At 39.2% G+C, this 288,358-nt stretch overlaps 12 protein-coding genes and 4 long non-coding RNA genes across 26 annotated transcripts in view; 7 read left to right on the forward strand and 9 right to left on the reverse strand.

Annotated features, from left to right (window-relative positions):
• Window positions 1-9,508: 9,508 nt before the first annotated feature.
• Window positions 9,509-14,598, reverse strand: LOC146471280 (small cysteine-rich protein 1-like). Its single transcript, XM_085121063.1, has 4 exons — window positions 14,515-14,598; window positions 12,791-12,908; window positions 11,190-11,316; window positions 9,509-9,870 (listed from the first exon to the last, which is right to left on the reverse strand). The coding sequence occupies exons 2-4, from the start codon at window positions 12,897-12,899 to the stop codon at window positions 9,864-9,866; spliced, it is 243 nt and encodes an 80-aa protein (XP_084977189.1). The 5' UTR covers window positions 12,900-12,908; window positions 14,515-14,598; the 3' UTR covers window positions 9,509-9,863.
• A 7,359-nt stretch (window positions 14,599-21,957) lies between these two features.
• On the forward strand, window positions 21,958-64,659 carry LOC146471281 (uncharacterized). Of its 4 annotated transcripts, none has more exons than XR_014866824.1 (5): window positions 22,014-22,102; window positions 55,061-55,133; window positions 60,959-61,070; window positions 63,254-63,376; window positions 64,454-64,659. It is a non-coding gene; the product is annotated as an uncharacterized LOC146471281 (long non-coding RNA). The 4 variants fall into 4 exon arrangements; XR_014866825.1 differs by having other exon boundaries at window positions 22,022-22,102; window positions 55,067-55,133; XR_014866823.1 differs by lacking the exons at window positions 55,061-55,133; window positions 60,959-61,070; window positions 63,254-63,376 and adding exons at window positions 29,256-29,367; window positions 33,040-33,161 and having other exon boundaries at window positions 21,958-22,102.
• LOC146471282 (uncharacterized) lies at window positions 38,285-40,840 on the reverse strand. Its single transcript, XM_085121025.1, has 2 exons — window positions 40,801-40,840; window positions 38,285-40,537 (listed from the first exon to the last, which is right to left on the reverse strand). The coding sequence occupies exon 2, from the start codon at window positions 40,391-40,393 to the stop codon at window positions 38,285-38,287; it is 2,109 nt and encodes a 702-aa protein (XP_084977151.1). The 5' UTR covers window positions 40,394-40,537; window positions 40,801-40,840.
• LOC146471283 (uncharacterized) lies at window positions 40,707-42,556 on the reverse strand. The gene is made up of 2 exons (XM_085121026.1): window positions 42,236-42,556; window positions 40,707-41,340 (listed from the first exon to the last, which is right to left on the reverse strand). The coding sequence occupies exons 1-2, from the start codon at window positions 42,554-42,556 to the stop codon at window positions 40,804-40,806; spliced, it is 858 nt and encodes a 285-aa protein (XP_084977152.1). The 3' UTR covers window positions 40,707-40,803.
• A 3,041-nt stretch (window positions 64,660-67,700) lies between the features above and the next one.
• On the forward strand, window positions 67,701-81,329 carry LOC146471284 (uncharacterized). 2 transcript variants are annotated; one of them, XR_014866827.1, is made up of 4 exons: window positions 67,701-68,114; window positions 71,250-71,355; window positions 77,422-77,532; window positions 81,124-81,329. It is a non-coding gene; the product is annotated as an uncharacterized LOC146471284 (long non-coding RNA). The 2 variants fall into 2 exon arrangements; XR_014866826.1 differs by having other exon boundaries at window positions 67,797-68,114; window positions 71,244-71,355.
• A 2,637-nt stretch (window positions 81,330-83,966) lies between these two features.
• LOC146471285 (gamma-aminobutyric acid type B receptor subunit 2-like) lies at window positions 83,967-110,255 on the forward strand. 3 transcript variants are annotated; one of them, XM_085120967.1, is made up of 16 exons: window positions 83,967-84,169; window positions 92,392-92,711; window positions 96,693-96,830; window positions 97,394-97,564; window positions 97,653-97,766; window positions 98,390-98,455; window positions 99,233-99,433; window positions 99,705-99,920; window positions 101,165-101,228; window positions 102,495-102,578; window positions 103,571-103,721; window positions 104,388-104,523; window positions 105,012-105,116; window positions 107,109-107,231; window positions 108,039-108,374; window positions 108,793-110,255. In XM_085120967.1, the coding sequence occupies exons 2-16, from the start codon at window positions 92,433-92,435 to the stop codon at window positions 108,976-108,978; spliced, it is 2,370 nt and encodes a 789-aa protein (XP_084977093.1). In that variant the 5' UTR covers window positions 83,967-84,169; window positions 92,392-92,432; the 3' UTR covers window positions 108,979-110,255. The 3 variants fall into 3 exon arrangements, with proteins under 3 accessions (XP_084977093.1, XP_084977092.1, XP_084977094.1); XM_085120966.1 differs by lacking the exon at window positions 83,967-84,169 and adding an exon at window positions 86,462-86,549; XM_085120968.1 differs by lacking the exon at window positions 83,967-84,169 and adding an exon at window positions 87,970-88,055.
• A 9,331-nt stretch (window positions 110,256-119,586) lies between these two features.
• LOC146471286 (methionine--tRNA ligase, cytoplasmic-like) lies at window positions 119,587-150,587 on the reverse strand. Its single transcript, XM_085120965.1, has 29 exons — window positions 150,338-150,587; window positions 148,886-148,920; window positions 148,654-148,712; window positions 147,813-147,912; window positions 146,931-147,059; window positions 144,135-144,210; window positions 143,404-143,513; window positions 142,361-142,445; window positions 142,213-142,262; window positions 140,971-141,077; window positions 140,008-140,124; window positions 139,157-139,232; window positions 138,700-138,827; window positions 137,812-137,901; window positions 136,803-136,854; window positions 135,685-135,744; window positions 134,895-134,969; window positions 134,214-134,259; window positions 132,685-132,841; window positions 132,409-132,472; window positions 130,839-130,956; window positions 129,358-129,491; window positions 128,612-128,691; window positions 127,567-127,698; window positions 124,926-125,030; window positions 124,339-124,450; window positions 123,405-123,476; window positions 122,254-122,430; window positions 119,587-121,193 (listed from the first exon to the last, which is right to left on the reverse strand). The coding sequence occupies exons 1-29, from the start codon at window positions 150,546-150,548 to the stop codon at window positions 121,032-121,034; spliced, it is 2,919 nt and encodes a 972-aa protein (XP_084977091.1). The 5' UTR covers window positions 150,549-150,587; the 3' UTR covers window positions 119,587-121,031.
• An 8,669-nt stretch (window positions 150,588-159,256) lies between these two features.
• LOC146471287 (small glutamine-rich tetratricopeptide repeat-containing protein alpha-like) lies at window positions 159,257-175,432 on the forward strand. The gene is made up of 12 exons (XM_085120969.1): window positions 159,257-159,503; window positions 162,049-162,161; window positions 163,777-163,849; window positions 164,376-164,475; window positions 165,581-165,685; window positions 166,205-166,259; window positions 167,448-167,565; window positions 169,612-169,676; window positions 170,730-170,767; window positions 171,457-171,546; window positions 173,202-173,332; window positions 174,635-175,432. Exons 1-12 carry the CDS (start codon window positions 159,404-159,406, stop codon window positions 174,658-174,660), a joined length of 1,014 nt encoding a protein of 337 aa, XP_084977095.1. The 5' UTR covers window positions 159,257-159,403; the 3' UTR covers window positions 174,661-175,432.
• Window positions 175,433-176,722: 1,290 nt separating this feature from the next.
• Window positions 176,723-198,948, reverse strand: LOC146471288 (uncharacterized). The gene is made up of 4 exons (XR_014866829.1): window positions 198,774-198,948; window positions 195,068-195,158; window positions 177,411-177,531; window positions 176,723-176,949 (listed from the first exon to the last, which is right to left on the reverse strand). It is a non-coding gene; the product is annotated as an uncharacterized LOC146471288 (long non-coding RNA).
• Window positions 182,797-194,642, reverse strand: LOC146471289 (uncharacterized). The gene is made up of 2 exons (XM_085121027.1): window positions 193,025-194,642; window positions 182,797-184,458 (listed from the first exon to the last, which is right to left on the reverse strand). Exons 1-2 carry the CDS (start codon window positions 194,237-194,239, stop codon window positions 182,797-182,799), a joined length of 2,877 nt encoding a protein of 958 aa, XP_084977153.1. The 5' UTR covers window positions 194,240-194,642.
• On the forward strand, window positions 184,472-185,794 carry LOC146471290 (uncharacterized). Its single transcript, XR_014866828.1, has 2 exons — window positions 184,472-184,888; window positions 185,489-185,794. It is a non-coding gene; the product is annotated as an uncharacterized LOC146471290 (long non-coding RNA).
• Window positions 198,949-209,402: 10,454 nt separating the features above from the next.
• LOC146471291 (uncharacterized) lies at window positions 209,403-210,851 on the reverse strand. The gene is made up of 2 exons (XM_085121029.1): window positions 210,352-210,851; window positions 209,403-210,269 (listed from the first exon to the last, which is right to left on the reverse strand). Exons 1-2 carry the CDS (start codon window positions 210,849-210,851, stop codon window positions 209,597-209,599), a joined length of 1,173 nt encoding a protein of 390 aa, XP_084977155.1. The 3' UTR covers window positions 209,403-209,596.
• A 1,961-nt stretch (window positions 210,852-212,812) lies between these two features.
• On the reverse strand, window positions 212,813-218,251 carry LOC146471292 (synaptosomal-associated protein 47-like). Its single transcript, XM_085120971.1, has 3 exons — window positions 217,894-218,251; window positions 215,279-215,901; window positions 212,813-213,202 (listed from the first exon to the last, which is right to left on the reverse strand). The coding sequence occupies exons 1-3, from the start codon at window positions 218,196-218,198 to the stop codon at window positions 212,952-212,954; spliced, it is 1,179 nt and encodes a 392-aa protein (XP_084977097.1). The 5' UTR covers window positions 218,199-218,251; the 3' UTR covers window positions 212,813-212,951.
• Window positions 218,252-218,314: 63 nt separating this feature from the next.
• LOC146471293 (uncharacterized) lies at window positions 218,315-228,667 on the forward strand. 2 transcript variants are annotated; one of them, XR_014866830.1, is made up of 9 exons: window positions 218,315-218,499; window positions 218,632-218,694; window positions 220,889-221,020; window positions 221,649-221,816; window positions 222,481-222,611; window positions 223,686-223,728; window positions 225,708-226,050; window positions 226,809-228,056; window positions 228,112-228,667. XR_014866830.1 is itself a non-coding variant. In XM_085120970.1 (8 exons), exons 1-8 carry the CDS (start codon window positions 218,419-218,421, stop codon window positions 227,438-227,440), a joined length of 1,593 nt encoding a protein of 530 aa, XP_084977096.1. In that variant the 5' UTR covers window positions 218,315-218,418; the 3' UTR covers window positions 227,441-228,667. The 2 variants fall into 2 exon arrangements, 1 of the variants encoding a protein (XP_084977096.1); XM_085120970.1 differs by having other exon boundaries at window positions 226,809-228,667.
• Window positions 228,668-230,298: 1,631 nt separating this feature from the next.
• LOC146471294 (uncharacterized) overlaps window positions 230,299-288,358 on the reverse strand; it is a 130,782-nt gene continuing 72,722 nt past the window's right edge. Inside the window, exons 69-143 of one of the 4 annotated variants that reach the window (XM_085120977.1) lie at window positions 288,339-288,358; window positions 287,963-288,088; window positions 287,345-287,470; window positions 286,182-286,307; window positions 285,979-286,095; window positions 285,340-285,465; window positions 284,654-284,779; window positions 284,182-284,307; window positions 283,763-283,888; window positions 283,222-283,347; window positions 282,995-283,120; window positions 282,540-282,665; window positions 281,597-281,713; window positions 280,708-280,833; window positions 280,507-280,623; window positions 279,755-279,880; window positions 278,839-278,964; window positions 278,269-278,394; window positions 277,532-277,654; window positions 276,443-276,562; window positions 275,580-275,702; window positions 274,175-274,300; window positions 273,345-273,467; window positions 272,143-272,265; window positions 271,843-271,965; window positions 271,061-271,183; window positions 270,461-270,574; window positions 269,965-270,087; window positions 268,503-268,625; window positions 263,027-263,146; window positions 261,942-262,064; window positions 261,572-261,688; window positions 261,383-261,502; window positions 261,008-261,130; window positions 260,579-260,701; window positions 260,321-260,443; window positions 259,817-259,939; window positions 259,387-259,503; window positions 259,156-259,275; window positions 258,435-258,557; window positions 258,126-258,245; window positions 257,755-257,874; window positions 257,449-257,571; window positions 257,113-257,232; window positions 256,928-257,002; window positions 255,726-255,770; window positions 250,865-250,987; window positions 250,622-250,744; window positions 250,407-250,529; window positions 249,716-249,838; window positions 249,491-249,613; window positions 248,448-248,570; window positions 247,991-248,113; window positions 247,741-247,863; window positions 247,283-247,405; window positions 247,047-247,169; window positions 246,130-246,252; window positions 245,538-245,660; window positions 245,162-245,284; window positions 244,926-245,048; window positions 244,179-244,301; window positions 243,952-244,074; window positions 242,408-242,530; window positions 241,524-241,646; window positions 241,253-241,375; window positions 240,461-240,583; window positions 239,618-240,160; window positions 238,849-238,959; window positions 237,047-237,169; window positions 236,432-236,470; window positions 235,787-236,069; window positions 234,290-234,595; window positions 233,079-233,199; window positions 232,372-232,537; window positions 230,299-231,075 (exon numbers count right to left, since the gene is read on the reverse strand). The exon at window positions 288,339-288,358 is cut by the window's right edge and continues 106 nt beyond it. In XM_085120977.1, coding sequence (XP_084977103.1) covers window positions 230,939-231,075; window positions 232,372-232,537; window positions 233,079-233,199; window positions 234,290-234,595; window positions 235,787-236,069; window positions 236,432-236,470; window positions 237,047-237,169; window positions 238,849-238,959; window positions 239,618-240,160; window positions 240,461-240,583; window positions 241,253-241,375; window positions 241,524-241,646; window positions 242,408-242,530; window positions 243,952-244,074; window positions 244,179-244,301; window positions 244,926-245,048; window positions 245,162-245,284; window positions 245,538-245,660; window positions 246,130-246,252; window positions 247,047-247,169; window positions 247,283-247,405; window positions 247,741-247,863; window positions 247,991-248,113; window positions 248,448-248,570; window positions 249,491-249,613; window positions 249,716-249,838; window positions 250,407-250,529; window positions 250,622-250,744; window positions 250,865-250,987; window positions 255,726-255,770; window positions 256,928-257,002; window positions 257,113-257,232; window positions 257,449-257,571; window positions 257,755-257,874; window positions 258,126-258,245; window positions 258,435-258,557; window positions 259,156-259,275; window positions 259,387-259,503; window positions 259,817-259,939; window positions 260,321-260,443; window positions 260,579-260,701; window positions 261,008-261,130; window positions 261,383-261,502; window positions 261,572-261,688; window positions 261,942-262,064; window positions 263,027-263,146; window positions 268,503-268,625; window positions 269,965-270,087; window positions 270,461-270,574; window positions 271,061-271,183; window positions 271,843-271,965; window positions 272,143-272,265; window positions 273,345-273,467; window positions 274,175-274,300; window positions 275,580-275,702; window positions 276,443-276,562; window positions 277,532-277,654; window positions 278,269-278,394; window positions 278,839-278,964; window positions 279,755-279,880; window positions 280,507-280,623; window positions 280,708-280,833; window positions 281,597-281,713; window positions 282,540-282,665; window positions 282,995-283,120; window positions 283,222-283,347; window positions 283,763-283,888; window positions 284,182-284,307; window positions 284,654-284,779; window positions 285,340-285,465; window positions 285,979-286,095; window positions 286,182-286,307; window positions 287,345-287,470; window positions 287,963-288,088; window positions 288,339-288,358 — 9,703 coding nt within the window. In that variant the 3' untranslated portion in view covers window positions 230,299-230,938. The remainder of the gene's footprint in view (window positions 231,076-232,371; window positions 232,538-233,078; window positions 233,200-234,289; window positions 234,596-235,786; window positions 236,070-236,431; window positions 236,471-237,046; window positions 237,170-238,848; window positions 238,960-239,617; window positions 240,161-240,460; window positions 240,584-241,252; window positions 241,376-241,523; window positions 241,647-242,407; window positions 242,531-243,951; window positions 244,075-244,178; window positions 244,302-244,925; window positions 245,049-245,161; window positions 245,285-245,537; window positions 245,661-246,129; window positions 246,253-247,046; window positions 247,170-247,282; window positions 247,406-247,740; window positions 247,864-247,990; window positions 248,114-248,447; window positions 248,571-249,490; window positions 249,614-249,715; window positions 249,839-250,406; window positions 250,530-250,621; window positions 250,745-250,864; window positions 250,988-255,725; window positions 255,771-256,927; window positions 257,003-257,112; window positions 257,233-257,448; window positions 257,572-257,754; window positions 257,875-258,125; window positions 258,246-258,434; window positions 258,558-259,155; window positions 259,276-259,386; window positions 259,504-259,816; window positions 259,940-260,320; window positions 260,444-260,578; window positions 260,702-261,007; window positions 261,131-261,382; window positions 261,503-261,571; window positions 261,689-261,941; window positions 262,065-263,026; window positions 263,147-268,502; window positions 268,626-269,964; window positions 270,088-270,460; window positions 270,575-271,060; window positions 271,184-271,842; window positions 271,966-272,142; window positions 272,266-273,344; window positions 273,468-274,174; window positions 274,301-275,579; window positions 275,703-276,442; window positions 276,563-277,531; window positions 277,655-278,268; window positions 278,395-278,838; window positions 278,965-279,754; window positions 279,881-280,506; window positions 280,624-280,707; window positions 280,834-281,596; window positions 281,714-282,539; window positions 282,666-282,994; window positions 283,121-283,221; window positions 283,348-283,762; window positions 283,889-284,181; window positions 284,308-284,653; window positions 284,780-285,339; window positions 285,466-285,978; window positions 286,096-286,181; window positions 286,308-287,344; window positions 287,471-287,962; window positions 288,089-288,338) is intronic. The other 3 variants (XM_085120978.1, XM_085120979.1, XM_085120980.1) reach the window with 3 other exon arrangements.
• On the forward strand, window positions 255,792-256,904 carry LOC146471295 (uncharacterized). Its single transcript, XM_085120998.1, has one exon. The coding sequence runs from the start codon at window positions 255,951-255,953 to the stop codon at window positions 256,707-256,709; it is 759 nt and encodes a 252-aa protein (XP_084977124.1). The 5' UTR covers window positions 255,792-255,950; the 3' UTR covers window positions 256,710-256,904.

The following is a 288,358-nucleotide window of genomic DNA, read 5'->3' on the forward strand; positions in this document are numbered from 1 at the left end:
CTCAACTACCATCTGAAGTCACTGCCGGCTCTCAACAAAAGAATACATCTGGGACAACTGTGTACTTGTTCAGTGAAGCTAATAAAGCACTTAATTCCGACCTGAAGCAGCCTATCACCGAGGAAAAATTATCAAAGTCCGTTAACCGGTGAAAGCCAAAACTGCAGTGATATCCGGATGAAGTGGACCTGAGCCGCTTTTCTTTATCATCAAAAAGCGGCTGAACTGAATAGACTATTTCGGAGTTCCTTTGAACCTCATTACGAAAGCGAGGCTAAGTGCAAAGTTAGTGAAAATTAGTTCTCATTTATATGCAAACAAAACTAGTTTTCATGTGAGAGTACTTTGCTAGCCTCGCTTTTATAGTGAGGTTCACAGCAACCCGGAATTGGCATATTTAGACGCGCTTCCAGATCACTGTTACCTTCGGTCTTAAGGACTACTTTCTCGTCAATGCCAAAAACAGCAGCGAGAAGGAGCTTTTGCTGCCCCTTTTACCGGATTCCTAATGTGTTCAGTTTTTCTTTACAACTGCGTCGGAAGTGGTTGAAATAGCGTAAGCCTTTGGTTTTTCTCATTTACTCCGACAGCGCATCATGGTGTGCTCTCTCCTCATCAGTTATCAACCTAATTTTCCTTTTGCACCTAGAAAATTGATGACCTGATTTGATTTGTGACCTGTTTGTTAGCCCCAAGCGGTTACATATAAGTTTCTTTACTATACTCTGGAGCGGTGCGAGCGATTGGTTTTTCGACAGTTGCATACATAATGACCTACCTCCCCAAGGAGCATTGCGTGACGACCCTACTAAACGACTGCGAAGGAGACTATGAACTCTCTTGACGCACGCTATTCCAGGAATGTTTTTGAAGCCGTTCAAAAAACTCACAGCACGTGTTTTATCGGGTCTAAAACCACTCGGCTGCGCCTCGTGGTTTTAAATCCCGATAAAAGACTGCAACTCGTGTTTTAAACATTACATAAACCGTATCCGAAGTCCATATTTGTACTGGATGCCTTATTACTCGACACTCCACCTTGGTTTGTTGCTTATTTCTGTTTGCCCAACATTACATTTTCTCGTTATGTTTTTCCCGTTACTGGGGAGCCGGTTTTAAACTTCGCGCTTGGAGCACATGGTCGGCGCGTATTCTTCTGGGTTCGCCACGATACAGTTCTTTTAAATGTCTGGGCGATAGTCTGTTGTTTTATATTATGATTTTGCTGTTGCACTCAGTTGTTTTCTTCTTTTTGTTTTTTCTTATGAATTAGGGTTGCGATATATTTGGGAGCTGTTTGTGTTGGAGGACCGTAGAAATTATTTATGCGGTTTGCACCTTTCCTTAATTGTCCCTTGAGGGGCGTGGAATGTGCGGCCTCGGCCAAGGTCCGCGTTAGTCTCACAGTGGTGTTCCGTTTTGCTTGTCTGGCCACATGGTGGCGTGGACTGTTTGAGCAGTGCGTCGTGGACTTCTGCTCCGTGCCTCGAGGTGGCGTGAAAAAAAAAAAATCGGTCGAGGCCACTCTGGATGAGGTGGTCAATGTTACGAAGGAAAAGAAGGATGAACCCGTGCCTTCAGCAGGTGTTAATAAAGCTGGTGGCGTCGAAAGAGGAGGCCGAGGTGGCCAAGGTTATAGCTAAGGCAACCAAGCGACCCGTTTCGGTGAGTGAAGCTTCGTTCACTGGACGGACGCGCAAGGCTCTATACCAGAGGCACGGCTCCAATCTCGGTTTAGATCACTTTCGGAGAGGAAGTGCTGGGTGTGTGGAAAGGCGGGACACAGCCCGGACAAGCGTTAAAGATTGTGAAATCTGTTAAAGTGATGAGTGTTACAATGGAATTCGGGATTGTCCTTGTATTTTCAATTGAAAATAATAAAATGTAAAGGCACTGAGTAATATAAGTCGTTTTTAGTCTGTGGTCTCGAGGTTGGGAAAATGACCCCACAAGCGTTTTGCCCATAGGCATGCCCTTGAGCCCGATTACTCGGGCTGCGGTGGTCATTTTCTCCGAACTCGGGTTTGTAGTCTCTGTTTGAGTACATCATTCTGATCCTTTTTCCTTTTTGGTGCTTTTGTTCTAGCCCAAACCAAAACGTCTTAAGGGAGATACGGTGACCTTTATGCCTTTGGAAGCGGAGGGAAAAAGCAGGCATAAGGAAATACGATGGGTATCCATGGAGGGTAAACCGAGTTCGGAGAAAATTACATCAGAAGACGCTTGTTTAACCCATGTTCAAGGCATTGTGGCGGGGGAAACTCCTAACCTGCGGGATCTGTTGTTTCGCGATCCGGACTCCTTTCAATCTGGTCAACCTCGCACCCGAATTGGACTCTGGAAAAACATTTTGGACGGGTACGAACCTGCAAAGGACGTTCTAGAATGGTTGGAGCATGGGGTGGATATCAAAAAATTCATGAAGCCCTTTAAGGGGTCATTTATGGGTGTTAAGTATGAGAGCGCGGAACCCCCGACTAGGGTTTTTAAGAACCACTACTCTTGCAAACAGTTTTCGTAATTTGTTAAGGAAACAATTTTGAAACGTATCGAGACGGCAGCGATCCGTGTTTGGGGTAAAGTGGGTGTAGGGGCGCCGCCCCACCTCGTCCTTCCCATGACGATCGAACCACAAAAGCCGAGGTTATGCATTGATGCAAGGTTGTTAAGCTTGTGGATGCATATATGGTTGACACCCCCTTTTCGTTGGACACGCTTGTTGGCGTCCCTCGTTTCGTATATCCTAACTCCTACATGAGCAAAATTGATGACAAGTCCGGCTATGACCATATTTTGCTTTCCCTTGATTCTCAGCAGTATTTTTGTATTGGGTGGCAGGGGTGGTGGTTGGTTGGAGTTACGCTTCCCTTCGGGTGGAAGAATTCTCCATTTGTATACCAAACTGTTGGACTGGGCCCCACAAATTTTTTCAGGAGTTTAGGGGTCGCGTGTTCCCTGTACATTGACGATCGTTTGAATGGGGAGCTGTTTGCTTTGAAGGAATTTTGGTCACGCCCACTGTTGCAGAGGACGCCGGAATACAGTTATCAATCTGCGGAGGCGGCTTTGTACATAGTCTGTTTAGTGCTGGTAAACCTGGGTTATTTTTTGGGCCTCCCCAAATGCGTTCTGGTCCCTGTAACCAGCATCCGTTACTTGGGCATGATAGTGGATTCGATAGCGCAGGCTTTTCGCATTCCTGAAGATAAGAAGATAAAGTTCTCTCAGCTACGCGAGCAAATACTTTCGCGTGAATCTACTATCTCCTTGAAGTCTTTACAGAGGTTGATGGGGAAATGTAATTCCTTCTCCCTGGCTTTTCCAGCGTCTAAATTCTACATTAGGGAAATGGTGGCGTCAATCGCAAAGGCTTCCATAGGTGGTGAGGTGAATTTATCTCCGAATCTGAGAGAGGAAATAGTGTTTTGGAGGTTCCTTGATAGTTGGGACAAGGCGATTCGGTGGAGAAGTGAACGTCATGTTGCCATTTCTTTTACCTCAGACGCTTCGTCTTTCCGTTGGGAAGCGGTAACTTACCTGCTTACCGGGACCATTTCTGTCGGCGACTACTAGGAAGAAACCGTTCGAAGCGAGGATATTAATGTGAAGGAGATGTGGGCCGTCCTCAGGGGACTGCAGTCACTCCCGGAAAGCGTCTCTGATTGCAGGATTGATGCACAGGTGGACAGCATGGTTGTTTTCCACGCTTGGTCGGGCCGTGGGCCACGCTCTAGAAAGTTAGTTCAGATTTCGCGATTGATTCTCCAGTTCTTGGTGGATATAAACCTTTCCCTGGAAATGTCTTTTGTTCCTTCTCACCTGAACCAGGCAGATTGGTTTTCCAGGAGACTGTCTCGTTCGGATGCTATGCTTTCTCCGAAGTCTTGGGAAATCGTCCAGCGTCGGTTTGGCGGAATTAATGGCCATGATCTTGATTTGATGTCATTAGATTCCAATGTTCAACGGAACTGGCAAGGGAACTCGTTAAAGGACTTTACGCCCTTACCCTACTCCAGAGTCATCGGGTGTCAATGTTTTTAGCCAAGACCTCTCTGTTTGCGATGTGAACCGCGTTAACGCCTACGTTTTCCCACCATTTTCACTTATTGGGCCTCATGTGCGTTTCTTCGCATCAGTGAATGCAGTTGTTACGATAGTAGTACCATTGATGTCCCCCTTACCCGAATGGTGGCCGTTATTAAATGCATTGTCCAGCCACAATGTTTTGGTGGCCGAGAAGGGATGGTTTTATTCCTGGCTCCTCTCCGTATAGCCTCTGGGCATTTAGGATTGGGAAAGACATGTCGTAAACTGCCTAAAGGGAGAAACCTTTTTTCTCTTTTCAGTCTTTGCCGTTGGTACCCAGACTTTTCCAGCCATCTGTGTCGTGCCCGGCTTGTTCCAAACCCAATGATTTTGATTTTCGCTATATTCAGAGATGTGGCTATCAGCGTCAGACAAAGTCACATACAACTTTGAAGAGTCTCAAGGCCCCTATTGACCTCTGTTTTATAAGGGGGAGAAAGAAAATTTTGGTTACAAGGCAACAGGCTACCCCTTATCAAAAACAAAGAAGTGCTTTAGAGATGGAGTTTTCACAGTTCTTAGAATCCACCTCGAAGAGGGACATTTGCTCGGCAATACCTGACGACGTGATTGACTTCTTGATCTGGAAGGATAATTTTGGCAAGACGGTGGTACGTATTGATTCCTGCCCTTTGTTGGGTGAGAAGAATGCTTCTTCTTGTGTTTGCCCTAAGCGTTTAGCATACGGCTCCATTGATTCGATAATTGGAAAATTAAGAGCTATATTCAACAAGTATGGGAGATCGGCAATTGATAGCCTTTTCCCTGGGATCGCCAACCCCGCAGCCTCACCGCTGGTTAAGTCATATTTTTCAGCTGTCAGAGAGGAACAGCTCGCCGCAAGGGTCATGCAGAGACAGGCTGAATCTTTCTTTCTTCAGGATTTGGTGTTTTTATCTTCAGAAATAACTAAGCGCATGAACATACATGTTCGTTCTTCGACACAGCTATTTGTTCTCGCAAGAGATCAAGCCTTTTTTAAGGTGCAATTCTTTGGTGGCGACAGGGCCAGAGACCTCGGTCGAATGAAAACAAAAGAGATTCTCTATTTTCCGGAAAAAAAAGGCTCTACTCTTTAACCATGCACTAACTAAGTCGCTGCGCGACGGCACTTCGAACGTTTTTGCTCTCAAGCGTCATGCGGACCCTTCCGTCTGCCCGGTGACTGCAGTTGAGGTTTACGTTAGCTTATGCGACCTTTTGAAGATCTCTATCCGACAAGGATTTTTGTTTCGGCCCCTCAACCCTTCTGGAGAAATTTTGCCAGCACCTTTTGAGTCGGCCGCGGCTCAGGCGCGGCTCTCGACGTATGTTCGCCAAATTCCAGCTTTTGCTAATCGGAATGTTACTTTACATGGTCTAAGGAGTGGCTGTGCAATTTCGCTCGCCATTGCCGGAGCGAAGCTTGATGCGATCATGGATCACGTGGGCTGGAAGTCCTCATCGACTGCACGTCATTATATTAAGTTGAATCAGGTGCTTGGCCTTGGTGGAGCGGGGGACACCTTGTCTTCGTTGGAAGTAGATTTAGCGAAAGCTTACAAGCAGTACAATAACCTACATGGTTTTACTTTAGCATTCTAAGCATTACGTTTGTTTCAGGATATAAAAGCTTGTTTATCCTTTTATCCCAAAGCATTCTAAGGCTTGGTTTTGTTGTTTCGATAGAGGTAGATACTAGCGAATGTTTACAAGGAGTGTCATAAGTTTGCATAGTTTATCATAGTTTTCGTAGGTTCCTTTGATCTTGCCTTGTTCATTTTGTTTTTGTGGCAATAAATTTTGGAAATGCGTTAAAGGCCTGAAGTAGTTTGGCATGGTTTTCTCTATAGCATCTATGACGGTCGTGTTAAAATATAAGTGAGGGTTGGGAATTAGTTGGGTTGAGGATGGGTAAGGTCTGGGACTTGGGGGACTTATTTTGGTATGATTGTTTGGATTAGCCAGCGAATTCCGCGGCGATTGCGGGGCGCAGTCTGGGGTGACTTTCCCATAACTAAATGCTAATGAGTATGCAGGAGGGATAAAAATATTCGCACATTCTAAGTTGGTTTGGTTGAGTGCCAAACGAACAATCTTCTATTTCTGGGCGAAGCATTGCTTTATTAAGTGAAAACAAATGTAACATCAAGCGCTAAGCGAATCAGAACGTGTCTGATCCTACGCTTAAAAAAAGTTGCTTTGCATATTTGCATGCTCCCATAAAGCGTCTTCACAGTTAAAAGGTGGATGAATACATAAATACCACTACATGAAAATAATTAACATGTCATGGCGGGAACCTTACAATGAAGCTGTCGGTGACTCTTGAGGATAAAACTCTGAATGAAAACACTGATCGACACAATGTGAAATACACAGATCAGCAAAGTAAGGAAGTTATCAACAATGACATTATAGTTTTAGCAATTCGAGATTACAGCACTTCAAGTTATAGGTTGCATGTATGCCTGTACCGTTTTGACCACCCAGTCTACGTTGAAAAGGATTGTTTATGGTAGAAGACTAATGACTCAACTATTATGTAGCCTGACAATTGCTTAAAAAACATAACTTGTCCTAATTTTGGTTACGATACCGACTCGTAAAAGTTAGTTGTTCCCTTTATTATCGGCACACGAAGTTTTGATTTTGGAGATGTCGCTTTCTCTCGAGAAAATATTATTTTTGTTATTATTATTTCCCTTTTAATATAAATGAAAACCCTGAGATACACTGGCTAAAAAACAGGTTATTAAAATCCGAATACAATACTTTTTTTTAACGTTTTGATTTAACTTATGCAGGGGAGACAGACATGCTAGATAAACAAAAAAATCTATGTACAACAAAGACATGAAGTACAGCGAGTAACTTGACCCTGAAGGTTTGTACGTGTATTCCACAAAGAAATGCACCCTTCATACACAAATCATTTGTGATCTAAGGCATTCTAAGACGTGTTTTGTAATGAAAGAATACTTACCAATACAAACACATTACCATGTCAAAGCTTTTTCCTTTTTTTTTTTTCCTTTGACCATATGAATAGTACTAACAATTAAGTTTCTTCAAGAACTGATTAGAATCCGTGTGACAATTACCAACGAGGAGGACAAAATTACAACATAGATGTTAAAGAAAGGTCGATAAAAATGTATAAACAGCTCAGCGCTTTTAACCAGATAGATAGGAGTCGACGAATAATGCGCTGGAATTGCGCAAAAGGAGTTCGTTTTTCTCGTTCCAATGTTAAAGGAATGGGCGACTCGTCAAGAACAGTTCACTGTCGCTGTCCAATTATTATGAAAAATATAAGGACAATTGTGAACATGCTCTTGTATTTCTTAGAAGAAAAAGAAAATTTATATTTTGTTCTGTCACAGATTTTACACACAGTGATGCATATCTAAAGTACGTTATGACGGGGAACCCTGATTAAGCCGCTGTAGAAGCCCTTGACTTATGAGGTGAAGACTTATCTTTTAGGCTAAATACGACGAAATACTTTGAATATATTATAATAAGTATATTAGTTACAAATGCTTGCTATATAGAAAAAGGTAAAAATCGCGTAACTCACTACGAGCTTAAGTTGCCCACATGACCGGAGCTTTTAAAAACCCGGTTTCTGTAGCGTGAAGCAACTGTGAGTATTTGCACACCCCCCCCCCCCCCCACCCTCCCCTCGATGGCATGATAGTCTACCGCAGGGTTACTCCCAGCAGTATATCGCTGATACCCATTTATAGAGTGTTTTCACATGACGTCACGGCGGCCATGTTGGTGTCCCAAAACAAAGAAATGGCGGCCATGTTGGTGTCCCAAACTAAACCTCTGGGAATTGAACTCTATTTTTATGTAAATACTTTCTTTTGTTTCAGTAAACCAATATGGCCGGTAGTCACGTGAATGAAAACACTCTGTACATCTGGGCTGGGTTGTTCAAAAGGTCATTAACGCTAATCCACGATTAGAAGTTAATCGAGGCTTTCAGCTCGCTCGTTCTAATTTCGAGCTAAAGAAAAAAGAAACGTCTAAGTAAAAACTGAGGGCAAAAAATCTTTTGGAAGAACCTTTATCGATTAGCAATTAAACTCGAAAGTTCACGTTAATCCAAGATTAGCTTAATCGGGCTTTGAACAACTGGGCCCTGGATCACAGTGAAGAGAGACAATGTAGAGCTACGTTTGTTGCCTAAGGAAACAACGTGGCAATGGTTAAAGACCAAGCAAGCCTCGAAACATCGAGCCTAAACTTAAGTCAGTGATGAATGAGCTTAGACTTTCTTTGATCCTCCTGTAAATCATCACTGCAGTTATGCACACATCTTATGCAATGGCAAAAAGAAAGCCTGCTAAGAATGATCAGGCTCGAATGGAATTGAGGTGCGTAAATAACTGCGCTCTGGTTTGTCATTTATTAATTCTTTTCCCTGCAGTTCATAATATAATCAAGCATTTCATATATTTTCACTTATATCTCTTCATTTCTACCGGTATATTATGAATTCACAAAAATGACTCTGATTGGTCAGTAGTACTTCAAATCCCGTTCAAGCGTAACAGTTTTGAGGCTTCCTTTTCGCAACTGCTAAAGTTGCACTCACAATCTGTCATGGTCGCTCATTTAGTTATTCTTTCATTCACAGTTAAAATTTATGTACTGCATACATTTCACTCCCATGAGTAAAACTGACTCCTCTTTTATTGAGTAATAGCATTTTGTTCATTGACCCAAACACCTTTTACTTTTCGTTTATGAGCCGCTATCAGCAAATGCGTTCTTTCCCTCGTCACCTAGACCGTACAAAAATCCTTTAAAATTTCCCGCTTTTCTTAGGTAGAATTTGGCTAAGAAACTTGTCGGCAAAGGCACAATTTCTTCCTTCAAAAGTCAAGCAGCACTGCCCGGTCAATGTACGTGGCTTTTTGAAGTTAGACAAAGTGTTTTCTTGTTTTGTTTTGTTTTGTTTTTTTTTTTTTTTAGTTCCTCTATCTTAACTACAACAATGATCTATTAGGACAGGCATAATGAACTTTCTTCTTACAATCTACTTATATCCTATGCAGCAAAGAATGTATGTTAAGCCCGAAGAATATTTGTATATGAAGGCCGCCACACTGACATGGCTATCTTTGTATTAGGGAACTTTCGAAAACACACGGCGACGAAAATGTTACAGAAAAAATAATTTGCTCAGCCGTTTTGAGTTTAATTTGGAACTAAGTTAAAAATAGTTCCAAAGTCATGTATGATCCCCAAAGCAATCATTCAAAAGATTTCGGGTTAAAAGTTTCTGATGGATCATGTCAGTTCTATTGACAATTTTACCAAGGCCTGCAGTTTTTTAACGGAATTTATTTCATTTATAAGCGAGAAAAATGCACTATATATTTATCTGCTTAAAATAGGAATTAATTAAAGTGAAAATGCGGAGTCACTACTTGTAAAATCTGGCGAATTATTAAAGAAACTCTCCATGCTATGGTAATTTATTTTTCGTATGTTCTTCACTCTCCCTTTTCTTGTTATTATGGCTTTCATTTAATGTGCATGCGCAGTGGTAAGGAAGCACAACACCAAATACCAATACGAATTTTACGATAACCCTTTATTTCGTTTCGTTGACATTACAATAAGTCTCCCGTTTTAATGGAATACTTTTACAGCCACATAAACTTCTCCCCGAAATCTTTGTTTTGGCAAGCGCAAAAGCCATAAACAACCCCTTCTTTTCACCAGGACTTCTTTGTCACTGCATTCTGTGACTGTCAATGCGAGGAGTTGAAAAACCGTCAATGTCTAAGAAAAAAAAAATAACAAAAAGAAAAAGAAACGACAATTACGTCACATGGATACGTATTAGCATTAGTGTTTATACTAGAAAATCGATTGTGTTTAATGAGGGTAGCATAGCATTCCAGAAGAGTGGCTTAATCATTGTTTGTCTTTGACTAAGAATCGGCCTGATATTTTACGGCTTAGAGTGTTTTAGGGTGCGTTCGATTGACCGTATTTCGGAATGGGAATGCATACAACGATGACAAGAAATCTCTCATAAGAGGTTTTAGGAGTTACTGGAGTACGAAGTGGCTCTTAAATTATCCGGCGTGAGTGAATGTTTGCAGAAATGGCTTTCCAAATTACTAAAAGAGATAAATTTAAGGACGATGCCAACTATTGTTACTGCGCATACGTTCTGCGCATCTCGAGATACTCGGGTTTCCTATGGGTGGTGCCTGCTAATACAGGAATATTTTTGCGCGGTTTAAAACTATACGGAGAAAACGGAACTTAGCAAGTGCTCTTGGTATCCAAAAAGAAAATTTGGGGTAACCATGCATTTTTCAGAGATAATCAAGTTTCTATTTAGGAAAAACTGCCATACATCGCTTTATATTTTGGCGCTTTTTGGAAATATTGTTGCTTAATTATCTCTGAAAAATGCGTGGTTACCTCCAATTTTCCTTTTGAATTTCAATAGCCCTTGCTAAGATCTGCTTTTCCTGCATAGTCATAAACCGCACAAAAATACTTCTGTATTAGTAGGCACCGTCCTTAACACTGAACTATTCCGCATATTCCTAATCCGGAATACGGTCAATCGAACGCAACCTTAGGTTTCATGAACGTTAAGTTGACGCCTTTTTTCGACAAATTTCTGATGGTCGCCCTATGAACTGTCCAATTTAACTAAAGGGCTGAAAAGAGGCTTGGAGCAATGAGGCAATTACAACTCCACATGGCAACTGCTCCTTTTATTGATCGTTCTTTAGCCTGGACTAAGCTTCGTAACCATTCAGCTTCAAAGTCACGGTTTCTTCCCAGGCACGCCATGGATCCACTATTGTGGATCTCTAGACGTGTCTAAAACCTCGGAAAACCGTTGAAATTTACACGAAGAATATCAGAAACAAATCATATCAAAATTTTTCTAAGATCTCTTAACTTCTACCTTTGCAAATAGACCAAAGTCTAAAGTGCAATTCTTGCGTATTCATAAACTTTTGCCTATTCCTGTTACCTGGGAACTTTCCACTTTCAAATGAAACATATACTGTGGGGAAATATACTACTATACTCCATACAAATGAATAGTATGTACAGTGGAGAATTCTTACTTGCAGCAGCATTGATCTGTTGGCATCTGGCAGTAGTACAAATGTGCACAAGGATACGTTCCTACTGGACAAGGATGGTGAACATAAGAACAGGTACCAATCGGCCAGTCGCAGATCATAGGACCACCTATTGAATACAATTGAAGAACAATCTTCATGCATAAATGGGTAGAGAGAAGACAACAAATTTGACGTGAAAAGATTAATGTCAAAGAGAAGAGGAACAAAGCAGGTGAAACGGCAATGCTTTCGCAAACTAATAAGCAAAGCGCGTAACTAAAGGTGTTGTCTGCGTATGATCAACAAGCTGAACGGTTCTGGTCAGGGACCAAAGGCTATGTGAGTTGCACACTACTTGAGGCGGACGTAAGACACACGGGTTGACGGCGCAACTAAGAAGCCGCTCGAGTAATTTTTTCAATTTGTAAAAATAAAGTTAATGTTGTTGTTGTTGTTGTTGTTGGCTCCTTAAAAGACCCCCAACAAAGATGTTTAAGGAACCTTTATTCTCTGTTGATAAAAGAACTTACACGACCAAATGACATTCATGCAAAAAACTGGCTGACTTTGTTGATTAAACGGAAGGCTTCCATAAGTGTCACGTTACATTCCTCTGTTGAAAATGGGTAACAATTATACTACAAAAATTTTGAAAACGTTTGGCATTAAATATTTAGTGCAACTGTGCCTACCTAACAGTACCCCTTTCAATGTCGTACTCCATATTTACCTTTAATATATTTGGACATTTATCGTGTAACGTGACCTAAATTCCTTAATTGACCGTTACTGTTAACATGTGGACATTATTAAAAGGCGGAATGATAAAGCTCCTGGAGGGGTTCATCCACTAAGCAACGAACAAGATTGATATAAAGTAGCTTTCTGTTCCCCATTTTGAGTACAGTATTGAGTATTTTTTTTGAAAATTGATAAGAATACCGATAACAAACTATTTGACAAGTTTCATGGAGATTGGGCAAATGCTTCCCCTTTAAATAAACATATGCACAGTTATTAGGCTGGATAAGCCTGAAACGACTGGAGCGTCCACCACAGCACGCTGATGTTGAGGTTTATGATTCAAGAAGAAAAGATTGGGGCTGGCGCTGCATTTAAGAGGAGAGTTGTGCGGACGATAGGATGGCGGAAGATGTGTATGATGGCAGATACGGCTCTCTCAGGTGAGGTGGTGTTCTCCAAGCTAAAACCAGGTGTGGCGATGAGTCCTGAGTGCTACTAAATTTTACTGATGAAACGCAGTTTCTATTATTGATCGTAACAGTTCGCTTCCAGCGATAAACTAGCATAGTATCTAATTTTTTTTATGATGAAGAGCCTCTTTTAAACGTCATTTACACGAGCAAAAAGATCGGCACGGCACCCCAAAATTACGGTACGGTGTCGCCAAATTTTTTGGCACGGCACTCCTGATTTTAAACGTGTGACCATAGCGTGCCCCAAAATAATACGGCACCGTGCCCGAAATTTTAGAGGTGCCGAGACCACCTCGCGGGCGACACCGTACCGTAATTTTGGGGTGCCGTGCCGATCTTTTTGCTCGTGTAAATGGGGCTTTAATAACTATGTTCGCCTCTCACGTTTTTCCTCCACTTGCTTTCTCTTAGCATTTCCACCATCCACAGCATTGGCAGTGATCAGCAAAAAAACGGTCGCCAACAACATAAAAACGTGAAACTTCATATTCATAATGTAAAACTAAAAAAAAAAAGAAAGTAAAAACGTGTCAAAACGTAAAGACAAAGGATAGTTTTTTTCACATACTGTAGTTAATAAAATGAGGCTAATTCGTGTTCACCTGAGGCGTGTGGGGTTATTCGAAGTCACTTCACATTAAGTTGAAATCCGCGAAGAAAATTCCAATAAGTAATATGTAAGTGATTGCCACGTTCTTTCCGAAAAGAGTTACTCATACATGCATCCCAGAAGAAACGCACATCGTTTTTTTTTCCATCCAGACATTGCTAAGACACAACGTATATTATGACAATAAAGTTGAAGTTCACGGGCGTTAATATAAGGAAAATAATATAATTTTGTAAACAGCGAAGAAATATAGCCACTAGATCCTAAAGATTTAAAAGGTACACCTAAAAATCAATGACTGAACTGTCTTTTGTCAAAGTATCAAAGGATTTGAGTCACTACCGGTCAGCTTATTTTCTCGCTGAATTTGGATTATTTTAGACCTTTGCGTGATAGAGAAAAGTGTGTCTACTTCATCCTTGCTTAGTTCGCTAACAAACGAGCAGAGATGAAAACAATTGCTATATTTTGACTGAGGAAGAATCATTGTGTTAAATTATAGTAAAGAAAGTTTTGCAGCTATGTAAATTTCTGTTAAGGGAGAAGCTGAAAAGTGTAAAATTTCGAGTTCTCGCGTGGTGAAATCCGAGCTTCGGGTAAGTTGATCGTTTTTCATGGTGTTCTGCCGATATATGGAATATTTCAAAAAACTAACCTTATATCCTCTACTTATTTACCTAGGCCTTCAAACTGGCAAAGTATGAGCGAAATTGATTTTTTTGACCGTGGCCAATTTTTTTTATTTTTATTTTTATTTTACTGACATTCACTCTTAAGTACCTCTCGCTTCTCTACTGGACGCCGGTCTTAAACTTCTGAACATCTGAGATGACTTAATATATTATTTTCACTGTCGGGAATTTTGCGTGCACACAGATGTACACCTACCAAAATAGAAAGGGATGTATGAACGTCTTGTGCAAACGCAAAAAGTTGAATTGAGTGTTGTTCTATACTTTACGTTTAGGTGAGCCGGTCCACACATCCGTTACTTTTTTATTTTTTTACTTTTTTTTTTACGTACGTTAAACCGTGAGTCTAAATTACGTCCGTAAATTCGTGCGCTTGATAGCTCTATCTTATTTCCCGTAGCCAAATTACGCTTCTGAGATGTCTCTACGCCATGTAGCACGGGATAAATACAGCCAAGATTACGTATTCAGGATTTCTACAAGGAAAATCTTTCTATAATGTACTTAGTTCAACTTAGTTCAATTTCGACCTTTTAACTTTGTTGTTTATACAATGCTTCATTTTCACGGTTTTGCAAAAGAATGTAAGCTATTATGAACCGAATTACTTGCTTTTCAAAACCGATACTTTCTTATTGAAAACTCAAAATAAAGAAGTCTCAGACAAGCCATAGCATTTCTACCTAGAAAACAGTTCTAAGTTTGCAGGAACATTGACAATTTTTTTTTTGTTGTTCAAAAAAAAAAAAAGTTTGACGAAACGAAGTCAATGATTCTCGCTTTTTATGAGGCAAAGACATTCTTACCTGTGATAAGGTCGAATACTTGGTTTTCCAAGAGAGCACAACAAATGGACGATCGTTTAGCGCAGCTTCGACTGTAATATGTTTCCGCAGCAGACTCTGGCGAAGATAGCACAAAGCTAATAACCTCTCCTCTTTTTCATCCTTTGGTTTCCATAGCGTCCTCTTCTTCTATAGTAGAAATTTCCACTAAAGTAAAAGAGGGGTGGATCTGTTGAAAGCATAAATGTATAGCAATAAAAATAAATTTTGCATTGAAGTAAAAGAAAGGTGACTGACTACATAAATGTATGGCCGTTGCAAAATAGTTTTTACTAAAGTAAAAAGAGGGTGGATCGATCTATTGAAAGCATAAATGTATAACAATAAAAAGACATTTTCCACTAAAGTAAAAGAAGGGAAGATCTATTGGCGACATAAATAAAAGCCGTTACCAGACTTTTTCCATTAAAATAAAAATAGGGTGGATCTATTGAAAGCATAAATGTATAACAATAAAAAGACATTTTCCACTAAAGTAAAAGAAGGGTAGATCTATTGGCGACATAAATAAAAGCCGTTACCAGACTTTTTCCATTAAAGTAAAAATAGGGTGGATCTATTGAAAGCATAAATGTATAGCAATTAAAAGGCATTTTCCACTAAAGTAAAAGAAGGGTAGATCTATTGGCGACATACAATAAAAGCCGTTACCAGACTTTTTCCACTAAAGTAAAAATAGGGTGGATCTATTGAAAGCATAAATGTATAGCTATTACAAGATATCTTTTTCTAAAATAAAAAGAGGGTGGATCTAATGAAAGCATAAATGTATAGCAATTAAAAGGCATTTTCCACTAAAGTAAAAAAAGGTTAATCTATTGAAAGCATAAATGTATAGCAATTACAAGACTTTTTCCATTAAAGTAAAGGCTGGCTTCCATATGATCGCGGATCGCAGATCGCAATAAGGTCTGCGATTGTCTGCGATCATATGGAAACTACATCTGCGATCGTCTGCGATCCTGCGATCGTGATCGCAGACGATCGCAGAAGATAGAACCATGTTCTATCTAAAGGCTGGTTTCCATATGATCGCAGACGATCATAGATCGCAGATCGCAGATCGCAGATCGCAATTGATCGCTGGAGATAGAACATGCTTCTATCTCCTGCGATCGTCTGCGATCACGATCGCAGGATCACAGACGATCGCAGATCTCATTGCGATCTGCGATCTGCGATCCGCGATCCGCGATCATATGGAAACCAGCCTTAAAAGAAGGGTGGATCTATTCACCGCATAAATTCATAGCCATTACAAGATATCTTTTACTAAAATAAAAGGAGGGAGGATCTATTGAAAGCATACATGTATAACAATCACAACTTATTTTCTACTAAAGTAAAAAAAGAGTGGATTTATTGAAAGCACATTTGTATAGCTTTTACAATGGTGAAACTCTCTTTCGATTTTTGTTGTTCGTTAAGCTTTGACTACCAATAAATCCTTCCAAAATGGTTTAGTTGAGTGCCAAACGGACAATCCTCTATTTCTGGGCGAAGCATTGCTGTATTCAGTAAAACAAAAGTGACATCAAGTGCTAAGTGAACCAGAACGTTTCTGATCCTACGCTTAAAGTCGCTTCACGTATTAACAGGCCCCCATAAAGCGTCTTTGGAGTCAAAAGGAGGATGAATACATAAATATAACTGCATGAAAAGAATTAATATGTCATCGCGGGATTCTCACAATGAAGCAATCGATGAGTTTTAGGATCAAGCTCTGAACAAAAACACTGATCGACACACTGTGAAATACACAGGTCAGAAAATTAAGGAACTTATCAACAATAAAATTATAGTTTAATTTAAAACTTAGCAATCTGAGATTACAGCACTCCAAATTATAAGTTGCATTTATGCCTGTACTGTTTTGACCACCCAGTCTAAGTTGAAAAGGATCGTTTATGTTAGAAGACTAATGACTCAACTATTAGGAAGCCTCACAATCGCTTAAAAAAAATAACTTGCCCTAATTTGTTTACCAAACTAACTGGTAAAAGTTATTTATTCCTTTTTTTTTTTTATCAGCAAACGTAGTTTGCATTTTGGAGATATGTCGCTTTCTCTCGAGAAAATATTATTCTTGTTATTATTATTTTCTTATTAATATCAATTAAAACCCTGAGATACACTGGCTGAAAAACAGTTTATTAAAATCCGAATACAATATTCTTTAACGTTTTGATTTAACTTATGCAGGGGAGGCAAACATGGTAGATCTAAACAAAACAATTTATATCCAACGAAGACATCAAGTACAGCGAGTAACTTGGTCCTCAGTGAAGTTTTCTGCGTGCATTCCACGAAGTAAAAAAAACACCCTTCATACACAAATGATTTGTGGTCTACGCCGTGCTTTGTAATGAAAGCAAACTTTCCAATATAAACACATTACCATGTCAAAGCTTTTTCCTTCTTTTTTTTTTTTTTTTTTACCTTTGACCGTATTAAAAATTAAATTTCTTCAAGCCTTGGTTGGAATCCGTGTGACAATTGCCAGCAAAGACGACAAAATTACAATATGGATATTAAAGAAAGGTCGATAAAAATGAAAAAACTGCTCAGCGCTTTCAACCAGATAGATAAGAATCGCCAAATAAAAAAGGTGAAAAAAGGAGGTTTCGACTTAACGTTTCATTCCAGGGTACATATAACCAGCACAGCTGAGCTCGTTATTCACTTTCCACGCAACGCTTTATTTATCAATATCCTATATTAAAGGAATGATCGATTCGTTTAGAACAGTTCGTTGTAGCTGTCTAATTCTTATGAAAAATACAAGGGCAATTTGTGAACGTGCTCTTGTATTTCTTAGAAGAAGAAGAAGAAGAAGAAGAAGAAGAAGAAGAAGAAGAAGAAGAAGAAGAAGAAGAAGAAGAAGAAGAAGAAGAAGAAGAAGAACAAGAACAAGATAATTTATAGTTTTGTTTTGTCACAGATTTTACACACAGTGATGCATGTCTAAAGTACGTTATGACGGGGAACCCTAAATAAGCCACTATAAAAGCCCTTGACTTATAAGGTGAAGACTTCTCTTTTAGGCTAAATACGACGAAATACTTTGAATATATACGGAATTACATTAGTCATAAATGTTTTCTATACAAAAAGGTGAGAATTGCATAACGCACTACGATCTTAAGCTGCCCACATGACCGGGGCTTTTTAAAAACCCGGTTTCTGTAGCGTGAAGCAACTGCTAGTATTAGGACCCTCCCCCCCCCCTCCCCCGCCGACTCTCCTCGATGGCATGCTAGCCTACTGCAGGGTTACTCCCAGCAGTATATCGCCAATACCCTTTCATACACCTAGACCTGGCTGTTCAAAAGGCGATTAACGGTAATCCATGATTAGAAGTTAATCGAGCCTTTCAGCTCGCTCGTGAAAAATGGCTTTAAAGTCTAATTTCGAGCTAAAGGTACAGAAAAGTCTAAGTAAAACTGAGGGCCAAAAATCTTTTGAAAGAACCTTTATCGATTAGTAATTAAACTCGAATCAAAGCTCAAGTTAATCCAGGATTAGCTTAATCGGGCTTCGAAAGAGAAAATGTGGAGCTACGTTTGTTGCCTAAAGAAACAACGTAGCAATGAAAAATGGTTTTAAAGGCCTTTACCTTTAGCTCGAAATTTGCCGACAAAGGCACAATTTCTTCCTGCAAACGTCAAGCAGCACTGCCCGGCCATTGTACGTGGCTTTTGAAGCTAGACAAAGTGGTTCATTTTTTGTTTTGTTTTGTTTGTTTGTCTTTTTAGTTTCCTCTATCCTATCTACAGCAATGATCGATCTGTTAGGACAGGCAAAATGAACATTCTGCTCACAATCTACTTATATCCTATGCAGCAAAGAATGTATGTTAACCCCGAAGAATATTTTTATAGGAGGGCCGCCACACTGACATGGCTACCTTTGTACAAAGAAGCTTAGGAAAACACGACGGCGACAGCAACGACAATGTAAAAAAATAAATGAATAAAGTTAAATTTAAAAATATGAGCAAGACAATAATTCTGCAAAAGGGTTAAAAGGTACAATATAGGACATTTCTTTGGCCTCCTCTGCAAACCATTAAGACGTGAAATTACCGTAATGAAATAAAGTTTTCAGTAGAGCGTCGAAACAAGACAGTGAATTTTCCTTTCTCTTTCTGGACTAGCACTCCAGCGGTGCTGTTAATTATATTCCAGGATAATAGGCCTTATCACGGTTTTCGACGCCATTTTGACGGGTAGGCAAACGGGCTTGAAATAACAGTGTTTGTATGGAAATCCGATGTCAAATAATTTTCCTAAAACATCGCTTGTGAAAAATTCATGAATTGGAAACTTTTGGCACTAGGAAAAGGATTTTAAGAACAAAATTGGTGGGATGTAGCTGTGACAGAAAACGTCCAGTCGTGTTTTGAACTTTTCATACATTTGTCTGTATAGCGAACCAGCCGTGAACTGGTACTAAAAATAGTTCGCTGGAAAAAATACAGGGAAATGTATGGAAACTTCAAAACACGACTGGACGCTGTCTGGTACAGCTACATCCCTCATTAACAATTATTCCATGAGCGCGCGTTGGATATGAGATGGTAAATAGCCAACGAGGCGCGAAGCGCCGTGTTGGCTATAACCAATTTCATATTCAACAAGCGCGATTGGAATAATTGTTTTATTCAATTCTCCCTGTTTGGATATTGTTGTTGAATTATTTTAAGTAAAAATTTCTTTCAAATTAAAACGACCGGATGTTGAGGCAACTTCCGACCAAAGCGACAACGTAATGATCACAAAAAAGAAATGGGTATTACTTTTGCTAATTTTTTAATTTCTATGCAATTTTTGTAAGTTTTGTTATTAAAAATTTAGAAAAGGTCACAACGATTTTACCTTAAACGACAAATAAGTAGGAAATAAATATTGTCAACAAAAATTGCCAATATAGCACATTTTACCAGCAGTTTAAAATCCTGGCCTCAGTTGTTCAAAGGGTGGATAAACTCTATCCAGTTGAAAAATCGCTATCCAGCGGATAAAATGTACTCCAACCAATACATTGATACTCGCTGGATAGTGACTTATCTGCTGGATAAAATTATCCGCTCTTTGAACAGCTGGAGCCTAGACATAAGTCTTAATAAGGTAATTTGACCACCATAAAGGGATTCGAGAACTCATGTTACGAGCGTTAGCCCTTCATCTGAGCAAATCAAGGAATTGTGGGTTTTGTATGTGGTTTATTCAGTGAGCAGCGGAACTGCGCTATTAGTGGAAGCATGGTAAGGGAGAAACAAGAATAAATAAGTAAAATTAAAAGCGTTCCTTGATTTCGTGAGGAAAAATAATAGTGCCGATTTGTAAGATAAATTTTCGTTTTAAATGTTTGCGTCTTTCTATACCACAACATGATCCAGAAAAATGCCACAGACTGCCATGTGTTTGTAAGGACGGTGAGAGTAAAAGGAGGAATGAGTTTATGGAATGTCGCGCAGAATGGCATAATTATGCAAAATACGATTTATGCGGAATGACTTAAACGAATGGAATTAACTGAAGCGCGTGTCCTGTTTTCGCGCCAATTTTATAAGAGCAGCAGCCTTTTTGATGTTGCGGACTGTAGCAGAAGATTTAAAACAACTAGACAACAGATATATTAGTAGAACAGAACAGAGCACAGTTGAGGCCTCTCTGATTGTTAATTCATGTTTGTATGCTGTACACATTAACCCTAGAAGAAAAATTACTTTACTTTATTTAACGTTAATGTTTTTAGCCCATAATAATGTTCCTTCATTGGTTCAAATTAGGTTTCGTTCAATTTCGGCGCTTTCCTGAACAAAGGAAACATGTTTGGACGTACTATCTCCCCTCTGTCTCATTGTCATAGCCTTTATATTTGAGAGAAAAAAAAAAAAAACAGAAGAAGAAACAACCCCCTCTCCCCCCCTCTCCACTCCTCAGCCCAGTGGTGGGTGTCTGGCATATATTTATCAATAACTAAACTTTGGGATAAACGTTTGGATGCAGGGGACCACATAAAATAAACTGTTCTGAATAAGTTCCGTTGCCAGGTCTCTTGTAGTAGAAATACACGTGCCAGACGTCACTTTAAGTGTAAATAGACCAAACTGATTGCAGGACTGACACTACTGCAAAGGGCTTTTTTATTTGGGCCAATATCTAAACTAGTACAGCTACTCTCCTTCAGCGCCAGAGTTACAATGAGCAAAACTAACGGCCCTTAAAAGTTTAAATTTGAACGAAAACATAAAAGGTTAACTGGGGTACATGACGTAGCGCATATAACAGTACATAATATGCATATAGTTTCAAAAATAACAGATACAAAAAGTTTAAATTTGAACGTAAACAAAAATGTGAACGGTAGACTAGAGTACATATAACTATAGATATGGCCTATATAACGCTCCATATGACACATGTAAGCAAGCTGAAAAATACAAAAATAATTAACGCTCATTTCCTCGTTAATGTCATCTGGTGACAAAGTTTTACAACAACCCAGCAACAACGGATCCCGACGAAAAAGCGAGAGAGGCTTACCAATAACACACGACCTACGGCATTCAAAAGAGTTGGATAAAGTTGCGTTTTGGTGGACGTCAATTAAAGAAAAGCCGTTGAAATTATTTTGAATTCTGACAAGATTCCAAGGTAACCTGGCAAGAAAATAAGAATTTTACCTCGCTAAGAGAAGGTAAACTTTATTTAAATTGATTCTCCAGCCAGCCGGATCAAGCGCAAATAAAAGGTATTTTTGAATTAAAAATTTCAATTTTCACTGCACGTGATAATTACTCACTAAATGCACGCATTGTTGAATTAGTATCAGGTGTAGCGATTTCAAATGTTTCATAAAAAAATACGGCTTCGTCTAAACAATTCCCAATTTTTTAGATGATCTGGCTTGGAATTCAACTTTCATAAAGTTTACCATCTGTAAGCGGTTAAAGCTGCCAATTTCTTGGTTCTGTTGCCTTGGAATGGTCTCAGAATTCTAAATAATTTCAACGGCTTTTCCATGATTGACGTCCACTAAAACGCATCTTTGATTTATCGGAGTCTTTTGAAGGCGAAAGGTCGCGTGTTATTGGTAACCGCTGTAATTATTTGTGTATTTTTCAACTTGTTTACATGTATCCTTTGGACCGTTATATAGGCAATATTCTACCGTTCACCAGTTTTGTTTACATTCAAATTTAATCTTTTTGCAGCCGTTATTTTTGAACCTATATGTATCTTATATATTGTTATATACGCTTCGTCATGTACGGCTAGTTAAACGTTAACCGTTTATGTTTACGTTCAAATTTAAACTTTTGTAATATTTCATAAATGCGTGACCATGATATCAAAAGGCTATTGTTATTGGCAACTACACTGAAACGAATGATATGCAACTATTACCATAACTTGATTGATTTAAACTTCCTCTAGTATTAAAGCTAAATACTATTGCATTCATCAGCAACAGCGTAGTGACTTCGCTCGCATCAGTGGAATAACAGTTTGTGTTTAAGAGTTGGCTGTGTTGACTGGAGGTGAGTGCTTCAACTTAAAGGGTTCTTAACTTTATACACAGTAGTAATAAATTACTGGAATAAACTTAAGGACTTGCTCTAACGAATGCACGCTCTGTTAAGAAAAGATTTCGAATAATTTTACTATAACGTACTTCTACGGTTATCACGCGTTTGCTTTTTTAAGCGACTGTTGTCGTCTAAGCTTCTTTTCTGTTTTGCGAAGTCGACTTGAGGTGTGGATCAAAAATTCTTGAAGTCCTGAAACTTTGATCTAAAGAATCGAACGTTTTGACGCCTCGTACACTAATTATATCGCAACATGTCGAACTTACCAAGTAGTCGACACAGTTTGTTCTCACCTTCGACAAACGATTGGGAAACAAAGATGTTTTTATAATTCATGCACGCGAGTTTGACGAAGTAAACAAATCTTACACAATTGGAAGGAACCATTTTAGTCATTAAACTAAACACGTAACGCATTACTGAGGACTTGTAAATAATGTTAATAAGGCAGAATTTTAACGGCAGATTTATCTTGGACAGCTCAAGTGAACCACACTCATCAGGTGAACATGTTTGCATATTAGCTTCTTTCTTTTTCTTACGTGGCCTGATATAACCAATCCTATCGACTAAAAATGTTGCGCGAACGAGGCTCTCGCTTCGACTCTTGATTTATACATCAAACAAGGGACAGAACTCGTTATACATTTTCTATATGGTGTTGGAATACTTGGCCATGGACGAAATTTGTAGACGCAGAATACTTAATGTTTGAAAATCGTATCTCCTTCAAACTAATTCCAACAGTTTTACAACGAGCCAGTAACAACGGATTCCGACGGAAAGCGAGAGAAGCCTACCTCATAGAAGGAAAAACTTTGTCACCAGATGACATTAACCGACGAAATGAACGTTAATTATTTTTGTTTTTTTCAACTTCTCTACATGCATCCTATGGACCGTCATATAGGCCGTATTTATAGTTATATGTACTCTATGCTACCGTTCACCATTTTTTGTTTACGTTCAAATTTAATCTTTTTGTAACCGTTATTTTTCAACCTATACGCATCTTTTGTTCTGTTATATACGCTTCGTCATAACCATTAACCTTTTATGTTTATGTTCAAATTTAAACTTTACAGTGCAACGAACTCAAACGGGGCAACCCAAAATTGATCAGCCAATCACAGGTCACCTTTACAACAAAGGAGTCTGGCTTTGGTAGTTTATAAACCAATTGAAAACGAGAACATTTCTTTAAATCAAAAGTGTCGTTTTTTTTCGGTGGCTCCGATTGAGTCCGTTGAGCTTTAAGAGCCGTTTGTTTTTCTTATTGGAACTCTGGCCCTGAAGAAGACGAGTTGTGCTAGTTGAAATATTGGCCTAAATAAATCAGCCCTTTGCCGTTGAGGCAGCCCTACAATCAGTTTGGTTTATCAATAACTCTTTTTCAAAAGAAGGTAGCAATGATTAGCATTGAATAAAAATGTAAACTGAATTCAACGAAACCGTAATTAATTATTCAAGAACGCAGGAAAAAGTAAGAGAACTTCACGGGCCTTGCGTACAGGAAGCAGGAAACAGGGTCGTGACTTCTGCAGACATTTTATTGAAATGTTACTCTGAAATTTCTTAAATTATTTTGAAGACTTTTAATTCAGCACGGTGAAACTAATCTGAGAGCCCGTTTCGCATTTTTTTTTGATATTTGGATCTTTCATAAAGGCCGGTGATCGTGATGAATATGTGGCTATTGTTAATAGCAACTACACTGAGACGAATGATATGCAACTATTATCATAACTTGATTGATTGAGAATTGGCTGTGTTGACTTCAGATGAGTGCTTCGCCTGAGATGGTTGGCTAACTTTATCCTCAGTAGTAATAAAATACAGGAATAAACCAAAGGACTTGATGTAACGAATGCACGCTCTGTGAAAAACAAAGATCTTGAATAATTTTAGAAGAACTTTTACGGTTATCACGCGTTTGCTTTTTCAGCGACTGTTGTCGTCTTAGCTTTTGGCTTTTCTTTTTTGCGAAATTCTCCAAGTCCTGAAACTAGAATCTAAAGAGTCGAACGTTTTGACGCCTCGTACCTACACTAATTATGTCGCAAAATGTCGAACTTACCAACAAGTAGTCGACATAGTTTGTTCTCAGTTTCAACATACGACTGCGAAACAAGGATGTTTTTATAATTCGTACGCGCGAGTTTTACGAAGTAGACAAATGTTACGCAATTGAAAGGAGTCATATTGGTCATAAGTGCATATTAAGCTGGACACGTAAGCATAACTGAGGACTTGTTAATAACGTTAATAAGGCAGAATTTTTACGGTGAAACTATCCTGAACAGCTCGAGAAGGGTTTTGTGACAAACTGCAGGTTTCTCAGTGTACTGAGGAAATTGCTAATTTATTGCGCGTCTTATATTTGTGTTTCAACCGAATAAACACGTGGCACTATACGAAACAAATAACCACATTTCTTTCTGTGCTCGAAGAAAAAAACTTTTGTTTGTAATAGGCTAGGAATTTTCCATTACCAGAGAAAGAAAAGTGAACAAAATGCTGCACTATGAACTGTTTGGGTTTTAACCAGAGTCTTATGGAAATCGTGGATTTCTGAGTTGAAAGCGTTTTCCATCATTGAGTAGATGGTTACCTTACGCCTTATCTCAGTTTAAAATTTCTGGCTACTGAGCACCTACAGAGATTCCTCTAACTGCAAGACGAAGATAACTTTGGTAATTGTCGAATTGTTCCCACACTCGCTAGGTGAATACGCAATAGGCAGCTTTAAGTGAAGGCGTTCGAAAGTCACTGACGGCAACCGGAAGTCTAATGTTTCTTTCTTTCTTTTTTCGGTGTGGTTTTGCTCCTAACCACAGACAGGAAAAGTTCTTGTTGATGACTGTAGTTAGACATTACAAACGTGATGGCGTTACATCACTCCAAAAAGAGAAAAAATTAATTTCCGGTTGCCTTCCGTGGCTCAGAAACGTCTGTGCTTAAGTTCCCTATTAGCTTCCTTCTGTTACTTACCGCGTCAGTTAACTATCTCAAAATGCGACACAAAGGAGGCTTATGGTTCGACAAAATTAAACAAAATTAAATTCGTAGTAAATAGTGATATCCAGGAGACAAAGTTCAACGTTATTATGAAGGATTTTCCTTGGTTTCAATTTTGTGGAGATTTCATGATCATTTTCTTGGGGCGCTACCATCAACGTGAATCTTGGCTTTACTAGTAACGTGTTGTGACAATTCATTGTGCTCAATTGAACTGATTTTACAATGAAGGCAATTTTAGATGGAGGAAAAGTTAAAAAGAAGTTAAAAAATGAAATTCGGCATTTTAAAACCAGTTCCACTTGATAAAAAGAAAAGAAAAAAAAATAAAACAAAATACGCATCTCTCAAATGGCCCCTTCTGCAGTTTCAATGTCAATGTCTGCGTTCTTGATGTCATGTTGAATTCTTTGTAATGTCCTAGAACCTCTAAGACAGGCGAGTGCAGATCTAAACAGTGCGAATGAAATTCGGCTTCTGATCCATAACATGGTTTCGGCATATTGCTCCCCTTTCTTGATAGCAATCAGCTCCGCTAATCGACTATGGTATCTCAAGCATTCATTGCCCATTCCGCTGGTTGTAGTGATGACCAAAGGTGTAAATGTTCCATGCTCAATGTCAAGAACTCTCCTTGAGTACAGGCGCTTTTTCTCATTCTCGTGCGTACGATCTGTTGCGGCTCCAGGTCCTTATACGATTCAGCATTTAGGTGGCAAACCCTTACATCAAAGAATGCCGATCGTCGTCGCTCCCAGATCCCACGTGCATGAATATCCAATCTCGCATCTTGTGCTTTGTTGGATCCTCTACTTAACTGTTCTCTAGAGATGTCTAGGAGAACTGGCTCAGTCTCAACGTCACTGCAAACTGTACTCAGGAGTTCAGCCTCCAGATCTCTGAGTTCATTGTGACGCTGAATGACGAAACCTCCTAGTTTACAGATCATGGAGTGGTCAACTGTAAAAACTTCCCCACAGGCACATGTGGAAGGTATGTCATCTATTGGCCAGTCATAGCGTAGTTTAACAGCGTCTCGGAACTGCCTTTTATTGAGGTTAAAACCCAGATCTTTAAGAGGGAGGACTGTACGCCATGCCAATGATCCTTTTTCCGCCGCCAGATTCAGTGCTCGCTTAGTCTTACATGGTGCCATCTCCTTAATACGCTCTGTTCTGTCTACGAGTTCCTTTGATCTTTCCCTTGTTACTGCCTGTTGTGCTGATTTTACGAGGGAATCTTCTGTTAGCTCATGTGACTGACATACGATTTGTTCAACGAGGGGTGTTGTTACTTTGACTGAGGAAGCGTACTCGCGGCTTGCTTCAATGCATGGTTTTCCAAATCAAGACCACCTAGGCGGACTGGCAGCGCTAGAATGGTCCTATCTAGCTGATTACACTTGCGCTCAGTAATCGCAGGAATGAGCACCTGAGATATTGCAATCTCTAGTGGCTCTAATAATAATAATAGTAATAATAATAATAATAATAATAATAATAATAATAATAATAATAATAATAATAATAATAATAATAATAATAATAATAATTTCGATGTTCGGGTGTGCCATCCAAACGCAGATTCGTATCGAGAACTTTCTCCGAAACAGATATTCCAACTACACGAAAATGAGAAGAAGAGGCAATACAGTAGGCGGGTTTTGGAAGTGGAGCAAGGGTCATTCACACCACTAGTTTTTACAAGCACAGGTGGAATGGCCGATGAATGCAAGAGATTCCATAGCCGCCTTGCAGAGCTACTTGCGTTAAAAAAAGGAGATGACTACGCTACAACCATTTCTTGGATAAGGGCGAAGGTATCATTTGCCATTCTACGATCAGCCTTGTCTCAGAGGAACCAGGAAAAAGAGAAGTGTAGCCAATATGTCTGACATTGACATTACATCGGAAAGTGCGCAAGCCAGAATTTAAGAAGTGACTTTTTTTTGTCAGTCTGAATTATGTTTTAGAGTATGATTGGAAACACTGTGACTGGGCATTTATTTAGAATATTTTTATTATGAGGGTATATATATTTTTATTACATCAGTGGAAATTGTTCTTTTATCTTCTGAACCAAACCCATATGAATTAGCTTTTATATATGAAAGTTATTTCATTAATAAAATAATAATAATAATAATAATAATAATAATAATAATAATAATAATAATAATAATAATAGAGGTACATGGTTTCACTATACGGGAAGAAGGCGTAAGGTCGTGATTTCTATTGACTTTTGATTGAAATGATTATATACAATTTCTTATTTACTTTATTTTGTCGACAACAAAGAAAGATGCCACGAAAGTGGTCAACTCTATTTCAAAAAGACATTAATAATTCATAAGCACATTGACCTATCGAATGGTCGATAATACATCACGTGCAGCGACAAACCTCCTCTTTATTAGTATGAGGTGTTTTATCAGCTGAAACACTCCTTATTAGTATGCAATGTTTTTCTCCTATGCTAATTTCCAACGTTCACAAAAGCTTAATCGTTGTGAACTCTATTGACACACGCTTTTCCAGGAATTTTTTTAAAGCCGTTCAAAAAACTCGCAGCTCATGTTTTATCGGGTCTTAAACAACTCGGCTGCGCCTCAACCCGATAAAACAATCCCGCTGGTTTTTTAAACATTACTTAATTGAGCATGGTCAATCTATCCTTAGAGCCTGTATTGTATTTTCTTTAACACTGGGATATTTCATCAAAAAGTGATGGTTATATATTCAATAATCATTGCATGTTGTGATACTGTTCAGATAAAGCGTTATTGAAAAATCAAAGCTTTCGCCGATCAACGACATCATCAGGGTTAACAGAACATATTCGGCTACTATTAGCAATTAGTGGCAACTACACTGAAAAGGCTGATATGCAATAAGCAAAACTTAAATGATTGAAAACTTTGTCTAGTGCTACAGACAAAACGTATTAGATTGATCATTAACAGTGCAGCCACTTTGGACTAGCGGAATATCAGTTTGTGTTTAAGAGTTGGCTGTATTGACTGAAGGCGAGTGCTACAACCGATAGGGTTTCCTAAATTTATCCTCAGTGGGAATAACAGGTTTAAACTTAATCTGGATTTGCCCTAAAGAGTGCACGCTCTTTCAAACAAAGTTCTGGCATAATGTTAGTCGAATTTCTACGGGTTTTAGGGGCTTGCTTTCAGACAGGAACTGTCATCGTCTAAATTTCTTGCTGTTTTGAGATCATAAGGAAATCTCGCGATCATGATACTATTTTAAAGAACGTTTTGTTCTCTCGTACACCAATTGTTTCCCAAAATTTCCAACTTACCAACAAGCCGTCGACTTAGTTTGTTCTCACCCCCAACATACCACTGGAAAACAGGTCTATTTTTATTTTCCCCATGTGAACTTGGTGAAGTAAAGAAATGCCCGAAAATCCAATGCCACTATTTTGGTCATGGCACACTAAAACTGGACACTATAATCTTTTGTTCGGGTGAATATGTTCTAGCGGCATTACTACGTTGCCCAACTTAAGTTACAATTCTCTGATGACCTGCAGTTAAATCAAACGTTATAGAACACTGCAAAAGGTTTCTCAGTATACCGATCGAGGAAATTGCTAATTTATTGCGCGTCTTATTTTCCCCGCCCTAACAAGATTCACAAAGTTTGTGTTGCAGAATAAGTGCGAGGAACACGTGGCACTTTACGGAACAAACAACCAGAGTTCTTTGAGTCTTCAAAAAAGGACCTTTTTTGTAACTAAGCTAGGGTTATTTCATTGCCAGGGAAAGAAATGAACAAAATGCTTCACGATGAATTATTTGGGTTCTACCTAGAGACTTATGGAAATCAGTCGTGGATTTCTGAGACTTACCCATCATCAGGTAGATCGTTAATCTATTCTCTGTGTCAGTCTAAATATTGTGGATTCTGAGTATCTATAAAGCTTCCCGGCCTTTAACTGCAAGACCTTTGATAGTCCCCCAACTGTCCCCACACTCATCAGGTGAACAACTGGCATGTGCATTAGCTTCAGTCTATTTAACGTTTTAACGTTTTCGTTATATATCAGCTCGTTTTCCATTGTATTGCAGTTTCAGATCATGAACATGAAGATTCAAGTATTTATTTTGCTGATCATTCCTGTGATTAGTGCGGATGCTGTGGATGATGGAAAGGCCCTGGAGGACCTGGCGAAGAAAATACGTAAGAGGCAAACATAGTTAAAGGTTATTAGACGGGACTTATTATTATTAAAAATTTTATAGATTTTACAAGTTACTGTTTGAGGCAAACTATCAAAATAAAGGCATACTAATATAAAATACCCCGAGTAGTCAGTAAAATTTAGTAGGAGTCAAATCAAATCAAAATCAAATACAGCATACATTTAAATTTAATCTCAAAGATGATAGCATTCAATTAAATCATTCATTTCAGACATTTTCTTTCGAGAACATAGTAAAGAAACACAAAATAGCGAACCATTTAGAAAAAAGGCTTGTTATGGCTATGCATATAGTAATAATGAAGGACTTAATAGTTCTGTTTCCGTAATCATCAGTTGAACTCCTCGCTTCGTCAGTGTCTCGATCCAATATGCTCAAGACTCTCCCACGGGGTGTACCTGCAACAACTTGAACAAATGTTGCGCTATGGCCGTTTGAAGTGTTTCGCAACCCAATCACTCTCCTTCACAGGAGCGCCTTCCATTTCCTGAGATATATTTATAACTTCTTCTCTCGGCAACTGCCTTACCAATCCTGCAAAGAAACCCTTAGAAAGGAAACCCAAACGGTAGCACTTTATCCTTCTCCTCCACTTTTACAATCCCGTTAACCTTTCTTATTCTAGCTAGTGGGAATCCTCAATCCTCTCTTCTCAAGGTAGTGCAAGTTTCCTATGAAATATCACAACATCTGGCGTTAAGTTCTGGTGTAAACTTCTGGTGGTCTGAGAGGGCCTTATCAACCTTAATACGCCTATTGTGCTGTACCGACACCTACACAACCATTCTTTTATGTCTCTTGATTGTTTTAGTGAACTAGATCACACCTCTTTAATTGCTTGTAAACCTCCTCTCCTTAAGAGCTTTCTTAATCATTTCCGGTCTCCTTGTTATTCCGATAGGAATGCCGCCCGACTGCAGGCAAAAAAGCAATTGGAAGACATGTGACGGAGCTCGTATGTCGCTTGAATCGTGAACTTCGAAATCCGTTTATTCTATTTGACAGCTTCTTATTTTAGCCACCATTTCTGAAGGATCTGCTGTGGAGATTCGGCTGCGTTCCCTTTTGCTTCCGCCACAAGCGGTTTTCAACTCACATAGCGTACCGTCTATGACCAAAACCATTTTCAATTGACATAGATCACACTGGCCGTCACACTCTGCAGAATATTTACTGAAGTTCATCCTGTCGAACCGTTACGAATTTCTGGATCATTTCACTCATTCACTTTACATTAATGTACCCGGAACTGGGCACCGCAGTACTCCTCCAATAAGGAAAGAGTAGGAATAAGTGTATAATGCCATGTTCAAAAGCCAGCCTGAATTGAAGATTTCCTTGTGTGTTTAACAATTTTGCAACATAACAAAACAATCGGCCTGATCGTTAAGTGCAATCAGGAGCCAAAGAAAATGTCTGCAGTTAAAGACAAAGAAAAAGGAGGGGTACCATAATGAACACCAAGCAAATATAGGGGAATATACGAGCATTCCCTCTCCACTCCTTCCCACAAACAAAGCAATCAATCAGTCAGAATTTCTTAAACAACTGGGTTGAGTACAACCCGGAGCCAATCGACAAATCTCAAAAGTCCACAGCTGAGATACCATAAAAGAGGAGGTCCTGGGAGGGCACCAAACAAGTGCAAGAAAATATTTAACGAACAGATTTCATTTTACCGTGAGTCTGTACTCTGATAGGGCACAGAAGACGTCAAAAGGTGGTGAGAACAATGTTCTGACGTCCTCTGTGCGTTATCAGAGTTCAGACCCACGGGAAAATGGAATCTATTTGTTTTATACAATAATCAAGACATTTGAACACATTCCGAAATCGAGCTTCACGTTGACTGAGCTGAATCAATAGCCTTCGAGCAACCTTTTAGACTACTATACACGCAACTTTGATCCTCGAAATTAGCCTTTATCGCGATCCTGGGGGATCCTCCCATTGCACTGAGACGACGTTATTTTGCGATAATGTCGTCTCAAAATGACGGTTTTTGATTGGCTCAAAAACTACCATGTAAGCATAACAGTACGGCACTTAAATGGGTTCGACGCGCACAGATCAAAATTTTACTTCTGTGAATGAACATGCGACGTTGGATGGTGTTGTTTATTTCTTTTTATTTGAGTTTACAAAGCTTCTGGCACTGTTCAAAGACCACTTATAACTTTTTTTTTTGTGGTGAACATGTACCATGATACAGCGGATACAACTTTTTTCTTGAAGGAAAGCGAAAAAGAGTGATTATAAATTCGATGAAGAGAAATTTACTTAACCTTCTTGAGTGTGAAAGCGGCCACGGTAAATAACAATGAGTTTAAATTCCAATGAATTATGGCATTTTCAAAGCAAAAGGATTTGTTTCTTTTCTGTTGTCTCTTATCTCTAGAAAAAATTGCTCTAAGAGCTCTGCTGCGTTCTCTTTCATGGCTCAGGTCTGTCAATTTGATCTTCTTGTCGTAGCGCCGAACAGCAGACTCGGTAATTTTTACAGTATTCTTCTTTCAAATTTCTAAATCTCCACGGCATCTAAGCTAGGATAACAATGCTCTCTTTTCGAATTTGGATACTAGTATGGTTGCTTTTTTATTCTTGCTTCTGGTTGTGAGGTTTATTCATCACTGTTTTCATATTGTTGTTTATATTTCGGCGGTATCAAATTTTCAAAATGTTCAAACGTACTAGCTCGTCTATTTCATCAATGGTAGGTGCTTTATGGACTGTAAAGTTTTGCATTTTCTTTGCATTGACGTAAAAATTAAAGCCAAAATTTCAAATAACCCGCTCGAGAAAAAATTTCGCGCACGGATATTACCATGGCTACAGTTTAACTGAAGTAAGAATTTCTCTTTCAATCAGCGCACGATTTGTACTCTATCCGTTTACTCTCTCCAACAAAATGCCAGTATCGCCATAAAAAAAAACTAAATTCGATTTTGAGACGGCATTACGACTTTTTATTGACGGTGTAAGGAGAAAATATATTCCTTATTGGGCTCGGTCGCCTCGCCACTCCGCCCAATACCGAATATATTTTCTCCCAAATAGCCGTCAATATAAAGTCGTAACGCCGTCTGAAAATCGAATTGAGTTTATAATAATCCAAAAACAATCTCTCAAACAATACTTTCAAAACTACTCTTTATTCCAGAAGGAATTTCTGACCCCAAAATATTAGGGCATGTGGGTCGCTTCACTGGGATTAGTGATCGATAATAGCCGTTACCGGATAACTATCGGCGACAAATTTGGAGAAATATTTCCGTCCTTTTCACATCACAACAACGCTCTACCTTTTTTAACCTTGTTGAGGTCACTTGCAACGGTGTTTGTCATGCAATTTTTCATCGGACAGTTCCTGCAAAAAATTTCTTATGGTTATCCGCTACTAGCCAAAACAGTTTGCAAAAGTTTTTGACCAGTCACCCCTGGTGGGTCTGTAGACTCTTATCACGTGCGCGAGTCACACCACTCGGTGACGTAATCCGTGCGTCTATACTTTAATCAAAAACTCCGCTACACTAAGCAAAACTCTAGTTTTAAACTGTTCGTTGTATAAAGGGGCCTAACACCCTCTCCCAACTTTCCCGCGTAAAAGGTCAATAAATCAGCTGAGATCACTATAAAATTATATCAACAGATGGATTCGGGTTCTGCATGCATCCTGATATATGTGTCAATAAAACACAAAGTTGTCCAGGAAACTTCAATGAATGTCACTGGGTTTGCAACGAGAGCTACCAGAAATGTTGTTGCGCTGAGGTAAGAATTATGAACTTTCGTAATACCTATTCCGGAATAGAGTATGACTTGTTTTCAAAGGAAAAGCTCGCAATGAGCAGGTTACCTGGAATAACCGATGTGCCTATGAGCGGACAAATTTCTATTAGGCACAGCAAGATTTGTGTTCATTTCCCAACGGAATTTGAACGCTATGGATCATTTTCAAATACCCAATAATATCCGAGAAATAACCAAATATCTCACGGAAACGTCTGACTAGAAGTGCTCCTACCCATGAAAAGCCCCTATGCTATCAAATGGTCCTATCTCGCTAAGATAGAACTCCTAAACGGGATGCCGCTCTAACTTCCTCGGAAAGGGTAAAGCGTCCTTTAATGTACAGTCAAACCCAGTTAATACGGACACCAAAGGGACACGCTAAAGTGTCCGTATTATCCGGGTGTCCGAGTAAAACGGGCTCTTAGTAAAAACAGAACTTCTCGAACACGGTTTTTCGGTACAAAAACTAAAGCAGACATTTTTACGACAACAAAATGTTGTTTAATTTCTTAAAGAGAGGGATTCACGGTTCTGCGCATGTCCATGAATCAAAATACTTTTTCGCCTTTGCTCGTTATGACCCAAGTCTGTTTAATTTAATGCGTTGTTTATGAACTATTCGGAAGGGAATAGTTTACTCGGGTGGTAATTTGTTCATATGATTGCGTTGTTTCGCATGCAAATAACGTTAACTGTAAACACATCAACTGTGGAATAAATCCTACGGGTCAATGTTAAATTCAATATCGACAACATGAGTACAATCCACCAACATTTTCTGTGGATCTTGGTCATCAGTCATTTTGCTGGTGATTACTGAAGTACATGTGAGTCGGATTTTTAAGGCCGCAAAATTGATAAGAAAGAGAAAAAAGCATTTAGATTCATGCACATGCGCTGAAATGTGAACCCCTGCCTTTAACTGTACGTTCACTGAAACTATAACTAACAAGTTCAAATTAACGAAACCTTACGCTCATTTTCTGTGGAACACGACAACCCAATCAAAGTCTATCCGCATTAACCACTGAGCGGCTATATTGTGCATTAATACTTTCACAACCTTGTCTAACATCGAGGAAAAAGAAAAGACCATGATGTATTGAAACAGACTAGGCACCAGCGTCCGATCTCAACACTTCAACAACATCGCGGCTGCGCAAACAAGATATGATGGTTGGTGAGACGATAAGCAATTGTGGAAGGATTTGGTGGAATATGTCAAAACTAAAGAGGGAATAAATGTTGCATTTTGTTTGGGAAAATATTCCAATGAATGGGTGGACTCTTCATACTCTTTGTCCTTTTCCCAGATGCTTCCAAATTTCCAGTCCTATTTCACAGTCGATGTACTTTATATCGAAATAATGCAAACAAGGACAAAGAGTCAGAGTATTTTTTCCAAACAAAAAGTAATATTTCGGGTTCTGTTTCAAGCATTCCACCAAATCTTTCTTCAGTTATTCGTCATCTCACCAGCCACTCTTTCTTATTCGCGCCACCGCCATATTTTTTTTTTTGGGGGGGGGGGGGGGGAGGGGGGTGTTACTCAGTATCAGTAGACACAACATTTCTTTAAGTATAACCACAAATTTTACACACATCCATGAAAAGTAATTCTCTTCTTTTTTTTATCAGACTGATTGATGTGGACGGTTGTGCAGCGTTTTCCTACTCTGTAATTAAACGCAAAAACCACAAAGTAGTGCTGGTGTAATTGATAGGTTAGAACTTGCCGAGTGAAAGATTCTGTGGAGAAGCCTCGCGTTAGTCTACAAGTATTCCTTGAAAATTGTGGGTTATGCAACGTTAACAAAGCCAAATAAAGGGTTATCGTAACACTGTCTCATTGGTGACTGATGTTGTTCTTCCTTACAAATGTGCATGCACATACATAAAATTTGAATTAAAGATTAACTAACTTTCTATTTCAGTTTGCATAGAGGTATTCACGATTTTTCAGAAAATTTGGGATGTTTTCAGAATACGGCCGAGTTTCCGAAATATTTAAGAAAATTTATTAATAGATTTTGGAAACAACCTACAAATACCTATTATGGAATCAGGACTGAAGTAAACAGCAGTATGCAAGCTTTAGTAAAAGATCAATTGGATTATAAACAAACGGTAGCAGTGTTTTTTGTTTGTTTGTTTGTTTGTTTGTTTCATTTATTGAAATATATATTCATTTATTTATTAATTTATTGACGAGGAGGGTTTTCTAGAGTGTACCATCGTGTAATTCCCCCGAAGGTATTACTGTAAACAATTTTTCCTAGAGCGTCATATGAGAAGCACTAACTTTCAGCAAGAATCTTAGCTCTCATAATACAGTGAGCTTTTTAAAACCATCATCCGCTGTCTTTGTAACATCCGGAATTGGAATTTTTGGAACATTTTTAAAGTGCACATAACCGAAATTTTTTTTATTTTCTTATCTGAATGTAAACATCACCCGGAGAACTTCTGCGAAAAATTTTTTTCGATTTGCATGAAACGCGAATTTTTTATGAATTTTTGCAAATCTTTGAAATGTTTTTTTATTGCGGTCAATCCGCCCCGCTGATAAGAATGCCGACGGGCTCACAATAGGGCCACGTGACATAGTCTGTGACGTAGACTCAGGAATTCTCGTGTCTATGCACGCACTTGACCTTCAGTAAAGTCCGTTCGCGGCAGAAAGAAAATCGTCAGATTCACCGGTAGGAAGGAAAAAATTAGCTCCAAATAAGTATATTCCATGGCAGAAAACTTATCTGACACCGAAAGTGAGCAAACCGCTGAAGAAATCAGCTACGACGAATTTGAAAGCTTCGAAGATGATGGCGTCCACGAAACAAGTAATACGTCTGAAGATGATGATACACTCGAACCGTACGCGGACGAGCCGATAGCAGACGAAGAATGGCTAAAAAGATATCGCAAGGAATTAGAGGAGAAGCGACGACTCGAGGAAGATTTAACGAAACGCTTGGAGAATAGAGTGCGTATGTGTGAATAGTAAACTATCCGACACTGCATCCATTGTCGTACCGCAATAAGATTGGGGATAAATTTGGCGACGCGACAACGGTCACAGTGTGGGAAAAAGAAAAGTAAGGGTGGGAGGGAGGGAAAGATAACTAGTCTAGCATTAGTTCCCAGGGCTTGCCCGTAAGCACCTCGTCGCCCCGTACCCGCACGATCCCTCCCCGTGCTGCAGTTGAGCCAAAGGGATAATTTATTCACACGTGTTGATCTTATATGCGTCACTTTAATGTATGCAGTGTGAATAGTAAACTATCCAACACTGCATCCATTGTCGTACCGCAATAAGATTGGGGATAAATTTGGCTACTGTTACTTAATGTCACTAAGGCTGTTTCTATCTACCCGGTCAACGATGGGCTCCTCCCCAATACTAAACAGCCACCTAAGAAGACCAACGTTGGACCGTCAAAGAGAGGCATCCCTCTTCCTGAACCAAATCATAACTCCCCAAAACTAAACCCCGATCCAATTCCCTAACTCTGGGAGGTAGATTTTCATCGTACCTCACCGGCACTCTTCTGCGTAGGTTCTTTTCCCCTGATTGGTTGCGGGGAAGGCACACACAAAACGTTTTAGCTCATTAATGTCTTGCCAGGAGGCAGATGGCCCGGAGCCAACACTCGAGGCGAGCCTTGCCGAGGCCCCTGCTGGATTTGAAACTTTCGCTAGTTGCATGTAGTACAACACCGTGTGGCGCCTTGACCATCCCACGTGATCCATGATTTCAGCCAGGTCCGCACCGGTAAGGGCCAGGGTAATTGCACAGCCTGACCGGAAACCGTGGAGCGTCTCACCGTTATCCGCACTCATTTCTTTAAGATAGCTCTTTAACCGTGATTCGGCTGCGGAGGAGGAAAAGGGGGCGTCTTCTATACCCAAATCTGGTGTAACTGGGCGGAAAAGGTAGCCACACGTTAAATCTACCCTCATATCACGAGTCATGTAGCACTCAATGCCTCGAATAGGGCAGATTTCCGCTTGCGCATTTCTCTTAACCCCAAACACATTTTCATCCCCATCCCTCAACGTCTTCCCCCAAATGTGGTTAAAGAGGAGCCCGTCATCATTGGGGAAACGAAGGATTTCAGGAACCTTAATCTGTCCCAAATCCCCTGGCCGATCTCCACTAAAGAAGGCCAGCTTAAAATATGCTTGGTCGCGGGCTATGATGAACCTGTCAATCGCCTTGTCAGACCCTTGCAGTTTTCTTTCTAAGTGCAAACATAATTGTGTTAATTTGTCAACAAAGAACGGCGCAGCCTGTTTCGGTGTTATACGGGCCTGCAGTCGTTCCGCGGTTACCAGCCTCAGGAAATCTTTCACGGATTTGTCAGACGCCGGGTTACCAAGGCCTAAGCGCTTGTCCCACTCGCCATCTCGTCCAATAGAGTGAAGAATGGCCCGTAACTTACCGATATAAGAGTCAATCGTTTTGTAAGATAAACGTATTACGCATCTACACGAAAATCGTCCCTTTTTGCCGATATGGTCGCAACCATTGCGGTGAATCTGCGTTTTCCCATCCTTATCCTTAAAAATAAGGAAACGACAAACATCACGCGGGGTCACAGTGGCCAAAGTGACATGTCCCGAAAGTGAGGCCAGAAAGCTTTCAAACTCTTTTTGTAACGAGTCTTTCTGTTTAGCATAGCTAGTAGCACGGTCAAAGTCCATTAGCTGCCGTAAACGTTGATCAATGCACGCCAAATCGACTGTAACTTTTTTGACATTTGCTTTTGTCAAGACTTTCCGATTATAGCCACACCTTTGACAGAATCTAAAATCCTGGTCATTTGCATGGGAACAAGTCGGGCATCTGACGGATAGCGTAAACAACTTAGCAACAACAGGAAGTTCCTAAGGGGAAAGAAAGGCGAGACGTTTGTAGTCTATGAAAGGAACGTTTTATTTCCTACATGTTATAGTTATTACATTGGATTTATCCAAGACAAAGAAGAAAAAGAAAAAAAACAGCTTATGACTCTAACGAGGGATCCCCCCACATGTCGGGGCTTCCCCAGTCCAGTTAAAAATTTACAAGCAATTCTAAAGCAATGTCACTGCTATGAGTTCTACTCAAAAGCTATGTGAAAAGCCCACAGTTCCCCTGGGATCTTGACTTCATTGTTCCAACCTTCCTTCGTAGGGATTAACAAAGCATGCGAATCACCTAGAACTGCCATCTTTTGCGTTTTTCTGGAGTTACGTTGTAAAAACGGCCACCAATACTTCCTTGGGTATGTATCCAAAACCACAAGCGTGCATGGCTGTCGGTAAGACTGGAGAAAACGCAAGACTGGGCCGACTAAGACATTTGGCGGGAAAACATATGGACGCTGCATAACAGAAGAGAACTTTGTCAAATCTTGTGCAAACAGATTCACCCCAATCGAGCCTGGCGAGGGCCACGGCGTAAAATGGGGAAGATGATTCCCTTGTTTGTCAGTCATAGCATTTGAATCTAGGGCCATCAATTCACAGGAGTGGCCATTCAGACCGCCAAAGACCCGTTGTACCTCACTCCAGGTCTCCGGTGTTAGTGTGTAGTCCAAAGAAGATAGCCTGCGAGAAGGGGGATCCGCCGGGTTTTCCCGTGACGGGACGTACAACATGCGTAATAATAGATTCAGGTCCACAGTGGTAAAAAATAATGCCTTGATAGCCTTGTTCAAATCATGACTTTTGCCTCCTTGATTAGTCCACGCATGCATGACTGCCTGGTTGTCAATCATGACATCGACGCGACAATCTTTGACAAGATGTTTAAAGGCTTGTAAGACCTTATCCACTGCCATGGCTTCCCTTGTCGCGATATCCAGCATCATCTCATCCTTTGACCAATAATCAGATTCCTCCTTCTTCACAGGCGTAGAGATGACCCCACCCCATCCGGTTTGGGAGGCATCCGTTGCTATGTAAATCTGAAGGTGTCTCTCTTCGCGCCAAGGTAGAGGGTCATCCCACCCTTCTAGAAATAACCAATGGGCGATCTCATCGCGCAGTGCACCCCGGATCGCAATTGGTTTCATTGTGCGCATACCCCTTGAGATTGCTGCCGACATCTCTCTAGTAAACAGACGCGCTGCTGGAACAGCCAGGGAAAAGGAGATGCACTTGCCGACCAAACGTTGAAGTGTCTTGACCGAAACATAACTCAAGCCTAATGTCTCTCGGATCAGCTCTAGGAACTTGCGCTTTTTGTCCGGGATCAGGTGGAAAACTTCCCTACTGGAGTCCGCGAGAAAGCCAGGATAAGGGACCATCTTTTGGGGGGTTAAGATTGACTTCGTTAGGCCCAGAAAATATCCCAAACGTACCAAATAAAACGCCACTAGAAAAACTGCTGATTTGGCCGCCGCCAAATTACGCTCATCTGCAGAGTGTAGGGTACCATATTCCCCTTTGTTAAGTGGCACCTGGAGTTGACCATTATGCCTATCATCAATATATAGGAGACATGGGATCCCCAACGAGCGCAGAAAATTAGACGCCATAAGGCCCGTCGAATGATACACATAAGGGGAGATCTTCCAGCCAAACGGCAGGGAGTTATATGTAAAGTACCAACCACCCCACTCGATTCCGAAATATGTACGACTTTCTTCCGACAGCAAAAGGTGGTCGTATCCAGATTTGTCGTCAAGGACGGTCTGATAAGAGTCCTTGAAAACATACCGAGGCAAATCTGTCACCCTATCTAGGGTGAAAGGCTTCTCTAGCATCCACAGGTTTAGGTACCGCGCAGCATGACACAGTCTCGGCTTTGATGGCTCAACCGTCAACGGTAGTACAATTTGAGGCGGGGTTACTTGGCCAACCTTACCCACCAAAGAGATCGCACCAGTTTTTAGACGACTTAAAAGTGTCGTCCTGACAAACTCCCCAAACTGTTTACAGGATACATTATTTTTAAACAATCTGTGGGGTGGCCGGTCGGAATCGTAATGTTCCCCCTTGAACGTTCCCTTAAAGTGTTTGAAATATGGGAATATTGACACCTTATTCCCAATCCAAGACAATAACTCCTCCTGGTGTGATGAAGGAGCAAGTTTCGCGATTTCTGCCCACTGGGTTATGCGTTTGTGAAGTTCCCCCGCCACAAAAGTATCAGGATCCCGAAATAGCAACTCTTCGACATGGCCGATAATTTCTCCATTCTCAACTAGTCGAGTTTTCTGCATTAACTGGTCATTTTGTGTCCCCTCACCGCTGACCGATACGGGGTTCCCCCTTACGTCTATCCACTGTATCGCACCTGCGCGATCACCAACGTTGTTGATAAAGTTATCAAAGTTGTCATCTTTTTCCCATGACCAGAATGTTGCCTAAGGGGAAAAAAGGATTTTTAAAGAACCCCGTACAAGCCAGCAGAGAGAGGACAGTCTTGACCCAGTATGACCGGGAGGGTTTTGAGATACCCTGTTTTCAAAACTCTCAACTCTCTGTTACTACAGTACAGAATCGCATCAAATCGAAAAAACCGGGAGAGTTTCAAATGTTTATTGCACTCATTGAACTTGTTATTAACATGATTATCACTGTTATTACAACTTGTTTCCCTTTCATGCGCTTCAGTGGTTTAGTACACCTATTAGAACTTGTTATCTTTAGCACGACCTCGGGTTGCTGAGGGCCTCTGCTGTGCACCCCTCCTTGCATACCACCTTGCCATAATGTGGCCATACTTTCCACAAAAATAACATTGGACGGGAGCGCCACTTCTCCAGCCACGACCTCTATATGGGGCATCACCGCGTTCACGGTAAGAAGATTCAGACGACGGGCTTCTCCCAGTCATCGCTTTCTCCACCTTCGCAACCGCCTCGTACACTTTCGTATGGTCTTTGTCCCCGAGGAGGCGCAGAACCAAAGCGCGAAAATGTTCCTTTGGGAGGTCTACCTTTGCCCTGGTTGTCTGGTACACAAGGCGGTAGAAATCGCGTTTGTCATCCTGATTATCCCTGGAGGTATTCTGAAGGGTCTCCAGAATATCAATCGCCTCGTACTTGTTAAACTCTGAAAGCGGCCGTGCCGCATAATCGAGCATCTTCCTTATCACAGAGGCCACAGAGAGTTTCGTCAACTCCTCAAGGGACTTTTGTAAATCACCAAACTTTTTCTTTAGAGTCTAGGAGAGCAGATAAAGGGAAGAGTCAGATTATACGAACATCAACTCACGAAGTTTCTTTTGTTTTAGCAAACTCTCGCCCCATTGCATTACAGAAAAAACACAGATTTTCATTGCATTATCGAAAACTTCCACTGCATTGCCGAAAGACTCGAATTTCCCTTTTCCATTTTCCATTTTTATTTATTTCTTTTTTTTTTTATTTATTTTCCGATTTCATTTTTATTTATTTATTGTATGGGGAACACCCCCATCTGTCCTAAGGCGAGCTCTCGCCCATTTCTTTCCCTGTTTATTTTCATGGAGAATTCTCATACATTTCTTTCTCCTTTTTTTCAATTTTCAAAGTGAATTCTCACCTCATCACTTTCCTTTTCTTTTCTCATGGCGAACTCTCGCCCCATCACTTCTCTTTTCTATTTTCATGGCGAACTCACGCCCCATCACTTTCTATTTCTCAAGGCGAACTCTCGCCCCATTGCTCTTTCTTTTTTTTTTTTTTTTTGGTGAACTCTCACCCCATAGCTCATTCGCGTTATCCTGAGTTACAACATTTCACCTCTATACAGTAAAGACACGCACATAAGTGAACGGTAAGTTCCCGCCCCATCTGAGTGTTGCATATAAATTCTCGACAACAATTGAGAGAAAAACACAATCCGCGAAAGCCGCTAATGAAGCATTCACTCCATTACAAATAACTCCAATATCCCGGTGTGTTGAATACAATACTAAGAGAAGAAACCCGCCAAGGTCCAAATTTAATACACTAGAGCTGTTAATAACCAACTAACCGGCAAACGCGGACAAACTGAGCGGGGAAAAAACCCCGAAAAAATAATGAAAAAACCCCATACAACACGAAACTAAATACATGTAAACGAAACGCATTTACCTCAAGCTCTCCTTGAGTTGGTTCCACGTGTATAGCTTCTTGTGGAGCCACTGGAACTTGCGCCGGCGGAATTTGTTGGGCTGGAACTTGCGCCGGTGGAAACTGTTGGGCTTGAGCAGGTAAGATAGCCTGGCCCACAACAAGTTGAACGCCCTGGTTTTCAGCCGGTTGAGGTGGTTGAACTGGCGCCGGCAAAACTTCTACGTCTCCACGAGGCACTTGACCATCTTGGGCCGCTTGTTCCGCGCCCGCTTGCAATTCATCCACTTGTATAGGTCTCAGACGACCACGAACCGGGCCGGGGTATTGTACATTCGCCATCCAAGTAAAGCAATAACACGAGGCAAGGAGATTCCAACTATTCGAGCGACACGAACTGGAGCACAACCGAACCGCGCTGCAGTTGAGCCAAAGTGATAATTTATTCACACGCGTTGATCTTATATGCGTCACTTTAATGTATGCAGTGTGAATAGTGTAATATTCTGCTCTGGGTATTGTTATTTATTACATGTAAATGAGGTATGCGGAATCGCTCTGGCCTGGGCAAGCCCAAACCAAGGCGAAAAGAATTAGCATGGGTCTCAAACCCGCCTTCTTCTCGCGAAGGGTGGGCGGGGTGCCAAACAATCACTGACCGTGACTAGAGCAAAGTGCATTGAATAGAGCACATGTTTGTCTTTTATACATACATTAGTATTCATCCCCAGGGCATTAATTAACAATGCAAATTGAGTTTGCATAGTGTAATATTCTGCCCTGGGTATTGTTATTTATTACATGTAAATGAGGTATGCGGAATCGCTCTGGCCTTCCCCAAGCCCAGCGCCACCGCCCATCATAAAACAATACAGAGTATCCAGCTCAGCATAACCTTTATTTAACACTCTCTTCCCAATCCTTATATCCTATATAACAAAAGAAAAAAACGCTTTGGCTTGACGTTTACAAAGTAAAAGAAATATCAAGCGACTATCCTAGACTCTCTGATAGAAACAGGAGTTCTATAACCGATACTATATCAAACTTTAGAATCAGAGTCCAAAAAACCATTATCCTCATACTTAATCTTAAATAGCTTGCGAAAAATAAGGCCTTAAACATGGCCTGGTCCCGTGCCAGGATAAAAATCTGAGAGGGAGTTAAACTCGCCGAATGCATAAGCTGGAAATGGATGTGGTGAGAGATCTTCATCAAATCTTCAAGAAGGAAAGGTTCAAAGGAAAGGTTCAGCCTGGCGCGGAACAACTCTTGCCTTTAACTGCTCCTCACGAACATCCGCTAAATACCGTTTCACCGACCAGTCAGAAGCAGGATTACCAATATTCAACACTGACTGCCATTCGGAACCCCTTCCATGTTCCACAAAAATTGCCCGCAACTTCCCTATGAGGGAGTCCACAGTCCCAAAGGCCAGTCTCTTAGGGCAGTGACAAACACCCTAGCCAACTCTCTGATGTGAGAAGTTTGGGCATTCTGAAAGGTGAACCTGTGTCCCCCCCCCCCCCCCCCCCACGACCTTTTCAAACTAGAAAAGCTATCACATCTGCTGGGAGAGCTGAAGCCAGGGATTTTGGAGTTGCAAGATTATGCAAGAATATAGAAAATTCCCGTTCTAGAGCACTCTTTTGTTTGACATAACGCGAGGATCCCCGCTGTTGTGATAACTGATCCAAACGCTGAGCAATGTTTTCCTCATCATTCCTGACTTTCTTGGCTTGCGGTACGATCTCGGAAACATAAGCACCACCCCTGGTATAGCCACATTGTTGACAAAACCGAAACTTCTTATCATTGGCATGAGAGCATCTAGGACAAGCCACCGGCGGAGTAAAGAACTTCGGAACTCTAGGAAGCGGCTGTAGAAAACATAAAAAAGAGAAAATCACTCAAAGAATCAAAACGATACTCTGCAAGCCCAAAGGTTAAACGGACAAGGCGCTGGTTTATAGCCAGACTTGGACGGTGCCAGAAGGACTCCGAAGCTACCCTTCGTACCAAGGCAAACTTTAGAGGAAGAACGAGCCATCAGCACAGGCCACCAAAAAAAGGAGTGGACAGATCTCTGGGACGATTACAGTGAATGGGATCTGGAAGCCATACAAAAACCTCAAAACTGGACCAACTAATCCAAAGGGAGGGAAAGCATATGGATTAGACATATTGGACATTGCACGCAAATCGTGAGAAAATAAATTGACGCCTCGCGAACGTGGACTTGAAAAAGGTGTAAAGTGTGGCAAAGGGCTTCCATCCAATCTAATTGCCGCATTGGAATCCAAGGCCATAAGGTCAAATGAGTGCCCACATGTGCCCCCAAGTGATTGTTCCACCAAGGCCCATGCCCTAGCCGACAATTTTGAATCTGACTTTGACAAGCGACGTGAAGGACCATCTGCCTGGTTGTCACTAGACTTGACATGGAACAGGCTAAGCTGAAAATTGCGATCAGATAGCGCGTAGAACAGGTCCTTAGAAGCCTTTGTCAATTGAGGGGACTTCTTACTCCCTTGGCCCTCCCAAACGCCAATACGAACAGTACTGTCAACATAAACATCAACTCGACAATCCCTCAAACTAGCGGGAAGAGCTTTTATGGCGTTTACCAAAGCGAGCATTTCTTTGGTAGAGATGTTGAGATCGCTGTGTTGCTCATCCCAGTAGTCACTTATAGTTTGGCAACCGGAGGGCAGATGAACGACACAACCCCAGCCATATCCCGAAGCGTCCGCAGACAAAGTCAGTCCTAAGTGCTTCTCTTCTCGCCATGGAAGGAACTTCTGCCAAGAGTCTAAAAAACGCCAATGCGTCAATTCTTCTCGCAAGGCCGATAAGATCGAAACAAGACCATTCGCTGACGCAGATGCAATTGCTGAACTCATATCTCTTATAAAAAACTTGGTCGCAGTGACCGCCAATGAGAATGACACACATTTTCCTTGAAAACGCTGCAGCGTGATGACATCCACATATTTCTTACACGCCAAAATGTGCTCTCTCAAGGATGTCCAGGAAACAATCTTCCGTTCCGGCACTAGGAAAGATTGTTTTGCAGAGTCCACTACAAGACCCAAGTACTCCAGTGAGGTAGTCGGGATGAAAACCGATTTACTAATACCAATTGTGTAGCCTAAATAAACGAGGACTGATAAGACACAAAATATTGCGGCAGTCGCTGCGTCCCCTCCTAAATTGCTCCTGTCGACATGCCAGGAGGACTGACCATGGCCCTGATGAGGTGAGAAGTTGACCATTAAGACGATCATCTATATACAGTGAACAGGGAACACCTTGAGCTCTTAAGAAACCGGACGCCGCCAAACCTATGGTATGGTAGATGTAGGTGGAGATTTTTCATCCAAATGGAAGAGTAACACAAACAAACCAATAACCCTTCCATTCAAAACCAACATATGTCTGAGAGCATGCGGAGAGTATCACATGATCATAACCTGACTTGTCGTCGCATTTCGTCAGGTAGACATACCTTGGAACATCGACTAATTTATTCAGGGAAAAAGGCATATCCCTCATCCACAAGTTCAAAAACCCAGCATCTAGGAAGAGTCTTAGTTTCGTAGGTTCTACTGTTAATGGTAAAACCAAATGAGGTGGACTATCAACCCCGAGTTTCCCCCATACCCTAACTGCTCCGGTAATAGTGCGCTTCACAATTTCCTGCGACACAAATTCTGTAAATCTTTGACATGACCCATGATTTGGAAATCGCTTTTGCGGCGGAAAATCTGAGCAATAATTAAACCCCTTATAAGCACCCTTAAAAGGTTGACTAAAATGCCTAATGTTCACTTTATTCCGGATGCAATCACTGATTGAGGCAGCAAGCGGATGATCTTCAAGAATCGACCCCCAAGCTTCAGGATGCCTGTGGATACCTCCAGCAACGAACTTGTCTGGATCTCTTAGTCTAATTCTTCCCAGATCTGGAACAGTTTCAGAGACTAAAATATCTTTCCAATTGAAGACGCAAGATGCCTCTCCCCGATCGGGAACCCCATTTACATTAACCCAAGATTCAAACGTTCTTGGTTGCGAAGCCAGAAAAATCCTGAGAAAATTCATTTTCACCAACAGGCTCTTGTAATCTTAGCTTCTTGAAAGGAAGACTCTACAGGAAGAGACAAAAGAGGACAACCCCAAATCAACGAATGGAAAATGACATGCAAAGAGGGGGTTCCCGATCAGGAAGGAGTGACTTCACACGCCTGAAAACAGTACGTCAACTGGCCACCGAGATATTGCGGTAAGCCAACAGGAGTCACTCGCCCCAATCTAGGAAAGTCGAAAAAGAAAAACAGAAAACTAGAGGGGAAACCCTGACGGACACAAATGAAAACACTGATATAGATGCTACAAAAAGCATACTTTAATAAATGGAAAAGAAAATATGCACCGAGTCAGACAATAGCCACGACGTCATGCATTTATTTTAAACTGTCCCGAACGAATCTCCCTCTCTTAGCGAGAGGTCCTGCAGCTTCCCCAAAGGCCTGTCGGCGATCCGGGCAGTAAATCTGATAGTGGCCAAAACGACGGCAATGGTAACACTGCACAGAACGGAAGGAATGGCCACGCCCTCTCCCAGGAACACGATTGAAACCAGGTGTAGACAACCTCATGGACTTATTCACTTTGGACATCATGTCCAACACCTTTTCTTGATCCTTGTCACCCAGAATGGCTTCCAGGTATTTCCTAAACTGGACGTCTGGGGTCGCCGATTTCTCCCTCAGGGAACGGAACGCCGCATCAAAAAACCCTGTCCTAGGGTGATTCGTTTCCTTAGCAACCATCTTTAGATTAAGTAGAAGATCTAACGCCTGATCCTTGCTGAAAGACGGAGCCTTAAGAAGTAGCCTGATGTCTGCTAATGTGGAATCCACAGAAGCCTTTTGGGACTCCCCCAACCTTTTTAACCTCTGCAAAACTTCATCGAAGTTATGCCCCTCCTAGAAAAAGGAAATAAAATCACAAACCTTTAAGGCTAACTCTTTCTCTCTTTACTCTTAAGCCTCATAGTCTTTATTAGCCACACAGGCAAATAAATCCCTATATCCACACAGGCACACCAGTCTTCGGCCGCACAGGAAAACCAACTTTAGCCACACAGGCAATTAAATCTCTTTGGCCACACAGGTAAACCAGTATCTAGCCACATAGGCAATTAAATCTCTTAAGCCTCACAGGCAAAACAGTCGTTTGCCACACAAGCGAATAAATCTCTTTGGCCACACAGGCAAACCAGTATCTAGCCACACAGGCAATTAAATCTCTTAAGCCTCACAGGCAAAACAGTCTTTAACCACACAGGCAAATAAATCTCTTTAACCATACAGGCAATTAAATCTCTTTAGCCACAGAGACAGTTAAATCCCTTAAGCCTCACAGGCAAAACAGTCTTTAGGTTCACAAGCAATACAAAGTCTAATATGCACAAAATCATGCAGAAAATATATGTAACGGAATGCAAGAAACCGCACCTTCCTAAAGGCTGGTTTCCATATGATCGCGGATCGCAGATCGCAATAAGGTCTGCGATCGTCTGCGATTCTGCGATCGTGATCGCAGACGATCGCAGAAGATAGAACCATGTTCTATCTAAAGGCTGGTTTCCATATCATCGCGGATCGCAGATCGAAAAGTAAAACAGATCGCAATAAGGTCTGCGATCATATGGAAACTACTTCTGCGATCGTCTGCGATCCTGCGATCGTGATCGCAGACGATCGCAGAAGATAGAACCATGTTCTATCTCCTGCGATCGTCTGCGATCATATGGAAACCAGCCTTTAGATAGAACATGGTTCTATCTTCCGCGATCGTCTGCGATCACGATCGCAGGATCGCAGACGATCGCAGAAGTAGTTTCCATATGATCGCAGACGATCGCAGACCTTATTGCGATCTATGATCTGCGATCCGCGATCATATGGAAACCAGCCTTAAAAGCCGAGTTTCACGGTCAAGCGCATGCGCGAGCAGACTGGCTCAAAAATAAATTGTACGGGTCGACACTAAATTCGATGCGAGCTTGTGGTGGAACAATCTGTTGAAATCGCGCCCGAATTTGGATCATCCGCTCTTCGTTCTTCACTTTTTTATAATCTTTGTTTCCTGTTGTAAATATAAGTCCGATTTTTGTAAGGTTAAAAGTGTTTTAGCATCCGAAAACGACACATAGGTCTGAAGATAATTGTTTCCAACAAATTGGAATGAATGTTCCTGAAGGATTAAGTATTTCTTTGAGGTAGTGTGACGGTATAGGAGGTTTATTGCTGTGGAATGCCTCGTATGCTTTGCATGCTGTTGTAATTCCCTCATCCTGTGGTATATTTGTATATAATCTTGTTACATCCGTTGATACTAAGATAGTATCTTCTGTATCTTGAGAGACCTTGGTCTCTCCTATGAAATTTACGAAATCTATTGTATATTATAGGCGCATACGCCTTGCAAAATGTTCGAAGTCTAACAAGAGTTGGCGTCTAATGTAATTCTCGTCTGTCACCGGTGTCGGGACAAATTTGAGCCCTTTAGAAATAACGCTAACTTGGCTGTCGCTAAGTTGTTGGTTCGAAAAATTCTTTATGAATTTCTCGCTGTTTTCTCTTCGTGTCTCAATCCGTTTTTTAGCCATTTTTTTTCTGCGCTCTTTGCGCTTGCTATTTGTCTTGGTTTTTTTTATTTTGAACCCCCGTTGTGGTGGTTAGGTTTTCAGTGATAACACTGTTATACTTTTCAACATTTTTATTGTTTGCAGAATTCTGCAACACATGTGTATACAATATTTATTTGAGCTCGTTGAATTCTTGCTGCAGTTTATCTACCTTATCTACATCGTGGTTTACAATTTTTTCTGTGTTCGCCGAGTGCGACTGTTCTCGCATCGATCTATTTACATCAGTGCTAGCATTTGTGCTAGTATTTTTTGAGAGCTTAGCCTCAAAGAGACTTCGCGGATCTCACGATCTATGAGAATATAAACCAAAACAATTACGCCATATTTTATAAAACTTGCGACTGAGTTAACAGTGAGGTCAAACTATAAACTGCCTCAGAAGGTTACAACGCTTAGAATGTCACAAGCGGGTGTGAATATTTATGAAAAGCTTACCATTCGCTTTTCCCTGCTCCTCTTCGAAGGTGGCTCCGGGTCTTCGTCTTCCTTTCGCCTAGCATGTTTTGAAGGATAAACACAAACGCCGATGTCATCCTGCTTCAGTTCACGTTTTAAGTTTAAACCTAAATTCATCAGCCTTGTGAAATCCTCGTCATTGAAGTGCATCGAGCACAAGGGCGAGGTCTTTCCAGGTGTCCACATCTTCCTCCGCTCCAGCACAAAATCGATCCATTTCTTTCGCCTCCTCAGTCTTTGCGGGCATGTGGTGCCAAAGAAAGGAATCCTGTGCATGCTTATTCCATTCGCTTCGTCTTTGATGTTTCCACATCTCGCTCCAACACATCTTTCCGGCATTTTCGAGAAACGTGCAGAAATACCGCGACTTGTTTTCAGTGAGATTCAAAGAAAGGCTGAAGTCACGTGTTCCTGAACCTACGTCACAGCTCTTGCTAGACCGACAGGAGACTAATGCGAATGGTGGGCCAAAATGGCGGCAAATTTGAACGTCTCATAAAATTCATTAAAAATTCGTGTTGAATGCAAATCGAAAAATGTTTTCACTGAAAATCTTAGGGTGATGTTTAAATTCAGATGAGAAAATAAAAAAAATTTCATTATGGGCACTTTAATAGCCAAACCAAAGTATTTACTCTGGCCAGTGTCAATGATCAGAACTTAAAGCTAATGTATACGATGTTGTTTATATCACTTGTTTCATTTGGCCCAAAGTGATTGATCACATTAGGAAGGTCTGCCCCATGGCTAAGACACCAGCAAAAAGAAAACGGCGTTATGAAAGAGAAAGTGAAATTACTTTCAATGCTTTCCATAACACAAAGAAAAGAACAATTTCAGAGGGAAATCTGATGGGACTCTTATCTCATATTTTCCAAAGAAAACGCATCATTTAAATCGTGAGTTTTTCTTCGACTTGGAAAAATTACATCATTAGTATTTTGAATTAAAGGCGGCCATGAACGAAAACCTATGTTTTAAACCGAGATGGCCTAAATTAGCCTACGAACACAGACATATTTCCGGCTGTCGCCTCTCTCCGCCGACAAATGGCTGCGAACCCGAGTCGCAAAGCCATTTCGGTGTGGTGCCAGCCATTTTTTCTCGTTGGCCAATCAGATTACACGATAGAATAAAACTCGAGCGGTCCACGCGACATACTCGCATCTTACTGCAGATAAAAGGCACGAGTAACGAAATGCATAGATCCTATGTCTTGACAGATAACATTTATTTAGCGCTGCACCAGGCTTAAAATATTACATCACATTACTTTTCATTGCGCATATGCCACTCATTGACATTCCAATCCTAGCAGTATGCAGGATGTTTCTCCCATGAACCTAGCTTAATGGCGTTAGCTCCCACGAGTCTCTTGTAGCTCAGTGGTAGAGCATCCGAACTAGTAATCGGAAGGTCTTAGGTTCGACTCCTGATAGGAGCACTCGGAATTCTTTCTCAGAGTTTTCCTATGTCATTACTGAATAATACATCATTAAAGATTTTCCTTTTGTTGGTATAGTAGATTCAAAATACTTGGGAAACAATTGCCGTTTCTGAAATACGTAATGTGCAGAAAAATTCACAGCTTTGTACGGTCAATAAACTGGGGAAATTATTACGGGAACTCTGAAATCTCGTTGGCGATGTTCAAAAAGGATTGTAAATTTCAAAAATCGCTTTAAATTTCAAAAATACCTGTCACGCGTGACGTGGATTGACTGTAAATACAGCACTCTCGTGTAGGAATGGACACAAGTGACAAGAGCCGAGGGTTTTATCAAGGTCCCACCCCACCCATCCCAGGTAAACAATTGTGAGTGATACGTAAACTTAGGGTGAGTAACGAGTTCATTTGAATCAATGTTTTGACTTTGACTCAATTTTTTCCGTTTAATAAATTTGTGGTTTTAGCAGACAAATATGTTGTACGAATGTTTGAAAACGTTTGCAATTATCTCTGCGATTTTTTTTAACATTTATTTTCTATTTATTTGCCGTTGAGGGAAAAATCCTTGTTACCGCTTTAGCTAAATTTTCATTTCACTGCTATTTTTGGCGGTTTTGTTATTAAAAATTTGGCCATGGTAACAATGATTTTACTTTTAACGGTAAACAAATTGCAAATAAATATTCTTAACCAAAAAAACACATTTCCCCAGCAGTTTCCAATCCTGGCCAGGTTGTTCATGGGTGAATAACCCTATCCAGTTGATAAATCGCTATCCAGCGGAAAAAATGTACTCCAATCAATACATCGATACTCGTTGGATAGCGACGTATCCGCTGAATAAAGTTATCAGCTCTTTGAACAACTGGGGCCTAGACATAAGTCTTAATAAGGTAATTTGACAACCATAAAGGGATTCGAGAACTCATGTTACGAGCGTTAGCGCTTCGTCTGAGCAAATCAAGAAATTGAGGGTTGTATGTGGTTTATACAGTGAGCAGTGGAACTGCGCTATCAGTGGAAACATGGTAAGGGAGAAACAAGAATAAATAAGTAAAATTAAAAGCGTTCCTTGATTTCGTGAGGAAAAATAAGAGTGCCGATTTGTAAGATAAATTTTCGTTTTAAATGTTTGCGTCTTTCTGTACCACAACATGATCCAGAAAAATGCCACAGACTGCCATGTGTTTGTAAGGACAGTGAGAGTAAAAGGAGGAATGAGTTTATGGAATAACATGTGGCATGTCGCGCGGAATGGCATAATTATGCAAAATACGATTAATGCGGAATGACTTGAACGAATCGAATTAACTGAAGCGCGTGTCTTGTTTTCGCGCCAATTTTATAAGAGCAGTAGCTTTTTTGATGTTGCGGACTGTAGCAGAAGATTTAAAAACAACTAGACAACAGATATATTATTAGAACAGAACAGAGCACAGTTGAGGCCTCTCTGATTGTTAAATCATGTTTGTATGCTGTACACATTAACCCTAGAAGAAAAATTACTTTACTTTATGTAACGTTAATGTTTTTAGCCCATAACAATGTTCCTTCATTGGCTCAAATTAGGTTTCGTTCAATTTCGGCGCTTTCCTGAACAAAGGAAACATGTTTGGACGTACTATCTCCCCTCTGTCTCATTGTCATAGCCTTTATATTTGAGAGAAAAGAAAAACAGAAGAAAAAACGACCCCCCCCCCCCCCCCCTCTCCACTCCCCAGCCCAGTGGTGGGTGTTTGGGATATATTTATCAATAACTAAACTTTGGGATAAACGTTTGGATGCAGGGGTCCACATAAAATAAACTGTTCCTAATAAGTTCCGTTGCCAGGTCTCTTGTAGTAGAAATACACGTGCCAGACGTCACTTTAAGTGTAAATAGACCAAACTGATTGCAGGACGGACACTACTGCAAAGGGCTTATCTAAATGGGCCAATATTTGAACTAGTGCAACTAGTCTCCTTCAGCGCCAGAGTTACAATGAGAAAAACTAACGGGCCTTAAAAGTTTAAATTTGAACGTAAACATAAAAGGTTAACTGGGGTACATGACGTAGCGCATATAACAGTACATGAGATTCAAATATAACAGATGCAAAAAGTTTAAATTTGAACGTAAACAAAAATGGTGAACGGTAGACTAGAGTACATATAACTATAAATATGGCCTATATAACGCTCCATATGATACATGTAAGCAAGCTGAAAAATAAAAAAAATAATTAACGTTCATTTCAAGTTTTACAACAACCCAGCAACAACGGATTCCCGACGAAAAGAGAGAGAGAGGCTTACCTCATAGAAAGAGATAAAACTTTGTCACCAGATGGCATTTACCGACGAAATGAACGTTACAGCGGTTACCAATAACACGCGACCTACGGCATTCAGCAGGCCCGTAACGGGGAGAGGGGCAGGGGGGCTTGAGCCCCCCAGAATTTTTGGAAGTTAAAAAGCAATGTGTATAATTAAAACAAATTAATGTTGAATATATTCTGACGCTGCAAGTGCCTTTTTACAACCTTTAATAGTCTGTTTACTACCTGTCAGTTTCCTTCGCTAACAGGCACTCTTATTTTGTGAATTGGAAATAAGAATCAAAATGGATTGAAAACAACCAATCTGAAGCCGTGAAAGCTGTCGAAATAAACTACTTGTTTGCTAAGACATCCGCTCATTTTAAGCAATACAAATGTCCTTAGGTTATAACAATTTAGTGTTCCCGCGTTGTCACACAAAAAAACCACACAAATATGTCCTCAAGACCAGAGAAAAAAAATTCTCCTGCAGTCGGATTCTTACCGCCCGATTCCAAATTTAAAAGAAAATTTTGTCATCGTTTGTCTACGTCCTCCTTCAAAAGTGAAATTTGGAAACTTCACGTAGTAGTCCACGTTAAAGAAAAGACAAAAACATGTACCTAAGAGTGTGGTCCGGGTGCAAAGTTATTGTTTTACTTACTAAATCTACCGGGTTTTTTTTTATGTTCTCGTTGCATCTTAAACTCCCAAATCAGTCTGCTTTTGAGTGGCGTGGAGGGGGGGGGGGGGGGGGGTGGGGGGTAGTTTTTTTTCGCCATTTTGCTAAGCCCCCTCAGTTGTTTTAGCTTTGCTATGGGCCTGAATTCAAAAGAGTCGGCTAAAGTTGCGTTTTCGTGGACGTCAATTAAAGAAAAGCCGTTGAAATTATTTTGAATTCTGACAAGATCCCAAGGTAACCCGGCAAGAAACTAAGAATTTTACCTCGCTAAGAGAAGGTAAACTTTATTTAAATTGATTCTTGAGCCAGCCGGATCAAGCGCAAAAAAAAAGGTACTTTCGAATTAAAAACTTCAATTTTCACTGCACGTGATAATTACTCACTAAATGTACGCATTGTTGATTTAGTATCAGGTGTAGCGATTTCAAATGTTTCATAAAAAAAATACGGCTTCGTCTAAAGAATGCCCATTTTTTTAGATGATCTGGCTTGGAATTCAACTTTCATAAAGTTTACCATCCGTCAGCGGTTAAAACTGCCAATTTCTTGGTTCTGTTGCCTTGAAATGGTCTCAGAATTCAAAATAATTTCAACGGCTTTTCTTTAGACCGTTATATAGGCAATATTCTACCATTCACCAGTTTTTGTTTACATTCAAATTTAATCTTTTTGCAGCCGTTATTTTTGAACCTATATGTATCTTATATATTGTTTTAGCATACCTCAGTGACCGACTATCGCGTATCGCGCAATCTGATTGGCTACACAGGTGCCGTCTATCGATCGATAGACGGCAGTTTGTCAGAGCGCGCGCGGTTTAGCATGCATCATTGCACAAATATATTAAAACTTATGAAATAAAAAGATTTTTTTGCTTGATAGATCGATCACTGAGGTATGCTAAAACAATTAGACGGCTCGCTCTCGGTTTCTATCGCCTATGATAGTTGGCTCGGGGCTTCGCCCCTCGCCAACTATCAGCCGATAGAAACCTCGAGCTCGCCGTCTAATTGTTAAACAATACGCTTCGTCATGTACACTAGTTAACCGTTAACCGTTAACCGTTTATGTTTACGTTCAAATTTAAACTTTTGTAATATTTCATAAATGCGTGATCATGATATCAAAAGGCTATTGTTATTGGCAACTACACTGGAACGAATGATATGCAACTATTATCATAACTTGATTGATTTAAACTTCCTCTAGTATTAAAGCTAAATATTATTGAATTCATCAGCAACAGTGTAGTGACTTCGCTCGCATCAGTGGAATGTCAGTTTGTGTTTAAGAGTTGGCTGTGTTGACAGAAGGTGAGTGCTTCAACTGAAAAGGTTCGCTAACTTTATCCTCAGTAGTAATAAATTACAGGAATAAACTTAAGGACTTGCTCTAACGAATGCACGCTCTGTTAAAAAAAAATTTGAAACATTTTACTATAACGTACTTCTACGGTTATCATGCGTTTGCTTTTTTAAGTGACTGTTGTCGTCTTAGCTTCTTTTCTGTTTTGCGAAGTCGACTTGAGGTGCGGATCAAAAATTCTCGAAGTCTTGAAACTATGATCTAAAGAGTCAAATGTTTTGACGCCTCGTACACTAATTATGTCGCAACATGTCAAACTTACCAAGTAGTCGACATAGTTTGTTCTCACCTTCAACAAACGATTTGGAAACAAGGATGTTTTTATAATTCATGCACGCGAGTTTGACGACGTAAACAAATCTTACACGATTGGAAGGAACCATTTTAGTCATTATAGCATATTATGCTAGACACATAACGCATAACTGAAGACTTGTTAATAATGTTAATAAGCCAGAATTTTAACGGCAGAACTATCTTGGACAGCTCAAGTGTACCCACACTCATCAAGTGAACACGCCTGCACATTAGCTTCATTCTATTTCTTACGTGGCCTGAGATAACTAATCCTATCGATTAAAAATGTGGCGCGAACGAGGCTATCGCTTCGACTCTTGATTTATACATCAAACAAGGGACAGAACTCTTTATACATTTGCCAGATGGTGTTGAAATGGCCATGGACGATATTTGTAGACGCAGAATAGTTAATGTTTGAAAAGCGTATCTCCTTCAAACTAATTCCCACAGTTTTGCAAGGAGCCAGTAACAACGGATTCCGACGGAAGGGAGAGAGGCGTACCGCATAGAACGAAAAACTTTGCTACCAGATGACATTAACCGACGAAATGAACGTTGATTATTTTTGTATTTTTCAACTTCTCTACATGTATCCTATGGACCGTTATAAAGGCCATATTTATTGTTATATGTACTCTAGTCTACCGTTCACCATTTTTTGTTTACGTTCAAATTTAATCTTTTTGTAGCCGTTATTTTTGAACCTATATGTATCTTATGTACTGTTATATACCCTCCGTCATAATTATTAACCGTGTATGTTTACGTTTAAATTTAAACTTTACAGTGCAACGAACTCAAACGGGGCAACCCAACATTGATCAGCCAATCACAGGTCACGTTTACAACAAAGGAGTCTGACTTTGGTAGTTTATAAACCAATTGAAAACGAGAACATTTCTTTAAATTCAAAGTGTCGGTTTTTCTGTGGCTCCGATTGAGTCCGTTGAGCTTTGAGAGCCGTTAGTTTTTCTTATTGGAACTCAGGCCCTGAAGAAAACGAGTTGTGCTCGTTGAAATATTTGGCCCACGTAAATCAGCCCTTTGCCGTTGTGCCAGCCTTACAATCAGTTCAGTAGCTCTTTTTCAAAAGTAGGCAGCAATGATTAGCATTGAATAAAAATGTAAACTGAATTCAATGAAACAGTCATTAAGTATTCAAGGACGCAGGAAAAAGTAAGAGAACTTCACGGGCCTTGCGTACAGGAAGCAGGCAACAGGATCGTGACCTCTGTAGACATTTTATTGAAATGTTACTCTGAAATTTCTTAAATTATTTTGAAGACTTTTAATTCAGCACGGTGAAACTAATCTGAGAGCCCGTTTCGCATTTTGTTTGATCTGATTTGGATCTTTCATAAAGGCCGGTGATCGTGATGAATATGTGGCTATTGTTAATAGCAACTACACTGAGACGAATGATATGCAACTATTATCATAACTTGATTGATTGAGAATTGGCTGTGTTGACTCTAGATGAGTGCTTCGCCTGAGATGGTTGGCTAACTTTATCCTCAGTAGTAATAAAATACAGGAATAAACCAAAGGACTTGCTGTAACGAATGCACGCTCTGTGAAAAACAAAGATCTTGAATAATTTTAGAAGGACTTTTACGGTTATCACGCATTTGCTTTTTCAGCGACTGTTGTCGTCTTAGCTTTTGGCTTTTCTTTTTTGCGAAGTCGACTTGAGATGTAGATAAAAAATTCTCCAAGTCCTGAAACTAGGATCTAAAGAGTCGAACGTTTTGACGCCTCCTACGTACACTAATTAAGTCGCAAAATGTCGAACTTACCAACAAGTAGTCGACATAGTTTGTTCTCAGTTTCAACATACGACTGCGAAACAAGGATGTTTTTATAATTCGTACACGCGAGTTTTACGAAGTAGACAAATGTTACGCAATTGAAAGGAGTCATATTGGTTATAAGTGCAAATTAAGCTGGACACGTAAGCATAACTGAGGACTTGTTAATAACGTTAATAAGGCAGAATTTTAGCGGTGGGACTATCCCGAACAGCTCGAGAAGGGTTTTGTGACAAACTGCAGGTTTCTCAGTATACTGAGGAAATTGCTAATTTATTGCGCGTCTTATATTTGTGTTTCAACCGAATAAACACGTGGCACTATACGAAACAAATAACCACATTTCTTTCTGTGCTCGAAGAAAAAAACTTTTTTTGTAATAGGCTAGGAATTTCCATTACCAGAGGAAGAAATGTGAAAAAAATGCTGCACGATGAACTGTTTGGGTTTTAACCAGAGTCTTATGGAAATCGTGGATTTCTGAGTTGAAAGCGTTTTCCATCATTGAGTAGATGGTTACCTTACGCCTTATCTCAGTTTAAAATTTCTGGCTACTGAGCACCTACAGAGATTCCTCTAACTGCAAGACGAAGATAACTTTGGTAATTGTCGAATTGTTCCCACACTCACTAGGTAAATACGCAATAGGGAGCTTTAAGTGAAGGCGTTCGAAAGTCACTGACGGCAACCGGAAGTCTAATGTTTCTTTCTTTCTTTTTTCGGTGTGGTTTTGCTCCTAACCACAGACAGGAAAAGTTCTTGTTGATGACTGTAGTTAGACATTACAAACGTGATGGCGTTACAACACTCCAAAAAGGGAAAATATTAATTTCCGGTTGCCTTCCGTGGCTCAGAAACGTCTGTACTTAAGTTCCCTATTAGCTTCGTTCTACTTACCGCGTCAGTTAACTATCTCTGCCTTCAAAATGCGACACAAAGGAGGCTTATGGTTCGACAAAATTAAACAAAATTAAATTCGTAGTAAATAGTGATGTCCAGGAGACAAAGTTCAACGTTATTATGAAGGATTTTCCTTGGCTTCAATTTTGTGGAGATTTCATGATCATTTTCTTGGGGCGCTACCATCAACGTGAGTCTTGGCTTTATTAGTAACGTGTTGTGACAATTCATTGTGCTCAATTGAACTGATTTTACAATGAAAGCAATTTTAGACGGAGGAGAAGTTAAAAAGAAGTTAAAAATGAAATTCGGCATTTTAAAACCAGTTCCACTTGATAAAAAGAAAAGAAAAAAAAAATAAACAAAATACGCATCTCTCAAATGGCCCCTTCTGCAGTTTCAATGTCAATGTCCGCGTTCTTGATGCCATGTTGAATTCTTTGTAATGTCCTAGAACCTCTAAGACAGACGAGTGCAGATCTAAACAGTGCGAATGAAATTCGGCTTCTGATCCATGACATGGTTTTGGCATATTGCTCCCCTTTCTTGATAGCAATCAGCTCCGCTAATCGACTATGGTATCTCAAGCATTCATTGCCCATTCCGCCGGTTGTAGTGAAGACCAAAGGTGTAAATGTTCCATGCTCAATGTCAAGAACTCTCCTTGAGTACAGGCGCTTTTTTTTCATTCTGGTGCGTACGATCTGTTGCGGCTCCAGGTCCTTATACGATTCAGCACTGGGGTGGCAAACCCTTACATCAAAGAATGCCGATCGTCGTTGCTCCCAGATCCCACGTGCATGGATATCCAATTTCTCATCTTGTGCTTTGTTGGATCCTCTACTTAACTGTTCTCCAGAGATGTCTAGGAGAACTGGCTCAGTCTCAACGTCACTGCAAACTGTACTCAGGAGTTCAGCCTCCAGATCTCTGAGCTCATTGTGACGCTAAATGACGAAACCTCCTAGTTTACAGATCATGGAGTGGTCAACTGTAAAAACTGCCCCACAGGCACATGTGGAAGGGATGTCATCTATTGGCCAGTCATAGCGTAGTTTAACAGCGTCTCGGAACTGCCTTTTATTGAAGTTAAAACCCAGATCTTAAAGAGGGAGGACTGTAAGCCACGCCGATGATCCTTTTTCCGCCGCCAGATTCAGTGCTCGCCTAATCTTACATGGTGCCATCTCCTTAATACGCTCTGTTATGTCTACGAGTTCCTTTGATCTTTCCCATGTTACTACCTGTTGTGCTGATTTTACGAGGGAATCTTCTGGTAGCTCATGTGACTGACATACGATTTGTTCAACGAGGGGTGTTGTTACTTTGACTGAGGAAGCGTACTCGCGGCTTGCTTCAATGCATGGGTTTCCAAATCAAGACCACCTAGGCTGACTGGCAGCGCTAGAATGGTCCTATCTAGCTGATTACACTTGCGCTCAGTAATCGCAGGAATGAGCACCTGAGATATTGCAATCTCTAGTGGCTCTAATAATAATAATAATAATAATAATAATAATAATAATAATAATAATAATAATATTCCACACAAATTGTAATAATAATAATAATAATAATAATAATAATAATAATAATAATGTCTCCGAAACAGATATTCCAACTACACGAAAATGAGAAGAAGAGGCAATACAGTAGGCGGGTTTTGGAAGTGGAGCAAGGGTCATTAACACCACCAGTTTTTACAAGCACAGGTGGAATGGCCGATGAATGCAAGAGATTCCATAGCCGCCTTGCGGAGCTACTTGCGTTAAAGAAAGGAAATGACTACGCTACAACCATTTCTTGGATAAGGGCGAAGGTATCCTTTGCCATTCTACGATCAGCCTTGTCTCAGAGGAACCAGGAGAAAGAGAAGAGTAGCCAATATGTCTGACATTAATATTACATCGGAAAGTGCGCAAGCCAGAATTTAAGTAGTGACTTTTTTTGTCAGTCTGAACTATGTTTTAGTGTATGATTGGAAAGACTGTGACTGGGCATTTATTTACAATATTTCTATTATGAGGGTATATATATTTTTATTACATCAGTGGAAATTGTTCTTTTATCTTCTGAACCAAACCCTTATGAATTATTTTTTATATATGAAATGTTGATATTTTACAATTTTATGACAGCAAACTGTAAAATCACTCAGGTTTTAATAGAATTAAAATTGTATCCATTAGATTATTTCATAAGTTATTTCATTAATTAATTAATAATAATAATAATAATAATAATAATAATAATAATAATAATAATAGATATTATATATATATATAGGTGTTTGTCATCGTGGTTTAAAATGATAGATGAGTTAATCGTTTGTCTCACGATTGAGTCACAAAGATGTGGATCGCGACGTTTCGACCGCTATACTGCTGGTGTTCATCAGGCGATGGTGTCGACTGATTGTGTGACAGTATAAGTAGCACCTTGGTTTGTGTTTATTGGTGCGTTTCGATCCTCTCTTAAGCTGTTGTTGATTGGAGGATTTCGATCCACGTCGTTCAGACTAGAAATTGTTCCCTCGGCCGTCCGCCTTGGTACCGATCGGCTGCTGTGTTGTTTGATCGTTTGAAAAGCATATCTCATTCAAACTAATTCCCAAGAAATAGCTGGATTTTTCAAACAAACTTTAATTCGTAGTAAACACGTACAGTACTATGAAGTATTTCCTTTCGGCAGTCAATTTTGTGGAGGCTTAACGTTTTCGTTATATATCAGTTATATATAACAGCGTGTTTTCCATTGTATTGCAGTTTCAGATCATGGATATGAAGATTCAAGTGTTTATCTTGGTAATCATTCTTGTGATTAATGCTGATGCTCTGGATGATGGAAAGGCCCTGGAGGACCTGGCGTCGAAATTACGTAAGAGGCGAACATAGTTAGAGGTTATTAGAAGGGACTTATTATAATTAAAAATTTTGTAGATTCTACAAGTTACTGTTTGAAGCGAACTATCAAAATAAAGGTATACTAATATAAAATACTTTGGGTAGTCAGTAAAATTTAGTAGCAGTCAAATCAAACTCAGATACAGCATACATTTAAATTTAATTTCAAAGATGATTGCATTCAATTAAATCATTCATTTCAGACATGATCCTTTTCTCTCAGGCCCATAGTAATGAAACACAAAATAGCGAACATTTTAGAAAAAAAAATTGTTCTGGCTATGCATAGAGTAATAACGGAGGACTTAATAGTTCTGTCTCCATAGTCATCAACTGAACGCCTCGCTTCGTCAGTGTCTTGATCCATTATGCTCAGAACTCCTCCACAGGGTGGACCTGCAACAACTGGAACAGATGCTGCACTTTGGCCGTTTAAACTGTTTCGCAACACAATCGCTCTCCTTTACAGGAGCGTTTTCCATTTCCTCCGATTTTCCTGCAGGACAACCGAACAGTTAGAAGGCATGTGACGGAGCTCGTATACTGCTTGAATCGAGAACTTCGAAATCAGCATCTTCTATTTGACAGCTTTTTATTTTGACCACCATTTCTGCAGGTATACTGTTGCGTTCGCTTTTACTTCCGCCACAAGCAGTTTCCAACTCACATAGCGTACCTTATATGAACAAAACCATTCTCACTTGATCATAGATTACACTGGTCGTCACACTTTGCATTGACGTTCATTCTGTTGAACCGTTACGCATTTCTGGATCATTTCACTCATTCAGTTTTCATTAATGTACCCGGAATTGGTCACCACAATGCCCCTCCAAAAAAGAGTGGCGGCAATTGGTGTGTAATGTCATATTTAAAAGCCAGCCTGAATTGAATGATAGTTGAGTGCAATCAGCAGCCAAAGTAAATATCCAAAGTTTAGAGACAAAGAAAGGGAAATAGGGTACCATGATGGACACCAAGCAAATATGGGTGAATATAGGAGCATCCCCTTTCCTCTCCTTCCCACAGACAAAGCGATAAATCAGTCAAGATTTCTCTCAAACAACTGAGTTGAGTACAAACCGGAGCCAAAAGACAAATATCAAGAGTCTACAGCTGAAATACCATGAAAGTGGAGGAGGTCCAGGATGGCTACCAAACAAATTCAAGGGAAAATTTAACAAATAGATTCATTTTACCGTGCGTCTGTACTCTGATAACGCACAGATGACGTCAAACGTGGTGGGAACAAAGAAGTACGCTACGAGCCGCAGGCGAGTAGCCTGACTTATGTTCTTACTATATTTTAACCTCCTCTGTGCGCTATTAGAGTACAGACCCACGGAAACAATGGAATCTAATTGTTTTCTACAATAACCATGACATTTGAACACATTCCAAGAGGGAGCGTCACGTTGACTGAGCTGGGTCAAAGACTTTCCTGTAAACTTTTAGACTACTATACACGCGCAACTGTGATCCTCGAAATTAGAATATAATCCCAAAGAATTTCACTGACCATACTTTCAGAACTAACCTTTATTCCAGAAAGAATTTCTGGCCCCAAAATATTACAGCATGTAGGTCACTCACTCGCCGTTACTGGATTTCTAGCGGCGAGAAATTTGGCGAAATGTCTCCTTCCTTTTCAAAATATAAAAAAGTTCTACCTTTTTTAACCTTGTTGAGGTCGTTTGCCATGGTCTTTCTCCAATTTTTCGTCGGACAGTTTTGCTCTCCTGTAGAATGTTGCCTATGTTTGTCCCCTACTCGCCAAAACAGTTTTGCAAAACTTCATTGGCCAGTCACTCTGACTGGACTGTAGACTCTGACCACGTGCGCTGGTCACATCACTCGATGACGTCATTCGTGCGTCATTCCTGCTGCTTCCATTCGGGTAAATTTATGTACTTTTGTAATACCTATTCCGGAATAAACTACGCCTTACTTTAAAATAGAAAGCTTGCAAGCATGTTACCTGGAGTAACCGATGTACCATGAACGGACAAATTTCTAATCACAAACTCCGCTACACCAATCCGTCAAAACGGTAGTTTTGCACTGTTCGTTGTATAAAGGGCCCTAGCACCCTTCCCCAACTTTCCCCCGTAAAAGGTCAATCAATCAGCTAAGATCACTCTAAAATTATATCAACAGGTGGGTTCTGCGAGGACGAGCCGCCTTGTAAATGTATAGATCATGATGCAAAAACATGTCCACCAAACTCAACAAGATATGAGATGCCTTGCAACGAGAGCTACCAAATATGTTGCTGCTGAGGTAAAAATTATGAGCAATCGTAATATCTATTCCGGAATAAAGTGTGTCATCTTTTCAAATGGAAAGCTCGCAAGCATGTTACCTGGAATAACCGATGTACTATATGAATGGACAATTTTCTATTAAGCACAACAAAATTTGTGATAATTTCCCGAGGGAATTTGAATGCCGTCGATCGTTTTCGGTACAACTGCGAGGATTCTAGAAGATGTCCAAGAATATCCAGGAAATAACCAAATATCTGACGGGAACGTCTGACTAGAAGTGCTCCTATCCATGAATAGCCCATATGCTATCAAACAGTCCTTTTTCGCTAAGATTGAAATCCTAAACGGGATACCTCTCTGACTTCTTGAGGGAAAAGCGTCCTTTAATATGGTACCGCCATGCTAACCAATGGTCCTAATGACCCAAGGAAGATCTTCTAAATTGGGTTTTTTGATCTGTGTGTTAATACTTTCTCAACCTTGTTAAATATCCAGGAAAAAAGAAACGACCATTATGTATTGAGACAGACTAGGCACCAGGCTCCGATCTCAACCGTTCAACAACATCGCGGAGGCACGAATAAGAATGATGGCTGGTGAGACGATGAACAACTGAGGCGGGATTTGGTGGAATACATCAGGCCTGAAGAGGGAAGAAATATTGCATTTTGTTTGGACAAAATATCCAATGAATCCTTGGACTCTTTATACTCTTTACCCTTGTCCCAGACGCTTCCAAATTTCCAGTTCTATTTGACAGTCGATGTACTTTATATCGAAATAATGCAAACAAGGACAAAGAATACGGAGACTCTACTCCAAGGAAACATTGGATATTTTGTCCAAACAAAAAATAATATTTCGGGTTCTGTTTCAAGTAATCCACCAAATCTTGCATCAGTTGCTCATCGTCTCGCCAGCCATCCTTTCTTATTCGCCACCATATTGTTGAAGTGTTGAGATTGCAACCTGGTGTCTATCCTGGGTCGACAATTTTTTTTGTGCTACTATCAGTAAACACAATCTATTTTCTAGTATAAACACAAATTTTACACATGTCCATGAAAAGTAATTCTCTTCTTCTTTTCAGACTGATTAAAGTGGACGGTTGTGCAGCGTTTTGCTACTCTGCCATATAAAGCAAAAACCACAAAGTAGTGCTGGTGTAATTGATAGGTTAGAACTTGCCGAGCGAAAGATTCTGTGAAGAAGCCTCACGCTGGTCAACAAGTATTCCTTGAAAATTGTGGGTTGTGCAACCTAAACAAAGCCAAATAAAGGGTTATCGTAAAACTGCTCATTGGTGGTTGATGTTGTTATTCTTTGCAAATGTGCATGTTCTTAAAATTTGAATCAAATTGAGAAAAATAAAAAAATCGTGGCCACTTTCTAAAGTTGAATCTACCTTCTATTTCAGTTTGCAATGAGGTATTGACGCGTTTCAGGAATTTGGGATATATTTTCGGAATACGGCCGAGTTTCAGAAATATTTAAGAAAACTGATTTAGAGATTTTGGAAACAACTTACAAATACTTATTACGAAATCAGGGCTAAAATAGGTAAGCTTTGGTAAAGGTACTTTCAATGCTTTCCATAACACAAAGGAAAAAACAATTTGCGAGGGAAATCTAATGGAAATCTTATCTGATATTTTCCAAAAAACCAATAATATAAATCGTGAGTATTTCCTTTAATTTGGAAAAATTACATCGTTAGTGTTTTGAATTAAGAGTGGCCATGAACAAAGACCAATGCTTCTCTCCGCCAAAAAACGACTGCGAACCCGAGCCGCAGAGCCATTTCCGTTACGCAGCGGCTTTTTTTCTGGTTGGCCAATCAGATTGCATGATATGTAGAATGAAACTCGAGTGGTCCACGTGACGGACAAACGCCACACAGCTAGCATACAAAATGGCATATCGAAAACTAAACCTAACGGCTCAGAATGATCAGTACATTCGGTATGTTGAGTATTTCCCTTCATGATCAAGATAAACATCATAAAGCAGAGCTAAGCTATGAATGCTTTATTACCAATTTTTTTTCAAGAGTCGTGGAGCCGGCCCGTCAACATTTTTTATCGTCGGATGCACACTAAGCCACAAAATAATGGAGATACATGTCTGCTCTAAGAACACTAAACCTGTTTTTCAGCTACGAAGCAAGAGAGCTGAAAACTGAGCTGCAAGAAGCCATAGCCCTCGAAAGCGAGAGGCAACAATGATCAGCTTTGTGGATCTATTTGACTCTCGTATCCTTGATAAGCAAACATCCTACAATCTCACTGCAGATAAATAGGACGAGTAACGAAATGCATGGATGTCTTTAGCGCTGGACCAGGCTTAGAATATTACATCACATTTCCTTTCGTTGCGTATATGCCACTCATTGACATTCCAATCCTTGTCGTATGCAGGATGTTTGTCCCGTGAACCTAGTTTACTAGTTTAATGGCCTTAGCTCTCACGAGTCTCCCGTAGCTCAGTGGTAGAGCATCCTAACTAGTAAACGGAAGGTCTTAGGTTCGACTCCTGATAGGAGCACTCGTAATTTCTTTCTCTCAAAATACTTGGGAAACAATTGCCGTTCCTGAAATACTAAATGCTGTAATGTAAAGAAACATTCATAGCTTTATGCGGTCAATAAACTAAGCAAATTTCTACGGGAACTCCGAAATCTCGTTGGCGATGTTCAGAACGGACTGGTAAATTTCAAAACTCCCTTCAAATTTCAAAAATAGCGGTCACGCGTGACGTGGTTTGACAGTACCCTCGTGTAGGAACGGACACAAGTGACAAGAGCCGTAGGGTTCTATCAAGACCCCACCCCACCCATCCCAGGTAAACAATTTTGAGCGATATGTGAACTTAGGGAGTAACGTGTTCATTTGATGCAATGTTTTGAGAAGGACTTCATGTATTAAAACTTTATGACTCAATTTTTTCCGTTTAATTACTTTGTGGTTTTAGCAGACAGATATATTGTACGAATGTTTGCAAAAATTTGCAATCTGCGATTTTTTTTAACAACATTTATTTTCTATTTATTTACCGTTGAAGGAAAAATCCTTGTTACCGTTTTTGCTAACTTTTTTATTTCACTGCTATTTTTGGCAGTTTTGTTATTAAAAATTTGGCCATGGTAACAACGATTTTACCTTTAACGGCAAATAAATTGCAACTAAATATTGCTAACAAATATTAAAAATATAGCATATTTTCTCGGCAGTTTAGAATCCTGGCCCCGGTTGTTCAAAGGGTGGATAACCCCATCCAGTTGACAAATTGCTACCCAACGGATAAAATGTACTCCAACCAATACATAGATACTCGCTGGGTAGCGACTTATCTGCTGGATAAAGTTGCCGCTCTCTGAACGACTGAGACCTGGACATAATACTGTCTCGATAAGGTAACTTGTCCACCGTAAAGGGATTCGAGAACTCACAATACGAGGATTAGCCCTTTGTCTGAGCAAATCAAGGAATTGATAGTTATATTTGGGTTATATATGCAGTGGAGATGCGCTAATTTAGTGGGAGCATGGTAAGGCGGGAAACAGAAATAAATTAGTAAAATGAAAAGTGTTCCGTGATTCCGTGAGGACTAGGAGTGCCGATTTGGAAAATAAATTTTCGTTTTAAATGTTTGTGGATTCCTGTACCGCAACATGATACAAGAGAAATGCCACAGACTGCCATGTGTTTGTAAGGACGGTGAGAGTAAAAGGACGAATGAGTTTGTGGAATGACATGTGGCATGACGAGCGGAATGGCATAATTATGCAAAGTACAATTTATGCGAAATGACTTAAACGAATAGAATTAACTGAAGCGCGTGTCATGTCTTCGTGCCAATTTTATAAGAGCAGCGGCTTTTTTGATGTTGCGGACTGTAGCCGAATATTTAAAAACAACTAGACAACAGACCGATGATTAGAACAGAACAGAAGAATAGAATAGAACAGAGTACATTCGAGGCTTCTTTGATTTGTTAAATCATGTCTGTATGCTGTACACATTAACCTAGAAGGAAATTTACTTTACTTTATGTAACGTTAATGTTTTTAGCCCATAATAATGCTCCTTCATTGGTTCGAATTAGGTTTCGTCCAATTTCGGCGCTATCCTGAACAAAGGAAACATGTTTGGACGTACTATCGCCCCTCTATGTTTCGTTGTCATAGCCTTTATACTTGAGAAAACCGAAGAGGAAAGCAAGCCCTCCCCACCCCAGTGGTGGGTGTCTAGAATATATTTATGAATAACTCTTTTTTTCAAAGCACATAGCAATGATTCGCATTGAATGAAATAGTAAACTGAATTCAAAGAAACAGTTATTATTCAAACAACGCAACAAAGCGTGATAAAAGTTCAAGGGCCTTGCATTCAGGAAGCTGGCAACAGGATCGTGACTTCTATAGTCATTTTATTAAAATGTTACTTTGAAATTTCTTAAATTATTTTGAAGACTTTTAATTCAGCATGGTGAATCTATTCTTAAAGCCTGTTTCGTATTTCATTTGATATTTGGATATTTCATAAACGCGTGATTATGATAATAAATGGCTATTGTTAGTGGCAACTACACTCAAAGGAATGATATGCAACTATTAATCATAACTTGAGTGACTGAAACTGTGTCTTGTACTGAAGCCAAATATTATTGCATTCATCAGCAACAGTGTAGTGACTTCGCGCGCATCAGTGGAATATCACTTTGTGTTTAAGAGTTGGCTGTGTTGACTGAAGGTGAGTGCTTCAACTGTAAGGATTCGCTAACTTTTTCCTCAGTAGTAATAAATTACAGGAAAAAAACTTAAGGACTTTCTCTAACGAATGCACGCTCTGTTAAAAGCAAAGATGTCGAATAATTTTAGCAGAACGTACTTCTACGGTTATCACGCGTTTGCTTTATCAGCGACTGTTGTCGTCTAAGCTTCTTTCCTTTTTTTGCGAAGTCGACTTGAGGTGTGGATCAAAAATTCTCGAAGTCCAGAAACTATGATCTAAAGAATCGATTATTTTGACGCCTCGTACGTACACTGATTATATCGCAAAATGTCGAACTAACCAACAAGTAGTCAAGATAGTTTGTTCTCACCTTCAACATACGATTGGGAAACAAGGATGATTTTATAATTCGTGCACACGAGTTTGACGAAGTATACAAATGTTACACAATTGAAAGGAACCAATTTGGTCATAAGCGCATACTAAGCTTGACACGTAACGCATAGCCGAGGACTTGGTAATAATGCTAATAAGGCAGAATTTTAACGGCAGAACTACCTTGGACAGTTCAAGGAGGATTTTCTGATAAACTGTAGTTGAGCCAAACGTCATCGAACACTGCAGGTTTCTCAGTATACTGAGGTGATTGCTAATTTATTGCTCGTCTTATATTCCCCGCCCTACCAGATACTTAAATTCACAAAGTTTGTGTTTCAGCCTAATAAATACGTGCAACACGTGGCACTATACGAAAAAAATAACCACATTTCTTTCAGTCCTCAAAGAAAAAACTTTGTTTTAATAGCCTAGGGTTTTTTCATTGCCAGACAAAGAAATGTGAACAAAATGCTGCACGATGAATTGTTTGGGTTCTAGCCAGAGTCTTATGGAAATCGTGGATTTCTGAGTTGAAAGCGTTTGCCATCATTGGGTAGATGGTTAACCTACGCCTTTAATATCTCAGTTTAAAATATCTGGCTACTGAGTACCTTCAGACATTCCTCTAACTGCAAGACGAAGATAACCTTGATAATTGTCGAACTGTTCCCACAATCACCAGGTGAATACGCAATAGAGAGCTTAAGCGCACGGACGTTCGAGAGCCACGGACGGCAACCGGAATCCAATGTTTCTTTTTTTGGTGTGGTTTTGCTCCTAACCACATACGGGAAAAAGCTCTTGTTGATAACTGTGGTTAGATCTTACAAACGTGATGGCGTCAAAACGCTCTCAAAGGGGAAAAATTTAATTTCCGGTTGCCGTTCGTCGCTCAGACCGGAAACATCTGTGCTTAAGTTCCCTATTAGCTTCCTTCTGTTACTTACCGCGTCAGTTAACATATCTCTTCGTTCAAAATGCGATACAAAAGAGGCTCTTGGTTGGTCAAAATTTAACAAAATTAAATTCGTAGTAAATAGTGATATCCGGGAGGCAAAGTCCAACATTATTATGAACGATTTCCTTTGGTTTCAATTCTGTGGAGATTTCATTCTCATTTTGTTGGGCTACTACCGTTAATGTAAGTCTCGGCTTTACTAGTAACATGTTGTGACAACTCATTGTGCTCAATTGAACTGGTTTTACAATGAAGGCAATTGTAGATGGAGAAGTTAAAAAGAAAAATAATTTGCCGTTTAGTGTTCCGAAGATCTCAACCAATCAGTTTGAAATTCTGAACAATGATCAGCTACTTTCAGTGGCTAGAGTCACAAGATAGAAGTAATATATACAGACGCTATGCAAACATGGCGGTCTTGAAATTATTCTTTTGTCCGTATTCAAAATAGCCTCACTAACCTCGTTTCTGAGATCAAAACTCTAAAGAATTTATTATCCCAATCGACGGAGGTTAGCGAGGCTATTTTGAATATGTACAAAAGAATATTTTAAAGGCAGCCATCTCTGCATATGGTCTACGGATAAACATTTCTTAAAACATCACTCGTGTCTTAGAAATACAGCCAAGCTTAAACCTTGTGTCTAAGCAATGTCTGGTCGAAACCAACGATGTGTTCGTTGTCGTCTGGGATATGTTTATGACTAAGTCTTTTACCAAAGAGCGTAACAATTGCTAACATTGAATAAAAATATAAAGCATACGACACTGATGGATTTCCTTTACAGAATTCAACCAAACGGTAAACATTCAAAGAAAGCAAAAAAATAATAATAATACTAAAATAATATTTTTTTATAATTATAAAAAAGAAAAAAAGAAAATATATTCAATCTGCGTTGATAAACAAAGGAAATATTTGAGTCTTATACATATCATACATTAAAATGTGAAAATTCCAAACCATCTTTTAATCCTAAATGTGAAAAATGTTAAACGTTCTAATTCTAAAATCTCGCCAGTTGCTTAACGATGTCAAAGTCGGTATCTTTGATGTTCAGCGGTACTCTTGGTGTACAACGTGAGACTCTCAAGCATAGCAGCGCAGACCTCAGGGGTGCGAACGAGACCTTGACGCGAATCCATGACATTGTGGCACTGTAATCCTCTCCCTTCTTGGTTGGTAAAAGTTCAGCCACTCTACCGTGATACCTTGTAATAATAATAATAATAATAATAATAATAATAATAATAATAATAATAATAATAATAATAATAATAATAATAATAATAATAATAATAATTACCCCATTGACCTATCAAATGGTCGACAATACATCACGTGCAGTGACTTTATATCCATTCGATAAACCTCCTCTTCATTAGCATGAGGTGTTTTATCAGCTGATAAAACACTCCTCATCAGTATGCGGTGTTTTTCTCGTATGCTAATTTTCAACGTTCACCAAAGCATAATTGATATCAACTCTATTGACACACGCTTTTCCAGGAATGTTTTTGAAGCCGTTCAAAAATCTTGCAGCCCGTAAATCAAGCAAGGGACAGAACTCCTTATACATTTGCTATATGGTGCTGGAATACTTGGCCATGGACGAAATTTGTGGACACAGAACAGTTAATGTTTGAAAAGCGTATCTCCTTCAAATTAATTCCCAAGAAATAGCTGAATTTTTCGAACAAACTTTAATTTGTAGTAATCACGCACAGCACAATGAGGCATTTCCTTTGCAGTCAGTTTGGTGGAGATTTAACGTTTTCGTTATATGTCAGCGGTTCCCATTGTATTGCAGTTTCAGATCATGGATATGAAGATTCACGTTTTTATTTTGCTGATCATTCTTGTGATTAATGCGGATGCTGTGGATGATGGAAAGGTCCTGAAGAACCAGGCGAAGAAAAAACGTAAGAGGCTAACATATTTAGAGGTTATTAGAAGGGAATTATTATTATTAAAAATTTTATAGATATTACAAGTTACTGTTTGAAGCGAACTATCAAAATAAAGGTATACTAATATATAATACTTTGAGTAGTCAGTAAAATTTAGTAGTAGTCAAATCAAAATCAAATACAGCATAAATTGAAATTTAATTTCAAAGATGATTGCATTCAATTAAATCATTCATTTCAGACATGATCCTTTTCTCTCAGGCCCATAGTAATGAAACACAAACTTGTTCTGGCTATGCATATAGCAATAACGGAGGACTTAAGAGCGCTCCCCAGGAACTTTCACCTACGACCATGCAAGATAGAAAAATTGAAAATCGCCAAACTTTGTCATAATAAAGGACTACTAAAACCATTTGTAGAAAGACATGTTTCAGTTTGTTTCGATAATTGTTTTACCTTCAAAGTGACTTTTTCATTTTGGTGGCCTGTGAGCGGGTAAAACCGACTTAACAGTGTCACTTGTATGGGCCGCTCGTCTTGAAATTTCGAAGGACTAACATAAAAATCGAAGCAATTGAACATAAGTAAACTAAATCCCTCACACTTTCACGCTGTCAAATGTACATTCAATGTGATCCAGAATTTTTGGCCAAATTTTAAAAATTAACCGTTTCTAGAGGAATTACAGCATGCCAAAATAATGCAAACTTCAACCGCAAAAAAAGCATCCTGGTACATGGCTTTGTCAACCAAGACTATATTCATCGGAATAAGCAATGTTTCGTGTACGATTTGATGAAATAAAATTTTTGGGTAAATGAAACGATAAATTTTTGGAGCGCTATTTGAACATGCTATTTATCATCAAAAGTTGACCTTTTGACCTTCAAAGGAGGCAAGCAATTTTCACATCACACTCGCTAATTTTGATTTTTCCAACAAACAATTCAAAACTCTGGGTATTCTTTCATAGCACAATGTTCAATAAGTCAATCGCTAGAATTAGGACAGGTTTAACGTTAGTAAATATGATTTTAGTTACGAACACGTAATTTGGTTTAGGGCTACAACATCGACAAATATGCATATAAATTAGTTCGTTTTGATTTCGACATAGAATATTTTTATTTACGTTAACTTTACTAAACAAATTAAATCACAAACAAGGTTAGTCGTTACTTTAACTGATTATATGGCTTATTGTACCTTAAAAATCCTTTTCACAAGAAGAAAAGACGAGTTTGCTTCTAGCCGCCAAACGACCATTGAACCTTTTGACGTATCTCTTAACTGTCACGCAATATACGCTTTCAGTCAAAACGTGCGTGACCGCGGGGCAAATGACAAGTCAGATAAAGCAAACGTCTTGTTGAATGTTGTATCTTCACTGACAATAATTGAAATTGAATTTAAACGTGTCCGAGTTTCCGAATGTAAAAGTTTCTGACGTTGGCGCAACGATCCGCAACTCGTTACATTTGGTATCATTCGTGCATTGGTCCCGTCCATCCTCCATGACGTTTCGAGCCACCGGCCTAACGTGTATGCAGCTCCGACAGCTCAGCCAAACTCCAGTTCCTTCAATGAGTCCAAAAAATACAGGAACTTTTGAAAAGCCTTACATTATTAAAAAAAAATAGCCGGTACAAACTCTTAGCATGAGGTAAATGGGTACCAAACACTTTTCTTTTCCGTGTGCGCGCGCGTGGCCGCTTGTGAAGAGTCAAACTATGAAAGAGGGCGGGAAAATCCTGTGTTAAAAAGGGCAAAAAGGTAAGGGAACAAAAAGGAAATTACAGGTTATATGTAAAAAATGAACCACTTCTATCAGTTCATCAGCTTCGTAAAAACTGAAAGCTGTCCAAATACAACACATTTCCCAATTTATTCTGTTTGATTCCAGGATAACTTCAAGAAATGAAATATTTAAAAAAAATGGTTCTACACAAATCATGTGCTTTAATTAATCTATTACACAACGAAGTCTTCCTATTTTAAATGAATAATGGAGACGAAATTTTCAATTTTTCATTTTCCATCCCACAAGCCAATCAAGGATACGAGAGCGAAAGAAAACGCAAGTGCGCGCGAATGTCTGCATTGTTGAAATCGCTCCCTTTCATGCTCTAAACATGGAGGGAGGGAGATCCTAGCACTAGGAAGATCCTAGAGGGCGGATCATCCTAGCGCCACATGTTTTCTCTATTCAGTTTACATGCAAAAAGTTGCACTTGGCCCTACCGCTAGGTTCTTCCTAGAGATAGGAGCTTCCTGGCTGAGAGATAGGAAGATCCTAGAACTAGGAAGATCCTAGCACCATATAAACAACTTTCGCTCGGAAGATCTTAGTACTAGAGACAAAAAGAACAAACATGGCGGCAGCCGGGCGTTCAGCTGCTCAAGGCCGACAGTTATTCTTTTTTCCTTCTCCACTTGGTAACAACTTCGGCCGAAATTTCTGCATGCAAAGCAAACAGAAAGGTTTTTCGCCTTCTCGGATCTTCTTAGTGCTTGGATCTTCCTTCCACCATGTAAACGGCCCCTTAATCAGCGAAACGAGCGACTTGTGTAATTTAAAGTGCGCGAAATTCTGAATTTTGATGTCAGTTAGTGTATCCAAAATGTCTGTTCTCGCCATGTCCTGTCTTACACAACTGGTTGAATACTTTTTTTTACCTATGAAGGAAAGTTTTGTTTTTCTCATTTAACTTATTGCGACGGCCACATGATATTTCAGTTCTTTTGTTCATTATTCGTAGTCACGCGCTATGACGTGTACCGATTTCTGAATTTGGTCCCATCCGAAATCACTACCATGTGCATTTGGTAGAACACTTATTCCTGTGCTACACCGTGCTGACGAGAGCCAACCAGCTCGAAACAGCTGTCCACGGTTGCCGCATTCTGTTGATTCTTGGTTTGGTCTCTATCATGTTTCTGTCGTATTAAGTTTTCTACGCAGTCCGATCAGCTGTGCAGAAATTCGACTCATGAATATTTTTTCACTGATTGTATTTGTCGTTAAAGCATTAAAGAGTGACGTTTTGCGTTAATCCAATGAGTGGCATGGCTCAGGCTTGTGTGTATACTAAGAAATATCAAGTCACTCGTGGAATATTTCAAGAAGTACCACTCGAAAGCATTGCATAACAAGTATGTATCTGACTGCAAGGTTCGCCCCCTGCATAAGCTATATACGATAACGTAGGTATGTGCAGCACCAATAGGTATGGTTTTTGAACCGGTTTGGTGGTACATGTTGTAACCAATTTGGTCTGACAGCGTGAGCCTGAAAACGGGAATGGATCCAAGAAACCAAGTCTTAAAATGGATATGAGTTTTAGACGACAGTTTTGAAAAAGGGTACCCAATCATTTGATATTTTGGTCTGAAATAGGGACAAGGTTTAGAGAACTGAGCCGCACACCCGAACCCCCATGGAGGGCTCGTCGGGGATACGCGATGCACAGTTAGGAAATAAATTCAAGTTGGGACACTATTTTAGAAACTGGCTACTTGGTAGGACGGGGTCATCTCAGAGTCGAGGTCATTTCGGGGTCAACTTGTGGATCGATTCGGGGTTGAGGATCACTTCGGCTACCCAACTGAGGTCACGCGCAAAGCAGGTGGCATACACAAAAGCGCTACATGTTGGCCTGCAGAACAAGCGTTATTATTATTATTATTATTATTATTATTATTATCATCATCATCATCATCATCATCATCATCATCATCATCATCATCATCATCATCATCATCATCATCATCATCATCATCATCATCATCATCATCACCATCATCATCATCATCATCATCATCATCATCATTATTATTATTATTATTATTCATTTATTTTTGTGTGCTTTTTTAGGTGAGCGGAAGTAAGCACGAGGCTATTGCGGAACTCGAGTGACGCACAAAGGAAGGGGGACAAAAAAATTTTTGCGCCTTTCTCGTCGCGCCTCGTTCGCACTCCACGCTCGCTTCGCGCTTGCCTCCACACACACATACACACACACACACCCAAAATAACGCCTGTTCTGCAACCTATAGTGGAAGTCAGGCTAAAACGTTAAATTAATTTCCGCGTGGTATCTCTGCAACGTAATTTATAAAGTGCCGTTCAGTTACCTACACGTGCCAGCAAAAACCTTGTTTCTGTGTCCAGAAAAGAATCCCACACTTTATAACTTTTGAGGTGTGCCTTTCTATCGTGACGCAATGAACATTTGCCGGATTGTCTGAGCTTGCCCAGCTTGGACCACAAATTCCGCCAACAACACAATGGATGGCCCATGTGGTTTGTGAATCTAAGGTCCGCGTATATTGCGTGACAGTTGTGTCATGCGAGGTATTTCGGCGACGTCAAAAGGTTCAATGGTCGTTTGGCGGCTAGAGGTAAACTCGTCTTTTCTTCTTGTGAAAAGGGTTTTTAAGGTACAATAAGCCATATAATCAGTTAAAGTAACGACTAACCTTGTTTGTGATTTAATTTGTTTAGTAAAGTTAACGTAAAAAAAATATTTTATGTGGAAATCAAAACGAACTAATTTATATGCAAATTTGTCGATGTTGTAGCCCTAAACCAAATTACGTGTTCGTAACTAAAATCATATTTACTAACGTTAAACCTGTCCTAATTCTAGCGAATGACTTTATTGAACATTGTGCTATGAAAGAATACCCAGAGTTTTGAATTGTTTGTTGGAAAAATCAAAATTAGCGAGTGTGATGTGAAAATTGCTTGCCCTCCTTTAAAGGTCAAAAGGTCAACTTTTGATGATAAATAGCATGTTCAAATAGCGCTCCAAAAATTTATCGTTTCATTTACCCAAAAATTTTATTTCATCAAATCGTACACGAAACATTGCTTATTCCGATGAATATAGTCTTGGTTGACAAAGCCATGTACCAGGATGCTTTTTTTGCGGTTGAAGTTTGCATTATTTTGGCATGCTGTAATTCCGCTAGAAACGGTTAATTTTTAAAATTTGGCCAAAAATTCTGGATCACATTGAATGTACATTTGACAGCGTGAAAGTGTGAGGGATTTAGTTTACTTATGTTCAATTGCTTCGATTTTTATGTTAGTCCTTCGTAATTTCAAGACGAGCGGCCCATACAAGTGACACTTTTAAGTCGGTTTTACCCGCTCACAGGCCACCAAAATGAAAAAGTCACTTTGAAGGTAAAACAATTATCGAAACAAACTGAAACATGATTTTCTACAAATGGTTTTAGTAGTCCTTTATTATGACAAAGGTTGGCGATTTTCGATTTTTCTATCTTGCATGGTCGTAGGTGAAAGTTCCTGGGGAGCGCTCTTAATAGTTCGGCTGCGCCTCGTGTGCCACTTTTTTGTTCTTACCACATTTTGACGTCATCTGTGGTCTATTACTGAACAGACGCACTGCAACATGGAATCTATTTGTTAAACAGAACCACAGAAAAAATGGAAGACATTTGAACACATTCTGAAAGCTAGTATCACGTTGACTGTGCCTAATAAAAACACTAACTTTTAGACTACTATACACACGCAACTTTGATCCTCGAAATTAGAATATTATCCCAAAGAAATTCACTAACAATACTTTTAAAACTAACCTTTATTCCAGAAAGAATTTCTGAGCCCAAAATATTAGAGCATATATGTCCCTTCAATGCGATTTGTGATTGATTACTCGCCATTACCGGAAATCTATCGGCGAGTTCTACCATTTTTAATCTTGTTGAGGTCATGCAGCTGCAACGGTCTTTGATCAATTTTTCATCGGACAGTTTTGCGTTCCTGCAAAAATTTGCCCATTTTTGTCCGCTATTAGCCAAAACAGTTTGCAAAACTTTGTTGACCAATCACTATGGCTGGACTCTACACTCTGATCACGTGCGCCAGTCACACCACTCGATGACGTCATTCGTGCGTCTATACTCTAATCACAAACTCCGCCACACCAATCAAAAATTTAGTTTTACACTGTTCGTTGTATAAAGGGCCTTACACCATCCCCCAGCTTTCCCCCGTAAAAGGTCAATCAATCAGCTAAGATCACTCTAAAATTATATCAACAGGTGGGTACTGCACCCAAGGTGAATGTATAGATAGAGGACAAAATTGTCCACCAAACTCAACTCAATGTGACTTGGTTTGCAACACGAGTAAGCAAAAATGTTGCTGCTGGAGTAAGTATTATGAACATTCGTAATACCTAAGGAATAAGGAATAAAGTACGCCTTGTTTTCAAATGGAAAGCTCCCAAACATGTTACCTGGAATATCCGATGTACCTATGAACGGACAAATTTTTATTAAGCACAAAAAGATTTGTGATCATTTCCGGAGGGAGTTTGAACGCCATCAATCATTTTCGGTATAGCAAATAATCTAAAAACAGAGCAAGGCTGATTTCACGGTCAGGGAAGTATATTTTACTTCCCTGACCGTGAAGTCAGCCTTACTCTTTTTTTTAGATTATTTGCTTTACAATTTTTTTGCTGATTAGATCCTTCACTACAGGATCCGGTACTTTTATTTTGTCACGGTGGTCCTTGCAAACACAGTTTATCACTGGTTTTTACTGAATTTTCGGTATAGCTTCGAGGATTTTTAGAAAATACCCAAGAATATCAAAGAATTAACCAAATATCCCACGTAAATTAAACGTCTGACTAGAAAGTGCCCCTACCCATGGAAAACCCTTATGCTATCAAATTGTCCTAACTGGCTAAGATAGAACTCCTAAACGGGATGCCGCTCTAATTACTAAAGGGGAACACTTCCTTTTATGTAGTACCACCATGCTATCAAATGGTCCTGCTGAACCAAGCAAGAACTTCTAAATGTGGTTTTCATTTGTGTATTAAGAGCCGATTTCTGTAATTATCAAAAATCGGGCGTCAGTCGTGAAATTTCGAATTCCGTCATATTTTGCCCATATAATCTCTATAGTGGAGTATTTTCAAAAATAACGTTAAAAGTTTCATCAACGTGTTATTTTTTTCGAAATCAGGCAAAGTTTGAAATACGGCAAATTAGCGTCCTTTCGGTCACGAAACTCACTGAAAACTACCCATTTTCATCTCGCTCGTAGAAAGAAACGCGATGTCCTCCATTAATGAAATGTTTACAAAATATAAACACATTCCCCTTCTTCATAATGCACTAGTTAAATTTAGATAAGCTTGAAAATTGGAAATGCTTCGGCCGTTAGAAGAAACCCCATTTCGGCAGTTTAAAAATTTAGCAAATTTCATCCAATTTCAAAACAAAAGAAACCCAATTGGTACGTCAAGTTTGAATTTTTCAAGCAGAGGGGGTGTATATCTGGCTAGACAGCTGGTTTGGGAATTTGAAGAACTACATATTTACAGAGGTAAAATACGGATATTGTTTGCCGTTTGTTACTTGTTCGCCTTCGTAGCGCGTGGGAAGATAGTTCGATTACCAGGTCCCACGCGGTTTTGATCACGCCTTAGTTTGTCAGAGTCACGCAGTTACAAGGATTTCAACTTTCTTCGTTTAAAAAGAGTTACTGGCGCTGCAGATCAGATCACTGTGGTAAGTCCTCCTTAGGGAGTTTTTTCGAATTCAGGGCTAGAATAAACTGCTAGTTTATAGCAATTCCATCACTATTTATACTGCGATGCGACAATCACAAAGCTGATCTCTGTTGTTAACTTTGACCTCTTCGAAGTGAATTTATACCATCTTTGCTTGATAATTCTAAAGTAATTGCCTTTCCTGTCTTAAAAACTCAATCAATACATGAAGTAAAGCTTAAAAATACTCTGACTTATGGTATTTCCTGACTGTTGTGTTTTTGAAAGTAGCCGAAGCAGAATAATGTAAACAGTTTCCAATTACACAATTAATACCAAAATGTGCCTAATCCTGACTTCTACATGTGGAAAAATACATAAGTGGACAAAATCATACAAAATGTTATCCTACTAAGTTCAACAGGGAATAAGCTACTATTTCTATAGAAAACATATTCTTTGTCGCAAGTGATAATTTAACAAAGGACTTGATTTGTAGCGTGACGGCCGTTGTTCGTTTCACAGGCTCTCCTCGTGTCAAAGTACCCTTCACATTTTGGTCTCTCGACAGGGTACTTTTGCAGTGCCATCAGAAATATTTTAACACAGTAAACTTCAAAGGTTGTGCTTCAACAATGTCTTCATTTTAAATTCAAACTTGACGTACGAATTGGGTTTCTTTTGTGTTGAAATTGGATGAAATTTGCTAAATTTTTAAACTGCCGAAATGGGGTTTCTTCTAACGGCCGAAGCATTTCTAATTTTCAAGCTTATCTAAATTTAACTAGTGCATTATGAAGAAGGGGAATGTGTTTATATTTTGTAAACATTTCATTAATGGAGGACATCGCGTTCCTTTCTACGAGCGAGATGAAAATGGGTAATTTTCAGTGAGTTTCGTGACGATCACCGAAAGGACGCTAATTTGCCGTATTTCAAACTTTGCCTGATTTGGAAAAAAATGACACGCTGATGAAACTTTTAACGTTATTTTTGAAAATACTCCACTATAGAGATTATATGGGCAAAATATGACGGAATTCGAAATTTCACGACTGACGCCCGATTTTTGATAATTTCAGAAATCGGCTCTTAATGCTTCCACAACCTTGTCAAATACCCAGGAAGAACAAAACAATCAATTTTTCCTCAGGTCCAATTGTAGGATTTATTTATTCATTTATTTATTTATTTTTTAATTTTCGCTAATTTAAGGTGGCATAGTTTGAACCCCTCTAATAGATTTTGTTAAAACTTTGAAAAAGAAAATAAGCATGTTGATTACAGATCTATGGTGATGACCTATCAGTGCCGTAGCATTTATTCGTTTATTGCAGTATTTTCGGCCTGTTCTTTAGGCAAGATTTTGTGGAATACTTCTCAAACTCATTAATTATTCATCAAGAGAAAACAAAGGAAATCACTACCGTGAAGGAGGTTTGGAAATGTGATCTTAATTATCATAAAATTTTGCGAACTTTAGCCTTGAATTTCTCCAAGGATTATTGATCATTTGAGAAGCCATATCAAACACTCGAAAGTGTGTTTTATCAGACATCCAAACACCTCGAAGTCGTTTAAAAAAACTCGGCTGCGCCTCGTTTTTTCAACCTACTTCTCAGTGTTTGGATATCTGATGACAAACGCTTTCTCGTGTTTGATATATTACGTCAAACAGAACGTGAAAGAGGGAATAAATATTACCTTTTGTTTGGACAAAATATCCAATGTTTCCTTGGAGTCCCCGTACTCTTTGTCCTTGTTTGCATTTTTTCGATATAAAGTACATCGACTGTGAAATAGAACTGGGAAATTTGGAAGGTTAGCATCTGTTCAAAAGAAAATCAAAGATCCGAAAAAATGTCGTTGCATAAAATATCCCGACTTGTGACCCGTGATAGTGCCACGGGCGTTTGATAAGAAACCACAATATTGCTAGATGTCATGTGACCATGAACTAGCCAATAAATGCATGCACTGTTAAGTGGGAGAAACTTTTGTAACAAAAAGTAATATTTCTTCCCTCTTCGGGTTCTGTTTGACGTAATCCACCAAATCCTGCCTCAGCTTCTCACCGTCTCGGCAGCCATCATTTCTTATTCGTGGCCGCCGCCATACTGTTGAAATGATGAGTGCTTATTCTGGCTCGACAGACTATTTTTTTGCTACTAACAGTAAACACAATCTATTTTCCAGTATAACCACAAATTTTACAATTCTCTTTTTTTTTTCTCAGACTGATTAAGGTGGACGGTCGTGCAGCTTTTCGCTACTCTACCAAAGCAAAAACCACAAAGTAGTGCTGGTGTAATTGATGGGTTAGAATTTGCCGAGTGAAAGATTCTGTGGAGAAGCCTCGCGCTGGTCAACAAGTATTCCTTGAAAATTGTGGGTTGTGCAATGTTAACAAAGCCAAATAAAGGGTTATCGTAACACTGCCTCTTTTGGTGATTGATGTTGTCCTTGATTACAAATGTGTATGCACATAAAATTTGAATCAATTTGAGACAAATGAAACATCGTGGCCACTTTCTAAAGTTTAACCTGCCTTCTATTTCAGTTTGCATAGAGGTATTGACGATTTTTCAGGAAATTTGGGATATATTCAGAATACGGCCGAGTTTTCAAAATAGTTAATAAAATCGATTTGGAGATTATGGAAACAACCCACAAATACTTATTACGGAATCAGGACTGAAGTAAACAGCACTATGCAAGCTTTGGCAAAAGATCAATTGGATTAGAAACAAAAGGTAGCAGTGTTGTTGTTTTTTGTTTCATTTATTTACATATTTATTTATTTATTTATTTATTTATTTATTTATTTATTTATTTATTTACAGAGGAGGGTTTCTAGAGTGTACCATTGTGTAATTCCCCCGAAGATATTACTGCGAACAATTTTTCCTGGAACATCATATGGGAAGCACTAACTTCACCAAGAATCTTAGCCCTCGTAATATAGTGAGCTTCTTAAAACCATCATCCGACGTCTTTGTAACATCCGGAATTGGATTTTTTGGAACATTTTTAATAGCCAAACCAAAGTAATTACTCTGACCAGTGTGAATGATCAGAACTTAAAACATATAAGCAGCCCCCACCCCCAACCCCCTCCAAAGTGCAAAATGTGCGGGATTAATTAGTGTTGGTTTTACTTCTATCTAGTTGAGATCACAGAGCGGAACTCTGCAAACCAAAGTAGACGCACAATACTCTCGGCGATCTTATGGAAACTGCTCTAATACGCCAATTTCATGATGGCATCTTCTGAATACAACTACCAGAATTCATTTCTCTGTCCTTTTCAAATTTAAATTTTGTTATCCCAGTAGAAAGCAAAGAACAATGGCTATAATTAGCATACGAAAACAAAAAACCGAAGGATTCTGCTAGTTGTGGTTAAATGACGCCATGGTGAAATGTCCTTTTAAGGCAATAACGGGGCATTGTCACGAAGAGGTTGCTGTGTGTTAGACAAAGACGCTCAAATATTTGACAAAGAACCTCTTCTTGAGCATGAAATTGCTATTAGAGCACCGGGAGGAAAATATGAAATGATTTGTCCGAGCAAGAATAAACTACAATTAGATTTTAGCCATTTTTCCAATACACAAAGCAGGATCTTGAAAAAAAGTGGCCAATTTTTCAATTCATTTCCACACAAGCCATCCTCAGCCAAAGATGAATGAAACCAGTTTAGAGTAGAATAATTGTTAACAAAACTGAACCATTCAGTTTTGATGTTTATATCCATACAAATATGTCTTTTTTTTCTCTATTGAAAGTGACAGTGCCTCTCTGAGTGCAGGCCGTCTCAGTCAATACTCCATTAATGGTTACGGGTTAGGGTTAGGTTAGGGTGCATTCACTTTTGTTCGGTTGAAGGAAACTGAAACTTTGAACTTCAAGTGAAAGGTGTTCTGTACAATAATCATGTGCAATGAAAGTAGGATCGTGGTCAAAACATGGAATAACTTGAACAAACGAGAGCATGCATAGCCGTGATTAAACAAATCGGGCGTACTCCTGCACGATGTTTCGTTTGGCCTAAGCTAATTGATCACACTAAGAAGGTCTGCCCCATGGCTACGACGCCAGGGAAAAGAAAATTGATTAAGAGACCTTGGAAACAACTTACAAATACTTATTACGAAGTAAATAGCAGTATGCAAGCTTTGGTAAAAGATCAATTGGATTGTAAACAAACGGTAGCTGTACCATTGCCCCCGAAAATATTACTACAAACAATTTTTCCTGGAGCGTCATATGGAAAGCACTAAATTTCCCCAAGAATCTTAGCTCTCGTAATATAGTGAGCTTTTTGAAACCATCATCCGCTGTCTTTGTAACATCCAGAATTAGATTTCTTGGAACATTTCTAATAGCCAAACCAAAGTAATTAATCTGACCAGTGTCCATGATCAGAATTGAAAGGAAAAATGTAGCAAATATTAAGCAAATATACAAGTGAATGGTGTTCTGTACAATAATCATGTGTAATGAAGTAAGATCGTGTTAACACAAAGGAAAGAACAATTTGCGAGAGAAATCTAATGGGACTCTTATTTTCCAACAAAACGCATGATTTAAATCGTGAGTTTTTCCTCTTCTTTAAACTTTATCGCAAACTTTGAGTGTAAAGGAAAACAAGCCTCCGATCATCAAAACGCAATGTGTTGTATATTCATTCCAATGTGATTTGTGCGATGCAAATTATGTCGGCTTTACTGCCCGACACTTACACCAACGCATTAGTGAACACCGCTATTCTGCTATCTTTAAACTTTAATTTGGAAAATTGCATCGTTAGTATTTTGAATTAAGAGCGGCCATGAACAAATACCTATGTTTTAAACCTAGATGGCCCAAAATGGTGATTTCCGAGTTGTTTTGAACCTCATTATGAAAGCGAGGCCAAGGGCAAAGTTTCTAATATAAAAACTTGTTTTCATTCGTATGCAAACAAAACTAACTTTCTATGAAAACCTTTGCACTTCGCCTCGCTTTCATAATGAGGCTCAAAACAACTCGGAAATCACCTGCTATGCCGGTTCATACAACGTTTACTTTTTTAAGAAATGGCCGCTTTTCGGTGTTTGCCCAAGCAAAAGGTAACTCTGCAAAATGTGACACCTTGCTCGGAAGCGCCTTTGACAACTTCTAGCGCTACGTGACCACGAACATTTACTTACGGCAGGATTCAGGTTCTGTTAAATGAGATCTTATCAAGACAAAGATGGAAGACAATCGATGTGGATGCAATGGGTAGAAATCGCGAGGTGAGGTCTTAATTCATATTTTAAAATAAAAACTCTTTTAGCGCTTCAGATATTCATCAAGAAAACGTGATTTCAAATGAATATTACAAAATGAAGGGAATGGAATAATTGTATTCCGTCAGTTGCACCGAACGGATCGTTTAGGTAAATTATCTGTTCTGAAGGTCCTTAATCTCCTACAATTTTCTAAAGGGAATTTTCACCTCGAACTTTCGTGATATGGGAAATTTAAGGCCTAGTGTTTTCGGGTTGATAAAAATGTCGTTTCGGGTGCCGAAAAAAGGTCAGCTAAAATTTTCGGAAGGGAAATAAGACCTAAGGTTTTCGGGAAATGGACAAAGATGCCCTAGTAATTTCGAAAAGAATCAAGCTCCCCTAGAACTACCGAACAGTTAAAAATATTATAGCGCGGCCTGAAATGAACCTACAGAGCTTTAAAGGCACTCCAGATAGACTAAAATTTGAGAGAAAACTTTCGTTGGGTGCCCCTGTTCTGTGCCAAGATCAGTTTCGCTAATTCTTTATTTTGATGTAATTTTTGACGCTGCGATAGAAATTAAAATTAAGAGAATAATTTGATTCTAAATTTCTGCGTCTGTTATCTACTAGGTAAGCTGACCTCCAAGCGCTTTTAAAATAACGTCGCAATAGTCACAATAATTTAAGAAACTCAGCCTGGCCACGGAAGCCGCGGATGGCGAAACACCTAGCCTGAAATTAAAGTCATTGAACAGAGATTATGAATTCACGATATTCAATGATTTTAAAAACGTCGTGTTTGTTCTGTCATGAAAGTTTACTAAAAATGTCAAGGAAATCAAAACACTGTTCACTTAATAGCTTAAAACGTTCTTTGCATAGCACTCAGTAATAAGTTATTTTGCAGCGGCTCTTTGTAAGAACAATGTAGCTTGATACATCACAGGCTTGCTATCCTCTATTTGAGTGATAATATCATAAATTACAAAAATAGAGCGGTTTTAAATTAAGCATCAAAAGTAATTCGTTTTTTCCTTGGTTTTGCTTTCCTACGCACCGTGGCTGGTTAGAAAAACTTGCGCCAGTTTCTCAACCGATGAGAGGCTAAACCAAAACAATTGTCTCTTGTTGGCAGGCGTTTTCCCGCGCTTGGACAGCCGCTCGGTTATGTGAATTTTCTTCGAGTTCTAATTGGTTCATGCGCTGTTTAGCTCTGTCGTGATTGGCCACAGTAATTACTTTGGTCTAGGTCAGTTGATAATGAAATTTACGCTACAACAAAAGTTGTAAAGAATGTCACAAAGGATGCTAAAATTGCCGATTTGAACGTTTGAACGTGTAAACCTTTTAACGTTTATGTCGCGTCTGTTATATTATGGTGCTGCACGTATATAGAGCGAAAGACAATAAGATTATGAGTGTTATGCTTTCTGTCATTTCACACATGATATATCCGTCAAGCAATTGCCACCAAACTTTCTCAAAATTTGTCCAAAGCATTGGCAAAAAAATCCACTGAACATGGTGGGTGAAAAAAAAATCTCCCAGGAGGAACGTGGCATTGATTCCCTTGTGTGAAACTTTTCGGTTATATACAGCTCTAACCTTAAAAACGCTTTCTTGTTCAATTTATTTTTATGTAATAACACGAATTTAAATTATAGCTTGATGCAAAGTTCATACTCAGCATTTTAATGGATGCTATATCCAAACTATAAACCATTTAGGCAAAAGATGGCATGATGACAAGCAGAAATTGATAAACCATGATAATCTGGATCACCTGATTAAATAGGCAACGAGTTCATGGTGTTTAAAGTCCAATCATTAATGTGTTTATCGCAGGCCACTTCAAATGTCGGAGCTGAGAATTTACTCAAACTCAAATTAATCGACCATATTGGAAACTATTTATAACTGAAGCCGTTTTGTCTACCGTTGTTAATTACTTTCACATCACAATTAAAAAAGGTGAAAGATTGCTAATAAGATTCGGTTTTGCTTCAATGATATTTTACTTTCTTTGAAAAGATCATTTCAAGAGGAACTGCAAAGGTATATCGAAGAAGTGACGGTAATTATTTTCAGTAATATTATCTACGTCACACGACAAGTGTTCCTTAAGATTAATGAATTTTTTGACATATAAAAGGCAAAACCCGACGACAAACACAAAAATGACATTCAGATGCTTTTTGTTTTCTTTTTGGCAACGAGGAACAAATACACGTTTGAATAATTTATCACTGTAAACCACATACAGTTCAATATAGACGTAAAAATAAATAAATGCAAAATGAAAAACAACTTACATCGATGCCAAAGGCAGATAAAATTGAGACCGTTTTAAAACCGCAGTTGACAGAAGGTTGCCAAGAGTTCAACGAACTGTGTAAAAAAGGTAAAATTTTCTTTAATGAAAATATATTGTTTATATACGGATTATAAATGCTCCATCTGAATTGCCTGTCTTTTTATGCAGTGTGAAAGCATAGCGAGATTTGCTCGATGATCTAAAGTAGGTAAATTACGGCAAATTTTGTATTTTTTAATCTTAATTTCTTTGGCGGAAAATAATCACTATACTTCGAAAAAATATTTCATCGTTCCAGATTTTAATCTATATCCTGAACGTTCCCATGATATTTATTTGCTTAAGCGTACAGAAAGCAGGCGGCAGTTGGGCCTTCCAAGATGGAGATATCAATTCTCCTTCCCGGTTGGAATAAATGCTTATATCATATTGGTTTAGAGAATACGGTGATTTGTGTAGCAAATGGATCCGTAATTATTATAACCAGTCTTCGAAGTGAGAGTTTATCACGGGAAAAAAAAACAGGAGAATTTTCTTTTCATTTTTATTACGTCGTTTGGTCTCAAGCTTATTTTTAAATCTACGTACACCGATTTGAAATGCAATAATTAGAACGTTGTGGATAAGATAAATTTGTTTAGCTTTCAAGAAATTTTCAGCAATTCATTTTACAGAGACTTGCAAGATTTTAACAGAAAACGTACTTCTTCTTAAATTATCAAGACCAACAACCGCAGATTCCGATTCTAAAAACTTAATATTAAACGCCGGCGGATTCCAATATCAAGCAGGCCATTGTGGCATGTGATAATAACAGAAACTCAGAACAATCAGCTACCCGTAAACACTCTAATTTGACTTGTAAAAAAGATCTTTAGGACCAATTACCTGTGTCACTGATGCTATAAAATTATTTAAAAACTGAAATACTGTTGAATGCAGAGCAGAATGCGTCTTCCAACGGAGATAAAAATAAAGCGAGCCTGCGTTTAAAAGCTTTCGATAATAAGGTACGCAACGTAGTCAAACTAGTGCCACGCTAGAAAATTGAACTGAAATTCTGCCACAAATTTCTACACTATTAGAGAAAAATAGGTGTACAGGCGTAGAGTGCTTGTGCGATGTGTAGTTGTAGAAAGAAAGCCAAAATTAAAATAATTAGGAATAGGAAAAATTCTCGAGAGAACATACAAATTCTTTATGACTGACAAGGCTGCTTAATCAAAAAAGCATTGACAATTAGCATAGTAACTTTGGAGTATAATCTTTCTATTAGATAGTTTATCGCTGACAAGTCTAGATATTATTTAATTTAACCTACTTTTGCACACTCTTAGCAGCAGTCAACAATTTAGAACAATATGGGGAAAGTAACAATAGAAAAGTGGTTTCCATTGATTTTCGACCTAGCTTATTTATAAGCTGTTAAAAGTATCAATATTGCAGGATTTTATGGCATTCTGCCCTCCAACAAACCACTCACTGGGGCTATGAATTGGGCACCATTTTTCGCACTTAACAAAACCATTCTGCGAAGTTAAAACTATGTTAAAATATAACTTGGACGACAGGAGTTCTTTGTCAGTTGAAAAGGTAAATTTTGTGCAATTTGTTTGTTATTCTCTAAGGAAACGAAAGTTCTTCTAGCTTACACACATCTTAGAAATATTTTTCTTGTTTTACGCTTTAAAGATAATTTTCACAAAGCAAGTTCGTATAGTTGCATTTTTTTCGACGGGATAAACTGCAGTATACTACAAAATGGAAAAAAAAAAGACATTTCCAACTTAATTTACAAATACAGGTTCGCAGCTTTTCTAATGCAAATGTGCTTAATTAAAGGTACTTATCTCGTATTTTACGAATATCTCTCACCGTCGTGATATAGAATCCCAAATTACTAAAATCAAGGAACAGCACATTTTTGAACTCTGGACAGATGATTTTAATCAGGGGCCTCAGTTTTTGTCCAAACATCACATACATATACGGTTCAAAACTGATTCCTTCCAGTAATATATAATATATTTTAAACAATTATTCCATCAGCTCACGTTAAATATGAGATGAGGTGCGTAGCGTCGAGTTGGCTATAATCATCGCGTATCCAACAAGCACGAGTAGAATAATTGCTTTATTAAAAACATACAAGAAATATTGCTACCACCAGAAGACAATTTAATGTTCGCTATTTCTCGGGCATGGTAATGGCTCATATACCATGGCCGCTAAGCCATTCAAATCCCTGGAATTGCATTATACAATGATCCAGTTTTAATAAAATATAATATATTAGTAGGAGTTTAGATAAAATTTAGAAAATACGCCGCATTGTGTACTGCCATGCTAACAAAGTGCCTAAGATTGCAAATGCAATAGCATTTCAAATCATTTAACTCGAAATATAAATTGAAGGAATCAGTTGCATAAGAAAATTATACGCAAATTAAAAAAAGTGACTCGGACAACAAAAGCATGGGCTTTTACACCTGTCCGTGTTTGCTTCTCGTTCAGTATATAAAATTGCATAATCCACTCTTTATTCTAAAAGATAACAAACCGCAATGCGTGGTTACATCTCTGAAAAAGATTTTATACGTTCACTTTATGCGAAAATTTTGGGCTACACAAGAAATGTAAAAAAACAATCTGGCATTTGGAAGGATGAAATTGTTTCAGTTTTCAAGATCACTTATTCACCGGGCTAAAACCCTTAACATCTCATTTCTTTCACATATGCCACTAATCGACATTCAAATATCCCAGCAGTATGAAAGATTTTTGCCACATGAACCTAGTTTAGTAGCCTAGCTCCGACGAGTCTCCTGTAAGCTCAATGGTAGAGGAACATCCGTACTAGTAATCGAAAAGTCATAGGTTCAACTCCTGTTGGGAAAGCTCGAGTTTTCTTTATCCGTTACGTACTGAAAAATTAACCTAATCATTTATTCACCAGGTTAAAGACATAAATTCTCATTGCTTTCACCATGTTTAAAAAAGGCAATGGTTATGAAATCTGACAGACGTCTTTGTTATATGTTTTTGTTAGCATTTTTGGCCTTGACCGTACGCAAACCACATAAATTTTAAAACTGTTGGAGCAACTGACCAATAGAAACGTCCCTGTTAAGATATCCAACCGTAGGCGTGAACATTAAAACAAAGGATTGCGCACTGTCGTGGTCCTTCCAACATAAATTGCAGCACCATTGTTTTCATGGCAAGGTTTCATAACCGGTCTCCCACTGAATTAACTATGACAAAAAGAACGAACAACCCACAGAGATGTCCTGCCACCATGCAGAACCGGCTATAGCACTTATTTATTGCTTTATTATTATACACTCACATGAACAAATATTACAGAGGCTCTTCTACACAAAACAGAAGGCCAAACAACCGATCGCTAGCTATTATCAAGCAAAAACCACCTGCAAAAAGAAGCAAGAGCTCAAAATGCCCAAACCTGGCTATAACGCAACATGCAACGACTTATGGCAGGTGTGCGTAAAAATGTACAAATATAATGAAAATACAAAAGCCCTTTAACACAAACACAATTCCCGGAGTACCCCTGGCTTCGACAGCAATTCCATTTTCGAGAAGAACTTCCTGGCTGCTAACTTGCTATAGTACCTTAACCAGCTCATATTGGCCCCTAAACAAACGCTTCACAATCGATAACAATACGTGACGGAGTTTGAAGCAAATGAAATAGGCGGGAGCTTTGCCGGACTCAGTTTTCCGCGTTCTACAAAACAGAAATGTCTAGTCAGGAACACAACTCTATCAACTTGTCCTCCTACACAGAGGTTCTAAGGCTCGTCACGCAATCCTCCCCGCGAAAGAGGATTGCGTGGCGTAACGAGCCATAGAACGTTTGCGTAGGAGGCTACAATCAACATTAACATTGCTGAAAATAATTGACTCCTTCTTGCTTTCAGACGACCGCGAGTGATAAACTATTCTTGCCAGAGTCCGCTGCGGCTTGTCGTGGTTCACTTCCCATTGAGGCCAGCGAAGACTGCGACTGATTCCCGGCTTCCAACTCACTCAAGCGAAATTTGTTCGGACGTCGCTATTAACAGATGTGCATGGCAGATAATCTTCTTATACGGTGAATGAACACAGTTCAGGCCTCGTTCAATCTGATTACCGATCGCAATTTAGGTTAGGGGCTATAGGTATTGCCATGTTATTTTATCGCGGTAATTCAGTTAAAAATTTTCGATGTAAGCTACATGAAAATCCATTGATACATCTAGAAAAAGCATCTTAAAATTAGCAGAATTGCTAAGCCTTTTTTTAGAGTCTTCTCATTTACAGCGGTTACCAATAACACGCGACCTACCGTCTTCAAAAGAGTCGGATAAAGTTGCGTTTTGGTGGACGTCAATCAAAGGAAAGCCGTTGAAATTATTTTGAATTCTGACAAGATTCCAGGGTAACCCGCCAAGAAATTAAGAATTTTTCCTTGCTAAGAGAAGGCAAACTTTATTTACACTGTTTTCCGAGCCAGATCAAGGTAAAATAAAAGGTATTTTTGAATTAAAAATTTTAATTTTCACTGCACGTGATAATTTGCTCAATTGCACGCGTCGCTGATTCTGCAAAATTATTACGGTAGCGATTTAAAATGTTACAAAAAATGCTTCATCTAAACAATGCCCATTCTTTAAGATAACCTGGATTGGAAATAAACTTAAAACGTTTACCATCTTTCAGCGGGTAAAACAGCCAATTTCTTGGTTCTTTTTCCTTAAAATGTTGTCAGAATTCAAATTAATTTCAACGGCTTTTCTATGATTGACGTCCACCAAAATGCAACGTTATCGGGAGTCTTTTGAAGGCGATAGGTCGCGTGTTATTGGTAACCGCTGTAAAATATCGAAGATGCACTTTAGTGAATTCAGGAAATTTTTTTGCCAAGTCTGAAATTTGACATTTGGCTTTGTGTGTTTTGTTTCCACAAACATTTTAACTGAGAAAAAAATTCAAAGCTATTTTTCTTAGATATGGGCTACAGTGAATATTTGCCAATATTTTATTCTTGGATAGAATTCAATGTTACGAATAAATTGTCTCTCACCAGCTTCATTATTGCCGATTGCCAACAGCTAAGTAAACTTCAAATACTAACAAATTAGTTGTATACATTGTGCCTTTTAGTTTATTCGGACTGATAACATTCGTGTGCGCATTTCAACGTGAAATACACTTCAATATTTAGCTTTCGAGTCTAAATAAAGGGCTCAAGTGAGGCCACGTACTATATATAATTATAATAAAGAAGGGCTTCTCTTTGGTGTTGTTAAAGTGGTTTTACCTTTTTAGTCTTTGGATGACAATCGATTTTTTTGTATACAAGAGGTAGAAGATAGCCGCCAACAACATACCATTTTCATGAAAGCAGCTACTCTTTATTAGCCCGTGCGTTTTTTTTTTTTTTTTTTTTTTGTAATTTTCTTTTGTAACTGAAGTAGACTGGTAGACGCGGACAGCCGAACAAGTGTTAAACAAACGTATTATACGTTTAATACTTTTATGTGGTACTGTTTATCATCCAGAACAAGGTAAATGTAACTTTTGAGTCTATGTGGGATGTTCTTACTTTCAATAGTACTTTTATATGTGCGGCCATTTCGCTAAAATTGAAAACGGAAATTAATTTTCTTTTTTATACGTTGAAATAAAGCGCGTGCTCTCTGAAGTGAATTGATAAAGTTAAGGACAATAAAATGTCTCATTAGTATTTCAGTTTCAAGGGATTCTTAATTACTGCAATTAAGCTGATCAAAACGCACCTGCTTCTGTTGATATTGACTTGTTAAATTACGTGTAATTAATCTTGTTCGTTTTGATATTCAAATCTTAGAGACTTTTAAAGAGCTCTGCGACGTTTCGTCGCCGCTTTCTTCTATTCTTGCAGATCAGTTAATAACAAGTCAAACACCAGATCAACCACAAGAAATGGGGCGCCGCAACCAAAGCCTCGCAGAATTTGGGACTCCCAGATGGATTTTGGTTCCGTTTTTCTTGTATCTCTGCGCGGTTGACTCCATTCAAGGGCTTAAAAACAAGAACAGGACGATTCTAACAATAGGAGGGCTCTATGCTTCTGGCTCAATAACTACGTTTCAGAACGCTTCGGGGATTATCAAGACAGTTAACCAGGCACTAGAATATATCAATGGCCGATCGCAAATCCTACCTGGTTATAAACTGGAAGTAAACTGGAAGGATACAAAGGTATGTTGGGTTTAGGTATTCAGTATTCGGCGTCAGAAAATGAAACGAGTTCAACCGACAGATCTTCTTAGTAAGATATCTTTTCGGAAGGTCTACGTTACCTAGGATATTTGATGCTATTTTTCAACACATTGTAGCACTGACAAAATATGGGCATGGTGCAATCAATGTTCGTGGTCCGTACATAAAAGATATCCTGCGATGTACGTAATTTCGTGTGTCGGGGAAAATGGCAGAACGCTTTAAACTAGCAACGACCTCGGGTGATCGTCTCCAGCTTTTTCTGCAATAAAGCTGATGAAGCTGTGCTTTGTTATCAATGTGTTGAATAATGAAAGAATTATATCCAGCTCAATCAAACGGAAAATCCCCTGATTTTATCCAACTCGGCTTACGGCCTAGTCGGCCGAAGTATATCGGGCGATATTCCACGCGAATTCGCAGGATAAATATTTTTTTTACTTGTAATTAAACGAAAGGAAAACAAAAATCGCCTGGAAATTTCTAAACACGGAAAAGTAAGGGTTTTTTTTTTTGCGAGGGATGAAGTTATCGTTTTGGGAATGAACTAATACCAACAAGGATTTTCGAAAGAGTAACAACAGCTGAAATCACTATTACATTCTAAAATTGTCTGACATATTCAAATTTGACTGAAGCATCTAAACGGACCGAATTCAATTGTGTCTCTAATGTCCCTTAAAGAAAACCCTAAGATTAAATTGGAGGAAAAGAGAAAGCGACATTTTCTACTTCTTTTGTTTCAAGCCACTGTCCAACTCTGCGGGGTAAGAGAGAAGCCAGGAGTGACAGGAGGATCGTTGCTTTCAGTATGCAAAAATCGACTGGGCCCATTCAATACTGTTCTATTCAGTTAAAATCATTAGATATGTTAATGATTTATAGTTAAACAGAAATAAAAGAAAAAGCGCATTGAGTTTGTTCCTACAATTTAACGCAATTAAGTATATTCCCTGGCCTCAAAAAGAGTTATGCCGCTTAAGTGGTGCCGGGGAAAAGAGGAACAGAAAGATTCCAAAATTCAATCCACTCCATAACAAATTTTATCAACACCTCTAGATTAAAGTAAGTGAGAAACTAATCCAAAATTTAAACAAATGACTTCCTTCAACAATACCTAGCGGAAGCGCACCATCTCTCTGTTTTCTCAGTGCATGATTACCTCCTCATTCCTAAATTTTAAAACTAAGTTCATATGCAACACTAAAACAAAACAGTTCATTGATTTCTTCGGGCCATTCCTTGAAGATCCCCCTTATTAAAGGAAAGGTACCGTGAAAAAATTAGTCAACCATAAAAAAAAATATATATATATATAGAAAAAAGATGAAATGTTTATCTTGTCACGAGCATAGAATAAAGGAAAAACTTAAGTCTCCGACGGAAATCAAAAGCGTGACTTCCACCAACTGGTCAGACGGCACTAATACGAAGGTTCTTGTTATCTTCAGTTTACCGAAGCGGTGACCAGCAGTCTCAAGGTTAATGGGTTCTCCATTTTATCAGGAAATGAAAGCGCCTTAGGGATATGTAATGTGGAGAAGAAAATAAACCTATATATAGATAAGCTTAATTAAGACCTTGTTAGTAAAAGAGATCAGCGTCTAATGTTTCACTGACGCCACATCTCAGCACCCATTCGGTTTCTGTTTTGCAAGTCCAATCTCAGACAAATTCGACACAGAAGCGAGCATTATTTTCATTTATTTTTTTAAGGTTGCTGTGACTTTTTCCTTTAGGTGGAGGAGGAGGAGGAGAGGGGTGGGGCAACACCGCCACTTAAGAGCTTTTCTGTCCCTTACACAAAGTCGTAAATTTATCATTATTCATTCATTCATTCATTCATTCATTCATTCATTCATTCATTCATTCATTCATTCATTCATTCATTCATTCATTCATTCGTTCATTCGTTCATTCGTTCATTCGTTCATTCGTTCATTCGTTCATTCGTTCATTCATTCATTCATTCATTCATTCGTTCGTTCATTCATTCATTCATTCATTCATTCATTCATCCATCCATCCATCCATCCATCCGTCCGTCCGTCCGTCCATCCATCCATTCGTCCGTCCGTCCGTCCGTCCGTCCATCCGTCTATCCATTAATTCATTTCAATTTACAAGAGGTTTCGATGTCATCTTTCTTGATGTTCGTGTCTTTTCAATTTCTGGCCGAAATCTAACTTCTGCCGTTGTTACGCTAAGCCCGACAAATTTACAAAAGGTTTCGATGTCATCTTTCTTGATGTTCGTGTCTTTTCAATTTCTGGCCGAAATCTAACTTCTGCCGTTGTTACGCTAAGCCCGAAAAATTTAAATTTCTTTTGTGAACTTCAAGCTCACTCCTCTCGAGATTAAGCAACTGTTTTTTCGAGACTACGTTTTCTTTCCAAAATCGTAACTTAGGCCTTACTTGCAGCGATCCCCCCAATTTTGAGATTTATAGGATATAAAACAAAATGATTTAATCTTCTGTTTTCCTCATGAAACATAGTTCTGGCTCATTTTATTATTTTTTTTTTTTTACCGTAAGAACTGAAGAAGAAAATGTTTTCTTCGTTTTATTTGGTAGAAATGTTTAAGAAATTGTGGTGGAACTGCGAGCTGCAGATCTGTACGCTGCTCATTTCATTTCCCTCAAACTTAAAGGGGCATTGTCAAGGACATTTCCTTGTTTTTTCGTCAAAACTATGCAAATATCTAAAAAAAGAATCTTTTCTCTCACGGTATGAAATTGCTCTTAGAGCACCGGGAGAAAACCATAAAAGAAGAACCATAAAAGCTTTTTTAGTGATTTCTCCAAACAAATAGGAAGAACTTGAAACAAATTGGCCAAATTTTTCATGTTGCAATCCATTTCCATCCTAAGCATCCGCAGTCAAAGATAATTAGTATTAGTTTCTGTGCACTAGTATGGTTATTGTTAACAAAACTGAACTATTATTTTAACATATTCATCAATACAAATGCATTGTATAGCTTTTAAAGTGACACTAAAATAGGTGACATGATTGCCCCTTTAACTACTTTAAGCCCTTTAACTACTTTAAGCCCTAGAAATAAGGACAAACTGCATGTACCTCTCTACAGAACAACTACAGCACAGCGATCATTTCAATACAGGGGTACTTCTCTGTGGAATAGTCTACCTAAGGAGATTCGGGATATTAGCTCTTTAGACTCTTTTAAAAAACAAATCATGAATCGCGCTTTTTATAAATTCTTAGGAAATAATTAATGATTGCAATGCAAATCTTATGATGTTGTATTTTAATTCGTTGGTAGTTCTGAGGATGTGTAACATACGCATTATCCTTTATTTAAATATCTTCTTATAGTATTTATATTGTATTTTGTTTCTTTTATTTATCTCATTGTAATTGGTTTCTGAAAAACCATTAGTGGATGGAATCAGTAAAGTTGTATTGTAGTGTTTTAGGCCCCATTTTTAATTATGCCTATTCTCCTTGCTATTTCCTGATATGTCATAAGATTACAAGGTGGAGAATTTGTTGAAAAATAAAACCATTTCATATTTGGTGATCCTTTCCTTTATTCCTATTACAATATGCTTGGTAATATGGCAATATTTTAAGGAGAAATCTTATGTTAGTCACAACTGTGCTTTATCCTGTCAACAAAAGCCTGGTAAAACCAGGGTTATACCATGGCGCAAGTCTGGTTCAAAAAACCGGGGTATCCTGGTTCTTGAACCAGACTTACCAGGCATGAACCCTATGTGCGAATATTCTGGCTAACCCTGTTATTCCAGGGTTACCCGGGTTTAACCAGGCTCTAAGAATTCTACATAGAAAATTGACAAAAATTTGTTCTACTTCTCAAGGAATATAAACCAAGAAAAATTTACCATGCTTAGATGTAGTTTTAAAACACGACTTTCAACCAATCAGACTGAGCGTTGTTTTCTAAAGCAGTTTATTTCCATGTTTATTTCAGTGTCAGCTGGGTGCTGGTGTCCAAGCTTTGTTTCAACACGTGAATGAACCGCCAATGAAGATTATGCTACTTGGAGGAATCTGCAGTGCAGCTACCACACCCATTGCCGAATGCTCACGCTTTATGAACCTTATACAGGTATAGATATAATATATCCACAATGAATTCAGCAATCTTGAGCATTGTGTCTGAACAGCTGGAAATGTCCAGGGTAGCCAGTTTCGTCCCGAAATGGAGTTTAGAAAAAACGTTGAAAAACAAACATACCTAACGCAGATTATGCTCTGTTCTGTTTCGGTCGGAAGCCACTTTATTAGAAGTGACTGAACTTTCAGATACCAAATGCATTTCACTTTGTGTTTTTTTTTTCTGATTGTACTTTGAATTGGTCCGCGCAATATTGCAAAAGTTCAGATTGCTCATGATGTCGGTTTCAGAATTTTTATCGGACGTTCCCAGCGGTAAATACCGACAGATTATGTTTCTAATGTATCCTCCACCCGTGCTTTCAGCATGGATATGCCAGTTCGACGGAGTCGTGACAGTAAACCAATCTCAAACTGGAGGCAGGTTTCTCCGACTACTAGCGGTTCAAGCGTTTTTATATAACAAATCAAAATAACTTCTTATTAAACACAATTTTCTAAAATGATCTACTCCATCTTTACTGGCTCACGGTTGTTTTTCCTTTCCGTACAAAGGTCAGCTACGGCGCGACATCATTTTATTTGTCGAACAAGAAAAAATACCCGCTATTCTTCCGTACTGTTCCACCAGAGAAGGGACAAAACCGAGGTCGTTTAGCTGTGCTGCAGCATTTCAAATGGGACAGAATTGCCATACTAACAGAGAGGGAACCTTACTACGAAGCTGTGAGTCTAAACTATGAATCTGATGATAGATCCAGGTAGAAATGGTGTTCTGCAAATTTGTTGTAACTTAGTGTGACACTTTTCCTAGGCTTTTACTAGTCTAACAAAGTTACTGGAAGAAAACAGCATCTCCATCGTCGCTAAAGAATTCCTCGGTCACAACGAGGAGGAAGACCACCAATCTCCCATCAAGATATTAAAGGTAACTAAATAAAGTTTCAAGTGATCAAACAAATAACCAATCAGCCCAGAAAAGCAAATTCTAGGGTTAATGTTCTTACGTTTGCAGTATTTTAAGCCAATTCGAGAAGGATTACAGCATTAGTTGCACATCTGTTCCTTAGGTCGCTTGGTTCTTCTTACTGAACTATTCAATCATAATTTTTCGTTGCTAAGGCTTGGCACAGCGAACTAAATGCAAAGTCTGATTAACTGAATTCATTATAATTTAACATGTTGCTCCGACATGTTTAAATACCCTTGGTCGCTTCTTTACCTGCTCCGGAAGGCATGAAAGGGGAAAGACAACGACGTGGAATGATTAGATTCAAAGTTTTAAGGAGAACGTAGGCAAAGGACGATGAATTCAGTTTTCTCTCTACTTAATTTATGGACTTGACGGCCGTTGCTACACTTGTACAATGTGAACGATCAATTATCGGATAATTGATCGTTCACATTATACAAGTTAAACGGGGTTGGAATAATCACAAAGTAGATCAGATGACGTGAATATTTATTTCCAACTGACCTTAGGTCCCTAATAAATCTCTCCGTACGCGTGGTGTATATGGACTCTTGTATTGGTATTTTTTTATTTCTTAGGATAGAGATGCCCGAATAATAGTTGGATTATTCTCTGAGGAAAAGGCTGTGGAAGTCTTCTGTCAGGTGCATTCACGATCAGTCAGTGTTTAAAAAACGGTTTTCGCAAAAAAAAATTAAGGAGTTTATGAGGCAAATGCTGTCCGGATTACATCAGAGGAAAGAAATTGCCGTAAGAAATTGCTTGAAGACTTAAACAAGGAACTCAAAGGTTATAGGATTGTTGACATGGATAAAGATGAGAGAAAGACTAAGAATTTGGTTTGAAATTCTGTTGAGTGTCTCCATGCCTGAGAATTAATCATGCAAGAGAAATAGAGTCAGCAAAGATTGCTGTGCATGCCAGGTGACATCGACAATGTAATCAACGCTCGCATTTTATTGTCTTCAAACCGTTTTTTTTTTCTTTTGTTAGTACACCTATTTTGGGAGATAACGCATTGTGCAAAGCCGTGAAACCAGGCCTTAAAAGCTTAAAAGCGATAATGACTCCGAGAACTGTCTATCTAGTATTGGAATGCAATGGCATTCTCCATTTCTTGATTGAAATTTCGAAATTTTGCTGTTAATGTAACCTGTACTGACGAATGTGATGAGGCAATAGAGTGTGTGCACGACGGCCATGTTAGAGGACCGAAACAATACAATGATTTTCCTTTGGGAAATATATTCTATTTTTATGCAAATATCTTCTAATATTTTAGTCCTCCAACATGGCCGCCGTGCACACACTCTATACCCAGAGTAGAGGATATACTCATCCGGGGTCATGATCCACTTTCTGGTCCCGATAAAGCACCTGCCATATGTTTCTAATTCCTTTCTCTTTTACACCATATGCAGGCGTACAAACAAGGTTATTATGGCTCCAAGTATGTCTGGCTTTTGATTGGCTGGTACCAATCCCGTTGGTGGGAAGCTCACTCTGCGCATGCGTTAAAGTTTCAGTGCAAAACCAAACATGTGACCGAGGCGTTCGGTAATTATATCATCACAGCTTTCCGAAAAATCGGGCCAATTTCTCCTGATATAATAGGAGGCGAGGTAACGGATTACAAGTAATTTGTGTTTAATTGTGCTCGTAAAGATTTCATAATATTAAGATTAGTCAATATTCAAGTGGAATTTTATGGTTTCCTGTCCAAGGAAACAACCAGACAAGATGCAAACAACAGCACCGGATCACCTACAATGTGGCTTCCCGAAGTAATGATTCAACCAGTCCGATATAATAAACAACTACACCACCACTGCCACACAACCTAATCACTTGGTGTTTATTGAATAAAATTATGTCTTTGGTTTCGCTTTTCAGAGGGCGTACCGTTTGTGGAAAAGCAAAGTAGACGAGCTCGGATTCTACTCTGGGTTTGCGTACGATGCTATTGTGGCCATTGCTCTCGCTCTCAACAAGTCAGCTGAAATCCTCGCCACGAGAAACCAAACCCTCGATGAATTCACGTACAAAGACGCGGAAATGGCTCAGATATTCAATAGGTCTCTGTTGAGCGTCAAATTTCAGGGATTTTCGGTAAAAGCATTGGTTTAGTGCACGTAATATGAGTTAAACGAGCTGTTTCCTAAAGCATTTATAGAAAATTGTTTGTGGAATATTCCAGATTGATATCGATCGCGAACTACCGCGTGCTAGTGTTAATCATTTAATTGTTTATTGGCTGCCGTCTAATTTGCTATCGAATCAGTTGCTTTTATTTTTCAATTCATCTGTATTGTGTGAAATAGTGTAACCTATTTTTTTTTCTATCCACCTCGATGGTAATGGTTATGGTAATAATGGTAATACATTTATATACCGTATTTTCTATTTATATATATTCAAATGCGGTTTACATCAGCATATGTCCATTAGCGACCTCATCCTACCCACCCAACTAATGAAATCATGAAACAGAACAAAGACCAGACCAGCACACTGGGAACTCCATGCCCTACTCTTTGCGATTAGTGTCTGGGTTCTTTAACGTCCCACAGGGTTATGAACATTGAAGTGTTATGAGACGGGGCTTACGGTTTATCGTCCTTATCCAAGAAGACTAGAAAGTCTAACCATTTGCAGATGTCATTACAAAGGCAGCACTTTCTCCTCAGTTATTTAAAGACACTGAGCGTTGGTCCGGCCGGGGTTTGAACCCACGACCTAACGCACGGTAGTCCGATGCTCAATCAACTGAGCTAACCGGTCGGCGTAATATGCGGATAGTCTTCGCCTGTACTTTTTTAATGAAATAATGATGATGAAAGTTTCCTAATCCTTAACGCGCAAATAGTGATCACAATCTAATTTCTCCTTATGATACCACTACTTGATCAAACATTACAGGTCAAGATATCGATAAAATGAAGTGATGCTTAAAGAAAATCTCTCAACTATGATAACCGCAGGGAGAATAGTGAAGAGATTATACATGCCGATATTGGGGCTTAAGTGGTTAAATACGTTGTTTCGGAAACGTCCATTCATAGCTGTAAGTAACTCAGAAGGCCAGTTTACCCCCCTCAACAAGGCCCTTTAGATCTGACTACGAGAACAAGAGCGAGTGCGGGTACGGTACGAGTACGACTTTTTTAATCTAGTCTAGTTCACGAACTTTATATACTGAACTTATCACTATTACTTTTCTGCTGGTAAGTTACAAGAAAGAGTGAGAGTTCTGTAAACCTCACTGGTCTGAAATTTGAAAGTCGCGCTCGTACTCAATTTCGCAATGGTACTCAACCTACTCAACATTTGAGATCTTTTTGTTGTTTCTACAGGGTGATGTGTATTTTAATGATGAAGGTGAAAGAAAAGGAATCATCACAGTCAGCCAAATGCAGGGTGAGATAGTCTTGGAACATTTTGAATCTTTTTGTTCAAAAGCATTATTTTTGCTTAGGTGAAACTTAGGAATTACGTACTACCCTCTTTAATAAAGACTAGTATTACATTTATTTATTATTATATTAATATTTTAAGTAATATATCAAATAAGAGGAAGAGTGCAAAAATGCGAACGAAACAGGTCAGCTAGCATTTTCGTAAAGACAACTACAGCTCGTAATTTGGGAAATACGATTCCGTTTCCTGAAACTGGAGTTAAAATTTTAGCTGAAGCATCTGAATAGATCATACTGTATTAAGGACGGTGCCTACTAATAGCGAAGTATTTTTGCGCAGTTTTTCACTATGCGGGAAAAGCAGATCTTAGTAGCGGCTATTGAAATCCAAAAAGAAAATTGGGGGTAACCACGAGATAATTAAGTAACAATTATTCCAATAAGTAGCAAAATATAAAGCAATGTATGGCGCTTTTTTTCAAATTGAAGCTTTACCATCTCTGAAAAATGCATGGTTACCCCCAATTTTCTTTTTGGATACCAAAATCACTTGCTTAGTTCTGCTTTCTCCTCATAGTTTTAAAGCGCGCAAAAATATCCCTGTGTTAGTAGGCGCCACTCAAAGGAAACCCAAGTATCTCGAGATGCGCATAACGTATGCGCAGTAACAATAATAGGCACCGTCCTTAACTGACGCAAAGACGCCTTTAACACAGGCGACAACATGTTAATCCTATCTACACGGAGGTTGGGGAGGGGGGGGGATTATTCTGCCCACGGTAACTCTGAACCTGAATAACCTTTTTAATATTAACTTTACTATGGCAACCAATTTTTGACAGGCAGTTTTCGGAGAAAACAGAAGAATCCCATTTGAAATGAAGGAAAAAAATCACTTTTCTTACAGTAACTCAGTGTTCCATTTTTGGCTTTGATAACTTTTCGTGCAATTTCGCTGCTATTACTGAAGTTTTTGGAGAATCCAGAAATCCAAGGTGGCGGATCCAAAATGGCCGCCATTTGGCAATCATGACGTAATTACCACGTCAAATGACGTCATCACTCCTAGTTGCGGACCTTAAAGGAAACTTCTTTGGGCGTACTATCTACCCTCTAATTAACATATATTATACAAGACAAACTCAAAAGTTTCTGAGATCCTTTTTACCTAAAGTGCGCGTTCGACATCGATTCGACACCTGAAAAATAAGCCATTCTACGTTGCCATTTGAGAATGCTGATGATATTAAATTTTTATATTTCCTAGATAACGAAAAAATAAAAGTAGTTGGAAATTACACAGTGCTGGACCAAACAATTGTCCTGGAATCGTCAAAATTTGTTTGGAAAGGTGAGTTCGCAACTCCTTTAGCGTAGTTGGCCCCGGAGAAATCAAAATGGACTCTTTGCAGCAGGGATTCACGCGACATTACTTTTAACAACTACAAAATATGCTCGTTATGTCAGACAACTTCAAAGTTTGCTAATTTTTGGATGATGCTCTCCATTATTGGTTTTTCTTGGATCGTATCTCTGAAGCTTATACGTTGGCCAGTGCCTTATAGTTTTAAGGGAAGAGCTTGAAGTTTATAAGCCAGCGGTAACGAAACGTTTACTTACAAATTCTGGTTCGATAACTTCCCAGGGTCGTTTCTGTTGGACTTTCTATCTTGTCTCTTCTATGATGTGAGCGTATAAGCGATAGGCCGATTTGGAAAGCAATTCCAGGCAAGATTTGTATCAATTTCGTTGCCTATGAATAGAATAGATAGAATACACTTAATTAAAGCAAAGTAGTTGTCATTTTCAATTACAACAAAACGAAACGAAACTAAAAGCAACAGAAAGTAAACAGCCAAACCAGAGTAACAAAGACGAATAGATAAGGGGGGTTATTTTCTGAAGGTATAGTGGTGCTGGGTCGTTGGGGGAGTGGAAAAGAATATTTAAGTAATTTGGACACCGTAGAGAGATTCTAGTGGTGACGTTTCGAGCGTTAGCCCTTCGCCTGAGCCCTGGTCAGAGCGAATCCTAAGGGTTAAAAGTGAGCTCTCGAATCTTTTTGCGGTTGCCAAATTACATTATCAACTTAGCTGATGAAACAAAATATTCGTTAAGGAACAGAATGCTAACGTCTTCAAAATTTTGAGACAGGAATACATGCGAGTCTCTGTGCAAAGGTTCTTGGTCTTTATGGGGCAGAAAAATGCATATGGCGAGACCAATATTTGCAGCATTTCGCTGAAGATATAATGGACCATGTCCCAACAAAAATTGGCCGACATGTCGCAACATTTTTCATAAGACAACTAAAAGTTTTAAACAGCGTCTTTTCTTTACAAGATGGCAAGATTCCAGCGGACCAGATGACAACTGTCAACAAATTGCAGACGATATCCTTTGGGGTTTTTGGCTTCTTTTTCGCTGCAGAAGTTCTAGGAATTATTATGGCGGTTGCCTTTCTGACATTCAACATCAGCCACAGTACACATAGGTAATGCTTCGTTAATTGCCAGTAAAATGCATTTTTAGCCGACGTTCTCAAGTGTTTTGAACAGCTATTTCTATGAGAAATTCCATTATCGCATTCAACACTAGTTAATATTATACATTGGCCTGTTTCAAAGATATCTCACCTTTCACGTTAGTAAAATAGACGAGAAAGTAAGTACTAAATTTAGCCAATGGGAAAACCTCTAACGAAAATATTTACAATTCAGGGCTCACAAATGCCCCTGCTATTTTCATTCTTCGGAAAATAAAACCCTGACCCCAGTTGTTCAAAGGCCGGATAACTTTATCCGGTGGATAACGCGCTTTTCAGGGTCTAAAAAATACTTCACGTTAAATGTTGTCCAAGGTTTTCGTACACTCCCAAACTAAGCTGTGGTTAGAGTGTTCATATTCGCTTGTACAAGAGGAAATACTGAAATCTTTGCACAGATTGAAACTGTCGGATAGTGACTTATCCACTGTATAAAGTTATCCGGCCTTTGAACAACTGGGACCAGAACTTTTTGAGTGCTTTCAGCGACAAAATTAGCATAAATTTGTGCCGTTTTTTCTCCCAACTTGAAAATAATCCATTTTTGATACAAAATTTAAAATATCCGACTATCTTCACATAAAAATTTACATTGGATTATATACGGAATTTCAGGTTCATCAAAATGTCAAGTCCCCGTATGAATAACATCATTGTGGTTGGTGCAATTCTTATTTACATCGCTGGGATTCTACTCGGCATCGACGGTAACTTTGTGAGTCCCAATGTGGAGGCGATTATACGCTGCAGGGTGAGTATTACTGGATATTATTACTGTGCCCTCTTAAATACTCCTTTTCCTCTTTTGTTTTTCACCCGCGGAAGATCATGCAGAGGAGGTTAAAGGCTACAGGTTTAGGGGCAGTCGGGGCGGGCCGAAGATTTCACGAGTGAAATCGGGAATATACTTCGGTAGTCCCGATTTTGCCCCTGAAATCTTTCCGTCCCGAATATCTACCCCTGGGTCTCTCCTTGTGAAACACCATGAGGGATAAATGAATAAAGTAAGGTTGCACTTCGGGTCTAAGAGACCCATGACATCCACTAACGATAACGCTTTTGAAGGCTATCAGGTATATTGTTGTTAACGTTGTTGTTGTTGTTGTTTTCAAGTACTGGAAGACAGGAAACCTGACCATGAAATGAAACTTTTTAAATCTGGTATTTAAAGTGATAAAAGATCGACGAGACAAAACACTGCTGCTAATGAACGATCTCCTTGTTTTTCTTGGCACACAGTTTTCCACCTGGGTGGCCTGTTTGGGATTCACTCTGGGTTTTGGCGGAATGTTCCTGAAGACGTGGAGAGTGCACAAAATTTTTCTCAATCGAACAAAGAGAATGGTAAGTGAACGGGAATCACTCTTTCCATGCGAGGAGTTCTGAGGGACTGATTTTGTTTAGGGAAACGTTCGATACTGATAGAAAATTTCGAGAATAATTTCAAAATGGATTATACTGTTACTGTAGTTAATGTTTACATTAATAATAATAATAATAATAATAATAAGAAGAAGAAGAAGAAGAAGAAGAAGAAGAAGAAGAAGAAGAAGAAGAAGAAGAATATGTCTGCTGAATGTACTTATTCCGGGAAATGATTTGGGTCACACTTTTTCCTCAGTTAAGGTTGTTTAAGGAAGCAGAACAGAAAAAGCAAACTACAGGCCAGTCACCATTTTAACTTTGCCGAAAGTATTTTAAACGTTGTTCATGACCAGATATTCATTGCAATGTCACCCCTACTGTCTCAGAATCTATTTGGATATTTGAAGAGTTATAGCACAGGGTCCAGAAGAATCTCACCTTGTTAATTCCTAAACATCTTTACACAATAAAGATTACCAAAATGAAATCCTTCTTAATTGTAAGAGGTCTCTGCTTCCATATCATATATCCCTCGATCTTGTCTCGTTGGTTGGTTAGTACGGTTTCCCCAATGTTTACTTGGGTATTGTGGACACGCAAGATTGCGAAAGGTTGGCTTGTAGTGAAGGCCTCGGCCGGAAAGCTTTGCGAAGAAAATGCGTTTCCGGGAGAGCTACGATTATTAAGCCTGCGGTCAGCGTTTGTTTGTTGAAAGAAATATGGAAGCAGAAGATAGTTACAATTTTGAAAGATTTCATTTTGGCAACCTTTACCTTTACGATACAAAGTAAAGATTTGGTTGGAACTAACAAGGTGTCTTGTATGATGGAAAAGAATTCCTCTGGACCTCGCGGTCATAGCTGTTCTACAACAATTCTAAAAATGACCGAATATCGGCGTGCTAGTGTGGACGAAAAAAAAAAAGACTGTTGCAGCTGCATGTTGCAGTAGATCTCAGCAAATCGGCCGTTCGACAGTGTAAATCACAATCTCCTGTTGGTTAAATCTAAATTGGTCTGCATAGTTTAAGCATACGGATTGTCAACCACGCTAAAAAATTATACTTTGTGAATATCCGACAGATTGTCGTCAGAGGGTAATAATAGATGGTGTATGTTCTGATTGGGGCATAGACAGAATGGGTGTGCCACAGGAATCCTGACTCGGCCATTATTTTTTAACATTTTAAATGAGGTTAATTAGGGTATCTCGTCACTTCAAAAGGTTTCTTTAACAGCATTACCGTTTACGGTGAACCAAGATTTGTTCAGTTTGTCTGCATAGTTTAAGCAAACTCATCTTTCCAGTAACAACACGAAGACGTAAGCGACGATCCTCGGTCCATCTACAAGTATGATTTTCAAGTCAGCGGTATTGACGTGAAAGTTAAACCTACTTTTACATTCTGAGTGCCACTTTGTACAAAAGGCTTTTTTATATGGAGCACATCGTAAAGCAGCTCGTGACTTTAACATCTTTACTAAAATTTTAGCATTTCTTTATCACTTTTGATCATTGTTGAGTCATTTCAACGGTTATGTAAGGTATTTGTTTAGCCGGGAAATCCAAGATGGCGGATGTTCAGAAATAATGACGTAATTACAAGGCGTGTGACGTCTTCACCAATATCTCGTAGCTCGAAGGAAACAGTTGCAGACGTACTGTATACTCTCAGAGTTCCATACTCTCGCCCATCCCTGCCAGGCACAAACACAGAGGCTCCAGATACTTAGCCTGATCGCTCACCAAAAAAGGTGGGGGGGGGGGGGGGGGGACAAATTTTGTAGTTGTTTTAGTAGACAAAGCTATCAGTACCAGAAAAACATGACATTCAGGTCATATATTCAAGAACAAACAAAAAGGACGTTTGTTTCCCGAAGACAGCAAATGTATATAGCAAAATACTTCACAACCGTTTAGCCAATTAGACCTGTTTGAATGTCTTCTAATAACAGTGTTTATGCCCGACAGGTAATCACCGACTATCAGCTCTTCGCAATACTGGCAGTTTTTATTTCTATTGACCTTCTTATCATCATCATCTCGGAGATTATCGATCCACTGCACGCCGAGCAACACTTTACGGGGCGCGAGGTACGTAAACGCTCGGCTACAAAAGCAATTAATTTTCTTCCGTTTGCTGCATAAATTAAAACGTGCGAGGGAGTTTTAATCACGGCCGTCACATTAGCAGTCAACGGTAAAAGTTGCAGATGCAGTCACTCTTGTATAGGCGATGCGAGTCGCCAGAGATTCAACGACTGCGAAATCCCCGCAGAACGAGCACTCCTTTCATCCAAAATTTGCCCAACATAAGTTCAACTTTTGTTGAACGAACGTTGAGCGAATGCTGAAACCTCTTCAACGGGCCTTAACATGCGATCAGGCGTCTTTTGTTTTGTTTTTTTGTTGTTGTTGTTGTTGTTTTTTAGGTTTTTTCTGTGCCCTGACGGGACATCCCTCAAATTAAGATTTCCTATACACGCAATTGCAAACGAAGACTACGACCCAAGTAATGATTATGAGAGGCTCCCTTACTGGAGGTTTCAAGTGTGGTGTTGAATACGGTTGGTCAGTCGCCTTGTCCGATTCTTCAATATACGTAATTTAGTGTGCCTGGGAGAAGAATGTAACAAATAATGAACATCTCTAACGGCTTTTCTGCAATACAACTTATCTTTCTATCAATATGTCCAATAATAAAACCATTATCCCGCTCCATCTTGTAGAATATTGATTTTGGCCAACTCGGCCAACGACCTCGTCTGCTAAGCATCAGGCGATTTTGCGGGCTAGTTCGTATTTTAGAAGTTTACGATTTGAAAATGGCGCGAGTATTTTTTTTACAGAGGAAGCAGACACAGCTTCCTTCAATATTCAATATGATTCCTTTTTTTGCAGGAATACAGCCCCCACGCGGACACAAAGTATGTCCCATATTACATCGACTGCAGTTCTTCATACCCGAACGTGTGGCTCGGTCTTATTTACGCTTACAAAGGCCTTATGCTGGCATTTGGCGCCTTCATGGCCTGGGAAACAAGAAACGTAACTGTTCCTGCTTTGAACGACTCTCGCCATATTGGAATCTCTGTCTACAATGTGGTGTTTCCGTGCGCGCTTGGCATGACGGTAGTTAACGTTGTGGATAATGACCCGGATGTGTTCTATGTGGTGTTGTCCGTTTTGGCTGTGTTTTGTACCACCATTACGCTGTGCCTTGTTTTTATTCCAAAGGTAAGTGGATTGATAGTTTCGGTATAAATAAATGAAAGACCATTGCAGCATCACACACAACTTAACGAAAAGCAAACCTGGAAAAATTCAGGAATGAACTCTGCGATACCAGATATTTTTCGAATTCACTAAAGGCCCAGCTCCCAGTTGGCTTGATAGGATATATAGAGCAGTTTTCTATGGTCTATACCGTTATAAACCATAAATGACGTCATAAAATGTTAAAACCTGAAGACAAGTGGAACCACGAGCTGCAGGCGAGTGGTTTCACTGAATCTCGCTTTACAAAGTTTCATACAGGTGGGAACTGAACTGTTCCAGGGTTGTCCATAAAATGCAGCCCATCACTCAATAAAAAGGCCTGGCAACGAGGTTATCAAGAGCCACAATCCTAACTACTCACTTCTTTCTCGGATAGATCTCTACAGTCAGGGCAGATCCGCTAGGAACCAAGAGACCCCATTTTGCATCTGCTTTCAACAAGGCTCCACCAGCACAGGTGCCTTTAGAGGAAAGACAACAGCTACAACCACAGCCCAAACCAGGACCCAAGCCAAACTCAGCGCAGGAAGAAAGACATCGCACAAACTCCAGTCCCTTATGAGAATTGACATGTTACACCAGAGAAGCCATAATTTTGAGCAGATAGTTCCACAAACCGGGTTGTTTGTACTTTGGCAGGAAGACCTTGTAAAATAAAGGAAAGGAATTAAAGCGGTGAGACAAAAGGTGTCAGAAATTAATGACATTCGATAGAGTTGGAAATGCATGATGGCGCCATAGACTACCGTGCTTACTTAACCAGAAGTGACACCACGAGAAATAACCGCTGGCAAGCAACACAACTTATTCTTTTGTTATTTTCATGTACAGTCCCATCTTTTCCAAGCAAATACAATATACAGTCGGAAAATGTACAGAACGGGCTTCAGCTCTTTATTTCTTTCATTGGAAGTCATTTCAGTCCTAATAGTCGGCGTTTTGAAACTACACGTTATGGCAAGCACTCTGTTAGATATCTCGGGCCATTCTTATGGTCAAAACTTACCGACAATCAAGGAGATACGCCCAGTTTACCTGTTTTTAGCGGAGCTCTCGCGCGCGCCGCAGGCGCGCGCAGCGGAGCCCCATAGCTAAGAGAATTTGGTAACCCGTGAACGCGAGAAATTTTGGTTTGGTTATGACGTCACTGTCCGTCCGGCGTACGTCCGTCCGTACGTCCTTCCGCCCCTCTATGTAAGCCATTGTGAAATGCCACAGTCAACCTGTGTGGTAACCCGCGTTTTTCTTGTTTTTCGGCGGGAAGCTGCATCGCCAACTGCGTTTTAGAAAAAAGAAAAGCAAAACATAATTTTAAAGACGACAAAATACAAAGTCAATTTATGTGTCCGACAGCGGGAGAAACAGCAAGACGTATAGCGGTGGAGGAAACAAATTGACTGGCACGTCATCAGAATCTTGAAGTGAAACCATTTTACTCCGATCCGGCGCTACGAAACGTTGGACTTTTCCTCTAGAAGTGAAACGTTTCATCCACTTGACGTTGTAAAACAAACGACAAAAATCAACAATGGAATAAAAAGACTGATTATTCTCAGAAGAGGCGAGTATATTCATGTGATCTTGTTGACAAAACTTTGCTGGATTGCTATCCGTATCGTGCAAGATCTTGTTTTCTTGCAGTGTTGACACGCCGTGTAATTTAAACTTGAGCTTAATATTGCTAACTTAAGAGCAGTCTTTTGAGCTCATTTTTTTTTCGGTCCATGTTTAAAATTTCCCTTGGAGTTTTATTTTTTAATCTCATCCGATCTCCTCCAAATTTTACCTTTCAACAGCGGGAGAAAGAGTAAGACTACGCGCGGCGGGAATTTACATGAAGGGGGGGTATTGATCATAAACAGCAGGCGCCGTGAGTCTTGAAGGGGCAACCCTAAAAACCGGAACGGTGGAAAGGCAGAAAATCACCCCAAATCCAAGAACACGGAACGGGTAAGGGTTAGGGTCAAGGTTACAGTTTATTTGGGGTGATTTCCGCCGTTCTATGCTTTAGGATTTGTAGTGATTTTCCACCATTCCGCCGTTCCTGCTTTTAGCGTCGCCGATCGTGAAGTGAATCATTTTACTCCGATCCGGCGCGACCAGAAGTTGGATTTTTCCTCCTCATTCTTGAAGTGAAACGTTTCGCTCACTTAACGCTGTAAAACGAAAGAAAAAATCAGCAATGGAATAAAAGGACTGGCTATTCTCAGAAGAGGCAAGTACATGTATATTCATGTGATTTTGTAGACAAAACTTTGCTCATTTGCGGCTGTTTTGCAATAAATTGATTTCTTGCTGCGCTGACACGCAGTTAATACTGCTAACTTCAGAGTTTTCCTTTTAGCTCATTTTTTTTTCGGTTCATGTTCATTATTTCGATCCCTTGGCGTTTTATTTGCTAATCTGGTCCAATTTTGCTTTCCAACAGCGGGAAAAAGAGCAAGGCGAATAGCGGCGAAAAAGGACTGTTCTAGAGGCGGCACATTATAAACAGCGGATCTGATCCTCGAAGAAACGTTGGATTTTTCCTCTTGAAGTGAAACTTTTTGCTCAGTTAACGTTGTAAAACGAACGAAAAAAACAGCAATGGAATAAAAGGACTGGTTATTTCCAAAGAGGCGAGTATATTTAAGCTTAAGTGTTATATGTGATTTTGTTGACAAAACTTTGCTGTCGACTTTTGCAAGTTATTTTTTGGCAGTGTTCACACTGCAACATGTTTAACTTAAGCTACTGCTAACTTCAGAAAAGTCTCTTGAGCTCATTTTTCGGTCCATGTTCGTTATTTCCCCTGGAGTTTTATTTTCTAATCTCATTCCATTTTGCTTCATGTAAGAAAATTTGATTCTCACTGGTAAAATAGTCAGTGAAACAAACGTCTCGTTAAACACTTTGTTGTCGTTATATAGCTAGCATAAACTACTGACAGGTTTTTCTCGCATATATTTCTAATTTTTGCATTTATTTCTGACAATCTTCACAGAGAACAAACACAAATACTTTAAAGGATAGGATATGTCTTTTCAAAGAACGTCAAAAGCGAATGTAAAATTAGTCATTATAGTGTGACCTCATTTTCATCATAACATCAAGCGTACGCAAAATTTGTTCGCTTGTTTGTGCAAATTTTTGAAGATCGTCATTTAGTTTATCTCTGTTCTGATTGTTGTGAATTATCCCAGTTTTTTTTTATATATTACTCCAGGTTACATGTATATTTTAAGTCTGTTTCATGGTTAGTGTAGCCTTTTTCTCTGAGGTTTATGGTTGATCAACAAAATTTGCCTAAGACAGTGACAGTTCGCCTCAATCATCTTTAAAACTTAAAAGAATGATAACAACAAAATAATACTTTGAGCGTGAAGAAAACTATCAAAACTCGATAAATAGCCAATCCCGTCCTGAATATTTTCCTGTACAGTGTACATAATATTTTGATATTTTTTTGTACCCCCCACTCACATCTATGTAGCTTTAAGAATGTCAGTTCTGCTGAAATGGGTTCTCAGGTTTCAAGAGGACACCTTACTTACTACATGTACACCTTAATGTACCTTATTGTATAGCCGATAGTATTTTTATTTGCATGAGGCCGAGTAGAATTAAGGTTTAATTTTCAAGCGGCAGGGGTATTTTGCAGAACACCAAATGTTGAATCTATAGAAGTCCTTTAATGCAATGGCTGTCATAACAACAAATTAAAGCTAACTGTCTGTATAATCAGTGTTAGCCCTAAACAGAAAAGAAATGTGCTTGACCTTCATAACTTTGTTTGTTGCTTAATAGGTGTCTTGCGTCCAAGCGATGTAGAGCATCCGGTTTAAACTGTGGATACCTAACCCCCACATCAAATTAGCTTATATAGAGCCGGCTTATTAAACTATACCAAGAATTTTGAAATAAAATGAATTGTCGAATTTTTAGCGCTGTTTTCTTGAATCAATTTTTTCACTTGAAGGGGGCACTTGCTAAAACTCAAATGGAATTTGTTTGTTTACCTTCAATTTTGGACAGTAGCTAGTTTAACATATAAGGAACAAAGACGTGTCGCCAATTTTTTCTTTTGAAATATTTTTTCTCCAAGTGATTTTTATACAAACATTTCACATTTCTTTTATGGTATTTCGAAAATGTTCTGTAACTTTTCACTGCAATTTAATATCACAGAACGCAGACATGTTTTTTTTGCGCTTTGGGTGTACCGGAAACTGAGGAGCAAATTAAATTAGCGAAAAACAAAATTAACTTGACTTGTAGCCGTTTCAAAGGTGATTCGGATGCTCACATTTAGAGGTGGTAAAAAATTCGACAATTCATTTAATTTCAAAATTCTTGATATAGTTTGATTAAGCCAGCTCTATAAGCTTTAATTTGATATAGGGGTTTACATCTACAGTTTAAACCGGACATGCTACATTGCTTCGACGCGAAAGACTCCTAAAGGTATACGGTAACCTTACTGCTAAACTGTTATAGGTGGCGTAAAATGCAACATTCGGCGTTCAGCATTCTGCAAAATACCCCTTCCAGTTAACAACTAACAATATTCTAAGTACTTTTCTATACTATTTAGGGTTAAGCGATTTACCAATAATAATTATGGACTGCAGTGTGTCCACTTCTAGTGCTGCACTTTTTATTTGCCGGCAATGGTATTCACACTCACTATCATCATTCTCACTCAGCATCCCCTCAGTTTCACTGCACCATGTTTCACCCACAACAACAGTGTCGTCAGCTCTCCACCTTTTTTATCATGATCATCAGATGTGGGTTTGTTAGCTCGTAAAAGACGCTGGCCTGGGACTTTCATTGTCGCTAATGTCTGTCCCCTTTGCTTCTTGTAGATGACTGGTTATTAGCACAATCCTTTTCATTTTTCAATTTTTTTCTTGTATGGAAGAGAGTGTTTTTTCAAGAGAGTGTTAAGTTAAAAAAAAAAAGAGATTTTAACCCTCCAGATAGTAGTAACTCTTCCCAATTGTTATCCTCATTCTCTGTTTCATCGCTTCTCAATGGTTGCTTGACTTTGCAAATCTTTGGAAAAATGGAGATGTTTTGAATGCACTATAGGTATATTGTCACTAGCTCCTCAGAAACCACAAAAACCACAAACTATAGTAGAAGAAAAGTCTGCAATTTCTGTCGCTGTGTTCAGCTTTCCTTCATTGAAGGAATTAGGCATAAAGTCATCAACAGTACTGGTCATGCTGTTCCATCTAAAGAAGTAGCCGGAGATTCAAAGACATTTTAATTTGTACCTTAACTTCTCTTTATCCAGGAAAGGGCATGGAATTCTGCCCATTATGGAGCCAGCCAACCATTTTCACATGAAGCACACTGCTGCTCTTTCTTAACCTTGCAGGTGTCTTTGACAATTTCCATGTATAACTCTAGCCACAAATTGTTGCAAAATAATAATTATAGCCAGGTACATGTTTTTTTGAACTTTCAGATGCCTTCAAGTAATCTTGATTAGCTGGGTCCTGTTGAAAAAAAAACCTGCCTTCCCCTCCCTCTCTGTTACAAATTCCCTTATGTAATCTGACAACAGGTGCATCGTCAATGTGCAACGCTATGTCATGCATGAGCAACCCTCCATGCATTTCTTTTTATTCTTTATCTTCGTAATTTCATAGTGAGTTAGTCACAGTCGTCTTCTAAATTTCTAGGTCTGACTTGTCATGAAATCTTTGAAAATATTCCATTTTATAGAACCGCCATTGGTAATGGCATCTCAGCCACCTGCAGGATTAGTCCTTTCCAGCCAGCTTCCCCCCAGTCACTGCTTTCGTGTGCTTGATGAATCCTGATGTGGTAATCAGACTTGCAAATTCTGGACAATTCGGCATCTCGTAAACCTGACCTCATCAAACAATAGCATTATCCAAAACGTGAACTTAGGGAAAAATTTAAAAATCATCATAGGCCCCCATCTGCTTAAATTATGAACCCTCACTTAGGAGTGTTTTAAGATTTGGGCACAAAAGCCATGCACAGAGGGTGTAACCTTCACTGGTAGGTTTAGATCTTGTGTTTTAGCTGTAGCAAAAAATAAATTGATGTAAGCTTTTTATTTACCATCACAGATCATGACAGATGTGATGAAAACACAGTTTGGCTCATGAATCACTTTGTTAATGGACGTTCTTGTTGAGGCAGTTCATAAACTTGTAAATCATCCATTCTTGTGTGAAAGTTTTTGTGCACTTTTTCCATCAAGGGATAGATCCAGTTGTGTATTAAATTGTTTACCTTTTGATAAATGTTGATGTGATGGCAGGAACCAAATTGAATGGGCACTCGCTGAGCATATAAAATTTTTCTTCAGCAGTAAAGATTTTAATTAGTTGGCCAGGCAGGGCTATTGCTCTAGCATGTTGTGTACAACAGAGATTGGCCACTGGATGTCTGGGCCTACAATAGCTGCACGTTAAGCAACAGTTAGCACTGTCACTCAATCATTCTTATATTATAACTATTCAGTTGATGGAGGCTACAGAAATATGCTGAACAAGGGGCATTCCCTGTATACTTTACGGTGCAACGAACTCAACTGGGGCCACCCAACATTGATCAGCCAATCATAGGTCACGTTTACAACAAAGGAGTCTGGCTTTGGTAGTTGGTAAACCAATCAAAAACGAGAACATGTCTTTAAATTTCAAAGTGTCGGTTTTATCGGTGGCCCCGGTTGAGTTTGTTGCACTGTCTGTAAGACAAAACCTCACCTTACCTTTGGTTAAATATATATATATTTTACAAAGCCTGAATATCAGCTGTTTCCCATCTCTCACCAATCATCTAGAGAGGAGATGACTGATATTCAGGCCATGTTTAATGCAACCAGACCCTGGCTTCTTTTGAAGACTGTGATTTAACAGATACAAGGTCAAACTTCTTATCAGCCATCTCTTTTAATTGAAAGAAAAATTTAAAACTTGGTAGTGGGTAATGAATTATGAAATATGTACAGTTATTTATTTTTACAGTGCAATCTTAGTTATTTGAACTCTCAATGTTTTTCAGCACTCCCAATTCTTCAAGAGCAAATAGTTGTTAAAATTCTCTTGGATTTGCTTCAGTCAGTTTTTTGCCTCCTATTTTTTGAACAAAATTCATTTTCACTAGGAAGTTAAAAAAAAATTGGTAGAGTACTTCCACTGAAGTGATTGTCACATAACATTATGAAAATGTTAATATACCAAGTAAATTGTTTTCTTTTAGTTCCTTTTGAATATCCAATAATAACTGTTAATTTTCATGGGTTTTGTGACATGCAGTAACCAGTGCTACAGTTTTGTACACCTTATCACATAGTCTGGTATAACTTTTTCAGTAACATTTAAGGAAAAACACTAGGTAAATATTATTTCCCTTTTCCATTCTGTCCAGGGTTTATGTAAAATCTTTATTTATATGAAAATAGTTTAATCCACTTATTGTTTTGGAGAATAAAGTGATATAATGCTTTTAATTTGCAAATTATATTTCAAGCAAAGTATATGTTGTACATCATTTTGTGAATTCAGAAGAGTACTATTGCTGTACATGCACTCAACTCTCTTTGGGCACTCTTGTTCCTTCTATTTTTTTCTCTCGGAAAAACAGGATAATGAAAATTAAAGTAAGGAATATTTTTTAGAGAATGCTTATTAAAATTAATGTTATGATACATGGTAGGTATTTTGCTGTGTAAAAATGAATGGGACTTCTCAGATGAGGTGCTATCCATAAACTGGAGTGATGAGTCTGCAGGAGTGAAGTGTTTAGCGGTCTAATGACTTCTTAAATTGGGATTTTGCTTGTAAGGACAAAAGGTTAATGGGTTGGAGCAAGGCCTGCTCCTTAATTGAGAAACCAGAGAATAAAATCTGCGGTGTAAATTTTTGTGGTGGAATGAAACCGCTTAGTTTTCTGTTCAGTGTTACCTCAGTAAGGAATTGTGGTCCATGAAAGGTAAAGAAAAACTCTTTGATGGACTAAAACCTATGACCCCAGGATTTTTTATCACTGATGGACCAAAATTAAGGACGGTGCCTACTAATACCGAAGTATTTTTGTTTGGTTTATAACTATGCGGGAAAAGCAGATGTTAGCAAGGGCTATTGGAATCTAAACAGAAAATTGGGGGTAACCATACATTTTTCAGAGATAACTAAGCAATAATATCTCTAAAAAGCGCCAAAATATAAAGCAATGTATGGGATTTTTTCCTAAATTGACGCCTAATTATTTCTGAAAAATGCATGGTTACCCCCAATTTTCTTATGAGATACCAAAAGCATTTGTCAAGTTCTGCTTTCTCCGTATCATGGGTTTTAAACCGCGCAAAAATATTCCTGTATTAGTAGGCACCACCCATAGGAATCTCGAGATGCGCAGAACGTATGCGCAGTAACAATAGTAGGCACGGTCCTTAATCTCGTTACTAGGGTAATGCAAAATTTAAGTGGTTTCCTTCCCACACAGAAATTTACACTCCAAGGAGAATTCCCTGATTTCTCAGTTGTATACTCAGTACTGCACAACGCAAAATGTCATTATCCCTTAATTGTTGTGTTATTTCCAACTTTACTCCAAGTTAACTCTCGTGTAGCCAAGTGTAGAAAAACTGCTGGGGATAACCGGCTCCCATAACTGCCTGATGGATTTTTTTTTTGGTAAAGATTTTGACAGCGACAGTAGAGGATTTATACACAATTGTTATTTGATTCTATGTCAAACAATTTACTAACTTAATAATTAAGTTAGTAAATTGTTAGTAAAACCAGGTACAAATGACTAGGGACTGAAAAAAAAAATTTTCCCTTGAATAATTAGACTTATGACATTTATTGCATTCAACATAGAAAGAACACACTCCTTACACAGATTGGAGTTGAGATTGTGTGGGAGAACCAAAGTTGATTGCCATGAATGAAAGGATATTGGGACATACATGTGTATATCTGGCAACCCCTGTAGATTTTGCAGGGGCAGATGACATCACCAAATTGGCAAAGGAGAGAACCTACGCTAGGATCAAGGTTATCAAACGCACTCTCTGATCCACTTTTGATTATTACTAGTTTCCATATATACAAAGTAGCAAAAGGAATTCACAAGTGATTGTTGTTTTGACTTTACAATATCAAGAATAACAGGCAGCCAATTACTGCTGTGGTTTCTCTGAACAAAATGGTATCACTTTGCACTCTCAAAACAATGGAACTAATGTGATTGACAGGAAGTTATGAAAGGTTCCTGTTTTCCTATCCCTACCGAAACAAATGGGAAAAATTATACAGCATTCTTAGATTAAGTTAAGAGCAAGAAAGACATCTTGACTCTCTTGTAAATTAATATCAGTTGCATGGAACTGACCATTTAGTTTGAGTTTATACAAAAACCAAAATAAGCACACAAGAATAGCTATCAACCTGGGAATAACAGAAATTTTTAAAAATGAGCTTTTCAATCTCATATTTATTGAATTAATGAGCTACAACCGTGCAATAAGAAAATATAAAAATGGCACAAAGCTAATTTGACTTGAAATATTTCTCCTGTATTCAAACATCTCCAATACGCATCTCCCTCACACAGAACCTAAACATAAAAAAAATCATTCAATTTGACTAGAAAAAGATGAAATTTTAAATATTTTGCAAATCCCTATAACTTATAATGACTCGTTTTTCAATTGCTCTACGGTGTACCAGTTTGGAACGATCTCCTAGTATTACTAGACCACATGAATTCATATAACAACACTGGCCTACTATTGTCCGTATTAGCTTGCAATTTTAATATTATCTTGATTAAAGATTTCTTTTAGAAAATTGCTCCCTCGTCAGAAAAAAAACAACACTACAAACAGTTTAAAGGTGTGTATGCATACATAAAGATTTGAAGTTATCTTACCTCCTTGATTGACGGAGCTGTCGGACCTTTCGCCTTCCACCGACACAGCAAAACCTCTTCTACTTTTGACATTTAAGCTTATCACACTAAAAGTTTTCCTTCAAATCTGCTGTCAAAACGGAACATTTCCACACAGTCGTGCAGGAAAATAAGATGAGGCGTAGGAAAAATTCGATGCTTCCAAACCTGAAAACTTATGCAGAAATTAATCCTTTTTTTTATCCACCATCCTAATACAGGAAGATGTCTGAACACTGCTACTTTTATCCTGTTTTATCCAAATCTCTAGAAGCAAAGACTAGCAAAGACTACTACAGTAAATCGCCTCTTCGCATGTACTCGTAGCCCGCGTTACCCTTATCCAGGGTAGGTACTTCATATATGGTAATTATTATGTCCTCAAATAATTACCATATATGAAGTACCTACCTTATCCAGCGCCCGTTCCGCTGGATAAGGGTAATGCGGGCTCTGAGAACATGATTGCCGCCATTTTTTAAATGAAGAATCTGGGTACTAGGAGTCCAGTATCAGGAATCGGAGGACCTTAGATAACATAGTCTCCTTCGCAGCCGTTATTAGTGTCGTCACGCTACGCTCCGTGGGGAGGAGCGTTGCGTGACGACTGCGAAGGAGACTATAGATAACAAGGACTGCAAACCAGATTTCGAGAGCCCAGCGCTTTTCGCGAAAACATGGTTTGGTGGGGGTGCCAATTCTCGCGAGCCCACAAACCTGGTTCCAATCCTTGTTATTTAAGGATTATGGATTTTCCTAGGAATTTCATTCCCACTCAAAAACGCGCGTGGGCTCTGTGGACGAGATTGGGGTACAAGCGCAAAGATCAACCAATCACCAACCCTTGCTCGGTAAAAGGAAAATTAAGAAAAAATGCCCTCTGTTACAAAAAATCAGCCTTAAATAATTGTGCTCTCTATATTACCAAGAGCCGATGATCATGGGCTCCTGGTATTACATTGTTGATGGGGAGTTTGCTGCATATGCATTAAAAATATATATAACTTTAGAAAGGATGAGGAACTACGTCCATACGATAAGCAGATTTCTATAAATGCTATCAAAAAAAAAATTGGAGCTCCGCTTTTAGGCTTGGCTAAATATATATATTATAAACAAAATAAGAAAACTGAACCTTGCTGACATTTTAATTAATAACCGCAATTGCTGTAATCTTTGTAGTCAATAGAATCATTTTAGTTTTTAAATTTTAATTTTATCTTGTACATAAGCAATACAGGATCTCCCATATTCGTTAATTTTAATCACTTTCTTGTAAATATCTAACTTTAACTAGTACGAATAGTGATGTAAGTCATTAGAGAGATTTAAAATCGCATAAACTTGAGACAAACGTGAGATTCGCGTTTATGTTTTCTTGACAAAATTAGTACACAGGTGAGAATAGTGCAAAATAATTCTGATCTTTGACGCTAACGCAAAACTACTCAATTTTACTGAGAAACTGGAAACAGTGAGCGGGAAATGCATGCAGGGTAAACATGGTCACGTGGTCATTTCTGCCGTTTGCAGTTTGGCGTAAACGTAATTCTAAATTTCCCTATTATCATTTCCAATAAATTCCTACGAGAAGGCATACGGCTTAACTTCTATCCAATTACATCCATTTCATGCATGCAACTTTGTCGAAGATAGAGGTTGGGAAAGGAAGCTCTACTCAAACAGATGCAATATACTGGGCTCTCATGACCACATGTAGAACGATTCCACGTGTTCTTGTTGATGGTTTTGGCGCAAACTTTTACGATCAACCAAGAGAAGTGTTTCCGCTATGATAATCAACCACCGTGTGGAAGAAAGTAAAACGAACGTTTGTACACGGTTCGGCTTCTTCTATAATTGATGGTGATTCCTCTCCAGCAGCCTTTGAAGTTTCCAACGTTTCACATGCGTCCCTCAATTACGATGCAAAACGTAATATTTACGGGGGTGGTATTCAGTGTTGAAATAATTAGGCTAGAACATTCTATTAGCCTCAGTGCAGCACGTGCCCACAATGTTACATAATGCTGTACAGATGATAGATCCCTTTCATCAGAACTTACTGTACATCTTTCAAAAACATGCAAACTCTAAAGTTCATGATTCAATCAACGGTTACATTACTCACTACCAGGGAAGTGTTCAGTAACATAAAACATGCACAACAAGTGCCATGTTTGGGATATGGTTTTTAAACGTTTCGGGCTTGGCCCGACATCAGTGGAAAAAACAAATTCGTTGAATCCGGTGTACTCACTACCACCAATTATCAGAGAAAAAAAAAGGACGTGAGCTCATTAGGGTCCACAGGTCAGGATGACGGTCTGTGATTGGTATCATTTGAGGTATTTTAGCCATAAGGGATAACTGCCCTCAAAATTATAGGGATATGGGATAACCCAAACTCCCCTCAACCAGGGCCTCTAGTGAAGAGCAGAGTAAACATATACGACTCTTTTATAATTCAACTTAAATTTCTCTAAGAGATCGTTGTTGTAAGTGATCACTCTGTTTCATTTTATTCAATCGTTTAGAATTTTTTGGTAAGCGGCAATTTCATTTGGCAATCACGAATTCAGGCCATTTGTGAGAGCTTCAATAGTACATTTTTCGAAAACTAAGAGAGTTGGTTGGACTTGACCTCCTATACACAGGATGCTATTGGCCTTTTTTTTTTTTTTTTCCATTTCACTTCTTTTTCCCTTTCTTCTTTCCCTTGTTGTCCTGTTCATTTGGATCTTTTCCCTCTGCGATCGCCAACTTTTTCTTCAGTGCCAGAAGAATATCCACTTCGGCGTCTATAGCGGCTTTTTCAGCCTTGTCTGCCTTTAGCTTTCGCACTTTCTCACCCTAAAAAAACAGCGGTGTTAAGAGGCGTATAACGCTTATTTTGGTGTCATTTTATTTGGTCAAAGCTAATCAGTAATCGAAGGACCCTGGCGTTCAAGCACAATATCAAAAAGTGGATTTGCTCAGCTGAAAAGTGAGGACACATTAGGAGAAATGTAGCAAGGCCATGAAGCGACAACAAGCCCCTTCGTGTGCACTACATAGGATGGACAGATGAATAACTCGTTATTATTGGATATTTTTAGTTTGTAGCGGTGCACACGATGCCATACAAACTTTGGGTCACTTTGGTCTCGCCGCATGCGGCAAAAATCCAATCTAGCTGAATTTCAGACAACATGTGGTGGGGTCAAAATTTTGTCCCTGCAACAGACTTTTTTTTGTGAAGAAACGGGGATGTAACACGAGGGAGAACTGTCCCTACAACATGCCCACGCTTCAGAGACCCTGCGACATTTCCCCTTGTGTGAACTGACTTAAAAGAATTGGTGCAAGCTCCGTAAGCTAGTACTCACGTTGTATAAACGACTTATGGCTATAGGGGTTCTATGTATTAGTTTACATTGCAGATAAATTACACGCTTTCTGCTTGTCATCCTGTTTCAATCGTGTTCATCACAGTTTATCTTTCTACCTGCACATCAAATGCGTCCTTGTTGAGATGTACGAATACATGGATTCTAACCCCCTGCAATGCTGTAGGCATCAGTTCATTTATTAAGTGGCGTTTGCCCCAAATTAGTAAATCAACTCTAAAAAAGTTCGTTACAGTGAGACATGTATGGTGTGTATAGTTTAGTGAGAATGGAAGGAAACAACTAATCTTTAGAAAGGGTTCAGTTAACATTATGCACTCGTTTAAAGTCGTCGCACGCTGTGGAGACAATTTAATTTAGTGAAAATGGAAATCGCAGCAAATGTAGTTAAGTTTAATGAAAGTTTTAACTTAACACAGTATTGGTAGCAAATGGTTTGTAAATAGTTTGGAAGAGTACGAAAAAATCCTGAGGTGAGTTTGTTACAGGTGTTCTGCTAAGGTAGCATTGTTGTGGTGCCTCACCTGTTTGGTGACATCAGCTTGCAACGTCGCCACATCAGTGCTAGCGGTATTCTCGTTGGGAGTGTTCGTGGTTTTTGATTTATCGCTCGCACCTTGCTTTTTCTGTTTATTCCCGCCATACTTCGCACGGAATTGGTCCGCCAGTGAGGCATCGATCTTTTGAAACAGCGGATTCGGCTACAAGGAAAGGTTTACACCACGTTACAATGAAAACCCGTTCATAACTGGCTTGATGGTTACACTCAAACGGACTGAAATCTGGCTAGCTTTTGTGTATTAGGTTAAGAACGTTAGCAGGAAAGCAATTATTTGGCTTTGCTTCTTTGCTATGGATTTTTACACTTGTTTTGTTTTGCTATAAAACTCAAATCGATAAGTACTTTTGATTCGGTTTCTCTGTATGGTGACAGAAGGATTTCTTCAATTACAAATATGATACTTATTATATATGGGCTTTGTATATATCTAGGCTAGAAATAGTCTAGGAATAGTCAGGAAGATGGTCCCTTCTTCTGTTATTGCGCATATGTTCTGCGCGTCTCAGGATGGTCCAGAAACTCGGGTTTCTTAACTATGAGATGCATACTAATTCAAAGGTATTTTTACGAATCACAACGCAGGAAAAAGCAGATCTTAGCAAGAACCTAAAAGAAAATTGAGGGTAACCTCGAATTCTTCAATGATAATTAAGCTTCAATTTGTGTGGGAAAAATGTCATACATTGTTATGAAGTTTTTAAAAACCTTTTAGAATTATTGTTGCTTAATTATCCCATGAATATGCGTGGTTACATCCAATCTCGGATTCGAATTGTCCTTGCTAAGATCTGCTTTTCCCGCATAGTCATAAACTGCGCAAAACGACCTTTGTATAAGGAGACATTCAAACCTTCAGGTTGTACGAGTGTGGGTAGATGTCAGAAGACTCCACCACTGGCATGTTTTGAAACGCAGAGGAATTCCACTTAAGGTTACTTAATGAGTTTGCAAAAACTAACATTCGTGCTGAATCTCGCCAACAGTTTATCGTGGACGCAAACACACAGTTATTTGCATTTGCCACTGACAGTTTACAAACTTTAGCTTCTGTTCTAAACACGCATCAAGAGGGTTCAATCATTAAGATTTTTAACAAGTGTTGCGCATTCTTACCTTCCCGATTTTGTGACCAGGCTGGAGATAAGGGATGAAACTATCCAACAGAACATTTCCTTCATCCGTAACCTTAAATAGTAAAAAAAAAAACCCTGTTTAATTACGGAGTCTTTTACGCGCAAAAAGTTTTATTCTTCCTTCTTTGCAGATGATATAATGCGAAACAGCCATAGTAATCTCTAATATGACGTACTCAATTCCTATTCCGAGGGAGAACGTCTAGTACACCTGGTGTATGTTCAGTACTGTGGGTGAAATATTGAGGACGAGAGAGCATCTAAACGCCTTTGTCTCCAAGGCTGGATGGCATCATCTGGCCTCCAATTAGACCTCTATTTATGCTGCCAATTTGCATGAGTTATTGGAGAAGACCTAACATTCCTTTCTCTGCAGGTTCACAAGTACTGCACGTGTAGGGATTCGACGTGATTAAAAAAAACAAACAAACAAAAAACGATGAATCAGCTCGTGTTTGGCTCAAGTTTTCCCACCTAAACAGAATACTTTTTTTTGCCTGGTTTTGATTTTTAAACTTCCTGGTGATTCCGTTTTAGCGAGGAGAGAGAACCAAGGAAAATATTAGGAGGAACTTTGGGAGAGACTGGGGCCAACTCTCCTTCCCAGTGTCCTCTCATCCTCTTTCTGGTGACTCACTTTTTCGCTACAGCCCTTCCAAAATTTTCTACTTCGTAAAGAAGCTGGATCAAGCGAATGTAGCAAAAGATGACTGCTAGTTGCTACAATCTTGGACAGTAATGTTTTTTTTGTCGATCTACAAATTCCAACACTGTACAGTGCACAGTGATATATCACCCCAGACGGTGTTTTCCTTAACGTAGATTGAAATATATGCGCACAATTCGCATTTTTCTCACTAAGTTTTGTCCTAAATGTCTTAAATACATTTGTTCAATATACGAGACGAGCCTACCTGCAACTGTCTCTGAATCTCATCACTGATCCCAGGCATGTACGGATGAATGAGAACTGACAACAACCACGACAAGTTTGTCGCCAAACCTAACACTGAGCCGGCGCGTGATCTAGGTAAACAGCAACAGAAATCACACAACATACATTTGCTGTGCAGAGCCACTGCACATACGGCATACGGTATAGTAGCAGGAAGGAAACAACTCATCTCTAGAAAGAGTTCGGTTAACATTATGTGTTCGTTTAAAATCGTAGCTCACTGTCGAGACAATTTAATTTGAGCCATTAATATTTCGGTAAGATATGGCATTTCGTGATACTCGACCAGGACGAGTGCCATTGTAATCTCTGCTCTAACTAGAGCTAGTGTAGACGCAATGTATTGATAAGTAAATACGAATTAGGCGTTGCAGAGAAAACAGCCTCTACAAGTATTGTCCATCAGTCGACATAAATCAACTGATTTAATTCGTTTCTTGAAGATGTGTACAGATTAAGAAGATTTGAAGAAGTGGTTAAGTTTTGACCAAATAAAAGAACCTATTAAAGTAGCTTATGCTGTGTTTAACATATGTTCACTGTTACCTGTCTGATTCGCCTCCCTTGACCAGTACCCAGGGTTTGTTGGACTGAATGTACTGGTTGCCAAGTTTGGACATGTTCAACACATCCCTCAACCCTTCACGCACCCTGCAATGGAATAATACACATGCACGTGACCATCCGCCATTTTCCTTACTTTTTGAAATTTATGATTTGTCAGTTTTAAGTAAGCTAAACTGAAAATGAATTTCGGGATCAAACCTTTACCTTTTACCTTTATTAAGTTAGTAAAGCCGGTGAGGGATCACACTAACTAGATACAATTATAATAAATGAATGAATAATACAAAAACGCTATTCTGAATAAGAGGTTGGCGATATTAGTACATAAAAAAAGGCACTTTCTCCCAAAACGTGGCCAACGATGGAGCGGTAACTGTCAGCCGGGAGCTGATTCCAGTCCCTTGAAGTTCTCGGCAAAAAAGAAAATTTGAAGCATTTTTGGAGCTATAGGACGTCTGAAACGATACTCTAAAGTACATATCACGGAATCCTTTAAGGTCCAGTAGTGATCAGCTTCAAATTTGTCCTAAAACTACCGCAACTTCATAGAGCATAAAGATCAGGAGAATGAAGTTAATGATGACAAAAGACAAAATGTTTTGACGATAGAGATTCTCCCAACCAGCGCCATAAGTAGTATATGGAGAGCAGTAAGAGGACATGCATACAGCTGTAATTAACAATTATTCCACGAGCACGCGTTGAATATGAGATGATAGATGGTAGTCACTGGTCCCTGGTTCGGCCTATACTTGAGTACGCGGCTCCTGTTTGAAGCTCGTACTTGATTAAGGATATTGTGGCGCTGGAAAAGGTTCAAAGAAGAGCTTCGCGACTTGCTTTAAGGCAGAAACGTGGGTGGCGAAATGAGTTATGAACATCGTTGTAGCATATTGAAATGGCAAACATTAGAGAAGCGAAGAGAATTTCTACCTCTGGTTCAATGTTATAAGATAGTTTTTGGCATTGATCACCTCTCTTTCCCAGATTTCTTTGAGTTTGCCTAAAGTACTCGTACAAGAGCTAACCACGACTATAAACTTTACTTGAGAAGAGCGGTTTGTAATTGCTACAAATGTTCTTTCTTTATTCGCATTGTAAGAAAATGGAATGACTTGCCAGGATATGTTGTACATGCCGAATCATTATCTGTTTTTAAGAGTAGACTTAAAATTTACTTGAATATTTATTGAATCAGTAGCCATCGAATGTTATCTAGTTCTAGAAATTTTAAAATATTTTTGCAAGTTTTTAGTTAGGGAAATTGTTTTTGTACAGGGTTAACCTCACGGTTTCCCTATTCAGGATGTTTTTGTATTTGTGTTGAGGCCTCCTGAATAAAATGTTATGTTATGTTATGTTACGTTACGTTATGTTACGTTACGTTACGTTACGTAACGTTACGTTATGTTATGGTAACTTCTGTGGCATAAAGCAACAAGGAGTATTTCTAGCCCCCTTGAAGGGACGCTAGGCCATTTTTAGCTTTCATAACGATTGGTAGAGAGCAATTTATACAAGCCACAGGGAGTGATAACGTGGAATAAAGTTTCTTTATCTAAAAACAATCAAACACCGTAAAAAAAAACAAAAACAAAAAAAAAAAAAACAGAGACCAGACCCAAACCACCAACCTAAAGATTGGCCGTCTGATGCATTAGCTACACATGTATCTAAACTAGCCGTTCTATTGTGTACAGTCGAACCTGTATATAACGGCCCTGTATTAAGCGGCCACCCTCTATTAAGCGACCAGTTCTTAAAGTCCCGATTTTTCGCGCATACAAACGCTGTATTTGGTACCTGTATTAGGCGGCCACCCTGTAGCAGTCCCATGTTTGTCTTTCTTTGTTATTTTTACCTGTATTAAGCGGACACCCTTGAATAGAAAAGCCATATGTACAGTACCATGGATAACAGAAATTGTCGCTGGGAGTGCCGACAGTCAACGACTTGCTCTACAAACAAAAGTTTCAAATTCCGAGGTGCCAAACGCACGTGTCCCACTTGTTTAAGTCGCTGTAATTCTTACCCTATTCCTATTTTAACTTGAAGAATTTTATTATATATTGTGTTACTTTTAATTAGCAACATCACCGTTATAACTCCACTTCCATCGTAACAACTATGAAATGACGGAATGAGATATTTTGTTGTGAACTGCAAGTCACGTAAGTAAGTGAGTTAGAAATACAGTACTGTACACCTTACAAGAGTAGAGGACAATTTATTGCACAGTGCTTTTACACAATGTTACGTATATTATACCATTAAGTTACAAGTTGGCACTGAACTTTGTTTAAAGTATTGATCTCTTGAAAGAATGTTGATTGTCCTACTGTTTCCTTGCATGAAATGTTTTTGTATGATACACCATTAAATTTGACATTAGACAACGCCCAGTGAGTATTTTTAGTGACCCTGTATTAAGCGGCCACCTGTATTAAGCGGCCAGTTCCTCAAGTCCCGAGGGTGGCCGTTATATACAGGTTCGACTGTAGTATCAATTCCTCAGTTGCCATAACTACACTGTTACTTCTCATAAAATGGTTCCGCACCCCATATTTAATGATTTCCTTCATTCATGCAAAATTGGTCATGTTTAATGTTGACCACTCACCTCATGCGCTCATTGTTGTCAATGAACGACTTGAGCTCTTTGTTGACGAGTGCTATGAAATTCTTGTCATCTTCAGTTAAGTCCACGGCTGGCACGACACCATCAAAGTTGTTGTACACGAACATTAATGCTCTGAAAAACAGTAAACTCTAACAATTAGAAAACTACAATAAATAAAAATTAAAATTGTTGTACAGACTGTTGTTAATGAAAAGTTGTTTAATACACTCTCGGCAGGTAGTAAAGTAAGGCAAGCACACGGGCACTGGTAGGCAGGCATTTAGGTAAATACATAGGAAGGAAGGAACGAAGAGAGGAAGAGAGGAAGGAAGGGAGGTAGGTGGTGATAAGCTAGAGTCAGTGTGAAGGAAGGAAGGAAGGAAGGAAGGAAGGAAGGAAGGAAGGAAAGAAGGAAGGAAGGAAGGAAGGAAGGAAGGAAGGAAGGAAGGAAGGAAGGAAGGAAGGAAGGAAGGAAGGAAGGAAGGAAGGAAGGAAAGAAGAAAGGAAGGAAGGAAGGAAGAAAGGGAGAAAAGAACGAAGAGAGAGAGGAAGGAAGGAAGGAAGGAAGGAAGGAAGGAAGGAAGGAAGGAAGGAAGGAAGGAAGGAAGGAAGGAAGGAAGGAAGGAAGGAAGGGAGGAAGGAAAGAACGAAGAGAGGGAGAGAGGAAGGAAGGGAGGTAGGTGGTGATAAGCTAGAGTCAGTGTGAAGGAAGGAAGGAAGGAAGGAAGAAAGAAAGGGAGGAAGGAAGTAAGGAAGGAAGGAAGGAAGGAAGGAAGGAAGGAAGGAAGGAAGGAAGGAAGGAAGGAAGGAAGGAAGGAACGAAGGAAGGAACGAAGGAAGGAACGAAGGAAAGAAGGAAAGAAGGAAGGAAGGAAGGAGAGAAGGAAGTAAGGAAGGAAGGAAGGAAGGAAGGAAGGAAGGAAGGAAGGAAGGAAGGAAGGAAGGAAGGAAGGAAGGAAGGAAGGAAGGAAGGAAGGAAGGAAGGAAGGAAGGATGGAGGTAGGTGGTGACAAACCTAGAGTCAACACAATGAAATTAGTCATACCTGTTGATGAAGTTTCCAAAATTATTGAGCAATTCAGAGTTGTTCTTTAAAACAAAATCAGACCAGCTAAATGCGCTATCCTGTTGAGATAGAAAGCTCTCATCAGATGTGGTAGCTTCGAGGAATGGGTTCTACGCAGTTTGTTCATTTAAACCTATCAAGGCCAGCTTTTGTTTTATCAATGAAACTTGACGAGAGATAAAACGTCCAAACATGTTTCAAACATGGACTGGAAGGGATTTTCAAACGGAGGCCATCTTGGTTCCACCAAATTGTCTTTCTCAATTTTACAAAGACCTTTAAAATTGATCAAAAGGTATTGAATCCAACACATTTGACCACTGAGATGTTCTAATTGTACAGACTGAAATATAGCTTAATAAAATTCCCTGTATACGCCCCAACGAACAGAAGCCCTCCTCAACACCATTCTGATAATAGACCCTTAGCTTTTAAAGCTGTTTAGGTGATAAAGCCAGACCAATTTTGAAACGCAAACTGCTCTCTAGTAACACTCTCCCTTCGTAAACAAAACTCTGCTCGAAAATATACCCCTGAAAAGAGCTTTGAACGTTGCTATTACATTCGCAATTTTATATCTCGGATGAGCGTATTGCCAACACGAGTCGACAGGTGGGCTCACGAACAACTTGATTCGTAAGACTTTGTCAACAGACGCATAATACGGCTTCCCCAAAAACAAACAAACAAAACAAAGGAGAAGACCATCATGCACTGCGGCTCACCTGGTTTTCGGGTCTGACGTAAAGCAGGTAGAATCTCCAGATGTCTGCTGGGATACCCGTGTCGGCAGCGTCATTACCAAAAACTCCCACCCCACGACTCTTAGAAAATTTGTCATCCTCGTAATTTAGATATTCTGAAAATAAAGAAAGAATCTATTTTGTATGGACATCACATACGTTATTTGTGACCCGCCGTTTGTTAAGTTTTATTAGTACAGCGTTTAGTTTAAACCATTCAAAACTACGATAACTTCCATGAAGCTCTGAATGACGCTTTGCGCAAACGCAGTTTGAAGTTATTGCTTCGCGCAGCAATGAAAGTCGCAACAGCATAAGAACGCTCATGGTGATGACTTTAAGCACCTTTTAAACACCTCTTAACACAAGGAACTCTTAAGGCCCGTTCAAACGGTTTCAACATTTGACCAACATTCGTTCAACAAAAGTTCTACGGATGTTGGGCAAATGTTGGATGAACGGAGTGAGAACGGTTCAAACGGAATCTTACATTTTTAAGAACAAAAGAAATGTTGAATCGATGTTGAATGAAAGTTTAAACGAATTTAAACTTGATTCAAGACGCTTTTAACAAGCTTTCAACATTTTTTTTATACTTTCAACGATGTTGAACGACCTGTTCAAACACCCCCGACAGTTGGTTCAACAAAGCGTTGAACACATGTTGAAGCAAATGTTGAAACTGTTTACACAGGCCTTACGATACCAAACAATGCACATACAATTGAGCTTTCTTTACATCTTTACAGTTAAAAAAAGGGAAAAAAAGGAAAAAGGTTACATTGAATGTAAACGAAAGAGAAAGTCTCCCTAGGCATAATCATACCCGATCGACAGATTTGAGTGCATCGATAATAACCGTTACACCAGAATTTGCTCACTCCTCCCATGTGGGGTATCGCCCACAAGCTCAGGGCTAAGTTGTTCGAAGCCTGATTAACCTAATCCTGGGTTAACGACAACTTTAATTCAAATTTGATTACAAATCAAAAAAGATTCTTCAAAAAGATTTTTGTTCCTGAGTTTTGACTTAGACCTTTCTTTACCATTATCTTAAAATTAACTTTCGAAAACATTTTCAACGAGTGACATGGAAACGTCGGTTAACTTTTAGGGCAGGGATGGCGCAGTGGTGAGAGCACTCGCCTCCCACCAATGAGGCCCGGGTTCGAACCCAAACTCAGCGTCATATGAGGGTTGAATTTGTTGTTGGTTCTCGTCCTTGCTCCGAGAGGTTTTTCTCCGGATACTCCGGTTTACCCCTCTCCTCAAAAACCAACATTTCCAAATTCCAATTCGATCTGGTTTATTGTCAAGCACTTTATCCTGGGCCTCTGGCTCGGGAGATTGCGCAAGCCCTCCCCGTGCTGTTGACATTAAATTTAAATTTATTTATTATCTTTTTTAATTGTGGTTTAGCATTTATCGGTTTTCGAAACAAAGAAGTTTTTCTGGTTTGTTACCTGTTGCACTGATGGAGTTAAGAAGACTGTAATTGTCATCTGCGCCAATCAAAGTACAAGGGAAGACAACAGTGTGGAATGGTACGTTATCTTTTGCCATGAACTGATGAAGGGTGACCTAGTGACAAACAAGTAAAGTGGTAAGGAAGCCGCGAACACTATGAGCCGGTTATTTAAACAAAGCCAAACTTAAACTGACAGTAGACCTGCACCTATCAAAAGCTCTACTTTAACTCGACCCTGATAACCTGTAGATGCATTGTCTTTTATGGTAGGGAACATTTTTCTGTTGTTCGTTTTTCTGTCCACTCGACCAACCATGTAAGACGTTGCAAATGGTGCAGGCCGCCCCAGGCGCGGTAGTGTAGTGATTACCGAGTCGGACGGTCGGAAAGCCGGTGGGGGGGGGGGGGGGGGGAGGGGGGGTGGTTCGAGGCCAGGTTGGTCTCTTCATTGCTGTGTTGTTTCCTTACACAAGGAACTTTGCTACACATTGTATTTCTTCACCCAGTGTATAAAACTGAGGTATCCGCGACATGTTGCCAGCCAAGGAGTAAACCTGCGATGCACTAACATCCCATACAGGGGGACGTGGCAATACTCCTACCCTACTTGCTTCATGCTACAGAAAACGGGTTAAGCTCCAGCCGTGTAGGCCACTTAAGCTCGAGTTCAACTTTACTTTGAACTCAAACCATGATAGTCCTATGGTATCAGTTTATGAGATACTTGTGTCTGGTCACTGATGTATGCATCCGTGATTCTTTTTACCACAACTGTTTCTAATCTCGCAATCTGATTGGCTAATTTTCCGTTGTCGATAAGAGTCTAGACAACGCTGCTCGCGTCAATCAGCGCGCGGAAATTTTGACAGTTATTGTAAAATTTTTCTTTGACGTTAATATTGTGGTAAAAAACAAATCGAAAGTGGTTAAGCGTTGTCTGCACTCTTATCGACAACAATATTCGTCATCACAGTGGTCAAAATTTGTTGTGGACTCACTCGGCTGTGCCTCGTGAGTCCACAACATTTTGACCACTGTGATGACGAATATCGTTGTCGATAAGAGTACAGACAACGCTAAACCACATTCGATTTGTTAAATTCACAGAAAGAATGTTTTACTTTTCGGAATGGTCAGATTGAAGTCGGTTTGAACCCCGCTCGGTAATTGGTTAGCAAAACTCGTGCCACTTTCTCAACCAATGAGAAGCAAAACTAAAACCAACCGTGACTCGCACGCACGCGTTTTCCCGCCATTCACGCATGTTACAGGTAATTGCTTCAAGTAACTAAAATTTTTTCATTGTCCTGTTTACGTCTGTTGTGACTGGCGAGACAATAACTTTGGTTTTGGTTTTACGACACTCAATTCACAGCTTTACCTGTGTTTAAAATAAAGTTACAAACTATGTAAAAATATATAACGTCCCTCAAGGAATCGAAGAAAAGCATTAATTTTGAAGTCGTGACTAATTCCTGAGTCATATGACCGCTCATGTTGCCGTTAAGTGAATAAACGTTTATTAGGTCATTTAAGAAAACTGGATGCCTTGCTATGATACTCACTTGTTGAGGATTTTTCCACCATTTCTCCCAGTCTTTTGTGTAATTAGCAGTGATGGAAAGGTAACTGAAACATCAGTAACAACATTTAATGGTAAAGGCGCACTACATGATGTAAACGTCATTAGTACGCTTCAAAAGCTCTTATTGCATTCAATTGAAATTCAGAATTCCAATTTACCTGGAATAACGGTTCATTCGGTCACGCTGTAATAAGATTGTCTTGGTACTTATGACAAAAAAAAAAAAAAAAGAAAAAAAGAAAAAGGAATATCTTACCCTATTGGCGCATCAAACCACACGTAGAACACCTTGTCCGTGTAACCTTCTAAAGGGACTGGGGTGCCCCACTTCAAGTCACGTGTTATGCATCGCGGTCTTAGGCCCTCCTGGATCCATCCCCGGGTAATATGGCGAGCGTTAAGGGTCCACGTTCCTGGAACAAAAATGTTGTTTAAGGACTTTGCCTCCTTTTGCTATTGCGCATACGTTCTGCGCATCTAGTGATGGTCCGAGAAAATCAGATTTCTTAAGGCCGGTGCCTACTAATACAACTGAAAAGCATTTTTGCGAAAGGTTTATGACTATGTACGAAAAGTAGATCTTACCAAGGGTTCTTGGAATCCAAAAAGAAATTTCGGAGATAATTAAGCTTCAATTTGAAGAAAACTCCACAACACTGCTACCTATTTTGCAGCTTTTTTCTCATTATTGTTGCTTAATTGTCTCTAAAAAATGCGTTCTTACCCTCAATTTTCTATTTAGATTCCAATAACCCTTGCTAAGATCTACTTTTTCAGCATGGCCATAAACTGTGCTAAAACAAGCCTCCATTAGGAGGCAATGTTGTTAAAAAAAAAAAAAAAGTGATACTAAAACAAACTTATCACTTATCACAAAGTAAGGTGCTCTATACTGTCGCCAATACTACGCTTCACCGTGTCACTTTAAATAATACATCATTCTCATTCATTAACCAGGCTTAAAAAATACCATCACATTTATTCCATTGCGCACATGCCACACATTGACATTCCAATCCTAACAGTATGCAGTACGTTTGTCCCATGAACCTAGTTCAATGGCCTTAGCTCCCACAAGCATTCGAACTAGTAATCGCGCTGTCTTAGGTTCGACTCCTGATTGGAACACTCGGATTTCCTTTTTCCCAGTATGCCTGTGCTACTTTGAATAATGCATCATTCTCATGTAGGTTTACGCTTAGGCCACGTTTAGTCGCCTTAAACTTACCTTCAAAAAAACATTACCCCTAAGAAAATGTTATTACAATTTGTAACAACTCGTTTAACTACAATTTTCGACAATACACTAATTATTTGGGACAACTGCGTTACTACAAAAGTGTCAAGTTTCGCGTTTACTGCATTAAAGATAACCAATTAACCATAGGGGTATCGCAGAAGTTTTCATGATCGCGTGAGCCCCGTTGCAAGATGCAGTCAAGACTGTACATGGTTTGAACCCAGGAGACTGGTTAATTGTGATCATTCGGGTGAGTGTAGTCCTGAGAAGGACTGTTTGAGGTGACATTGACTGATATTACGACAACGTGAGTAGAAGTCATCATCAGAGTCTTCACTTCCGTTCTATGATCATTCGGGTGAGTGTAGTACTGAGAACGACTTTTTGGAGGTGATGTTGTCTGAGATGTAAGACCCCGACGATGACTTCCGGTTAGAAATGACTTCCGGTGATGACTTCCGCTCCCGTTGTCCTCCAGATAATCATGATTTTACCTACTTATGGGAGTCAAGACCTTTGAACTTTGTCGAGACAACAAAACGTACCTTTAGTGGACGACTCCTCAACCCAGCTTTGCAAAGACGATTCAAGCTATCAATTAAGAGACGTAAACCAATTATCATGAGAAATACAAAGACCTGAACAAGTCTTGAAGTGCTCAATACTGAAGCCATTAAAAGAACGTACATGGATGGGAACGACAACGTACGACAGGAAAGCTGAAATGGTCATACACGTCATTACAGCTGATCAATAACTTGTTACGTTAACATATGTGATTGCTACATGTATCTCCACAAAAAGGGCTGTCTCCACCACAGTCTCTTCCCTTCTTTATAAGGGAAAACGAGTGCGAATACGAGCTGGGGGAGAATGAGAACGAGCGCGAAGCGGGGGCTTCTGGGAAGGAGAAAAATAAGAAGAGAGGCTTGGCCTTTTCTCCTCTTCCCATCTTTCATCGTGTACCAGCTACCGTTTCGAGGGAGTGACTGGGGGCGAGGCAAAAACAGTGGTGCTTTCGAGGGGCTTGATCACACTGCTTTTTTGCGGCTATTGTACAAAAAAAGAAAAAAAGGAAAGATCATATTAAAGCCCTTCCTCGATGTTTTTCTTTCCTTTCCCCCAAACGATCCAAATTAGTTACTCGTAGCAAAATCCCAATAATTTCTGGAGTTGGGATTAACCGAAAGATAAAAAATATACGTGCGGGGTGAGTTACCATCTACCTTGGTCAAATTCAAGAACAAATGCTTGCTAGTTCGCACTTTCGGCGTTCCTCCACAAACTTTACAGCGAGGTTTCTGCAAAGCAATTGCAATATTTTATGACAGATTAGAATAAAGTTTGGTCTTGACTTTCACTTCAAGGAAAATATGAAAGTACAATTTTAAAGTCAAGAACTCACGGCTAAGCCTTAGCAGAAAATGAACTGAACGCAGAGAGCGAGTGAATTTTCTGAAACTCTCCAAGAGTGAATTAAAACCGTACAAAGCACTCTATGTTATTTTTGTATTGCTTCGGTATTGAAATTCCTTCGTAGAAATGTCACCTAATAGAAGTGAAGTTTTTACCAAATAATTCAGTCATAATGCAGACGATAAAAATTATACAAACAACAAGTGAAGAGTCCCCCCAACAATTAGGCAGCAACAGGGCAATTTTACCTGTTGACGTTATTTCTAATCATTATTAAGATCCTTTTATTGCATATTTGTAGTAAATACACGAAGCCACAAGCGTTACCGCTTTAATTTTTACCGAATTTAAATAACAACGTTGGCGCAATTATTACGAACAGTAGAACCGACTTCTACTTTCCGCAACGATTCCGACAATGCTGAAACGTATTTTTCAAGCGCAGCGTAATGTGACGTTTTTCCAGCAACTTGCCTCGCAACGCCGCAACGTGTTACGTTTAGATTCGAGTTGCATGAAACATCCTCGTGCGATACCGTACTAATCATTGTGCCCGTGGGTAGCTCTCATTGGGTACAACATAAAGCATGTCTTCTTTACCTTAAGTTCGATGGCATTAATAAGTTTTCCACAGGAATCACACTGGTCCCCTCTGGCATCCTAAAGGAGATAAAACGTTCAGTGCTATAGTCACAGGGTAAGCTAGGCTGAAATCGCAATCCCATCAAAGGCCAGCTCGCCTCCTAAAGTTAATATGCACGTGCACGTTCTGGAAGGCGGAAACACACGAAATAGGGGAGTGCAAACCCGGGGAGGTGGGGGAAGCCCCTCGTGTCCCCATGGTTTCCATCAAAGCCTGACTGCATGTACCCTGAAACGTGCTGGCTAACGGGAATCCTGGTAAAACTTACTAAGGCAACTACTCATTTAGAAAAAATTATATAGAATGCAACCACGCCTGCACAATAGCCAGAGGGGAAGGAAGCCAACTATATATGGAGCCTCCATGTCTTCCATGACAAGGAGGGGAATGAAGATGATGATGATGATGATGATGATGACGATGATGATGATATGATGATGATGATGATGATGATGATGATGATAATGATGCTGCTGCTGCTGCTGCTGATGATGATGATGATGATGATGATGGTGCCGCTTTTTGAAAACCAGACTTAACTAATCCACAGTAAGAAATCAACTTCACTCGAGATTTAAAGTCCAGGCCAAACGAGAACAGGACTTTCTTTCCTTTAAACTTCTTGGAGCTCACTGAACCCTAGTTCAAATCTGCCCGACCTTTCACGAGAATCCGCGAAAGAGGTTCAAACTCTTGTCTTTTTTCTCGTGTGCCCTGTAAATTACTTGCTCACCGAGTTTGAACTATTGTACGCTTTTGTCGCGCTCTTCCAAAGTTGAGGTGTTAAAATTACTTTTCTCGTCAGAGAACGGAACGATATCAAAACGGCCAATACACGTCTTCGCGTGTTGTTGATTTTATTGTTTTGTTAACGGTTTTTTTTTTTTTTTTGGCTAACCTGGAAGAAAACAGAATAACTCAAATAGACATCGATGGTCAAAAAGGCTAAACAGATTAAAACGGTGTGGATAAAACATCTAAATTCAGACTAATGACAAACGAGGGCACCAATCACACCACGTCTATCTGTTTCGTGTTGAGTTCAGGGGACGGGGGGAAAGGCAATAGGAGTTACCTCGTAATTGCAGAATGGGCAAGTACCTTCCACAAAACGATCAGCAAGAAATCTGCAACAATAAGAGAACGACAATGAAATGCAAAATACAAAATATAAATCCTGATTAATTGGAACCGTCAGGAAAAGCGTAAACCTGTTGAAATTATTAACGTTGGAGTTATGGGGTTCGATGTGAGAGTCATCAGAGATTAAATTGCTGTGACAAATTGACACTACTTTTGGCCAGTTCGAGTTCATGAAGAGAGAAGGTTGTGTATGTTTTGTTGTTGTTGTTGTTTTAATTAGGATTGCAGATTATTCTTATCTATTCGTCCGGCGAGTTGACGAAGACCACTTAAGTCATCTTTGGAGTGTCTATGGGTGCGCAACAACAACAACAACAACACATCCTTTATTTAAGCACAAGCAGATCGAAAGCATAAAAACGCTTGTGGGGTCGTGTAAACTATAAGGTAAAAAACTACAAGATTTAAATTGCATTTCAGATGGTGTGCTAATCGTGATATTTAGGAGAAAGAGGATAAAAAGATAAACAGCGACAGTTGGGACAAGGGATAAGGGGGCATCTGCTGGGAGAGTGCTGGCTCAAGCTTTCCCGGTCATTGTTTTTTGCTCCGTCGCTACAGTCCGGTGGGCCTCGCATATTTTAGCGCCCTTGTGAATACAAATGCGCCACTTGACCCGGCCAAGGCGATCTGTTCACAGGTGTCCGGGTTAATTCCGTGGCATTATGCTGCAGCAAAGCACTGGAGCACACTATCTCGAGATATTCGTTCCAAGGTAGGTTCAAAAGACTTTTTAAAGAAGATTCGGCAAACTGATTTTCATGTTAATACCTGTTGACTTATAATTCATCACATTTAGTTCGTCGGATATGTTGATGTTTTCCGACTAATTTTAAATTCTAAATTACAATTTCAATTTTAAGTTCTATGTAAATAAGTTTAGCGAATAGCTAAGTGTGTTTTTCCACGTTTAATAAAGTATGTAATATATATGCATATACCTTTTACATTCTACACATTGCAGCTGTTCTAAAGTGTCCTCCACCAAGTGATCTTTCTTGTAAAGCCGCCAGAAAATGTCCTGAGCGATTCTGTTGATGAAAGAACGCGGTCATAGAGTAACTAATCTCTCTATTAATTTCGGTCTAACGCAAGAGAGCCGGAAGAGAATCTTATCGCGACTTTCGATTCGCTTGCCGCTCACGCCCCAGATAAGTCTCGCGTGAAACTCCAGTAAGAGACCTTGCTCGCAGGCTATTAATTTAACAATTATTCCAAGAGCGCGCGTTGGATGTGAGATGACTAACGAGTCGCGCGGGGCCGAGTTGGCTAAAATCATCTCATATCCAACGTGCGCTCGTGGAATAATTGTTAATTATTAAAAAATGCCGGGTGATTGTATAATTCATTTCCAGGGATTTGATTGGCTTAGCAGCCATGTTATATGAGCCATTATACCATGCCCGAGAAATAGCGACCATTAAATTGTCTTTTGTTTTTTCTTGCAAAGCGAAACCAGGAAGATCTGACAATATTTCTTGATTGTCTTTAATAAAACAATTATTCCACGAGCGCGCGTTGGATATGAGATGATAGATAGCCAACGAGACGCGAGGGCCGAGTTGGCTATAATATCCAACAAGCGTGAGTGGAATAATTGTTTTATTAAAAACAATACAGAAATATTGCTAGATTTTGCGGATTTCGCTTTGCAATAACAATTAGAAGACTATTTAATGGTTTCTATTTCTCGGGCATGGTATAATGGCTCATATACCATGGTCGCTAAGCCAATCAAATCGCTCGAATTGCATTATACAATGATCCAGTTTTTAATAAAAGGAATTGCTATGTTTTATCATGCATCTAAGACCAAGCCATGAACTCACTCGGTCTGCTCTTGAGTGGTCGTCCTTCCAAAGTAATCGAACTTAATTTTAAACCATTCGTAGACTTCCTTGTGGATCTTGAAGTACTTGTCACAGATCTGCTGTGGTGTGAGGCCTTCTTCTAATGCCTGGTAACAAAATCAACAAACTGCTTAACCGAAGACACCACCTATCTCATGGACATCACCAACAACATTTTATTGGCTTTAAAATTTGAGTTGACACAGAAATATTCTGCTAGCAAGAGTCAGCATTGCTAAAAGAATGTTTTATCAGGGCAAAAACAAACAAAGACAAGTTTTGTTTCTGACGTATGGGTATATTTTTGCTGATTTTTTACTACTGGATAGAGGGGTGGCTATGCAATAAAGTTAAAAGGGAGTTGCAGGTAGCGACCACAATCTAGTCTTGTGGTTTGGTGAGTCATGCAAAAATGGCTGAATATTTGAAAATGTACCTTGGTTTCCGTAGCTGTTCCATATTCATCTGTTCCGCAGATGTACAATGTATTATACTGACGAAGCCGACAGTACCTGTTGGGGAAAGTAATTGAAAACATAAAAACATATTAGAACGAAAATTTGCTTCATTTCAAACCTACCACGATCGTCTGCTAAAAGATGCCACTTTTCTTTGTGATAAAAAGGCCGCTTACACTTCCACCATTTGATTTCTTTTGATGCGACGTTACTGGAAATTCTGGTGGCGAATCTTAAATACGACATCTAGTGACCGGTTTTACAAGAAGATGAGAGGGTTAGCTTGTAAATAAACTGTGGTGCTACGAGTGCACGAGAAGAGCACTCGCGAAATTTCCCTCTGGGGGACCAAGAAGGTAGATTTTAGGCAGTAGACATGTTCTTCGTTCCCGTTCTTCGTTCCCTGTTCAAATGGCCAGTGTGATTTTACTCCCAGTCTTCTCATACCGATTTCATTACGACTTTAAAAAGTTGTACACAAGACTCTGTAGCAAGAGTTTCCGTGTTTTTTTCTTTTAGTTTAGGGGGGGGGGGGGGGGGGTTAAGTAAGAGCATGGTTCTTTCAACAGCCATGCAAAAGTTCAGATAAGAAAATAAGAAAAACTCACAGATCGCAAATAGTTAGCTCCGAGTGCACGTTTTCGCAGTGGCGCAATATCACATGCAACGAAATCATAACCCTTGTGGAAGTTCCTGAAAACGAGGTCGCACGAGGTAGATTTTGTTTACTTTTCCATTGAATATTGCAGACATACAATTGTATCAGTGGTCACACCGTTGCTTTAAATTAGCCTGAAATCATTACCTGTTCTTCTATTAGACAGATTACCTGGCGAAAACATCAGCACTAAGCACACATCCAATGATGTTCCCCAAGTGAGGCACATTATTCACGTAAGGCAAGGCGCTGGTTATTAGAATGTTCTTCTCTCCTTCAATGGGAAGGCTGTTACGAGATATAAATAATAGTGAATGGGCCCGCCATTACATATTGAGAGTATCCATAAAATCTAAGTGAGGGGTTTTGAAAAGCAATCTAGAGGTTACCTTTTCTGTGGCTTCGTGATAAAGATTGGGAGTCGTGGGCATTCGTCTTAACTAAAAGCATGTTTCTCAGGGCAAAAACAAACAAAGCCAAGTTTTGTTTCTGACGTATAGGTATATTTCGCGAGACAAGTTTTTAAACGTAGCATTTTGCGCATATTCACTAGGCAAGTATTCCGTAGAGTATCTGGCAAAACATATAGAAAAGTGATAGGGAAGATCTAATTAAAAATGTTTTTTCCAGTTAAAGGCGCTGTTACACTAGGCAATTTTTCTTGCAACTTGTCACACAATTTTGTTGCGCCGTTGCGATACAAGTTGCACGAATCGTTTCCAAGTGCAACATGCCCTGAAATGAACATGCCTCGCAACGCTTTTGTTGCAGTCACCGTTGCGAGAAGTAGAACCGACTTTTACTTCTCGCAACGATTGCGCGCGGCAACAAAAAAATTGCGACACATGTTCATTTCAGAGCATGTTACACTGGGCAACGATTCGTGCATCTTGTTTCGCAACAAAATTGCCAGACAAGTTGCAAGAAAAATTGTCTAGTGTAACAGCGCCTTTAGAGTCACTTCCATGCATTTTGTTTTTCGAGACGTCAGCAGGGGATTTTCGATTGAACCGCCATTTTCGGGGGACGTCGTTGCCTTCGGGAATTACTAGGAAGGTCCCAAATTAACCATATTTCCGGGCAGCCGTTATTTTCAAGATTCTACGGCAGCAAATAATTATCGCTGATACTTACATTGGGTCAGCAAGCCGGCGAGTTTTAGGACGGTTCGTAGCGCCCATATTCCATCCCTTGACAGCTTCATCAATCTCTTCCTTTGAACAAACTTTAGGTTGGCTTGACTGGCAGAAAAAAAAAATAGAAAATAAATAAAATGATGGTGATGATGATGATGATGATGATGTAAACAACATTTGGTCACTGTACACTGCCCGATACAAGCAATCATCTTCCTCGCTTGCATTTTAATTGTTACTAACCAAAGAAATATTCCTGGAATGTTGATTATGCCTGGCCCAACCAGATTTGAGTTCATGTTGACAAATCCAGACAACACAATAATTTGTTAGGAGTGGATTATGAAACAACTCAATTTTCACTGTAGATCCTTGCAACCTTCCATACAGTTGTACTGCACCCCAATGGTCTCAGTAGACACTTTATTCATTTTACTTTGAAAGCTGAAAGTAGACTGCTTTGCCCTGGTATCACCACTCAAATGAAAACTGTATTTGAGAAAATACATGTACGCGTATTTTGCAGGCTTGGTAAATTGTGGATTTTTAAGAAATGGACCCTGGGGCAAAGTGGCTATTCTAGTGTGGTACAGGGTCTTATTTGGGATTGAAACCCTCTTCCCTGTGGAGCAAGAAATTTGAACATCAAAAGCTTAGAATTGTCGTTTGTAGCATTTTAGCAAAGTGACGGGTTACAACTCGACTTATTTATCACGCAGTTATTTTTGGTAAGGTGACCTCTGTCCTCCTGTGCCAGAATTAGGCGTATGCTTTTTATAACGCACTTACATTGTAAATTAAATTGAAACCAACCACTGATAATTTACTATTCCATTGTTAGAGCGGTTTTCAATTGAGTGTCGAAAGTAATTTCGCGTTTGGTTTGGTTTTGCATTACTACACTCTGTGATCGGTTAACAAAACTCGTGCCACTGTCTCAACCGATGGGAATCCAAAACAAAACCAATCATGTTTTTGACGCACACATTTTCCTGCGCTTGGTGCCAGTTACATGTATTTGCTTTGAATTCTGATTTGGTCACTGTGTTGTGTAAATCTGTTGCCATTGGCCAGAGTAATTACTTTAGTTTTGGTTTTACAACACTCAACTGAAAACCGCTCTATTAATGATTGTTCTATAACAATCTACTGTAGGTGCACTGAATGCACAACCTATACCCAGCAATTAATAACAGGACACATATACCCGCTAGAACTCTAAAGTCCACATACAACCCACCTCCTCAAGAGGAACACCATTTCTGTTTTCTTGATGAGACAGCTGTGATCCTGAAGGAGGGAAGAAGTTGTGGAAGATTTTGTTTTAATTTTAATTATCTTTTCTTACTTATTATGTAAAATTCAAATCATTATTGACATGGAGTCACCTTTTGTCATCTGCTTGGCTTTACTGGTTTCCTGAGGTTTTGAAATTGGTGGAGGTTGATGTCCAGACATGGCTAGCAGAGAGTCCTACATAGTAAACATCAATTTACATGTAGTATAACCGTCTTTTTCATCAAGCAAGTACATGTATCATACGAAAAATCCTAAAATGTCTGCCAGGATTCATGACTAAAATAAGTAGAAAGGTTTGACACTGGCTTAAAAAATGCTAAAAGCAAACGTTTTGTAAAAACACGGAGAGATGTTTCGACCTAAGAGCTTAGGTCTTCAATGGTTATGTAGATGTACATGACTTGTATAACTGTTGGAAATCAAAGTGTTTGTGGAACAGGAAAAAAAATGGGGCGGAGGGGAGGAAAGGGGAGCATACTAAGCGAATTAGTTTCTAGTGCAACTTGAATTGAAAAATCTGTTAAATTTTACAAACAATTGCTGTCTCTTGCAACACTTTGCAATAATGCAATTTGATGTCTCCAAGGTAACCACATTTTGACACATCTTTAGAAGTGTCAAACATTTTTTTTTTAATTAGGAAACTTTTAGCACTATACAGTAATAGATTATTGATATCATTTCTTTATTTGCGGTTTAGACTACTTCTGCAGAGTCAACAATATTATCAATATTCTGACAATATTCTGAAGTCTTGAAGAAAGCAAGAAACCCAGATGGCTGAGATTTCCAAAAATCTTGATGTAATTACATGTATTGCATCATTTGATGTTGAAGGATCTCATTAATTTTGTTGTGGACCTCAAAGGAAACAGTTTTGAACATACAGTACATGTGTAAATATATGCCATATATGTCTGCTGAGCCAGACCATAACTTAAAGGTAATTTTATTAACTATTTTAAAAAGTCATGGAGGGCTGGGGGCTTAGGAACTTCTAAAGAATGAGCATGGGCACATTGGCTAACAGAACTGGCAAGCTAGTTGAAAACTGGATGCCACCACTGGCTAGAGGTGCCCTTACATGTACGTTTATCCAACATCTGATGGCAAATTATGTTATTTATAAAACCTTGAATGCTGAGATGCCTTTGTTTCCTGTAACGTCTGAATCACTTTCACGGAATACATCCTGAGTCATCAGGTGACTGTACCAGTTTGATAAATGGGTGATCTGCGGACCTGCAATGCAAATAAGGAAATCATAAGGAAGTTTTTACGTTTCTGAAACATTTAAGACTATACATGCACATGTACCATTTACATGTAATTCATACAATCAGTCACGGAATGCACTTCAAACAAATTTAAGCCTGCAAACAAACAATTTGGTTTTATTTTGAAAATGAGTTGAATTAACTAACTTAAGGTAATTTGGCCACTGTAGCAGGAAATTTGAGAGATGACATTTCGAATGTTAAAACATCATCTCTCTAATCACTTTACGGCAGCCAAGTTACCTTTAGTTATCAACTCAACTATTAATATCCACTTCCCCACTAACACAGCACCCTTTTTTTTTATTTTTAAACTGATCCCCTTATCTGTAGCCTGCAAACACAAACACATGCACTGCAACAACAACAACAACAACACTTTACATTGCTTTAATGGATATATTCGAGACATGCAGTCTATTCCCTCAAGAGTCACCTCTATTGAGCAAAAGCACTTACAGCGTAGCCATAATCACAAACTAAATGTGCATGTACAAAATGTTCAATAAACTTCAAATACTAAATCCCAATGAATTAACTGTCCAAAGAGAGAACAAATCAATATTATTATGCAGTATATATGTACCAGGCAATCCAGATTCCCCAATGAACAAAGGATGAAGTGAGCCCCAAAGAACAACATCAGCTAATCCAAGATGATCCTTTGAAACATCAAAATTAACAAGTACAATTAGTTATAATTAATTTGAACTTGTGAAGGAACCCGTGACCAGTGTATAGCCCTGCTATCAACAAGGAATGGGACTAATACATTTCACCATCAATCTGGATCCCATTTGTTAATATTAGTCATAGCTCATGCACCAAACACAGGTCATTACGCTTTAATGGGGTCGACTATTTTGTGATTTGTGATTTTGCAATTTTGTGAGTTGGGAGTGCGAGATTGCGAGCTGACAATCTCGTACCCAGAGTCCTCAGGCTCTTTGGCCAGCGGTTGGTCTCCAGGAGAGACTCTGAGGAATTCGAAAAAATTTAAATTTTTTGATTGGCTGCTCTGTTTTATCCCCGTTACGGCTTCCATTGTTTTACCATAGAAATCCTGAGGTAATAAAATTCCAGTACCCCAGAGTCTCTCCTGGCAACCAACCGTTGACCAAACAGCCTGAGGACTCTGGTTACAAGATTCACTAAATATACCGCTGACCAGATGGTCCGCTGTTCATTGCAACAACAAACGATAGAAAGAGGTGTGCCACAGTGAATATCTCATTCATCCTGTGATTTCAGTTCAACCATCAGTGGCTCAATAAGAGGAAGAGATAAAAATTCCCAAGCCAAAACAAAACTTGTCACGCAAAGAACGTCAAGAATCAAACACTATCAAATGTCACAATGACCTACACTAGTTCTTAAAAAACACCGACAAAGGAAGCACATGCACTTGTTGCCATGGATAAACAAGATAAAGTCCAAATTAATGACCTAAATAATTACAGGCCTCTTGATAATCACATGGTCATGCAGACACAAACCAAAGTGTCTCGCTTGATCTCAGAACTACACCATGGCAACTATAAAGATGACATGACTAGAAAACGGCTTCTACAAACACCAAATCTGCCGTGAATACCTAAATTTTACACCTGTACAAAGATCCACAAACCTACTTTGGTAAGTAGACCAATCATATTAGGCAGTGACGGCAGGGCTGTCAACCTCCCACGTCTTCAAATATGGAGAATATGACTTCCCAGCCAGAAACAACAAAGTGGCTTACAGGAGTGTGGCATCAGGGCTAAATTAATGCCTTCAGTGGGGGGAGGGGGGGGGGGGGGGACCAGGCACGTGACTCTTTTCAGTCCGGGCAATTATCCGGGAGATTACAGACATAAATCTGGAGACCGGGAGATGCGATTTAAAATCTGGAGTCTCCCAGATCAGCCAGGAGAGTTGACAGCCCAGTGACGGGCCTTCAGAACAAATGTCATTATCTGTTGACACACTACTTGACATGCTTGTCAGAGCAAAAATATATAAGATGTTACATTTCAAAAATGATTCCATTGTTGGATGCTATGCAGGCCTGTCTGTGTCACTTCTGGCTATTTCCTACCGTAACTCATAAACTCGCAACTTAGTTTATTTATCACCACTTTAATTTGAACCACAGCTGTATTACATAACTTATCTTTTGACCACGGTTATAGCATTTTTTTACACCTTTAATCCAATGATAGGTTATGGCCGGTACTGTAACTACTGATCTTGAAGAATTGGCAACTACATAATACATTGTACATATAAATTGTACACAGTGTAAAACATTCAACTTCAGTTTATAATAAAGTTATGTAGCACTTTCAGAAACATTCACTCAACAGCTTTTCTCATTCCCCCCAAACGCCCAAACAAATATTGTTCGATCAGAACTCTAGGGAGACACAGAAACCATTTTCTACTTATTAAAATAAAACAATGTAAAAAGCATCCTTTAAATTTAATTTTACTTATTATTAAAAAAAAAACAATTAATTAAAATATAATGCACTTTTCCACTAGCAGTCAAGATATTATATGGTTAAAATAATGTAATTGGCCATTTCCGAGTTGCTGTGAACCTCACTATGAAAGCAAGGCCAAGTGCGAAACTTTTCATATGAAAATTACAAGTAGTTTTGTTTGCATAATTATGAATGAAAACTAATTTTCATAACAAAAACTTTGCACTTAGCCTTGCTTTCATAATGAGGTTCAAAGCAACTCAGAAATGGTCTAGATCTTTAACTTACATGTAGTTAACGACTTAGAGCAAGTTTGTTCTCTGTTGGCGTGGAGTAGCATGGCATTAGCATATATTGGCATACAGTTTGGTGTGCAGGTGGCATGTTAGCATTCTGGTGCTTATTGTTGTTACATTACTGTTTGGACCTGGTTCAGGTCTGCAGACGGTTGCGTGGCCAGCGGCATTCTCGTGCGGTTTAGGCTTGCACCTTTACACATGCTCAGAATTTTACTCTACTCAGCGCTTTTCCTGGCATTGTTGGTTTATCGTGTTTTGTAGGGTTTTTCTTTCCCTCCTTTCCCCCCCCCCCCCCCCGAACGTGTTAGTTTGTTATCTTTTGGGGTTTTGCTTGGGGTTAGGGTTAGGGTTAGGGCTAGTTCTATATATGTCTTATTTAGTTAATATTATTTTTTTCACTGAGCTTCCAGTCTCAGTGTGATGGGTTCCTAGGGCTGAGGCTGGGTTGCGGGCAGGGCTCGTGGCTGGGTTGCGGGTAGGGCAGGCTTATGGGGTGTTCCACCTACCTGGGTTTGGGTCAGCGGTACCAGTTCCCTGACTCCTGGGCACCCAACCTCCATTTGCTACATAGACATTAAGTAATATTAATTTTATGTTTTGAATTGTAACAAACTGTACCCCAGAGAAAAACGTTTGGGAGGATAAACCTTCATCTGCCTGTCTCAACAGATTCTCCAGATCTTCCATGTGACCACCGCTATTTCTACTCGGACCAACAGATGATACAAGGTGGGAGAAAACAACAGGCTGAAAATGAAACAAATTAAATCATTGCAAACCACAAAGGATTAAACCATTGCCACACCACAAAGGAGAGACCCTTGTTTATCAATAAGTACGGAATATAGCCAACCCATCTCCAAATGGGAGGGTGGGAGGGAAGAATGTTTGTGAGTGAGTGTTTGTAGTATAGATCCATTGTATGATTATATGTTCTACATCACACTAGGTCACCATGCTAGGCTACAGTATTTGTGGATAAATAATGAAATACAAAATAAGGAAATAATGTTCGCCTTGTTAGTGGTTGTAAGGAAATTGCTTTGATTCCCATTTGTCAATTTTTTTCTTTGCCTGGCACACCCTTGTGATATGTGATAAAAATTCCTCTTTTCCATAAAATTTGACTTTTTTTCAGGTGTCAAACATTAACCCAATTACATGTACCACATTGGCAGATGACATTGATAATTCGAGTATGTCTAAACAGAGACAGAAGCACACAACGCAAATTTGTACAGAAAAATAATTAGAGGCTATCATTAATACTGTGCATTTAAATTTAATTTTGTTTGGATCCTTATAAATCTTTATCCTGCCTTAAATTCACTGAAATTGGTGATTTGCGCTGTACATGTATACAGCTCTTAATCTTAAAGGTAATACAACACAAGTCGCCCTATCCCATACTTTTAAAATTATTGAAGAAATCCTCAAATGTTACACTTCATAATGAAAGGTTCATCATGTGCCACAGAAATGTACTCAGTGATCACCAACCTGTAAAGATGTACTCTCCCACTCGACCCAGTGATCAATGACAGCCTGCTTATTAGGATCACTAGCTTCCTCTGCGTTGCTGTTAACATCAAGAAGGTATCTGCAGGGAATTAAGACATTGATTATTTTACTGCATGTACAATTAGAATAACATTTCATTTTTTGAAACCTTATTTTAGTAAAGAATCTCATGTCATATTTCCCCCTGGTCTGATTGCACTGCACTATGACATGTAACAGTCATCTGTTATTATTAAAAGCAATATATAAAAAATAATTGGTTTAAGAACTTAGAAAATTAACTGTTGCGTTTGACGTACAATGTAGATAGAAAACACGTCTCCTAATACAGATTGGAGTCGAGATTGTATGGGACAATCAATCAACGAATGAATGGATCTTGGGACACGTATCTGGTATCCCCTGCAGATTTTACAGGGGTGGATGACATCATCAACAATTGGCAAAGGAGAGAGAGCCTGGGATTGAGATCATCAAACGCGCTCCCTCATCTTTGACTATTATTACGCTGTAGTTAATTAAAATATGGTCAGTAAGTCACTTCATCAGTATATCCATACATGTAAGTACTGCACAGTACATGTACATTTTGAACTCAGCCAGGGTATTTGTCAACTGACGGTAAAAGTAACTGCATGTAAAATGATGCACTCTAAAACTATTGAGATAAATTGCTAATGGGCAATTTTTTCGAATCTGTTATTACATGTACTGCAGATGCTTGAAAAAACTGGAAAATTATTTAATTTTGTGCTGCAAACGCAACTCAGGCTTTTTAATCTGATTATAGAAATTAACATCAAGAATGTTGAACTTGAACCTGCAAATGCTGTTTGGACTGTTGAGTAAATTTCCACTCTTCGTCTCAAGCACAGGAAGCTGTAAAGGAACAAATAACAGCTTGCATGACTTTCATCAAATGGGTACAATTAATTTAAAGAATTTACTATAACATCCACTGTACAATTTAATTAAAATGAGTTAATATAAAATAATAAAATATATGTCCATTATGTACAGAGTAAATTAAATCATCACAAAATATCACAAACCTTACTATGTCCTGGCAAATTAAATCTGCTTTTGTCTAACAAAGAAAACAAAATTAAAGCATTCATTTGTAACAATACACCAGTGTGATTACAATTAATTTTATACAGTGTACATTCATACAATTTCAGAAAATTTGTGTACATGTATCCATACCCCTTCTCCCTGGTCAATTTCACTGTTCTAATGTTTTGAAAATTCAAGGGTGGTGAAGTGAATGTCTGTCAAAATTCAGGGGAATTTACCAGGGATATATACATGTAGATTGCCAGCTTCCAGCAGTTACATGTATTACTAAGGGATAGTGCGAGGGAGGAGGGGCGAGGGAATTTGATGCTGCATTTCTGCATTAGACTATCATATCCTGTAATTGTTTTGTGATTTTAATAGTACAATGTATTTTCATTTTCATTCACATTATGAAGGGCTGGCAAATATTAAGTAAGCAATAAATGATCATCTCTGATTTCCCAGTAGATTACTTGTCATGAACTGTTATTTTTGTTCACAGTTGTCACAGAAAATTAATTGACTTTTCCTTGACTTTTCCCTGATATGCATGTACTGTACAGTTGCAACAAAATATTAATGTAAAATGACATTAAAAAAAGTAGCAAACTGCAGCCTCCCCTTACTAAATTCGCTGGTCAACTTCTCCCTGATACCTTGGAGAATGGGAGGGGGTGGGGGTAGACCTGAACTTGAATTGGTTTTTGGTAAGTACATTGTATGTGCTTCCCAGGCCTCCAATTTGGATGCCATTTTAGAAGGATTTTGTATTTAAAATGATACCTGTTCTAGAAAATTATTTACTTAATTCCAAAGCCCCATTTTAGAAAAAGTTGTTGCTTTGTTTGGCTGATACACATACAGTATCACCAGAATACTACAGTTGATAAATAAATATCTTGTTGTGTTTCTGTATGAACTCAGCAGCCAGATATGTTGAAGCTTATTATAACAACTCATTCTACAAAATGCCTGAAAAATAGATACCCCTTTCTAGATCAAGAGTTAAAAAATGGGCAGCAGTTTCCTGCATAGGTCTTCTGAGAAGGTATCCTCACCCCCTCCCCCTCCACCCTCCCTGCACCCCCCCCCCCCACCCACCCATATTCAGTTTTTAATATACATGTAAAAGTCACACCAGATGGTTACAGATTGTAAACCTGGTTAAAACCGTTATTAAACAGTAATTATCAAGAAGATCGCCATAATTCTGAACCATTGATACGATCTTGCATCATGAGGAAACAGAACTGTACGATCAAATATAAGAACAATAAATAGAAAAACTATGAGACGCTACTCTACGCCAAGCAAAAAAAAGAGAAGTGCAGATTGTTGAATGGCACACTCCAATTTAATTAAAAGCACTGTGTTGAAATTAAAAGTTAAAATATGGCTCATTACTTCCGCTTTCGCTTTCGTTCGGAAAAAAAATTCCCATTTACCTTCATGATTGATGTACTGTATCGTCAGTGGAACGCCTGCAAGATTTTTTGCTGCTAAAATGCGAAGCAACATCGGGTTCCCTCGATCACTATAAAGCCTCATAATTACACCGATTTGAGTTGATTCGAATCTGTGACAGTGTATACGTCTTACAAATACAGTAGATTGCCGTAGAGCGCTAAATTTGACCCCAGAAAAGAAACAAAACATCTGATGCAACCAGACAACAAGAATTTCACGTGTGAGAAACCGGGTTTAAGAACCGAGGAAGAGTGGAACGAGGATATGAACCAGGACCGCTGACTGAACTGCCTCGCGCCAAACACAGGTAGCCCACGCACACACCACCAGACGGCGTGCAGACGGCGTGGAGACGGCGCGTAATAATTGCTGGTGGGACGATGACCTCTGAGTGGGGAACACGCAAAACTTAAGAACAAAAATTCATCTTTCCACGGTATCAGGGGCGGGGCAGAAGACTCGTCAAATTTTCGTATCTGAATCATCCAACAAAAGTTGACGTCACATCCGGTCAAATTGGCGCCCAGCAGCCTGTCTCGGCGAAGTCGAATGATGGCGTCCGGGTCGGGCATGATTTCTTCGGATTTTTGAGCCATCAGTATTAGGAACTGTGAACTGTGGATATGAAAGATGTTGTAAAGATATTGCTTCCACTTCATGAGCAAGGGTTTTCCAAAGGAGTCATTTTTTCCTATTGTTTTGACGGAAAATACGAGACAGCTAAGCGTCGTGTCATGGCGAAAATTTCACACTCTCAAAACGAGTGGCGTTCAGACTTTTGGCTCTTGTGGCTTCTGATCGTTCGAAAGCTGAAATTTTAATAGCCTATCCCGTGTGCGACATAATGGAGGAGACATCGTCAGTCATAGTTTGCAGTGTTAACATCGGGAACCTAATTATCACTCGACGTGAAGTGTTGGAAGCCTGTATCATTGAAGTGTTCCAATTGTCTTCGTTGTAAGGGACTCGTAATCTTCGAGGTGAGTAAATGTAGTTATCTTCATTTCCAGTTTTCTTCTGCCGACGTGAGTACCTTTACATGTGGGCTATAGAGTAATAAGTCGGTTTTGTGCTTCGTAGTTCTTTAATAAAGACGCAAGTGACGTTTAATTAATAAATAGTTCATATCATGTTGTCCTGTAAGTGCGGGCTTGAGGAGGGGCTTGAGTCAGAAAATGTATCTGCCTGGCCTGGTTCATATTGCTACAGCTAGTGTGAGACAGTTGTTAAAGTTATTGATGTCAAGCCATCTTAAACAATAAATTAAATAGCATTATTGCGAATGACATTATTTCTCAAGTATTGAAAGAAAGAACCCCTTCACCCTTTACTTCATCTGCACTCTCACCACTTGGGTGCTCATGGGTTAAGGCTTTTTATACATTTGTACTATAATTATGCACATGTGACATCAAACTATGGTAAGAACAAACAGTATGCCACAAGCCACAGACAATGTTAGTGGCATGACCGATGATCTTACCTTGGTTTGATGTCCTCTTTGGGTTATCAAAGGACACATGGAAGGCCAAATGGACTTTGAAAACTCTTTATGGCTGACAATGTCATTTGTACATCATATAATTGTTTACCAGTTATTTCAGTTATGTTAGTTGGTGCCAAATATTTAAGGCTGGGGAATTGTCTTTTTCTCTGTGTCCAAGGTTGGGGAAGAGAACATAAAGCAAAAAAATATTGCAAATTCCTGAAGGTTATCTAGCAGCAGAAATTGATTAAGTTCTAATAATATTGTCTCCTTTGAACCAATGAAATTCAAAGTTCATTTTGACAAGGAATTTTGAGTTCTGTTCAATTCAATGAAAAATCAAAAGTTCAATAACCACACAATCAGTTCAAAAACCACACATCAGTTCAGTGACAGTAGACCTCAATATTATAAGAATAACTATAGGTGAATGGTTTTTTTTATTCCAATGGGGCAGATAAGAGGAAAGGGGAGGGGAGAGGGTTTTACGGGAGCGTGGTCCATACAATTCAATAAAAAAACAAAAATTCAATAACCACACAATTAATTTAAAAACCCACATTCGTTCAGTGACAGTAGACAAAAAATATGTAAGAATAACTATATAGGTGAAATGTTTTTTATTTCGATGGGACAGGTAGGAGGAGAGGGTTTTATGGTAGCGTGGTCCATATTTGAAAGTAGGCAAAAAGTACAAGTGAAACTAACAAGTATCTATGTATCAAATAATGGTAACAGGCTCACACGCATTTAAAAATCTATTGCCCACTTATCCACCATCCATTGTTTGTCTTTGTAATTATATTTGGCAACAGCTGCCCAATAATGTTGCTTTTTCTTGTACATAGTTCTACTTCCTTCTTGTCAATGCAGATTAGTGGCCCGTTGGTAAATTTGTAAAAATCTAGAAGTCCTATGGTTCATTGAAAATCAAAAAGTCAAATAACCATAGCAACAGTTCAAAAAACACACATCAGTTCAGTGACAGTAGACCTTAAATGTAAGAAAAACTATAGGTGATGTGTTTTCAACTTTCTCTCCTTCATGGCTGTCAAGGATGCAAATGAGAGGCCTGTTTGTAAATTTCATATTAGTTCAATTCAAAGAAGGCTTAAAATTTCAGAAAGGGGAATTATATAAATGTGTATATATTGATTAACCACCTGGCCCCAGTTGTTCAAAGAGTGGATAACTTTATCCACTGGATAAGTCACTATCCAGCAGAGTACATGTACTCCAATCAATGCTTTTGGCAAGTTTTCCACACAATCCCATTCTTAAATTTGACATATGCTTCTACTCTATTCACAAATTATAGGACTGTCATAAAAATCTTGCACACATTTTATCTTCTGGATAGCAAACTATCCAGTGGATAAAATTATCCGCCCTTTGAACAACTAGGACCTGAGTGATAGCAGACCTCCAAATAAAGAAAATTTACTGGTGTGGGTGTTTTTATTTCAATGGGTCTTGCAGGGGGAAAGGGAAGGGAAGTGGACAAATATGTTTTCATTATATTAATAGGTTTATACATTATATTACCATGGTTGATAATTTTCCTTACCTAGATGACATTTTTAGGGATTTAATGTTTTTAATTTTTCATTTCAATTCTTTTATTTTTAGAGATTTAAACAAAAACTCAAAAGGAAAGAGCCCGGCAAATCCCCCCAGACATGGCAAGAAAGGAAACAGACAGCGAAAGGAAGAAAGCAACAAGACCGGAAGTTACACTATTTTAACACACCCCATTCTTATCCTTCGTACCTCGCTCTCCCTGTCCCCCTACCCTCACACACACACACACCCACACAAACACTAAAAAAAAATGGGGTGTGTTGAAATACCGTAACATTCAGCCTGTTTTTTAGTAATTATAATATTGTAGTATAAAATGTACTGTTTGTGCTTGTTACGTTGTTGAAATAAAATAACCCTTTAAAGAAATTTGCAACAAAAAAAAATATTAAAAAAATCCAAGACCGGAAGAAACTGCGATTGCATGCAGTTAGCAGAAGACAAGGAGGAGCTTGCAAAAAGGGAAACAGGGATTGTGGCACTTGCGAGAAGAGTCAAAAAACAAGAAGAGTTAGTTAAAAAGTAAACCGAAAAAATGAATAAAAAAAAAAAACAGTAATGGAGGCCAAGCGGGTGGCTGCCCAGCTAAGGCTTATGGCTGGTCAGCTTGGCTGACCAAATTTTGGATCAAACGAATACGTCAATGTAATCAAACACGATGCTGTACACCAATGTGAAAATTATTGTCAGCAGACATTTATTAGTCTTTGACACAGTAAATTATAATAAATCATATAGCTAAGCGGCCATTGCAGTTACTTCTGGTCTTGTCACATTCTTCCTTTCGCTGTCTGTTTCCTTTCTTGCCGTCTCAGGGGGATTTGCCAGTCTCTTTCCTTTGTAGTGTTTGTTTAAATCTCTAAAAATAAAATAATTAAAACGAAAAATTAAAAACATTAAATCCCTAAAAATTTCATCTAGGTGAGGAAAATTCTAAACCATGGTAATATAACATTTAATTAAACCCTATTAATATAATGCAAACATATTTGTCCACTTCCTTCCCTTTCCCTACCTGCAAGACCCATTGAACTAAAAACACCCACACCAGTAAATTTTCTTAAGTCTGAGGTCTGCTATCACCCAGGTGGTTAATAAATAAATAATATACATTTATATAATCCCCATTTTTGGGGGAGGGGTGGGAGGTTTGTTGTTTTGGTGTGGTGACTGAATTTTTAAGCCTTCTTTGAATTGAACTCATATGAAATTTACAAGCAGGCCTCTCATTTGCATCCTTGAAAAGCATGAGGGAGAGAAAGTTGAAAACACATCACCTATAGTTTTTCTTACATTTAAGGTCTACTGTCACTGATCTGATGTGTGTTTTTTGAACTGTTGCTATGGTTATTTGACTTTTTGATTTTCAATGAACCATAGGACTTCTAGATTTTTACAAAATTATTTACCAACGAGCCACTAATCTGCATTATTGACAAGAAGGAAGTAGAACTATGTACAAGAAAAAGCTACATTATTGGGCAGCTGTTGCCAAATATGATTACAAAGACAAACAATGGGTCATGGATAAGCAGGCAATAGATTTTTAAATGCATGTACAGTGTAAGCCTGTTACCAATATTTGTAATACATAAATACTTACTGGTTTCACTTGTACTTTCTGCCTACTCTAAATATGGACCACGCTCCCATAAAACCCTCTCCTCTTACCTGTCCCATTGAAATAAAAAAACATTTAACCTATATAGTTATTCTTACAATTGTCTACTGTCACTGAACGAATGTGGGTTTTTGAATTGATTGTGTGGTTATTGAATTTTTGTTTTTTTATTGAATTGTATGGACCACGCTCCCGCAAAACCCTCTCCCCTCCCCTTTCCTCTTATCTGCCCCATTGGAATAAAAAAAAACCTTTCACCTATAGTTATTCTTACAATACAGTAAAAACCCACGTATAAAAACCTAGAATTTTTGGGTTCAGGCTGAATGGGTTCTTATATTTTGGGGTAGTTTTTCCAAAGTCAGGCTGATTAGGTTCTTATTTGTAGGATTTGTCATAGTGATACAAAAAGTCAGGGCACTATACAGATTCAAGTCCCAAGACTACACCAGTATAATTTTATACAGTACTACATATTCTATACTCTGTATTTAAAATATTTTCAATTTTGAAGTTTCTTCATTGTACTACATACTGTATTAAACAAGTAATTTTCATGGTATATTTCTCAGAAATTTCACAATAATTATTTCTAACAAAATCCAGTATTTTGGCCTTACAATAAGAGTGTTTTTTTTGTATAAGAACCTATTTTTCTTTGCCAGGCTAAATAGGTTCTTATATATTTGGGTATTAAAATGCCCAATTTCAGCCTGTAGGTTCTTAAATCACTACATTCTTATACGTGGGTTTTTACTGTATTGAGGTCTACTGTCACTGAACTGATGTGTGGTTTTTGAACTGATTGTGTGGTTATTGAACTTTTGATTTTTCATTAAATTGAACAGAACTCAAAATTCCTTGTCAAAATGAACTTTGAATTAATAATAATAATAATAATAATAATAATAATAATAATAATAATAATCTTTTGTTAGGAAGCTTCCGTTCACTAAACGCGCTTTTCAGAAAGGTCCTATAAAGATTAAAATATACAAAAGGTCAAAAAAATACAATATATAAGACAAAATTACAAAATGATAAAAACAGCAATTCAAACTAGAAGCTGAAACTACAAAGATATCATTGATGGGGTTAAAAACTTCAAATTGATAAAAAATAGAAAAATGATAAAAGCAAAAAAGCTAAAACTACAAAAATTCTTACCGATAAGGTTAATTAAAAAACCTGGCAAACATGTTTCGCTTAAAAAAAATTTCATTGGTTCAAAGGAGACCATATTATTAGAACTTAATGTATGGGTCAATTTCTGCTGCTAGATAACCTCCAGGAATATGCAATATTTTTTTACTTAATGGTTGTGTTTTCACTAGGCCAATTTACTAGCTGAACATTCTTTCTTGGTGGTTGTTTACAGATTGACATTAACTAGTTAAACATGGTATCTGTTTTCATTGTGCAACTTAACCCAGAATTTGAGCCGCTAAATTAAATATTCAACTTACAAAAGCGCGCAACTTTCAAAAATGGCAGCAGGCGAATTATGTTGATTCTCACTATATTTATGCCAAAAAGAAGGAGTTTCTCTCAGAGGATACGGTTAACGTCTCTACAGATGAGGAGGATGCGACGAAATGTTATCCAACGGCAAGACAACATTCATCGCTGTAAGTGCAAGGCCGTGTGGGCTTATCCGGCAAGACCACAGTTTTGGTTTTGAGGTATTGTTGAAGTCATCTGTCGTTTTTCTGTTTCGCAAAGTGAACCACGAGTCGAACTGAAGCACGAGACTAGCGTCTAGTAAATAATATTGCCAAATTACTTGACAGGCGGCTGTCACTACGTGCAATGTGATTGGCTGCAGTATTTACCAGGGCAAGTTATACCATCTCGCGAGGTAGTATAACTCTGCGAGATTTTCCGGTCTTAAAGGCGAGATAATCTCTTGTTTTCTCTCATGAAAACAGCTTGCATTTTTAACTCGCTAAACAAAAGACGAACTGTTTTCACCGTATTTCCGGACTTTTCCGACTTTATTTAGCTAAAATTGTCCTAGTGAAAACACAACCAATGTTCTCTTCCCCAACCTTGGACACAGAGAAAAAAGACAATTCCCCACCCTTAAATATTGGGCACCAACTAACATAACTGAAATAACTGGTAAATAATTATATGATGTACAAATGACATTGTCAGCCATAAAGAGTTTTCAAAGTCCATTTGGCCTTCCATGTGTCCTTTGATAACCCAAAGAGGACATCAAACCAAGGTAAGATCATCGGTCATGCCACTTACCTGTGGCTTGTGGCATACTGTTTGTTCTTCCCATAGTTTGATGTCACATGTGCATAATCATAGTACAAATGTATAAAAAGCCTTAACCCATGAGCACCCAAGTGGTAAGAGTGCAGATGAAGTAAAGGGTGAAGGGGTTCTTTCTTTCAATACTTGAGAAATAATGTCATTCGCAATAATGCTATTTAATTTATTGTTTAAGATAGCTTGACATCAATAACTTTAGCAACTGTCTCACACTAGCTGTAGCAATATGAACCAGGCCAGGCAGATACATTTTCTGACTCAAGCCCCTCCTCAAGCCCGCACTTGCAGGACAACATGATATGAACTATTTATTAATTAAACGTCACTTACGTCTTTATTAAAGAACTACGAAGCACAAAACCGACTTATTACTCTAAAGCCCACATGTAAAGGTACTCACGTCGGCAGAAGAAAACTGGAAATGAAGATAACTACATTTACTCACCTCGAAGATTACGAGTCCCTTACAACGAAGACAATTGGAACACTTCAATGATACAGGCTTCCAACACTTCACGTCGAGTGATAATTAGGTTCCCGATGTTAACACTGCAAACTATGACTGACGATGTCTCCTCCATTATGTTGCACACGGGATAGGCTATTAAAATTTCAGCTTTCGAACGATCAGAAGCCACAAGAGCCAAAAGTCTGAACGCCACTCGTTTTGAGAGTGTGAAATTTTCGCCATGACACGACGCTTAGCTGTCTCGTATTTTCCGTCAAAACAATAGGAAAAAATCACTCCTTTGGAAAACCCTTGCTCATGAAGTCGAAGCAATATCTTTACAACATCTTTCATATCCACAGTTCACAGTTCCTAATACTGATGGCTCAAAAATCCGAAGAAATCATGCCCGACCCGGACGCCATCATTCGACTTCGCCGAGACAGGCTGCTGGGCGCCAATTTGACCGGATGTGACGTCAACTTTTGTTGGATGATTCAGATACAAAAAAAGTGCCAGGCGCTATGGAGTGTTCTCCCCCGCCCCTGCACGGTATCAACAAACGCTTTTCATTCGACTATTAATCAATTTTTTTCGCTTTACCATGCTCCCACCATGACCAATAGCCTAGTTCCACAGCTCACGACTCGCTCTGAAAAAGGGCTAGCGCGTGCTCGAAACGTCAGCACTCGAATCTCCTTAAGGGGGCATTACATCTAAATTTGAATGAAATTTGAAGAAATTTTAAGAAGAGATCGATGGAAGAAAAAAAAATATGGTTTTTGGAACACCAATAGACGGTTGATACCCACGCAAGAGCACCCCTATATAATATTAAAAATTATTAACTACAAATTCTAATTTTAAAACTTCACTAAATCTTTAGCCTGCAGTGCAGGCGTTTTTCATGGGCGAGTGCTGAATAATAAATTTAGGTTGCGTATTTGAAGGAGGCTGAGGGGGAGGCCTTTAATTCTCAGCCAGTCGTCCTCTCCCTTAGGGTCACTTTTGACTCGCTCCAGCCCTCTCGCGCTTCCTCGCCCAAGATGACAGCAACGAAGGATTATTCAGCGCTCCCGCTCCAAAAATACGCCTGCATTGCAGGCTACTAAATCTTCAATATTTCTTATTTCTCTTAATTTTACCAATCCTTCTAGAAAAACTACTCCTCCCAAATATACCCAAAATACCCCACAAAACTGACAGGTTCAAGGGATGATGATAGGGTTTTTTGGATTGCTTGAAACGTGAGCGAGACATGTCAAGTGGCGGAAAAATGGCGTTTAGGTGTAATCCCCCCTTAAGTCGCCAATTCAGGCTTACTCTGTTCACTGTCTGTTGATAAACCAAACATTCGATCTACCCTTCTTGAAGAGGTTTTCATTCGTCGTTTCTGTTTTCTTTCATTCTACAGAACCTCCGATACACTCACCTTGTGAAAGAGACTGGAACGAGTGTTTGTGTAAATCCGCTGATGTTCACCCTGCGGGCTCAATTAACATTCACTATCCAAAGTAAAGGAGGAACTACTGGCAGACGTGTCTGCTTCTCCGAAGATATTCAGAGTAACCTTCCCGTTAAAGTATAAAACAGATTTCATACGGTTGACTACTTTCATCTGAGACATGGCAAACTCACAAAGACTGGCGTTCGCCATAATTGAACATCTTTCTTCGCAGCTGAAGTCCGGCGCTGTTGTCGGCGACTCGGCAGAGAGTTTAGAGGGTAAGTGGGTCAAAAATTGACGTTTTTAATTCATTAAAACTTAAAATTTTAAGTTATCTAGTCGTTAAAATTCTGAAAATGCCCTCCTGCAAAATATCAATAAATCACAGCACCACTTAAAGTGCGATGTTCATTTATTTGAATGTTCAAATAATGTTGTGTACGCGTATTTCATTTTCATCCACAACTGATATGCAAGAGCCCCTAGCTTGTAGACGTGATATTAGGGTTAAAGCCTTCCCCTAAGCTTACAACTTTCAGAACACGGCTCTGTCTGTACCAGGAAAGGAGAGAGTCCAACACTAGTTAATCCTTGGCTCAATCGTTGTGGTCAATTTTACAATTCATTAGGTACATTCTTTTTTTTTTTCGTGTGCCTCTTGGCCATGCATATGACATGTGGAAAATAAAATTATGTACAATTAATTATGTACTTCACATTTCATTTTCCTTAGTTATGTGCCAATCAATTCAAAACTTCAACATCCCCCACCCCGTGGGGCCAAAAAGCCATTTAAATGCCCTACCCCAGCACCAATGACAGTCACATGTTCCTTCATAAAAACAATAATGCAATCACTTAAAATTCATTACAGTCGTTGGGCGGGAATTTAATTGAACATTACAGCCTCTGAATCTGCAAATCATTATACACTCTGCTTTTTATACAATTAATGTACATATCCTTGAAAGTACTGCAAAGTTTGTGAGGACCTTTTTGGATTCGTCCATGGAGCTCTGACTGCATGTATTCCTCCAGACAAAAATGAAATTCAAATTCCTAACCCCACACAGGAGTAGTTAAAATCCTTCACCTTATGGAAGGCCTTTTTCATCAAATGCCCTACTCCCTGGGCACAGAAAATGGCCAAGGTTTGCCCTGGGAATGCAAGGATGTTGAAGGTTCAAATTGTTTGGTGCATTAGGTACTAACTGCATTAATAGCCCTGTTCTCTATGGCATGTTTTGGGTGTCTTTTCGTCAAATGGAAAACATAGTTTGTTTGTCTGAAGCAACCTGTACCAGAACCTTCAACTGGATGTGTCGGTCAAAGATAAATGTAGAGGGCATTAAATTTTATACCATTCTCTTCACATGAAACCAATCTTCTTACATGTCACAATTTTGAAGGGCACACATGAACTTTAAGAACTACATTTCCCAAATACATATTACTTTCCCTAAAAGTGTGAGGAAATTATTATTTCTTTAAAGCTAGTAGTTTTATCCGTCTATTAACATTTTATTTTACCCATAAACTGCTGAGCCCAGATTTACTGTAGGAAGATTTTGTGAGTGTGCAAGTTGTACCTTTTGCAACATCATCAATTTTGATCAATGATGTCAGATGCTTTTTTTGAGAAGTAACTAGTACAGTAAGAAAAGAAAATATAATGCAGCTGTAGTTGTCTGCCAGGTTCGTTTACAATTGCGACACAAAACCAGTGCATGCATGATTCAAACTAATTAATTATAAAATTCAAAATGGTGCCAAAATGGTATATGAACTACCCAGTGAACCAACAAATGAAAAATCTTAAGAAATGTGCCGTTTGGTTATACATGTACATGGCACCTTTGAAACAGAAAACCCATTAATTACAAGATTAGCGCATGCTCACCTGATGTTGAATGCAACTACAGTAAGGTCCATGATTTTTTGAATTATTGTTTTGTAACAATCATCACTACATGTAGGTTTTCAGTTTCACTTACTTGGTCACAAATATATTCACTGCATGTATTTTTAGATGAATGAAACTGAAGACGAAAATTTCTCTTGATTCAACTGTGTCAGTGATTAATATGCACAGGCAGTGTATCACTGGGGTTTTTCAGGAACAATACATTTTTTGTGTGTGATCTCATTTGTATGTTTGGTGTAGTTCTTGCTCTGAAAATAGGATTTGAACTTGCATGAAGTGTTTGTGGAATTTACATGTATAACTTATACAGAACTTAATACTGATCCAAATTGTATATGTTGCAGTCTACCAATGTAATAAATTATTATTAAACATACTCTGATGCAGATTGACTGTGATAGGTCCAAAATAAAAATGATATTATTTAAGAGCAGCTTAAAGAACATCTGCATTAGATTGTTTTAATTTGGAAATCCTTTCTAAAGATGCAAGGAATTCATGTGGCAATGTCATGCCACATCTACATGTAAAACCAATCCCATGCAAATGAGCAACTTTGCGGGCAAATATTTGTAAATGAAACTAAAAATCTGATGTAAATGTAAGTTTGGGTGTTCAGTTTGTCAAGACGTCTTCAATGGAACAAGGATCTTCAATTAATAAGCTTTCCATTAAATTTCATCTTTTTTCTTTAGGTGGAGGGTGGCATATACAACTGTAGTTGTTCAAATGAATTTCCAGACCTTTTACATCCCATACAAATTTATTGTTTACAATTTTGCAAAAAATGTGGCCAGTCTGGTGGGTTACCTATATGTAGCATAAATGTTAATTGACCACCTTTAAGTCATGCATTATTATTAAATTAAAAGTAATTTTTGCATTGCTTTCTCTCATAGTCTCAATCCAGTGCTTAGAAAGTGTTTATGGCATAGACAGGAGTAATTCCTCACAAGTAGAGAAACTGAAGTGTGACAAACCGTTAGAGGAGATATTTGAAACTGCCATCAAGGTGTGCAATACTACTGTAGGATTATCATTAAAATAAATTAAAATGAAGTGTAACACTGTAGATGGTTTGAATCCACTGGAGTCACGTCATAAGATTAACTACATACAAGGCTGTTGCCTGAGAAAAATTGCAAGGAGCCCACAAGGCCAAAAGCCGAGAAGTTAGGAGCCTAACATGTGGAGTGTTAGGTGCTGCTGCAAAATATTTAGGTGCCCAGAGCATTTTCTTGGGCGCCCCAAGCTACCGGACTCCTGTCAGGAAGCAGCATTGTGAGTGTAGTCCTAAGAAGGACTGTGTTTGACGTGACATTGACTGACATTTCGACAACCTGATTGGAAGTTATCTTCAGAGTCAACTGAAGTAAATTTTGTATCATCAGTAGATGTTATGAGTACAAATGTCTCTGGTTGTTGGTTGGGATCAGGTTATTGGTCATTTTTCAGTTAAATGTGTGATGTTATTGGCTGAAGTAATTAAAACTAAAGGTCACTTAAATCAGAATTTTATTTTTCCAGGCTCATCGCAAAATTTGCTTTTTTCCTTCTTTTCGGGCCAGCTTACATGTACATGTACCTTCAGTTTTTGCTGCGGCCTAGTCTTATTATTATAATAGAAATTTCATGATGACAAAATTCTTTCCATCTCAAAAATAATTTTTTGACAAGGGTGGCACTCAAATGATTTCAAAAACTGCTAAATATGAGATGGAAAAGAATCTTCCACATAAACCTGGTTGTCCAGGAAAAAGGTCCATAGGGATTTCCCACTTTTTGGAGATCTTGACACTTCAGAGGTTATAAATTAACTTTTATTTCAAAAAGTTGTTTTCCTCAATAACTAATGCAGATTTTAAGATATCAGTTTTCTGTTTTCTGAAATAATTTTTAAAATTAATGAATGATCTTTAAATTGGCTGAAAAGAGTCTTTCATAAAACCAACACAGCAAACCTTCAGAATAGCCTTAAAGAGCTGCTTTAAGAGGCTGGGGAGGTGTAATCAAGCTATTAATAAAGATTAATTATTTATTGGCTTTTTAGTGACTTTCAGGGTTTATGGACAGAATTACATATAAAAAATGCATTGGTTACAGGTGGTACCATAGTCCTTTCCTCTTGTTTCAAGAAACCTTCTGGAGCCCCCCTTTCCCACTTCCTAAATTAACTTGTTGGTGACTACAGTATTTACAATAGATAATGATAGGGACTGCTATCCAATCTAACTGCCTCTGTCTGTAATTAGCCAATCTTTTTACCTTAAGCTAATTAGTAAGTCACTTTATTATATAAACACCAATGAAATAACAGGTGAGCTTTCGCGTGAAAACGTGATATCATCACACGTGAAGATAACATGTTATCTTCACACGTGAGAAGATCACCGCTGCTATGGTTACATAATAAATCGTGCCTTTTGCAATAATTTGGTATTTCATTTCTGTTTATATAATAAGCAGAACATTATATGGCCCCTTGGAGATACAAAATTTCTCTTCGAGTGTTGAAAAATATTTCACTCGTTCACTGCGCTCACTTGTGAAATATTTTTTAACACTCAAAGAGAAATTTCATATCTCCGCGCAGTCATGTAATATCCTCTATGTATGTTGGTTTGCAGACTAGGGGAGGATCAACTTCTGCCCAACCCACTGAACAAAACAGGGCAAAAGCAGAAGAACTGAAGACTGAAGGTACAGTATGAGCCTAGTTACCGTATGCATCAAGTGAAACAGTGCCTTTATATAATAGTTACTGTACATGTTTCTTCTAGACTTTTCTGTTTGACATCACAGCACAAATTCGGTACTTATTTTTAGTAATATCATGGGAACCCTATCTGTACGAAATAATATTAAAAGAAATGTTTGTTGTGAACCCTTTGAACAACTTGTTTATAGCTACATGTATACAATGTAAATTTTCAAGTTGTTGATAATGGATTTGGACAAACAGAAGACATCTTTAGTTATAATATTCTTAGATATAGAAAATTTAAGCCCAGAAAGGTGTGAACAGTGAGATTTCAGTGTTATAAAGCTGTTGAGTCATTCAATAAATCACCCAGTGACCCAGTGGCCAAACATCAAACTTCATCAGCTGACTTGTGTCATTTTTTTTTCTAAATCAATTTCCAAATTTTTCCAGGGTGCCGGCTAATATCTATGTGTTTAACTGTACATGTGCAATTGCTAGTGAATATATTTTTATTATCTTCAGGAAACCAGCTGATGAAAGAAGAGAAGTACAAGGAGGCCATCCAGTGTTACACCAAAGCTATGGAATTGGACAGTGCTAATGCGGTGTTTCCTTGTAACAGGTTTGCATTGTGTGGATCAAGAGGATGTCCACTACCCCCTCCCCACCCCATGCAGAAGGGGTTTTTCATACGATCTGGAAATTCCAACTTACCTACATGTCTCAAACTCTTGCCTGGTGGACACCCTGCTCTTGTGGCCAGATACCTTGGTATTGAGGACAGGAGTTAAATTCCTACAAAGAAAATTTATGTATGGATCATAACTCTTGCTCACAAGGACTCCCACAATTATGGAATATTTGCAGATACTTGAATGTGGTCCCCGACTAACCAATAATTTATTGTAAGTTTTATTCTCAGTCAACTATCGTGGATTCTCGCTATTACAGATACCAAATGATGGCCCCTATGGTGTCCACTATAACAAGAGTTGACTGTAGTTACATTACTCTTTCCTTTGAACTCCCCTCTCCCCACCTCCCATTCCTCCTGGAATTTCCAATCCCTTCTGTGGGGAGATGGATATTTTCTGCTGGGATTTATACATTTAAAAACCCTCAGTTGCTACTTTTTGTTTGCCCATTTGTTGTCTAGAGTACATGTACAAGACTTATCCCAGTTACATGTAAAATACTGCAACCCTCCCTCTTCCTTTATGATCTAGTGCTCTATCTCTTACCTCAGTTCAAAGCCAATACTCAACTTATAACCTCATCCCACTCAACTTCAAGAAATGGATTTTATAGCCATGAGCAGTGACTTGATTGTATCAATTTATATAATTGTGAACAATTATTGTTCACAATTAGATAAATTGCTTCCAGGTCTATCACCCAGTAAGATGAAGTGTAGTGAACTGAATTTTCAAAGAAATAATGCGCTGGTCACAATATCAAAGTTACAGTATTAATTAACAACTAAATTTTTGTGTATTAAAGATGAAAGGGATTTCCTAGCTAGACAAGTGCTTGAAAACTGCAGGCCAACATTTTCAAGTTGATATCCATTTCCATCTATAATCTTGGCCAGCCATACACGTAGCTGAACATGGTCATTTACACTGGATGAATTTTAAAAGCATCCTGCTGTGGATTTTCAAAATGTTACTAGTTAAAATGAGATGACACTGCCCCTTTGTAAATGCTGACTCCTTTCCCTTGTGTAGGGCTGCTGCTTACAGCAAAATGGGAGATCATCAAAAGGCGATAGAGGACTGTCAGAAAGCTCTTAGTCTTGACCCAAATTATGGGAAGGCTTATGGACGAATGGGGTAAGATGAAATCAAGCATCTGCACTAACACACTCTTACAGTGTACATAGTTCTATGATAAATCTAGTAAGTGGATAACATTCAAATTAACCAGATTATTTTCCACTCTTACTAGACATAATAAATTGACGTTACATGTAAATCATTTACTTGGAGGTTACCTTTAAAAGATTAATGCCACAGACCTGAAAGTAAGACAGATACATTTTAAAATATTCACAATGTAGTATTTGAATGAAAGGTTGTAAAGGCCAAGCTCTTCTGCAAATACAGTGTATAAACCTCTTTACATATGTTCCATACTGCACATGCAATTCTTCATACAGTCCAAGTGAATAATCTCTTTCAACATAATTTTTTCTCTAGTCCTTCTGTTTTTTGTTTTTGTCTTTCATTTGATTATGTTGTTTTGTTTTTGTTTGTTTTTTCTGTTATTTTTTTGTTTTGTTTTTTGTTTATAAATTAGTCTTATTGTTACTTACTTGTTTGTTTGTTTGTTTGTTTGTTTGTTTTTTTCAGCTTATCCTATCACAATCTGAACAATCTCCAGAAAGCTAAGGAATGCTATTCCAAGGTAACTTACTTTCAATTAGTGGAATTATACTAGCAGGGCTTGAAAAACTTATATTTATTTAGTCCTTTATGACCATGCAAACAAATGTTACATTATTTACATGTAGCTTGGTCATGCCTTGCCCATATAATTTAAAAATCATGTAAAAATTATTTTACATGATTGTAACAAAAAAAAGTTCTGCAGTGCTTGAAAAAGTAAAATCAGAGGACTGTTCCATCCTTTACTTGAGGGGATAATAAATGTTGTTTGCTCTCTCATACTGTAATCCTCAAAATGCAACTAACTTAAATTGTTTAGAACACATAATTTTATTTAATGAGCAGGAGGAACTTTCTTCAGCTTGATCCAATATAAAAAACTACCATGGCTGCAATGGATAATCACCAAAGTTCTCCTTTTATGTTTTTTAAAAGATCTTGATCTTTTCAAAACTGTTTCCTGAAAGGCGGAGGCATTTCCTTAATAATAACTTGACGTGTTATTGTACTACATTGTACCTTGGTTCATTTACCTCTTTGCTGGCTATGGGCCTGGCAAATACATGTACATGTGCCCAGGAGTGTCATTAAGATTTTGAACAGGCAGGTGGGAGGTTAGTGCATCTGGCCAAGATCGTTAAGTTGGATATGTTGTAGGTTAAAATGAACCCAGGTTAAAATTATTTCAACCTAGGTTGATTTGTATTTTCCTTTGTTTAGGTTAGGTAATTTACATCTGAAACAAAGGAAAATGCAAATCAACCTAGGTTGAAATCATTTTAAACTGGGATTCATTTTAACCTACAACAGAATGATACATGTACCTGTGTGTCCTTTAAGGGAAAAAGTTGGTTGAGGTGTTAAAACATACCGGGCAAAAGGTTGCCATGGTGACATCAGTGTCAATGAACACTAACAGACCTCATCAAATTTTTCTCAGAAAAAATTCTCAAAGAGTGCTGAAGTGTCAGGGTGTTTGCTCAAATATTGGGAAAGTTATTCAGGGCATTTTACTCAAATAAAAATTATTGGAAAAGTTATTCAGGTTCAAAATTGCCATTGGCAGAGTCCCTTGTCTCCACCACCACCTCCTGTCTAGATAGGGTGAATGAAACTCCTGTTTACTGAACATTATACCAATCAATTGTTGCATTGTGAGTCACAACTTGGCTTATTGACTCTTTGATTTCATTTTGTCGGTTGACAGGCATTAGAGTTGGAGCCCGGCAGCACATTTTATCAAACTAGCTTATCACAGGTGGAGGAAAAGTTACGAGAATCCCAGCAGGGAGGAGGAGGAGGGGGAAGACCTGCAGCACCAGGGGGTGGGTAGCAAAAATAAATATGAAAGGGTTCATGAGTTAAACTCCTGTTCAAGCCTGATGGATGGTGCAGTGTTGAGGGGATTCACCTCCCAGCAATGTGGCCCAGGTTAAATTCCCAGACTCCTTATCATATGTGTGTTGAGTTTGTTGTTGGTTCTTGTCCTTATTGTTGTCCTTGTTATCGACATTAAATATATTACTTTACTTTACTTTTTTTTTTACCTTGACATGTTTGTGCTTTTTAAAATGCAGCTGCTTACAGTAAGTTGCTAATTTAAAGTCACTGCAAGATAGCATACATGTACCTGCACACTGTAGGTGCCGTCAGTAACTTCCACTATACATATGAGAACAGAGTGAGTTCAGTCTGGCAATTAATGGCTAATTAATGACTGCATTGCATTGTGGAGGTTGTGTGCCTGGGTTTATCCAGGGGCTTCCACTTTTGGTAGCCAGCCCCTAGATTGAATAACACCCACAACCCCTCAACCCAGCCATGAGCCCCCACACAAAGGAACAACCACTGACCAGACAGTGGAAAAAAATAGTAAGAGGGAGGGGAAAGTTGGGGGGGGGGGGAGGACCACCATCCAAAAAAACGTGGCACCTAACGCTGCAGAAAAACCTCATGCTACCCAAAACACACGCCACATGTAGGAAGCTAAGAACTACTGCACATGCTCCTCAGAGCTGACTGATGACTGCAGACATAGGCGGCGCTCTTTGTTGTTAACCCTGTAAATTGCATTTAAATGCATCAATAAATATTAATCAACCAACAAGAAGCACTCATCAGGGGTGGATGTAAAGAATCCAGAACGATGGACAGAAGAACCCCCCCCCCCCCTCCCCCAATGAAAAATTCACATTCATGGGGATTCTGCTTTACAGCATGCATTCCGGGAGCATTTGTGACCAGATGATAAGGCTTTGGAAGACAGGCTTTTAGAGGATTTTTTAGAATGATTGATTTTGCATAATTAATTTGAAGGATGGTTACAAAAACCTTTTAAATGAAATACACAAGAAAAAATCCACCCCTGCACAGCAAGACTTAAGAACAATAGGCAAATAAATTGTGGATTAGGAACCCCCAGTAGACTTGATTTAGCATACATTTAGTTGATTAAGGTGGCCGAATACAGTTTTTAAGTGTACAGGTGTTAGAAGACGTTATTTGGAAACTATGTATTTCTGGACGCCCATAATTGGTATGGTGTAAGACTAACTAAGAAAGAATGTATTTTCGTACGTCTTGTTGAGCTAAGTACCGTTTCCATGGCAATGCAGCGAACTATTAAACGGCCATAAATAGTAGGTTTCCTTTATTTTTAGAAAATGTACTCATTAGATTTTTTCCATTTTTTGTAACCAGGAAAACTCACAAAACACTGACACGGTTGCACTATTTTCATGAAATTTTAACAGAGAGATCCCCTGTAAATATTGATTTTGCATTTTAATGTTTTGTGAAGATATCCTCTGTTAGATTTAGGTTTCTCTTTGTAGGCGACTTACGCTTTTAGGGAACTATTTTCATGCCAAATTTCACGAAATTCTAATGAGCGGTTCCTGAGAAAACAGTTCATTTCCACGAAAACAACCAGTCGCAATTTATTGGTCAAATGCGCATGCGTGGCTTTAATTGGGTTTCATGGCAAAGATGAAAAGCATGCACAAGGTCTTGGGGAATTACTTTTTTGCTCGGAAAGAAAAGAAAGAGTCCAGAAACGAGAAACTTAGTTATTTAGGATCAAAACTTAACTTTATTATCCATTTCATGTGAAATCGAGGGATCACTTCATTGACCACCGTATTTGCGTACCACAACCCTAGCGCGCGCTTAATAGCATCACTAACAGAATCTGTAAAGCGCGCGCAAACTGTGTTCGGCCACCTTAAAGTACATTGTAATTGCAGCAGGCCGTTATAGCATATTTTTTTTTTTTGGTCGTTTTTGTTCATAATAAATAAGACATACCATGCATCTATTACTTATAATTATTAAGAATAGTAACATTAATTGTTCTTTCCTTACATTTTCAGGCTTACCAAATTTAGGAGGAATGGATCTGGGTGCCCTGTTGACAAATCCAGCAATCATGGACATGGTAAACTTATGATCATAATAATAATAATTATTATAGGTATATCTACCCAAATATTTGAAGAGATGGCAGATGAAAACTTCAGTGCTCTTTGTGAAATGACACTGAATCACAGGTTTTAAGGCCGTGAAGTGTTGCAGAACTGAATGATGTAAAAGAGAGAAGAAAGGAGAAAGGAGGAAGGGGAGAGACAAAAAAAAGACTAGGGATTGCAAGTTTTTGTCTTCATATTGGCAACTTTGGCAACTCAAAGAAGCATTACTTGAGCAGGCTCATTTTCAAACATTTGGGTAGATATGCAATGGAATAATTAACAATCTTGACCTGATCGCCTGATGAAGACTAGCAGTAAGCAGTCAAAACGTCGCGATTTACAGGTACATCTCAAAGGGACTACATCATGAGACAAACGATAATACACCTATTGTTATTGTTGTTGTTGTTGTTTTTGTTTTGTTTTTTGTTTTGTTTTTAGTTTTTCCGTTTCTTTTTTATGGGACAACAACAAAAACTTAAATTCTACACAATGGTCCTGTCTTAAATTGGAACTGACACTGTTTTAAGCATTTACCAATAAGTACAATATACCTGCACTTGTATCTTTCCATTGAAAGTCTTGTGTGCTATCAATTAAATTTTTATTTGCCATGGCAACAGAGACTAGAAACTAACAGGTGACTTACTCAATTCCTTATTAACAAAAAGATCAAAATCTCAATATTATCACTTTCCCCATTGCAATGAGAAAGCTTTATCCAACACTAAGTGACACCATGTACAAGTTTTAATCGCAAGCTGATTTGTTTGTTATATCAGCGTGCTGTACCCCTCATTCATTTTTGGAAAACACTTTCCATTCGTTTGTGTTAATTTATAGCGATCCGTGGGACTTTATATGAAGAAAATAATTGTGTTGTGGTAAATAACTGTGACATTTAAGTGGTGGACATTTTGGTGAAGTATGTGAAATGATGCTAAACTGTATTTTAAACAGTTTATTTATATCATTGTTGCTGTTTCTTTCTTCTTCTTTTTTTATCTCTTTTTTTTTTCTAGGCCCAAACTTTTATGAGTAATCCGGGTGTTCAACAAATGTGAGTATACACTTCAGGGTTATTTGTACTGTGACAAGATGACTATATGCAAAGCTGGGCATCATAAGCAAGCCACACCTGTCATTAGTATTATGTAATCGCACAAGACCGTATAGTATTGAGGATTAATTTTCACACGTACAATGTACTTTCAAAGTTTTTGAAAATTTGCGAACACTTTGTACTCAAGACGTACATGTAGTATTAGTTGTAGTTGAAGTCGTAATGTAAAATGTAAGTAGTTAGTGTAGTTAGTTGTTTTAAGTGTTGTAAGTGAAGTTGTAGCTCAATAAAGGAAAAAAAGGAGGATTAATTTTCACACGTACTTTCAAAGTTTTGCGAAGAGGGCAATTAGCGAACTCTTTGGAGATACAAATAAGCTGCCAAAGTTTAGATTTCAATTACAGCCTTATAGTTTCCATTGGACAAGTAGACGATGCATCCTCGGAAACAAAGGGGCAGCTTGTCGGGAGGAAGAGATCGTCATTGGCGAAAGTGTACAACAAGAATGGGAGAGTTCTCCGGTTTTTGTTGTAAACCTTCGCCCATGACAATCCTTTCCTCCCGACTAGCTGCCCCTGGGTCTACGAGGATGGGCTGGCCGTAGCTGAAGAAATAAATGCCAGTGTTATTTTATAAATGCCTAAGTTAGTAAAGTGCTCTGAGCATTTTGTGTTATCTCTTATTAGGATGACTAATATGATGACTGCTGGTACAGGAGGTGGAGGAGGAGGAGGAGGAGCTGGTGGGATTGGTGGTGCAGCAAGCATCTTCCAAGCGTAAGTGTGGTCCTGTAAAAAAAAAAAAAAAAAAAAAAAAACAGAAAATAAGCCACTTTATAACAGATCTATTTCCATTTTTATTTAAGCATGCAGTTACTGTAACTTCGAGAACATCTGAAAATGGTTCCCACAAAGAGTCTCAGGGCGCGTTCTTTTAGGACTATTCCGGAATAAGAATACTCGGAATAGACGGTATTTGTGTTCTTTTGCGAGCTATTCCGTTTTCGGAATGAACGGCATATCATTCTGTTCATTCTGTTCCCGACAGCAGAATGAACAGAATGGAAGGAATACGGTGTACTCGGAATAGACGGAATACGCGTTCCTTTGGGAAATTTTTGACGGGAAATCCTACGCGGCCGCTCGCGCGCAGACATAGTAGTTCTCAGGTCACCTCCGCCATGGGTATTCCCTTTCCAGATTTTAGGAGCGGTCTTTTCGAAATTGAAATTCCGTGTATTCTGTTATTCCTAGACCAGAATAAGAATAGCTAGAATAGCTCCACGGATTTCAATGTACATTATGTGAAGCATTCTCTGCAAAAACCTTATCGGAATTAAAAAAAAAAGTTTCAGGGACAACCTCAAGAAAAAATATTTTCTATATTAATAGGGGATAACTGTGATCTGTGTGATTGAGAATGTTCTTGGTTTTTGAGTCATGTGTGGGAAACTATTTTAGCTACCATTGCTGCCGCATTCCAACTGGAATCGTAGTTATATATATTTTATCTAGTGGGACTTCTTAGTATTAATGATTAAAAATTAGCGACATCACACATCGTTTCGATATTGTTTCGAATTGTGTAATTTCGCTGATTTTTAGGTTTCGTTCGATTGACTGTAGTCCAGAATAAGAAGAAGCGTAATAACTACTAGATTTCTCTTTTTTAGTAAGTTTGGAAAGGCATTTCTGCAAACGGTCGCTGATATATAAACGATAATTTAAGAGCCATTGTATACTCCAGTAACTCCAAAACCCTCTTGAGAGGGATTTCTTGTCATAATTGTAGGTATTCCTATTGGTGATTTTATCATATTTTTCAAAAAAGTATTTTAAGTTTATATTGTTACATTAGTGGCATGACTTGCATAGCATTTTAATTTTTATCATTAACTAATTTTCTAGTAGTACTTTATCTATAGTGTTCCCAATTAGTTCATGTCGCTAAAGAACCCAGACAAGTCTTAAATTCGTTCATTCATTCATTTTATTTATTCAAGAATAAATGACAGCAGTCCCATTACTAAAGGCCCGTTTAAACGGTTTTAACATTCGGTTCAACATGCGTTCAACACTTTGTTGAACCAGATGATGGGGGCGTTTGAACAGGTCGTTCAACATTGTTGAAAGTGTAAAAAGTGTTGATAGCTTGTTGAAAACGTGTTGAATCAAATTTAAATCGGTTTAAACTTTCATTCAACATCCATACAACACTTCCTTAGTTCACAAAAATATTGAATGGCGTTGAAGCCGTTTGAACACTCCGTTCAACATTTGTCCAACATTTACCCAACGTCCGTTCTTGAAACCTTTTGTTGAACGAATGTTGGCCAAATGTTGAAACCGTTTAAACAGGCCTTAAGTCTTTCATTCATTTCATTTATTCACGAATAAATGACAGTAGTTCTTATTCATGTTTCATGCACTAGTGCACAGCAGTTTGGTGAGCAGATGCAGGAGTCAAATCCAGATCTATTTGATCAGCTTAGAACTCAGGCTCAGGCAGCTGTCAATCAACATAGGGGACAGAATGGATCTGAAGGTCAAGACCCCAAAACAGGTTTGAACTTTTTCATGTATTCAGACCTCCATTAATTAGCCGTGACCTCTCTACAATGCCCTCCTCTTCACAATGGCTAAGACTTCTTGTTGCAGTTAACAATCCATGCAACCTGAGGGTGGCCATTATAGACTTTTCTCACACGGCGGCCATGCTGAGTCTCAGGAGAATAAAAAGCTTTGTTTTTGCACGGCAAGCCTCGCACTGAATTCGCGTCTGGCCGAGGCTTGCCGTGCGAAAACAAAGCTTTTTATTCCCCCGAGACTCAACATGGCTGCCGAGTGATAAGGGTCTATTACAGTGTAACTATTTATATATTAAGGAATTACAACTATGTCACAGTTTAACCCTTTAATTTCCAAGAACTTTTACAAAGTAAGTAAGCTCAAAACAGCATTTTTAACCGTTATGTCGCAAATTATGAAGTCCTAAGTAAAGTTGTCCACATTATGCCGGCATAATTCAGACAAAAGAATCGAGCATTTGTGTTGGAATAAAAGTGCAAAGTTTCTTCGACTCGTTGTGTTTCATAAAAACGTTGCCAAAACCATCGAATTCCCACACAAGATATAGGCCCAGGTGCCACATTTTAAGACCAGGCCTTGGTTACAAATCAGTAAAAGCACGGCTTCCAGCAGTTCCAGCTCTACAACATTGTCAGCTGCCTCTTCGGATTAGTCGTCTCAACAATCGAGTGAGGAAAATCATAAAAAAGAACAGTTTTGTGCAGCATAATAGTGACATTTGTTGAGCATAAAGAATTAACATTATAGTGTGAAGCATTGGGCATAATGTAGAGAACCCTAGTCGCAAGAAGCTTACTGCTTGTATGTAGCTTTCATCTAAATGATCATGCATAAAAATTTATTCCATGCCACAGATATTTTAGTTAGAACCCCCAAATACTCAACTGCACCACATGTTTGTTTGTCTCACTGTTGGATCACTTTAGACTTTCGACCGTGTTTACTGCTGGTCTTCAACAGGCAATGGTGTCGACTGGCTGTGCATCAGTATAAGTAGCACCATGGTTGACCCTCGCTTTGGTTGCTTTAATCATTAAAATGATTGGAGGATTTTGATCCTCGTTGTTCAAACTACACGAAGTTCCCTCAGGAGTCTGCTGTGGTGCAGATTGTTGATTTTATTTTAATGAAGATTTTAAGTTTATTGTCACCAATTTTTACATTCCTATACCACTTTTGCAAGAAGGAGAAATTACTAGGTGTTGACTGATATTTGTGTAGACAACAAAACAACCCAGTTTTGATTCTTTTTTCTTTTTTTTCTTTTTTTTTTCAGATGATGGAGATGCCAGTTCACAGTAAATTTTTCCTGCAAATACCCGATGATATAGTATGTTTCTCATGATAGCCCCTACTGCCTGAAATTCGCAGCATTGGCAATGTGTCAACAAGCAAAGCCAAGGCCACCAAGGACTTTTATCTTGGTTCCTGTGGGATCATGCAGCGTGCATGGCAGTTATTTCTAAAGCCATTTGAACAAAGATGAGAGTAAACTAGAATAGTTTTAAAGGAGCTTTATCCTATTTTAGACGAACCAGATTGTCTGAATTGGTACCATATTTTAAATCATCATGATAATTGTTTTTCCTCATTTCAAAACCAGTTGTTGAAAAGTGATCACTGATGCCCTATTGAAGACCTAAATGACCACAGTTTTTTTTTCACATTTTTCCCAGGATTAGTAACAATCAGGATTAGAACAACTTGACCCAGGATGGTTAGAATTAAAATTGACACCACTTTGTATACAAAATATTTCATAGCTTGCATTCTCCCCCATTCCTGTGTGTCTGTGTGTGGCTGTGCACTGCCCAAGGTGGTCCGCAGATCATGATTAGTAGTCCTGGAAAATTGCATTTGAAAATCTTGAAAAAGCAGACTTTCAAAGGCATGGGGTACAAACTGTGATTATTCTTTTTTAGTCTGGACACATTATGGAGTCTCCTTCAATCATCTTTACGTTAGCAATGATAATTATTGTTATTGATGAAAGACGTTTTAAAAGTAATTGCAAACCTAATAAGACATACGTAATTGATGACGTCAATAAAGTCAGTGAGAAATCTGTCAGAAATCGTGACGATCAATATGCATTTGGAAAGCAGCGACTTTTCATTCATTCATTCACTCACTCACTCACTTACTCGCTCTCTCGCTCGCTCGCTCGTTTGTTCGTAATTTATTGTAGTAATTTGTCATTTCGGATTTAAAACCTGAGAAACTGATTTAATCAGTCAGCGACACAGGCATACTCGGAAAAAGAAACGTCCGAGTTTTTCCAACAGGAGTCGAACCTATGACCTTCTGATTAGTAATTCAGTTAATGTTATACAACAGAGCTTTAGCACACTCGTGCTATAGGCCATTAAACTAGGTTTATGTTGCAAACATCCTGCATACTGAGGTTATTTTGTATTCTTACAATAACCATTATTGGGCGTAAAACACTGCCAAAATAAGAAGAAAAAGGAATGTTGTTTTATGCCATACTTACCAGTTGCCACTAGAAATCTATGCATTTTGCGCACTAATACATAGAAATGTATGTATTTTGCGCAATATAAATACTAATTATTATTATTATTATTATTATTATTATTATTATTATTATTATTATTATTATTATCTTTTTGAAATTTCCCGAAAAAGAAGAAGATCCAAAGTCTTCAGTCGTGCTTAGTAAAAATCCTAGACTGCAGTTGTTAGTTTTGCAGTTTTGATAAATTCGTCAAAGCCCTGCAGTATTCAGTGGTTGTCATTATGCGTATGCAAATTTAATGGTGTTTACGTTTGTTCCGGGGATTCAATCTTATTGCTAACACTCGACCACGAATGAAATTTATTGCGAAGTTTTAGTTTTTTATTTTACCCTTAGCCTTTCATTCACGACATTACCTTGGATCGTTATCTACTTTCCAGAGAGCGAAAAGCTCTTTTCCGGTTTCTGGCTGCGCGAGAATTAGACTGTTTCTTTTCTTGGCTTGTTTTTATTATCCAGTTGCATACCACTGCCTACTTCAGTTCTGGTTTCGCGGTTAGTCGCCAGGAGAGACTCTGGGGAACTGGAATTTTATTACCGCAGGATTTCTGCGGTAAAACAATGGAAACCGTTACGGGACAGCCTATAAAAAAGTTTAATTTTTTTTTCGAATTCTCCAGAGTCTCTTCTTGCGCCCTCCCGCTGACCAAAAAGCCTGAGGACTCTGGGTACGAGACTGACCAAGGGTTTGAATATTGTTGCGCGAGGGGAACCTACGATCCAACCGCTGGCCAAAATATCATAGGCTCTGGGAACGAGGATGCTCGATATGGTTCAGATTTCATGTGCATGCGCAGTTGTAAGAAGCACAAGATCAAAGAGCCGTAAAGTTTCATGATAACCCTTTATTTGGCTTCGTTAACATTACACAGCCCGCGGTTTTAAAAGAATAGTTGAACAGCTAAATGAAATGCCTCCACAAAATCATTTACTTGGCAAGTTCTAAGCTATAAATAATCCCGTCTTTTACACCCAAAATACTTTGTTGTTATTGCTTTGTATGGCTGAGCTGCAAAGCGTTGCACAACTGTCCAGTTTAACCAGGTCTATACCTGAAAAAAAGAAAATGGCAAGAATGACACATGGACATGTGTAAGAATGGTGGTTATACTGAAAATAGATTGTGTTCAATGGAAGTAGCGACATTTTCCCAGAGGTGAGGTTTGGTTTGGACAGGACTGACATTTTCTGACTAACGGTATTTTACGCTTCAACGTTGCCAACTAGATATAGAGTAAGGTTTTTAGTATTTTCTTGACGTATTTATGACAAATTTCTCCCCTTTAAACTGCTTTGTTCCTGTAAAGCGCATTTGATCACGCTTACATGGAATTTGCGCTATAGTTGCGGAAATGCGGCTAATTCTCTCCGGAAATGATCACAAATCTTGTGCCTAATAAGTAACTCGCTTATTCCAGGTATTAAATATGCTTACAAGCTTTAAACTACTTGTCGTCAAATATCCTCTTATATTCTATAGGAATACTTCGTACGTTCAGTTTATAATTCTTACCTGCAGCAGCATTTCTCAAGCCAGGCAGTGCACTGGCGATGAGAACATGCCCTCGTTGATGGTGGACATTGTTTCAAAAAATACGTACACTGACCAAAGCCGGAAAGGGTGCACGTATTACCTGTAAATATAATTTAAAGCAATTTTGATTAATTGATTAATTCTTTTTTCACGGGTTGGCTGGGGGGGGTGAGGTGGGGATGAGACTCCTATACTGATTCCTTTTAGTATCAATTTATTAGCGTTCTGTTACTCGTGCTGTTCTCTTCTACCCTACTCACTATCTTTTCTGTTGTAAATAGTGAGTAGCCTAACAGTGTGCTGTTGTCAACAAAATGGCGGCCGCTTCTTCACGTTTTTGAAGTGTCTGTGAAGCCGGGATTTTGGATGATTACTAGTCGATGCGATTCCAGAGAAGGCAAAAATTGCAGCGAAATTGGAATGAAGATTTTCCACGTTAAGAAAAGGAGTCCAAACAATGATTATATTTTCTTCATTTACACTTTTAAAAGTCGGCAATTTTATAATTTTAAAAACTTTCAAAGTAGTGTTTCACTGACACACATTAACAAAAAAAATCGTCTTCCAAAGGGCACTGTTACGTTGGAATATCTTTGATTGTCATTTTACAATAAGAAAAGCAAGTCCCCTCGTTTCAGTTTCAAGCGAATGACGGTTTCAATATTCGCTCTCGATTTCGATGCGTGATAGCTGATTCGGGCTTGACCCTCATCAACTATCACGAAATAGAAATCTCGTGCTCATAATCTAATTATTGTTAATATATTTTGTTTGGTGTCCATCCTGGTGCCCCCCAATTCAGGCTATAGGCTTTGAATACGACATTACACACCTAACCCTACTCTATCTGTAATGGGAGAGTACTGTGGGGCCAGTGGTAGGGGTTTCATTAATTAAAACAGAGTGAGTGAATTGATCCAGAAACACGGAACACTCCAACAGAATGGACGTCACTGAATGGACAGTTACGGAGAGAATCAATCGAGCAGGTAAAACAACAAACAAATTTGCGCAGTGTGTGACGGCCGGTGTAGTCATGATCGGCATGGTAAGTGCCTTTTTTGCTAGTTAACTGAAGGCTTGGGGTTTGAAACTGCTGGAGGCGGAAGTGAGTGTTGCTGAATCTGCACAGGAAACCGTACAGGATGGCGGCTAAAATAAGAGGCTGTCGAACAAAGATGCTGGTGTCGAAGTGAGGTACCTGATTCAAGCGGTATACAGTAAGGAAACAGTAAAGTTTTTAGGGAGGAGGAGACGTGAGATGCAGTTTGTGAACGCGACAGGAGAGAAACGCCCAAGAGAATGGTTGTGCATGAGTCGGTACGCTGCAGAAGAGGCGTATGAGGGTACATGAGGCTATCTTAGATGAGAAGATGCTCCCTTACTGGACATCAGTAGGTGATGTTTGATGGGAGATTCCTAGTGCCTTGGAAATAAGTGGATTGAAGAGTCACACCAGGTAAAATTGGAAGGCTATAAGGGATTGTAGAGGCGGACTGTGGGAGAAAGGGTTTGTAGCCGCTGCTAATTACACTCAGCTCTCTACTTTATCACTTTATTCGATATCTTTACCATTGCAAACTCATCCCGACGGTAAACAAATCCGTACCAGAACGGTTCTTGAAATACAAAGATTAAATAAAAGATAATAAAAATAATACTACAAGTAACGACATAGAATAAGCAACAATAGAGAAACAATAGAAAACGAACGACTAACACAAGAACGTACCTTATCGGTGATTTTACAGAAAATTAACCAAGACGGGAAGAACGGCGAGACACAACTATACAATACTGAAAATGATACGCACACTAAAAACTTATGCAAAGAAAACTGGCTTAAAAAGGGTAAAAGGAGTGACAGAAAGGCTATTTACATACATAATGATCTATAAAGGTGTGGGGGCGAAAGGTATGAAAGATGTAGCATACACAAATAAACAAAAGTAGGTGAAAATTAGGCGCGCAGAAAAAGCTATAACTCGCTGTAACACACCGGCCCCCGAAAGGCGCATATAAGAAAGCCTTTCCAAAAAAAAACTAAGGTGTTCATAATGTCTGAGTTCAGTTATTTAACATCACTGTCCAGGTTAGTCTCTTTCAAATAAAGCCCCTTCTAATAGGCAAAGTTTCCGCACGTCGCGTCGTAGAACCGAGGAGGCGAGGAGGCTGTCCTGACCAAGACCTGTCTCACGAAACCGTGCTTGTCAGGAAATACTTCTTGAACAATACCCTGCGGCCAAAATCCGCGAGGCGAAGCTTCGTCAACGACTAGAACCAAGTCACCAACAGCCAAGCTCGAGCGTGGACGGAGCCTTTTCTGTTTTAGCTGAAGAGCCGGTATGTATTCGCGTATCCAACGCATCCAAAACACATCAGCTAAATAATGTGCTTGCTCCCAACGCTTAGACGCATAAGACACAACATCACCGGTTTCTGTTGGAGACTGACAGACATTTGGACGAAGCAATTGCAACTTGCTCGGGGTCAAGGGTTCGAGGTCCTGTGGGTCACTAGACGGTGGCGAGAGAGGGCGATCGTTAAGGATCTTCTCAACTTCTGCCATAAAAGTAAGGAGAGTCTCGCCATCGACCACTTGAACGCCTAAGAGTGAGCGGAAAATCTTGCGTATGGAACGGATTACTCTTTCCCAGACTCCACCAGCGTGACTTGCTAACGGTGGATTGAAGTGCCAAGCAACTCCTCGTCTTCTGAGACAATTGTTGATTCGGTCGATGTTCCATTTCTCCAAGGCTGTCTTAATTTCTACTTCTGCTCCTCTGAAGTTGGTTCCATTGTCACTAAAGACTTCAACTGGTGAACCGCGTCTGCTGACGAATGTAGAGAACGCTTGTATAAAGGAATCGCTGGTAAGGTCGTGCGCAATCTCGATATGTACTGCTCGGACAGCTAAACACGTGAACAGACACCCATATCTCTTCACATGACTTCGTTTTAACTTGACAAGAATTGGGCCGAAGTAATCCACTCCCACTGAAGAGAACGGAGGCGACTGTGGGGTCACCCTTGCTCTGGGAAGAGGTGCCATTACTTGCTGACATGGAGGAGCATTCCATTGACGACACTTCAAACACTTCCCAACAACACGACGAACAGCTGAATGTCCCTGAAGGATCCAAAATTGTCGTCTAATGCTGGACAGGACTTGGTTTGCACCCACATGGCCTTCTGTTTCATGATACTCTTTAACAATTAGGTCGGTGACGTAATTCTTGCCAGGCAGAATCATTGGGTGTTTGGCATCGAAGCTAATAGGTGCCCTTTCAAGACGTCCTCCAACGCATGTGATACCATTATGGATGAAGGGACTCAGCTTACGTAGAGGACTGAGGTAACCCACGCATGCGAATCTCGTTCTGGATGGACGTGAGAGGCTTGAATCTAGAGAACTTACTGAACGTTCCTTGGACAGAATTTCGAACTCTTTCGGGAAAGATTGGGCTTGAATGACTTGAACTATTTCTCTTGTCGCACGGGAAATTTCTCCAACCGTCAAATTGCCCACTCGTGGTGCTTTCTTGGACACACGTGACTGAAGGTATTCTCGAAAACGTAACAACCAGGCGACGGATGCCTGAAGCTTGTTAAAGGAGGAGTGTGTCTGAAGTAGGCGCTCGAGGATGTCTTCTCTTAACACTAAGTGGATTTGTGGCTTTTTCCTTTTCAATTCTGGATCCTCTTCACAACAATCAGGTATCTGGAAAGGGGATTGTGGCCATTCACTCTCATGTCTGCGGAGGAAGGCTGGACCATTAAGCCAACTTTCAAACTTCTCTGTTTCTAGAATTGACAAACCACGGGAAGCGTAGTCTGCAGGATTGGACTGCGAGTCCACGTACCGCCACTGACATGGTGAGGACGCATCGTGAATTATCGACAATCTGTTAGCCACAAACGTCTGGAACCTCCTTGCCTCGTTACGGATGTACTGAAGGACTATAGTAGAGTTTGTCCATAACACAGTTTTGTGAACTTGAAGGTCAATCTCGTCTTCGAGGAACTTATGCAATTTCACAGCTACGGTCGCAGCGGTCAGCTCCATTCGAGGAATTGTGATAGTTTTCAAGGGTGCTACCTGTGCCTTTCCAAGGAGTAATCCACTGTGAATATGACCTGAAACATCTACAAGCCGGATATACGATGCTGCACCGTATCCTTTCTCCGATGCATCGCTGAAGTGGTGCAGTTGAACATTAAGGAGGTTGCCAAACCCTCGAGGCTTCATACAACGTGGCCAGCTAACAAGCTTCAGTTTTGGAAGATTATCAACCCAAACGCGCCACTCCGCTAGCTTCTCATCAGGAATTTGATCGTCCCAGCCGAAGTCTTGCTTGCACAGTTCTTGAAGGATCATCTTCGCCGGAAACACAAGAGGGGCTGCGAATCCTAGCGGATCGTACACACCAGAAACCAAAGACAATATCCCCCTTCTAGTATCAGCGACTTCTTTCTCGGAGACTCGGAAGCTTAACGTGTCCTTCCCGACATTCCACTGGGTTCCTAAGGCTCGATCAATAGGCAAATCTTCAAAATCTAGATTCATCATAGACGGTGCCCGTTCAGAAGCCGGTATAAACTCAAGAACTTCTCGGCAATTGCTTATCCACTTTGTAAGATGAAACCCGCCTTTGGAAAGCAAGTCCGTCAATTGGCGCACCAATCTTTTCGCATCAGGAACTGAGACCAGCGACTTCAAGCAATCATCGACGTAGAAGTTGCGATAAACTGTGTCAACGGTCTGGACGTCAAATTCACTTTGATGATCACGTGCCATCTTCCTGAGGGCGAAACTGGCACAACATGGCGATGATTTGGCGCCAAATAGATGTATTAACATCTGATGATCAACAAGGTTGTTTGAAGGATTGCCATCTTCCCACCAAAGAAACCGCAGGGCATGACAGTCGTTCGGTGCCACAAGTACCTTGTGGAACATCCGCTCTATGTCCGACATTAGTGCTAAGGGTTCTTGCCGGAGTCTGAGTAGAACACCTGCGAGATTATTCGTAAGATCCGGACCTTGGAGGAGATGATCGTTCAAAGAAGTATCACGGAATCTTGCTGCGCAATCGAAAACAACTCTTACTTTTCCAGGTTTTTGGGGATGAAAAACTGGATGATGAGGCAAGTACCCCAGTGGTTTGTCATCAACGTAGACTTGGTCATCGGGAACTCTCCTGGCGTGGCCCCTTGAGATGTAGTCTTCGGCAGTCGATCTGTACTTCTCAAAAAAGGGGGTGTCCTTTTGGAAACGTCTTTCTAGGAACCTCATTCTTCGTACAGCGACATCTCGGTTATTCGGTAGGCAAGGAGACTTGAAGCGCCATGGGAGAGGTAACTGTTAGTGACCATTTCTAAGGCAGGCGGAACTCTCCAGAATGGCCAGGGCTCGTTGGTCTTCAATTGACATGGCTTGCTTCACACTAGATAAGGACTCATTGAAGTCTGCGTCATATAACCTCTTAAGCTGGCTTGAGATCATCTCTTGGCCGCCACTAATAAAGTTGACATGCACTTCTGAACTCTTGCGATGTTCTAAAGGACCAATGAGTGTCCATCCAAGTAGCGTACGGGCTGCATAAGGCTGCTTTCTTTTACCGCATCTTTGTTCAAATACCCAATGGGCTTCAGGGTTGTCATTACCGATCAGGATCTCCACCTTTTGGTCTTCAAGCTTTGGAAACTCAATGCCGTGTAAATGAGACCATCCTCGAACATCTTCATCGGTTGGTATTCTCCGTCTTGAAACCGGGAGATGGTCCACTGTCCACACTTTGTTCAAATGTATACTGTCATCTGACTTGAGAGCCTTGACGTTTAATTCCACCTCAAAACCGCTTCTGGATCGGTCTTTCTTGTTTACGGTTGTAAGAGAGAACGTCATAGGTTTCCCTGACAAGCCCAGGATTTCTGCCAAACTATTGGAGCAGAGAGTGATATCCGAGCCATCATCTAGGAAAGCGTATGTCTCTACCTCGGGACCGCCATTCGCACCACTGACTCTCACGGGAACTATACGCAGGCTCACACGAGGTTTTCCGGTACCAATGGCTGCACACTGGCCTTCATCACTAGCTCTGTCAACGTTTACCTTCTCAGGGGTATCCACTGTGGCCCTGTCAGCGGGTTGGTTCGTTTCTTCAAGGACTCTGTCGCCAGGAGGATGCAGCAACGAGTGGTGACGTTTCCCACATCCACTGAAGAGGCAAGCCCTAAATTGCCTGCAGCGCCTTACAAACTGGTTGCTTCTCAGGCAGTTGATGCATAATTTTTTGTCCAACACAAACGTTCTACGTTCTTCATAGGATTTGTCGCTAAATTTGAAGCATCTCTCGAGATCATGATTACCATTGCAGAACAAACAAGTAGTCACAGGAGCTTGCTTGTTTGCATGCTGCTTCGAGCCAAGAGCTTTCTGTGGACTCGGGATAGACGAGGTACCATTTAAACCTTGAGTCGCGAGAGTTGTTACTTTCACCGCAGGGGCATCGTCTGATTTTCTTCTTGCTCTTTGTGTAATCCCTTTGTCTTCATTCGGTCTAGTACCAACCAATTTTCCGAAGACAGTATTGGCTACAGCGGCTCTCTTTTCCACGAAATCTGTGAGGCGAGAGAACTCAGGTTCGATATCAGCTTCAATCAAGTTGCTTGACACTTCTGCCCACTTCGCCTGGATGTGAGGTTGCAGGCGCATTACAACCTTTCTGAGAGTGTCCATCGAATTTATATCTGCTTTGTATCGCATATGCTCAGAGCTCATAACGCAATTTCTCATGTCTCTTGCTAGCTGTGACAGCTTCTCGGCGTCCGACGCTCGGATTTGAGGTCCCATAACAACTCTTTCAATAAACGCACGCACAGTGATGTGCTTCTGACCGAAATTCTTCTGCAAGATATCTTTCGCTTCGCGGTATCCTTGCCCAGGAGGCAAGATAACACAGTTCACGATGGCATCTTTTGCGACACCTGAGCAAAACTGGATCAGGTAGGACAGTCTTTCATCGTCCGCGTGTACTGTTACGTGGAAAGAAACGCCCAACAAGAACATTTTGAACACTGAAAGCATTTAACTCTTGTAGGTTTAAAGGACAAAATTGCCGATTATTTTAGTTGTAATCATCATGTTGATCTTTATATGATTCAAAGTCTAGGATATTCTATGAAAATGTTTTGTAGTTGGTAGTTGTTGTCGTTTAGTCAATTATTGCCACTCAATACCTGTTATTTGAGTGTGCGGTCACCAATCAGAATATTTCAAGCTTGTAGCTAGTTAGCTGTTAGATGGGTTGATAGTGGAGTTGATATTTGAGTTGTGAAGAGCAATTGTGTTAGCTGAATTTATCAAGCCTAGTAAAGATTACACGAAAAATGTAACATAGAGGTACCGGGATTTGGAAATGCGAAAGTCTCTGGGTTTTTCTGCGCACATATAGGTGGTTTTCACCTCACACATCGTCACGCAAGTGAAAAAATAAAAACCTCAACCATGTAATAGATAAAGTCAAGAAATTGATATGTTGTAGAAGAGTGATACATAAACAACGTGTGAAAGCTACAGGGCTGTGCGATATCTCCTAATCGAGTTATTTGAGAAAATGTACCACCGAAAATTACAGAGTTTAGTATGCGACGCTATGTTGGTGCCCCGTCTGATGGGCACCAACATGGCGGCCGGAAACCAGCAAAAACATCTGGAGTTTACCTTGGCTATTTTAAAGCCTTTCTTCTCTCTGCTGAACTTTCACACATTGACATTAACGCTTCTATTACATGTTAGCTGATCAGACCTAAAAAAGCACGAGGCGAATCGATGTTTCATGTACGTGTTATGTTTAGAGCAGCAATCCTTCTGTCACGCACTGCGCAAAAATCTAAAATTCAAACTGCTCTATTTTCAAAACAAAGAATGCTATCCTGCTGAAAACAAGCAAGCCGATGGAAATTTAGATTTTCTTATATGTGATGAAGATAAAAACCCAAAATTGTGTTTAGTTACGAATTTCAGTTTTTTATGACGTCATGTGAAAACCAAGAATAAGATACGGTAAGCAAGCTTTCAGTTCAGTTAGCTCAGTTCTGGTGTAGAGTCTACGGTGTTAACTACTACTAGTCGGCAATCGGGCCACTCAACTCTATGTACACTGGTATCAGTCTTCTTCATTTAGTGTGTGTGCAAACCAAATTCCAATCGACATATCATATCGTCAAATTGCCAAATCGTTACTCTGCAAGTTCGCAACTGACGCTCGTCTTATCAGCTTAATCGCTACGTGGCGGTCTATCTCAGTTGAACTTTGTATGGAACATTGACCTGTCTATTAAACATTGTTGACGTTTTAGTCAGAGTTTCTTGTCGAGTTAGTTCGTTTTTACGCTACGCACTACTCTACCCGTGTTATTCATTTGGATTTTTGGATTTGGCATTCTATGCTTGTGAATTACATTAGTTCGAATTTGACGCACTGTGTAGGAGTTCGAAGAATTCGCTGACTAATTAACACCGTCAATCACTTCTGCGCCACGTTGGTTTTCTATGGCAAAGCAGTCTCATAAATGGCCGTTTCATTCATTATAACACGGAGGGCAATATTATTGAATGCTGACTGGTCGAAACAGAAACATTTTTCTTAATTTTCCTCTCACCGAGGGCAAAATTACTTACTCCTGATTGGTAAAAGCGGCAAAAATACTTGCTCCTGATTGGCTGAGCGCGAATTTAGTTAGTTTCTTCATTTTGTAGTGCCGCGACAACAACGACTTAAGTTATCGTCGATGTGCAGCGACTATTAAACACGGCAAAGCAAAGGCGACGCACGCGATTGCTTGTCCTTATCAGGCGACTCACCCGAAATAAGAACGGCCGAGTTCAAAATATCTCTGTGAAGAAATTTCTAATATTATTATCGGAGTTAGCTCACGAAGCAAAGGCGACGCACCCGATTGCTTTTTGTTCTCAGGCGACACACCCGAGAGAACAACTGTGACCTAACTATGTCTTTTACCTTAACATAATAAAACCGTGAATATTTAGCCGGTATTTATGGACACTTTTGTCGCACTCAGCGTGGTGAACATTGATTGCTAGTGTCTATTTTGGTCTTACCGTCTGAAATACCGTGAACACGGTACTGCAACAATATCATCATAAAAGGCATTTTAAAACTACATTTTGTGTTGACTATGATTCTAAGAGTTCCTACACACGTAGAAATGGAAGCTGGGGATCGACGCCGTCGCACTTTTCCCAAATAATGAAATCGCGAGTACTGTCAAACAGGAAGTATGGTTTTTCTTCGAAATACAGGACGCAATTTCTAGAAATACAGGATGTAACGTATTGGGATCCGATTGGTTAAGAACATTTGCTCACGGACTGTTAAATTAATGCACCGATATGATTGAGTTACACTTGTAGCTTGCTAAAGAGTTACTTAAAGCATCTGGTTAAAAGAATCGCAGCTTCAGCATGGTAATAATCGTAAGCTCAAGGCAGGACCCGAGTTTTAGCTACTACAATAACCTGGTTTCTTTAAGGAATGGGTTACAAAATAATGCTATTCATTTCCAAGGTCTTGTCAACAACCACGCACCTCAAGCCTTTGTCTACAATGCAGGACGCATTTACGACTTCACCCGTACGGCAAAAGCAGAAGTGAGGGAGAACATGACAGCTTACCTATGCGGTGTACTGCCAGGACTACAGCAACAAGACCATCAAATCATCCGCGAAGCTTTCGACTGCCTATTTGACTATCACACATACAAGGGCTACCTGGATATAGTAGGACAACAACGACGCGAGTTTCTGAACATGTTAGTCTTTGATCACAATCACCAGTACGTGGCCCATGTTCAATTTAACAGCGCTACTGTTAGAAGCGACGCTAACCAGTTCACTGTGAACGCAACCCTTACTTGCCAACGTTTTACTTATTTCGAGTTACAGGAGGCAGTCTTGGCAGCTGTACTTGCAGCATTGCAGAATTTGCATGTGGCTCAGTAACTCGACAGAACATAAAAGGGTTAGTACTGTTACGTGGAAAGAAACGCCTAACAAGAACATTTTGAACACTGAAAGCATTTAACTCTTGTAGGTTTAAAGGACAAAATTGCTGATTATTTTAGTTGTAATCATCATGTTGATCTTTATATGATTCAAAGTCTAGGATATTCTATGAAAATGTTTTGTAGTTGGTAGTTGTTGTCGTTTAGTCAATTATTGCCACTCAATACCTGTTATTTGAGTGTGCGGTTACCAATCAGAATATTTCAAGCTTGTAGCTAGTTAGCTGTTAGATGGGTTGATAGTGGAGTTGATATTTGAGTTGTGAAGAGCAATTGTGTTAGCTGAATTTATCAAGCCTAGTAAAGATTACACGAAAAATGTAACATAGAGGTACCGGGATTTGGAAATGCGAAAGTCTCTGGGTTTTTCTGATACGGTAAGCAAGCTTTCAGTTCAGTTAGCTCAGTTCTGGTGTAGAGTCTACAGTGTTAACTACCACTAGTCGGCAATCGGGCCACTCAACTCTATGTACACTGGTATCAGTCTTCTTCATTTAGTGCGTGTGCAAACCAAATTCCAATCGACATATCATATCGTCAAATTGTCAAATCGTTACTCTGCAAGTTCGCAACTGACGCTTGTCTTATCAGCTTAATCGCTACGTGGCGGTCTATCTCAGTTGAACTTTGTATAGAACATTGACCTGTCTATTAAACATTGTTGACGTTTTAGTCAGAGTTTCTTGTCGAGTTAGTTCGTTTTTACGCTACGCACTACTCTACCCGTGTTATTCATTTGGATTTTTGGATTTGGCATTCTATCCTTGTGAATTAAATTAGTTCGAATTTGACGCACTGTGAAGGAATTCGAAGAATTCGCTGACTAATTAACACCGTCAATCACTTCTGCGCCACGGTGTTGCACAATAGGCTTGATGTTGTCTAGACTGGGTGGTTTGGTTTTCCATGGCAAAGCAATCTCATAAATGGTCGTTTCATTCATTATAAGACTGAGGGCAGTATTACTGAATGGTGATTGGTCGAAACAGAAACATTTTTCTTAATTTTCCTTTCTTCGAGGGCGAAATTATTTACTCCTGATTGGTAAAGCGGAAAAAATACTTGCTCCTGATTGGCTGAGCGCGAATTTAGTTAGTTTCTTCATTTTGCAGTGCCGCGAGAACAACAACTTCTATCAAGTTCTTTGGAGTTTGACTGTTTAAGCCGGATTGTTTGAGCCAAAATATTCTTGGAAACCAAGTGCTACAGCTGCAAAGGAAATCCCAGAAGATGAAATTTCGTTTCTTACAAGAAACAGCAAGAGATTAGTTGTGTAAAAAGGTAAAAACGTGAACAGATTTGTTTGGTTGAAAAAGTGAAAACATTCATGGCCGCTGCCAAGTGCTTTCACCACGCACCACACGGGAGGAAGGAGCAGGTCAAATTTAGTGGAAGAAATTACTCTGCAAGTTCCTTCTTTAGTCCCAAGGTTTCCTATTTTTGTCGATCTGTGTTCGTGTTATTTTCAAGCCGTGGAAAGCTTCATGGTGCAGGTGAATAAAAATTATTCAATTGATGCCTAACATTTGGTTTCATTGTTGTTAGTTTGCTCATGAATTAAACTTGTATTTTCTCTTAATTACAGGTATATAAATGAAAGGCTCCTGTAAGCCAACTTGTGACTGCAGAAGTGAATAGTGGCAACCGTATTAAAAGCGGTTCTCGAACCAAACTACGCTACGTGGTCACCACCGGTGGCTTCGCAGCAGACTATTTCAGGCTGCGTACGTGAATAGCCTGCGTTTTCTGTGCCAGAAGCTTTTGAGATTTCTCAGTAAGGTATCACTGAATTTTCCGCGATTTCGCGGCCCTCGAATTGAGGCCTTAAAATACACTAAAGAACACTTATAATATTGCAGAGAAATCCTGTTTCTTGTAGAAAGCCAGGTTTTTTAGAAGGCAAAGAGTTTGAAATCAAGTGAAGATGAATTCCGGTGAATTGCGGCGATACGTTTCTCAGGATATTTGAAGCAATTCCTGGAAGTCTACGGAAAATACACTCGATGCTTAATAACATTTTATTACCCTGTACACGTTTAAGTTTCTACTGCTGTAAACTAAAGCATTGGGGACAACTCCAGGAAATTCTCCTGACTGAGTAGAAAACATTAAACCTTACAGTACAAATATAAACATATTCTCCGCAATGCTGATATATATATAAACTTAAATTTCATTTGAGAAGTCAGTTTCAACCATTTATTTCAAATTGGTGGTAAGTCCTTGAGGAGACCAGTTAAGCCCATCGTCGCGAGCGTTTTCTAGGCACTCACTGGCATGAATATTTTGCGCTTCCACCAAATTTTGTAAAGTAACATTTTACGAGTTTGTGGTTTTACGTAATAAGCCGAACATAGTTTAACATAAAAAAAATTTGAATGCAGAGTGCCTGTAAAACAGGCAATGGTTAAAAAGGTAGGGGTTACCGAGCTAAAGGTTGCAAAGAATTAAATACGTTTATTGCCAGAAATTTCGTGGTCAAGCTAAAAGCTGCCGAGTTGGGCAGATTTCTTTCACGGATCAGTGCTTAATTTTTCAACATCGGTCAGAAGTGAATTTCTCGCTTACTTCTTTTTGCCGAAAATCTTACTGTTTCTAGTGACGGTTGTAAGCTTACTGCTTTAAAGAGGTATTACACGTAAGACTTGAGATTCATGTTCATTCGTTTATAAGTTGTTGATTTTTGTGGTCATCGAAGGCCAATAATTAAAACTGTAAATACCTTCTTATCTGTTTTCAAACTCTTTCTTTTTTCATAAATTTCCTCAACATCAAACTAGCAACTGTAACATCAAAATAAGCTAATAATTCGCAAAATGCATCCGGCAGAACTTAAAAAAATGAAGAGGTGAAACAAATCTACTTCGGCAGATCTGAAGGGTACCTTCTTAAAATAAGCCGTGTTCCTTGTAATGGTGCTGCCATCAGTTCTTTTGCGTACCACCCTAGTGCCTTTCCTGTACTGGACCTGTAGCGGTTCTGTCTCATATGCAGGAGTGGCCTTGTTGACCGCCTGTCTTCGGAACAACACCAAGTCTCCTTTCTGTATGTCGGAGATTTTGACATACCTCTTGTTGTCTGCATAACCTTTCATTTGCATCTTCTTCTCAAGATCTTTCTGGTACAGCTCTTCAAAATCATCTTCACGGGGGTAACTCCAATGGGAAGTCTGGTACGGAACTTGCGGCTAGGGTTCATCAGGTCACCTCTACTGGAGCGATCTTCGTGGTGCAATGCGGCGTTGCCCCATAGGCACCGAGGAATCTGTATACTTCGTGCTTGAAGTTTGATCTCATCAGTAGGCTAATTTGATAAATCTTCTTCAGTATCCTCATGAATTGCTCGGCCTCCGCGTTAGTCTGCGGGTTCAGGGGTGTCTTCCGCTCATAACGAAGACCCAAATACTTGCCGAAGTCACTGAACGCCTTCCCATTGAACGGGGGTCCGTTGTCGCTGCTTACCAAACGGGTAAGCCAAGCGAGACGAAGGTTTTGTCCAGCTTGGGTATCACCGCTCAGGCACTGGTTGAGGTGACGAACTCTACCTCTGCCCATCTGGACTGCTTGCAAACGGTGACCAGCAGGTACTCTCCTGTATGAATTGGGCCCCAGAGAGTCCATAGCAACCTCTTTCCATGGTTCCCTGGGCATGGGTCTCATGCGCAGTGGCTCTCGCTCCTGTGACACATTGACTGCTTGGCACGGGTGGTGGATGTGTGCCTCCACCATTTTGTCCAACCCTGGAAACCACACTCTCGTACGTAAGTACTCCTTAGTCTTGATGACGCCCTGATGGACCTCATGCGCGAGCTTGACCACCTTATCACGCAGGGATTTGGGAACTGCTATTCGTGCTCCTCGGACTATTAGCTCTTCTACGACAGCCAGCTCAGTGAAGATGGGGTCATACTGCGGCCCAAGCGTGCCCTTCTCCTGGGCGGTGAAGTCTCCTCTAGCTATGGCTTCCTTCAGGTTCGATTGACAAAGATGCCCCGGTCGACTGCTTTGGCCTCTTTCTCTAGCTGTTAAAACCTGGGAATGCTCTTGAGCGATACGTAACTGGTCTCCATCACTTGACCAGAGAATCATACTGCTTCATGGTGGCCGCCATTCCACCTGACTCGGCATCCGTCTTCAGCCTTGTCTTGCGTTGCGGGTCAAAGTACGCCATCACTGTGTCCTATGTGAGCATTGTTTTGACCTGTTCAAATGACTGTTGACACTCTTGTGTCCACTGGGACTTGACGTCATCCTTAATCCGATTGCGCAGTGGAGCAGTCACCTGGGCAAATCCTTCCATTGACTCTGCGTTAGCTCCCGCGAAGAACAGGAAGGAGCAGACCTCGACTGCTGACTGAGGGTGTCCTGCTGCTTTCAGAGCTGCCACCTTGTGTGGGTCAGGCGAAATGCCCTCACTAGAGAACACCTTTCCAAAGAACTTAACAGCTCGGAGATTGAGCCTGCTCTCTTGATGTACTTGTTGGCGTCCGTCATGTTCAGGCTTGCCCTAATGTTTTCTCCGTCTTTCTTTGGGGCGAGGACGACATTGCTGCACCAGTTAGTTGGTGCATCTCCCACATCTTCAATTATGTCCATTTCCTCCCATTTGTTGAGAATCTGATCAAACTTGTCTTTGAGCGGTAGGGATATTCTCCTCTGTTCCTGTACAGCGCGTTTTGCGTCTGGGTAAACGTGTAACTTTATTTACTTTGACGTCTCCTTTTAACGTTCCTGAGCCCGAGAACACATCCTTGTATTCCTCAATCAGGTCGACTGTGGCTTGTCTACTCTCTCCGATGACAGGTATTGGCGTGCTCGAGGTCAGTTCCAGGTGGTATTCTACGAGGCCCATACGTTCGGCGGCCTGGCGGCTTAGCAATGCAGTATCCCCTTGACTTTTAACCACGTACATAGGCTCTGCGATCTCCTTCTCTCCTCGAGTAAGTGTTGCTGAAAATTTTCCAAGCAGGGGTAGCGCTGCCCCCTTTCCTTCTCCGGAATAATTCCTAATCGCTACGCTAGTGGGCTGCAGACAAGTATTCTAATTTTATGATCCATTTAGTACCATTGCTAATAATCTATGTACAGTATACTATTTCCAAGGAAAATAAATTTTGTGGAAGTGAATTTGATACTGATATTTTTATTTTCTGCTTCTCTAAAAGAAGGGGGCTTGAACCACCCAATCCACCACCCCTAAATCTTCCCCTGTAGTGTTACAAAGAGGGGAAACTAAAACAGGCCCTGGAGATAAGTGGGAGTGCTACTAAAACAAAAATTTATGGAGAGATAGATTCATCAGAGCATTAATAGCTTGTGCATTTCATTGTGTAAAACATTTGTCTGGTGTGTCTTACATAAACAGTATTTGTCCTGCATTCATCAGGGACAAATATAAAAACATATTTGTCCCACATTTGTTGTCTTCACAACCCGGACAAATATAACATCAGATTTGTCTCATATTTGTCTTAAAGCCAAATATGATCAAATCCATTATTTCATCCAGTGGTTAACTCTACGTTCCACATTGATTTCAAAGTTCTTTATAAATCGAGGATACTTCCTAGGATCGCCATCAAAGGAGATAACTTCTCTTTTCGGCATTTCGAGCCTTTCGAGGCCAGAGGACAAGTAGCGGACTGTTTTTTCCTGCTGTTGGCTCAAAAGGCGCTGACGGTCTGAGGCTTCAATAACTGCTTCGTTTTTCTTATGATCTCTGGACTCTTTATTTGGTACGACTGCTGGTAGCTCGCGTGACTTAGGCAGAAAACCAGACGAGAATTCATGAGCTTGTCCAGGATCCCTTTCACAAGACTGAAGATATTTTCCAATGGCTTCATCAGGCGTCTGTTTTGGCAATTGATTAAAGGACTCAAATTCACAGCAAAAATCCACCTCGATCTGTGCCTGGTCAACCTCATATCTGGCCTTAAACAGCTCCTTTTCCTTGTCTAGACGCTGCCTCTCGTGCTCTAACTGTTGCAGACGACTTAGGAGCCTTAGTTCCTCTTCAACTTTCTTCACTTGAAGTCTGGCCTTCGCAAGCTTTACCTTGGACGACTGCGAAGCTTTGCTAACCCTCGAGCTACCACGTGAATCCCCGGTGAAAGAACGGGTAAGCCAAACTGAATCGTCATCTGGAAACGTATCATGCGGAATATCGCGTGAACTCTGTTGTGCTGCATCTCGAAGGATCTCGAGAGAAGGGCGTGGGATACCCTTGCGTGGGTATCCCTCGCAAGGACTCTCGCACGAAGAAGGGTGTGGCTGATTTTTCACGAACACACTGTCACGAGGAACCACGCGTGGGCCCTCGCGCGGAGCAGGATCCAATTCGGGACTTGAAGTTGCCGATTCGCACGACTTATTAAACCATCGAGCAAATTCCTCGTCGAAAAGGCCTTTCGTTTCTATTTCACGCATATGATCTTGCAACGCCCGTTCGTGTTCGTCTAAAACTGTCAATAACTGTAACAAATCTTTTGCCTTCGCGTTATACCTCATAAATAAACCGTCCAGCGTACATTTCTTGTCTAAAACTTCCATAAGACTTCCACTACTCGAAAACGACAACCCCAATTCTTTGTATGACCTCGTTAAGTGACCTCTGTAGGCTGATAACGATCGTCTAAGTTGATTAATGTGATCTGCATTGTCCTCATCCAACAACGCGTAACTCGACGTTCGCCGCGTAAATCCTGACCCGCCTTCTGCCATAATAGAACTTGATTCAACAAGGAAGGGAAACTCCGCTAATAATCCGTCGTAACGATAAGAACCATGTAGCCGCTGCTAATTATACTCAGCTCTCTACTTTATCACTTTATTCGATATCTTCACCATTGCAAACTAATCCCGACGGTAAACAAATCCGTACCAGAACGGTTCTTGAAATACAAAGATTAAATAAAAGATAATAAAAATAATACTACAAGTAACGACATAGAATAAGCAACTGAGAAACAATAGAAAACGAACGACTAACACAAGAACGTACCTTATCGGTGATTTTACAGAAAATTAACCAAGACGGGAAGAACGGCGAGACACAACTATACAATACTGAAAATGATACGCACACTAAAAACTTATGCAAAGAAAACTGGCTTAAAAAGGGTAAAAGGAGTGACAGAAATTAAGGCTATTTACATACATAATGATCTATAAAGGTGTGGGGGCGAAAGGTATGAAAGATGTAGCATACACAAATAAACAAAAGTAGGTGAAAATTAGGCGCGCAGAAAAAGCTACAAATCGCTGTAACAGGGTTTGTCTTCAACTTTTCCCATTTGAGGTGAGTTGCATGTGACGGTTTAGGGGCCTTGGAAAATTAATCAAAAGAATTCGTTTCTGTGTGAGAGCGAAGGTGTAGAGAAGCGTATTGATATTGAATTTGACTTTCACTAAATTTCACTGATGATTCAAACGCTGAAGTATTTATTACATGTTGTAGTTTGCTCCAAAGAGCTTACTAGTACAATCTATAAAATTCATGATGATTACGGGCATCTTTTAATAACCTATCTATAACTATGTTCGCCTTACCTGTTCCCTTTCCAGAACGATAAGCATCCACAGCAATCACAATAATGATCAGCAACATAAAAACCCGAAACTTCATATTCATGATCTGAAACTGCAAGACAAAGGGAATAGTCACCTATGTAGTAATAGGTTAGAAATTGAAGGTCGCCTACAGATTGATGTTACTTGGACATTAGTGTTACCCAGAGATTAATGTTGTTGCATCATTTTAAGCCCCGAAATAATGGTTAAAAACGCTTAAGTGTTGTCGTTGTCTGTTGTTATGGATGTCAAAGTTTAACGTAGACAAAACTTGAAAAAATTCCAACGTTTGAGCCTTTTTAAAACCTTCTTTTAAAAGAAACGGCCAAAATTTATCAAAGTTACATGTAGCTTTGACCCTGCGAAAACATGTCTGAGTAACTCAGGCAATGCCAGAGTTGACCTGAGTTCATTTTACGTCTTCCTCTTGGTATGAAATAGCTTTTTTGTGTAGCAAGCTTAGGGTTTTATCGAAGCACAATCTTCGCTTTAATGAACACCGCTTCATACAACTCCCCAATAAACCGGGCCTCTTGGCATGTAGGGCATATGTATAAGCAACCTAAGGGTACTGTGTGCTTATGAGACCAGCCCCCTATCTTGGAATGAACACCGCTTCATAAAACGTTAAATTTTTTTTCCAAAGTTATAAAAATGTGCAGCGCAGAGCAAGTTTTATAATTTAAAAGGATTTAACCGCTACGTCATAGTCTACAAACTTACTTCGTTGTAATATTTAATAAAATTCAAGATAAACATCAACCTGGGCCTTCTAAGAATGAATGTTGAAAATTTTCAGTCATTTAATCTCGAAGAAAATTATCAGACCTCAAAATATAAAAATTTTGCCTAGAAGACGCCGAAATGCTACTCGATTCTTTTCGTATAGTTATCTTAAAACACATCACTGCAAACTTACGCTACGTCAGCACTATGCGGGATATCATTTATTGCCGTTGTGGGAAAAAAAAAAAAAAAGAAAAAGAAAAAACTTCGGCCTGGTGTGAACAAAAGTGGCCCAAAATCGCCGCCTTCTTTCCACTAGAATCCAGTCCTCGCTGGTCGTCGCTGACTTCCGTTTCGGTTCGATTTTCTGTTCACACTACTCAAGAAAGCGACACGAAAACCGATCCGATATGTGACGATTCACTTTCAAAACCAAAGCAGCCCAGCATCGCTCCGGCACAAAAAGTCTATCCGAAATCGGAGTTAGGTTTTGTGTGTGAACGAAAGCCCTATCCGACATGTTTTTGGTGCCGACACAAGAGTTATTCAGCGGTATGGTGTAGACATAGCCTTTGTCATCAGATTGTCACAGTAAAGTTTGATGCTCAGGTGACATTTTTCCAATTATTATTTGGCCTTGCGAAAGAAAATTACAAAAATACGTAAGGAAAAAAGGGTTGCCTCCCCCCCCCCCCCCCCTTCCTTTATAGCGGGGCTCCGCGCGCGCGGAGCCCCATAGCTAAGAGATTTTGGTCTTCGCCCGACCGTACATACGTACGTACGTACGCTCCCTCATGAAATCCAATGTGAAATGAGACACTCAAACCCTGTGCTGCAACCCGGGTATTTTTCGGCAGGAAGTGCGATGGTCAACTTCTTTCAGAAAAACAAACGAGAATTTTGAAGAAAACTAATTGTTGTATTCGTTGAATATTTCAACAAACGACGTATGTCGAGAAAGCAGGCGACTAATAAGCAAATTTGAAACTGAGAGGGCGAACAAACAGGCGAAATGTCAGTTGAAAACAAACATGTGGTGAATAAGCAACTTGCAAGTCGCTTAGAAATTAAATGCAATTTTGCAGACAATTGTCGGTAATTTTCCATATTTAACATATTTCAAGCTACACATAAATACTTAAGTCGTTGCCATACGACAAATATTCCTAAATAAATTAATTTTGAACATTCACAGAGTTATTCACAGTTATGAATTGTTTTGAACATTTTTTGTTGCACTTAATGTGTATTATAAATTCATTCGGAGCGCACATTTGTAAACACGCAGTAAACGCTTAAATATTTTGGACCACAACCAAACATTATTTTTGTTGTATTCTCCTTTTGTTAACAATTACTTAGAGACTAGAATTATTTCTGTAGGAGAAATATTCACAGAGTTATGAATTGTTTTGAACATTTTGTGTTGGACTTGTGTAAATGATTGGCTATTCGCAGCGCATGGATATTTTTTACAAGCTTTGTAAACACTTTCTAATGTTAAGCGCTCACTGAAATATTTCGGACCACAACCATACATTATTTTTCCTATATTCTCCTTTTGTTAACGTTTATTTAGAGACTAGAATTATTTCTGTAGGAGAAATATTCACAGAGTTATGATTTTTTTCAACATTTTGCGTTGGACTTGTGTAATTCATTCGCCATTCGCAGCGCATATTTGTAAACACGCTCTCATTTTAAGCGCTCACTGAAATATTTCGGAATCGAAAGCAACCAACAATTATTTTTCCTATATTTTCCTTTGGTTAACAATTACTTAGAGACTAGAATTATTTCTGTAGGAGAAATATTCACAGAGTTATGAATTGTTTTAAACATTTTGTGTTGGACTTGTGTAATTGATTGGCCATTCGCAGCGCATGGATATTTGTAAACAAGCTCTAATAAATTTTAAGCGCTCACTGAAATATTTCGCGTAAACAGTTTGCTTTATATGCACTTAAGATATATATATAACTCCAGAATGGTTGAGGGATTTGTAACGTTATTACATGTTATTACGTTCACAAAATAAGCAGATTTGCATGTATACAAATGCTATTAAAAGGAATTGGGGAGCTTCGCTTTTAGGCTTGGCTAAATATATATATTACCGCTAATAGAGGGCCAAAAGAACAAACTTCATCTACCGAGGCATTGTTCAATAAGTAAGTGAGTAGTTAAAGTTTCGTAATAGACTGCAAGCAGTCCCTTTCTGGATAGTCGAGAGGTCGCGCGAAATAGCCGAGCGCGAAAAAACTGGAGCAAACGAGCGGAGGGGAGCTTGGGGAGAGGCGTGAACGGAGGGGAAAGGAAAAGAAAAGAAACCATTTACCTAGTGATCTGAAGTGTTGACATCAAACGTGTGAAGAAGTTAATTACACATCAAACTTGTTTGACAGCAGCTATTGTTTATGGACCAATCGGAATTTTCCGTTGCTGGAGCGACGGGAAATTCGAACGCGTTTGTTACAGTTAGCAGCGCAGTCCCTTTCTTTTCCTTCTCTCCCCCAGTCTCTTCTCGTTTATTTCTCCTCGCTCCAGTCTCGCTGCGCTGTGAGCGCACCCTCTCGACTGACCAGAAAGGGACTGCTTGCAGTCTAGTTTCGTAAGCTTCAAATGAAATGTATTGCTTTGTACTGCTCGCAGAAAACGTTCGAAACGAAACATGAAAATATTTATTCTCTTTTTAACATGTTCATCAATTTCGGGCCTTTCTCGGGCTAGCGTTATGTCTATAGGTTATCACAGAATTTCGTCAGTAGCCCCGCAATGAAACAATGTCTGGTGGAAAGAGAAAACTTCTATCCGAGAAAACAAGGTCCTACAGTTATTCATCGAGCTGCCTTTATCCTTTAGATTAACAGTCAAACACCTGGAGGATTTATGTTTGAAAACTTAAACTTGATAAAAGGTACTTCGTTATTTCAATGACATATATAAGGGTTACTCTTACCGATTGTAAGGGATTTGGCTTTCTTGATTTCAACGCGTTCCTTCTGCAGTCTCTGCAAGAAGATAATTCAAAGCAAGTATCGTTTCTCTTTTATGCCCACTTGTGTCCATGGTACCTCTACTTAGATGAGAAAATTTAAGTTGCAGACATTAAACTGAATAACCTCAAAAGATATCGAGATATCGTTTTTACAATAAGAAAATTATTAATACATTCATGCAGAGTTGCTGCTGATAACTGTAACGTGCCAAGACACTTTTTTTCCATTATTCTTAAGGTATTCACGATACGTTCATAAATGAATTAGGGGCACGCGATGGTTCGTTTCACAGGTGGAATGTCTGCTAGGAACTTAGGAGAGACATTATTCGCTTCAGTTTTTTCAGTGAAACGTCACCTCAAACTTCCGCATCGCTTGAAGACTATAATCCTTTTAGTTTTCGGAACGGAAAATACACCGTTAAAAGATCATGCAGCAAGCATTTTCCAAGAGCAGCTCATATATTCGGGGCATATGGTTGCGTTCCATATATTTTGGACAATTTAAATTTCCAGCTTATGTTAGTTGCCTCGAAAAGGCCATAAAATGATGTTGGAATACAGGAAACAATATGTAAACGAATTCGCTAACGTTCCCCTTTGGTGCACGGCCACCGATTAGTACACTCATACACAGTTTATTTGCTGCATGTTGATAAAGGCCCTTATAAGCGGTTCGTGTCAACATTCGGTTCAACATGCGTTCAACACAGTTCTTGAACCAAATGTCGGGAGCGTTTGAACAGGTCGTTAAACATTGTTGAAAGCGTACAAAACGAATGAATCAAATTTATAATGGTTTAAACTTTCATTCAACATCGATTCAACATTTTCTTTGTTCTTGAAAATGTTGAATGGAGTTGAAACCGTTTGATCACTCCGTTCATCCAACATTCGCTCAACTTCTGTTCAACTTTTGCTGAAAGAATCGGTTGGGCAAATCTTGAAACACAGTTTAAACGGGCCTTAATTGTAAATTGCGAGTATCTTGTGTGAGTGGAGCTTTCTTTTACTCTGATGAAAGCATTTAAAAATCTGCATCACAGAAAGTATTTCTTTAGGTATTAAGCAGACAGGGTACATGCTTCGAACTATCTCCGTCAGAGGCTGCACTGAGAAGGAGCGCATTGGAATTGAAGCTCATGACATACTTCATTCGCTTGCTTTTCTCTTTGAAAGCCGAACTGTTACAGTCTTGCTCCCATGATGTATATATATATATGCATAGACATTTACTTGAAATCTTGTCCAAAAGTAATCATAGAAAGTTATTGCCGGTTTGTGAGAAGGAAGTTTTTTTTTGTTCTCTAGTGAACATAAAATATCTTCAGTCAACGTAAAGGATGCTATCGTTGATCAGAAGGGAAAATTTCCTTTTCTCCAGACAAAGGTGAATAAATTATCACAGCGGGTTCATTTCCAGTGCGCACTTTCCTGCCAAACTTAATAAAAAGTGTCAAAAGTAGGCTCCCACAAGTCTAAAATACTCTTCTAACATCGCCATTATCATTATCGTTGATGACAGATATTTCGTTTTCATTAGAATAAAATAAAGTTTGCTCGTAAAACACACGTACACATTATTGCGGGGACAGCGGAGCCGAAGGGGAGGTGCTTGAGGGGGGGGGGGGGGGGTTAGCCTGTCCACCTCCCCCCACTTTTTGCGAGGACAACTTTTTATTTTGTTTTAGTATAAGGTACGTATGAAGAGTAAAAGAGAAAAAAGATGCTCCCAAGAAAACGACGCACCCCATCACGTTGTGAAGTGGGCACTAGTGAACCACAACATCCAAGCACAGCTCGTGACTACTACCGAGGACTATACTCTGAAGCATTAGATTGCTTAACATGTTCTATAAAGGAGCGTTTCAACCAGGCAGCATTTCTTGTTTACAAGAAGCACGACGAAGCGCGAGTGACGTGCGACGCAAAATCTTTGAATGTACACGAACGAGATTTAATTGGCCAAGTAGCAAGAATCAGTGTAAGCTGGCACACGTTAATCCTGCCACCAGTTCAACAGGAGAGCGTTCGTTTTCAACCGCTAGATGAGTGGAAAACCTGTCTTCGTTCTCAAATGCATCAAGCACGTTGTACTCATTTGTCCATCCTAAACACTCACAAGACAAGACTGGATGGCATTTGCCCGGTACCGGTTACCAATGCTTTTGTATATCTCAATGACAATCGCTAGAGAAATTTTGGGAAATTCACGGTAGCGGATTTTCATTGACTATTGTGTTGAAATATAAGTGATGCCATAAGAGTGTCGTTGCTACGCTGAAATACCGACTCATAATATTGAAATATGGAGCAAACCTTGTAATAATATGTTGTAAAACGCCATTTTCATCGATAGTTGTTATGAAATTTAGTTACTGTTATTAACAGTTATTGTCGGCGGTTCTCATTTCAGAGTCGTTTTTAACCTAGGGATTGTATGCTCACAAGTTATTTGAGAAAAGACGTAAAATACGTAAAAGTATTCACTAGATGAAAGCAGTGTTTGAATCGTACTTGCTTTATTTTGTGACGAGAATTTACAAAGCTACAACCTTATACAAAAAATAAAGTTTATTTATCTTTAGAAAACATTTATCTAGCGTTTTATGCTGAACTGAGCTGATCAGTAAAACAATTACTCTCGCCTCACTGGCCGAGGCCAGCTTCACTTTCATTGCGCCTCGGGGTTTCCGCCACCCAAAGACTCCTTGGTCCGTGTTTCAAGACGGGTCGGATGGACCCATATGACCGCCAACATCTCAAGCCCATGGCATGAGGAAGTTGTTACGAAATTTTTCCTTCCAGGTTTTGCCAAAAAGCGCGATTTAGAACTGTAACCAACATACGCGCCAATGAACAGGTTCATGCTACCTAAATGGAAATTTTGATTATGGAAGAACATGAAACCTTTATTGAACGTGTTGGTCAGAGGACCATGACAGAGAGAAGATGTTGGTTTTGAACTATCTTTTTGCAGAGCTTGCAGAAGAAAACCATTGAAATCAAGAAAGCCAAGATTGTATATTCAGTTTTGTTTGCCATTCTCTTGGAAAACCAACAATAACTCATATCGGCAGAAGTAGAATTGTCTTGAACGGATCAAAATAACCTTGCATGCATGATTAACGTATTTTCAAGTTAGATTTAAAGACGATAAAGCCGGTTCAAACATTCATTGTCTGGGGACTCTTGTATTGCTTAATGTGATAAAATACTTGATATGGTATCCAGGGAGCTGGCCATGCGGATGCACCATGATCTTTATTATTGAAATTATCGGTGGGGAGAACATCAAGGTGAATGAATTGTCGCTGCGGATCCATTTCCAGTGCGCACGTTCCTGTCAAACAAAGTGAAAAGCAGGCTCCCCGAAGTCTAACAAATTCTTCTTTGATTGATATAATCATTATCCCTAATGCCTAATATTTTGTTTTCGTTATAATAAAACAAACTTCTGCTCGGAAAACACGCCAACATTATTGTTTCAGTAAAACAAGCATATTTTCTTGATTGGGGAAGTTGGTGTAACACAACAAGTTTGGAAGAAAGTTTTAGACAGTTGAATCAGCCAATCCTGCATACCTTGATAAAGATAAAAAAAAAAATTGTTCTCACGCCTTATGCCCCATTCGTTCCAATGCTTAAACACGTTTAAAAGCTGTTTTGTTAAACACATATATGCAGTTTAAAATCGTTTCCTTCATAAAAGCTGCTTTCTGATTTTTGTCCTCTACACATTTAGCACAAAAAAAAGCATAAGTTAAAGTTTATTGAATCCTATGTCAAAGCCAAAGGTTCAGCTTTCTGTTACCAATTTTCATTTTGTTCAACCTGGCTTAATTAAACACGTTTTGCTGGTATGAATGGGGCTTAATCTATTGTCCAATGGGGAAAAGATGGGTTTTGGTAGACAAAGGCGAATAAATTCTCTCTGGAGGTTCATTTATAATGTACACTCGCCCGCCAAAGATAGTGCCAAGTACGTAATCCTAAGTCGAAAAAGCTCTTCTAACTGTATCGATATGATCACTTTCATTGGCGACAGATATTTAGTTTTTATAAGGGAAAAGCAAAGCCCTGCTCAAACACACGCATATAATTGTTACTATGGGCAAGCATATTTTCTGTTGGAGTTGGAGAATTGATTTTGACTAAAGCTCATCCATCTTTAGAAAATCACTTTTCTAGCGTTTTTTGGTTAAACTGAACCTCCTTTTCTCTGTGACAAATTAATTTATTCACACAATGCATTCATGAATTGTTATCAATGCTATGTCTTCGTGATGCGTTAGTACATCCATGAAGGGTTGCTATTGGTAATTGTAATGTCGGGATGCTCTTTGACTGGAACTTTCTTTTACACTGCAGAAAACTGATAATTAAAATCTGTTGTACCAAAAACGATTCGTGGATCTAAGAATAAAGTATGTAGCGGATAGGGTTCATGCGTCTAGCTTTCTTTGTCAGAGCCTTCAACAGAAACGCATTTGAATTGAAGCTGACTAGATCAACCACTTGTCTTTCTCTTGGACAGCTGAATTGTGTATCAAGCCTGAGTTCCATGAATTAATTAAGGAAGATTATGATGTATGCAGAGATGTTTCAATCTTGCCAAAAATATAAAAATATGTTGGCGATTTGTGAGGAGAACTTTCTTTTGCTCTAGTGAGAATAAAATATCTTCAAGTTTCAAAGTTAAGGGTTGCTATGGATCTCAGAGCAGCAAATTTTTCTAAGAGGATGCCTGCTTTGCACTCGCTTTGTGTATAAACTACAGGAGAGACACCGAAATTGATGCTGCAGAGATTATTTATTTGTTCGCCTTATTGAAAACTGACCTTTCTATATACCTCTGATCGATGAACTAAAACACGCCATTAATGTGTATTCATGTAGGCTTGCTATTAACAAATAAGGATATTTTTCGAACAAAACTTTCTCTCATTTTTATTGAAAATGAAATTTCTCTTTCTCTTAGAAGATTGAAATCATTAAAGACGAAGGATATTGATCTGAGAAGATTATATTAAAGGTGGAAGATAACTTCCTTGAAATATGTTTGTACGGGGGCTCTGAATTTAAGGGTGCAGAAATCATCCATTCGCTTTTGTCTTGTCAAAAAGGACGACCTGAAAATGTGATCAAATTAAGTACGGAAGACTGATCAATATAATATATGTATAGGCTTCGAAGCTTGCTTGTGGCAATAGCGCTGTCTGGATATCTTTTTTAACAGAAGTTTTTCTTTCACCTTGAAGGTGCCCTTTCCTATTAACTGGAGAGTTGGTTACATTTTTGAGTCTTCCTTTTTCACAGACAGGAAAGCCTTAACCGTTTTATTTGAGTACAAGTTTTGCACCATAACAGAAGCGTGTTTAAATGTTAAGAAAATGTTATTTATCTGTCGAGGAAGTAAAATATTTTTGGAGTTGACGTCATATTTAGAACGTCATTTTGACAAAAAGAAAATACCCATAAGTTTAATTGCAGTCCCGCGATTGACTTTTGCTTACTTTAATAAATGAACCTCAGAGATCTGCAAGTTTTTGTGGCCATCTTGAGGTGATGACCAAACAACTCCCTCCTCAAAGTACTGGTTTAAAGTCAATATGAAGATGCTGTGCCAAGGTAGTTTTGTTAGTCGACACAGAAGTAGCGCGAGAGTACAGTCAGACTATTTCTCATCTGAAAGCTTCATTAAAAGAATCAGAGCGATTAGAAACCTACGACCAACACAGTCAGAGCTACAAGATGAAATCAAATAAGAGATACTCATTCGACTTATCGCCCATTTTCTCATTTATTCTCAAAAATATCTTAGAAATAACCAATACAGAATCTATGAAGAACTCTTACCAATTTTCAGCACGGTAGGTTTTTGTTTTGAGGAGAAATTCGCCGCGCCAAGTCGAATACTTCCAATCATTCGCTTTTAAACTGCATTCAATGAAGGCAATAATCCAGCTTGACAATTTTCATCCCGAAAGTTCAAACAATGCCCCAGGTCGATCAGACATCGAATCTGACGCCAGGGAGTGTAGATGAAGCAACGTAGGTTTAAATGGTAATTAAATCGGCTGTCGAGAAAAGTCGCAGTGGTTTCGTCAAAATAATATTGAACTTAGTAGTTGTTTTTCACGCAATTAAGAGGACTACCTTATGATGGCAAATTCTAACTTACTTGTCACTGAGCATCTGATCGCCCGGCCTTCTTCTCAATGACATTACCAACCAGTTGCTCCCCATTTCGTAAAAAAAAATTCCTAAAAATACAACAAGCTCTAATGATATATTTCGATTTAGCCTGAGACAGCGATGGGGAAGGGTTTTAGTTTTTTGTATGAGTAATTCGCTGAAGCTCGAGGCGTGCCTTCAGCGCAGACTTCTATTTCTTCCTCTCGGTTGGCCGAGCTATCACTTATTCTAACTATTGAGATGCCACGTTGTATAATCGCATACGAAAGCTTTCGTCGTCGTACATTTGAGCGCCTTGTACCAAGACTCTAAATTGGAGAATTAATTAATTCTGTTGAGAAATGGGAAGAATCTAATATACTTTTGCTGCAAATACTATAAGAATACTTAAATAGACTAGTTTAAAAATACAAAATATGGTCACGAATAATTACAATTTCCACTAAAATTAAACGACATAAGATTACATTATCCGTTGCATGCGCAAGTAAAATTATATTTACCAGTCCATGGCTTAAGCTGATCCCGCCGATGTGAACTCATAAAAGTACGATGCATTCTTCAACGGTTAAACTGGATCCCTGAGAAATGATGTTTTTTTTCCTTAATACCCTTTCGACTATGAATGCCACTAAGGGGTATTCTACAATCAACTTGAAATCAGAAGTTAAAAACGTCCTGTGCTAAACCTACAACGGAAAATATTTAATTCAGGGTGAACATTCATCTCATGATTACACAGGAAACAGGACTTAGAGTCCCCTCACCCGCTTAAACTAGACTTAGTCCGGCAGCTCCAAAATTAAAGAAAGGACTGCTCTGCTAAATATAGAAGATGGTTCCCTCCCGCAGATATAAAAGGCCAAGCGTTCTTGAAAGAATAAGTTAGTTTTAAAGATCTTTGCAGACTAGAGAACGAATACCGCAAAAGTTAAGATACAAGGGAAGAACAAAACGAAGATGAACTTCGGCATGTGTTCAAAGGTAAGAAATATAATCTTGTGAATAGAGGTATTATTATAGTCAGTGACACCCTCAGGCATACTGAAATGTTTCACAAATGACTGAGTAGAGTCTCCTATAGCTCAGTGGTAGGTCAAGGTCATGTAGGTTCCACTCCCGTTGGCAAAACTCCTATTTTCTTTTCTGATCGAGTGTAACTCTGTAACTGACTGAAAAAAAATATCTCTACAAAACATGATAATGTTGCAGCCGAGAAAGTTTGCTTTCTTGAATTATTGACTGACTTAGTGAATTGGATAACATTCCTGCACTCACTTGCATTGCTCGTTCGCTATCTCATGCCGTTCTCCTTTTGAATTCAACGTTGCCAATAAGGGTTCTGTTTCCGTGACATCTTGGCTCAAACCAGGTTGGTTTTCCTATGTGAAGCCCAAAACAAGGAAGACCAAGAGTGCTTTCCATTTGCCAGAAATGGCGAGCCAGAACTGCCAGTCTGTAAATCGAATGCGTCACTTTGAAGGGATGATGCTGCAGAATCTTGAAAAATAATCTCTCCGAAAATGGTAGGCGCTATTTTGAAGAAACTCGCATGACTAGCATAAAACTTATCCTTCAAGTTGGTGCATTCCGTTTACAAACGGACCGGTCTCACCTGCCAGTTGTGACAAATGCAAAGCGCCCCCAGGGTACCGGCCCTGCAGATCAGTGTTTGGCTCACTTGAGCATGCCAGGTCATCAGTGTACGAAGGTTTCAAAAGTACAGATTGAAGAGCCACGACCGGCATTCAGTTCTCTCAGCTTCAACATGCTAAAACAAAAAATTATTAGAGGCAATGTTTGTTTATCAGCTGGTTTTCAAGAAAAACAGAAAGAAAACAAAAAGAAAAAGAAAAAAGAAACGTAAAAAGGTAATAGTTCTTCAAGTTGAGAACAACAACAACACAAACAAAAGCAGATATAACGTGCGCTTCAACATGTTAAAACACAAAATTATTAGAGGCAATTTGTGTTTATCTGTAAAAAAAAAAAAAAAAGAAACGTTAAAAGGTACGTAATAGTTCTTCAAGTCGAGAGCAACAACAAAAACACAAGCAAAAGCACAGATTACGTGTCCGGTTTTTTTTTCTTGTTTATTCACACATTGATATATTTTTTTTACTATGTATATTTTATTTCAGTTATTGTTTGTCCTTTTTGCTGTCATTTTTCTGCCATACCAAATTATTGGTAAACCGTACCAGTCACAAGACCGAACCGAAATCATTCAGCGTTTTCCCGAAGAAGAACGTCTACCAAGCCCGGCAGAAAATGAAACCGCGGAGTCACGGCTAAGCAAAAGACAGGCTTCAGTTACCAGCTGTGAAGGAGGACGGAACCGAACATCAGCGTCGCCAACTGCTTGTGTGGAAGCGTGGTTTTATTGCCCAGCGTCCGGTAATATTGAGGCTAAATGCAAGCTTTTAGCCGGCTTTGGCTGCTCTTTCGAAAGTGTAGCCACTGATGATACCGGCTATGTAAGATGCAAACCAATCAAGAAGACGGATAAAAATGGTGTGACATTCATAGCGGATTGCCAGTGTCCGTAAAAAGATTAACAGGAAGACATATATTATTCTTGTAAATGTTCACTTCTATTATCTTGTTTATTGTATGTTTTTTTTTTATGATTATGCAACAATACTTTTTTGGATGAAGATGAAACTAGGCAATGTATAGTTTGAATAAAAGACCGTCATAAATGAAACACAAGAGTGGTATATGCGCGATGGAATATTTTAAGCCCGGTGAATAAATGTGAATGATGTATTGTTCAGTAAGTGACACAGGCATACTCGGAAAAAACTCCGAGTGCTCGTATCAGGAGTTGAACCCAAGGCTAAGACCTGATAACTAGTTCGGATGCTCTACCACTGAGCTATAGTGTGTGTGCGGATGACGTCACAAAATTACTGGCGGCCATGTTGGAGGACTTACGTAATCAAAATGGCGACTGAAACAACAGGGATTGAGCCTCTGATGCTCTCAAATTATAGCGAAAATCTTGAAGGCAAGGTAAAATATAGGTATCTCGATAAAATTTCTGAGATTGGTATAGATCCGCTTCTCATCCCAGCTAAAACGTTGAGCGAGAAATGCCTTCCACCAGTTGAATCCATGGATTTAAAACTTACTTTCGTATCTTGTGCTCGATACTAGATTTATTCCAACGCACAATTTAAAGCTTACAGAAGCCTTCAAGCTTACAACCAGATGGTTAGTGGCTTCATTTCCAGTGTCCTTGGATGTATGATTAACAAGAGGTTTGTGGTGTTGGCCAAAGTAAGACATTCGCAGAGACTGAATGAACCACTAGTGCAATTGTGGATTATAACAAACGAATAAGGTACTGTGATGTCAGCACATTGTGCAGGGTGTATGGCTGGCCTGGGTGAGTGTTGCTCACATATAGCAAGTGTACTATTCTATCTTGAAGTTGTCACCAGACAAAACGGAAGGTTAGCGTGTACGCAGGTTAAGTGTGGCTGGATTTTGCCAAGTTATGTTGAAAAGGCGGATTACGCCAGAGTTAATGACATCAACTTTTCCTCAGCAAGAAAACTGAAGGCAGCCTGGAGAAGTCTTTAAACGATCTTAGTTTGTGCGGCAAGAATGATAACAGTGATCAATCCTCTACAGGGATAAAAGAATCACCTACAGTACAGGGGTCAGTGCAGCAACCAACTAAGGATGAACTTGAACAGTTGTACAGTTCTCTCAATGAATGCAAAGTCAAACCTGTTTGTCTAAGTTTAGTAGGAACATATGCAGATGAATTTATTTCAAAACGAGAGGGATACCATCTATCCGAGATTTATTTGATGAGAAATACATAAACCTTAATTATACTGAGCTACTAGAACAGTGCTACAAAGTTGAAATAAGCCTCACAAATGAGCGAATAGAAATGATTGAGAAAGAAACCATAAACCAAGCAAAAAGCAGTGCTTTCTATCATCACAGGGCTAGACGAATTGGTGCATCTCAATGGCATGCAGCATGTCACACTGATCCTGCACAGCCATCACAATCTCTTATCAAAACAATTTGTTATCCCGACGTGTTTAACTTCCCTTCTGCAGCTACAAGGCATGGCTGCAAACATGAAGAGTTGGCAACAGTGGCAATCGCTGAATATGAAAAGCAGATGAAGGCAAAACATAACAACTTTAAAGCAGTCAAGTGTGGTACATTCATAAACAAAGATTACCCATTTTTGCATGCCACTCCCGATTTCATTTGTTCCTATGACTGTTGTGGCCTTGGGTTGGGTGAGGTTAAGTGTTCCTACTGCATTGATGCGAAAGAGTTTGACTCTTATGTCAAACGTGGCAATGTTTACAGTGATCTTGAGAGTTTTAAAATTTTCAACATGAATCTAAGTTTTTTGAAATTAGAAGATGTTTAAAATACCTTACAGCAATATTTCTGATATCTGATAAAATAAGGGACAATGTCAATCAGGACATTATAGCATTGCATTAATGTTATGACCCTAGAATTATGAGCATTATCAATTATTTTTTCAATAAATGTACCAAATTGAAATGCAAAGCCATGTTTAGTTCACTTACAAAGAGTGAGTTTTAGTCAAATGGTATGATTGGAGGGCACAGATTCACTAATGCAGAACATACCCTGATGATTCTATCAATCAAAGGGGTTTCCTTCTCTTCTTTTTTCCTGCATGTGAGGTAATCTGTAGGTAATGTACTTTGCAAAATAGTGTATTTTTGTCTCAAAACTCCAATCACCCTTTCCACGTGTATTCGTACGTTTGCAATTTTTCTTGTCTTCTCCACATCGATTGGATCTAACTGACTTTTCCCTTTGGTAAAAGCAGGGATATTTAAGCTTGCCTGGTAGTACCATACGCTTTCATGGACAGTGAACCCTCTGTCTGCAAGAACTAAGTCTCCAGGCAACAAGTTTGTAAGGAAACCAGAGTTTTCAGTTACAAACTTATCTGATGCCCTACCACCCCATGCTTTACTGACAAATGAAATTGATCCTTGGGGGGTAATGCCAATGAGCACCTTAACGGTGTTGTGGTGCTTATAATTAGAAAATGTTTGTGCCCTTGCCAGCAAATTGGTAGGCCTGTCAATGAAAATCTCAAAACAGTCGATAATCACAGTTGTTTTTAGACCAAATGCATCTATGAAACATTTCGGCATGGTTTTCTGAAGGTCTTTGCGCTCAGGCCACACTATCAAAGGAAACAACAAATCGAGATACACCAAACCGATAGGCGAGATCCTGGTGAGGTACGTTTAGCCGTAATTTCATAAGGACCATAATAAATTCTTGAAACTTGCTTAAGCGAGCACGGGAGAATTGCCTAGTTTCGTGAGGAGCAATAAAGGAAAATGTTTTTATCAAAATCTCGTATGAAGGCAATCCAGTGTAAAATTTGACCTTGTCATCATCATTACAAAAATACTCTTCATCATAAACTTGTCCTGGCGCCCCCTGCCGACCAGCTAGACAGGCAGATTCGTCTGTATTTGTGGCAACATGTTTTAATTTTAACTCTCTCATATCTTCGATGTCACCAATTAACGCTTCAACTGGCTCGCTAGCCCCCTCCAGTTTCATAACTTTCACTTTTTCCTTTTCTTCTCTTTCGGCTTTACGTTTTCTGCGCTCCTTGATTCTGGCACTACGCTCCAGATTAGCTTGTGATTTTGCTGTTTCGTCGATTGATTTTTTCTCGTGACCAAGGTGCACAGTTGGGATCCAATCGGGATTGAATCTATCCCAAAGTTGGACTGCTCTGCCACTGATAAAATGTTTCCCACAAACTCTGTAGTTTTCTAAAATCTTTTCTGTCGAGGTCATCTCTGCTGATTGCCGCTAACCAAAGAGTACGTCTTTCTGATGACAATCTTTCCGTTTGTTCTCCTTGGTTTGTTAAAACTTTCGGAACACGGCAAAACGCTACATTCGGACACTTGTCGCTTTTGTTCCCACAACCAACAATTAAACAAAACGACGGCATTATATCAACAAGACCAATTCACACTCTAGTTTGATCGTTCGAAGGCTGCTTGCACTGAAACGCGCGTGGATCAAGGCAATTTTTCTCATAGAAACCATTTAAATTCGAATAAAAAAATTCAGGCAGACAAATTGTAGCGTGCAATCAATGAACCGAGACAAATCGCGCAGAGATACGCCGTGAGACTGGTAGATTTTACAATTTTTTGTCATGATTTCTTCACTCGTAGTCATGTCGAAAAATGAAAATGATCCCAATTTATAAGAAACTGTTGCACTAAAACCAATTTTTATTAGTTTCACCGATTTTCAACACCGGGATCATGTTTTCAAATTTAAAAGTAATCGGGCCGACAAAACAAAGTGAGCGGAATAATCGGTTTTAGAAATTGAAAAAAATAGGGCTCAAAAAATCGATATCAAGGGGCTTTGTGGTTGAAATATACCTTAAATGACAAAAGGGCACTGTAAATTAGCTACCTTTCCGATTTTAATTCACAAGGAAGGAAAGGAAAATGCGAGGTATATCTTGAAAGCACTTGCGATGCCCGCACTGTGAATGGTAAACACAGGGAAAACCCATCAAAGTGGTCCTCCAACATGGCGGACGGTAAATCAAGGGTCACGTGTCCGCACACACACTATAGGAGATAGACTCGTGCATGCGCAGTGGGAGCTAAGGCCATTAAACTAGGCTCATGGGACAAGCATCCTGCATGTCACTTGTAGCAAACCCGAGTATCTCGAGATGCGCAGAACGTATGCGCAATAACAAAAGTAGGCACCGTCCTTACAGGTTTTGCAAAGAAGTGACTTCTCAAGGAAGTGGGGATTTTCGATTCTATTCAGTCTCAAATAGTTTACGTTTGATGATTGTGACCGTCAAATTTGCGGAAGGCGAAGAAGTTTAGTGCCACCACATTTACTTTTATTAATTTTCTTTTTGTCAAATAAGCGCGAGTGAATTCTTTTATTAAACGAGCTTCTAGCGACCAGATCACTCTTGGCCCGACATAGGAGCCGGGGACGCTCTTTTAGAAGGAACAAGATCAAACAACAATAGTAACAACAACAACAACAACAACGAAAACAATAAATAAATAAATAAAAATAAAAATATCCGTAGTCTTTAATTGTTTTAACAACCGTGCGTTTTTCAACTAACAACACGTTCCAATGCACTTCGTGGTCTCTGTGGGTCAGTTATTAAAAGACAGTTTAGACGGTGTTTAACAAAACCACGTTCTAAGCCATTTTCAATTTTACCAACAATCATATCTAAACATTGTCTGCTGCCGACGGTAACAAGCAGGCTTGCATCCCAGACTAGAAAACTTTTTATCTACTTAAGATAAACCACTTATAAACAGATTTGGAGGACCACTGATTGTCTTAAGCCGGGGCCTTAGTTAGATATAACTGGCCCTATATCTTTCCTATGCATCTCCAGTGCAGTAAGCATATGAACGCATCGCGCACTCTCAAATGGTATCTACACTAACCCAACAGCTGACCATTAACCCTAGAGTGACCTTACGTTTGGCGTGCTTGTTGTCCCAGGTTTAACTACTACATACAGTCGTTTTCAAAACTACTCTCAACTGGCGAATCATAACAATTATCAAAAACCTGATCATTGAATAATGCAATTCCAAAGTTTTGATTGGCACAGCGGCCATGATATGCCAGCCATTATAATTATCATGCCCGAGAAATACCAACCATTAAATTATTTTCTGGTTGTTCTTGCAAAGCGAAATTAGCAAGATCTAACAACATTTCTTGAGTTGTTTTTAACAAAAAAATTATCCCATTCGCTCTTGTTAGATATGGTATGATTTTAGCCAACTCGGCGTTACGTGCCTCGTTGGCTATCTGTCATCTTATATCCAACGCGTGCTCGTGGGATAATTGTTCATTATGGTCCCATACGATAACTTCTTACACAAGTTTATTTACTTTGCGGGTATCAGCTCTAATTCTCTCATTGGCTTTATCAACAGAATCAGACAACAGGTCCAGTTGTTGTAGCTGTCTGTCTTGCTCTTCCTGAATCCCAAGTGCCAGACTTCTCATGTTTTGAAGAACTTGGCCCATCTCTGTTGCCTCTCCATCTGACACCAACTTGGTGTTTTGTCCCTTGCTGGGTGGAGTTTGAAAGTGTCCACTGTTGCTTGGTCCACTGTCATCATCTGCAACATTCACAGAGATCATTTGTGTTTCATGTGGCAAGTTTAGGAAAAGTTAATCTTGAGACATGGTTGCTCGGCTCAGCAATTGAGATAATATTATTTAATTATTAGAGTACAATGTATGTGACTTGTGGGATAGCTTTCCTTTGTACATTTAATGCGACTCACTTGAACCAATTTAGCTTCTTGAGTACATTTATATAGCGGGTTTACTATGAATTGGAAAAAAATTCTCTAGGGCAACAAACCCTTCTAGAGGCTTGCGCATTCACTTGACTCATCTCTCCTGAAAGTCTGGCTAATTTGCCCTGCCCTAAATCCATTGATTTAGAGATAGTGATCATGAACACCTTGTTACTTGTGTTTTTTTTTTTAGAGCCCCACAGTATTTTCCCTTGACCTAATGTGGGGCTCAGAAAAATACTATGCAATTTGCACTGTACATTTATACCTTAAAGGGGAAGTATCACGAAAATTTGATGTCATTTCAAAACCCAAAAATGTTTGTCAGACAACAGAAACAAAAAAAAACATTGTCTGGTTTTGCTATAAATTATCACCTCAGTGCAATAAAACTGTCAATTAGTGCCTCTGGCCAGTGACAGAGTAGGTCAGAATGCATTGAAACTTGAAAAATGTTAGGCTAATGTTTTTCAAGTTTTCGTATTTTTGTTTCCAAAATGCGCTAGGACAGAGTACAAGTTGTTCCTGTCAATAATTGAGTTGATTTCTCTCCTCTCGTCGTTCTAGAATTATTTTGTAGCAAAGTGAAGGTCTTATTTCACCATTTTTAACAAAAGAGGTCAAAAACCCCGTGACACTTCCCCTTTAAGTGACTATCACAACTCCACTTGAGACACAAATGACATGTATAATAGGCTAGGAAGCTTTGCAAAATCAAATCTTTACAACACCACACCTACTCTGACATTACATGATACAAAAACATTACCGGCAACAAAGGTGCAAGGTTTACAAAAGTGTAAGTAAATAAAAATCGAAACTGTGGTGATCAATGAAATCCAAATAAGTTCAGTTCTAACATAACATGTTCAGTTATAACATTCAGAGCAAGTCTCACTAACTCAACAGCATATCCAGTTTTCAAAATTATACAAAATTTACACTGCACCAAAACAACAAGTTAAGAAAATGGAAGAAAACCTTGCATTGTTTGTGTACTAAACTTTTGATGCCCAGAAAACACTGGCAAAAGGTAACCCTGAGCAGGCAAGATACAAAGTCATGTGTAGCTACCCTGTTGCTCACTCATGGCTAATTCACAGGAAAAGGAGCAAAGTTGCACTCAAGCCTAAGTGGCCCATGTGGCTGAAGCTTAGCCCGGTTTCTGTGGCGTGAAGCAATTAGGAGTTTTGCTACTCCCCCCCGGGTGGGATGCTAGTCCACCGCAGATTAACCCCAGCAGTGTGTCGTTGGTACCCATTTATACACCTGGCCCCAGTTGTTCAAAGGCCGGATAACTTTATCCGCTGGATAAGGCAATGTTCATGGTCTAAAATAATTATACTTTACGTTAAATGTTGTCCAAGGTTTTTGTACACTCCCAAATGTAACTGTGGTTGAAGTGTGCATATTCGCTTGTACAAGACGAAATAATGAAATCTTTGCAGAGATCGAAACTGTAGGATAGTGACTTATCCGGTGGATAAAGTTATCCGCTGTTTGAACAACTGGGGCCTGGGTAAAGAGAGACAATGCGGAGCAAAGTTTCTTGTCCAAGCTAAGGAAACAACAAAGCAATGAAGAGACCAACATGGCCTGAAACCAATGACCCTCTGATGGAAAGTCCAATGCACTAACCACTACACCACCGCCCATCCAAAATTCACAGAGCCAGCCATATTATCAATCATCCATATTATCTTCACAGTTATAAAATAAGGTGTAGTATTAATATTATTATTATTATCTAGGGGTGGGTCTATAATACAGGTCACAGGTCTTGATTTGTCAAGGCCCACCCCTAAATAAGCAACCAACTTTATTTGATGCTTTGGGTGGTACATGTATCATTATAACAGTTTTGACGGAGCATGCACTTGTTCCTATACGCACCTGTAGAAGTAGGCCTGTCTACATCCAGTTCATTGTCATCCTGATCTTCAGTGTCACAGGGTGGATCATCATAATTTATTTTACCAGGCAATAACACCTCAAGAGTCTGAAGAATGTGTACCAAACGCGCTGCTATCAGGTGCACGGTCTGCCCAGCCTGACCAATCTTCAGCTGTGATATGGTCACCTCCCAAGGAGTGTGTACACTGACTTCTGTTACTTCCCTTACAGGAAAGGAAATGTCAACAAGACTTCTTTCTGCATTAAAAATATCCAGTGTCTTATTTGACACTACTAGAGATCCTGGAAGGTGTTTTTCTCTCTGTGTTCTGGCGTACACAATGGGATATTCGGACTTTTCAATGATTCTGCTTTTCCCTAGATCTGGAACATCGATGTGCACATGTGGAGTTTCAATGTTCCATTTGTTCAACCATGAATCAAGGTTATGAATCAAAGTTTCTGCTACTCCCAGATCATTGTGAATCTTGTTCATGTTTGAACATGCTGCGTCAATTTGTTGTCCTTGTTTCTGTAGAGTCCTCCCAGTTGAAGTCAGGGTTTTCTGAGCATCATAGAGGAGGTTAAGGAGTTCAGTATTATGTGGTACCTCGCTTTCAGTGCTGGAATTTTAACAGGAAAAAGAAATTTGAGTTACTTTAACCTTTTTTAAAAGCCCTAAGAGTAATCAGCATGAAATTTCTCCTCGTAATATCAATGCTTATTCAACCACTGAGGTCACGAGAATTAAGGATAATTCTATGAACACCTAAGGTGAATTTCCTTGATTGACTTTTGAACAACTTCTCTAAAGTACTTTCATAAGAAAAGTATGGGGACAAGATAGGAGAATTAGTTCTTTGATATTAGGGGTTACAGGGTGAAGCAGAAATGCCCCCAGGGTGCCAGTCCCAAAAAGGAGGTGGGGTGGGGGGAAGGTTGGAGTACTCACTTACAAAAGCTTTATATTATATACTTTGTCTTTAGGTACTGTATGTACATGAACATGAAGGTGACAGTTTGGAGACAGATCATGCAAATAACTTTTGCAGGAAACCAGGAAAAGTCATACACGTCTGATGAATGAATAAAGCCTTGCAGTAATCCAATAAAATCTTGGATAGTGGATCCAACTACATATTGTAATGACTAATGAAATCAATACTGTAATTAATCTGGCAATTAATTTTTCAGACTGAAAAGAAACGAGATTAAAACATGATGTTTCAGCGATGACATGTCACCATTATCAAATGTAAATTATTATAAGTTCAGTAACATCATCACCGAAACGTCATGTTTTAACCTCTCTAGTCTTTTTATTCTGAAATGTTTTTCCAAATCTTGCATTATCAGAAATTAAAAATATTTTACTCTTAGTAAAGATGCTTGACCAGGGATCACTATAATTATGTAGTCACCAACACATAGGTTGTATAGGGGACACTACACACTATTCAAAAAGAGTAGGGTGTGTAGTCTGTAGTGTTTGCTGTCTGGTCTTTCCAGTTCATTCATTCACTTCCCGCATGTAGGTGGGTACTTTACAGCCATTGAGAAAAATTGACTAATATATGTCAATACCAATCAATCCATTTGGTAATCAAGCTTATCGAACCCAATTGAATTGACCTTTAAATGGTGCTTCGAGTGCTTTTGGGCTGTGCCTCTCTCTGTCTCAATATCTGCTTCTTATTTTTTCTTACTTGTAGGGGGTGAACAAAATTGAACTCATTTGAACACAATCAAACAATCTAAAATGTACTTGCATATTCCCAGACAGGAGTACAGGCTGCAAAACTCATGCTTATGACACTGGTCTTCCAATGCCACCTCCACTTCAATCAATGCAATACAATGTTGATACTTTCTTGTAATCACCATGCCATCGAACCTAATTGAACTCAATTGAACCTAATCAAACCTAATCAAAAGTTTGATTGAGTCCGATTGACCGATTTTTTTTTAGGGTTCAGTTGTGTACAACTACCGAACCCAATCACACCATGAGAATCACGTGATTGAGGTTGATTGCATACATGTACTATTAATCACATTCAATTTGGTTTGATTTATACATGTATCGTGAATAATAGCAGCAGACAGGCATCTTCAATATGCTGACATCCAATCTCACTGCCGATACAATGTCAAGTGTAAACCTATTGTTGTCTGTAAATTCAGGATACGACTACAGCATATTGTTCATCCTACCCTCCATACACCATTAGTACTTAATAACAGAGCTTGTTAGAAAACTTATGGATAATTTATATTGTCATAAAGAAGTCTCGATTTGACGACTGTACTGCATGTACATGTACTGTCATCCTATCCTCCATACACCATTTGCACTTAAGAACAGAGCTTGCTAGAAAACCCATGGATAATTAATATTGTCATAAAGTCTCGATTTGAAACAGAGGCACAAGCGAATTGAGAATAGGCCATGAGTTGCCGTAAACCTCGTTATGAAAGAGAGGTTAAGTTTTTATTATTAAAATTAGTTCTCGTTCATATGCAACAAACCCAAGCTTTGCACTTAGCCTCGCTCTCATAATGAGGTTTACAGCAACTCGGAAAGACTGCTGGAGTCAGCAAAGTTTTTCACGCACCTTGCAAACAACTTTTCCTTCCAAAAATGTTCGATTGTATTGAAAACATATCCACGATCGGTAAACGACGAAAACCAAAATTTATCGCTCCTAACACGGACTGTTATTGCCGCAAAAAACACAGTCGTCGTTTCCTTTTTGAGCTCGAAGAAATCCTCATAGAAGATTCGAAAATCAACGCCATTTGTGCCTTCTTTATCTTCCACAAAGCGTATACTACGAGTGTAGATCATAAGACGACCGTATATCCATGTTTTGGTTCCATTGCAATAATAAGAAGCCTTCCATTCGCCAACTTTTCCCATTATATGCTGAACTAAACTGAACTTCCTTCCGCAAAATCTCTCCAGACCAAAACAGTCGAAGTGAAAGCAGTCATTGGGCTCAGCGGTATGAAATCCATGTAATGTAAACCGAAAAAATCCGACAGCATTCCGAAGCTTGGCGAAGTTCCGGCATGTCGCTGAATTGAACCAAAATTTGCTGCGTGCCTATACATCGTTTTCCTGTTGTTTTTGCGCGATTATGGCTGATGCAAACTCATACAGCGGAGATGAATGCACAGACGATGAAGAAGATGGAGAAGAATTGGATCCTCGTGTTCAGGTGTCCTTAAATTTCGAAACTGACACTCGTAGTAGCTACATGTACAATAGAACCGATGTTAACTCGGTGTGTATACAACTTTGTAAATGGGACCTTAACGAGCCAAAAATTTTGTAACTTCACTTCTCACAGGACGAGCTTGAAAGACTCAACGTCTCTGCCAACTCTATAAATCACTTAGAAGCTGAACTTGACGTGAGTATAAAAACTACAGCCTTGCTACTTTATATTGTGGTCTAGCTGGGATTGATGGATCAGTCCGGATATAAGCTTTTCAAAAGCTTCGCATCTTTAATTAAGCTTAGCTTAAACTAGCTCTGTTAATGCATTCCTCCACTGTCGACAACTCGATTAATAAAATTAACTTCAAATGTAGCTGGCTAATTAGCGAATGCCAATTATTATGTAATTTTTATTGAATGTATAAAGCTTACATGTAAATTGACCTGAAGAGTCCACATGGTAGGCTTAGAGACAAAATTCCCAAAAAAATGGGCTAAAATAAAAAAAAAATCTCTAATAGAATTTCTCCAGAAAAAACTCTAACAACCTTTAAAAAACTTTCTAAACTTCTTAAAAAATTTTCTCAAATTCTTGAAAATTCTAAGAACACGTCATTTACATAATTTTCATAGCATAACAAAAGCGTAATGAAGAGTAAGAACATATAGTAATGACTGATTCCCTGAGCTGCTAGCAGAGGTCTCTCCAGCAAGGCAAAAATGAGAGGAGGGAGAGAGACTCCTCTCATTTTTGCCTTGCCATGAGAGACCTCTGATCTGCTAGCAGGGAAAATGACTGCTAACTATAACAGCAACAACTAAAAGCACAGTTTGTTACCAAAGATACTAATGAGCAGATTGTTTGGAGTAGGAATCTGCTGATTGCACTGTAGACACTACTGTGTTGGTCGTTGGTAACATAGTCTCCCTCGCAGCCGTTTGTGTCGTCACGCAATGCTCCTGTTGGGGAGGAGCGTTGCATGATGACACTAAAATGGCTGCAAGGGAGACTAGTGGTAACACAAAATAAATGTTTAGTTTCATACTTTGCTTCTAAAATTCTAGCTTTTAATACCCCCTTCCCCCTAGGGTTTCCTGGTGACCTTCCGTTGGGTGGGTATGGACTTTTTCTGGAACTGCACAATATCAAGCTGCTATAACACAAACATCATATGTATCTCTGACCAAAAAAAAATTTACCCCAGTTATAGCTATGTACATCTGTGTCCAACATAAAGCACACTGAGACAATCGCAGATGGTTCTGCATATGAATGTTTCTTGTGAGAGTAAGCAAATACCAATGACCAGCCCATACATGTAAATTTTCCCTTCCATATTTAGCATGTCAAATCTCAGACCCAGTCTCCAACCTTACAAGACTTGTTAAGAATCGAACGCAGTTGATATGAGTGCCATTGTGGCTTACCGTATTTATTCGATTAACCTGTGCGCTTATTTATTTTTGGGCCCTTGAGGGTGGGCGCTTATTCGAGAGTGGGCACTTATTATTTTCCCAACATTTTCAACAAGTGAGGACATTTTTAGAGAATACAAAAACAAAGGATAACAAGTTTAATTCGCTTCAACAACAGAAAACAAAGTACAAAGCTAACACGAATAAGCCATAAACAATGTAAAAGTTCATCGACTACTGTATCTAAAACCATGGGCTCATGCTGAAACCAATTTTGGAACACAACTGATGGTCCTCTCGCTTCATGCTGGGCAGAAATGTTTTTTTTTGTTGTTGTTGGGAGGGGATGGGGTGGGCGATTGTTAAGTTTTTGAGCTGTAAGGATGGGCGCTTATTCAAGGGTGGGCGCTTATTAACTTTTTGGGCTTTTGGGGTGGGCACTTATTTAAGGTGGGCGCTTATTTGATGGTGGGCGCTTAACTGAATAAATACGGTATTTGTGAGAAATGCATCACATTGAGATTTTTGCCAACTACAACTTACAGCAATTTCACCGGTCCAAAGATAATAAGAACTTGATGCCTTTACTGTGTGAAAATTTAGGTGCCCGTGCTGGCTCCTTCAACACAAATCTGGTCACCCATGCTTGCAAGTTACATGAAGGTGTCCCTGGTGACCAAGCACCTGTTGACAGTATTTGTTTTAAAAAACAAATAAACGCAAAATTTAATGTTTTACATGTAACAGACGAGTATACATTAGCGGTAATACTTCCACAGTTTAGTGGCAGACTTTCATTTCATAATTTGTCGTGACATTGTGTAAAGTTTAGGTACAAAACAAAGTTAATACATGTAACATAATCTAGCCAATAAAACTGGTCCTGGACCCTGCTGTGGTGATTTAACTTCTTTCATTTAGGGTTAGAAGGTTCCTTTTAATGAATTCCTTTTTTTCCTCAATATTTTTAGGAGGCCAGGGCAGTTTTCCGGCAAACAATGGCTGCTGCAACATATCATTTAAATACTCAGACAAACAAGCTTGGAGTTAAGAACATTGAGAAAGCTCGACCTTTTTATAATGTGCTAAGAGAGTGGCGGAAGGTAGGCATTGTACATATTTTACATGAAGACCATTTATTTTTGGTAACTAATGTGAAATTATAATTACACAGTTTGCTGTTCGACAGGAGCAGGATAAAGGTATACGTGTCTGCCATGTGTCAGGCATTGTAGATATCAGATTGCACCTGTCAATCAAGCAGTCAATCAATCCATTAATTAATCAATGAACCTTTGTCTATTCATGGTGAGAGTGCAAAGCTTGTGGGGTTGTGTAAGTATGTTCATGAACAAAAAAGTTTGATCTAAGAATCAAAGATATTTACAATTGGAATGAAAACAAGCTACATGTAGTCTAAGTATTTAAAATTCTCCTACTTAATGTTAGTTGTTTGTGGTGAAGAACATTGCAAACATGAACCAATATGCCCTTTGTACATGGACAATCATGTAATTGGCTTCACTGGAGAAATTAAGGATTTTTGTTATGCATTAATATTTTGCGATGGAAGAGAACGTGCAGTTTGTTCTGATCCTTTCAAAGAAACCCATGGATAATTGAATGCAAGTGCCATCTTTTTTTTTGTTTTTTAATTCCCTGGAGGCACAACAAGATATTAGGCTATAGCTACACGTAGATTATAGGATGTTCTAATCTTGTTATCAACAGGCTCATTTTGAGTTACAAAAGGCAACTCTTCAGTATGAAAAAGCCCACAGTAGACATGTGTGTGCAAGGCAACGAGTTCACGATGCTGAGCACAAGGTGTTTTCCTGTGGAGAGAAAAGGGCATTTGATACAGCACTGCAAGAAATGCTTAATCAGGCAACAATTGAGGTAAACATTGAAGCATGTTAAAGCTGGTAGTTTTTCACTGTCAGACTCTTTTTCGAACCTGGTCAAAATTAACACCAACATAATAAATAAATTTGTAAATTTGTATGGCGCATACACTGTAATTTCATGAAGAGACAATCAAGTGTGCTTTTACTGTATGGGGAAACTCTCCAAATCAAATTGGAATTTCTAAATGTTGGGTTTCGCAAAGAGGGGAAAACTAAAGTACCCAGAGAAAAACCTCTCAGAGCAAGGACGTAAACCAACAGCAAACTCAACCCACATATGACGCTTAGTCTGGAAATCGAATCCGGAGCCACATTGGTGGGAGGTGAGTTCTCTCACCACTGTGCCATTCAGCATCCCCATAACATCAAATCAACTTTTCCGTGGATGTACATTGTAGAGTATACTGCTATGTAGCATTAAATCATAATGAAAATAATTATATATTATGGTATTTGAACATCATTTTGGAACACGTAGCAGGAATCTAGACCACCCAAAAAATAAAATGCCTCAGTGCCTAGGGGGGAGGGGGATGGGAAGGGATGCTGGCACAATGCTGACATTTTGAGTTGATTTGTACCTACAGCTGTACAATGTATGCATAATGCATGTAGTGCATTGCAACATTATGCATGTCTGTTTTCGTACTAAACAGGTTAATGAAGCAGAAAATCAGAAAAAAGAAAGTTGGTTGAATCACCAGAAAATGTACAAGTCCTACCAAGATGTAGAGAAAAAAGCTAAGGAAATGCAAAACAAACTGAAAAAGTCTATTGAAAAAGCCAAGTAAGTCCACTTTTTTTTTAATTGCTAAACCGTGCATGGAACCGTGTGCACAGTGCTTTTTTTTAACAAAACAGAGTAATTTTAGACATTTCTTGCAGTCAAAATTCACTGCGGGTTCTGGTTTGGTATTTAGCGAGCTAAAGCATTCGTCTGATGAGTGATTCTTATTTGTTGGCTTGTAATGTCGGGCTGCCGTAAATATGACTTCTTCGCGGGAAGGCGATGTGGGTGATTTGGACAGTTCTTTCAGTGAATTGTGGATCAAAGGTTAGTACCACAGTCATATTTGTCTTCCTGCGAATATTCCGGCGAAGAAGCCATTACGGCAGCACAACATTAGAAGCCAACAAAAAAGAAATCACTCTTCGGACAAACGCCATATTGGATCAAAATCTGCCAGTCGCTATTTTCCTTCGCCTCTTCTCATGACACCTCGCGTGCCTCAATCCATACTCATATCCAATCTTCTCACCACACAAAACACGTAAATAGCGACTGGGTACAAGTCTGGGCGTGGACATGTTCTAAGCTCCATTGTCACTGGATCCTGTTTTTTGTGAAGGAGCATTGTTTCGTTGTTCATTCTTTTGCTCTCTCGACCAGTAATGTGAGATGTCGCAAACAAAGTAGGTCGCCCCAGAGTTGTTTCATGCCAGTCCTGAGTTCAATTCACTGGCCATGCAGCTTGTGGTATATGTTTTGGTTTATTTATATATATTTTACAGTGTTTTGTTTTAAAATTGTTCAAACCATGTAGTTTAATTTTTTATTTTCCCTTGTGAAGTATTCATTACCACAATTTGAGACAAAGGGAAATAAAAATCAAACTGGTTCGAAAGTATTTAAACCATACAAAAGTTTGAACCCCAACATATTCATGTAGACAACTGGTCTACCTCTGGGGTACTACAGTCTGTCATTAATAACATACCAAAAGTAAACAAAGGAATTTTACTTTGATTTTTTTTTTATTTAAATTATATTTCAAGTCAATTTTATGCAATCTTTGAGGTGTGTAAATTTGTAATTTTGTTGTGTATTTTTAGTGTCATTTTCATTCTTTATGCTTTATAGACCATACTTTGTTCAAAAGGTTGGCTTTGATCGACACCTTTGGGTAAGTACAGCGTACATATACACATCCAATACTGTATTTAACATACTATGAGTACTACAATCGTAGTTTTAACAAGTAAAACAAGTAGAGACATGACTGAGAACAGCTTAAAGGAGGGTTATCCAATGCTGTCAACTAGGCTCCAGTCGTATCCCCTTGGTTTCCATTAGAAAACCGGAAGTCTAGTGGTGAAAAGTCCTATTAAGAGTAGGTGATCCATTGGACACGAATAGATTCTACTGAAAAAGTATATTTTCTATTCTTGAGAGACTTAGAAAAATTTCTACTCATATTGTACGAGGGGGTTGAAAGTCGTTCCCATAGAGTCCATTGGATCCATCGGACACAAATAGATTTCCCTGGAAAAGTATATTTTGTATTTACACTTCCGGTTTCATCTTATGATTAGACTTCCGGTGACTCAAGTGGACTCCACTGTACTTCCGGTTTTATTGCACACATGTAAATGGTGGAGCATGGCCAGCATGAGAGTAGTCTGCAGAACAGGCATTATTATTATTTTGTTTTCATTTTTCAGGCGAGGGGAGGCAAGCACGAGGTGAGCGTGGAGCATGAGTCTCGCCTCATGCTTGCCTCTGCTCGCCTGAAAAAAAAATTATAATAATGCCTGTTCTGCAGGCTAGCTTGAGGGTTGGTGGTTCTTGAGTTTTCAAATGTGACACTTAAGTGTGGTTTCCAGTTTCTAGAACTATCCAGTCAGACCAGACAGTTTGTAAATGTTGCTTGTGCAAATATTTCCAAAAACTCATTTTCAAAGTGGTATGTACCATTTTGAAGGAATTCCAAGGACTTGCCTGTAATCAGCTGTTCATATTGGTGCATTCCATCTGTGAACTCCTGGCCAGTTCTGAATGGAAAGTGACCTTGCTGAGAACTGGCCAGCTAATTTAACAAGTTATAGTGCATTGTAGATTGGAGCAATCCGCATTAAAATTTGTTACTGTTATTTGTTATGGACCTTCTGTTTTCCAACCCCACCCCACCCCTCCTCCAGTCATAGAAGCACTTTCCATTGGTCAGAACTGGTCCACCAGACTTGTTTATTTGTAAATGCAGTATGTTCCATTTAAAAGGAGTAATTTTACAATATACTGTTTGCGGTCCCCTATTTTCCCGTGATTATCGAGATCCTTTGCTCGAACTGCCGCTATCTTTGTTTGTCATGACGAGCACAAACTTGGGAGAGCGCCAAAACTACCAAGGGGGCCTGGAGTGTGGGGGGAAAGGCAAGGAAAATAAGAAATTTGTTGCTTTCCCCAGGATGGCGGCAGTTGAACGGTTTTGACAATCTTCTCAAAAAATGTAACACTGAACAGTCTAGTTTTACTTATTCATCAAAATGATATATTCTGAAGATGCACCAGTTTGAGGAATTCGAAGGACTGGCGTACGCGTACAGTACGTGTACGCGCACTTGTGGACGAGTCCTGCGTCAAGAACGCGTCTGCGTTTTTCGCTAAATTCTGACCTGCACTGTATATCCAGTCCATCTAATTGGTGCAGCACATCTGCGAACTCACCAAACTGAAAGATGTAACGTGTCCTAACATACAACTAAAGCTACCAACCCTTGTATCTTACTTGTTATCACAGAACCGCTCAAAAGTAAGTAGACAGGCCCTCGCGTCTCGATCCTCGAAACTAGAGGCTCGACTCTCGATTCTCGAAAATTTCGAGGACCGAGTCTCGAGTCGAGTTTCGAGACTTTCGAGGCGATTCTTTCGAGTTAAGAGTCGAGAAACTAATGAGCTTGTCGGTTGACGGATCTCTCGAGAAATAAATTGGAAAAAAAAGAACCGCAATCGAAAGCGTTGTGCATAACATTTGGGTCAAAGCGTGTCGGAAGTCGAGATGCAAGCGGCACAGTTTTATCCCATGCGTAGTAAAATAATGAACAATTGAATCACATATGTACATGTTACAACAACTCTATAACACATAACCGTTATCCCCTACAGCAATTAAAGCTGCGGGTGGATTCAATTCAAAAAGGGCTCACTGAAGCCAAAGTCAACTACTCCAAGTGCTTGAGGTCATTAGAGACAATCAGTGACGACATCCACCAGAAGAGAAAGGACAAGAAGACTGTGGCCATGATAGCTAATCTACAAGAACGAGGAGCTGGCGTGGGAGCAGATTCTGAAGATGAGATGTCTCTTGATCAAAGCCAGCTTGATCTTGATTTGGACTGCGATGCTAGTCTCAGTGAGGTGGATGGGATTGTGCCTGCAGATAATCTTCCTGGTCTGCCAAGTTTTGTTGCAGGCAAGGGAGCGCACAAACGGCTGTCTGATGTAGAAGGTACGTCTGTTTCAAGTACAAATACATTTACTATATTTGTCATTCATGCTGGCGAAAAAAAATTCCTTTTGTTAACCTGAACAAAGTAGATTTGTAACCAAAACCTTTGCTCTCCTAAAGCCCCTTTCCCCCCCCCCCCCCCCCCTCCCTCCTTCAACCCACCAAGAAAATAGATAAATAAATTAAATAAATAAATTGACACATTTTGTAAAGTTACAGTCGCACATTTTGGAAACCAACACTACTGGGAAGGTGGTGTTCTATATAATTTAATGTACAATCCGATGTGAACGGTTTGTCAAAGAGCTCTGAGAAACAAGCAAAATGTAACTGCGAATTGTAACGGTTTTGGATTTCTAGATAGCGTATTAGAATAATTGTTGGTAAATGTATGAAGCAGCATAAATGATACATCGCTGATTTTCACTAAGTGTGAAAAAACCGAAACTAGCCACTTGGGCCACCCACAGGAGACTTAAAATTATTGTGTACATGTAAACAATACAGCGAGAGTCTCAGGACTTGAAACAAAAACACGTGACCCGTGCTGAGCGTTTGAAAATGTTTGAGAGCAGGCCACGATTGTTGTTGTTTTTCTGCTAATCGCAAAACAATTAAAAACTCTCTTGATGCGCAATTGAAGTACAGTACTGCGTTCAAGCAACCGGAGGGTGGCAATTGGTTCGAGAGCTGTGTTTAAATGTTATAAGACCTACAACTAATGTTTATTTTGTTTTTGTTTTGTTTTTGTTTTTAAGCATCTTCTAATAGTGTTGAGACAGGGCTGGGAAGTTTGAGCCTTGAGTCTGCATCTATGGACAGTTTACACCGAAAGGTGTCAGGAACAGAGAGCTTTGATTTGCAAACAAGTCTTGCTTCTGGGACATTGAAGCGAGAGGTGTATGGCTGTGAACAAGGAGAAGATGAACCCGGAGAGTGTAGCAACAAAGAAGAACAAACCAAGGACATGGAGCAGATTAAAGAAGTGAGCGACTTGAAAACCAACGATACGTCGTTGGTGAGAAATGAAGGCTCTGAAAATTTGCCAGATGGAGATATTGCGGGGGAGAGTGTTAAATCCTTGGAAGACAATTTGAACCCAAATCAACCTGAAGCCACTACTGAGTTTCATGAACGACGTGAAGATGTTGAAACAGTGGATAGTGGTGGAGATAGTGCACAGACAGATGACGCTCTTGAAGGAGGTCGAACGGTCGAGTCTGAGGTGACGGTTATTGAAGAAAATAAGCAAAATCGAGAGAGTACAAACGGTGATAGTGAAACACATAAAGCGCACAATGGGGTTATCGTCATGGATACAGGAGGTCAACAAACTTCGCTGTCAGGCAACAGCACGGGTAGTCAAAGCGATTCAAAGGGACGTTTCTGAGACAACTGAAGGTGAATCGGAAGAGAACGGTGTGTGGATTTAATGAATGAACACCAATAATGCGTGAGTCTTTGGAAGTACTTCAGTTGCAGTCGCTGTGATACAAAAGCTGGAACAGTCTTGATCAAATGAATGTCCCGCGATACCACAATGTCACCACCAACATGCTACAGGAATACGTATTGCAGAAAAACCAGTTGAAGTGGGCTTTTAAGTCGATAACTTTCTTGCAGTCATGTTTGGTATAAAGACGTTGAGTTTGTTGCTTTTGAATAGCGTGCATTCGACAGTTGAACTAATGTGCCCAGTGTTGCTTCTGGCTGCTTCTGTTATAGAGAACTTAGCGACAAATGGAAGAGCCGTGAACTCGTCAGGTTTCATTTGTGGTAGTCGGTAGAATCCACCCAACGTTCGTATATATTTTTCTAACCTGAAAAACTTTTGCATATGCCCTGCATCGCGTAAATGTCCGCAAAACAACTCCTTTGTAAGTCATGCAGTTTGAACGTGTCACGCTTTCCGATTTTAATGTTGCATACGACTTTCGGGGTGTAGTTATTTTGGAATTTACCGTACTCAAACAGAGTGAAATGACTTTTAGTAACGTCAAATCATAGTTGAGACGGATTACTCTAGCTCTCCAAGGAAAAATCTGTCAGAATGAAAGAGAGCGCAGCAATCGAAGGGGGTGACAGAGAAGATGATTTGACTTACTCCTTACTTTCTGTCTTGCTCGACTTAGACATGGGTACAGTAGCGAGAAATCCGTCAAACTTGGCTTAGGAGAAATTGAGAATTCCTTCAGGCTTGTCTTTGCAACATTTGGTGACTTTTTTTTGTTATGTTTCTCACGAGTCCATTTTCAAGTTAACTGAAAATGGTAAAATGTCTTCTCTGTAAGACAAGGAGTTAATACTTGAAACAGTCGCCTCTTTGGCTGTGCAACTGGTATCCTTCCTCAAATGCATAGCGAGTGCTTGGTAAGGTGAGCTATAGGGGATCAATGGGGGCATCAAAGTGCTTTTTCAGTACAATAATTGATCTTGTTCATGGGTATTTTTCCGTAAATTTGTCCAAAATTAATATATATATATATACGTTTTATTTGATTCGTGCCGTGTTCCAAATATAGAATTTTGTAATGTCGAAACTAAGAGAAAAATTGACTTTTATAAAGAATCTTTGTTATGAGGATATTAAAAATATATATACTTCCATTGTTTTCAGTCCGCGATCCGTTTTGGTTTATACCGCCGGCTTGCTTATAACCTGCAGCTGCATTGTTTTTTTTTTTTAGAGCTGGGAACATTGTTCTGTTGTTCGTTCTTTTGCTCTCATCATGTAAGACGTTGTAAACGGCGCAGGTCGCTCACAAACATTGCATCGTTGATCCATTCAATTCAAAAGTTATGGTATGGTAATTCATCTTGTTTCCGCGCTGTTCTTACCCAAACGACTTGTTTAGCACAACAGGAGAAACAAGCGCTGTTTATTGGGCAAATCCTCATGTATTAATGACAGCGTTTTCAGTGCTGATTGTCCCTTGCTATACCGAACGATCTCACGTAAAACGGACAGCAAGCGGTAACTCGGTGCCAACGCTAGTTGAGCTTCTTCGTGATGATTCCAATTCGTTCAACTTGTACAGTGTAGTCGAATTTTCCGCGAACTAAATTGATAGAAACAGTATTAAAGTTTAGGTAAGAGACTGAAAAATTCAGCGTAAGTTGCTCACATTCTCCACAAAATCTTAAATTTGGTCATAGCTTGTTGCTTTGCGAGGAACGACCAAAAAATATTCCAAAATGTATAACGCTGGTGCCGAGCGACTGTTTTTTCCTCCCTATTGATTTGTGGCGTTGTTGTTACTGTGGCAGTCGTTGTTTGGACGGTAACGATAACGAACAGATGAATGGGTCATTAGCTAGGCTCGATTTTCCGCCACTCCCTCGGGTCCGCCTTTCCTCCCCTGGGGGTGAGAGTGGGATCATTTCCCGAACAGCAGCTGGTAATCGAGCCCAGCCATTAGCGAGAGTTTTATTACATATGTTTCATTGCGTTCGGATTGGAATCGAGATTGTATGAGACAACGTTGATCTAGCGAATGGATGGATTTTAGAACGCGTATCTGGCATCCCCCAAAGATTTTTTTTTTCAGTGGCGGATGACATCACAAAGGGTAGAGAGCCTGAGATCGATGTCATCGAACACACTCCCCAATCTTTGATTATTAATAGAAAACTACATGTACGCACGAAGCCTCGCTTTCATAATGAGGTTCAAAGCAACTCGGAAATGGCATATTCTACGGAAGACAAGAGTAAAGCCAGACAAACTAATTGTACTATCCTAAAACTATGTAGGGTTTGAATTGATGACACAACTCTTGCTATCCGCAAATGTTATTTGTTCTCGTTTTTTAAAGAGGGGGGATAGAAGGGGCATATATTCGTAGTATTGCGAATCAACCACCGCATTGAACAGCTTCTGTTGGTCCATTAGTAAGCACAGAAAATACCGTAATTGGTACACCCGTAGGGTTAAAGAGGCTATTCACATAAGACTTTACCCTGACAACATCAACAGGGATAATAGAATTGAAATTCCAGAAGCCTGGATGCCCACGATAAAACAACACAACGGACCACCGAGGGAACAATTTCTAGTCTGAACGAAAAGGATTGAAATCCTCTAATCGACAACGGCCTAAGAGAGGATCGAAACACACCTATCAACACCAACCAAGGTACTATTTATACTGTTCCAGCAGTATTTCGGTCGAAGCGTCGCGATCCATATCGATGTGACTCATTCGTGAGACAAACAATCAAACTCAGCTATCAAAATACCCTAATGTATACAGCAAAAGTATCCACTTCTTTATTAAACATTTTAATTGGACAAGATTTCTAAAACACGTTTTCTGGTTTCGAGCTATCCTTAATTTGTCTCTTTAAGAGAACATGATATCTTGGTCGCAACAAAACACGTCTTAAGCCCGGATATTTGGTTCTTCCAAGTAGCTCTTTCTGGTACTCTAAACACCAATAATACATGTTCGACAAAGGGCAGGGACAGAGGTACCTACCCTATTTACTTGCCAGTCTAGCAGTATTATGTTCTGACCGTACCAAGAACGGCTAGCACTTGTTTTCTCGACAACTGAAAGGTCGAGTCCGTTACAAAAACAATATGGGAGCCAATCCTAACTTTTTGGGAGGCCGTAACTCCTGAAAATCTCAGTTTGTTTCCCTTTTTTTGCTTATTCCTTCATGAAAACGGAATTGAACAGGGCGTGTGCTGAAGAAATCTGTCCAGATATCTAACGTGTTTATCCTGCACGGCGGGACGAAATCCAGCTGAAGATATGATAAATCCCATATCTTAGCGATCTTAGCGAAACCGTGATTTATTCCAAATAAAAGTAACATGGTTACTTTTCTTAAACAAAGCATAATTTATAGAAATAAGATATTTTCTCTTTGATGTGTTTGTTTGTCAAACGTCGTCGGAGGAGTCTTGTTTTTTGTTGGTCAGTATTCTTCGAAGAACAACTGGAAACACTACGAGCCACAGGACAACCAACATTCCTAGGACAAGAGGCACTCCAAGCAAGGGGTACTGGCCTGGGGAATCTGAAAGGCAAAAGGATTGGTACGATCCAGTCAGGGCCGTAACTAAGATTCTTTGTCTGGTGGGGGGGGGGGGGGGGGGTGGCAGACTCCGCACACCCATCCACAGGGGTCTTCTGTATATAGACAGGGTTTCTAGTTGAACGTTTTTGTTTTTACCCCTACACAGAAAGTTCTTGCCTCAATGACCTTAAAAGAAATCAAAACATTTTTGTCTTACAAAATGTAAGACAATTATGACATAAACACCTTGTTTAGCTCGAAATTGCCTCCAAGGTCTCTGCTACACAATGGCGATTTATATACATGTACCATCTTAAACTCAAGCTATGCTGTGAACAGCAGATCGTCCAAATCTGCTATAAATACTTGGGAGTAGCGCAGGCCTTTAAAAAACAGTTTACATTGAATTTAGCTCTGAAAAAACCTACTCGTGTCACGTAGATTTAAAATGCGCAAGGGTGAGGGAGTCGGGTAGGCTTGTCACTCTTCAATTATTTGCACAATTCTTAACCACAGGCAGCCCAAATTACAAAATCATTATTTTTACAAGAAAACATGTACTGGCCTTTGCCTCGAAAGATAATTCTGCCTTTTCTCATCAACCCGAAAATCTTCCGAAAAAAACACAATTTATCTTATTCTGAGTAAACTACATTCTGTTATCAGGGGCAGAATGAACGGCATACTATTCTGTTCAATCAGAAAACAGAATAGGTCCGAAAAGAACATGAACACCGTCTATTCCGTGTATTCATATTCCGGATTAATTCCAAAACAACCTGCTCTTGTTCATGTTGCAGCTAGTTGTACACAAGCAAGTTTTTCTTGAACAGCTTTACATTCTCGTGTGTACGACAAAATTTGTCAACATTCTCCTACATGAGTCTCCACGTTCAAAGCCTGGCGTTCCGGGTTTTGAGAAAGTTCGTGGAATACTTGCCGACCTTTACACACGGACTAGGCAAAACTGTCAAAAAGTCTTGTCAAGGGAACTTGCTCGTATGGAATTAGCTTAGACTAAATTTTGTGTATTCGTTGAGAGTTATTTTTAATTCTATTTCAAATGTATAACAAACAGAACTTCAGCCAATTCGGCCCTACACGCCTCATCCCATAGCCAACGCGCGCTCGTGAAATAACTGTTGAATATTGGCTCTCCGAGTGCATATGACCCCAAATCCGAATCCGGGCCACATTGGTAGGAGGTAGGTACTTTCCTCATACACCGTCCTTGCTACCCTAAGGATTACCAATGACCAATGGCCCTATGCCAATGAATAATCCGTAGAATCCTACCTTCTTGAGTTTTCTTTATATTCTTTAACAAAATTGGGCCATGACTGAGTAACTCCACGTGTAAAGGGTCATTATAATGAAGCGCTCTGCGCTGACGATGCCTGGGCAGTATGTCGCAGTTTTTGAAGCACTCCGAATCTGGATCCGAAGAATTACAAACGATAGCCTGTTAGGAAGAAGAAAAAGAGAACTTCACATTAGAGGCGATTTGATAAAAAAAAAAAAAACTACTCCATGAATTCCTATTTATGTATTAATGAGAAAAATTTTGCGTCTTATTTTCGTCTGAATCTTGTACATTTTTAAGTCTCTGACACACCAAATGTCTACCATAAAAAAAATGTTGCAACGCAACAGTGCACACAATGTGCTTAGCTTTTCAGCATGCGTCCGGGCCTTCAGAATACCAAAACACAAATTTGTTCAGTTTTCTAGTATTTCCTTGTTAATGATTGAAAACCGACCACGCCGCGGAAACGTACTATCCAGCGTACCATAGCGTAATGAATGGTACCCTGGTAAAGTAATGCTCAGTAGAGGTTAACAAGAAATGAATTATAAGGTTTGATTATGTACGTGAGACGAATCAAAAGATGCAATGATTTTCGTTGCTGTTCACTGGCGATTCAGTAGTTCACGATATTGTAAACTAAATCTCGAAGAAGACAGCTGATTGCAGCAATAAGGCCTCGGAATGTACGGTTTACCTTGCAGTGGATATAGACAAACGGATCTGGCTTGTTTATGAAATGGAAGGCTTGTAGACTGAAGCGATGAAGGCCGTTGACGCCGCTAGGATGATATTGAACTGTTGGGTCTTCTGGGCAACTGATGGAGAAATAAACAGTGACACATCTTGGTGTTACAAGCCGCGAGCCAATTTGATAAAGCTTTTAGACTTGTAAGCAACAATCTGGGCCCTTGTTATTAGGCACATTTGCAGAAGTTTGTTAGGAGTCTTTAACGATGAGCATTGGACTCGTTTTTGAACTTTTCATTTTCTTTTCATTGTAAACTACAAGTGTAAAAGTTTTATTAACTTGACCCCAGGACCGAGTTGTTCAAGGCCCGATTAAGCTAATCCTGGATTAACGTGAACTTTGATTCGAGTTTAGTTACTAACCAATAAAGATTCTTCAAAAAGATTGTTGTCCCTCAGTTTTGACTCAGACCTTTCTTCGCCATTAGCTTGAAATTAGCTTTTAGAAACATTTTTTAACGAGTGAGATGAAAACCTCGGTTAACTTTTAATCGTGGATTAGTGTTAATATTCTTTCGAACAACCGGGCCCAGGTTTCTACTACAGTCGAACCTCCATGTGCGACCCTCTATCGTAAGCGACCACCTCCCATAAGCGACCACCTATCCCAAACACTAAATTCAAAAGTCATTCAAAGCCCTACGGTTGGAACCTCTCGTAAACGACCACCTCTCGCAAGCGACCGCGATAACTTTTTGAGGTGACAACATTATAATTTTTCATTGTTTTTAACCTCTTGTAAGCGACCACTTGACACATGGTCTGATCTCAATGTTTGCTGTATGTACTACGCTACTCAGAGTTCACGAGGGACCTCCCGTAAGCGACCACTAGATCTTGGCAGGTTGGGTGGTCACTTACGGGGATTCGACTGTATTTGAATAACCGGGACCTGACACAAACACGGCGGCAATTCAAGCGAAAACGTCTCTTAAAATAGATAGCCACGTTATCTGAACCATTTTCAGATAAATTTTTAAGAAAAAGTCACAAAGTTTGGCAGTAGTTGTAGTGTATGGTACTCTTTAGAATAGTGTCAACTATGGCGTGACAATTTTGCATTACTGTCATTGTGTGACTTTTCCGCATGGAATCAGATTGCACTGAAAACTCTTTCCCGTACTCAAAGATTACGATTTGGTAATATGCATGACTTACCCATTTGCAATAAGATCGTACTGTAACGTACTGTTCGGATTAGGGTCAGGTGTGGCGTGACAGCGCTGAGCCACAACAGCCAGACGTGGATCTTTGGAATCTACACTTAGCTGTAGATAGACTCGCTCATTAACCATCACGCCAATTGGAAAGCTCTGGTCTCCATAGGGACGGGTGTACTGAGCATCTTTAAAGACTCCTAAGTTGATATCAAACATTCCTGAGTCCGTGGCGTTAGCTTTGATGATTTTCCGTTTGGTCTCTAACTGAATGGCGCTTGCTCGGCTCATCTTGAGATACAGGCATCTGAAGTGTCAGAAACATAAAACAAGAGTTTAGCCAGAGAATGATGTATTATTCAAAGTGACACAGGCATACTCGGAAAAAGGAAATCCGAGTGCTCCTATCAGGATTCGAACCTAATTAAGACCTCCCGATCACTAGTTCGGATGCTCTACCACTGAGCTACATGAGACTCGTGGGAGCTAAGGTCATTAAACTAGGTTCAGGGGACAAATATCCTGCATACTGCTAGGATTTGAATGTCAGTGTGTAACATATGCGCAATGGAATGAATAAACCAATTCCTCCTTTTACACTTTAAGTCTCAGGATCAAGAAGCATCTTCTCCTTACCAATCTCCATATAACTCTTATCGTGCTATTTGAGAGAATTTGTTGGAATAACACGACATTCTATCTTTGGTGATTATTTCCGTTATTCTCATGACCTGTATGGTTTGATTGAGCCTTGATACAGTGAGGAGAAAATTGATCCTCGTCACTAAGGGGGTTTAAACAGTTTTAACTGTTTTAACTTTGACCATGGTATTAAAATACCATGGTCAAAGTTTGTGAATCTGACCAGAACGGTCACCCACATCAACCTCTGACAAAATGGAAATGTAAACGAGACTACTGTTGACGCGAGACCATAGTTAACTGAGGGATTGGTTAGGAAACCTTGCTATGAAAACAATGGTGCTGCAATTTATGTTGGAAGGGCCGCGACCCTGCACAATCCTTTGTTATAACGTTCACACTACAGTTGAATATCTTAACAAAAATGTTTCGATTGGTCAGTTGTTCCAACACATTCCAAATTCTATTGTTGTTTGTGCAGGGTCAAGGCCAAAAGGCAGCAAAAACATATAACAAAGACGTTGTCAGGTTTCATAACCATTACCTTTAATTAACTATGGCGAGACAAGAAAGCACAAAATTGTTATATCTGGTCAAACGATACTTATAACATGCACCTGCAATTTGATCTGAAACAAAGGATTTCTGTTAGATGCTTACTTCTGTGGATCGCTACTTTCCTATGGTCGCTTCTTTCAACATTTACTTACAACCACCAAATTATCCTTACTTACTGGCACTCGCTACTTTTTAGTAAGAAGTTACTGTAACAAAATCATCTTTACGTGTATGGAACAATAACAGTACCGAGAACTTCCAGTTAAATTGACCGCCATTTTCGGAAAGAATCGATTACCTGAACGGAATATCGACTTCTGCCAGTCTCGTTATGATACCCTCCGTCGGCCTCTCTTGGATGGTGTTCATGTAAACAAACGCGTTCTCCGTGGCCATCATCTTTGTGCCGCACGACGTAAGATTGGTTTCAAAGAGGAAATGAGTGCCGTTGTCCGTGGGTAGACACTTCGGGTCGTTAAGTCGCAAGTCAGTCCTACGCATCGAGCCACAGAGCACGCTCTTCTCCAGAATCACTCTGATCATCATCTTGCCGCAGGAGATCGCCAAATGCTCGTTGACGACTTGGAAAAGAAAATCGCACAAGTTAAATAATATCTATTTCAGAGCAATAAACATTTCAAAGTACTCTCAGTAAGAAAGGGTTCAGGCTTTATTTTGCATGGACAATACTTGATTGGGGAGGGAAGACAAAAGGGGGGCACGGTGTCTGAATAACCAGAATAATCTAGGGTAAAGAGAGCCACGTACCACTAATCTTAATAGTAGGACATCAACTTTAGTTATTGCAAACAAGTAATAAGTAAACAACAACGATGAGCTGAAAAATTGTCATACTCTCGTAACAAACACAACGCATGACATCGATTCGTGAAGTTAAGTGCTTAACCCCAAGAGCTGAAGGAAGTTGCTAAAACTGACATACCTTTGAAGCCTTCTCCTGCTCCAACTGTTTCTTCGGATTCTGAAAAAAAGACAAAAGGTGTAAAAGGCACCAGGTCAGAACATCCATTTTGCCCATTTTCAGATTAAACAAAGGACAATTTTCATGTATTTAATCAAACTTCTTCATTCGCATTTCCCCCAAGAAGTACTGATGAGCCGTTTTTTCCTCTAGTCAGTGGCAAGCCACTTTACCATGGAATCTAATCCCTGAACGACAATCTCTCATGCGACCATCTTCCTCTATCGATCACCTTCATGAAACCCTGTTTCACCTGCCTCGTCCCCAGGCGTCTTTCTGCAGCTAAACGCGGCGCGCACGGTGTTATGGGGCTGTCCCATCAAGCCTCGCGTCCATGTTTCCTGCTTTTTTCACGAAATGCATTGGCGCCTGGGAACGAAGTTAGAAGTCAAATGCTACAGTTCAAATCTCCCGTAAGTGTAAATATTCCTTGTGCGACCGCCTTTAAAGATTCCGACAGTGGTCTCTTCGAGACACTCAGCGTTACCTTTTTCACTTATTGTTGCTTCATGGAAAGAAAAATGGTTAAAATCTGAGATAAAGAAAAGACAAATATAAAACTGAATTTTTACTTACCTCTACAGTCATAGCCATCTCCCTTGTAGCCGTCCATGCAGGAGCATTTGTACAAACCGATATTGTTAGTGCAAAACGCGTTCCCGTTACAGAGGTCTGTTCCGAGATCACACTCGTCCACATCTGAAAGTACAGGGAAAATAGACATTCCAGAGATCAGACAAGGGAATACGATATATCCACAAGACATTATTTCGCTGATAAATTATTTGAACAATCAATTGTTCCGCAAAAGCGTAGACGACTGAATTTGTTTGATAAAATCGGAAGTCTCTCTGAATCTTTTGTCCCTTCGTTCTCTTGCTCGCTAGTTAGTCAAACGAGTTTTTGTTTTGAACGTCACAAAATCTAACTCAGCTGCTAGGGCTATCAGGCTTAGTCCTAGGTTTTTGACTCTGCAGGAAGTTCACTCGGTAAAGTACAAACTAAATTCGTGGGATCACCGCGAGAACAATTGCTATTCATCTTGTTTAATAAATATGTTCAAATTATCCCGAGAAAAAATATAGCGTTTCCATAATAACTACGCTAGCTCAAATGAGTTTTGAATGGATTTACAAAGAAGCCCATAAGGATTTAAAGGTGAACTCTCATATCTCATCTGTACCATATTTGGAATATGAATAACAAGGACATAAACCAATCAAATCGCCTTATTATTGGCGTAGTTTCCGCGCGAAAGTTTGCGCATTGTTTAAAATCAATCCCCGGCGGCCCGGGTTCGATTCCCGGACTCGGCGTCATATGTAGGTTGAGTTTGTCGTTGGTTCTCGTCTTTGCTCCGAGAGGTTTTTATCCGGGTACTTTGGTTTTCCCCTCTCCTCGAAAAACCAACACTTGTAAATTCCAATTTGGATTTGGAAAGTGTCTTCAATAAGTGCTCTGCGCTAAAGACATTGATACTTATATAAAGTAATTTATTTTATTATTATAGCGGTTTTTCTAAATATGGTACTTAGCAAAAACTGAACATTGGCACGCTATCAGCGCGCGTAAGACGTTTCAACTCCGTTATGAGTTTGTGATTTACAATGACGCTGTAAACCAGTAGAGTAACGTCCATGTTAATAGAAAGATAAACATGGGATACTTGTTCTCAACTGTGGTGACGAAGTATAGCTGAATACCCGGCAGTTCAAGATATGGATATACCGGATCGTAAAACATTGTTGTTGCATATGCATAATGAAATCCAAGATCATGCGATATTGTATTTGAAAATGATATCGTCCGCATTTAAGGGAGGGGTCCACGGTTCTGCGCATGTCCATGACCATCCGGAAGGGAATACGTAACTCGGGTGGTAATTTTTTCATATGCCATATGAAAAAATTACCACCCGAGTTACGGAATCAGTGATTGCGTTACTTCGCATGCAAATAACTGTAAACAAATCAACCATAGAACGCTAAATTCGATATCGACAATATGAGTACAATCCGCTAGAGCATTTTCTGTGAATTTTGGTCATCAGTCATTTTGCTTGGACTAATTATAGAATGTGGTTAGTGAAGTACATGTGAGTGGGATTTTTAAGGCCATAAAGTTGATAAGAAAGAGAAAAAAAAGCATTTAGATTCATGCACATGCGCTGAAATGTGAACCCCTCTCTTTAAAAATGTTTAACAACGCAGCCACGTTTATGAAACGCGACAACGTTAAGACAATCCCGACCGCATTCTGGGATAGAGACGTTTTGACTTTGCTTTCTAGTTTTAAACTACACCTAACATACTAGGGTCAGATTCACGAAGCCAGCCTAATTGAAGATTTATCATAAGAATTATTAACAGCAACCTCACCTTCACAACGCTGCCCGCTGCCCGTGTAACCTAGTTTGCAGGAACATGTATAATTTCCATTATCACTCAGACAAACGGAGTTGGGGTCGCACAGTGCACAATCACCGGTACCTATCAAGAGAAAACATCATAAATAAATAAATAAATAAATAAATAAATAAATAAATAAATAAATTTTAATTTGTAATTACACATGTATTGATACATGAATGATTAGATTTCCTAGATATTTTAGATTTTTAAATTTTTAGATTTTAGATCATTAGCTAATTTTTATCTTTCTCTTTGTTTTTGTAATTTTATCTGTTTATTAGTGGGCTTCCTGTAAAGTAGCTTTTAGCTAAGTGGAGTGCCACGTAAAATAAAGTTCCAAGTTCCAAGTTCCAAATAAATATAGCTGTCTGCTAGAGGCGAAACACTAAATGAGACGCTTGGAGAAACGAATGCCAACAATTAGTAAAAGAAATCAATACATATATACTGCATTGCCAGACACAATTAAATCTAAAATGATTGATTAGAACAACTAATTATTTTGTTGCTAATTATCATTTAGTCTAAGTTTAATTCGAGCCAGGGGCCTGTCAGCGGTTCATTTGCAAAGTTTTATGCGGGGGCGCCCTCGGGAAATTTCAGGGAAAACTTCTTTGCCTGCCATTGCTAGCCTGCTTACATTTCGTTCGTTATTTCTTTACTGAAATATAATGTTCAATAAAAAGAAAATGTATATGAACAATAAGCAAATAAATCGGCAAAAACCAATAGTTACCTTCAACTGCACCGGCCATGATTTTCTGAGCAATTGTCACTGCGTCGTCACCACTTCCCACTTTAATAACAACTCCCTTACTTGGCGCGAGCCGGGTAAGTTCACCCACGTTAGCCAGTGAACCAACAGCTACCGGTACAACAACAACGCCAGCTTCTTCCAAGCGTTTTGCACTAGCTGACAGCCTTTCAGGATAATTTACAGACTTCTGATCGATCATGACGATCAAGATTTTCTTTGCTCCAGGCTGCGAGGGGGCGTTCTCGAATGCCGTCTGAGCGAGGTCGAGAGCTTTCTCTAAGTCGGGTGATCCATCGGGTCTCTGTACAGCGCTTACAATGTTCTTAAAGTCTTGTGCGTTCTTATAATCATCACTGAAGTCGATTTTAGTTCTGGCCTCGCTTCCACTTGTGATTAGAGAGTAGCGTACGTCCTTTGTTCCGTAATGGTCGATCATCACATTGGTTGTGTTTTTCATGGTCGTAAATGTCGGGTCAGAGTAAGCTCCGATGATTACTCCAAGGTCAATCTTAGGAGTCACAGCTATTGTTGGACGAAGTAAATAGAAAAAATATATTAAAGAATACATAAGAGAACCTTATGACGTAGACGTGTGCTAATTAAATTGGCTTATTTAGATTTCATATAAAACTGTTTATTGATACTTAGTGGTATCCAAGACATCCACACCTCCGCCAACACGACAACGACATCTGCAAACATCTAGCAGTAACTCAATCACAGTTTCCCCTATATATATCTATATCGATAGAACAAGGCGACAAGAAACCTAAGCAAATGTTGGCCCAAAGTTAAAACACAACAACATAACAAAAGTAAAACCTTGACACGTCTTCCCATCTCCAGTGAATCCTTTTTTACAAGTGCAGATATAAGAACCGTCACTGTTGGTGCATTCAGCGTTTTCATCACACGAACTGGAATCCGCAGAACACTCGTCGATATCTGAGGTGTAAGAAAACCTGATATAAATGATTTGTCAAACAGGGACCTTCACAAGTCGAAGTAAAGGTTGGCAAATACACGCGTTGAGCGTCGTAATGCAATTCATACCTATGGTAATCTGAACAGATTTTTGATGTTGAGAATGATGAATTATTCAGTGAATAACACAGGCATACTCGGCAAAACGAAATTCGAGCGCTCCTTTCAGGAGTCGAAGCTAAGACCTTCCGATTACTAGTTCAGATGCCCTACCACTGAGCTACAAGAGACGCGTTGGAGCTAAGGCCGTTAAACTAGGTTCATGGGACCAACATCCTGCAGACTGCTAGGGCTGGAATGTCAATGTGTGGCATATGCGCAATGAAAATAATGTGATGGAATATTTTAAGCTTTGTGAATAAATGAAACGTTTACTTAAGAACATGAGCGAATGCCTAACCAGTTAATCAAAGACCTTCAGATAACTCTATCTCATATCTAATAACTTTATCTTAGGGCTATCTCAATAACTTTAGATCTCGGACATTTTTAGACAGTGCATCAGGAAAATAGCAATTACAACTGTCAGCAAACTGAGTTTAAGTGACGTAAATAATGTTAGAAATAGGTTTATGGTGCGAAAATACGGGTTGTTGACTTTTTGGAGTTTATAGATACCTTTCCACATACCTTCACAATCTGTGCCATTTCCAGTGAATCCCTGTTTACAAGCGCAGCTATAGGATCCATCACTGTTGGTACAATCAGCGTTTCTATCACATGGACTGGAATCCGCAGAACACTCGTCGATATCTGTAATGGTGTGAAATGGACAGAATTTCTCAATGAATTTATGGAATGTCCAGCTAAAATGCTACTTCTCAATCAAGACAGAGTTTACATTTTTTTAATATCATGGCTTGGTACTTAAGCTTTTGATGGTATCTTCGCACAAACATACCTGCACAATTTGTACCATCCCCAGTGAATCCCTGCTTGCAATTGCAGCCGTATGAACCAATTGTGTTGATACAATTGGCGTTATTGTCGCAAGGATTAGGCTCCAAAGTACACTCATCAAAATCTGAAAATTAATAAAAAGTGAAAGTTGGCCATAATTCATAACATGGATTCTAGTGTTACGAATTGATACGAGTAAGGAATGAATGTTGCTCGAAGACAAGTTGTTCTGCAGCTGTGTGACAAAAACAAAATACTCGTTCTTTCTTCTGTTTCTCTCCCACTTTACTGGAGAATTGTAGGTTTAGGAGTATTGTTCTGTTGTTTGTTCTATTGTCTTCTAGAAGGGTTGCAAGCCAATCACGTGAGACCTTGTGCTAGATCGCCCTTTTCAGATGGTGCTTAATGCATTAACTAACTAACTAACTAACTAACTAACTAACTAACTAACTAACTAACTAACTAACTAACTGACTGACTGACTGACTGACTGACTAAATAAATGAAGGCGTGGTTTCAGTTAGATTTGAACTCACCACCTCCGCAATATTGCCCAGTGAAACATGAGGCTAGAAAGAATGAATTCGTGGCCTGAACCGACGGAATTTTGTGGGTATGACGATGCAATGAAAGAGTGGCAATCCAGGAAAAAATGTCGATACTTTCAATGGGATATAAATCCAACGACATTAGTGAACTGATACTCGCAGTGCTAAATGCCAATTATGGATTTGTGATTATAGTGTTACCTCAAGACACGTGCTCTCTCGTATGTTAGGATCAGGTCGATTGTGGTTTAGAAATGATTATGATATTTGATGATTTGACGCACGACAATTGATCAGGATGCGGCACGATATGCTTATGTGCGTTTTTTGGTTGTACCTTTACAATCTATTCCATCTCCATCGAAGCCTTCTTTGCAAGTGCAACTATAAGAACCCTCAGTGTTTGCGCAGTCAGCGTTTTCATCACACGGACTGAACTCCTCAGAACACTCATCGACATCTGATTGAATATACATTGATAAAAAATGACTAATTGATTGATTGATTGATTGATTGATTTGTGGCTAAATAAAACGCCAGTCTCAAACCAGAACGACCCGTGGTTATCTACTCTACGGGTATTGTATAATACTTCGCCTGGCTCTTCCAGAGAGACTTACTTTAAAAGGTTTTTACTGTGTATTGTCTTACACTTTAGTGTGTCTGATCTTTAAACGTGAACAAAGCGATACTTGCTAACGAATCTTTGCAGGCTCTTGCATCTTCCCTTCCAAGTTTCTTGGTTTGTACACATTTAAGCACCAGTCCTTTTGGTTCAGGTACTTTCTTATCATAAGTCTGTGACGATGCTTGTTGATAGCCGCTCATCACAAGCGGTGGTCAGTCGTTGCAGAGTTGCCGTGGATACAAACCTGCTGTGCTTGAATTGCACAAAGGTTTGCGCTAACTTTAAAGGCGCCTTCACATGGCAAACAAAAGTTAAGAAACTCAAGTTGCCATGTTGACAAACTGTAGGCAACAAATAGGACTTGACTCTATTCGTGCCAACTTTTTTTCGGCCTGGCGCAAAACTTTCTCCTTTGGCAAAGGCATATTTGACGTGTGAATTACTGTCAAACGCGAGTTCTTTACTTTTAACCAATCAAATGCCGCGCTCTCTTCACTTGCTTTTACATCATTTGTGGCGAACTGTACAAGATGGCGGCTGAAGACGGAACACAGTTGCGTTCAACATAACCGCTGAAATTCAATTTTTTTTCGCCAACTTATTTTCTCTGTTTTGTTTCAGCGATGAAGAATGTAATATTATCAGGCTGGAAGCCGCAATTTTTCTTGCATGCCACCGCGAAAGGACGCTCATATGAGACGCCATGTTTGCTATTTGCTCGGCTTTTGTTTGCCGTGTGAAGGTGCCTCTAGAGCGGTTTTAAACTGATTGTCGCAACACCGAAACCAAATAAACTTGTCTGACCAATGACAGCAGACTGACGTGAACAGCGAGATGAACCAATCAGAACTCGAATCGGTGGTGCCTCCTTTTGTTACTGCGCATATCTTTCGCGCATCTAGGAATAGTCCAAGAAACACGAGTTTCTAAAGGATAGTATAGGATAGTAGAGGTATTATATTTAGCGCCGTTAATGGCTATACGGACAAAGACGATCTTAGCAAGGGTTCAGTTATTCAATCTAAGAAGACAACTGGGGCCGGTAACCACGCAATTTTTCAGAGATAATTAAGCTTCAATTTGTAAAACAAATACCGTGAATTGTTTTGTATTTTTATGCTTTTTATAATCATTGTTGCTTAATTATCTCTGAAAAATGGCTGGTTACGTAGACACAAAGTACGTTGGCAAATTGGGTTCATATTGAGAAGGCAACAAACAGGATTTTTCGGTGATGCGCAAGTTTAACCTACCTGTACAAAGTACTCCATTTCCAGTGAATCCTTGCTTACAGTTACAGCTGTAAGAACCGTTGTTGTTGATGCAATCGGCGTTTTCATCACAAGGACTGGAATCCGCAGAACACTCGTCGATATCTGATGAGAAACAAAGGGGTGTACATTTTCCATTTCGAACAGCAGGAGTGGCAAAGAAAAGTAAAACAGTTGGGAAGCATATTCTGACGATAACTGCGACATACCTTCACAGGATTTACCATTTCCGGTGAAACCTATTTTACAAGCACAGATGTAGGAGCCGTTGCTATTGGTGCACTCAGCGTTGTCACCGCAGGGGTTGGGCTCCAAAGAACATTCGTCGAAATCTGATCAAAAAATAAAGAAAATGATAGTTAAAATATCAATTTTACGTTCAAGATTAAATAATTTATTGCTAAATTAATTATACGTAGAACTGTCGTTGTCTACAGAGCTGTAAAGTGACCATCTGAAGATGGCCTGATATTACTGTTATTGACTTTGGGTCGGCCTAAACGTGTTTTATGTGCAGCCTGTAAACTGGACCGGTGAGATGCCTCTACATCAGGATGGACTAAATTAGGCCCTTTGCCGCTAAACAGTGCGGTTATCTTTCCGCTAAAAGTACCGAATCCGATACTGCATTCCTCCACTACGGGCTTTCAAGTGTAAATAGCTGTTTCTCCATGACTTTGAGAGCAGTATTCAAATGGGTGTTGTAAAACAAAAACCAAAGTAACTACTCCGGCCAATCACAACAGACGTAAACGAGTTAATAGACCAATAAGCCCTCGAGGCAAATACATGTCACCGGTGTCAAGCGCGAGAAAATCGCTTGCGAGCAAGACACGATTGGTGCTCATTAGTTGACGTTCTGCTAGCCAATTACAGAGCACAGTAAAGCACATACAAAGCAAACGCAAAGTAAATTTCAACAATTAATTAAAAACCGAAACAACATCTTTGTTTACCTTTGCAGATCGTCCCGTCTCCATCAAATCCTTGTTTACAGGTACAGCTGTAAGAACCATCACTGTTCGTGCAGTCAGCATTTTCATCACACGGACTGGTTTCCGCAGAACACTCGTCAATATCTGGAGAAAAAATGATACGTCTTAAAAATACATTCAATCCCTCTCTATATAGTATAGTCGACTTTTTTAAGAACACAAGCCGGTAAGTTAGGCCATTAACTAATAACACACACCTTCACAAACTGTACCATTTCCAGTGAATCCTTGCTTACAGGTACAACTGTAAGAACCGTCGCTGTTGATGCAGTCAGCGTTTTCATCACACGGAGTAGAATCCACAGAACACTCGTCAACATCTAATGTTAAGGAAGCAAGCAACTGTTCACATACATGTTTGAGCTCAAGCAAAAACCTACTCTTAAATGAGTAGGATCGCTAGGAGCAAAGTAAATTTAAGTTTATTTCATATGGGAATAAAGCATTTTTTTTCCTTTAGAGTTGTAAAGGAACTAAAAGGTCTGAGACAGGGACAGACATTATCAAATAATTACTCCGTATGTTAGATTTGGGCTTTATTTGCAAGGTAAACCAACTTCTTATCTAATGTACCTTCACAGACTGTTCCATTTCCAGTGAATCCTTGCTTACAACTACAGCTGTATGAACCTTCACTGTTGGTGCAATCAGCGTTTTCATCACACGGACTGAAATCTGCAGAACACTCATCGATATCTGGTGAAACAAGTAATAGTTAATTTTTAAGTCAAGGCAGGTGAAATTAGCCAGTATCAATTGTGGAGGGATAAGTGGTTCCACAAATAGCTTTACGTTGAAATTATTTTATTAACTTCTTTTATCCTACGAGGGGAATTTCTGTTCGACTGCATTTTACAGAGTGTAATGTAATTGGAAAGAAATGGTTTCCAGGTGATGTGAAATAGCAAACACCAGGAAGATTTTTTCATCCGAATTCCAAACACCGATACGTTGGTTGAGAAAACGAGGCATAACTGAGTTTTAAAACCTTATGCGATAGAGAAAAACAAAGAAATAACTTAGCTGATGAATGAACCCAGTGGTCTTACGTAGTCTGATGCATATGTGAAAAAAAAAGACTTCTCAATCACTTTACGAACACCCTTATCCAATGAAATTACCTTTACTCTGTGATACAATCAACTTCTTGTCAATGGTATCTTACCTGTGCAATTTATGCCATTTCCAGTGAATTCCTGTTTACAAGTACAGCTGTATGAACCGTCGCTGTTAGTACAATCAGCGATATCGTTACACGGACTGGATTCTGCAGCACACTCATCGATATCTGAAGTAGTGAATAATATGTATTGATAAAGTAGTCGTACCGAAGTAGAAGTAGCACCGAAACACTAATTCATGCGTTTATAACAAGTAGACTTGATTATTGCAACAGCCTTTTGTATGGGTTACCGAAATATCAGCCGTAAAAATTGCAGCGTGTTATGAATGCTAGAGCTCGTTTGGTTTATTGTGCTCCGAAGTCGTGCCACATTACGCCTCTACTTCGCGAGTTACATTGGCTGCCTGTTTGTTATCGTATCGAATATAAAATAATTCTTCTTACATTTAAGGCATTGCATGGTATGGCGCCTGATTACTTATGTCATTTAATATCTGTCTTGCCGCCGTCTAGGTATAATTTAAGGCGCAACGACGACTCTGCAACTTTATTAGCTTTCCCGACAATAAGAACCGAGAAGGCCCTGGCGGATAGATCGTTTAGTGGTGCTGCCCTAGACTTTGGAATCTGCTTCCTACCACAATAAGATCTATTTCCAGCTTAAATATTTTTAAAAATAGACTTACTATAGTTATTATAATTAATTTGCATTATTGATGAATTATTTTATTTATTTATGGAATTTTAGAATTGTAATTTTGAACTTCTATTTTATTTTTAATTTAATATTTATTGTAAGGCGCAGTTGAATATTTTTATAGAAACTGCGCGGTATAAATTTAAATTTATTATTATTATTATAAAATGACGTTTTTCGCCACAGATGATTTGGGGGACATTTCGACTGTTTACGTAAGATTTTATGGAAAGCAGTTTTCAACAATGTCTCTTATATTCACCTTCACAGACTGTTCCGTTTCCAGTGAATCCTTGTTTGCAGATGCAAGTGTAAGAACCGTCACTGTTGGTACAATCAGCGTTTCCATCACACGGACTGGAATCCGCAGAACACTCGTCGATATCTTTTTTTTTTTTTGGAAAGTGAGAAAAATTAATTTGTTTTTAGCAAAATGTAGAATTTATCTTAACAATGAACAAACTCTCAGTCACTATCTAAAATGATCCGCATATTTACCTTCACAATGTGATCCATTTCCAGTAAACCCTTGTTTACAAGTACAACTGTATGAGCCGTTAACGTTGATGCAATCAGCGTTTTCATCACACGGACTGGGATCCGCTGAACATTCATCGATATCTGAGGGGATGGGAAGGGAAGCAGTTACTTGTGATGACTTTGTATTTTCTACATATATAATTAAGTCAACGTTGAAAATGTTAAGTACCTTAATATAGTACATTTTAAACAATTTATCAATAGCTTCACACCTTACGCCGTCGCCAGTAAATCCCTGGTTAGACAAATTATACTTCATCTTCAAATCAATTTATGCAAAGTTAAGCACTATTACAGAAGCATGAGCAATTTCAGAAGAGATTTAATGAGAGTAACAGAGCTTTAGATGTGACCTTTACAGAGTTTTACGACGATTGTATGTGACTTGGAAACACGGTTACGAAGAAGACCCTCACCATCACAAGTAGCGCCATCTCCAGTAAATCCCTGTTTACAAACGCAGATGTAAGAACCGTCACTGTTGGTACAGTCAGCGTTCTCATCACACGGACTGGAATCCACAGAACATTCATTAACATCTGATGAAGAGAAAAGAAGAGTTATTTAATACTTAAAAACCGCGATATCTGCTTATTAATTTCTAAAGTAGGCTAGCTGAGGAATGCTACTGCTGGTCGCAAACAACAGTTGGACTCCAAAACACACCTTCACATACTGTTCCATTCCCAGAGAATCCCTGTTTACAATTACATGTGTAAGAACCGTCGCTGTTGGTGCAGTTGGCGTTTTCATCACAAGGACTGGAATCCGCAGAACACTCGTCAATATCTGACGAGAGAATGACAAATCTTAAAATACATTCAATCTCTATGTATAGTATAGTCGTCTTTTCCAAAACCATACCTGAGGTGATTGGAAAACGAATTAATTTACACGATGACTTGTCTATCTTTATAATATAAGGAAGTTTCTTGTGCAGGGTGGTTACGTAGTTGGTAGCTATATTAAAACCATACAGCGGAATTACAATTTCCCTACTGCAACATTTTTTGGAGCCCTGCTTTGATGAGCTCCCCGTTAACATGCTTTTATCACTTAATTAATAAACAAGCACCCGTTTTTGGCCATGCCTTCTACGTATATGTACCAATCATCCAAATACCTCTGCAAAGTGTTCCATTTCCAGTAAATCCCTTTCTACATGTACAGCTGTGAGAACCGTCGCTGTTGATGCAATCAGCGTTCTCATCGCATGGACTAGAATCCGCAGAGCACTCATTGATATCTGATGTTAACGATCAGAAAAAAATAATATAACTTGAGCATGTCTTTAATTCTAATTTGTATAACAACGAAGTTTGTAAATCCTTTTTTGTATAGACTATAGTCAAGAAGCAGATGTGACTCATCAACGTCGACAAAGTAATGCAAATTTGTGTTTCATTCGCAAAATACCATTTAGGGGACAGATTCACGAAGCCCTCCTAAGTTAAGATGTACACTAACTATTATAACATAGCGCGCGTGGGTCCTTATCTAATTTCTATTGGCGTCATCATGGTACATTTCTAAACATACGCACGGCCGGGCATCCATCCGATGACGTGTGCAAGTCAGATGCGGGAAGCATGCGCACGCTGTGTTTTTAAAAATCTTTTACAGAGAGACAACACCATAAAAAATGTATATTTATAAGAGCTTAAAGCTTAATGATACGTTAAGATTAAACCGATATGAGAAACCATTTTCGCCTTTTTCTTGTACAGAGAATTTTGTAATTAATCGGGAACAAAACCTGTTTTCCAAGAATCATTTACTTTATTTTCACTATGTTATAAAAGAATTGGTTCATGCTTTTAGCTGTGCGTATATCGAGCTATGGATGCACTTGAGAAGTTTGGAGAGCACTCAAGAAGCTACGCCTCGAGCAACTCTTGCGCTTCTCTCGTGCTCTCCAAACTTCCCGCGTGCATCCATAACGCGATATACGCACGCTAAGCAGGAACCAATTCTTAATTGTTTTTGAACAATAGCCTATTGTTATTCCAACCATAGGTTTCTATAAAGAAACAATACTTAAGATAACTTAGCAGGGCTTCGTGAACTGAATTTGGTTCCAGCTCAGGAAGTGGTTGTTCAAACTCCCAAGAAAACTGAATAGCGCATGTTTTATCTCTAACATATAGCCTAGCAAATCTAACCTACCTGTGCAAATTACTCCATTTCCAGTGAATCCCTGCTTACAGTTACAACTGTAAGAACCGTTGGTGTTGGTACAAACAGCGTTTTCATCACACGGAGTGGGATTTGCGGAACACTCGTCGATATCTGATGACAAACAATAAAAGGGTGGTCATCGTTATTGCAATATTTATACCCAAAACGAAGGGCAAGAAAAATATAGTGCGAAGGTAACTTTGAAAAATGTACCTTCACAAGTTGCCCCGTCTCCAGTGAATCCTTGTTTACAAGTACAACTGAAAGAACCGTCACTGTTAGTGCAGTAAGCGTTTTCATCACACGGACTGGAATCCGCAGAACACTCATCGATATCTGATGAAAAACAAACAATAAATAATTTCAAAGTCAATATAGGAAAAATTAGCCAACATAACTTACTAAACGATAAGCGGTTCCTGGGATGGTTTTAAGTTGAAATTTATGTTTCCAAAAGTGTGATGTATTTCTCCTATGACGCGAAAATCGATCTAAATGTGTTTGCAGAGTGTACATGTCCGTGTACTTGGAAAGAAGTGGTTTCCATTTGGTGCACATTTACTTAATTGTGTGGCGCATGTATTTGCTGTTTATGACGGAAACCTGGATTTAGGGTTTTCATGTACCCACGCCCTTCATATGTGACCTGTATTAAAGATTTCGCATGGAGAATAACACGTTTGTGCTTATTAAACTTCAAAAGTTAAACAGCTTCCAGCAACTTAGCGTTAATAACTACAGCTGTGAGAACGGGAATTATTGACTCAGCATTTTCATCACACGGACTGGAACTCGCAGAACTCTCATCGACATTTAAGATATATTTATTAATGAGAATTTGTTCATTGACAATCCACAGTGGTTTAGGATTTTGAAGATTTCAAAACGTCAGCTCAGTTATTACCTTCACAAACAGTACCATTTCCAGTGAAGCCCTGTTTACAGGTACAGCTGAAAGAACCGTCGATGTTGGTACAATCAGCGTTGTTATCACACGGACTGGGATCTGCAGAACACTCGTCGATATCTAAAGGGTGAAAAATACATTTGTAAAACAGGTTTATGGAGATAATTTCAGAAAGAGGCGGGAGATAGCTATTTTAAATTCTTATCACATACCAACACACTCTTCCCCACTTCCAGTGAAGCCTTGTTTACAGGTACAACTGTAAGAACCGTTGTTGTTGGTGCAATCAGCGTTTTCATCACACGGACTGGGATCCGCAACGCACTCGTCGAGATCTGATGAGAAACAGAAGGTTGATAATCCGCTATTGCAATAATTCTTATTTATATACAAAAGGAAAAGGCAAGAAAAAAACAACAGATGGGAAGTATATCGTGGTGATAACTTTGACATACCTTCACAAGTTTTCCCGTCTCCAGTGAATCCTTGTTTACAAGTACAGCTGTATGAACCGTCAGTGTTAGCACAGTCAGCGTTTTCGTCACACGGAGTGGAATCCACAGAACACTCGTCGATATCTGGTGAGGCGAAAAATGGTTAATATTAAAGTCAGTGCAGGCGAAATAAACCAATATAAATTGTGGAAGCATGAATGGTTCCAGAAATAGTTTTAAGGTGAATGAAGGGGCCAAAAACCATTGCTCCAACGCGTTTCTTAACTTCTTTAATGTCAAATATCCGATGCGGTAAACGTTACGATAAACGATGCGAAAGCAATATTCGATACGGTTGCTAGAGAAATAAACAAGGAAAATACAAGTTACTACAGCAAAAGGACGAACCAAAACACAATAATATTGAAATAATAAACTAAGCAGAAATGACGAGCCAAAAATAATACTTACAAACGTTATATGGCCTTTGAAACGGACAAACGAAGCGATGTAGGAAAAAACGCAAAACCTTAAAACTGTATCCTCCAAAGCACAAACGAGAATGAATAAAAAGCAAAGACACGAATTTATACTAATGAACTAAGGAACAATAGACAAAGTTATGCAGAAAAAACTAACAGAATAATAATGAAAAACGACATGCAAGCGTGACACACAAAAAATGTTCCAAAACAAAAGAGTTCATTCATGAAGAATGCCGCCGCAACAGTGAAATTTGTTTTGTAAAAATGAAGCGTCTCTCATCCTAGAGGGGAACATCTCCTCGACGGAATTTTACAGGATGTACATTTACTTGGAAAGAAGTGGTTTCCAGCTGATGTAAAATAGCAAACACGAGGAAGAGTTTTTCATCCAATTTTCTCACTCATTGATAATTAATCAAGAGAAAACAAAGAAAATCACTACTGTGACCGTGGTTTGGATATGTGTTCCTAATTATCATAAGATTTTGCCAACTTTAGCCTTGAATTTCTACAAGGGTTATTGATCATTTGAGAAGCCATATCAAACACTCCAAAGCGTGTTTTATGAGGTATCTAAACACCTTTAACTCGTGAATGCGCGCATGCGCAATGAACGAGTTATTGTAAATGTGGGTTGAATTTCACTCGCTTGCTCGCTTGATCAGCTGTAAACGTTATATTAATTCAATCGGAATTTAATCAAAATCATAAATTATTCATGAGTCTACGTAATTATAGTGCATGTATTTACTATCAGCCGCCATCACGGGACAAAAATCAACTCAACGAATAACTTATTCTTAAAAGAAAACATTTGCAGGTGTGTTGTCTGCTAACTCCTTCCATTGACCGAAAGTAAAGTGAAACTAAGGGACAACTTCTTATTTTGGTGACTGAGGCCCGGTTCATACGTCGAACTTTACATGAGCCGAACCTAATACCTATTAAGGTCGACCCAAATAATTAAGTTCGGCAGTTGATTCAGACGTCGAACCTAACTGAAGTCGAACTTAATTAAAGCTAAAGTGAGAAAGTAGATTTTCGTGGTCAGCGGCTGTTGTTTTTACTCAACAAGATTCAAAATGGCGGGAAAGATGAATTCTGACATGGAAGAGCTTGTTTGGTAAAATAATAAAGACAGGCCAAACACGGCTCCTACTGGTCGAGATAGGAAGAATATAACCTTCAAAGCTAATTTGCTCTTACTAGAACGTCTTTCAAAGATCTCCCTTTTCTGTACGAAAGTAAGGAAGGGTCTTTGTAGATCTCCCTTAGCAGAGGCAGATTTTCTATCAAGTGTCATTTACGAGGAGCCATAATCAGGGATGGAGACCGTAACGAGATGCCATTTTGACTTGTGGGCCTGTCCCCATGTGTTGTACCAAAAAAGATCTATTTTTAGAAAAAAATTGCGCCATACGCGCGTGCGCGCACGCGTGTAAACGGCCAGGATCGCGCGTGGAGAAATTGAAATTTTTTTCTACCCGTTCAAAATGGCGTCCAAATTTTAAAATTCTGCAAGGGAATATCTCCTCAGTGCCCACATTTAAGGAATTAGACTCTCACAAAGAAAAGCTAGCAATTGAAAGAAGACGGGAAAAGTTGGAATAAGCGGCCTATTGATTACATGACTCTCACAGTAAAGTCAAAAAGGTGCCAAAACGATGGCGCTGCGTGCGTTGCTACTGTTGAATGAATGAAAAAAGCTTACACTCTACGGACATGTACTCAGACAGGTAACGACTTTTTTATCTTTAGTGAATTTTTTCTCAGCTGCTTTCCGTCTCACATATAAGGTAGTAGCCCCACGCAAATTTGCGTGTATTCACGTAGGTTTATGACGTGGGGGGGGGGGGGGGGGGAGGAGCAATTTTTTTTTAAAAATAGATTTTTTTGGTACAACTCATGGGACGCGTGAAACCCACGCTTACGGTCTCCATCCCTGATTATGGCTCCTGTATTTACTTACCTGAATTGTTTTAGGTTAGGTACATAAGGGCGATATTCCATAACAAACCTCAAAATGTTTCTGCGGGTTTTTAGTTTGTTTTGTAGTGCCGACATTCTTTCGCCGAGGTTGACTTCTGAAAGAGTTTTGCTATAAGGTTATCGAGGTATCCTCTGAAGCGTAATCTTTGTTTGAATAGAGTAATGTTTTCTTCAAATGTTGTTTTTGAAGATTTTGTTCTGAGAAGTCTTGACGCTTCGCCTTTGATATAGCCTGTATTGGAAAGTTTCTGTCGGGCGGGTTTGAAGTGCGGGTGCACTTCAAGAATAGATTCTTTTTTTTATTTTTTAATCTTTCGCGTATCAGACAAGTGTATTCAGTTGTTTCGAAACAAGAAGAACAAGCACATTCCTCTTTTCCCGCCATCTTGTTCAGAATGAATTCCTTTGCGCACATGCCAAGTCGATGGAATACACAGACCTCTGGGATAGATATAATTTATATAATTTATACGTAATGTATGCATTTGGTTCGGCACATGAAAAGTTCGACGTCTGAATCAAAGTCGAACTTTTGCCGTTCTATTCGACTGGCGCAGTCGAATAGAACGGCGGGTCGACCCAAATACAAATATGTCGATCCTTACTGATTCATACGTCGATCCTTACATGCGCCGAATCAAATGATTAGGTTCGGCTCATGTAAAGTTCGACGTATGAACCGGGCCTGAAAGCGCCGCGTTGAAAGTCGCTCAACGTTTGTTTATAGGTACAGCTAAAAGAACCGACATTGTTGGTACAATTAGCGTTTTTATCACACAGATTGGAATCCGCAGAAGACTCGTTGATATCTGAAGATACAGGAAAAATACATTTGTAAAACAGGTTAATCAAACAAACAAAGAACGTTTAAGCTACTTGGAACCTTAAATCTATCTAGACCCGGCTTTGTTTCTCTCTTCTGGGGCCGGGGGGAATCCGCCCCCCTCCATAACTTCGCAGGTATAAAAGCTGTGACAGTAAGATTTGGAGGATAGTTCGTCACAAGGACTGGAATTCGCAGAACACTCATTGATTTCTGATGAGGTTTGAAGAGCGAAATGATAATGCTTAACCACTTGATGTAAAAAACAAACAAACAAAACAAAAAGTTTGTTATTGATACATCCAGCGTTTTCATCACACGTATCCGAGGGGAGACATTCGTTAATATCTGATCGAAAAACAGAAGACCAATTTGACTTTACAATCACTCGTACGTTAATTCTACGAAACGGGGTCTCCTCAAATTAAACCCAATGTTTCACATTAGCCGGCCAGTAGGTGATCTCTTTTAATGGTTTAAGATCACTCACAGTGGCTTCCAGCACTCTCCTGCCATTATAATTTGATCGACCATTACTACCACTCTTTGTCAGCAGATGCTACAATAATGGTAGTTCTCCACTTAAAACGTTACCATGGCAACAATATAACCTAGTAAAAATAGGCCTAATTTTCGCTTTAGGTGAATATGTGTTATGTGTGTGTGGTTTTTTTTTACAATCGAATTGTAACCAGCATGCAAACACGTAACTTTTTGTAAATCGAAAAAGAAGTACGAAGGGATTCAGAGCTACCTAAACTTAAGGTTGAGGTTGAGAAAAACAAGTATAATTTGTTCACCAATAATATATAAAATATTTGTTTGATACCGTTATTATTGCATCAACTGGGAAAGAGTGGTAGTATTCATCCGCCAAAGTTTAAGTGCTGGATAACGGAGCTAACCTCCTTGAAGTCTGCTTTTGAAAGCTAGGCTCGGTGTTGGCCTAGTGCACGCGAATCAAACTCATTGTTGCATATGAGACTATGCATCAGGCCTTGCATTTAACTTTTTTTTCTTGACATGAAACTGTATAAAAAAAGGCGCCTTCGTAAATACAAGGCAGTGTGTGCGATTGTGTCTGCACCAAATGGTTACAGCACCGCAGCCGGACCAAAATTTTTACCGAGGCAACGACGAAAAGGGGAAAATATGGAAGATCAGGACAACAGTTGGTGTACGGGGCAACTGACTTAGCTGCTTCTTTATGGCAAAGGGGTCTGGATTACCAAAAACTAGCCTATTTTTCGCCAAATTTTCGATGGAGTTGACAACTCGCAGTTTACCTGTGAATTTTTGTTACACATGTGTTCTTTATTTCATCAACAAGAAAGGAGGAAATACACATGCTGTCGTCCAGATCAGATTGAAGGGACAGTTGAAGTTCTTGAAGGTTTATGTGCGAAATCAAAGGTTTTTCAAAGTTTTGAAGCACGAGTTTGCGAGATTAAATCTTCTGTGTGAAGGCGCCTTTACGGTCGGAAATGACCTTCTAGTCCCCCAGCAGCCTGTTCTTCTTCAAATAAACGAGCCATTGGATTATCTTTTTCATGCGAGAGAAAGCTGCAGTATTTTCATAGGTTACCTGTGCAAATTTGTCCATCTCCTTCAAACCCCGGAGCACAGCATACTCGTTAGAAAGTTGCGTAATCAGTGTAAATTACCAGCTAGTATCATCAACTGGATTATAGATTTTTTATCAGACAGGTCCCAGCGGATTAAATTTACATCAGAGTGTTTTTCTGAATGGGGCCCAGTCCCCGCCGGTGTACCACAGGGTACTAAACTAGGCCCGTGGTTGTTCGTCCTAATGATTAACGACCTTGATACGAACGCGCAGCAATGGAAATATGTGGACGACACAACGGTGTCTGAAGTAGTAGTAAAAGGCGGAGAAAGTCACGTGCAAGCAATAGCTAACAGAGTAATAAAGTGGTCCCACGAGAACAGGGTTCAATTAAACGCCGATAAGTGTAAAGAACTCAGGATCTCCTTTGCTAAGGAGCAAAGAGCCTTTGATCCCGTTATCATAGAAGGGAAGGAGGTAGAATTAGTTACTAGTACTAAGCTACTAGGCCTTACAATAGCGAACGATCTAACATGGAACGTCCATGTAACTGAGATAACCAAAAAGGCTAGCAAGAGACTCTATTTCCTAACTCAGTTAAAAAGAGCGGGAGTTCCGAAACAAGATCTAGCAATGTTCTATGTATCGTGCGTGAGATCTGTTATAGATTATGCAGCACCTGTCTTTTTCAACGGTCTCCCCAAGTACTTAAAGAACGAGCTGGTACGGCTCGAGAAAAGAGCAATGTCAATTATAACATCAGGAAAGTGCAACTCGGCAATAGAGGTGGGGGTAACACCCATTTTGGATCATCATTACGGTCTATGCAACAAACTTTTTGATAACATTGTTAGTGATCCAAACCATAAATTGAAAGCGCTCCTTCCTCCAGGTTATGACAACTCACGCTATAACCTAAGACGACAGCGCCATTTTAATATACCGAAGCTTTTTACAAACAGAACCAAAAACACTTTTATATATGCGATGTCGAGGCTGTAGTTTTACCCCATATACTTTATAAGTTAACATATTTTAATATAAATACTTTATATAGAATTTTTAACACTGTAATCAGTTTTTTATTTATTATCAAGGATTCATCTGTAATTTTTTAAAGTATCATAAAACATTTGTAAATAATTGCGCAATTCAGCCTTTGGCTGCGATGCAGTTTTAATAAACTATCTATCTATCTATCTATCTATCTATCCAGGAACACTCGTATGAACCCTCAGTGTTCAAACACGCTGCATTGTCATCACAAGGCGAACTGGTTAAACATTCGTCGATATCTAAAGACACCATTAAAATAAATTTTAAACATAGCTTTTAAAGATTGTGTTCCATTCTTTGGACATTTCCTAAAAGTTTTAAAAGGAGTGTGACATAAAAAAAAAACTACCTGAGCAGTTGGATCCATTTCCAGTAAATCCCTCTCTACATGAACAGGTGTAAGATCCGTTCGTGTTAATACAGTCAGCGTTTTCATCGCAAATGTCTAAGGTTTTACACTCATCGATATCTGGCAAAATATAATGAAGAACGCTTTTAAGGAAAATACACTACGGTAAAATCACAAACCAAAACTATTCTTCAACTTTGGCACACCAAAAACTTCGACAGCAGCTAACATCACCAACAACAGCGGCGACAACAAAAACATTGAAAACGAAATAAAAAATAAGTAAATAAGTAAATTGTTTAACAATTAAACATTTATTTCCACAATGTAATTTACCAAGACAATCTCTTCCATCTCCTGTGAAGCCATCTTTGCAAATACAAGTGTACGATCCATCGTTGTTAAAGCACTCAGCGTTTTCGCCACACGGGCTTCCATTCTTTGAACATTCATCAACGTCTGAAAGAAAACAAATAGTTGTATCCTTAAATAGCCCTCCCTGAAAATGAAAATGGTTGCAAACCAACGACTGAAAACTTACAACACGCATAGCCCAAGCTGCGTGAGTCGAGGTATTACTATGGTAAGTGTAAAATGTTAAAAACCAACAGTATGAGACAACCGCGACATAAAAATACACACCTCTACATGTTGATCCATTTCCAGTAAATCCCTGTCTACACGAACATGTAAAAGATCCGTTGGTATTGATGCAGTCAGCGTTTTCATCACAAGTGTCAGAAATAAGACACTCATTGACATCTGTCCAGGGAAATGATTGCGCTATTAAACTTAATTCTTCGACATATTTAGAATAATATGCTAGCTAGCTGCAATTTTCATTGCAACTGGATTCCAACAACAAGGTTAAAAAATATATCGAAAACGGTAATCTAATATTCAAGTAAAGAAACCAAGGGAATAAAAAAAATAAAAACAACGACGAAGACAACAGCATAACGTTTCACACCCATTTTGTGGGTGTAAAGTGTTAAAATGACAAGTAAGATGACCTGTACAAGAAGATCCATTTCCAGTGAATCCTTGTTTGCAAGTACATGTGTAAGATCCGTTAGTGTTGACGCAGTCAGCGTTGTCATCACAAGTGTCTTTGATGAGACACTCGTTTATATCTGACAAAATAATTTAAAACAGCTCTATAACGTGCGACACTAACAAAGAGGACGAAACAAACAAACACACAGAATTTATGTTAAACCAAACCAAGTAAAAATAACAACAACAACCAACTGTAACAACAACGACAGCTCCTACAACAACGCTTTACTACAAAAACTGAAAATGTTTCAAGGTTAATTTACCAAGACAAACTGTCCCATTTCCCGTGAAGCCATCTTTGCAAATACATGTGAACGATCCGTCGTTGTTAAAACACTTGGCGTTTTCAGAACACGGACTTCCGTTCTTTGAACACTCGTCGATATCTGGGAAATAATAAAACATTATATCTATGCCACTGCATGATATTAGCATTATAAACGAAATAAAGGGAGATGTAAAGAATCCCATCTGGGGCTCAGATTTTTTCTGTGTCCTCTTATGGTCGATTCTTTCCATCTCCCTTTATTTCCTTTATTTTTATATCTACTTGATTTATTCCTTTTTTTTATTTTTTAGAAATAACACTTTCTTATGGCACCATAAAAAAAATAGACAGATAAACAAACAAATAACAAAAGGTACCATAGCAATATTGTGCTTAAAGAACAGTTATCATTCAATTGGTCAAGGATTCCTAACTCAACTTTTAGGAACCATGCTCTATAGGAAGTAACATTGCGACGGTAACAATTAGTCTACTTCATATCTTTCATTTGAGTGGTTGGGTATTCGACTCTGTAGTCTAAAGTGCCTTAAACTATGCAGTCTTACCAGATATTATCATGAATAGGTTAGGACGAATGGTTACACCTATTTCTCCCGAAAGTCAAAAGTTACAAGCGCCTTGCATAGTTTAAGCCATGACTATGGGACGAAAGCGTTAACCAGCAAGTTCAAGGACAATCGAATTCACATGACCACCTGCGCAACTAGATCCATTTCCAGTGAATCCATGTCTGCACATGCACGCGTAAGATCCGTTCGTGTTGGTACAGTCAGCGTTTTCATCGCACGAGTCAGAGGCCAGACATTCATCAATATCTGATGTGAAACAAAAATTGCGAAGAATCGAACTTTAATTTGCTTTAGTGAAAAGTGGTTTGTTAAATCAACGGCAGAAGGAATTCAATAAAATGCTTTTATGCAGATTACCTGTGCATGTTTTCCCATCTCCTTCAAACCCTGGACCGCAGGAACACTCGTATGAACCGTCTGTGTTCAAACACGCTGCATTGTCATCGCAAGGACTGGCTAAGCATTCATCAATGTCTGGCAAAAACAAAAACACGTTTTGTGTCACAACAAGCAGCTCCCTCAATGTCATCTATTTGTAAACTTATGACCGTAGACATCGTTAGCCTCATCTCCTGTGTTCCGTTGACTTCCAGACAAGGTTTTAACAAAAAATGTGGCCAATTAGCGAATTTACCAACATCAGCTACTTTATTGACGAAATACAATGTCGCGACTCCAATTTCGTCAAGACCTATTTCATTAAAGAAACACATACAAACTGAGCGGACTATGCAAACGGAGTATCAAGACGGAAAAGATTAAAATCAAAGAAATTAAAAATCCATACCAGTACAAGTAGATCCATTTCCCGTAAATCCCTGCTTGCAAGCACATGCATATGATCCGTTGGTGTTGATGCAGGCAGCGTTTGCATTGCACGGGTTCGAATCTGCAGAACACTCGTCAATATCTAAGGAAAAAAGTATTAGTGTTTTTTTACAAAGTAAGTTTTTCTGAGTTTGTTCGATGCACACAGGAATCACGAAGGAAAAAAGAAGGAAGGAAAAAGAAAGAAGGAAAAAAAGCATCAATATCTGAGGAAAACAATATTTAGTTGATTAAAAAAATAGCAAACTTTAAGACTTGAAGACAACTAAGAGTTTTCGGGATTTTTGTTTTCTTCGATGTACCAAGAAGAAAGAGGACGGAAAAAAGGAGTGAAGAAATAAACAAAACAAACAACAACACCAAAAAACAAACAAAACGCAAACATGTATACAAACTAACATACACACGAAATGGAAGGAAAAACAGAAACAGCCAGACAAATGCTTTTCAAGGTATAATTTACCAAGACAAACTGTTCCATTTCCCGTGAAGCCATCTTTGCAAATACAAGAGTAGGATCCCTCGTTGTTCAGGCAGTCCGCATTGCCGTCACATGGGCTTCCATTCTTTGAGCACTCGTCAATGTCTAAAACAAACAAATTAATAATACATTATTCAAAACCAAACAAAGCTGATCAAGACACAATTTGTACAATGCCGGACTATGCAAACGAAGTATTAAGAGCAAAAACGGTAAAATCAAATAAATTAAAATAAGTACCAGTGCAAGCGGAACCATTTCCAGTGAATCCCCGCCTGCAGGTACATGTAAATGACCCGTTGGTGTTCATACAGTCAGCGTTTTCATCACAAGGATTGGAATCCGCAGAACACTCATCAATATCTAAGGAAAAAACAGTTTTTGTTTACTTTACGAAGCAGGCAACCACAGTTCATATTATTGTTCCGATGTACACAGAAAGGAGGATGGAAGGAAGGAAGGAGGGTAAGGGGGGGGGGGGGGGGGAGAGGAAAGGGGGAAGGAGGTGAGGTAGAAAGGGAGGGAGGAAGGGAGGAGAGAACAAACAAACAAACAAAAACAACAAACCTTGCAAACATATACATCCGAATGACCAACTAACAGGCAAATCAAATTACGCCAGCAACGTACAACAACAGTCATACAAATATTTTTCAAGGTATAATTTACCAAGACAAACTGTTCCATTTCCTGTGAATCCATCTTTACAAATACAAGAGTAGGATCCATCGTTGTTAAAACATTCCGCGTTGTCGTCACATGGGCCTCCATTCTTAGAACACTCGTCAATGTCTGAACCAAACAGATAATTACGTCATTAACATAACACACTGCTTGCAATTGTTCGACCAAAGTATCTACGTAGTGACGTTAATTTTGAGTTTACTGCTTGGACCATGCTGTAAGACTCAAAAGACTAGTCCTTCCGATTTTGTAATGAGTATCCAATCAAATCAATGAAACCAACCAACTAACAAACATTAAAATTTACCCCTCGATAGGTTTAATACATAACTACGTAAAATTATTAAAATAGATAACAACCTATGCAAGTGGATTCATTTCCAGTGAATCCCTGTCTGCAAGTGCATGTGTAAGATCCGTTGACGTTGATGCAGTTCGCGTTTTCATCACACGGGTCCAAGGCTTGACACTCATCGATATCTGACAAAAAACACACAAACTTTCACTTTTGGCACACGTTGTAAGACCAGCATTTAAGTGTCTAATTACCAGTGCAAGTTTGACCATCTCCTTCAAATCCCGGAGCACAGGAACACTCGTACGAGCCGTCTGTGTTCAGACAGGCTGCATTGTCATCGCAAGGACTGGCTAAGCATTCGTCGATATCTGAATACAGAAATTCAAAACAGAATACCTGAGGTCTAAATTTTTCCTCGATAAGAAAGCAGGTAAGGTGTATATAGTAAATAACACGTAACAAAAGTAGTGAAAAGACAATTTTAAAACGCTGGACTATACAAACGAACTATTAAGGGGTTTTCGACGGCAAAAAAAGCAGATATAGTAAAAAGAAGTAAACAAACAAACAAAAACTGCAGCGATAACGCCATACAAATAACTTCATAATGGAGGGGTTTACCAAGACAAAGTGTTCCATTTCCCGTGAAGCCAACTTTGCAAATGCAAGTGTACGATCCATCATTATTAAAACACTCCGCGTTTTCGTCACATGGGCTTCCATCCTTTGAACACTCGTCAATGTCTGAAATTAAAGAAACCGTTGTAACATTAAAGAAGCTCGCTCCACAAAGACAACATTCATTGTTGCCAATGGATATAAAAATCATACGAGCCAATATCACCAGATACGTTTAAGAGCTTTCAGAATGACTATCGCACAAAGAGGTGCGGTTTTTGAGCCGCTTCCGTCTTCCAGGTGATAGATTCAAGAGGCCCTCCTAAGGTTGAGATTTATCATAAGTCCTGAGTCTTGACAGTAGTCTATTGACATGCTATAACAAACGATGCCTTCGATACATCTTAACTCAGGAGAGCCTCGTAAATCTGGCCCCAGGTCTGCAAATGGGCTGGAATCTCTGAGAACCGGTCCGCAAAAGTGTACTGGAAAAACACATATTTAGTTCTGAAAAAAGAGCAGAGTTTGGAAAACGAGACGACACATCTCCACCAAAAATTCCAACGTGTACTCACTCCCGGAAATTTCATATACGCGGATCTTTTCTTGCATACTTTAGCCTCTTCAACATACATTAGAATAAAAAACAAAACTATAGCTACAAATCCTCGGAAAATTTGAGTGTGGTATTTAAAATGGTTTTTGAGAAATGAACGTTAACAGTGTCAAGATTTTACAAAGAATGTATCAGTGTGGCTGGCTGGCAACTCCTGACTCCAAGCCATAAACCTTTGTAAATTTCGCAGTTTTTGAAAGCTAATTTTTCTAAGAATACTCAACATTTCACAATAATATTTACACTGACTATCACGGGTGGCATGTTCTTTTAGTTTAGGGTGTCCATTTGGTTACCGCCAGATGTCTGACATATCAGCGTTAATGAGGCAGAAGGTGAACTATGACGACAGCAAAGATTCTCCTATATAGAGTTCAAAGGTTACACCTCATTACAATACTTGATGGTGCGCTTGGGTGGCAAAAGGTTAAAAATAAAACACAGCAATTTATGAGGAAGTTAGGATAAATACCTCTACATGTAGACCCATTTCCAGTGAATCCCTGTCTGCAAGTACATACGTAAGATCCATTGGTGTTGATGCAGTCAGCGTTTTCATCACACAAGCCGGTGATCAGACACTCATCGATATCTTTTGAGAAACGAAACAGAAATTCGACAGTGAGTAAAGCCTTCCAAAAGAAACAAAATATGATTCCTATGTTATGCTCCACTGGGCTTAAACTAAAGTTGTATTAATCTATTTGAAACAAGGTGTTGGTCTGATCTACGCACGAAACAATTTCTCTCGCATTTTACTGTCTAAATAGACCTTGACATGATTCAATACCGTTCGACATTTAACGATATGATTTTGCTGTCCCCTTGCCAAAATCGTAAAATCGAGGTTCCACTGTAGTGCTAAAATAACTTAGTTACCAAGTTGTTGGTTGTTCCTTGATATGTTAGAAGCTATGACAGAAGATTTTCGGTATGTTTTATAATATAGTTTCACAGACCGGTGCTAATGTTGAAAGTGCCTTTTCTCATTTCATGATAGAGTACCACGCTTGCCATGATTGGCTGAAAACCAACATATTCCCAGGGTCTCTCTGACAACGAAATTATTCAAAAGCCATGTAATTGAAATCTTTATAAGTTTTCTGTGCGTTATATAGGAATATAAATAAAAATAAGTGTAAAAATATTTTTATATAGGAATATAAATAAAGTATTTTGAAATGTTTGTATAGAGTTAATGGAAACAAGATTTCGAATAAAAATGGAAGAACTCGAAAGGGCAGTAGGTACGGTAACTCAAAGGTTTTCGATTTCCTAAACTTCTACCAGTGTTTGTATAAACTACGCTACACGAGACGAAAAAAAAAAACTTGTTTTGTGAGAAATAAGATATTGTTTGGAACCTTTTCCTTTTCGTATAACAAAAATTCATTTCGTGGTTTCAAAAGCTGTGTGACAACACTTGTGAACAGGTGTGACTCGTGTTTTAAAGCAACTATTGGTGTCAGGTTTTTTTTTTCCAGTTGTCATAGTTACCGGAAAAAACGTTCTCTATTCATGAAACTTTGGAAGGTTTTCCTTTCCACGCGCGCACTAATTCGTGGAAATAAAAGTAGATATCTTGTATATAGTTTTCTATTTTGTTATTTTCAAGGGACACAGAAAATTTCGAAAATGTAGCTAGTGGAAAAATGATGATTATGAAAACACGATTCTTAAAAATTCAATTTTCGTATTTAATTTGAAATTCCTGTTAAGGCTCTCTTTAGAGCGATTTTCAAAGAAAGAAAGTCCATTTCCTGGTTTCAGAAACTCTGTGACAACACTTGTGAACAGGTGTAACACGCGTATTAAAAGCATGTATTGGTCTCAGTGTTTTTTCCAGTTGTCATAGTTACCGGAAATAACGTTCTCTATTCATGATTCTTGAGCAGGTTTTCCTTTCCACAAGCGCGCGTGGTTGGTCGAAATAAAAATAGATATCTTGTATAGAGCTTTCCATTTTATCTTATCATGTCATGGGACACAAAACATTTTGAAAATTTGGCTAGCAGAAAAATTATGATTATGAAAACACGATTCTTAAAAATTCAATTTCCTTATTTAATTTGAAATTCCTGTTAAGGCTTTCATTAGTGCGATTTTCATTGTCGGCATTGGAAAACGAACAACCAAACAAACGAATAATAATAATAATAATAATAATAATAATAATAATAATAATAATAATAATAATAATAATAATAATAATAATAATAATAATAAATAATAATAATAATAATAATAATAATAAACTCGTAGGTGGAGAATTGTTCTTCAAGTAAATTATTCATGAAGGAATCGATAACTAACAGACAACGTCTTCGGTGAGAATGTAAAGCAAAATACGACTTTTCATCTTGAAGAATAAAAAGTCAATTTAAGACATATATTAATAAGGGGGACATACTTATTTCATAAACCCTTACAAAAAACGATTTGAAGAGATAGGTCTGTAAAATAAAAGACAAATCCGCTAAATGCAAAAGTGTGAAGCAAACTAGATTAAATTAAAAATTCATTTCAGAAGACCAAGTTTTAGCATTGAAATACACAATTAAGGTAACACACCTCGGGAAAAATACTTTAAATCAAAGACACAAACAAAGGATATAATATAATCATCAAGGCGCGAGCTGTATTCCGGAATACGAATACACGGTATTCATGTTCTGTGGGGATCTGTTCTATTTTCCGTTTAATAGGATCGGTTCATTCTAACCCTGATAGCAGAATAAACGGAATACAGTTTACTCAAAATACGAGGAATTGTGTTCTTTAGGAAAGGTTTTCAGGTTAATGGAAAGGGGCGAAATGGTGAAATGAAAGGCTTGCTTATGCGGACGTTAAGCGGATATATTGAGGATATTTAGAGGCGTGCTCCATGCAGACAAGACAGATGGTTGTTCGCTCTAGAGGTTAATACCATGTTGAAAGATATGAATTTCACCGCTGATTGCCATTTTCAAAATTCCTACCACGTTGAAGAGGTGTCTGTTTTCATCCTTTCTACCACAAAAGCCTACAGCCCGAGCTTGTTGATCCTTTTCTGTGCTGTAAACATTGCGGCCACCGTCCTGTCGCTATTTGGAAACGCGGTAGTATTTTTGACTGTTGCTTGCTCGTCCGAGCTTCACATCACCTCTAACATTGGCTTGGCGAGTTTTGCGCTGGCGAATTTCTTCGAAGGTTTGTTTATCCATGGCCTCTCCGTTGTCGTGAGCGTAGTTACCCTACAAGGAGGGTGTTCTTTGTCAGGTATTACCAGGTTCTTACCCCTTTATCTGGCAAACGTATCCGTGTACAGCTCATTGCTGAATCTAGCATTAGTGACTCTTGAGCGATACATCGGAGTGATGTATTCCCTCCGTTATCGCGCGATATTACACCAGCAACGCTTCGTAAAAGTAATCGCCGCCGTTTGGATCACCAGTTTCCTGTTGGGCGTTCTAAACTTGGTTGACACCGCTGCCGAGATATCTCGAAATACTATGACAGTTGTATTTTCCCTATCTCTCACTGCAGCATTCTGCTGTAGTGTAAAAATATATCGCGTTTCGAAAAGACAACGTCAGCAAGTTGCGGCACAAGCCTCGGCGATTCGCCGAACCACAGAGGAAAATCAACAATTAAGATTTCGAGGTGCGAGAACAATGTTTTATATTCTTGTGACCCTTGTCATTTGTTTTGTCCCAGCTTTGATGGTCAGGATTTTGTTGAAAGCTTCTGCAGAAGCCAAAAATTTCACAAGTTTGACTCTTGCAAGACCGTGGGCAGCAGTATTTTTCGGAATGTACACTTGCGTAAGCCCATACGTTTACTTTTTCAGAAGCCAGGAGCTTCGTAGATACAGCAAGAAACTCCTTCGTCGTGCATTAGGACATTTAACGCTCCAGTTTTTTAGTTCCAGGTAAAGCGTGCAACTGTTACAAAATCTAAATAAGGTAGAAACTGCATTGTAAAGGAACCCACAGTCTGATGGATAAATCTTTCAGTCCGTGACACACACATACTAGGAAAAAGAAAATCCGAGTTCTCCCAACAGAAGCGGAACTTATGAACTTCCGATGACTAGTTCGAATGCTCTTCAGTCCACCGAGATACAGGAGACTGCCACTGGGTTAAACTATATTCGTGGGCCAAACATCCTGTATACTGCCAGGTTTTGACTGTCGATGAGTGGTATACGTGAAAGAAATGTGGTTATGTTTTTAGCTTAGTGAATCTTCGTTGACGAACTCTGTGCGATTACGTAGCGTTACATATAAAATCAAGGGAAAAGACTAATATAAGCGGAAAAACGTAAAAAAAACTGTAGATCTTCAAGTAAAGTAATGATCTCAACAAAATGTCCGTTGAAAAAGAAGGATGAGAGCACGCTTTGAATTCATACTAAAGCATACTGAACTGTTCTCAGAAAAAAAAAATGAATTTGCCTCAAAATTTCATACATCACCACAGCAATATAAGACCTCGAACTTTAATTCGTTCACCAGGGTTTCTTCCGAAATTGGGACAATTTTATCAATAACGGTCGTAGAAAAAGACGCATGTTGTTTGAGTCAGTTGTCAATGCTTTGATGGTTGATTGACAACTGAAGGTGAGAATGGCCAGGTCAGGCCCCTTTTATACCTGAATTTCCTGTTTAAAAAATCTGCCTATGTGAACGCTGCCTTAGGAAGGCACCTTCTAAAAGTGCCACGGTAAAAATAGTAAATTGTTCTTAAGTTTCAACGTGGAAATAGAATGCCTATTACAATGAATTTGAATCACTGGAGAGCACTGCCTCTGCACTGACTGAGAGCGCACAGGAAGCTAGTGACATCCGTTATCACAGGCTTCTAGAATTCAATAACTCTTATACGCGTAGTTTACAAACTGTAGCCCTTGATTTTACAAGAGGATGCAAAAGGAGTTCAACAAATTTTTTTTTCTCAAACTCATTACTAATTCATGAGAGAAGAAAACGAAATCTTTATCTTCATAAAATTTAGTGACACCTCGAAGTTGCTTTAAAAAAATCGGATGCGCCTGTTTTTTTTATTTTTTTCATACCACTTCTCGGTGTATGAAAATCGGATAAGACAAATGCTTATTGCATTGGTTTTTATATTCTTTACTGAGCTTGCTTTTTGCCATGCTATTAAACACAACAGCAAAGTTTTCAACTGCGTGTGTTAAACTTTTATTGAGTTGAACGAAGAGGAAGATTGCCACAGTGTATCCTTTGGCCCAGTCATAGGATCCGACAAATTTCAACATTTCTTTGTCATAATGAAATATTTACTTTTCCCGTGTATCAATAACGGAAGACACATTCTTGAAGAACATAATGCATAAATAGACATAAAAAAGAACTAAATCAAGACAATTATTGACAAAAAATAAATCCATATACAAAACGTTTCCTGAAGGTCTCCGCAACACTGACTCCTGAAAATGCGACATAATTCATTTTAACGGAGGACTTCTTAGCACTATACAACACGCAATGCAATCATTTCTTTGTCTTTTAAATTTCTAAGGGATGGGCTAAAAATTTGAAAAAAGACTGGGATAGGAAAGTACGCTTACAAAAATCTACGATATCAATTGCATGATGTTCTTCAAATGTTCCGGGATATCAGTTTTTCGATGTTTTCTTATGCTTTGGCAAAAATAAATAAATAAATAAATGAATGAATGAATGAATGAATGAATGAATGAATGAATGAATGAATGAATGAATGAATGAATGAATGAATGAATGAATGAATGAATGAATGAATAAACAAAACAAAATAAGATATAAAAGTATAAAATATAGAATATAAAAATATACATGATACCATTGGTAGTTCTGTGGTATTAAACCAGCCCGCATTAAAATGAATACTGCACCTCGAGGCATCAGTGTAAAATCAAGAGCTTCACGAGGAAAAGAAAACAATGAAAGCTTTTTGCTAACCTGTGCAGGTGAATTCATTTCCAGTGAATCCTTGTCTGCAAGAACAGGTGTACGAACCATTGGTGTTGATGCAATCAGCGTTTTTATCACACGGACTGGAATCTGAACCACATTCATCGATATCTGATGTAAAATAACATAAAAATATGATGATGCCCGTCCCGTGTATTTTCTTAAAATTTTTACCTTGCAATTGGATTCTTAAATTTTCTCTTTCTTTCATTTTTTTCATTATTCATTTTCGTTTCGTTGTTGATCCTTATTATGGTCAACTCAATCGCCTTTCGGTGACGTCACGCAATTACAGAAAAATACTACCAATAATTTGATTGGTCCTTAGAGCAGTTTTCAGTTGATTCTCGAAAGTAATTTCACTTTTGTTTTACTACAAAGTTCGCGCCATTTTCTCAACCAATGGGAGGCCAAGTCAAAACGCAAGCGTTTTCCCGCGCTTGACGCCAGTCACATGTATTTGCTTCGAATTCTGATTGTCATGAACGTCGCCAGTTTAGCCAGTATTCCGACAGTGAAGTGGTCTATTGGTGAGCACTTCCTTAAAAACAGAAAAGAAGAAATTATGGACCCACGCCAAATGAAAAAGTTAGACGATACACACGTAGGAATAGCCAATATTAATTTTCTATGTAATTCCCGTGGTTTATGGCTTTCTTCTGTTTCAAGAAAGACTGATGGAACTGAACTGAGCGCGATAGGCTATCTTGAATTCTTCGGCTCAAAATCATAAGCGTTGTTTTCCTTTATTTTCTTTTATCCTTTTTGTCATCAATAATGTCCCAAAAATTTGAATGTAACGACGTTTTTCTCATAGAAGCTTGCCAAGGTTAGAGGTCTCAAATTATCTCACTAGTTTTGTGAAACAGTAGAAAGTCTTTGGTTACAGAAGGCTTGGATAGGAAAGGACTGCAACATAAGTACTTGTCGGATACCTATGGCTAGTTAGTACTTGCAAGTTCACTGAAAGACAGAGGCTCACAAAACTAATAACGAAATAAATTTTCCAGTCAACCGACCTCATTGATTCACCGAATTACAACAGAAATAAATGAATAATTTTAGTATAAAATAGCAGAGTTAACCAATAGATTTGCGTATTCGTAATCGCCGATATCTACATTGCTGCTCCAATAATTTCACTGACGTAACACCTGGAAAATCAAATGATCTGGTATATCTTGCCCCGACTAAAATGGCCCTGTCCACTCTGCATTTTTGTACTTGCAAGTCAAGTCACTTACAAGCATTTTTGTACTTGCAAATCTTTGTCTTGCACCCGCTATCATAATAGAGTCAAACAAACTCGATTCAAAGATTTAATTTTTTGATTTAAACCGCTAACACTGTGCTCTTGTTTAACTCACGAACGTATCTGTCTACGTGCCGTTCAGTTAAAGATCCTCAACCCTTGGCGTCACTTCAAAAGCTGTTAAACTAGTACGCTCACCAGAACAAGATTTCCCGTCTCTAGTAAATCCAGTTTTACAAGTGCAGTTGTACGAGCCTTCAGTGTTTCTGCAGTCCGCATTTACGTCACACTTCGCTGACCCGGCAGCACATTCGTTAACGTCTAGGTTAAAAGAGAAAAAATTAATTTGCTGCTATGGACATTTTCCTATTTAAAAAATACCCTGGGATCCGCATGAAGCGACATTCGAGCTGCTGTACGTTACTATACTAACTGTTCGTTAAAAGAAACTCGTCAACTCAGCCCTGTTTTATAAGTCGTGTCAAAACCGTGTCAATCGGGGCTCAATTTTAAGACGACTGCAATATGACAGGGTTCCCGACGCCGAGTTTAAAAGCAATTCCAAAGACTTGTCAGCAGTTGAAAGAATAAACCCATTAATCATCTTGCTAGTGAATCAGCCAGTTTATTTGACAGAATTTAATTCAACAGCCAATCACAAGTTGGGCAAACAAGGCAAAAAAATGGGATGTACCTAAGCAGACGTCGACAAGGCGCGCAAATCCAGCTCTGCAAGTGCATTGGTATTTTCCGTCAACTTCCAAACATTCCTCTGTTTCAGAACAAGGCCTGACACAAACACCTAGAGCTAAGAGAATAATCAAAACAAATTACATCTCCCGAGATTATTCGCCTTTATCATTGATTCTTTGATTCTTATTTAAGGCGGGTAAGTGAGGGAAGGGGGTTAGGGTAGGCGATGAAGGGGAGAGTAGCAAGCATTATTTTGGGGGTACTGTTCTACTAGTACTACAGAAGCATTTTATCATATAGGTCAATACCAAATCGTTTTAGAAAATAATCGACCTTTTTTGTACCAAAGCACGCTATCGCCAGGAGAAACAGATAATTTGCTAGTCATAACAATAAAAGATGTACGTTTTAGGGACATTTGCAAATTAAAAACAGTTTTCACTTGACGAATCAGAACTGAAGAATAGAAATTAAAACTCAAATGTTGAAATCCCAAGCCAGTGGAAGTCGTTCTCACAAACGGAGGAAGGCATGCATGAATGAATTTAACTGGCAAAACTTGGGCTCACCTCCTGCTTTTTTGTATTCATAATCTACCAACCTGTGCAAGTCGTTCCATTTCCGGTAAATCCGAGCTGACAAGTACAGTTATATGAGCCTTCAGTGTTGGTGCAGTCAGCGTTAACATCGCAGTCAGATGCGCCAGCTTTACACTCGTCAATGTCTATGGCAAAACGCAAACGAACAACCGGAACTAAAACAACCGGCTAAAATAAACCATTTCTACTGAAATTCTCTTCTTAAAGGATTGGACTCTGGGCTATGCGATTAAAGCAATCAGGCGTCTCACTCCTGGTTTCTATCGGCTTTGATAGAAACCTTAAACATGCGGTTTTATAGCGGCACACGCTCGCAACCCAACCACGACATGACTAAATGAATCAAAATTTATATCAAAAGGCACGCGCACACTTGTAACACTGGAGGTCGAATTGCCGCGTAAAATCACGCGAACCGGAAATAAAACCTGCAGAAAACATTTGTTATTATCTCAAAATTTTACGCCGTATCCTATCTTGATTTTTTGCATGTATACGACATTCAGTATGCCACATAAAAGAGCAAAGTTTGGGAAAAAGTTATCCATTAAATTAAGGTGAAAACACAATAAAAACGATAGGTCAACGACTTTGTTTTTGAGATAATTTGGAAAACCTGAGAGGTCCTTTTGGGGAGCTGACCTGTTTCCATGGTAGCCGCTATGACGTCAGAACTAGGTTAAAATATCTAACACGTATCACCCTCCATTCGGCAGCAATAAGCAAATTTCAAGCACTTAGGTTTCCTAGGTTCTCTCTAGATCAAGTGCTACTAGATACCCACCGTTGCAAGTTGTCCCATTTCCAGTAAATCCAGATTGACAAGAACAGTTGTAAGAGCCCTCAATGTTGGTACAGTCAGCATGAACATCGCATTTAGGCTGTCCAGCTTCACATTCGTCAATGTCTGTAATTAAAGAAACAACCCAATGAACAATTAAAATAATTACAACAGGAAATTGAGTGGGACGCCGAAATTATACCAACACCAATCGTAGAGGTCATTGCACGCATCTATTTTTATGCAGTAATTTACAAAAGTCCTTTTCTTGACTGATGCGCTTCAGTTTCTTATACACTGTACCTTTGCATGTTATCCCGTTTCCAGTAAAACTGGTTTTACAACTGCAGTTATACGAGCCTTCAGTGTTTATACAATCGGCATTGACGTCACAGTCTGTGTTTCCTGCCAAACACTCATCAACATCTAGGTGAAAAACAAATTCATACGATAATAAAAAAAGAAAAGAAAACGAAGCAAATAAAAAAAAAAAAAAAAAGGAAGAAGAAGGAAAAAAAAGAAAAAATGGAAAAAAGGAACCCAATCGGACTGAAGACTGAAGTTTGATCGGTAAATGAATGAATGAATTCCATTGATTGCCTAATTGATAGGTTAATGCTTCATTTTTTCCATCAATCAATCAATCAATCAATCAATCATCTGTTTACTCGTTCGTTTCTTCAGTGATTCCATCGTTCACTGAGTCATTCTGTTACTGAGTGAGTCAGATAGACAAGAAGCTAATTCGTAAACATTTTTAGGTCGGATATTTGCCCCCATACCATTGGCCCTATATTAACTGTAAATAGTAACCAGTTGGCCGAATTTTAGGTAGGCATATATCTCGTCATTATTTATACCTAAGCGAACAGCTCCAAGGCGCCCAAACCCAGCTCTGCAGATACACTAAAATTTTCTTTCGACTTCTAAACATTCTTCAGTTTCAGAGCAAGGTCTGTCGCAAAGGCGTAAGGCAACAGATATCAGTGAATTACACCTCGTTACTGGTTTGCCTTGCCTTAAGTCCTGGGTTCGGTTGTATAAAGCACCTTAAGATAGTAGGGGTTTTAGGCAGTCGTTCCCTGCTTTTAGAAGGATTTTCTCGGGCTCTTGTTGTGTTGTCTATCCTTAATAAACTGCCTTCAGCCGATTGATCCAACATAGAACTCGAGAAAAGCCTCCAGAAGGTAGGGTACCCGATGCTTTATGCAACCGGACCCTGATTCTTATTCTAGAAGTGGACTTTTAAACTGTAACGGAAAAGAGAAACAACAACAACAACAACAACAATAACCAAAGCAACGGTAACAACAAACAAAAAAAGTATACATTTTAGTGCTCCCTCGTATTGAAGTAATCAAAAGTAACCGCTTATAGATTCTACTCTTTAGAATTAAGCAAGATTAACCTAGAAAAAAAAAGACGGAGTTGTTATTTCGCCGGCATCAGTGTTCAATTGAAGCATTAATTATGATAATACACATTTTAACGTTCAGATCACACACCAGTACAAGTTGTCCCATTTCCGGTGTATCCAGGTTGACAGGTACAATTATATGAGCCCACGGTATTGGTGCAGTAAGCGTTAGGATCACAGTCGGTAATACCAGCGGCACATTCGTCGAAATCTGTAAGCAAATTCTCAAATAAATATTCCAATTATAGAACTCTCGGCTGTCCCATTTGCCCACTCACAGTCAAGAATGCGATAAAGTCTCTTCCTTCCTTCAAAAAATATTGTTGTCATTATGTCATTCAAAGCCAGCCGATCTTATAATTCTTGATTATCAAAGAAGAAAATAATTGCAGCAGATAGAAGTACGCCTCTCTCAAATACATTTCTCAAGAACGAGTATAATGACTCCCTTCTTTTTATCTCAATTTTAAAGTAAACATAAATAGGTTAGTAAATTGAGCAAAATCCTATTGCAATGTCTATTTCAGGAAAATGTCCTTAAACAACTTGTATTAAATTTCATGTTGTGCTTTATTGCTAACATCAGATGCTATAATAGTGTTTCAAACTAAATAAGAAGTCGCGATTCCGATGGCGCAACCTTCAATTGCATGTAACTGGCTCTTTGTATTCCCAACTTTGCATCGGCGCAGCCGAGCTTTTTAACCAACAGCAAGGTGTTTGGAAATCGGGTGAAACGCTCTTTCGAGTGTTTGGTATAGCTTCTCAAACCATTAATTATAAAAAATCAAAGCAAACGCTCACCAAATGCTTATGATAACTAAGATCACATTTCCATTGAAACCTTGACGTAGTGCTTTCCTTTGTTTTTTTTTTCTCACGGATTATTTATGATTTGAGAAGTACGTATTGACAAACCTGTACAGAGTCCTTGTTCGTCCTGTTTATACCCCTCAGTGCATCTACAGTCATAAGATCCATCCGTATTTAAACAGTCAGAGTTGGCAGGGCAATTGGCCGAACCATCTTCACACTCATTAAGATCTAAAGACAAATTTACAGCGTAAACAAAAACTACTATTCTTCAACGTAGGCTTTTGATGTAATATATCAAACACGAAACATAGCGTTTCATCACACACAAACACCGGGAAGAGATTATTAAAAAAAGCGTTCTCTAGTTAAAAATTGAAAAGGTATGAGCTTTCGACAACCGTCCTGCTGTCTTCAAAGGATAAAATATGAAGAGAATATCAAAAGAGGACTAATAAATACAAAAAAATGTACAATGTAGGTGATAAGTGTGAGAAACATTATTTGTTAAGAAGAGTACGGTATTGATTGGGGAGTGGGCATGAGTTATTGTCAGCGTCAACAGTTTTCGCGGTATGCCAGGACTCAAGGGTCTTAAGGTGGCGATAATTGGACTTGTCAATGATTGAGGCATTCTCAAAGTCAATCTGGTGGTTTTTGGACCAAGCATGATTAGCCACATTAGAACCTTTGGCGCACATTTTCACGTTTCTCACATGTTCCTTTTTCCTGGGGCTAAACGACCTTCTAGTTTCACTAACGTAGCTCCACGAACATGTGGTCTAGGGAATTTTGTAGACAACGTTGCGATGATCTACTTTTTCAGGACGAAATTAGGGAGCCGGGAATTCTTGTTAAAATGTTTTTAGAGGTTTATTGGTAACTTGTGTGTCAATACCTTACTCTTCTTAACAAATGTTTTTCACACTTATCACCTGCATTGTACATTTTTTGTATTTATTAGTCCTCGTTTGATATTTTTGTTGTTATTATTATTATTATTATTATTATTATTATTATTATTATTATTATTATTATTATTATTATTATCATTATTATTATTATTATATTTCTTCATATTTTATCCGTTGAACACAACAGGACGGCCGTCGAAAGCTCATATCTTTTAAATTTTTAACCAGAGAACGTTTTTAAAAAAAATAATCATCGTGAATCCTGGTTACGGCTCTTCAATTTTCTTACCGAGAAGAGAGTTGGAAATACGACGCGTAGCGGAGTATTCTTGACGAACTTAAAGGTTTTTTATATTTACCAAGAACAAACAACTGTTGTAGGAGACAATACACGATTGTTCTTTATAAGTGAGATAGAGACTGATTACAAAACACAAGCCAATCAACACACACGCGCGCACTATGTAGTTATTCCTTAACAGATGCAAAACCAAACATGTGGCCTTCAGTTGCTGGCATAAGAAGTTAAATCGCGTATAAAAATGTCATATTTTGACTATCATCCCTCAGTACTTCACCACCACATCAAAACAAACCTGTACAAGTTTTCCCATCTCCTTCGTAACCCCTGATACATCGACACACATACAGACCAACGGTGTTTGAACACAAGGCATTCACGTGACAATTCGCCTCTCCATTACTGCACTCATCAACATCTGTTGTGTGAGAGAATGAACAGTAAGGCGAACATGCTCTTCCAAACGATTCGCATATGCCAAACGAAAACAAGAGTTTATAATGACATCTTTTATAAAACGCCTCTAGAGCACATTATCATAACAACGATTGCTGTAATCAGCCATTCTTATAAAACAAGGAATGAGAGATGGCGCAGTGATGAGAAGCACTCACCTCACATCAATGTGCCATTGGTTCGCTTCCCAGAGTTGATGGCTAAGGTCACCCATGAAGTGTTTTTAAATAAAAGAAGTCGTTTCAAAGATTGATTAAGGTGTATATAAAGCACATTAAACTTGGAGACATCCGAGGAAACGGGATAGGCAATGTGATAGAAAGCTTGGTTTGTGTGTGATTTTTATATTCTGAGGAAAAATTGAGTTGATCGGGCGATCAGAAACGAAGCATTTTATGTGAGTGGCCTCAGGTGAGTCTGTTGTTGGTTCTCCTCCTTTGTTCCGATATTTTTTTTCTCCGTGTATGCTCCGGTTTTCCCCTTTCCCCAAAAAAACACTATTTCCAAAAAAATTCTAATTATAATTGGATAATGTCGACATTCGGCATAAAACATTCAAACATCCCCTCATTTGTTACGCGAGTTCTCGAGAAGAGTATAACATGGTCTCAAAGCTGGCTTCGGTTCAGTATGCGTTTGCATTTAAACCAAACTCGTATTAGTCGTATAATAAAGTACTTTGTTTTATTTTGAACGTAATACCTTGACAATTTCCTGGCTCTCCAGTGTATCCTGGGCCACAGTTGCACTGATAAGATCCAACCGTGTTCACACAAGCTTCATTCGCTGCGCATGTTTTGTTTTCCCGGCATTCATCACGATCTGTTGAATGGTTAAGCTAGTGAATCCCCTTTCTCGCAAAACTATTTTGTAAATATCCGCACCTGTTAAACACTTTAATTCAGAGCTATGGCCCTTTCGTACTGTTTAGGAACAGCCAACAGACAATTTTGTAGTATTGCACATACAATGTTAACAAAAATGTCAAAGCCAAATTATTTAAATGAAAAAAACAAACAAACAACAACAACAACAACAACAAAGCTGCCGAGCGAAAAACATAATATGGCTAATTATTATTCGATAAATTGTCACTATTTCCAAATATTGTCAGAAAGGTCTCAATGTAATGGCTGTTATCCTCAGGCGACACTGATACTCAGCCGACGAGGCCTTAGGCCGAGTTGTCTGAAATCAGAGGATATTATGTTATAAACTTATTTCTGTCAAGGAAATAGTAATCGCTACTAAACAGGCCACTGTTGAATTATATAAGTACGTAGGCCTTTTCAAAAACCTCCATGTGCTTACAGAGCAGTTTTCATTTGAGTGTCGTGAAAGCAAAACCAAGGCAATTCCAGAAGAATCATAGCGCCAAACACGGGGATAGGACGGACAAAAACCTTCAGCCAAACAAACAATGGAACAAATTAACAAGAATTTTGGTTGGTTTAACAAGCTAGTCACAGTTTAAATAAAACCCAATCGAGGACAATCGAGCAAATTGCATAGGGCTTTCTAAGGCCTTCTAACGTCCAGAAAATAAATAACCAATAGAAAAGGGTGAATTTTAACGTATGTCGGACGATTGTGCTGGTTGAGAACTTTCAATCGATTGCAGTGGTTGTTGACTGTTGCTCGTTACACATGCTAAGACTTGTGAGGTACAGGCGCGACAGGTTTTGACGGATGTTCATGATATTGGTAATGATAATGATGATGATGATGATGATGGCAATTAGTATTCACAAATTTTCTTCACAACAAAACGTGTGGATCGTGTTGACATACCTACGCATGTCCTGCCATCACCTTCAAAACCCCGGATGCACCGACACACGGAACTTCCGGGGGTGTTGGAACATAGCGCACTGACATGACAAACGTTTTCTCCATTTTCACATTCGTCTATGTCTGCACAAAAGACAACAACGTTATTTTCAAGAGAAGGAGATTTTCTTGATCTTAAAGGCTCGAAGGTGGATCACTTACGCAGAGTTCAGAAGAAAATTGAATTTTAAACAAGATCAGCGCAGTTCGCTATATTTGTTAGCTCCAGTAGACGCCTTTAAACGTGGCCCTCGTGGTCTGCACCTCATCCACAATTTTAACAGGAGAAGTTTTAATGGAATAATGTAAAAAAATAATTTCGGGTCTACGTATTTGGTTTAACCTTTTTACGCGCAATTACTTTGGTGAACCAAAACCAATATTGCATGATCGCAAGCGTCTACCGCACCGGAAGGCATTTAACGGTACTCTCGTCGAATTCTCATACGTTCTCTGTGTCGTTCACCGTTTTTTTATCGGCTATAGGAAACCTTTGGTTTTGGTTTTACGACCTTTAGTTGAAAACCGCTCTAATACAGTACGATATCACTTAACCATGGATTGGGTCGCATTAACCATGATTTTGCCTTGAACAAGGCCTCACAGAGAATCCTCTTAAATAATTGGCTCAAAATGTTTTGTATGCAGTAAGGCTCCCTTTACCTCATTTTATTATTCCGAAGAGCTTCGCATTTTACCTTTACAAATTCTCCCGTCTCCTTCATATCCTCGAAGACAGCGACATACATAAGATCCTTCGGTGTTGGAACAAAGGGCGTTGGAGTCGCATTTATTCAACTGATCGCTTTCGCATTCATCAACATCTACATAAACATAAAAAGAAAGTTCGCTTGTAAGAAACAGAGATTTCTGACCGTGGACAGGTGGAAGATTAAAGGTAGAGAAGGTCGCTTACGGCAGGCTCCCAGAATAAGAAACTATTCAAATGGGATTTCATTAATATTGTCGATAATGGGAATGTTTGATTAAGAAACTGGTCACAGCGAGAAGCAATTCAAGACCGGTCGGTGAATCATAGGAATATGATTCGATGTTTTCAGTGAGACCTAAAAACAAACAAACAAACAAAGAATAGAGAGAAGCAGTTGCATAAAATTATGGAGTGGTGTTGTTCAAGTAAAGGGGGCAAAATTTCAAGTCAGATAACAGTGGAGTCATAACCAAAAAAAACAACAACAACAACAAAACAAACAAACAAAAAATAAATAGCAGTTGTACATCACAATGCAATAAAAATAAATGTTTACCTGAGCAGTTTTTACCATCGCCCTGATATCCACTGAGGCAGCGGCAAATGTAGGATCCGTTCGTGTTGTTACACATCGCGTTGGTGCTACACTCGTTTGACTCGGGTCTGGCACATTCATTAATATCTGTAATTAAGGGCAAGGAATGAATCTTTTTTTTTTTTACGAGAAGGTTGAAAAAAAATACTATTTAAACATGTGAATCAAAATACATTCAAACAGCACTCTACATAGCTGTCCCATTTATCCCGATACTTTGTAGTTTTATTTCACAAGAACCACTTTATACACCATCATAAACAGCACCAAAGGTAACTTAAAGGAGCCCTCCATTCCCTCATTTTTATCCGGTTAATACAATCAAATTTCTATGGCCAGTCGGTGGTGGTATTAGCTGAGTTACCGCACTGTTCTGTTAACAACTCTCACGTCACATGAACACAAGTTGGAACCACAGTGAAATTAGGGATCTTCATCAGTAACGAGGACAAGAACACCAACAAAACGTAACTTGAAAATATAAATTCACACTATTTCAACTAGTTCAAGGTTATAATTATTCCAACTCGTTCAACTTGCATCGATGTGGCTTAACTATCCAGGAACTGAATTGTCGATCATTGTCAGGAACAGCCTTCAAATTAAGAAGAGGATGAAACATTCACCGTCATGTGCTCACCTTCTCCAAAGTACCTTGAATTTGGTATTTCACGTTGTTATTTTTTACAAAGGACGGTAAGAAAAATGTACCGGAATACATACAACTCGTACAGAGAGATCGTTTTTGCCCATTTAATATATAGTTTTGTGATGTTCTCGTTGCCGTCCCCGTACCACATTTTTGCGGCCTACCCTTGACGCAAAAGAAGGAAGGGTGAACAAATAGCAAGAATGGCCAATTCACTCCACACATTACCTTTGCACTTTATTCCATCTCCAGTGTATCCGCTACGGCAGCGACAGTCATATGAACCTTCAGTGTTGGAACACAGGGCGTTGGCAGCGCACTCGTTTAGCTCAGTGTTCTCGCACTCATCGGTATCTGAATGTGTAGGTAAACAGCAAACGATTTTAATACATTTTTAACAAGCTGTTCCTATTTTCTCTTGTTATCAATTATTGTTATCTCTTCGGCTGAAACATTGGACTTTTGAATAAAATATTGTGTTCACCATTATTTGTGATTTGGTTGTAAGCGACAATAAAAAGAACGGTAATCCGCAAAAATGCATTTAATGACCAATATTCATTGGAAAGCAGATAAGACGCGAGAGAGGAAGCTATAGCTTGGTCTGACAGTAACATCGTCAGGCATATAATCAATACCTCGACTTTTTCTCGAAAAACGTCAAGATTCTTGAGGGACAAAAGTGTTTTCTTTGAAGTCAGGTTTGGGTGTAAAACATCAACGATTTCAGATCAAGAGCAACGTTTAGGAACTGAAATCTATTCCCAAAAATCCTCGTGCTTCCAAAAAGGAGGAAATGAAAAAAAAAGGTTTTTGCGCTTCGAATTATAGCCTACAAGGACTTTATTTGAATTTTGTCCATAGAATGATACCTAGAAATATCCATTAGGCGCGCGCACTAGATTTAACGCAACTCCACCTATACTATCACAGTACTTCCAAAATCGTACGATTCGTGAAAACATAACGATACAACGAACCTGCACAGCTGTAACCGTCTCCTTGGTAACCAGCGTTGCAGCTACACACAGGACGTCCATCGCCTTCTTGACAAAACGCGTTTGGACCACAAGACGGAAAACAACCAACAGCGATGGCTGAAATGTTTAAGTATTAATTACATTCTGATCAGAATTTATCAATAGAAGAAGCGTTAATTGCAGCCATAAACATTTATTTACCTGCACAAGTTTTACCATCGCCCTGATATCCATCAAGACAGCGACACCCATACGATCCTTCAGTATTGTTACACGAAGCGTTAGAATGACACTCATTTGTTTCAGGATTTGCACATTCATCGATATCTGTGATTAAGCGAAAGCAGTGTATCGTATTAAAATGCAATGTTTCACTTCAACAGACAGGCTAAACTGGATATCCCTATCACGTATTCTCGGGATCAGGAAGAATGGTATAGTTGGGGGGGGGGGGGGGGAGGGGGGTTCGGATGTTCGCCCTTGAGAAATTTGTCACAGAGCTCTTAAATTATAGCCAATTCAATGGATTTCGTGAAGGTAGTGGTTAAATTAATATTTTACAATAACTAACAAAATTCTGATTGGCTGATTGGCTGTTAGCAATGGTTTATAAGAGTGCAGACAATAAAAATGCTCGTATTCCCCTCAAGCCCCCAAAAGGGTCGGCGGCAGTTTTCTATAGTCTGTACTCTCATAGACCATTAAATGACGCCAAAAAATGTTCAAAATTTGGCAGTGGGTTTTGAAGATTTTATGACGTAATTTTATGGTCTATGAGTTATGGTCCATAAAAAAACTGCCGTCCATTTGTTAAATGGTAATAGGACTAAGTGGGGTTCAATTCGGTCTAAAATTATACTACTTAATGAACAAAATCGGGCGACTGCGTTGCACGCACATGCACGGTCCTATTAATGCTCTAATCATGACTTCCGGGAGCCAATCAGTATTATGGGTAGGTTTGGTTTGGCGAATGATCGCTTTCAGGTGGTTCATCGGTATTCTAACATCACGAATGTCAAGCAGCCTACCAGCCAGTGAACCTTTAAATTGGTATCTTACCGAACTTAACTACAACTAACGATTGTACCTCTACATGTTCTCCCGTCTCCGGTATATCCTTGGTCACACTGGCAGAGATAGGATCCTTCAGTATTGGTACATGTGGCGTCTGAATCACAGACATCATTCTCACACTCATCCACATCTGCGTTTTAACGAAAAATGCAGTGAAAGGCCATTATTTTTTTATGAGAAGATTTGAGTTTAGATTGTACTTTCAATGTACTTTGACTTGGTATCAAGGACAATTAAATACAAGACACTGGAAAGCGTTCTCTGCCATGGCATCAGATTCTCACCCTGGCCAGTTTTATTTGCAAATTGTCCTTTCTTTTGTGCTTTTGAAAAAACACATATGGACTCTGGGAGCGGGGAAACTAACTTAAACCATTGATTCGAATAGCACGTTACAAGTTATTAAAAATAAACAAACAAACAAACAGACAACAAATAGCAGAAACCACCGACAAAGTCACAATGTACAAAACCGTCAAAAGAAAATTGATTTTATTGTGACTGGACGCAAAAACAAGTCATTTTGAAGTTTTGCTTATCGCTAGGTATGGCGGCAATGGAATTAAAGTAAAATTTTTATTTTCTGCAGGTACTAAATTTATTGAGGTTGGTTTACTTTATTTTGTCCATGCCGCCTAATGCTACCATAACATGCTTAAAATATTAACACTGACAGTAAAATGGCGTCGATCTGCATATCGGTTCGGCCGTCGCGCTGCGAAAACCGAGATGCCTCTCTGCTCCAGTAGTCCTGCATCTGGTCTAAGCTCTATTTTCACTGGACTCTGGTGGCCTGCAGCTCCACTGTTTTGTTGTTCGTTCTGTTGTCCTCTCTACCAAGAGTGTGAGACGTTGCAAACGGTGCAGGTCATCCCTCAAAGCTATGACATAACAACTGAAAGCAACTTCCAAGATGTCTTACAACTTTAATTTAAAGAAAAAAAAAAAACATTTACCTGCGCAGGTTTTGCCGTCACCCTGATATCCATCAAGACAGTGGCATGTGTAAGAGCCTTCAGTGTTGTTACACACAGCGTTGTTGTCACAATCATTTGATTCAGAACTGACACATTCATTGATATCTGTAAGTAAGGACAAGTGATGGAATGTGAGGTGGAGCTGTATTTACGACAAACAGAACAGAAAAATAGAAACAACAACAACAATTTTTTTCTTGGTTCTCGTCCTTGCTCCGAGAGGTTTTTCTCTCTCCTCGAAAACCAACATTTCCAAATTCCAATTAGATCTGGATTATTGTCAAGCACTTTATCATGAGCCTCTGCCTCTGGAGATTGCGTAAGCACTCCCCGTGTTATTGACATGAAATAAATTACTTTACTTTAACTTTTAACAATGAAAACCACTTCTCTGACAAACATGCAAGTCAGTGAAACAAGAAATAACTACTTACCTGAGCAGTTTTTACCATCGCCTTGATACCCTTCAAGACAGCGACAGGCATAAGATCCTTCAGTATTGTTACACTTAGCTCTGCTGTCGCAGTCGTTTGTATCAGGGCTTCTGCACTCATCGAAATCTGAAAGTGAGAACAAGTGATGATGGATGATGGATTTGTTCACAATAACCACAGACTACAGACGGATAAAGACACACATCCAATTCTTTTATGATACGCACCTGTGCAAGTTTTACCATCACCCTGATATCCAGCAAGACAGCGACACGTGTAAGATCCCTCAGTATTGTTACACACAGCGTCGGTGTCACACTCGTTTCCGTCAGGAATTGCACATTCGTTGATGTCTAGTGTTCAGAACAAGAGATTTTGAAGGGATTGAGTAAGGTAGAGGCTTTAAAAAGCTAACAATTCTACTTCTGGAATCACATTTATTCCACCGCGCATGTGCCATACATTAACATTCAAATCCTAGCAGTATGTAGGATGTTTGTCCCATGAACCTAGTTTAATGACCTTAGTTTCCACGAGTCCCCTGAAGCTCGGTGGTAGAGAATCCAAACCAGTAATTGGAAGGTCTTAGGTTCGACTCCTGATGGTTGAGCACTCGGATTTCCTCTTTCCGAGTATGCCCGTGAAGAATACATTATTTTTAAACAAAGATGTTTGTGAGTTGAATTAGTACCCATGTCCCACAAAATTCGCACGAATGATCCATTGCAATGATGATTCACCCTACTCACGTAAAAGTGACATATTTACCTGTACAATTTCTCCCATCGCCCTGGTATCCATTACGACAGCCACAAACGTAGGATCCTTCAGTGTTATTACACTCGGCTTTGGGGTCACACCCATTTGACTCAGGATTTGCGCATTCATCAATGTCTGTAATTAGGGATAATTTGTAGAGTCATAAAATCCTGACAGAGGCTATTCGTTATCATCTTTGCTCCGTAAAGCGGCTAACGTTTATTTTCTCCAAAATCGTATCAGTGATAAGGGTTTAAACTTGGTAAAAGTCAAGTTTAAGGTAGATTTAGTCGACTAAGGTCGTATAATAAATGACCGTAATTGCTTAATAAATAGAGGTTTGAATTTCTTACGAGAGCAGGCGCTCATAGAGATTCAGATATTCCGTTAGTCACCCTATATCTGTAATGTCATCTAATCCATCTTACCTACACAACGTCTACCGTCTCCCCCGTATCCTGTGATACATCGACAGACATACCATCCCTCGGTGTTGGTACAGATGGCATTGGGGTCACACTCGTTTGTCTCATTCCGTGCACACTCGTCAATGTCTGAAAGAGATATAACACGCATGGGTGTTTTACATTGTTTTTGGAAGCAGCAAGATTTCATATCGTAAGAATAGGGGCTAGCATTTTAAAACTCATACCAAATGCTAGCAAAACAACCCATTGTAAAGCGCACGTTTTCAAGCATGGCCAGCTGCAACAATCACTTTCTTAGAATGTCAAACTATAGCCATCAGCATGCATAAAGAGGCGTTTCTGGAACGCGACTGATTGCTGTCGAACACTTACTCAATCTAGTAGTCTTACTCCAATTTAAAAACACTTACGCTCTACTTAACATGAGATAGCATAATAAGAGAATTTTTACTGAAGCTAAATAAATCTTAACCTGTGCAGCTGATGCCATCACCCAGGTAACCATCTTTACAGCTACAGGAGTACGACCCATTTGTGTTGGTGCATTGAGCGTTTAGCCCACAGTCATTGGTCTCAGCACTCGCGCATTCATCTACATCTAGGTTTGTAAACGATAATATATGTTAGTGAAAACGTTTGTTAGATGGAGCTGGGTCTTATTTTTTTGCAACAATCGCCTATTGTAAAGAAACATTATTTAGGATACATCTTCATTTAGGAGCGCTTCGTGAATTTGTTGAGATCCGACCAATTCGCGTCATTTGAATTATATTTTAAAACAACGTTTTATAGGTAAGTAGGGATCGTTTTATCTCGTACAAATGACTCTGTTATGTACTCCAGAGAGTTGGGAATTCAGTGAACGTCACGAGAGGCTGAAGATTTCAACACTTGCTTACATAGAATTGATCATTAAAAGGCGTAAAAAGAACATCGAGAAAGTTATAAATGCATGCAAAATCGAGAACTAAAAACGGCAAGGGCTGAAAAGGGAAAAAACGAGGATAGTTTAGATTTTAAACGGACAAGATCATGTTTGGTGTTAGTGGCAAATGATGAGTGATGACTTTACTAGTGCAAAACGTGACCTATAACGTTACACAGTGTTTGTACAAAGTAGTATACAGCGATGTACATTGTGTATAGGGATGACCTTACCAGTGCAAAACCTGCCGTCTCCCTGGTAACCTCTGAGACAGCGGCAGATGTAGAAACCTTCAGTGTTGGTGCACAGGGCGTTGTGGTCGCACTCGTTAAGTACGTCATTCTCGCATTCATTAACGTCTGGATGTGATAATGAATATGAAAATGAATGTGCATATGTACAAGAGCCAAGAGCGCCATTGATGTTAGTATACAGACTGCAAAACAGTTAGTTTGCTATTAAAATTCTTCAAGGGAAACACGAATCACCAAAAGGGTGACCTTGCTATTTGCCGAAAGCGTGGATCCGGTAAGCGTAACGGATATATTTTAAAAAAGGTTTCGTGGCGTTTCAAGGACAATTTTGAAATAAGATTGGATGTCACCTCGCGAAGAAGCCATTGTATATTCGTTCCAGGGTATCCTCACTTCACAAGTAAACGCATGAATATTACTACTGACTGAAGTGATTCTTTTTGTCCTTAATATGGGGACGAGGTCGGGAAGTTATTCGAGTTATCCGGGCCATTTAAATTAACTCAAAAAAGCCAGTCCAGGCAGGAATATCAAAACCCAGAACTTGCTTATTAGGATTGTTGTTATCATCACAGGAATATATTCAGGCTAAGATTACCAATATGTATATTGACCAACCTGTACAGATGTTTCCGTCACCTTGGAAACCAGAATTACAAACGCACACAGGACGTTCACCACTTTCTTCACAAAAAGCGTTTGGACCACAAGATGGAGAACAACCAACAATAATGGCTAAAGGAAAAAGCAACAAGTGCTTAGTAATCTGGTGTTCCTTGGAAAAACGTGAATGACGCATTAGAACGAAAATCGGGATGTACCTGTACAGTTTTTCCCATCGCCCTGATATCCGTCAAGGCAGTGACATACGTAAGATCCCTCAGTGTTATTACACGAAGCATTTGGGTGACATTCGTTTGTTTCAAGGCTGGCACATTCGTCAGTATCTGTAATACATAATTCAGAAAAGAATGTGAATTTAATGTCATTCATTTAAATTACTGTAATATGCCGCAAAAGCCGAAGCAATGATTTGCAACAAGTGACATTTGTTGCTTCGTCAGATAATCAATTCTCACTGAGAATTGAAACAAAATAGTGCTTAAACAAGTAGTAAGGGTTTAAAAGAGCTCTAGCTTATCATTCCAGCTTTGACTTCTTAATCGACAATTAAAAAAAAAACGAAAATGACTGACATGGCCGGTAAACAACAAGCGTCTTTTGCAAGGCCATTACTTCTAAAATACATTTAATTTACGCGCTGGACTCTTGCTTGAGGGATAAGAAACTTGTATCTTATTTTTCTGCGGTCATAGTTTGTATTTTTTGTTGTTTTGAGATAAGTCATATACAGTGGAACCTCGATTTTACGATATGGCAAGGGGACAGCAAAATCATATCGTTAAATCGGGATATCGTTGTAAACGAACTCTCGCTTTATAAATAACTGTTGCCGGGCCATAGCATGTTGATCGTTAAATTGAGAATATCGTTAGATCGACGATCGTAAACTCGGGGTTCCACTGTATTGATTTCAAAGACTGATTGAGCCAATAACGAGCCGAGCTACGACTTATGGATGTTAAAATGTGCATTTAATTTTAAACCCAAAGGCTGTGGAATGAAGGAGATGCCGCTCCTGATATGGCTGGTTATCTTGTTTAACTCTTTAGGCCCTAATAGTAACGTATTCTGGTTACCAATTTTTCACATATTTCTTATGGAACTAGTTTAATGACCTTAGTTCCCACAAGTTCCCTGTAGTTCAGTAGTAGAGCATCCAAACCAGTAATTGGAAGGTCTTAGGTTCGACTCCTGATGGTCGAGCACTCGGATTTCCACTTTCCGAGTATGCCCGTGAAGAAGACATTATTCTTAAACAAGATGTTCGTGAGTTGGATTAGTACCCATGTCCCACAAAATTCGCATGAATGATCTATTGCAACGACGATTCTCCCTACTCACGAAAAAGTGACATATTTACCTGTACAATTTTTCCCATCGCCTTGGTATCCATTAAGACAGCCACAAACGTAGGATCCTTCAGTGTTATTACACTTGGCTTTGGGGTGACACCCATTTGACTCAGGATTTGCACATTCATCAATGTCTGTAATTAGGGATAATTTGTAGAGTCATAAAATCCTGACAGAGGCTATTCGTTATCGTCTTTGCTCAGAATTTGTTTAAACATCAGGACATTTTATCTTCAGTGATTCTATTCTGTATTATCATGACTCTCATATTTACTCAAGCAGTCGGTTATTGCAAGGAGAAATTAGAAGCTGATTCGTATTTGGCCGTCAAGGGTTAAGGGAACGTAATGTTCGTACAGAATGAAAGATAATCCGAGTATGCTCATTGTGTCAAAATATGTAGACAACAAATGATCTATGAACTGGAACTATCAGCAGGTACTGGGATTCGGAGCTAAATGTTGCCAGAACGTTTTTAACCTCTTGCTAAAGGAAGTGTAGAAAGGGCACTAAAGGCACCACCATCTAACCCCCTCCCACCAAAAGACAAAACCGTTACAACAACAAACACGCTATCAAGACAAAACAAAACAAAAAGGAAAACCGTTTTGCAAAGGTTAACCCACCTGCGCAGTTTTTACCATCACCCTGGTATCCATTACGACAGCGACACACATGGGACCCTTCAGTGTTTGTACACAGGGCGTTGGGATCACAGTCGTTCGCCTCAGAGCTGGCACATTCATTAATATCTGTAATAAAGGGAGCAGGAAATATCTCACATTGAGGTGCGTGTTTCAAATTGCCGTAGAAGAGATAAACGAATAGCATTGGAGATCTTCAGCACTTTCTGCGGTCTTCAAATAAAACATGTTAAGTACTACCTAAAGCTACCGCGTTTTCCTCACAAATTCCTCAAAACTACATTCCAAATCTTGTCTACTTCTGACTTTGGCCGCTTTTACGATTGACAGAGATCATATAAATTTAACTCTTATATACCTGAACAATTTCTGCCATCT

Source organism: Pavona decussata, unplaced genomic scaffold (genome assembly GCF_977016875.1).
Source record: "Pavona decussata unplaced genomic scaffold, jaPavDecu1.1 SCAFFOLD_105, whole genome shotgun sequence".
NCBI lineage: Eukaryota > Metazoa > Cnidaria > Anthozoa > Scleractinia > Agariciidae > Pavona > Pavona decussata.

Excerpts from the sequence above, each read along its gene's own strand:
- LOC146471280 (XM_085121063.1), bottom strand. The coding sequence starts at position 12,899 with ATGAATATGAAGTTTCACGTTTTTATGTTGTTGGCGACCGTTTTTTTG. Across the intron at positions 11,317-12,790 it reads AAAGCAAGTGGAGGAAAAAC|GTGGTCCTATGATCTGCGAC; the intron begins GTGAGAGGCGAA and ends TGTATTCAATAG.
- LOC146471282 (XM_085121025.1), bottom strand. The coding sequence starts at position 40,393 with ATGCAGAAAACTCGACTAGTTGAGAATGGAGAAATTATCGGCCATGTC.
- LOC146471283 (XM_085121026.1), bottom strand. The coding sequence starts at position 42,556 with ATGGCGAATGTACAATACCCCGGCCCGGTTCGTGGTCGTCTGAGACCT. Across the intron at positions 41,341-42,235 it reads CAACTCAAGGAGAGCTTGAG|ACTCTAAAGAAAAAGTTTGG; the intron begins GTAAATGCGTTT and ends CTGCTCTCCTAG.
- LOC146471285 (XM_085120966.1), top strand. The coding sequence starts at position 86,465 with ATGCCAAAGGCAGATAAAATTGAGACCGTTTTAAAACCGCAGTTGACA. Across the intron at positions 96,831-97,393 it reads GCTTTATGAACCTTATACAG|GTCAGCTACGGCGCGACATC; the intron begins GTATAGATATAA and ends TTCCGTACAAAG. Across the intron at positions 107,232-108,038 it reads AACACTTTACGGGGCGCGAG|GAATACAGCCCCCACGCGGA; the intron begins GTACGTAAACGC and ends CTTTTTTTGCAG.
- LOC146471286 (XM_085120965.1), bottom strand. The coding sequence starts at position 150,548 with ATGTTTTGTTTCTTTTCTGGGGTCAAATTTAGCGCTCTACGGCAATCT. Across the intron at positions 142,446-143,403 it reads AAGGCATCTCAGCATTCAAG|GACTCTCTGCTAGCCATGTC; the intron begins GTTTTATAAATA and ends TTTACTATGTAG. Across the intron at positions 128,692-129,357 it reads ACGTCAGACCCGAAAACCAG|GATAGCGCATTTAGCTGGTC; the intron begins GTGAGCCGCAGT and ends CTATCTCAACAG.
- LOC146471287 (XM_085120969.1), top strand. The coding sequence starts at position 159,404 with ATGGCAAACTCACAAAGACTGGCGTTCGCCATAATTGAACATCTTTCT. Across the intron at positions 167,566-169,611 it reads AAGACCTGCAGCACCAGGGG|GCTTACCAAATTTAGGAGGA; the intron begins GTGGGTAGCAAA and ends TTACATTTTCAG. Across the intron at positions 171,547-173,201 it reads GCAGCAAGCATCTTCCAAGC|TGCACAGCAGTTTGGTGAGC; the intron begins GTAAGTGTGGTC and ends TTCATGCACTAG.
- LOC146471289 (XM_085121027.1), bottom strand. The coding sequence starts at position 194,239 with ATGGCAGAAGGCGGGTCAGGATTTACGCGGCGAACGTCGAGTTACGCG. Across the intron at positions 184,459-193,024 it reads AACGTAGAGTTAACCACTGG|GATGAAAGACTGTCCTACCT; the intron begins ATGAAATAATGG and ends GTACACGCGGAC.
- LOC146471291 (XM_085121029.1), bottom strand. The coding sequence starts at position 210,851 with ATGACCTCGACAGAAAAGATTTTAGAAAACTACAGAGTTTGTGGGAAA. Across the intron at positions 210,270-210,351 it reads ATTGCTCCTCACGAAACTAG|GATCTCGCCTATCGGTTTGG; the intron begins GCAATTCTCCCG and ends GTACCTCACCAG.
- LOC146471292 (XM_085120971.1), bottom strand. The coding sequence starts at position 218,198 with ATGGGAAAAGTTGGCGAATGGAAGGCTTCTTATTATTGCAATGGAACC. Across the intron at positions 215,902-217,893 it reads AAGGAAAAGTTGTTTGCAAG|CACTGAAAGCGAGGTACCAC; the intron begins GTGCGTGAAAAA and ends TTAAAATTCCAG. Across the intron at positions 213,203-215,278 it reads AGACAGGCCTACTTCTACAG|ATGATGACAGTGGACCAAGC; the intron begins GTGCGTATAGGA and ends TGAATGTTGCAG.
- LOC146471293 (XM_085120970.1), top strand. The coding sequence starts at position 218,419 with ATGGCTGATGCAAACTCATACAGCGGAGATGAATGCACAGACGATGAA. Across the intron at positions 221,817-222,480 it reads TTAATCAGGCAACAATTGAG|GTTAATGAAGCAGAAAATCA; the intron begins GTAAACATTGAA and ends CGTACTAAACAG. Across the intron at positions 222,612-223,685 it reads AAGTCTATTGAAAAAGCCAA|ACCATACTTTGTTCAAAAGG; the intron begins GTAAGTCCACTT and ends TATGCTTTATAG.
- LOC146471295 (XM_085120998.1), top strand. The coding sequence starts at position 255,951 with ATGATTAACGACCTTGATACGAACGCGCAGCAATGGAAATATGTGGAC.